The sequence below is a fragment of the Aricia agestis genome, chromosome 3, assembly GCF_905147365.1.
Source record: "Aricia agestis chromosome 3, ilAriAges1.1, whole genome shotgun sequence".
NCBI classification, from domain to species: Eukaryota; Metazoa; Arthropoda; class Insecta; order Lepidoptera; family Lycaenidae; genus Aricia; species Aricia agestis.
In genome coordinates, this window is record NC_056408.1 from 2,277,115 (window position 1) to 2,520,191 (window position 243,077).

Consider the following 243,077-nt stretch of genomic DNA (forward strand, 5'->3'; position numbering starts at 1 on the left):
CGATTTTCATGAAATTTAGTACCTATATAGGGGGTTTCGGGGGCGATAAATCGATCTAGCTAGGAATCATTTTTAGAAAATGTAATTTATTCGTGTTTTATCGAATACCGAGCAAAGCTCGGGCAAATAGCTAGTGTTTTTATGTTTATGTTTGCATATCTCCGGAACTACAAGTCCGATTTGATTAATTCTTTTTTGTTGTACCAGGTATGGTTCAACTTAGGGAATACTGCAAGTTTCATCAAAATCGGTTCAGTAGTTTTAGATACGGAATTTTATAGTCTGTCAAGAAAGTGAAGAAATTAAAAAGTGGTAACATCGTAGTGTCATCCCTTTCAAATCAATCTAAGAAAAAAGGGATGACACTACGATGTTGCCACTTTTTAATTTCTTCTCTCTCTTGACAGACTATAATTCTCAATTGCGTGCAATTTTGAAGTCGGTTTTATCTTTTTAAAATACTATTTTTTATATTTACCTAGAATTTACCTAGAAAAGAAGTTACATTTTTTTAAAATATTACATAAAAATGAATTAATGATTCAATAAAATTGCAATTTATCCTGGACAAAAAAATATATAATAAGTATATTTTTTTCTCTCCAAGATAAATTGCAATTTTATATAATCAAAAAAAAAACAAAAAATCTTTTACTGTATTCAGAGTTCCGAGATAATAATATTATTATCTCGGTACTCTGAATACAGTAATGCTGAGTTCAAACCTACGCGACCACGCAACTGCGAAGCGGGAGCGTCAATACAAAACATACATTTGACGACTTGTCAAATGTGTGTTTTGTATTGACGCTCCCGCATCGCAGTCGCGTGGTCGCGTAGGTTTGGCCTAAGCCTAAAAGTTTTTTTGGTCATAATCATTTAAATCATGAAAAAACTAACTGCCGCAATAATTAGAGACGAACAAATGCTTCATCTCTGAAGCGGGAAAATTTGACCGCGATAACAATAGATTTCCAGGAATCCACGGTCGAGGAAATGTGAATAAATGTGATAAATTTTGATATATTATTATTAAGCCCCATTATCTGTCAAACTCTTCATTAAATTGAAGGTTAATCAGAATTAAATGTATCTGCAGTAAGTAATTTACAATGTACGTATAATAATATTATCATAAAATATTTTTCAAAATGTTACCTGCCGTTTAATAATCTCTTCAAAACGTTAAAGTTCAAAAAAAGCACTTTTCATTTTAATCGATTGAATAAAATTTAATCGAGTATTATTCTTTTCACAGCACTATTTGATATGACAGGCTTTTGGGTGTTACCACATTAAAAAATAAAAGTTTTTTTTTAAATTATTATTATTATGGTAAAGGCATAGACAAAAACCTTTAAATATTTACTTTGTATTTAATGATTAAGGACATTTACAAATTCAAATATTTTGACCTAAATTCGAAATATGTAGTAGAATAAAACATCCTGCATTGATTGATACCAAAAAATCAATACCTTACCGACAAGTTGAGTGAAATAATTCATTTTAAAATTTCCATGTATCATAATTCATACGTAAACGTGCCGGAAGTGGTACAACTTTTGAGAATTCGTCAGAATTGAGAACTTTGTAACAAACAGAAACTCCTAAAAAACTGCTATCAGTTTCTTTGTACGATTTGCGATTTATAAGCCCAAAAAAAGTGGGGTTACCGGTAATTCTGGTTAAATATTTCAAATTGAAATTGATAAAAACTTTCCTTCGAAAAGTAATGGAGATACAGCTGTTAGATTAGACATGTTTCTGTCATTTTCAATACGCATATGTGCAGCTTTCGCGCATGTGCAATATTAGAAATTAAGTCAATTTCTGTCAAATTTTGGTACATGTCACTAACACTGACACTAGTTTTTAACTTTGCACATGCGGAACGAACATTGCCATGACGACCATTATGTTTATAATTTAATAGCGGTGGTCAAATTAAATCTCAATTTTTTTCAATAATTATTAAATATCGAATAATTCCTGAAAAATCTATTATAAATAATCATTATAATTAATAATAAATGTCTGGGTGTCCAATTTTTTTACATAATTAGTACTTTCATAATTTAATTGGATGTACTACGAAATTTGACCTTATATATGTATCCTTAAATTATATGCAATGATGTATAAAAGTTTTCAAAAAATTAACAAAAACATTACAGGCTGGCTACCTGAGGCTATTTTCAAAAGCCGAGACTGCTGCGTAGGTAACTCCATTTGAATATGCGAACTAGCATTCAGATTTCAGATAATATTTTGTGATTTGAATGATCTTTACCCGGAGCGAATAAATGAGGGACTTTCATTAATATTTTTTAATTTTAATTTTAACAATCTTAACTAGATGGCGTAAGGATCTGACACTTGACACTTCTAGATTTTCTCTTGGTTCCTCACCGATCTGAAATTATCTGCAGGTTGTCGGTTGGCGTCACTAGCCGTGTTCGTTTCATTTTTTCGCAGTTTGGCAGCTGACTGTCAACTTCATAATTGAGTGTCATGTTCAATAAAATACCAATTTATGTCAGAGTCAGAGTATTTTATTCTTTTTCTTTGAACATGACACTCAATTATGTAGTTGACAGTCAGCTGCCAAACTGCGAAAAAATGAAACGAACACGGCTACTGACTACATATGGGTTGTGTTTCCAAAAAATATCAGTGTACTGTCAAGTGTGACATAAATCAAAATATCTTAAGCCTAAGCGATCATTGGCCTATGCGATTAGGCCAGTACACTGGTAATAGTTTAGGAACACGCTGACATAATAAAAACTTGTCAAACTGAAACTTGACAACTGAAAGAGTTTTGGCGGGCATGTTACTTTTACACTTCTTCTACTTTTTATTGTTGGTGTGGTTTTTTTTTATTTTTTCCCAAATTGTGTTATTTGGGTTTTTGATGTTCATTATTGGTAAAATATTAGCCATTAAATATCCGTTATCTTGCACAAGAGCAGGTAAGTTGTTGTCAAAACCAAAATGTATAATTCCTGTGACATTTGGTGTGAATATCGGTAAATAGGGCTATTTCTTCCGTGAATTTTAGCTAAAACATCGTTATAATAACTTTATTATCCTATTCATTGGAATATTATTGCGTCTTTTTCAAATTGAAATGTATCAAGTTTTACATTATTTTGCCCAGTTCTGGTATTCATGGAATTAATATGTACTACGTGTACATATTAATTCCATGCTGGTATTACCGATAGTTGTCTACTCATACGCCATCTAGTTACTAAATTGGAAACTGTTTGACAATCAAATTAAAAAAGTAGGAAAATCCCTCATTGTTTTTTTTTATTTTCTCTTTTCTTTGCTATCTTCTCTAATATTAAAATATAGTTTAGCTATAATTAGAAATTAGTGATTTTATTGGTTCCTAAAAAATTCATTCCAGCGCGTTATGATAATTTAACCGAGGACGACGTCTATCGTCTAATTTTAATAATAATAATAATTATGGTCTGTTGGTGGTGTTATAGTATACAATATACAGTCTTAGTACATACTACTACCACCTACGTAGTCTGCGCCAGCTAAAGATTCAATAATTACTGATTTAACCTTCAGGCTATGTACAGAGATAATATAGAAATTAAACAAGGTGTTTTTCTCGTCTGTCAAGCCACTTTTCAACATAATATTTCTAATCCATACGAATACTATAATAATTACCTATTAATCTATACATACATATAAATAAAATTAGAGTGTCTGTTTGTAATATTGAAAGAACCGTTTTTTACTAGATGCATATGAATCTAGGTATACACGGAACAGACAGCAAAACAACATTTTTAAAAAAATTTGTCTGTATGTCTGTCTATCTGTCTGTCTGTCTGTTTGTTCCGGCTAATCTCTGAAATGGCTGGTGCGATTTTGACGGGACTATTTTTGGCAGATAGCTGATGTAGTAAGGAGTAACTTAGGCTACTTTTTGACCGACTTCCGAAAAGGAGGAGGATATATTTTACTTTTTTTTTATTTTTTCTCGGACAGCTAAGCCATTTGTGTACCGATTTTCAAAATTCTTTTGTTGTTGCATAAGATGTAGTCCGATTTCGGTAACATGATCACAAAAGTGGTGATCTGATGAGGCGATCCATGAAAAATCGACGGGACTCCTTGAAATTTATATAGAAACATACAGTGATTTTACGTTTTTCTGAAGGATTTCAAGCTAAGACTACCAAAAAATAAGAATTTGCGTCGAAGTATACCCGTTCCGAAGGTCCTGTACATAACTCTTGAATCCTTATAGATACATGTTCGGGAATTTCGGCGTTGTACAAGTAAAAGAATCATTTCTCTCTTTTTCATTATCTTTGTTATCACATTTTGCTGACGCGGACGAAGTCACGGGCAACAGCTAGTATTAATATAAATGCGCAAGTTTGTCTGTATTTTATACGTGGGAGAGCCATGCTTCGGCACGAATGGGCCGGCTCGACCGGAGAAATACCACGTTCTCACAGAAAATAGGCGTGAAACAGCGCTTGCGCTGTGTTATATATATATATATATATATATATATATATATATATATATATATATATATATATATATATATATATATATATATATATATATATATATATATATATATATATATATAGCTCTTCACGCCTAAACCGCTAAACTCACGGAATAATATAATATTATAACACTAATAAACAGGGTGTAACTAAACATAGTGATAATATTTTAGGGTGTACATATTATGTGTTCCTCATATTAAGGAGTACACTGTGAAAGTAGCAGTGTTGAAAAAGCAAAAAAAATTTTTGGAATTTGTACTCAAAAGTCAAATGGGCAAGCGCCCCAACGTCCCGAGTTTCCTCATACAAAAGTGAAAAAAATTTGCTCTTTCAGCACTGCCACTTTTACAGTTGACTCATATACACCCTAAAGTATTATTACATAAGGTGGGTTGCACCCATAAAGTTATTATACCTAGCGGAATAGAGAAACAAAGGCCTGAGCACTTTTGGTTACGTTTGACAGCTCGAGATTGTTTCTCTATTCCGCTAGGTATATTAACTTTATGGTTCCACCAGAGACGTTGTTATAGTTATAAGTTAAGGTTAAGGTAAGGTTAAGGTTATCGTCAAATATGGCGTCCATTTAATGGACGTCATATTTGACTCCATTATCAATTGACAGTTCATTTGACATTTTGTTATGTCAAAGTTAAAGTTATAGTCAAAGTAAGTTGGTGCAACCCACCCTTAGTTTGTGACACCCTGTATATTCCGTGGCTAAACCGATTTCGCTTGGTATGGAGATACTTTGAGTCCAGGGAAAGGACATAGGATAAGTACATTGTATTCCGGAAAAATGTACGGTTCCCGCACGATAAACTAAAGCATTGGAGCAACGAAGTTGCAGGCTGCATCTAGTTATGTATAATATTGTGTCGATATGTCTGGAATCTGGAAAGATGCATCTATCCATACCAATAAATGTATTCACACAATATAATAATAATGTGATAATAATATTATTATGTATTCCTGGCAAACGAGGCAACATAGCGCAAACGATACGCTAACCACTGAAACATAAACTGTCCGACTCTGTATGCCAGCCACAACCTCTCTTATAATATTTCATATCCAATCTGCAATCCTTTTAAAACATTATTATAAAGTTTTGATGCGTTATAAGTTCTCAGGTATCGCGCGAAGAATTAAGGATAGTTTTTAATTTTTGTACATTACTTAGGTATATTTTAAAATGTATTAATAAACCAAACTTCATTTACATAAATCGTTTCAGTTGTTTCAAAGTAAAAAGGTCGCAGTCATCTTAACTTCTTGACCATTTTTGTGCCCTATTACCATGATGTAAGGTCGAAAAGTACTAAGCTGTTCTGTCTTCAACCGTACGGTAGACGCGACCGCATGTTTTACTGCTACCTTACTGCAATGAATTAAAAAGTTTTATAAGGTGGTCACTGCGGTGTTTTCGTCGGAAATGTCTGACGGAAAAGTTTCCATATAGAGTGATTCGCCTTGACACAGTCTGGGATGGTGTCGCGAACAGGTTTCGTTTTATGATATTTTCAGACAGACAATAAGTAATAATATTATTTTAAAGTAGGTGCCTACTAGGTAGATATTTTTTTCACAGCCAGATTCAATGAGTTTCTAAAATTAGAGTAGCAATGTCTTACAAAAGATTCTCAGAAATGCGTAACCACTTTTTTGTTCAAAAGACAATGTCAAGTCATATATTCGTTATGTCATTATGTATGTGAGATATGCCTGCAGGCATCTTCGAAGTGGCAACGCGTTGCTACCGTAAACTTCCAATCTAGTTACGTTAGTAACATAGAATATCATTGGCCATATTTCGGCTTATGTTATTACTTATTAGTCATAACTTATTTTGTCGGATTATGTCAAGTCAATGTAATTTGGCATCTCCAAGTTGGCTCATGAATCATGATGGACCAATACAAGCGGTTACATTAAACTTCTAGATGGCCATTGGCCATATTCGTCTATGATTGGCCATGATCGGCGTCTGTTGTGTAAAGCTTTGCAAATTGCAATAATTGTGGCAATTACAATTTACAGCCCAACTGCAACGTAAACACATTTTAATTTTTAGTCATGATAGTGATTGTCTAGGCTTGACATATACCTACTTACTATACGGTCTACTAAATTATGTAGAGATTTGATACTTACTTATCGTACAATTAAGTTGCATTAACCGCACCAATACAGGTACACGTGTTGCGATCGGAAGTAGCCCACAAGGTGCTACAAGTCACAACTCACAAAAGTATTTAACTTTCACGAAAGATGTAGTTTGTAGAGTTGTAGAAAATATAGCATGTAAGTAACTACTTACTTAATGTTAGCAAAGAAAGCTCCAAGAAGGAAAACACGTGGTTTGTTTTACCTACTTCTATACCACCTCCTTATATTATTGCTACAACACAACCATATTTCTTAATTGATTTTGGATAGACAAACAAAATCTTCACAATCCCTAGCATAAGTGCCTGGCTTTATCCCCAGAGCCTAAAATCTAAAACTTTGCTTAAGTCATAAAATATAATACGCACTTTTAATTGAATCTACAGTCGCAAAGAAAACGCATTTCGATATAATATAAGTCCCACGTGTCTGGAGGGAGAGCATTGTAGTAGATCCAGTTCGGCGGGCTGCAGGGCCTGCAGGGCCGCGGCTAGCCTAGACCGCTTTCACCAGGTGTAAGCCGATCTCGGAGGAATGTACACTCGGCCACGTAAGTCGATTACTTTCTTTTATATGTAGGGTGAATACTTGGTACCATATTTATCATAATTCATAACTAAGATTCTTGGATATCTCGTTAAATCTATCCCTTAAACTTGTGTTAGGAAAGAAATAGACTAAAACTCTCTATCTAATAAGTTATAAAATAAGTACTTAATGATAATGTAAATGAAAAAAATAGGGTTAGGTTTATTGGAACGATTTCTTGTTAGTAAAACAGAATAGAGTAGAACAAAGGTAAGGTATAACCTTACCTTTGTTCTACTCTATTCTACTGTACTTACTGTTACTATATACTCTATACCTACTGTATCTTTGGGCGCAACATACCTACATCACATTTAGGCATAGTATTAATATAATACTATGCACTTTAAATATCTCCAAATACCAATTAAGTACTGCGATACCAACTACCTTAATATAATTATGGAAGCAAGCCAACGTTAAAAAAAACACCTGTAATGATCCATTTTAATTGCAGTCGCAGTCGCTATCCAGTAGGCAATCAATAGGTTTCAACTTCAAATGAAAAATATAACTTTCAAAGTAGCTTTCAAACTTCATAATTTATTAATCACCATCGGCGCCGACTGTACTACTTCACACATGCATTTCTGTGCGAATGGAACAATCGTCCATTTTTTAAATGAACGGAAGTGTTTAATTTTAATCTCGTCGAGTGCATCCTTTACCTCTCACCTTTATTCGGGGCGTATATCAGGTTTATCGCATACGGTCACGCGGACATGTGATATTTTTTTCATTTTTCGTGATGGCGCGGCAAAGGAATTTTTATTGTTACAGCCGTCGGGATTATTACTGTTGGAATATCACGTTTCTGGATTGACTGTAATTAACAAAAAGATTGAGAGCTCATGATGATTGGTAGCTCGGAGAACTTAGTTAAGGATCAAGGTATCATTAAAAATCATCGCTAAGGTTTAATATTATGTGATATTTCAGTATAAATCCCAATTCTTCAAAGTTTTGGTTTCTAAATTCGCTGTTTTAAGATTTAAAACTATCCAATGCATCTTGAGTAATTTACTAGTTATCTAGATGATTCCACGCCGAAAACAGCTCAAATTGCATTCAATAGTTTTGATAGCAAAGTTAGATACTTCCAATAACGAATGGGATTTGATATCATGAATAGTGTACATGGCGCTTGCGAAACTATCGATTCCAAGCTGACTAACGGCCGCATTGAGACTTGAGAGTGATTTAACTTTAACACTTAACATTAATTTCGTACATTTTCTGTCAAACTCTTCATTAAGCTATAGTAAATGTTATCATTTCTCTCAGTGCGGTTAATTATTCGTTCGATAAAAACCATTTTAGATTCAGAACTGCATCAAGCGCATTTGAATTAAGTACGACGTTCGTTATTGCATAATTTATGCACGGAATATTATACGCAGTGGGCGGGGGTTAGTCTCGTTTAACATGACTGTATAAGGGGTCACGCTGCCGACGCACGCTATAAAAAGATTTGCTCTAAACGCCGGGTGCCTAGCGCACGCAGCCCCGGCCTATTCACACCCTTGTGCCTATGTGTGTTTACTAGGCGCTGCGGTGGCTGTCAAACTTGGTTTGTAAGGACAGTCCCATGCGGAAAAAATATGTACATAAAACTAATGCTTGTAATCTAGTGGGTCATATAACCGATATACTGGCGAGAGATCATCGTGGAGCTTTCTTGACAGATATTGTCAGGTTATAAATTAATAACCACATTTTTATTAACCCCCGACAAAAAAGAGGGGTGTTATAAGTTTGACGTGTCTGTCTGTCTGTCTGTCTGTTTGTCTGTGTGTGTATCTGTCCGTGGCATCGTAGCATCCAAAAGGGTGGACCGATTTTGATCTAGTTTTTTTTGTTTGAAAGCTGACATGATCGAGAGTATTCTTAGCTATAATTCATCATCATCAGCCTGCTCAGTGCTGGACAATCAGGGGTTATCTGGTTCATGAAAGGCCGTCAGCAACTTGCAATCGTTTGATGGATTTTATATTTCATTGTAGTTCGTGACATCTGTGAATATACAATTTACGTATACACATATTAATGGAAAGTTGACCTGGTGCTGCAGCATCACCTGGTAATCAATAGGATATCCAACTCCTCGCCAACTTAGAGCAGAGGTTTCGTGTTTGGGCTCATTTTAATAGCGACAACCAGTAAGAAATAGATAGACAGTAAATATTTACATGCTGCTGCTGCAGCATCACCTGGATTCTATAGGAACCGAGCTTCGTATGAACCCAAAGTGGAGGTTTCATGTTTGGGCTCATATTATCGGCCTCATCGAAAAGGACATTGATAGATATAGTAATCATGAGAATATGATTCTGTATATTATAGGAATTATTCTGCACTATAACCAACACAAGTTTAAAAAGTATGAAATAAAATTAAATTAAGAAATTTAAAAAAACCCCCGCCAAACAACTTTAAAAAGTAATGAAATAATATTTACTGCCTGTAAGTTTAAATAATTCCTAACTTGTGTAAAGTAATATTTTAGTCCATAATTGTTGTCAAGGTGTGTCGGGGGACCGCCAAGTAGTCATTGACCTTTCTAGTCTAGGAGCTATATGAAAAATACTCGCACTGCATTCTGTTAACTTAAGAATAAAATTGAATTCTTGTAAAGAAAGAGACTATTAAAGTTTCATCGGAAAACGTCTTGGTTACCTCTTTGTATGATAATCTCCAATTATTTATGAGTTTGAAGTGATATAATTCATACTGTGCTCACATCGCGTATGCAAAATACGATATCACCCTTGGACTAGAAACATTTGTCACTTCATTAAGTCAATCGCGGTTTGTATAGAAAATGACAAGTTTTTTGACAAAGAGTCAATGACCGCTAAAGACAGAATTCCGCAATTTGAGAATAGTAAAAGATAAACTTCAGTGAAAACACTTCAGAAACCGGGCAAAAACTAACCTAACCACGGTCAAACTATGCCTCTTGCTATTGCTACATTAGCATTTACGAAAAAAATCAAAGCATGTCGCAGAATTTTTAATCCTACGTCTCTATTTTTCTTCAACACATATTTAAACATACCGCCTTTTATCTTTACTCGAATGCTGCATAATAATATATCTATTCCCGTCTCTATCCCGCCAACACCGCAAGCCGTGGTCTCCCCACTAGACGTGTACATAGAGCCACTGCATTGAAACACTGCAATGCCGGTGCCGCTCTCTGCGTTCTTTAGACCGTCCAAAGTGTGATGCAGAATGAGTCGAGCGTGCTTACTTTAAATTATTATTTATAAGGGGAGACTTGGTCTAGCTGCTAGCATCATCATCAGGCTTTGTAAAGTTCACTATTACATTTTTGTAGGCTACAATCTCAAATCTGGCTTATTTAAAGTTAGCTTATAATAATATTCGTCTCTGAGTGCGACAGTTAGACATCCTAAAGTTTAATCACTTAGTTTTGTTACATTCTTTATATTCTCATTGTCATACATATAATATATTATTTATTAATGAGATATGTACTTATTATGTAATAACATCAGCTTATATTTGTAGAGCCTGCCTAACTGCCACACTGAGATACTATAATATAAATTAATTTAATTACTTAACTGTAACTAAATGAAAAATTTAACATATTATGGTCCATACATTACCTGTCAAACTATTCATTAAATTGAAGTTTAATCATTATTAAATGTCTCTGAGTGCGTGCGTTAGACTAGTAAGTAGTAGAGTTCCTAACGTTATAGATGAATAAAATACGAGAATACCAATTTTCGTAAACGCATATAATTATACGAGCTTTTGCCCGCGGCTTCGCTCGCGTTAAGAAGTATTATTATATACAAACTTTCATCCCCTAATTGAACCCCTTGGGGTTGGAATTTATCAAAATCCTTTCTTAGCGGATGCCTACGTCATAACATCTACCTGCATGCCAAATTTCAGCCCGATCCGTCCAGTGGTTTGGGCTGTGCGTTGATAGATCACTATGTCAATCAGTCAGTCACCTTTGAGTTTTATATATATAGATTAGACGTATTTTATATATATAGATTAGATTAGAGATAGACGTTCCGCGCGGCTTCACCCGCGTACATTAGATATTTCACAAACAAATTAGTCCACAAAAAATAGCCTATGATCCTTCACGTGGTCTACTTCTTATCTGTAAAAATTGCTCCAGTAGTTCGTGAGATAGGCCCTTTCAAATAATTTACCCCGTTTTTTTCACGTTTTCCTCTATTTCTTCGCTCCTTTTAGTTTTAGCGTGATAAAATATAGCCTTTAGCCTTCCTCGATAAATGAGCTATCAAACACTGAAATAATTTTTCAAATCGGATCAGTAGTTCTTGAGTAAACAAACGAACAAACTCTTCCGCTTTATAAAATTACATTACTTTCCGCACGGCTTCGCCCGTTTAAATTAGATATTTCACAGACAAATTAGTCTACAAAAAATTGCCTATGATCCTTCACGTGATCTACTTCTTATCTGTACCAAATAACAGAAAAATTGCTCCAGTATTTCATGAGATAAGCCCTTTCAAATAATTTCCCGCGATTTTTCTACATTTTCCTCTATTTCTTTGCTCCTATTAGTTTTGGCGTGATAAAATATAGCTTATAGCCTTCCTCGATAAATGGGCTATCTAATACTGACAGAATTTTTCAAATTGGACCAAAAGTTCCTGAGATTAGCGGGTTCAAATAAGCCCTTTCAAATAACTTCCCCCCGTTTTTTTCCACATTTTCTATTAGTTTTAACGTGATAAAATATAGCCTATAGCCTTCCTCTATAAGTACCCATGTATAGAGGAAGGCTATAGGGTATATTTGTTTGTTTGAATGCGCTAATCTCAGGAACTACTGGTCCGATTTGAAAAATTCTTTCAATTTATCTAACACTGAAAGAATTTTTCAAATCGGACCAGTAGTTCCTGAGATTAGCGCATTCAAACAAACAAACAAACTCTTCCGCTTTATAATATTAGTAAAATAAAATGTAAATATGTAATATATATTAAATATACTTAGTAATAATATAGATGTAGAGGCTATCTTATCATCAAACTTTGCCGCAATTGATGTAAGCACATACACATTATAGGTACACATCTGTAATTGAAATTGTCATAGAGCTATCGTTACTTAAAATACTAGTTTAAGTTAGAAAACGTAGAGCTAAAAATGGTTATGTAAAATACTAGGGTAAGTTAGAAGTAAAATAGATGGGCACATTAATGCCAACTAGCTATTTGACCGAGCTTTGCTCGGTATTCCATGAAAATGACATTTTCTAAAAATGATTCCTAGCTAGATCGATTTATCGCCCCCGAAACCCCCTATATACTAAATTTCATGAAAATCGTTGGAGCCGATTCCGAGATTCCAATTCCGGAATTCCAAGGAATCTCGGAATCGGCTCCAACGATTTTCATGAAATTTAGTATATATATATATATATATATATATATATATATATATATATATATATATATATATATATATATATATATATATATATATATATATATATATATATATATATATATATATATATATATATATATATATATATATATATATATATACAAGAATTGCTCGTTTAAAGATATAAGATAAGATAATCTTATTCCTTATTTGAATATCTGGCGAACCTTTAACTTAAGTAATTAACTGAGTTACTTTATACTTACCAACTTAATTCTTGAAAATAGAAGATGTAAGACATTTTTAGACGCTATACAATAACACCTGACTGCTTGCTGCTACGAAAAATAAAATATACACTTATTGTGAATTGTCACAACTCACAAAAAGTATCAAAATGTAACAATATTATATAACTATTAAATCAACCTACTTAAAACTTCGTCGCAGAATATTCCAGAAATCTGATAACTGATTGAGATGAGCTTCAAATTACCTGATCTTTCTAGAAAAAAAAAGGATCTGGATATCAGTAACGAACATGTGCGTACTACAAACAAGACTACGACAGTATTTACACTTATTTATAGTCTTGTCTAGACTACGTACATGACATGGCTTATAGCTGCAGCATATGGCGAACGGGGCTACTCGAACGTGCGGAGGCTTGCATGCACAGGAGCTCACTTGCATGGCTTCTATTCAACAATATTATTTCTGAGTATTAAGGAAGTAATGCTACTAATTAAGCATAGAGGATTGGGGACGTATCGAAACTCTATGATACTAGGTACTATTTATATTTTACAGATTTTTTTCTATAAGTAGGTACGATAAGAAGTTACTTCCAATGTCAAAATTGGCCCAAACAGCATCGAGAGTCAATTTTGAATCAACCTTTTAACCTCGACATGCCGTCACCACTATAATATTATACGTTTTAACTTTCAGATGAGTAATATTGATTACGGAGTAGTAAAATCTATTGACTAGCTTAAAGCCGAGCTTTGTGAGGGCTCGCGTCGTTTTTCTGCGTGGTAATAAATTTAATAATAATGCAGTTTTTAAATATTTTAATGGTAACCAAACCTTGGCTGACCGATAATAACACATATCTACATATAAACAAAATTTCTTTGTGAAAGCACAAATCAAAAGGTGGCTTTTGTGGTAAGTATAGGTAGTTTACGGAAAAACTATCCCGTTGTTTTTCCTTATGGGGGCGACTAACCACAATTTGTTGATTTTATACATTTTATACTTGAAAATAAGCCCCGAATTGTTTCATTTTCTAAGCATTGATACTACCTACGATACTTATATTTCCAAGAATTTGATCTGACCCAAAACACGATATTATCTTAAAAAAAATTCTCGATAGAAAAATAGTCATGAGATGCATTTAATTTTTACAAATTTTTCATATAAGTATGTATTGTCATAATCGTGCATTAAACTAAGTTAATATTTTAACACATTGTATAAAATTCTGTCATTGAGACACTGACCTGGCGGATTTTGAAAATGTTGTATATTTTATCGAGTTATTATGAAAATACTAAGTTGGCGATGATTCCGCGACGTCCTTCTTCACTTTCTTTAGTTATGTAGTTCTCTTTTCCACCTTCGTCACGCACGGTCACCGAAAAATATTATTGACCTATCGCTACTTTTTACTTTTATTCACACACGAAAATATTGCATTTAATATCTGTGGAAAACAGAGCATTTTGTGTAAAGGAGACATATAGATGCCGATAGGTTAGGTTAGGTTAGGTTAGTTACTCTCGGCCATAGTTACAACTATGGTCCGGTCGAGACAAGGCTGGGATGCCGTGGCTACCTTCGTACCAGCTCCCGCCGTAGATAGGACTCGGGCGACGGAATGGGGAACCCGCCGCCCATTGCACGAGTCTTTCCGGTTACAGAGCGCCCAGTGCCTTGGGCAGCTCTCCCGGAGTAAGCGGCAGCAGAATGTCGCGCGGAGGAGCTGCGCTGGAAGCAGACGCCGCTGACTGGGCCGCTGCAGTTTTCGTCACAGACGGGTCCAGCGGCCCAGCACAAAGCGGAGGAGAAGGCACGGACGGATTTTAGTGGGTAGAGCTGCGGTCAACTTACCATCTTCTCGGCCGTAGCGAGTCCCATATACCCCGGTGGTCCCTCCCCAGTGCCACCGGGCATGCTTAAGCGCATTTCTTAAATTAAAAAAAAAAAAAGGTTAGGTTAGTTATTGAAGCTCCGGGTCAGGATGGGAACCTGCCCGGCTCAGCTAGTCCCGGCGCCGAGGGGAACTCTTCATTTGCCGAAGCGTTCCCTTTGGTGTAAGTCCGGTCCCTAGAGGTAGACCGGCCGGTCGTAGAGGGAGTCCTGTGCTAGATAGATCCAGGATATCCATCCGTATACGGGTGTAGGCAAACAGCAGGTGGTTTTAGTGGGTAAGAGTCCCACATACCCCCGGGGTGTTGCAGCTTAACTGAGGCACATCCCCAACCCGGGGCACCCATATCTACAGGGTTTCCCCTGCGCACCATTATTAAATAGTAAATTGAAATGTCAGTTCCGAACTAGAAATTACGATAATAAGATTGAGTAAGTAGGTGTAAATTACGTTAAAACATTAAATGACTTGGCTTCGCCTCCTGCTGCGGTGAATTGGTGAAAATCTCATTTGGAAATTTCTAAAAACCACTGCTCCTCTGAAATAAGTTTTAAGAGACTTTCCAAAACTGGCTATCCAACAAAATATTAACAAGTTGGCTTCATCCCAGATACTATGTTGGAGCTCAAATAACGTAAATGAAAAAACCGCATTCAATTTTCATAGTTGGTTTACGTAATTCCCGCACAAACGGCACTCAAGCTGACAACCCAACAATCTGAAAATAATTGTTTTGGCTTCCGTCGCGAACATTGATTTTAAAAATTATTAAAACAGATGCAGATTTTTAAATACCTGCAGTCATAAATTGTGTATTTTGTGAAAACTGTATAATACACTACATAATACTCTACATAACATAACTTTAGCATGAAATGGAAACAAAAACCGATAACACCGATGTTGCTGTTGTAGTTCATCAGGGTCCTCTTTAGTCTTTCATCAGGTAAAAACGTCAGCTTGTTTCCCAGTCTTATTGATTTACTTTTCAGTAGCCCAGCATAATAAAAAAAAATTGCGAAAAAGTATTCCTCTAGCATCATCGAATAAAAGCTTGAAAATAATGTTTTCACTCGATAATGCTAAGCAGATCTTAGATGGTTCATTCGAATGATTGATTTGAATTAATCCTTAATTTTCTTTTGAATATATTTGGAACTTATTTTTCATATTGGATTCAGACTTCAGACGCGTTATTTGGAGTGAAAGATGAACAATGAGTGTAAATTATAGGTAAAAGATAGAGGAAAATGAACAAAATTTTAACTGGAACTGCACGTGCATAATTTCAACAAAAGGCAGTAGAAATGATGCCCAAATCCCTCAAGATCTATTGTGCCATTTCCGGGCGATGCGTGCCGTTACATTCTCACAGTCTAGGCTGAAAGACCTAGGTGCGCAGTCATCTATATACAGTCTAGACTGGCTTTCAACGGGAACCGGTCGGTTCAATTCAAGAATTATCTCACGGATTAAAAACATATTCAGCGCTATAATAGTTTCAATTGAATAGATAAAGGAGTCTTTGTTAGAGTATTGTGCCACACAGACTGTAGAAAACCTAGAATAGGTGAAAGGACCTATTCATGCCCTTTCAAAAAATAATGTTTTTGTTATTTTTTCTCTGCTCTTTTCCTGCGTTAAAGTGAATATAAAATGTAAATGGATCCGGTGCATTTACTGTTTATTACATTTGTTTTTGTAACTGAAAACTGAAAAGAAAACTTTAAAAAGCAAATGAAAAACAAAAGCCGTTGATTATTCATCTATTGAGAATAGTCATAGAGTAGAGTTAAACGCGCTCGACCAAATATAATGTAATAAAATAAGATTCTTACTATTCTGCGTTCTTTTTTTATTAAATAAGGGGGCAAACGAGCAAACGGGTCACCTGGTGAAAATCAACTTCCGTCGCCCATGGACACATGCAACATCAGAAGAGCTGCAGGTGCGTTGCCGGCCTTATAAGAGGGAATAGGATTACAGAGTAGGGGAGTTAAGGAAGGGAATAGGGAAGGGTAGGGAAGGGAAGGGTAGGGCCTCCGGTAAACTCACTCAGTCGGCGAAACACAGCGCAAGCGCTGTTTCACGCCGGTTTTCTGTGAGCCCGTGGTATTTCTCCGGTCGAGCCGGCCCATTCGTGCCGAAGCATGGCTCTACCACGTAAAATCTCTGTCTTCTAAACTAAATATTAAATTAGGCAAACTACATAATAAATAATTATATCTAAGTAGCTTATTTATAGAAATTCTATTGAAACAAGTACCAAATTAAAAAATAAAGTAGGTTTTATAATGTTTAATTTCCCTACAATGTGAAAGACTGGCATGAAGAAAATCAAGAAATCTTTGGTAGGTATATTTTAGTGGATTAGGATAATATATTATCACTGCGGGCTAGATAAGCCAGAGAGAATGAAATCTCTACCTAGATAGTAAAAAATTAAGTGTCACTTAAGGATAAGTTAAGAATGCAACACTATAGGAAATAGTGTGTAAAGGTAAGAATGGCGTGATTATTATCAAAAGTTTTCTATAGAATTATAGATACATATTTAATTTTTATTACTTTTAGATCATCAATGCAATAAACGGCCAAGTGCGTGTCGGACCACGCGCAATGTAGGATTCCGTAGTACCACTAGATTTTTTTAAATTTTGTATGGCCAATGAATGTACATTTATAACGTGTTTTACACTACTAACAACATCATCTCAGTAACTTTTAAAGGAATTTAAACGGAAAGTTCGTTTATACTTCGTCGAATACCTAAAGTTATTTTAGTTGATCGACTATTACTCAATAACTTATGAAGTCTTCTTAGCCGTGATAGTTATCCTTTTAAACGATAGCATATTCCCTATTATCGTTTTACCGCGGATGTCCACGATATTACCGCCACGTCCAAAATTATAAAAGCGCACAATTTAAATAGCGGTACTACGGAATCCTATATTGCGCGTGGCCCGACACGCACTTGGCCGGTTTTACTCTTTGGGTACGAAATACTAAAAATGTACGATTTCGTTAAATTGGTCTCGTAAATTGTTATAAAATGACACAGTTGTTTAAAGCTAACAGAGTTACAAGGATGAATATCATCCTTCGGCTTCGGATTTGGGGCACGTGGTCAAAATCGGAACTAACGCCGCCATAATGTAAAAATTATAGAGACAGCAGCTGCGCTTTCCTGTCAACGTCATAAGTTTCATTCATAAGACCGAAATGAAAACCGCTAGTGTAATTCTAATTGACAGCTGCCTAGAATCCACGTCATTTTCATTGAAGATACTAATCTTGTAGCTCTATATTTCGAATCTACAGTTTTAGAAGAGAAGTTGATTCGTACGCAGATAGCGGGCCTGCGTAATTTGGTCACTCTACGTCAAATCTAGCCGACAGATCACGACTTATATTGAATTGACATAGCTTGACTAAATGACGTAGGGCAACTGCCTACGAATCAATTTATTCGATGGTATATCTGTATATTCGCATAAATGGCAACATTTCTCAACCCGCGGGTGCGCGTGGCGGTCTGGCGGACCGCGGCGGAGGGGGCGCGGACCGGATCAAGACCCTAAAATAAAAACATCATTCGAATAATAATACCCAGTGCGGATGACGTTGACCCCCCGAATGTTCCCATGCCGGCACCAACTGGATTTCTCCCGTAGGGTACAACTGAATAGGCCTTTCATATTTGCACTTATTGGCTAAGACTATCCCAGATCCGTTGTGATTGATATTGATATCTTTGAATAGTTTGCGAAAGACTTCCAAAGTGGTAAAATGTGTGTCCCCCCCTCTAACTTCTTAAGTAGGGGCATGATAAGTCTAAAAAAATATATTATGTACATTACTACAAAAACTACCAACGAAAATTGGTTCGTGATCTAGCCAGTAGTTTTTTATAAGTACGTCATAAATGGTAAACCTTCATTTAACTTTCATTAAATCAACTGAAATATGAAAATCAATCAAAAACCTCTCAATTTCATAAAAATAAACCTTATTGCTGCTGCGGAACCCTTCATGGGCGAGTCCAACTCGCACTTGGCCGATTTTTTATATTATATCTTTCTTCCGACTTGAATTGCATAATTCAAGATTATATTCAGCCGGATAAACTATCAAACATTAAACATTATAACTTTAGATTTAAATGTAGAGTTCTAACAGGTGTTTACTAATTGCTTCCACAAATAAAAAACCTGCACTTGTCTAAGCTATCACAATACAAAAGGCATTAGATCCACTGCTCATTTTCATTGTTCATTTGTATTCAACGTTAGAAAAACTCATTTAACCTTTGTGGCCCTTTATAGCGACCCTAGATACGGATTTAAATTTTAATTCATTACGAAACGGACAATACGATTTAGAATTTTGTCACCTAATAATTATATGGGCGCTTAAAGTTAATAGTGATACAGAATAGGGCTAAGGGCGATTAGTGTCCCCGCTACAAAAGCCGACGAGGGCGGCGAAAGGGTTGGATTGTGGCCCGCTCCACAAACAGGGGTTAGGAATAGATAAAATAGTTCAAATAACAAACACTTGTCACGATGCATGGGGTCGGATGGACCTTTGAAGACCTGCTACTATTATAGGGTCAAATGATGTTTTGTGGGTTTCCATGTACTTTTTGTTCGAGCAAGTCGTAGGAAACGTTAGATAGTTTATATTGTCTAACGACCGCGCGCAGATACATTTATGTATGTACGAAGCTTATGTAAAATTCTCCATTATCTTAAAGTAAAGCAAATCATGTAATGTTGTAGTCTCCTTCGTATGGTGACTGGTGAGTCATCTCTACCTGATTATTTCTTCTCAAAGATTTCTCAACAATATACTATACACTATATCTATATATACCCGATCACTCTCTAATGCTCATGAAATAGTATGAATGGCTAACTAAACATAGTAGCGTGTGATTAAAGAAGTATTTGGGCTATGTGTTCAGTTTTCGCACGTGGCCTACATAGCGAGCGCGTGAGTCAGCTTCATTCAGCTTGTAATGAGTAAGAAATGAAAGATATTACGAATTAATTAGGTAAATGAGTACTAGAAGTAGGTATTTAGCATTGGTGCTTATGAGCAAAATATGTTCTTGGGTAGTTTAAACAAGATATTTCTAGACTGATATTTTTCAGTGCATACTCTTTAAACTTGTTGGTATGAAGTTAATTTTTGGAGACTTAGCCCCAATTTCACCAACGACTGTTAAAGTTAACGCCGGAATTAGTATGACGTTACCTCTTTCGATTTTCATATGAATGAAAGAGAAGACATTACATTTTAACAAGCTGTTAACACTAACAGACGTTGGTGAAATTGGGGCTTAATTGAACTAATATTACTAACTTATCTAGGTTATAATTTTAATCAAAAACTTTGTCCTCGTAGTTAAAATAACAAAGCGTTAATTATCATCACATATTATCCTAGTAGAGTCTTGTACTAATATTACCTAATATGTACTATTCTGTGGTAGAGTATAAAGCCACGCATAACCGCATAATAACTTTACTTGGCCATACTCTACAGTCTACACTATATCAATAACTACAATTGGCTAAGCCCATGGGCTTAACTTTCTCAGCAGTAACTAGACTGCCAAAACTGTCTACAAACGTGACTGGTAAGTAACTACCAGTAACAGACTGCAATACCGAATTTCCACAATTCCCAGCGAGGACAGCTGACGGATGAGGCGTCGGTCGCCGGCGGGTATGGCTTCACAAATTATCGCCTGTTATTACGCCCCGCAGCCTACAAACACGTCATCTGCTACTTTATATTATGACATCGATTCTTTCGTGGAAATATTCGGAATACCGTGTGCCGTGTGGTCACAAGCAGCCCTAGTATGGCTATAGCAGAAATGCTGAAATTTAGGGACGAATTACAGATTTTTTTTGCCCCTCTGTCTTGCCTAAAATTTACCTAAGCCTAAAAATAAACACTTTCTTTGCTGGTATGGTGCAGGACTACGAGCGATGAAATTGATTAGGTAACCCATTCCCGACTGATAAGTCAAAAGAGACACAGAACCTCATTGAGGTGGGTACGAGTATAAAAATAATAATCTATTTGAATCGGTATTTTCTCATGGTTCTGTCAGTCTGTAAAATATTATGGAACAATTTTATGAGATTTTTTAGGGTTCCGTACTTCATTGTCTTTCCATCTGTCCGTCAGCCGTCTGTATGTCTCCAGGCTGTAACTCAATAACGGTAATAGCTAGAGAGTTTTTTTCACAGATTGTGTCTTTCCATTGCCGCTATAACAAGAAATACTAAAAAGAAAATAAAATTTAAATTTAAGGGGGGCTCCCATACAACAAACGTGATTTTTTTTTGGCTTTTTTGCTCTATATCAATAATAGCAACAGGTAGGTACTTGAATTACTTGAATTTTTCACACAATCCTTAATTTTATGATTTAATAATAATATTACTTAATATAAAATAAAAATTAAAAGGGTCTCCCATACAAAAAACACAAATTTTGGCCTAATTTTTCTCTCTAATGGTATGGAACCCTTCGTGCGCGAGTCCGACACGCACTTGGCCGGTTATTTTTAAATTTCAACGGTATAATGTTGGAAAAATAGAACTTATATTCTTATCATTTTCTCAAATGAGTATGTGCGCAAATAAAGGAAAGTCTCAATAGGAATTATGCATTACTTGTCACATAGCATCCATGAATGTGCAATCAAAAGGTAGGTCACATAATCACAACGGAAACTGTCCTTGGAGGAAAGAATTTTCTATTCATTTACGCGAGATCCATGAAAAAGAGAAAAATTTATTCTGCTCAAATATTAAAAATTCACGGCAGCATGCATGAATTTTAAAGAAAAACTGTCACAGTGAGGCTGTGCAGTGTGCGAGTAATGAGGCCTTACAGGATTCTATTGTGCTCTATATCTCTGAACTCGCTCGCACTTGACCGTTTGTAATAGAGAAGATGTGAGGAGTGCTACGCAAATGATTCATGAGTCATGACTGAGTTTATGCGTCATGATGAAATTAATTCATGTGTTTAAGGACTCTACATTTTCAAACTCCCTTACAATTCCGTCTTTCTGTTAAGAAGATGTGGCATGTTTATTAGTCTACTGTAGATTCATGAGTGAATTCCATCTGACTAAGTTAAAATAAAGGACTCGGCTTATTCCGGAGACAGGTTCGAAAATATCAACACACCAATTCAGAGTCGCGTTAAAAATGACGTCGACATGCACATCTGCTAAGAAACAGGATGTGTCGTGAATGCGAGAACTTCTGAGTTAGATAAAGTAAATTTCACGGTCGTTTGGCGTAACTTTTTATCTCTGAGTGTATCACTTTATGCTCCTAATGCATCTAACACCTTCAATTACGTCGGACGCAAACCGCTCGTCGCCGTCGTCGCGGGGCCGGTTGAATAAAATCGCTCCTTTCTGCTCGCCCTTTGTGACAAACCCGTTGCTACTGTGTAAAGAAAAAATTAATGGGAGTCCGAACAATGGAGAAATTGTGATAGCGGAGAGTAATCTTTCACGGGCACCGAGGATTCTAGTTTTTTTGTAATTTTAAGACCCCGATTGTTGAGGTTAAACAGGGTCAGTAGAATCCGATTTCAATTTTTAATTGTAAAATATCTTCGTTCCCTTTGCTGAATATCTAATTAGAATAACGTCTTTTATAATTGATTAGGCCTAATCTGGTTCTAGTTGCTGTCTGCGAGGTGCGACTTTGTTCGCACGAGTAGTCAAGCAAAATATGCTCTATGTAGGTACATCGCGATTATCTTCTTCTTTTAAATAAAATTCTCGTATCACGATGTTAGTTGCCGTACTCCTCCGAAACGGCTTTACTGATGTTTACCAAATTTTATATGCATATTCAGTAGGTCTAAGAATCGGCTACTGCCTACTTTTATATTAATAAGTGCATATTTTGTTGAATAAATAATAGTGAATTATTACAACTCGAGAGTTCGAGACTGACGGCGACCATTGTTTGTGAGACGGGATAGCGATGGACGTTGCCATGGTGCTGTACTTATTTAGTCACTTCAATAAAATAATATGGGTGAAATACTTTATATGGCAAAACGCACAAACGTTGTTTTGCCATATAAATTGCCGGGACACACCTAGTAACAAATAAAACAAGCATAATATTTATACTATTTAAAAGTCTTCCAAATAAAATTAAAATGAGATGACGAATAAAGATGACGAATATATAATATTTTTTGTAGGTATGCTTTAATTTTTATACTATTACATACCAAAGAATTCTATTTAATTTAAATAGAAGTCTTTGTCACATACCTAGTTACAGTTTGTCATGATCATGAACTCTACGCAAGTGTGTATTGTTATAATATTTTCACGTCACTTTATAACTTACAAATTAAACTTTATATTATCATATCATAGTTCAATACCGAGATGTACCAAATATCATCATATGGATGATCGGTTCAGCATTTGAGCGTCGAGCCTCAAGGAGTAGGAGACAGACAGTCTACACGCACAGAAATAAATCAACACGTCATCACATACTCTTTTATAATATTAGTATGGATATAAAGATCTTCTAAATCTTATTAGTTACATAGCGCCTCAGATATGGCTTACTAGGTGCCAGTCCTACCTGTAAGGTTTCACTTCGTACTCTTTAACATAATTTGCCAGTTTTCCTCCATGTAGAGCAGATAAAAGTTGAGTCTTCTGACCAGTGAGCACGTGTTAAACAGGTATATTATAACATACCTAAATGTTCATCCATACTTAATATTATAAATGCGAAAGTGTGTCTGTCTGTCTGTCCGTCTGTCTGTCTGTCTGTCTGTCTGTTACCTCTTCACATCCAAACCGCTGAACCGATTTTGCTGAAATTTGGCTGATACTTTGAGTCCCGGGAAAGGACATAGGATACTTTTTATCCCGGAAAATGTACGGTTTCCGGGCGATAAATGAATTTTGGCGCAACGGAGTTTCGGGCATCATCTAGTGGTCATATATTTCTCTATGAAATTGTTATTTAAACTGGTCACTGGTCAGTGAAAAACTGGACACCTACACTCTACCTTACCATGTTACCCACTTGCACTAATCTAGGTTTAATTTCCCGTCGGTTTTAACCGGCGTTTACACCAAGAACAAGACTGATTAAACATTGCATTGTAATGCTAAGTACTCACATACGGTTTTGCTCGATAATTTTCTCCGGTCTCCGAATCGAAGGAAATGACATATTTGACATATTTAATTCCATCGAGCCGGCTCGAAGCGAGCCTTCGAGCTGTTAGTTTTGCGGTCCACACGGTAGTTATTGCTCGATTTGGAGTAAAACTATCGAGCAAAACCGTATGTCAGTACTTCGCATAATATTCAATCCGGGACTAACTTTAAATTTTAGCCTAGATCTGCGCAATCTCTACATCATGATTCATTAGGAGGTAGAGAAGTTATAAATTATTAATATAAAACAAGGATACAAAATATACCTATCTTTTACAACCTCTATGGCTCAGTGGTTGAGCGCGTGGTAACATGGTAGCTCAGGCCGGGATCGCGGGTTCAAATCCCGCCGGGATGGAACAGAAAGTTTAAAATGTTCCTGGGTCATGAATTAAATATTATATGTGTATAATATATAAAAAATCTTAAATATAAGTATAAGAGTATAAAATATATTTCCGTTGTACCTGTAACACAAGTCCTTCAGGTACATTACGTGTAAAGCGTCTATTGTGGTAGCTTGAGGCCTGCCGCCTGAGCAATCTGAGCATCAAATATTAGAATAAAAAAACACAGGTAGAATTTCTGTCAAGTTGTGTCAATGTTTAAACATGGAATAGGCGGCGCCCCAAACGTTTTTGTTTACTGAGCTATCAAATATCGACCAATAGAAACGTGGTGCATGGGCCACAAAAAATTGCGCCCAATCCACCCCGCGGCCCTTTATTTTGCACCAATTGTGTTGGTGGATTCTATATAAATAGATGATTAACATTATATTATAGTTATAATGTGGATGATATTATAGGGAACCCTTTACCTACCTTAATTAAGTCTCTAGCACAGAATATATATTAGTAGTACCAATCTCTAGTCACTCTACGCTAAGCTTTCGTACAGCATTTGAAAGCTTACTAATTTATAGAGCTTTTCAGGTTAAATAATCAAATTACAGTATGATTTTTTAAGACCACTTTAACGGTTAACGGAATAAGCCAAAAAAAAAATTTAACTTGCATATAAGTATATTTTTTTCAATATTATTGTTTTTTCTCGTAGCTTCGCTTACTTGCCAAATGCTGATACTTCCTCCATCTGTTCGCTCGAGGAAATAGCCTCATTACAGACTGTTTTTTGTCTTAAGTGCGCGTGCATATGGTAATACGGTACTTGGGACCCCCTTGGGATTCAAATTGGAAGATACCGAAACGTCAAAAGCTGGCGAATCGCAAGGATGTGAAATGTAGACAGTATTAAAGAGTCCTTTATGATTTTTGGTACTTTTTCTGATAAAACTACCGACTTGTGATAAATACTGATAAATGAAAATATTTTCAGACGAAATCACGTGTCTGAAAATATTTTTATTTATTATGTTAATCCTGCGATCGTGGAAAACCAGACACAATAGCATACCTATTGTTAGATATTGTTATCGCGTCCGCATTTGGCCGCTTGGGAACCAAATAAAAATCAATGATGATAAAAATATGTTACATTTTTTTTTCTAAGAAAACGTCTTAGAAAAAAAATTAGGCAATAGGTTTAGATGTTGCTATAAACTTCTCAATCTCTTTTTTGCTTATAATCGAGCTATTTCGAGCCCTACACGTGTAAAGAATAATTTAGCCTATGACACTGGCAGACGGGCAAAAAATGTACTGAGTGCGGGGAGGGGCGGGGAGCGCGGGGGCCCTCGGGTCAAGAGCCCGCCGCCCGCCGCGCGGGGGGTTCACAATGGAATACTTCGCGTCGTGTTCCGCATTATCGCGGCCTATGACGCTTACATACACAATAGAAGGGGAGTACTATCAGAGAAGTCGATTCCTAGGCAGATGGCGGACCTAAGTAATTTGGTCGCGTTAAGACTTAAGTCAACCCCATCCGACCGATCGACGATCGCAGCTAACATTGATTTGAAATTAAGAAATTTAAAAAAACCCCCGCCAAAACAACTTTAAAAAGTAATGAAATAATATTTATTGCCTTTAAGTTCAAATAATTCCTAACTTGTGTAAAGTAATATTTTAGTCCATAATTGTTGTCACGGTGTGTCGGGGGACCGCCAAGTAAACTACAACCTACAACCGCCAAGTCGCTGGTTACCTATCTCGATTCAGATCGCTGTGAATTGATCCTTAAACTTGTTATGTGAAATCAAACATCTACATTAGCGGTCCCCCGACACACCTTGACAACAATTATGGACTAAAATATTACTTTACACAAGTTAGGAATTATTTGAACTTAAGTTCAAATAATGAAATAATATTTATTGCCTTTAAAGGCAATAAATATCATTACTTTTTAAAGTTGTTTTGGCGGGGGTTTTTTTAAATTTCTTAATTTAATTTTATTTCATACTTTTTAAACTTGTGTTGGTTATAACTTATAGTGCAGAATAATTCCTATGAACAGAATCATATTCTCATGATTACCAGCTCTCAATGTCCTTTTCGACGATGCCGTTAATATGAGCCCAAACATGAAACCTCCACTTTGGGTTCATACGAAGCTCGGTTCCTATAGAATCCAGGTGATGTTGCAGCAGCAGCATGTAAATATTTACTGTTTATACTTTATCTACTTCTTACTGGTTGTCGCAATTAAAATGAGCCCAAACACGAAACCTCTGCTCTAAGTTGGCGAGGAATTGTGATGCTGCAGCACCAGGTCAACTTTCCATTATTATGTGTATACGTATATTGTATATTCACAAATGTCACGAACTAGAATGAAATATAAAACCCATTAAAACGACTACAAGTTGCTAACGGCCTTTCATGAACCAGATAAACCCTGATTGTCTAGCATTGAGCAGGCTGATGATGATGAATTATAGCTAAGAACACTCTCGATCATGTCAGCTTTCAAACAAAAAAAACTAGATCAAAATCGGTCCACCCGTTTGGATGCTACGATGCCACGGAGAGATACACACACAGACAAACAGACAGACAGACACGTCAAACTTATAACACCCCTCTTTTTTGTCGGGGGTTAATAAGCCGACCACAATATGACGTAGGTCCGTCAACTGCCTAGGAATCAATTTCCTTGATGGTACAATGTACATACATAGAAATTGCATAGAAAGTACCATCGAAGAAATTTATTCATAGGCATCTGACGGACCTGCGTCATTTGGCCGGGTTATGTCAATTCAATATTTTAGTCGTGATCTGCCGGCTAAGTTTGACACATAGAGAAATAAGAATGTATATAATGAAAAATGTAAGTATATACATACATATCAGGAGGGTTCGGGTTTGACATACACAATATATCTACTGCCGACTGCCGTACGGCAACCAAATTGCGTAGGTCCACAATCTGCCTAAAATCAACTTCTCTGATAGTATATAACCTATCTAGGTTTATACTATCAGAGAAGTTGATTATATCTAAACTAAACTATCTACTTTAAAAATCATTCGCCAAAAACATCCTGAAGAAGGTATTAGAGTATGACCAAGTCGCTTTTGGCACCTCGGCGGCGTTAGGTTTTTCTATTAAAATATTGGAATGTTTTTCTATATTGTGATTACTACATAATATAAGTTTTTTCAGGAATTTTGCAAGACACAATAAACACGAAGCTCAGTCTCTACTAGTATATTATCTAAAATGTAGAGTTTAGTAATATTTAAAGCTTAATAGAGTATTTTTTACTTAACTATGGTGGTAATCATCTTAAACATATATAAAAATGGATTTTCAAATGTGTTAGTCGCGCTAAAGCTCGAAAAAAGGCTGAACGGGTTGGGCTGATTTTAGTCTTAAAATATTCGTAGAAGTCCAGGGAAGGTTTTAAAGTGACACGAAGTTCACCGGGATAGCTAGTATTTAAATATTAAGTTGCTGAGTAGACGATTTAATTATTTATTTCATTTGTTTTTTATATAATTTATAAAAAAAAGAGTTGCATTTTAGGAATTAAGTAAGTAGGTACTTCAACTTATATATCTCTAGCCTCTCTAGGTATTGGCTTTGTATCTGAGGCTTTGTATCTCTATTCTCTTATAACAAAGTTAGTAAATAAAAATGTCTCTTATGTTCTAGGTAATTTAGTAATAAATATTATTATTTTTAGTTAAAATTAAAAACTTTCCGCCCTTGACGACTGACGAGCACAAAAAATAAACAAATACAAACGACCTCGACATATATTGCAGCGTTATTTATATTTTTTGTCTATTCGCGAATCGCGACAGGTTAGATTAGGGCAAGTATTATAATAGTTCGCGTTTATGCTAATGTCAGTATAACTAGAACTAGAAGCACCGGCTAGTAGAATGGAGATGAGATGACGTCACTGACATGCGAGCCCTCGGTTTAAAGGTAACGCGACTAGCTGCTGGTCGTCTAAGCGAGACGTCGACCTTTTTTTTTTTTTTTTTTTTTTTTTACGCCAAGAAATGCATTTACGCATTCCGCGGGGTATGGGAGATCCTGACGCGGATATGTGGGACTCACTCGAAAGCCCTACCCACTAAAACTTGGCGGTGCGCCCTCTCTCCGACGACGGAGCCACGGGTACGACACCGCGACCGCAACTCCACCAGCGGTCGTCTGCCTGGTGGTCGGCAGACCCCTCTTCGGAGGGGCGATTACTCGCCCCCCAGGCTGAACAGAGGCCCCAGTGCGGGCTTGTCTAGGCCATTCCTCTCCTTTTGTCGCGATGCGCGGGAGCACGTTGCGCATCACGACTCTCGCGGGGGCTCGGTGCAATGGGTGACGGCTTTCCCTTGCCGTCACCCTGAGCTCCCCATCCCCATATGGCGGGAGGTTGTCGCCGTTGTGGGCGCGACGTCTCCGCCTGGGCCGTCTTCTAGAGTCGAGCGCCTCCCTTTCTCTCGTGTGCTCGGCCTCTTCCTTGGCAGTCATCACCTCCTCTGCGAAGTGTTCGACCGCCCTCCACTCCTCCTCACCGCACAGCATCGAGCGGATCAGTGCTGGCAGTGAGATGTCATTGCCAATGACAGCCCTGAGGGCCGTCCGTTGTCCACTCCAGGAGGGACAGGCCGTCAGGGTATGCTCAGCCGTGTCCCTATCAAGCGAGACGTCGACCTACAAATCTACAAACACAATAAATTCGGCAACGTACGGTGCGAATCGGCGCGGGGCAATGAACTGTTGACGTATTTAAATACGCATTATGTGCCTTATCGTGAGTGTAGTACGTGCTGTGGCCGACCGAGCGGGTTCGCGATACTATGTATAATTATTTGCAAAACGGATATTTATAACCATGAGTGCCCGTGACGGATGAATAGTGCTATTTCTACGATCCTTATGAGAATCGTTCGGAAGGAATGTCTCGGCACAGTTATTTAAGTAGCACGCTCGCTTTACATAGAGCCGAGGTCAATGTTATTTGATCCATAAATTTATTTAAAACTTTTTCATTTATGTCTATAGCTATGCACAATACAAAACAGATTATGTAAAAAAAAGAATTAATGTAAATGTCATTTTCAAAACTAGTGATGTGCTCGTACTGTTGATGATTGTAGATTTTTTTTTGGTTTTAAATTTTAATTTTAGCGACCATTATGTATTGTAGGAGCATACTATTCATAAGACGTGAATAAAACAGACTGTGAGGCGAGCAAAACCTTTCTCAAGACGACTTAACCGGAAATTCGGGGAGAGTTCGTTTTACAGCTTGTATTTTAACGCTATTGATATCAAGAAAATGTGAGAAAGGAAGTGTGTCTGTCGTGCCGCTACACTATAGGTATACTACAAGCGAGTTCTTTGTGAAACGTCTGTACTGGCATTGAGCGATTTTCGACGCGATATAGGTCTCTTGTAAGATTCACAATCGCAGTGAAAGGATCACTTTGGAAGTCTGTCCATACAAAGCGAGGCACCCGCAGTAGCCGCTCTATCTAAGTATCTACCCACATATGCGTTTTGCGGCGGATACAGATCCAAGATTCTTACACATACATGCGAAGTATGAAGGCCAGTTTTGCGTATGTGTCGTGATTCGTGAATACATACGGCTTCAATAATAATCAGCAGGTGAAGCGATCTAAAGCAAGGGGTTATTGCGATTAACTCTTTTATCCCTTCGTTTCCATATCAAAGAGTAATGAACCTTGCTCTACTATAGGACATTGTCGATTAGAAACCGTGTGATCTTTTTGAAGATCTTATTTTATAATTTATATTATACCTAACAAGACGTAACAACTTACTTGTTGCTATAGTGTTAAGTTTAATTAGTTATTGAAAGTTAAAAGTAGGTTACCTTTTAGTTCTGTATTTTTTAAGTGAACATTAATTTAAACTGGTCACTCAAATAAGTTTTTTTGCTTTTAAATTTTAACCGACTACCCACACTGAATATAATAAATTATATTATGTTACTTAATATGATATTATCACGTTGTAGGCGATACATTAGATTTTTTACGTCTTAATTATTTTATATTAATAAAAACAAAGGGTGGAAACAATTTTTAAATAAAAATGGATTGTTTTTTTTTATAAGAAGTTTTATTATTTTTTGTGATAAGATTTTACCATAAAAATAGATAAGTAGATATAACTAAATTAGATAATTATTCACATCGAACACCCAATTCCCATTGAATCGATTACCACTTATAAGTAAACGAAGGTCAGAATATTTGCGCGAGTGTGAGTGTATAATATGCAAGTATGCAAGCGAGCTCGTTGCGGCGTCGTCGCTGCTGCACGCCTGCACCGCCGGTTGCAACACCCTCCCCTCTTCGCTCTCGGCTTCTCGCTCGTCGCCGTCTTGCCGCTAGCTTGTCTCACCTCGCGGCCGGCAGCCTTGCACGACGCGCCGCGCTATTTCACATTCAAAATTATTCGCAACCATTGCAAAAACTCTCTGTGCAATAAAAATAACATACAATTCGCTCCGGTCGCAATAATTTAGAAGAGCAGAGAGATTTATTAAAACTATTTTTTTATACTTGTTTTTGAAAGTTTGAATGCACTCCTCGTTGCATGTCCCGCGCGCGTCGTTATGAGAACCCCGTATTGGCGGTCACGTTGACGTCGCGTTGTGCCGCCATATCTGTCTCGGCCACCAACTAGCAAAATTATAGGTAATTATTTTGGTGTACAGTGCTACGAATTAATTTTTAAAATAAGTGATTGTGTCTCGTAGTGATTTTAATCTTCCTACGATAAAAGTGCTGTTCTAATTGGATTCTTATTGGAAAATAGAGGCGCGCGCCGGCCGGTTCTCGTCGAGTGCAATGCAGTTGCATTCTCAACTTATTGCAGTTTTGCATTTGCTAAAGTTTTATGCGCGGAAAGTTACTAGTGCTTGTATATCAACACAAAAGGATTATAAAAGTGATTTAAAAGTGTTTACGCTATTATGAAGTGTTTGATGTGAATATTTAAATTACCTCTAATTCACTCCTGTGTTATTTCGGTCATTGACCGGAGGATCTCATATCCTTGTATTGTCATTTGTCACATTTTTTTAAATATTTTTTTTTTCGTTTTAGGCTCAAATATTGTCACATTCCTAATAATGCAATAAGTCAACAATTCGTTTTTTAAATTTTGACAATTCCCGGATGGAATGAGGAGTGCACAGTCTCATTGTTCATAGTTTCTTATGTTTGAACATCATTTGTTTTTTGTTTTTCAAACCGTTAAAAAGTTGACTTTTTCCTAAATTAACAAAATTATAACAAGGTAAATATAGCTGGTTTTGATTTATTGAGTAGTTTCAATAGTAAAAAGTCGTCATATGGTTAAATTTCCTTAAGCGTATCAACGAATTTTATCATTGTTCATGTTCATGGCTCACTTGATATAGAATGACATCATCAGACAGTCAAGGCGAAAGAGGACTCTACTGAGAGTAGGCCAGATCATCCAAAAGTAACTTAAAACTTGTCACTTGCATTATGTATTTAGTCCTACTGTGAGAGTGTTGTGTGGTGCTCAATGCAATAATAATTGTGCAGAATGGCAGAGGGAAATGGTGAATTATCTATAGAAGATGTGCCTGGCAAGGATTCAGACGTTGGCCGAACACCGGATTACCGCAAACTTATAGAATATGGATTAGACCCTAAAGTAAGTTATTGTTTTAAATACTAGCTTTAAAATATTATAGTTAAATAGTTTAGAAACATACTGCATAAATAGAAATGTAGATAGATTTAAAATAAAAAATGTATAAAAAATGTATAATTGTACGGCACTCCTGGACTGTGTCCCATAATTTTTTATTTCACAAGACTAATGAAAATACAGTATATAGAAACATTTCACAAACTTATCTGCTGCACAAAATTGAAATTACACAATTAAAATGAATTATTGTTGCTACAGAAAAAAACCAATTAGATAAACAATATTCTTATTAGAATTTTCATCATTATGATGCTTTTAAAATGAAATAATAAATTATTTTTAAATTTAAATATTATTAAGACATGTTAATTATTACATGAACTTTAAATTTTCATTGTTAGGTTATATCAAAAAACCTTAGGTTGAAATGAATTAGGCTGAAATTTTCAGCAATTTAATATTCGGTACGGACATACTTACCTGAAAAAAATCCTAGAACTTTCTATAGATAAAAATGTCACTGTGACCTACCTGTTTGTTATTAAATAATTTTATCACATTATTATTCTTTACTGACCCTAGATATTATATTATCTGCATACACATGTAACACTGTTGCCATAACATAGTTGTTGATATGCAGTAGATGATGCAGTTTTTATATTTTGTTGATATGCAGCCTTAATTCTCACTGCAGTTTTAATGTTTATGTATGTGGAAGTACAAAGGCACAAGAGCGGAGATGTATTTTTAGCACCTTTGTCTTTGTTTCCATGAGTCGAGTTAGTGACACAGCTTTGACGTAGGTCTCATCACAAGATGTATATAAAAATTTCAACACAAATTAATCTTACCTTCAACAAAATTGAGGTCATCAAAACGAAAATATGTATAAAATTTACAATACCTATTTATTTGAAACAAAATATAAAATTAATAAAAATAATTATCTTATAGGATTCTTATAAGAATGTTGTATTCTAAAATGATTATTAACACCAAGTAGTAAGGTTCAATTTAGCAATACATTATCATAACATAAAACATAGTTCCTACATGATAATTGAAGTAATAAGTGTAAGTTGTGAGCAGTGGGCACCGAGTATGTGTGAAACTGGTTCACCTTCACTGGTTTACTTTCTGGATTTTTCAACTCTACAAACAAGATATTTATAGGCATATAACCAACATACTGTAATAAAATTGTGTACAGGTTTTATAGATTGATTAATTACAATATGTACATCGAACATTCCTGTTGAAATTGAAAGTATGTTAGAACAGTATCAGAATTTAAACACATAATATAATTATGAATATGGCAACATTGAATAACAATTTTAATAATGTTACTTGTAGATTTATCAATATATTTAATACCTAGCCATAAAAATATTTAAAATCAAACCTCAAATTGACCTTTACATTCTGTTCCAATTAATTTTGATCTAAATGTAAACAAAACTTTGTGAGTGTTATGCTTTCAATTTTAATATTTTTTACTACACAATTAATAAACACATGACAATAATTTGGTTAATTTTAATAGTTTGTTTACATTCAGATGAAATTAAATCTAAATAAAAAGGCCTATCTCTATAGTAAAATATTGCCTATTGTATTTCAGGTAGCAGCCAAGTTAGATGATATTTATAAGACTGGAAAGCTAGCGCACGTGGAGTTGGATGAGCGTGCGCTAGATGCCTTAAAAGAATTTCCATCCGACGGTGCTTTAAGTGTTCTTGGACATTTTTTAGATTCAAATCTTGAGCATGTATCTAATAAAAGTGCTTATTTATGTGGAGTCATGAAGACCTATAGGTGAGTTATTATTTAGTTATTACAGTTCATCTTTTGTGTAAAGACAAAAGGACATCATTCATTTTGGATTTAATCTGCATTTTCTATGGTCAAACATTGTATAATACATGAGTGATGTCCTATAAATTATTTTTGTATAAAATACCTAATTTGCTTGTGACTTCTGGGCATATTTTATGATTCTAATAAGAATATTAAGCATATTCTTATCAGAAGACACAATGTGCTTTTGGAATTATGTGATAGGTAGGTGCTATAATTTAAAACCAAATACGTAAGCTAGATACGAGAATTCGTCCCCACATTTTTAGCTGAGGTTTCCGTCATGAGATGTTCAATTTAATTTCGCCAACAAAAAGACGAAGGTTGTTTATAATTTGAATCGCTAGATCGCGCTAGGCGGTACAGCAAATTGTTATTGGATGTTATCCAAATAAACCGATTTGCATCTGGGTCATCTTGAAAAATTGATTGGACACTTACCGCTGCGGACTGCGGCAAATTAAGTACCTAATGATTCCTCATTGCGCGCTGTGCTGCCATCTAGTCAGCGTCATGACTTGCGCGCAGGGGTTTTCCATCCAACTGTACTTGACGTGTACTTGCGCGCCAGGGTACGCTTTTCCACCCGACTGTACTTGCGTGTACTTGCGCGCCAGGGTTCAGTTCTCGACCCGACTGTACTCTGCCGTCTCTGCGGCTGTCTGCGGTAGTTGCGAGAAACGTGAAATGAATGTCTATGATTTTGATTAGCTATTTTTTTAACTATATACTTCGTCGGTTACACGAGGCTATATTAAGTCGAAATTGTATAAGTTATAACCCGTTTACGTAAATTACGGCTATTTTCCGGGTTGTAGACCCTATTAATTAATGTCGAGTAAGTAACTTTGGAGCTACGTTGGCCAAACTTATAAATATTACATACTATTTAAATCGCCTACCCATAATTAGGCATCGATTCTATGCACAATCAAAATGCCGAAATATGCATGCAAATATGCACGAAAAAAGGCCGAATCATGCACAAAATATGCACAATCATATGCCATATTTTTATTTGGATATAGGATTTCTTCTTAAAATGTTTGTTTATTCCATCAAATCCATTTTTTTTTCTTATACAGGACCAATATTTTTCTAGCAACATTTTCCGATTGCAATCTTAGTGCCCGTGAAAGTTTGTTAACTACTTTATTCAATTTTTTCCTAATGTAGCCGACTACAAAGATATTTTTTTTTCTAGAAATATATTGTACTATCTGGAGTATTGTGGAAGTCTTTAAATAAGGATGGGGCTACATATTTAAAGTATTTTGATCTATCGTACCTCTGTTTCGTGGTTTCGGTGTGTATTATAACAGCTAGTTAAGAGAATACGAGGGCATAATATGTCTGAAATATCAACGAAAAATTACTTACATATATATATATTTAAGATTTTTCTTATATCATACATGTATTTAATACACATCCAAGACCAAGGAACATTGAAAATTCTTGTTCCTTCGGCGGGATTCGAACCCGCGACCCCCGGCTTGCGCTACCAACGCGCCACCAACTGAGCCACAGAGGTCGTCAATTCCTATTCCTATTAGATTCCGATAAGAAATATGAATTCTGAATTAATAATTGATTTCTAGTAACTCTAGCTTTGTACGCATGTTGTAGGTATACACGAACTAAACGGATTGGTTTTAACCAACTTAAACATTTTAGAATACTAATTTAAAATTGAAAAGTTTTGTAGGGTACCAAATCTCCCAAGTCACTTTTGACTTGATAAAATTGACCCCGCCAATCCATACTATAAACCAATATTATAAATGCGAAAATGTGTCTGTCTGCTACCTCTTCACGCCCAAACCGCTGAACCGATTTTGCTGAAATTCGGTATGGATAAAGTATGAGTCCCGGGAAAGAGATACTGTTTATTCCGGAAAAATGTACGGTTCCCACCCCGCACGATATACGATTTCTGGAGCACTTGGATGGCGATTGGCGCGCGATTTTTGGAGTTGCGGGCGTCATCTAGTCGGATGTAAATTTTGTTTTTGTAGTCATTCCTTTGTCAGCTACGTAGTATATTTAACATTGCCGGCATGCGGCGAGTCACCGGTGCATTCACAGTATTTGCCGACGTCCGTTTGCAGACGAAATATCAAAGTGTAATAGAACTGGTATTTGTAAGTGACCTTAGCGCGAGTGCGGATCGCCGCCAGTTTTTTAGTATTCCGATTAGATAAAACATTAAACGTGCCATTATCCTTCGAGTGCGTACTCGTGTGGTGACGCATGCTCAGGACCTTCTTGCGGCTATCTAGTACTTAAAGGTTCATATTATGATGACTGATATAGCATAAAAGAAGTAGGTTTAATCCCCGACTTAGGGACATGTTTCGTCCTTATTCCTGTGGGCCGTGGTAATATAAGGTCTAGCTAGACTCCTAGGACCTAGAGGTACAATGCGGGTGTTCGCGTTACGTAACTAGGTACTTGTCATGAGATGTGAAATTCTTTGAAGCAAATCTTTGAACATACGATGTACGCCAAAATTATCATCGACAGTTCTTTAAACAAATTTAAACCATCAATATGTTTACTTATTAAATCTTGAAATAACCAATCGCGTTCTTTGCGCCAAATGAATCCAAATAAATCATGTTAAAGGCTGTAGTTTCAAAGTTTAATGCTAAAAGTTGGAAACGTATTTTTGGCACGAATGTCGAAACCGCATTGTGTTTTATCGACCTGTTTTATTAGCAGATAAAAATCCGCATTAGCGCCGCAGAGCTCGATAAATGCAACAACAGAGGCGGAGCTACGTCACATGACGGATGCCCTCATGTCATTGCCCCCGCAGGAAGATCGACGGAAACTGATGAAGATAATTGTGTGATCGGGCCGGCTCGTTGTTTCAGACAGAAAAGCAGGGCTGGCGTGCAGGGCGCGCCCGCGCTGCCCTCCGTCCAGGTGAAGGGCCCCGACGAAGAGAAGATCAAACAGATCTTGGCGAGAACTGGATACACGCTGGACGTGACCACAGGTGAGAAATATGATTCATAATAATTTGTAATCATAATTTCATAAATCTGTTTTCGTGTTCTTTTGTTCTGGCTTCCTAACAATACAAGTTTCAAGTGAAATCAATTTTGATAAAATATATTTTGCTTCCTGACTACTACATATTTGACACTACTTAAGACTGTTTTTTTTTAAACAGTACTTGTTTTGACGTAAGACTAATACACCCGCAACCGTTTCCAGGTCAGCGCAAGTACGGCGGGCCGCCGCCCGGCTGGGAGGGCGGCACGCCGGGCGCCGGCTGCGAGGTGTTCTGCGGCAAGATCCCCAAGGACATGTACGAGGACGAGCTCATTCCGCTGTTCGAGCGCTGCGGCACCATCTGGGACCTGCGCCTCATGATGGACCCCATGACGGCCACCAACCGCGGCTACGCCTTCGTCACCTTCACCACGCGTGAGGCGACGCAGCGCGCCGTGCAGGAGGTGGGTACGGCGACGTCCCGACGCTGGCGCCCCCGAGCGGCCCCGTGTCGAGATCCGATCCTGACGAGCTGAATTTAACTGCTGTTATGATGTAAAAACATATTGAGAGTGCGATTCGGCTCGCGGGATGATCCCGTCACAGGACGAGACCTCCCTATATATATATATACTCATGCCGAGACCTCTAGCGAGCTGTAGCTGCGATTAGACTGACTTTGATTATACTTTAGAATCACAATCTAATTTCAAAATAACCTTCAATAAATAAACAGCAGCTGCAGCTCGACAGTCGGTACCAAGGCTTAAACGCAACGAATTTATTTTTCGCCGTTATCACATCTTTTAAGATTTTATTCTCCTGTTACGCGTAAGCCATGTTTTGAAAATGATTTAATGGTATCTTCAGTTTCTATAATTATAAACTATTCGAGCATAAGTTGTAGGTATCAGTTTCAAAATGAAATGTGCGAAAAGTAAGTTCGTGTTAAATTGATGTTGTAGTGCAGAGAGTGGTAAAGATATTAACGATGGCTCCTGTTTGCTAACTCGGACTTCATCGGTTTCGTTAAGTCGACCATTTGTCAATAATTTTCTGTCAGCTAAATTACCACCCTCTTACAAGTCTCAGCAAATGTGTTGCATATAGGTAACGTCGTTGGAAACGGATAATATCGATTTGCCGTTCGAATTAAATATAATTAATGATAAAAGGTTGCTTTTCGTATCTAATATGTGATTAAAATTTTTCGATCACAATGGGATTAAACTTGTTTATAATTTCTTTTACAACATTATGACGCGGACTTAAATAAGAACATAAATATTTATTGACTTATATATAGGCTGAAAAGTAGTTCCTTGATATTCAAAAAGCATATTAATAACAGTATCACTGTTATATTGCAAAGTAAAACAAAGTTATCGTGACGTCAGAAGTCACGAGCGTGTCATTAGTCATTACTCATTGCCGTCGCCTCCAAAATGGCGGCAATATTCAAACACGGCCCGCCAACGACGTTACCTACAAGTGGATGTATCCAGCACATCTATCGATATGCATATAGCACACTGTTATCGCAGTATCAAATCTTCAATTGGTCTCAGTGATTGTAATGATACTTATATAATTGGTTACAAAATTCTAATTTGAAATCTACTTTCCAGGTGACTCGCCGAATGTTTTAATTGTAGTTCCTTGAACAATATCGAAATGTAACAGCTGATTAGCTGACACACTTTGGTGACTTCGGCCCGATGTACATTACCCTCCCATCGAGTGAAATCATCAATACGAAATTTTTGTTTTGTTTTTTTGTTATCTCGGGCTCCTGGGACGAGTCTCGCGATGGTTTTGTCGACTGCGAGCCGACGGATGTCTTGGAATGGTTTCGTGGCTGCGTTCGCTCGCACTCGGCTAGCGCAAGCCGTGACCTATACCAAATTACCGTTGACTCCAATCGGCAGCACCATCGGTAAACTGACCCCTGGGGCCCCGGACTGCATGCCGCACGAAGATTCACTGACCATGTCTTCGCAAACGCTTCGGCTACGTAGAGCTCATGTTACTTTTAATTTGCAGTTATCGAGGCGCATCTACACTCGCGCACACCAGTGTACATGCACCTTCGTTGATGATTTCGTCTCGCGCCCTGAAGTCTCCAAAATGTGGCGTCATGTAAAATTACCAGTAATTTTACACGGCGCGTATTTTTGCCTGATCAATGTCACAAGTCACACTTGGGATATCTACTAGATTAAGCTTAAATCATTAAAGCATGACATTAATATCCCTTCGACTGCGCGCGCTTCCGTCGAGCGGTTGACCGACCCTAGACCGTATCACACTGGTAAATCCGAATCGGCTGTCGCGAGATGGCAGCGCGCGCCGTCCCGTGTAATCACTGAATTTGTGTAAATGTGCAACATAACACCCGTAATCTCAATCTAGCCTCGCTTGTCCTGAGATATCATCCCGTTCTTTTTGCACCTCGTTCAATTTTATGTTGCTTTAATTTTTATTTTTTATTTTTTCACCACCACACTCATACTCGCTTCTTTTTATTTTCACTTCATCAAACGGTCCACTTACAGGGTTAACTTTCAATCGGCTTCACAATGATCTCCAGCTGAGAGTTTAATATATCTCAGGCTCTCCTCTTTGCTCAGAACGGATCTTTCGGCTTCTCATCAAAATTCAGTTAACTCATCACGATTGGCTCTAACCGGCGCGGCGTGGGCCGGCGCGGGCGCGACGCCGGCCGCCGCGCACGCGTCCATTCGCGACCATCCGCGACCGCCACGGCTCCGGCCCAAATGATCGTTTTTCAAAATTTTTCCCTTATTATTTTTCCCACAGCTCGATAATCACGAAATAAAACCTGGGAAGACTCTGAGAATTAAGATTAGCGTACCGAATCTGCGACTTTTCGTCGGCAACATTCCCAAGTCTAAAGGCAAAGAGGAGATACTGGAAGAGTTTGGTAAATTAACAGGTAAAGTTCAAACGAATGAATTAAGGAGTTGATTAGTTGTTGGGTTGAGTGCGTGGGGCTTGGTGTGGACCGCTGAGGGTGACCCGCTTGCGTCCTGCTTGTCCCGCCCCTCCCCCCCCCGCTACCGCCCCCCGCCCGCACCCGCACCCCCGCCCGCCGCTCCCGCCCCGCCCCGCCCCCCTCTCCAGTCATCGGGCCCGGGCGCGGCCGCCGCGGCGACCCGGCCCAGGCCACTGGCTATTCTCCCTCGAATTGTTCTTGCAGCTGAATGATTATGAAATTCGAAAGGGGAAAAAGATTGGCGTTACGGTTTCCTTTAACAATCACCGTTTATTCGTGGGAAATATCCCAAAGAATCGAGATCGGGACGATTTGTTTGAGGAGCTTTCTAGGCACGCACGTAAGTCCTTGTCGAATTCATAATAAATGCTATTCAGTCGGCGGCGCGGCGCAGGACCGCCGGCCGGCCCCGCGCGGGCGAGCGGCCCGGCACGTCACGTGACGTGACGTCGGCGGCGGCCGTCCCGCGCCGCGCCGCCGGTAGTGTTAACCTGACGATTGGCCTCCGCCTAGAGAATGCTCACTGGTAATGACTGGAGAATCTTGCTGTTGTTCTCTAGACTCTCGATACCGTATATGTTCTCCTGGAATATCGTTTGATTTGCTTCATATGTGTAGCGTTGGAATATAAGCGTGGGGTCGGTGGGAGCTTTGTATTTGATGCGCGTGGCGGTTGCGAGGCGCTCTACTCCTTGTGTTATGTTTGCAGCCGGACTCGTCGAGGTTATAATATATAGTTCGCCCGATGACAAGAAGAAAAATAGAGGGTTTTGTTTTTTGGAATACGAATCCCACAAAGCCGCGTCGTTGGCCAAGCGCAGACTCGGAACCGGCAGGATAAAGGTTAGTTTAATTAAATTTTGTATTAAAATAAATATTAGTTTAATACAAAATTTAATTAGTATCTGTATACTAGTACTAAGTTGTCTAGTAGTAGAAGTAGTTAGATAAACCTTTATTTTAACAAAGTAAAAATGTTACAAAAAATCTTGTATTGGGAAAAAAGCTTCTAATTTCAAAGTGACTTATTTACAAAGCAATTAACTCACTTGAGGCTATAATGTTAGCTATACAAAATATGTTTTTGTTATGTATACTTATTAGGTACTTAGCAAATTTTATAAATATCCTGTATTAGCCGTCAACTGGTCTTAAAATACATAAATAAATAAAATCAAATAATGATAATAAATATTGTTAATTTCAGGTGTGGGGCTGTGATATAATAGTGGACTGGGCCGACCCTCAAGAAGAACCTGACGAACAGACCATGAGCAAAGTGAGTAATCACACGCTAGTACATAAAGAGACAAAATAATGTATTATTCCGCACTAGATTCCCGTAACAACCTTTTAATGTATTGTCCTTGTCTCATTCGTTTTAAAATACGCTTGATGGAAAGGGTAGAAAACATTGTGTACCTAGGCTCATGAAGCTAAATATATCAACAGCCGAATCTCCTTCTTTTTTTTAAAGTCGGTTAGAAATTTAACTAAGTAAACTATTGATGTCTTAACTTGAATTCGACGAAGATAATTATTAAAAATATAAATGATCTAATAGGTACTGGCATGATTTGTACAGGTGAAAGTCCTTTACGTGCGGAACCTAACGCAAGACATATCGGAGGAGGCGCTGAAGGCGGAGTTCGAGCAGTTCGGCCACGTGGAGCGAGTTAAAAAGATCAAGGACTACGCGTTTGTACATTTCGACGACCGGGACTGTGCTGTTAAGGTAACGTTTATAATTATAATATTTCCTCAATATTTTGTGAGGGGAAAAATAATATCTATGAATGCTTCACACCACGTCAGTCTGGCCCTGTGCTAAGTACCTACCCTACCTAAAGGACTTGTGTTATACGGGTAGGTACCAGTCAACGAAACCAACAAAAGATATATTATGTTTAATACTTTTATTTATACTGTACATTTATTTAAGATTTTTATTATATAATACTCAATATAATATTTTTAATACATCCATGACCCAGAATTTTTGAAAACTTTTTGTTCTGTCGGCGGGAGCCGCGGCATGAGCTACCAACGCGCTTATCCACTTAGCCACAGAGGTCATCAAAAAATATTTTGAGTTTAGGCCAAGTCCAAAAAATCAAGATTAGAAGCCATCCGTGATAAGTGGATGACTCCTATTCCTATTTTTTTTTTTTTAATGAAATAAAGGGGCAAACGAGCAAACGGGTCACCTGATGGAAAGCAACTTCCGTCGCCCATGGACACTCGCAGCATCAGAAGAGCTGCAGGTGCGTTGCCGGCCTTTTAAAAGGGAATAGGGTAATAGGGGAGGGTAGGGAAGGAAATAGGGGAAGGTAGGGAAGGGAAAAGGGTAGGGTAGGGGATTGGGCCTCCGGTAAACTCACTCACTCGGCGAAACACAGCGCAAGCGCTGTTTCACGTCGGTTTTCTGTGAGAACGTGGTATTTCTCCGGTCGAGCCGGCCCATTCGTGCCGAAGCATGGCTCTCCCACGTATAATATTTTTAATAAACTGGAAGTGATGAAGTCATTTCTTTAAAGTTATATTTCTTATACGTCTTACGAATAACTGTGACCTACACCTGTCAGTTTACCGTTACCTGTTCCTTACATGTTTAAAAGGAACAGGGCAGTTCCATGTAAAAGTCTACCATAAACTAAAAAAATAAATACCTGATTTTGGTATTAAAAATACTTAATTATAGTCACAACATTATGGTACTATTAAGATTTTATAGAAGCAACAATTTATAAGCATTACTTTTCTAGCAAAACTGCCATTTATGAGATGATGTCGTGAGATCGGCTGAGTGTGGTTTTGTGTGATGATGTTCTGACTTAGTTTTCACGTTATGTATTTTAAATTCTTGTCATATTTTGTTACACACTGATTGTTCAAACAACTATATACCGATATAGCTTTTGAGATTCGAGAAAATTCAGTTTTATAAAGATATAATAGGCTTGTAAGATCACAGTGTCGAGTTGTAGTGTCGGTCACATCATTACTTTTGTCTATAACTACAGTAAAATTACTTTTACATCAACAAAATTTGAAACTTTCCTACGTGACGGCGTTACTCAAATGATACCGGCATTAAAAATTTGTCATCTTTTTTTGTAACACCTAAACTCTACAAAATATTTTTGTAGTGTCGGTCACATTATAGAGTCGATCATGCCCAAAAGTAGCGTTTTGTTTGTTATTTTTGCTGATAGATAGTGAAAACAGCTACAGAAAGCTGAGAGAGAAGCAGAAAGCTAAATTATTATTTTAAGAACCTGCCAGACCACCTCAAAGTCAAATAAAATCCAAAATTTTGCGATGTCTGGAAATGGGAAGCAATTGTCACAAAAATCTGGCAGTAGGATAAGAGATTATTACCGATATCGCAAGAAAATAAGATAAAATTATTGATTTTTAAACTTTATTGAACGTAAGATAGACCTGCAGAACTGGAAACCTTCTAAAGTAATAGCGACCGAAACTCCATAGTGTCTGGTCGTTCTTACCTCTATAGGGCTCATATAATGGAAAATTTTTAGCTTAAAAAAATGACGAAAGTCTGCCTATCGTTGCCTTTTAGGTTATTATGTTAATAGTTTTTGAGAAGATTTCGTGTTGAGTTATTTTTTGACTAATTATTTATTAGTGATTTCGTTTTTGTGACGTTTAAGTTCAAAAAAAAGCATTTTAATGAATTAACTAATTACTGATTAGCTTTTATATACTTTTAGAGTTCGTACTGTACGTGCTGAGATACATACATTTTTAAGTTGAACGTAAAACTACTGACTTTTACCTACACAAAGTGAGTGTAGTGTCGGTCACGTTTTGGGCTGTAGTGTCGGTCACAATTTATTTTGCTAATAAATAGTTTTTTTAAATAACTTACAGGTTATAGGTAACCATTTTATAATAGTTTGTTTCATGCACTTTCGATAAAAATACAAAGTAGAGTTATTTAGCACACAGAGAGGAAGATTATTGGTAACACAAACACTCTCGGAATCGACTTCCTTTTGCATGTAGTGTCGGTCACGTTTATGTTTGACTAAATAAATGCTATTTGAAAACAACAGTGTATACCATTTTTCTACATAAGTTAACTTGTTTTATCTGCTACAAAGCCATCTTAAAATTGATACTAACAACATGATAGTAACCATAATATATGACAAAATAAAACGCAAGTCTTATCAAATGTAGAGTCAGTCACATATGGAATTGCCCAACAGGTAATTCTATGTTGTTCTCACATTGCAGACTTTATTTACATTTCAATCCAATATTCGCATGGTATTAATGTGAGATGTGTGCCTAAATTTGTAATATCTTATATCTTTAAACGAGCTTCTTGTATATATAATATAATTGGAATCTCGGAATCGGCTCCAACGATTTTCATAAAATTTAGTATATAGAACTTTCGCACAAACAATGGTCGCCGTCAGTCTCGAGTTGTAATAATTTACTATCCCTATTTATTTATTATAACCCTAGAGATTATTGATACCTTTAAATTGTTGAATATTAAAATACTACTGATCTCTGGGGTATGTCTACAAAAATTATTAAATCGATAATTGACATCATAGCTTCTCATCTGGCAATAATTTTCAATGATTGCATTAAGAGTGGTGTTTTTCCTGACTTAATAAAGCACAGTAAGGTCGTACCTTTATTTAAAGCGGGAATTAAATCAGATCCGACTAATTACCGGCCTATCTCGATTTTACCGACTCTTAGTAAAATATTTGAAAAAATAATTTTACAGCAATTACTGTTACATTTTAATTTAAATAATTTATTACACAATAACCAATACGGTTTTACTAAGGGTCGATCCTCAACGGATGCTGGTATAGGACTTCTTTGCAGTATTTTTGAGGCTTGGGAAGAGTCGCAGGATGCCTTAGGTGTGTTTTGCGATCTCTCCAAAGCCTTCGATTGTGTTGAGCATGCTACATTGATCAGGAAATTGCGCCACTACGGAATTAAAGACTCTGCTCTCAGCCTTTTGACTTCTTACCTCAAAAATAGGACTCAAAGGGTTGAAGTTAATAGTAAAAGATCCAATGGGACCAAAATAGAATTAGATGTATCACAGGGATCCATTTTAGGACCATTTCTTTTTCTCATCTACATTAATGACTTACCTTATCTAGTTAAGGATAATGAGATAGTACTTTTTGCTGATGACACTTCACTTATTTTTAAAGTGAAGCGACGGCAGTCAAATTACGACGAGGTAAATAGTGCTCTCTCAAAAATAGTACATTGGTTTAATGTTAATAACTTACTTTTAAACTCTAAGAAAACCAAATGTTTAAAATTTACTTTGCCCAATGTTAGGCAAGTTCAAACCAATTTACTATTAAATGATGAGAAAATGAATTTGGTGGACTCCACTATATTCTTAGGCATTACATTAGATAGTAAATTACAGTGGGGTCCTCATATTGCTAATCTTGCAGGTAAGCTCAGTTCTGCAGCATATTCAGTCAGAAAAATTAGGGAAATTTCTGATGAAGACACGGCAAGACTAGTTTATTTTAGTTATTTTCACAGTAGAATGTCTTATGGTATCCTTTTATGGGGAAACGCTGCCGACATCAATACAATTTTTGTACTGCAGAAGCGAGCTATACGCTCAATTTATAAAATTTCAGCTTTTGAATCTCTGAGAGAAAAGTTTAAAGAAATTGGTATTCTAACTGTTGCTTCTCAATACATTTTGGATAATGTATTGTATGTTAGAAAGAATTTAACTAAATTTAAAACTAAAAGTGATAGTCACGGTAGAAACACTAGAAATAGGCACAAGCTGGAAATACCAGTGATCAGACTTAGCAAAATAAGTAAATCTTTTAAAGGTTAATGTGTACGCCTTTACAATAAAATCCCGGAAAACGTTCAAAATCTATCAATTAATAAATTTAAAAAAGTAATTAAAGAACGTTTGTGTGCCAAAGCCTACTATACGGTCAACGATTTCCTAAACGATAGCACATCTTGGGAGTAGGATGGCTGCTTGCAAGGCTGCTTCTACATTTATTATATGTGACTTACAATTGTGTATTCATATTGTATAGATTAAGTTATTTACATTGTAAATTTTATTTTTTTAAAAGACAAATTTTTCACTTTTTTACTAAAAAGTGGCCCCGTGCGAGTTTCTTACGCCGGTTCTTCTCGCCGGGTTAGTTCCCGAACCGGTGGTAGGCAACATATAGTTCAACATTCTGAAAATATTTGATTCAAATTTATTCAGAAATAAAACAATTTTTATTTTTATTTTATTATTTATTCAACAAATGCACTTAGGTATCAATATAAAAAGTTTATGTTTTCCGATTCTCCTCCCTAGCCGATATGCTAGCTAATATTGACGAAAATCGGTCGAGCAGCTTCAGAGGAGTTCAACCACGCACACCGTGACACGAGAATTTTATATATTAGATAAGCGGCTTTATTTATCAAGACCATTCTGATTGCACCCGTGATTCCTATTTAACTGTCATACCAAGCCCTTTAAAATATATTGATAGTACCACGCGCCTATCAGTGCTAGAGAATGTTATATTACCATTTACCATTGACGGTCGTCGGCCCTACAACAGCCAATGATTTCCGCGTACCGTCTTCGTCCGTTATACTTCCTGTGCTATTGGCGCGGCCGAGCGGCGCGTGCGCGCTGGGGCGTGTGCATAGTGATGCACTTGTATGCAGCGCTCTGATTGGTCGATTGAGTGGGAGGGGGAGAAATGTGCTTACTTGCATAGTTTGTAGATGATATTTTGTGTCGTTTACTTGAGACTGTATCCATATAAAGTATTTAGGGATAATTTTCTTTAGTTTGTTGTTAATTGAAATTAATTATTAAGGAGTTGTATTTTACTTTAGGCTGTAAAAGGTTGCTTTGAAGTAATTATTTATCATGATTAAAGATGTAAGTTGTAACCAGCTTACACCTATGACTGCTTTGGTCTTGAACCCTAAAAATGTTTATCAGACGTTATAACGTATTTTTCCCTTAACTTAAATTTTTACTACTTTACTTCATTTTATGTAATTGTTTATATCCAATTGCGTCACATAGGAGTTTAAAGTTTAAAGCCATCCAACTTTTTGTACGGTTTTTAATATTCCACGTTTTTTTTTTCAAATGGTTGTATTGGTATGTTTGTCCAGGCGATGCACGAGCTGGACGGCAAGGAGCTGGGCGGATCGCGGCTGGAGGTGTCGCTCGCCAAGCCGCCGTCGGACAAGAAGAAGAAGGAAGAGATACTGCGCGCGCGCGAGCGCCGCATGACGCAGATGATATACGGCCGGGCCGGGTAAGCGCACACCCTGTAGATACACAATTTGTACGGTACCTACTCCCAAATTAATAATGCGCATGCAAAAGTTCGCTAATTGTAATTGTTGTTATCACGAAAACACCCGAATCTATGAAACGTATAAGAGACCCAAACAATGCACTTGCATTTTGCACCTTGTTCAAAGGCATCAGAAGTAAATATATCATATAGCCGGTGGCTGTCCGCTGTCGCGGTCTGTCAATAAGTGCTATAACTCACCGGGAAACCATCGCGACGTGGCCAGTGATGTTACCATGGTAACGTCTAAGCAATGTCTGGCGCCTCTACGTCGCTGCATAGCGGCGTTTTTCTTAAAGTTAAGTTTAAAAACAGCGCTTGCAGCGACGTCTTCCCTCGCTCGGGAAATACGACCGTTGCCGAAAAATTACGAAAATTTCTATGCGCATTATCACTTTGGGAGCACTGTATAGTACTATCATTGAACTATTGATACTACGTATAGAAAAGACGGCGCGAACAAAATCTATGCCCCAACACACATCACCGTGACGGAGGCGACACTTTTACATGAAGTGACATTTTGAGTTGATGCCAGCCAGCTTCAACGCACAGCGCAAAAAACAAGTTCGCTGTGTCATTTCTATACGTAGTAATAATAGTTCAATGAGTACCAGAGAAGTTGATTCCTAGGCAGATGGAGGACCTACGTAGTTTGGTCGTGTTAAGTTAAACCCATCCGACCGATCACAGCTAACATTGAATTGACATAAGCTAGCATAGGTCCGTCAACTGCCTAGGAATCAATTTCCTCGATGGTACAACTACATTTTCAGTGACTAACATCCATATCATTAGTCGTTTTCTCGAGATTTTCTCCACTCGACTTAACCTCAATCCTCTAAAATGATGATGATATCAACGAAAAGATGATACGGACGTCAGTGTCTGAAAATGAACCTTGCAATAATGCTTTTCATTTAGTATCCGATAAAGTGGTTGATTGAACATTATAGTGCAACAATTCTTATTAGATTACGTCTAATTAGAATGCCACAATAAAATATTAGTGCCATATAATTTTATTATAGACTCTTATCTCATAATATCACATCGGTTTTGTTCAAAGTTTTTTTTACTAGTAAAAATATTTTGATGTTAATTTAAACTCAGTGGTAACAGTTAACTGTTTCTTTAACTTTTTTTTAAATATCGTACAACCCCTTCGTTCAAGGTCACAGATAAAGTTAATTTGAAGGGTCAAACCTCGTGTTATTGAGATCCAGTAGGGGAGCAGTGAGCATTGAGTCAGGGCCCTTTCACACTAGCGTTGTTCAGCGTATGCGACCAATAAGCGATATAGGAGAAAAAACTTTGATTATAAAGATTATGGAATATATTATAGCCCAAGCACTAGCGACAGCCAAACCATCGTCATTTTCATTGTCATGCTGAGGCAGGTTTAATAAAATGATGGAGGTATGGCTGTCAGCGACAACAGTAACGTAAGCATAGTCAATTCTGTTAATAAAACTTCTAAGATGAAGACTAATAAGAGATACTTAAAATAGTATCGTTCATCGCTCGCGTACGCTGTACAATCGCCAGTGTATAGGGCCCTAACGTGTCGCTGTGTAATCAGATTTGATTGGTGCAGCTGCTCGCCGGTGCACGGCGCGCTGCGGGGCCGCACGCCGCAGCCGCAGCCGCGCCCGCCGCAGGCCCGCGGCGACTACGGTCAGTACGCACGCGCACGCACACGCACACGTACACGCACACGCACACAACACGATACGATTCAAAGTTAACATGAGTTGGAATTAAAATGATTGTACTCATCAATAATTATTATAGACCAGTGCAGATACCTTCAAAAATAATAAAAAGTGAAAAAAAAATAGTGGGATGAAACCCATTAGAAAAGGAGGAGAATATTATAAAAATTAAGGGAAAAATAATTTACGGGTGATCTGAGGTCGGGAAGGATGTGGGGGCCACTCACACTTTTTAAGGGTAAAAGACGGTTTATCTCGATTTCCGCCAAAACAAAAAGTCCTATGGAAAAAAATTAAATGGCAAAGTTGTAGGTAATAAGTAGAAAGATCTAAAACTTTTGTATTCACACTTTTTTCACATAACCTCAACAAAATTTTACCCCCTTTGGGGTTTTAATTTCTGAAATTCCTTCCTTTGTCTACTTAATAAAACAACCCTAGTCACCAAATTTTGTGGCTGTAACTTTAATAGTTTTTGCTCAGCGATGATGAATTAGTCAGTCAGTCAGGACATGTTATTTTATAAGTAAGTATAGATTTACATTTATATTTATATATAATGAGAATTTCTGTGACAGAAATGTAATTAGAATTGAATACCTAAATCAACTTTTTAATTGAAACAAATTGCAGCAATCACATTTTTAGATGAAATTATTCATAATGATTGAAAACAAAAATTCTCCTCCTTTTCTAATGGGTTTCATACTACTATATATTTTTTTGTTTTACAATTATTGGTCTTGGTCTGTTAGGCACACTTTTTATTAAAAAAATAGTTACAATAAGTATACAGTATTAAAATTGAAACGAAAACACAAAAGCTTTTACAAACATTAAATATTATATCAATGTCTTATTTCATTAATTATTGTCTCTCCAAGTTATAAATAATTTAATAATTATATATCACAAATTGAAATTAATGTTTGAGTGTGTATCCACTGTTAGACGAGTAAGTGTACCGAGGCACAATACAGACACAGTCCGACACGATCAGCGTACACGGTGTGGTCTCCATTCGCACACGCAACCGCTACCGATCCCCTACTAACACACGGCCGCAATAATACACTAACATACTAAAACCGTTAGTATATCATTGCTGCCATCACGTGATTCATAACGCTAATTTCTAAGCTAGACGATAAAGAGCTAGGAGTAGGTCTGCATGGTTTCGGTCGACGCGTTCAGAGGTGACCCGCGAGGCGCCCCGATGTGTCAGTGTATTAACAACGTAACAGACCCACAGTGCATGCTTACCATCGCCATCACCGTGCAGTCGGCGTCGCCCGGGCGCGTAGGGGGTGTGGGGTGTGTTCGGGGGGCTGGGGTATGTACAGGGGGGAGGGGTGTGTTCAGGGGCCGGGGAAAGGGGGCACTGTGTTGGGGCCGATGTGTGTGTCGGTGTGTCGCCCCGAGCATGCGTGTGCGCCGCCAGCCCGGCGTTTGACGCCCCGGTAGCTTGTAAGTTAGCGTTAGATTAGCTTAGCCTCTAAAAGGCCTGTGTTGTGTGTTTATAGATTATGATTACGACTATTACGGGTACGGGGATTACCGAGGTGGCTACAATGAGCCATTTTACCGGTACGATGAGTTCTATTTTGATTACGCGGGACCACCGCAACCGTCCGCCGTCCGCCAGACTCCCAACAGAGCGCAACCGGTGGGTCCCATACACACTAACTAATCTCATATTATATTACTAGTCACTAGACGCTGTACTCATTTTTACCTTTCGATTTTGAGTTGCCAAATTTTTCATCTCTCCCCCTACTTTTGTTTTATTTTTTGTTGGTCCCGTCCCAGAATGGAGTCGGTGACTCGGTAGAGACGGTAGTGTGTAGGCCTGACGGTGGTTGTCGGGCGGCGGCGGGCGTGGGGCCGGCGTGGGGCCGGGCGGGCCACCCTCAGGTCTGCAGCCGTCGAACCCGCCCGCCTCACCTCTCCCGCACCACGTTAGCTTCGCTCGCCATCCCATTGTCGTGCTTCGCTTCGCTCACTAACATCACCCCGCTCGCATCGTCCCGCATCCCGTAGACGTTGAACTCGACCGCTCCACCGCATCCGTCGTCACGAGGTAGACATATGTCGAGGAGACTCACTGACCGCTCGGTTAATGCCTCACCCAGGACGAGGCGGGCGAGGCGGGCGACTCGCCCTACTTCGGTGTAACGGGAGGCATTCAGGTACCGCGCCCTCACTGCGTATGTGTTGTCTACTTGTCTCTCGTCTAGCGGCGCGTAGCCGGATGTAGCTGTGTATTACTGTGTAGATGTACGGTTGTGTAGATGTAGGTACCTGACTGTTTCTTTGTTGATGTTTAGCAAGTTCCTTTAGCATATCTCTATCTCGTTACACGAGAGAGCTGAGGCTGAAATGACGCAGCATGTAACTTATTGTGAGAAGGAGACTACGGACTACAATGTTGTGCACGCCGGCCGATCTAGAAGCTTTGTACTCCAGTATATTCTTGCTATTCTAAGGCTTCGTGTGCGCATTATATTCCGAAGGTTTCCTCGTTTGATATACGTGGCCCGTTTAGCTGCCAGCCACCAGTATCAAAACGACGTTCAAATAAAACTTTACCATAAACAGCTTATAATAAATTACTAGTATTTTCTTTGGATATGTAAATCTGAATATTTAAATAATGTAGTCCAAAGTAAGTTGCTGTTAAACTGCAGCCCTTGCGGTGACCGTAGGTTAGAGTTTGTACTATGTAGGTGTAAGTAGCCATTGTATGTATTGGTCACCGCGAGTGCTGTGCGCTTGCGCCGAGATCACCTGCGCTACTGTTCGGTTCGCACGTCGATGGGCCGATGATGAATATTTCTCTCGCCGAAGTTCGAAACTGACGTGGAAACTAAGGGTGTCATCCACCACATTTCTATAGAAACTAGCACATAGTTTTTGTCTTTGTGTGATAGCTGAGCACACAAGAAGCGCCGCCTGGCGACAGAAAAGTGATCGGAAACTTTTTCGATACCTTTCCACCGCCAGATGGCGGCACCTCGTCAGATGAATGTCGATAACACAGACTTGAAAACTTATTACGCGTAAGAGCTCAACTGTGCTAGCAGGTTATTGCGTATGGGGTGATAGTTACCCCATATATCGACGTGCGAACTCGAGCAGAAGCGCGGGGGTTGCGGGCGGCGTCGTCTAACCTAACCCGGCGTGTGCAGGCGGGTGGGTCATGTGGGACGGGCGCGCGCTGGGCGCGGCGCGGGGCCGCGGCTGGGGCCCGTGGTGGTGCGCGACGCGCCGCTCGTGGCCGCCGCACGCCCAGCGCCATGCGTGGCAGCCAACGCGTCAAACCAAGTTTACCAGGTGAGTACACGCACACGTCTTCGCTGTATGTTTGGAGACTTTTCTAGTTGAAGTCATACACGCAATCGCATATACGTACGCGAGTGCGTGCGTACGTATACGAATTCATTTGCGAACGTATACGCATATCGTGAACGCATAAGCGTATATGTACTGAATACGTATGTTCGCCTACAGTGCACTGGATGCTAATAACCATTAGACTTTTTCCTACACAACTCCTTCTCCAAAATCTTAGATTCCTAACCTTATTAAATTAAATATTCTAATATTTGGGTGCCTAATTAATACCATAATACGCTGTTGTGTTTACCAAAAGTTTGGAGGCTAAGTAAATTTCTATTTTTAAGTAAACTTCAATCACTTTGGGATTCGTTACCTTCCCGACATTGAAATTGAACATATCGATATTTCTTTTTGGACCCTGGTTCGATTACAAACGTTTTAACTTTTATTTCAGCATATTTAATGGCTTGCGCCTAATCCCGGATAATATTTCTTCATTGGTAATTATCCTATCCTTATCCACTATCCATCTATTCAACCATCCACACGTCCATCCATCCTGTATCCCATAATAGTCTGGCACCAACTTATAGCGACCAGGGTGTTCGTTTCTTGTACTTATAGGTTGGTGGCAGGCCAACTTATAGTAGCTTTGAGCTTCCACTTGAATTATTATAAATTATGATATTATGTACTAAATATATATTATGCTATTTAGAAAAAATAAAACTCAATATTTCCTACGAGCACTAGCTAAGCACTAGAAATAGAACGTAACTTAGATTGTCACATAGCTGATATTAGTTAAAAATCGGGTTTCTATGATATTAGGTTCGGGAAAAAGTTTTTTCGCGTTTTATATAAAAATTCAAAAGGTTTTTTATAAAGTTTTTTTACAATTGACTAAAGTATATTCGTGCCATTTTGTTCGATAACTTTTTGCCATCTTGTTGGTAGGGACATGGTCCCATTGTATTGCTATAAAAATTTTGGGGCTTCTGATGAAAACACTGCGACAAGTGGTTTTGGCAGTCCTCTTGTGATGTCAACCTGACACTGCCTAAGGAATTCTGCAGCGACCGAAACAGGTGGAAATCTGAGGGTGCAAGGTCAGGACTATACGGCGGATGCATTAACACCTCCCAGCCAAACTCCCGTAATTTTTGCTGACTGGGTAAAGATGTGTGAGGTCTAGCGTAATCATGGTGAAAAACCACATCCCTTCTGTTTGATTAATTCCGGCCACTTTCTCTCAACTTCTTGCTTTAATCTCATCAGTTGTTCGCAGTACAGTTCAGAATCGATGGTCCTGCCCGGCGGTAACAGCTCATAATGAATAATGCCCTTCCAATCCCACCAAACACACAGCATCACCTTGTTGCGAGTTAACCCGGGTTTCGCCACAGTCTGTGAAGTCTGAACGGCCTTTGACCACGATCTTTTTCGCACGTTCTTGTCGTACGTGATCCACTTTTCATCACCAGTTATCAGCTTCTTCAAAAATGGTTCGGTTTCATTACGTCGTAATAAAGAATCACAAATGAGTACACGGTTCATTGGGTTTCTTTCAGTGAGCTCATGAGGCACCCAAATATCGAGCGTTTTTGTGTACCCAACCTTTTTTCAAATGCGCCAAAACCGTTTTGTGGTCAATCCCTAGTTCTTCAGCTACATCGTAACTACTAATATGTCGATCTTGCTCCACTTTTTCAAAAATGGCATCAGTTTTGTCCGTAATAGGGTGACCAGAGCGACGTTCATCTTTAATATCAAAATTTCCGGATTGAAAACGCTTAAACCAAATTTGCGCTACTCTCACAGATACTGCATTAGGTCCATAAACATCACAATTTTTTTTTCACGGCTTGTGTTGCATTTTTATCTTATTTGTTATACAATTTTAAAATGTATCGAATTTCTTCATTAAAATCACTTATTTTAACAATAAGAAAAACAAATGAAAATCGCACATTTACCTAATTTGAATTTGGAATTGTCTTCTGTAAAATGAAAACCTTTTAATGATACCAAAATCAGCCAGATACAATTGGTATAGACTATATATAGCCCAAGAGATTTTATGACAAGTTCATACATACTATAATGCGAAAAGACTTTTTCCCCAACCTATTATTTAAACTTAGACCACCAGGCGAGTCATGAAACTTCATATAAAGTCAAAATTGCTATTGTCGCTGACTGGCCTCGTGGCTTGGACCATAAGACTGGCTATAAACGGACCGCAACTCGCAAGTTGCAGGCGGGAGCGACTGCTCTAGAGCGGTCGCGTTGAAATTTGCACGGACCGCTCAAGAACCGCTCGAGCGGTCCGTGTATTGCGGATATGAATTTAGTATGGAAACTGCAGATCGCCGTGCGGTGACCGCATCTTGCAGTCGAAACCGACTGCAAAATGCGACCATAAGGCCGGCCTAAGATTTGTCGTAACGACGACTGAAACTGTCGTCTGTCGCTCTTAGAATAATTAATTAATGTAGTGTGAAGTAGCGGCTCCCACTGTCGATGCCGTACCTAGCTCGGACTAAGGGATGTCGATGTTGCAGGTAAACGTAAACACGACGGGGGTCACCAGCACGTGGGCACGGAAACGAAGCGGCGCGTGGGCGCGGCGGGCGCGTGGGCGGGCTCGCCGGCCAGCTAGCCAGGCGCGTCGCCGCCCAGCTAGCCGCGCGCGCCGCCGCCCGCCCCGCCCCGCGCCGCCTGCGCCGCCCCGCGCCCCCCGCGCCGCGCCGCCGCCCGCGAGCCCCTGTCCCGGAGAACGACAAGCTGCGCAGGGGAGCCCCTCGCGAGCGGCCGAGCGCCCGCTCCGCCCGGCCCGCCCGCCCCGCCGCGGGAGGACCGCCACGATTTTTTCTATATATGTGTTTTTTATTTGATTTTCACGTTTTCAATTTTGTATCGCAACGATTCCGTAAAAATCTTAAAGTAGGACGTTATGAAATGTTTCGAATGTAAGTTTCCCGTTATGCTTATGTTTTTCACTGTCGTATTAGCCGTATATGTTTAATATATTATACTTTATTATTTTTGTGAAGCGCGCGGCCGCGGTTGCCTGTTTGCGCCGCGCGCGGGTCGCGGACCCGACGACTGTTTTTTTTAATACATGTTATTCGATATATTTTATTCCTGCGAACGCATTTTGCGATGTGATGTGTATTTTAGCAGTAATTATTATTATAAGGGAGTTTGACTGTTGTTTTTGTCTTTTGACATCCTTACGAGTTAGTGTCGACGCGACGAGAATGAATTTATGCGGAATGAAGTCGACGGCTAGAAATTACGGCTAAAATAAACCACCCCTGTATCTGTAATCGATAACATTTCCCGACTGTGTTCCTGCTTTAGTTTTTTTGCTTTATGTTACTCGTATCCCTTAAAATACATTAGTGTGAGGTAGTATTGTAAAGTTCAGGATTTCAGCCATGTTTATCATTATCGCTGTACTACGGAAGTATATTCTTTTTGTATTTCGACCGCATAGCATGTCCGTACTGTTAGAGTTTCTGACTTGTATCAATCTTGTATCAGTTTAATGTGGAATAAATTTGCAAAACTGTGTTTGCCTTATTACACCTTTGTTTTCCTTCGGTGGACCTCCTCGTCCTTTATTTTAAGAGTTTTAGTTTCGTTTCTAACTAGATAGGTCCGTTCGCTTCACTCGTCTATTATGATGCACAATTTTTGCAGTTCTAATCCTAGCGACCCGAGACCCTGAGCCAGTATACGAGTCTTTGTAAGTGCTAGTTGTAAGTCATTCTAGTGACGAAGTGGCTTATGTAGGGTAATACTGATAGATAAGTACGAGAATGTTAGAATAAAGCTAGTCTAATCTAGATGTTAGTATTAATATTGTACGGAGTGTTCAAATGTTCTCCGTGCCTTAACGGATGTGTGTTAACGGTAGTAACATCGAGAAATTAAATTTCTAAGTCTCAATATTAGTAGAATTGTAACAAAATTGAAACGAAATGCCTGTTGTAATTTAATAGCAATGTTACGTTTATGATTAATAAAATTTGCAAACTAAATTTTTCTTGTTTGGAATTAATTATTATTATAATAACCTGTTTAATTTGATTTCATGTAACTCATATAGTTGTTTTTTATTATATTATATTTTTACTTATTTATATTTTTACCAGTCATTGGCTTAACGTGGCAATCTGGACAAAGTTTTCAACGAGTAGATTATCTTTTTAGTTGTTATTATTTACTTTATTACCCATCAAGCCCCAAGTGGCAGCCGGCTGCCGCATACGAATTGAAAATCTATTGTGTCTGCTATACCTATGATTAAGGTGTTAAAATTAAAGTAAAGAAATTTATATTTCAAAATAACCCTCGTGCAGCTGTGAGCAAAACAGATAAATCTACATGGTATAAAATATAAACTGCAAGAAATTAAAGGTAGACAAATTATTAGGGTAATAAGTAATAAGTAATACGGAATACCTAGTACATTATGATAATTATTTACGCCAGACTACATTTTTATTAACTATAACTGTAACTTTAACTACAATGCAAAATGTCAAATCTTTGGTTAAAGTTAAAAATGGACGCCATGTTGTTCTCCTTTACCAGCAGCGCCCCCGCCCACGTTCTTATAAAGCCTTGTCGGATCAGCAACGTCTTCTGTCAAATTCTGTGGTCAAAGCTGAGGTTAAAGTTAAATTAGTAAACTATAACCATAACTTTAACTTCAACCACGCCTCTGGTGCAACCCAACCTTAATTATTCAGATAAAAGCAACATTACGGTCTTGAGAAAAAAACGCCACCTAGCGATAGATTGAGAAAATGATAAAATTGGTGGCGATATATAATGTCGATAGTATGAACGGTTTAAAGTACCTATTATACAGCGGTTACCGCTCAGCGGTAATATAATAATCTACCGCCAATTTAGCTGCAATTAAAATATAGTAATTAGTAAATATTTTAATTTAACCAAATTGCAAGTTAGTACCTTGAAGCCTGCTTTATTAGATAGGAATCAAATTTTGATGACTAAAGGCAAGATTTTTCTCTAATACCTAGTAGTAAGAGCGCCTTCACATTACGTCACAAGCAGTGCGGAAGCAGCGCTGCAGCCGCGCGACTTCTATACAAAAGAGTCGTGCGGCTGCCGTGCGACTGTCTTTTGTATAGAAGTCGCGCGGCTGCCGTGCGACTGTCTTTTTTTTTTAAACGTTTATTCCAAATACAAAATACAAAAGTGGCTTAAAATAGTTTCCCGCCAAACTAAAAAGTTTATTGGCAGGTACGCGCTCTTAACATTTTGTTAATTTATCAATACTAATCTATATCACTAAAACTAAATTACATAATAAACTTCAAACCGTATTTCTATAATCTAATATTTTAGTACTTATACATTTATATTTCTTTAGTTTTCTAATCGCATATTATTACACAAATAATTAACAGCATCTATTTATCTCGTTATCCTGTTACAACAAAGCAAAGATAAACAAAAATATATTATATTTTCAACCATAATCGATAAACACAAAAAAATCAAATAAAATGTTTTTAGAATCTAACCGTCATATACTCAGAGACATTTAATTATTATTAACCTTCATATGAAGGTTAATAATAGTTAATAATAGGTTTTGTATAGAAGTCGCGCGGCTGCAGCGCTGCTGCCGCAGTGCTTGCGACGTAATGTGAAGGCGCTCTTACTACTATAACACGTACGTACGGTACGAGGCCGTCCATCAATGTGTAATGTGTCGAGCTAGCGAACGGTCGTGCTCCACGTTACACACGCCGCAAATATTATTTAATTAATATTTTCGCGAATTGCGCGGCACATTGCCGCTGCACGTGACCATGGCGCTCGTAGCCAACGAGTTGCTAGCGTTTATCCAGCACGCCATCGACACCATGGACGAGGTCAGCATCATGCAGATCTGCAAGTCCTTCTTCACCAGTGAGGAGATTTGCAAGGGGAAGCAGCTGCTGTATGAGACGCTGGGCCAGAGCGCGAACATGCCGTCGCGACGAAGAGACGGAACCGAAAGGAGCGTGCAGGACATCATCTCCCTGCTGAAGCAGACTGATCCAGATGAGGTACCGGCTTTTGTGGCTAAAGAGCTGCACAAGCTGCCGCCCGTCACGTTGGACCACGTCGACGTCGTCAGTCTACTGAAGGACATCGGGTTCCTGAAGGAGGAGCTGACCGGAGTTCGGGGTAGATTGCAGGCGTCAGAAGCTATCATTGTGATCTACGTAATGAATTATCACAACTAAAAAGTAATAATTCATTATGTAGGTCACCAGCTGACGCGGCATTCGTCACTCATCGCCGAGGCGCACAAGCGATCACGTTTAGCCCGTCAGCATTATCGGACGGGTCAACGAACGCCGCCGCTGCCGCCCCCGCCCGCGCTCCCCTCCCGGTTGCGCCGACGCCGAGTCCACAGGCGACTCAGCAAAACTACGCGACTGTTGCTGGTCGCCCCGCGCCTCCCATGCGGGCGCATAAAAATGGGGAAAATGAGAGCCGTAAGGCTTCGGAGAGTCGCAAGACTACGGAGAGCCGCAAGGCTACGAAGAGCCGCAAGGCTAAGTCTTCTCGACCTGGCAAGGACGAGAAGACTACATCAGTAAGAAGACATCCCTCCACTTGAGAGTCGAGCGTCTGCAGTCTCGCCACAAGGTCAACTTCAGTTCCTTTGTGGTGAGAGTACCGACGCATCTTCTCCCAACCTTTGAAGCGGAGGAATTCTGGCCGACTGATGTGGTTTACCGAAGGTTCCGGGGGAGACTCCGGAATGAAGCGCGCGTCACGTCGCCGTTAATTCGTGATAATAGTGTAGTTGTTAAGTTTATATAATTTTTATGTATGTTAATTGTTAGTCATTAAGGTATAGGTATATTGTATGGGCCTACGTAGCCTGATTTAAATAAATAAATAAAAAAATTAATCACGTGAGGCTTCCATGAAGTTAATATAACTAGCGGAATAAAGCAACAATCTCGAGCTGTCAAACGAAACCGAAATAGATTTACGTCTGAGTGTAAAAAATAATAACTTGTTTACGTATAGGTAGGTACACTTACAGAAGCATCTTTCTAAGAGATTACATTGTCAAGGTGCCGATAAGTGCCGACAGGACGTCATACATGAAAAAAATTGGTTCTGTTGTCATGTATTACACGTCTCTTTTTACCACGCAGTGTTACTGATAGTGACATCTCGCTTGCTCAGGCCTTTGTTTCTCTATTCCGTATAATATTAACTTTATTGAGGCTTCAAAGGGTTTTGATAAAAATCACGAAAATATACAAGGGGCTCAACCCAAGTACCTCAAGAACCGCTAAAGCTAGACTTATATTTAAAAAAATGCTGAAAAAGATCACGCGATTAATGACAGGTCCCTGTGACCTGCGGCAGGTCTAAAATGGTTACTTTCAGTAATGGGCATTGTCCAAAAAAAGTCACATGTACTTTTTATATTTTTTTTCGTTAAAATAGAGTATTTTAAGAATATAAATTAAATAATTTTGAAATTCATTGGCTAGTTTTTTCTCAATAAATTTTTAAAGTTTCGCTCTGACGTCATCATCGGCCGCCAATTGACCTCTGCATATGTTTTAAATTTCCTTTCAATCTTATTTATAATGTCGGGTTCGTCAAATGCAAGTTCTCATTATGTGAAAGCTGATACGAGAAGCTTACCAAAAGTTCGAAACGTAATGTTGGTCAAATTTATTGCTGATTTAACGCCATTGAAGGTCAAACAAAGGTTAAACATATTTGTTCAAAAATATAAGTAACTAATGGGTTATTTTTTCGTTTATATACAGAAAAACGATCACTGACCTTATTCCTCGAAATATTTTTGTAATGAGCAAAATTAAAAAAAAATGGACAATCCCCATTGTTATATTGTTTTGGGGGAGGTTGCTCCACATGAAGAATTATATTCAGCCATTTTAGAAGCGTTTCTTACACCTTGTTTTTTTTTACTTGTCTAGCATCCAAAGAAATACATCAAAGGGTCAATTTAGACCGCCACGCGACGCGTAGACTATGCATTTTTAAATTTGTACTGAATTTTAATTGCGTGAGACGTCTTGCAAATCTGTCATACCCATACAAATTTAGAATTACATCTACGCGTCGCGATGCGGTCTGAATTGACCCTAAGAATTAAAAAAAATCTGGGATGATAAATAAAAGACATGGTATGTTTAAAGTGGTGTATTGGTGGCGCTACAGCTGGTGTGGCGTGCGCGGTCGCGGCGCCGGTCTCGGCGGCGGGCGCGGCGGCGGCGGCGGGCGGCGCGGGGGGCGGCGACGGCGGCGGCGCCAGCAGGCCGCGAGAGTGGCGCCCGCGCCCCCCGCCGCGCCCAGAGCCCACCACCCCGCCGTCACCCACTCCCAGCCCGCCTCGCCCTCCGCCGAGCCTGGGGGACCGACATGTCACCGACCGATAACGTAACGGCTCTACACTTGCACTAGCGCCGTAAACTAACGGAAACGTATGGATATAATTTACAGAAGTATAGACTTATATCACTATTCAAACTCGAGAATAGACCACCTCTTGCAATGGCAGGCGCGGCGTAGTTCATGCACATCTTTACGTCAACGTAGCCTAATTATTTCGAGTTAGGTCATTTAGCTACGTCTTAGTGCTTTCGTGCTAGGTACACAGTTTGACATTAAACACGTTTTCGTAAGACTTAACTTGTAATAATTATGATGTACTTAGAGATTTTCATGTTAATTTACGGCGTTTCGCTGCGTTAGTGTAGAGCCGCTAATTTTGAAAACGCGCGGTTCTGGAAGTTTCCAAGCCAGATAAGGATGTACCTCCAAGAAGCTAAAAGAGTACGGTGATAACTGATAAATATAAAAATACCTACATAGCCATATTTTGTCAGATTCTAAAATATTCTCTAATTATTTAGTGTTAAACGAAATAAATCATAAAATTAAATTGTTCCGAGTGGAAAACTTCGGGCAACTTTTTCGTTGATTCGACTCTATACCTAATAAGTATATTTAGTTTTTACCTTCGAATTTTACCTACTTTTCCTTAGTTATTCACTTCCAGCGAGTCCCAGCCATTTTTAAAACTTTAAGACATTTTAAAGGTAAGTACTTACGTTTATGGGTTAGTACTTATGATTAGGTAGGTAATTCATGCAAAAATAAATAAGCAACCAAAACCACAGCAGTAGAGATATCACACAGAAGCATTGAAACAGAAGGCGATGCACTAACAACTCCTTCCCCCTGATTCATGAAAATATCTCGTCGCTAATCCATGCTGCCTTTGTCTGATACATTAAAGAAGCCACTCGATAGACAAAGACAGTCACGTGGATAATTTTAAGCGTGGTGTAGATATTTTTACTAATAAGGGGTCTAACATTTTACGAATCTATGGATGCACTATACGGTATAACTATGAAGCAGTTGCGGTGATGTATTTGTCGAGTTTTCTTCGGATAGTAGTGGATTATGATGAAGTGTTCAAGCTAAATTGCATCACGTAACCACATGGGTAGATCGACTTTTTCACAGATACTCGCAAAAATTTGCGTCCTACCCGCAGAAGCACGAGGGTGGAATGGGATGATAGCCGGCGGGAGCAGGAGGGAAGGTATATATAGACTCACGTGCGCAGCGCCCGGTCAGTGCGGGGCGGCTAGCACAAGCGAGAGGGCGAGCAGCGCGGAGCGCGGCGCCAGACCCCCCGCCGCACCGCCTGCGCACACCGCTGCGTCAGCCGCGTCGGCCGGGCCCACCCCGCACACGACACTCTACCTTCCGGCACGTCTCTACCGACCGCAGCAGCCGTCTCGCCACCATAAAGGGACTCGTAGAAAAAGTTGTCAGCACGGTGGAAACGACCAGAATGTAAAAGTTTTTAAATACAACACTAATATCCTAGCTACTCTCAGTGATTACGGCCGCCGCGTCTACGCATACACTACATGAACGTGATTTCAAACTAGACGTTATGCACCAGACCGAATCAATGAGAGTTAACTGAGGTCGAAAAGAAAAACGAATAGTCGGAGACGGAGATCCCGCGCCCCATAGTGCGATGACTCAATGCAAGCTTCGTCCCATCGGATCTACGGCCTAAGGAATTCCAATCGGTTCTGAACTTGTGGAGCGTCCACGTCGAAACAATGTGCGGCGAGTAACTCTCGTGAGTCATCACAGTACAGTACTTTAGGTATTCGGAAGAGTTTGAAAATAGTGAATCAAAAGGATGAGTGTATAAATGAAGTATGTGAGTAGTAAAAAAGTTTAAAAGGGGGTATTCGTAAATAAAATGATCCATAATCTTGCAACATCGTCAATATATTATTATGATATTATCAACAATTAATAAATTGTCAAAATTCTAACACCTACCGATTTCGTTACAGGTCCTCTGAGACAAAGATTGCATTGAATCCTTAAAATACTGAGAAGGTACAGTAAATGTTATTTAACTTTTAAGAAACATGTTAAGGTTATACAATTTATACATACAGTTTCTTACATTTAGATCAATAAAAGGAGCAAACAGTGTTTATTTTGAGATAATTATTGTTAAAAACACTATTGTTATTATTAGGTAAACTACATAATATTGTTTAACTTGAAATTCAACATGACATAGAACACTTTATTTCAGCTACTATTTTTATTGAAACCTACTAATCGACCAAAGAAATTCTAGTTGTAAGTTAACTTATCCTACTGACTGCACTTACCTTTGTCACAACATTTGTCTGTGGTGTCTTAGCTTAATAGCCAAGTAATACACAATTTTGCAGGTGTACCTACATAATACTTATCCTTATTACTGGAATGTTGTAACAAAAAATGTTATTGGGTATGCCCCTATCTAGCCTCTCCTTTAAAGTAATTCTTTTTTTTGTGATATAATGAATGTTCGATCTCGCGAAAACCTTAATTCTAACTAATCGTACATTTGGTCGAATAGTAGGTACGGTATAATATCTCCTCTATTTGAATACTCATTTCACTGTGAAACTATCTACGATAATATCAATTCACACAATACACACATTCAACTCTTAAATTACTGGTTACTCCTTTACACACTACAATTTAAAACTCGTATTAAGGTTTTAATATTTTGCAACAACGAAATGCACAGGTGACATCGTGTAATATTTTCAAAGTGTGCACGACATACGAACACTTTTAAAATTTAGAATAGTTTTTAGTTTAATAGCCAAGGCCGGAATTTAGAAAACGTTTTAACAAGCTTACCAAACATTTAGCCAATCAAGGAAACATAAGAAGCATATAGATATTGGATACGTGGCACGGAACACGCGTTGGCGCCCAACGTGGGGCCGGGGCTGCGAGACACGATGAACCCGCTCGCTACGTCGGTTGGTACATATTAAATATCTATTTGCTATCGTCTATGCTAATCGATCTAAGTAGTTGCTCAATCAGTAGTGATCTAATTCTACCATAATTTTGGGAAGATTACGTCAACGTTCTCGTGTCAGTTGCAGAGAGCTGGGTAGTGCCAATGTGCGGAGAATTCTAAAATTTAAGCTTTCGGGGAGGCAGTGAGGTAACGCCAATTCGTAATTTTGTAGGCCGAGAGTTGTAAAAATATTAGCTTCGGAGAGTCATCCTTCAAGTTGAAATTCTCGATTATAGTCGCGGAGTACGGTGTCGGTCGGGCGGGGGGTATACTAACAGTAGGCGGGCTTGACGAGCGCGGCGCCGGCGCAGTGCTGCAGGCCGGAGCAGGCGGCGCGCGGCGGCAGGCAGGCGCCGGCGCAGGCCGCCGGACACTCGCTGCCGATGCCGGCCGTGCTGCCCACCGTCACCTCCGTCCACACGGCGCGCCAGCCCCCCGCGCCCACTGACTTGTCTGCTATTATAAACCTGTAACATAAAGTAAAATACTCATAGAACGTACTCTATATTGCTTTGCGTCTTTTAGGCCTTCAATATTTAAAGAGATATTAAGGATTTTCATCACATTACACGGCCATCATACTAACGAGAGTCGTATGGAGTTGGACGAGGAGAGGTACTGCCAGCGGTCGGCGGGCGCCTTCTCCCCGCACAGCTCGAGCGGCGGGCCCGGGCTCTCGTACCACAGCCGCAGCACCGCCGCCGGGCAGCCACGCTCTGGAATGGTGATCGCGCTTAGTATCTGATGCTAGTGAAACTAGGCCCAATTATTAATGTTTTAGTTTAGTATTCGATTCTTAATGTTTTAGTTTAGTATTCGAATTCAAATAAATTTTATTCAGAGTTAATTTTTTACAATTTTTTTTCTGAACGCCGGAACTATGGTGCTTACCACCGGTTCGGGAACTAACCTGGCGAGAAGAACCTGAATCTGAGTATCTATAGTTAAGCCCGTGAGACAACAGGAAAGTATATGTGGCTTCAACATCGTCGCTTATTATCTGAGTTAGGCTAGCGATTACCCCTTCAAATCCAAGTCTTAACGTTGTGATTCAGTATTTAGCTATCGTTAAACTAATAATAAGACAACACAATGTTTACCGGAGGCCCAATCCCCTACCCTTTTCCCTTCCCTACCCTCCCCTATTTCCTTCCCTACCCTCCCCTATTCCCTTCCCTACCCTCCCCTATTACCCTATTCCCTCTTAAAAGGACGGCGGCGCACCTGCAGCTCTTCTGATGCTGCGAGTGTCCATGGGCGACGGAAGTTGCTTTCCATCAGGTGACCCGTTTGCTCGTTTGCCCCCTTATTTTATATTAAAAAAAAACTTCACCTAGTTACAATGTTAATAACACCGAGAATAATAGATATGTACGTAAAGTCGCCACTGTCGACTCCATTTTCAATTTTCAATTTTCAATTTTCAATTTCTTTATTTGCAAAATGTGAGTTAGTACTTAAAGATGTTAGTAGATTTCACAATGGTATCATCACATTTGCCCAACTGGGCATGCAAATGTTTAGCTTATAAACTACAATATAATAATATGAAATATTACAACACTATTCTTACAAATTAACAAAGTATAAAATATTATATATTCCAAATGTGTTACTTAAAAGAAGCTAATTTGTGCTGTATGGATATCTTATTTAAATATTACCAATTGTCAATAATAATAAATAATTAGACATAACAAAATCTATTATTATTAATCATGTTATAATTCATTATTTACTTAATTGTATTTTATGGAGAATTATTATATTTTAAAAGTCAATTTATAGGTAAGTATGGATTTTATTATGTCAATTATAGTCAATTTACAATTACAATAATTATTAATTATCAAAATATAAGAATAATAGTATGTCATACAATTCATTAAAAAATATTTTCATTTAAAAAGTCATTTACAGTATAATAGCATTTGTCAATTAAGAATTTTTTTAGATTTCTTTTAAACATATTTAAGTTTTCAATTTTTTTTATGTCCGTAGGCAATCTATTATAAATTAATGTTACCATGCCTATTACTCCCTTTTGCATAAATGTTGTATTACGGGTTATAGTCCCAACTCTTAATTTAAGTCTGTTGCTTTTAAGTTTTGGAAATATATTTATATTGGTTTTAACTAATAAGGCGCATTCAAGTATATACATGCTTGCAAGAGGGAGTATATTATATTTTTTAAAGTATGGTACACAACTTTCATTCTGTTTTAAACGAAAAACGGCCCTGAGACATCTTTTTTGTGCCTTGAAAACAAGTTCCCTATTGGATGAATTACCCCAAAAGACAACACCATATCTCAAAGAAGACATAACGTAGGCATTAAAAGCCATTAAAACAGACGATGTATGTGAGACATTATTCAGCATATAAAGAACGTATGCATATTGATGCAGCTTCTTACACAATGAGTCACAATGAGCTTTCCAATTAAGTTTGTCATCTAGTATAATACCTAAAAATTTTGTAGTTTGAGTATCTTCTATCGGGATTTCTTGATATTCTATATTTAATTTGATTTTATTTGTACGTTGATGAAATTGAATCATTTTAGTTTTTTCCAAATTTATTATTAGATCGTTCCTTTGAATCCATTTTATAATTTTTTTTATGCTTTCATTTATTTGTTCTTCAAAATTTTTATTGATTTGTTCAAAAATAGCTGTACTGTCATCGGCAAATAAAATCATAGGATCCCTTATAGCTCTAGGTAGGTCATTAATATATATTAAGAACAAAAGTGGTCCTAACACACTGCCCTGCGGGACTCCGCATGTAACAGTTCTGTATTTAGACTTAAAATTGGTCTCTGTATGTGTTTTTGGACAGATATTTACTATTTCTGTCTGTTGTTTTCGACCCGTTAGATAAGATTTTATAAGTTTTAAGGCTACACCTCGGATACCACTACGTTCTAATTTATTTAACAATATTTTGTGATTCACACGATCAAAGGCCTTTGACATGTCCATGAATATAGCCACAACTGATTTTTTTTTGTCAATGTTAGGTATTACGTGTTGAAGAAAATTGAAAATGGCTAAATTTGTAGATTTATTCTTTCTGAATCCCATTTGCTCCTTGCATAGAATATCATTTTTCTCAAAAAATGCATTCAATCTGTTGTAAATTGTCTTTTCAAAAACTTTTGATAAAACAGGATTTAAAGTGATAGGTCTGTACGAGTTCATACTTTCTTGGTTTCCCTTTTTAAAAAGTGGCTTTACTATAGACGATTTTAAATGGTTAGGATACACCCCTGTTATAAGGCACTGATTTACAATGTGACTTAAGACCGGGCTTATATTACCTGCAACTTCTTTAATGATGCTCGTTGATATTCCATCGTATCCTGTGCTATGTGTGTTATTAATTGATTTTATTATTGTAAGTATTTCACTCGGGTCAGTAGGATTCAAAAAGATTGAATTCGAACATGTAGTGCTTGTGTTATTATCATTTAAATTATTATTTTCATTAGAGTTACATTTAGTATTATTATTTTCCGATAATTCAATAAAATAGTTATTAAAGTGTTCTGCAATTTCACACGGATTTTCTACTAATTTGTCACCATATTTTATTTTAGTTATTGTTTTTTTATTATTTTTTTTATTGTTTTTTACTTTATTAATAATGTTCCATGTTGTTTTGGTTTTATTTTTTGAATTATTAATTAAATAACTGTTTTGTGATTTTTGTGTTAGTTGTATTATTTTTTTTAGCCTTTTTGAGTATTCCTTTAGATATATTTTAATTTTTTGATCTTTTGTATGTCTGTAATTCCATAATAATAACCTTTTCTTCCTACAACACTGCCTAATTCCTTTTGTAAGCCACTTACATATTTTATTATTAGACTTTTTTCTTATTTTGTGAATCGGAAAACACAGGTTATATAGCAAAAGAAATATGTCAATAAATGAATCATATGCCTTGTTTGGGCAATTTTGTTTGTAAACTTCATCAAAAGAAATACTCGATAAATAATTTTTAAATTTACTTATGTTATCATTGCTATAATCTCTTTTATTTATGAAGTAGTATTTATCTGTTTTACCTGGCTTATTAATTTTATATTTCAATAGTTGAGCTGTATGATCAGAAAGTCCTAAGTCTATAACGCTTGAAGCTTCATTGTCTTTTATATTGTGAATTATATTATCTATACATTTCCCGCTAACTGGACGAGTAGGTTCTTTTACAGAAAATATCATATCATAACCAGACACTATGTTCTCAAATTTATCTATTGTTGGTGTTTTATTTAAAATATCCAAATTGAAATCACCACACATAACAATTTTTAATTTCGGTTTGTAACTAATTTTATCAAGGATTTCTTGCAACGTCTTGAAAAATGTATCTAAGCAAGCACTAGGTGGTCTATAGATGCAAATAACTACAAGATTTAAGTTACAAATTTTTATAGCTGAACATTCAATTATTTTAGGTATGCTTAATTTTACAATTTCATGTAGTGTTTCGTATGTAAATGAGTTCCTTACAAAAATACAAGATCCTCCATGCCTACTCTTTCGAGAATAATGTGAGGCCAACTTATAATAGGGCAAATTAATTAATTCAGTGTCATCGTCAACCATATTGTGTTCGGTTATGCATAAAATGCTTACATTAGTCGGGTTATTAGTGTTTTGTGCTAATTCATCCAGATTTACATACAACAAATCACACTTAGATAATAGTCCATTAATATTCTGGTGCATAATAAATATTTTATCACTGGCGAAAAAGATGATCCGCAAGATTGTCTTCTACTTCAGGAAATGTTATAACATTACTAAATATATTTTTATCATTGTCATTATACAATATAGATTCTGTTTGTGTATTTTTGTCCAAGACTATTATGGAATTACGTTTATAACTTGCCAATTTTTCACTTATATATTTTTCATATTTATGTTTATAATCCAAACTAATAATAACCCTAGCTAAAGATCTACTTAAGATTAATTTAAAATTATGTCCTATGGGTATAATCCTGCTGTAGTCCATATTGAGAAAAATGTTTTTATAGATATGACACATATGTTCTATGAGATTATTTAGCATTATTTCATTTAAATTTCTATTCTTGGGTACCTCTGAAATTATAATATTTGGAGTTTTATTGTTCTCAAAAAACATTCCCAAGTTAACTTTAACTTTAGTAGGATTATCATCATTACAACCACCTAAGATAATTATATAATCATTTTCAGTTAGTTTATTTACATAGTTTTTATGTGTATTTAGTATGTCACAAAATTTTGCTCCAACTTTCCAAAAACTCAGTACTTCAAACTTATCCCCTAGAATTTGTTGTAATGTTTTGCGTACGCCTTTTGCCTGGTGATCTCCTAAAATAAGAACCTTGGTACTTTTGTTATCTTGCTGATTTTTTTGTGAATTTGTATCAGTAGTAACAGTCTGTTTGTCTTCCGATGTTGGGGTTATGTTTATTTGTTTTATTTTAGCACTATCTTCTTTATTAATTTGGTTTATTTTACAATTATTTTTTATGGACACATTTTCAGGAATATTTACTGGATTTACATCAATGTATTTTTGAGGTGTGCTCTGTAGACTATAGGATCTGTTAGCATCATATAATTTGTTCCTTTTCCCTTTGCGTAGTGTTGGGGTGTTTGGATTAGTTGATTCTAATTTCTTATATGTGTCGATTATTTTATTTTTTTTGTCAATTTCATGTTTTAATGCTTGTATTTCGAGATTTAAATTTTCGATTTCATTATTAGCTGAAAGAAGCTCATTTGAGATATTATGCAATCTTTTAGCTTGTTCTATACAGTCTGGACAGGAATCGGTAAATGAGTTGCTAGGCATACTATTCATTGTTGTGTCAAATATTGGTGATTCTTGTGTGTGAATATTTGATACGGATCTTGACCTTCTTCTGCGCAAAGTAACAAAATCTTCGTTATAAAAATCCATTTTTATTTAAATTTATTGCTCTCAATGATTCAATATTATTAATTATAATAATTATTTGTCAATATTGTGTCTCAATTGATTATTCCTTTGTCATAAATTTTTTATTTAGATAAAAATAAACTTTGTCTATGGTTTTTCTGTCAAACTTCAATTTCGTCTGTCAAATGTCAGATGAGATGTTGTCAATGCCAATATGGTTGTCTCATCATAATTTTGTAAAGTCAACGAATTTATTAAATTTTGTTTGTTATTTTGAAAGTTTAAATGTAAATAACGGCTCACCTTCCATAAGATGTTAAAACAAAATGTTCTTGTTATATGTGTATGCTTTATCATATATTATGCTGACAGGCAGTACTTATACTTGATCAAAGAATTCTTGAAAGGAATATGTGAACATATTTTAGTTTAAATTGCACTCCTTTTATTTAAAACAGCAAATATTGAAAATGAATTAATGAAAAAGTGCTTGATAAAATGACACTTGACACAATTTATTCCCAGGTTTGTACTTAGGTGATATATTTTATTCAAAAACTCATAAAGTTTTACACTTAGCTTCTTGTTGTTGTTATAATTATACACTCCTTTCATGAAATCTTGTATATTATCTCCAAATTAAATGATTTGGAGCACTATCACTAGGTCACTCTACTCGGAATCTTTGTTTTATATTATTTTAGGTGATATCACAGCACAATTATATTTTCAGTAGTTCATTGACTATAATTATTTTGTTTTGTACACTATTTACATGTAATAATACAAAATTTCAATTTTATTTCAATAAAATAAACAGAGCTAGTGTTACTGTGGCTAGTGTTGCCAGCCAAAAAAAAAAAAAAAACTCACTCCAAAATGTTCAAGTTCATATTATAAGCTGCTAAGAGTTAAAACATACCAGTGAGATGTCCCTCCACAGCGAAGTGGTCGAAGTTGATGAGCAGGCGGCGGCCGGGGCGCGCCGTGATGAACCAGTTGCAGACGCGCGCCGCCGCCCCCCGCTCGGGCTTCTCGTACGGCAGCGGGTACCGCGGCGACGACACCGCGCCCCACGCGGACCCCGACACGTTGCCGCCGCAGTCGCCGAATATGGACTTCGCCGGCTGATGCGACAGATCCAGAGTTAACAAGTTCGTACTACGTAGAATCTTATAATAATATTACCCGAGTTCTCTTTCATAAAAATCAGTAGTTTAGGCGCTACAGTAGAGCAAACACATAATAAATGCCTGCAATAGCAGGCGTTTATTATATGTTCAATAGAACTCATTGCTATTCCTTTCTGCTTTGCCCATATTGTGTAAAGGTATAAAAATCCAAGACTAAAATACTTCTTACTTTGGGCGCCAAAAGCTTCTGACACTCGGCGCCCAACGTGGGGTCACAAATTCACTTGTCTTTTGTCTATGGTCGATATGCGTTGCCTATTATCTACATCCTAACTATTTTACTCTATTAGAAATGACGTCACCTTCTCTTAACCACCAAGAGGTAGTTTTACGCTTATTCGGTGACACGTTATTATGTTTTAGTCTCACCTCAAATATGTATCTTGCTTTGAATCCAGATGCCACCGAGTCGTGGTCCGTGTGCAGAGCAATGAGTAGCCCTAGGGCGCCTCGCGGCGACTGTAGCGGCCCTGGGGTCGCAGGGCCACACCAGCGCCCTAATGGCACGCGAGAACCCTCGCGCCCAGTCCACCACGCCTCCAGCCAGTCCTCCGTGCATGTGGCACCCCTGGGAATAAGGGACAGAGTTTGCTCTTATACCTTTTATTTCTAGATTTTTTGCATGTTTTACTATGAACGTTTACCATAACCAAACTAGCTTCACAGCAAAGTACCATAAAATGATAATGGTGTATTATTTAGTCCATTGGCAACTTTTATAGCGTAGCATTGTGTCATTAAACTGCTTTAAAACTTTTCAAGAGTACTGTACTGCAACATTACACATAGCAGATGTTCCAGAATAGTTTAATATTTGCCATAATATCATACAAGAGATACTCACCCATACAACCCAGCGGTGGCGTTCCAGCTATCAGCACGCACCTTGAAGTGGTCGAACACGACGGTGACCTGCTCATTGGGTGCCGCCACCAGAGTATACGTGCAGTTGGTGCGAGAGGGGTAGTTGGAGGGGTAGCGGGGGGAGTTGAACTCGCCGCTCTTCTTGGCCTCCGAGCGGTACGTGAACGCGCATTCGCCGCCTGGAGCCGCCGTGCCGGGGACGCGGTATTCTGAAATAGTATTAAGAGATCTATTAAGCATAATGCATTACATAATATAACGTGTCTTTGATTTTTGCTTAATTGATCTTTTATAAGGCGTTTTTATTTTATTTTGGTAGTACATAAAGTGCTCTTGAATTTTCCGACTTTTAGTTATAAAGCCTTGTATATTTCGCACGTTGTGTGATTGAAGGTTTGACGCTTTAAAACTACTTATATTAATTTTGGACCATCTAATTTCAGTATTCGAAACAACGACGATCATCGCCATTCCACGTACTCCTTTATAGCTCCTCGCCTAAAGCTGTCTCAAACGTATATTTGGCCTTAAACCCCTTGCCTTGCAGTTCGCCGGAGCTGAACACCAAAACGTGTCGAAGGCCGCCGGACAGCAACGGCGAAGGGCGGGGGCGCATCCCCGCAAAGCATCCGAACCAATGACGATCATCGCCATACTATAGAGTAAACAGTATACACTATTAAGATCGTCTCAAATCTACCTGTCTCGAACGTGTATTTAGCCTTGAACCCTCGTCCCTGGAGCTCGCCGGAGCTGAACACCATGACGAGGCGGGGGCCGTCGGACAGCAGCGGCGGGGGGAAGGCGGGGGGGCCGGGGGACGCCTCCCCGCACAGCTCCGCGTCATGCTTGTCGTAGGAATCCGTCGCCTCCTGACCTCGGAGGTACACCTTGAGGTAGCCGTCTGGGCAGGTGCTGGAGAGAATAAATGATATAGGTGTAAGCACTTTTTAAGGATTATTATGTTCTGTTGGAGACGAAATATAGTTTGGTCATTTTTAAAACCAAGGTTTGCTGATGAATGTAAAATCAGCCTTTGTGTTCTAAAAGTGATAGGATTGAATTGATGACTTATTGCTTACTATGAAAAGTGTTTGGAAAGGACAAGACTTAGAAGAGACTTACTCTGGCTTAGCATCTCCCGCCTTCGGTATCGAGAAGTTCTGGAACTCCAGTCGCACTCTCTCCAAGTTCTGTGAGTCTTGCATGCCATATATAAAATATCTGTAAATAAAGAAGTTTCAGTAACTTTTGAGACGTAAAAGACAAAGACAGGAACATTAATTTGCTGTATAACTGATTAGTTGTGTAATTTTTTATTAGTATATTCCTGACGGTAGTCCTGACGGTAGTCGATACTAGGATTAATCATACATGTAAATTCTTAAGACACCTAGGTGACATATTAAGGTATACGCACCTACAAACAACTTTTTGTATATAGAGGAATGGATAGTTGGGATGGTAGACGAAGCCGGTGGACTCCTTCTTGCTGAGGATCTTCTGATCGCACTCCGAGCCCCGGATGTGTTCCGCGTCGTGCTTGCTTATAAAATCTGAAAATAATATTATAAATCTCTTGTTAAAATTCATAATTTAAATAAATTAGGATAGGATAATGGAGTATTAAAATTGTTCTGTAGTTTCAACAACAAAAGCGAGTCTTGATTGATACTTGAACTACGGAGCATAATTATATGATTAAAGGGCTGTCATTGTACTAGAATTAAAATACACATAGCGATAGCATTAAAATAACACTAAAAATCCTTCACCAGACTGCGGCTTTCAAAAATTGAATAGCCTCAAAAACGTAGATCCGTCAACTAGAGTAACCCTGCCGAGTGCTGATGCCAAGTGCAATGGATGGAGGTCAGTAACTCACCTAACTTGACGAAGCTCTCGGAGAACTCGAAGATGCCCTTGAAGCCGCGGTTCTGCGTGTTGGCGGCGCGCTGCAGCGTGAAGAACGTCACCAGCAGGCGCTCGTGGCTGGAGTACAGCACCAGGTTGCGCTGCTGCCCGCAGTACGTGCCGATGATCGCGGACGTGTTGTCGGCGCCGTCGTACACGCGCACCCAGTCGAAAGGACAACTGATGGTGGGATATTAATAATCAATAGGCGTTCGTGTTCTTCGGGCGTGTGAGCGAGAGAAATCCGCCCAAGGAACGCGCACGCCTAATGTAGGATCACCCTAAGTGGTCACCTGGTTTGTGATCATGCTTTTAATTCATAACCTAAGCGGCCGCATCCGGCCGCGATAACAATAGAAAAGCTATTGTGTCTCGTTATTCCACGATCGATGGGATCGATTATATTGCCGAACAAAACGTTGAATTAAATGTCATTAAAATTGTAAGCTCTAATTTGAAGTGCCCGTTTATTATCATCATAAGGGAGATACACAAATGCATTCGTATTTTTGTGTACTTGCACGACAATAACGTTTCTACAATTATTGTAGTAACTCTGTTCTTGCTAGCGTTCAATTCATAAAAGAACTTACTGCGGCCCGCCGAAGAACAGATCGAAGTCCCGGAACTCCAGGCGTATGCGCTGGCCGGGCGCGCCCACGAACTGGTAGTTGCACGTCACGTCCTTGGGGTAGATGCCGGGGTAGGTGGGCGACAGCAGCAGCCCCGTGCGCCACTTGCCCGCCTCGATCACGAACGAGCACAGCGTGTTCGGTACCGGAGTGCCCACTTCGAACTCCGCTGCAGACAAGAATAGCTTTCTCATTGGTGTAGGGACCACGCATAAAGTGCATGGTTGTGCTTTTAGTGTAGCAACTTTTGTAACAGTCTCGTCTTAACATCCGACATGAGTAGTTATTAGAAGTAGCTTTTAGAATAATGAGAAGCTTTGTCAGCTACGAAAAAGATATTTTAGTGAAATGAGTCACAATCCTGAGTCCCACGGGACGCGCGTAGCACGTAGCCGTAGATCGCGTAGACCGTAGCGCTACGGCGTAGACATCGTAGCGCTACGACGTAGGCTACGAACTAATAAAGTGTACAAGAAAATAAGTACACTTATTTTTTCATATTTTAGTGGAATCTTATTTAAAAAATGAAATATAGTTGTTGGAGTTTGGACATTGTCCATTCCCTCCAACCAAAAGTTTATTGTCCAATGGACAATGAGCTTTAGGTATAATCAAAATAACGTGGCACAGAATTTTATACGACATTTTATATTAAAAAGTTAGTACTTACCAGTACTTACCTCTATTTGCCGTTTGAACTTTTGGTCTTGAAATTACTTTTTGTTATTGAATTTGAGTGGCAATAAAAAAATATTTTTATAACGTATTATTATGTAAATTAAATAAAAATATTTCTAAACAATTTTTCAATTTTTTTAAAGGATTTTTATACAATAAACTGGAAAAATCGTTTTTCCGATTTAAAGTTAAAATTAATAAAATAAAAAATAAAATAAAAAATGTTTTATTTCTGAGTAAATTTGAATCAAATTTTTCAGAATGTCTACCTGATGCCTACCACCGGTTCGGGAACTAACCCGGCGAGAAGAACCGGCGTAAGAGACTCGCACGGGATCCACTTTTTACCAAAAAAGTGAGAGAAAAATTATTCTTTTAAAATAAAGTTTACAATTTTGTAACTTAATATTATATACAATGTCAACATACATAATTGTAAGTCATAATATAATAATGTAGCAAATGTAATAATGTAGCCTTGCAAGAAGCCATCCTACTCCCAAGATGTGCCATCTTCTATGAAATCATTGACCTTATAATAAGCTTTGGCACACAAACGCTCTTTGATTACTTTTTTAAATTTATTAATGGAAAGATTTTGAACGTTTTCTGCGATTTTATTGTAAAGGCGTATACATTGACCTTTAAAAGATTTACTGACTTTACTAAGTCTGATCACTGGCATGTCCAGCTTGTGCTTATTTCTAGTATTTCTACAGTGAATGTCACTTTTAACTTTAAATTTATTTATATTTTTTCTTACATATATTATATTATCCAAAATGTATTGAGAAGCAACAGTTAGAATACCAATTTCTTTAAATTTATCTCTCAGAGATTCTAAAGCAGACATTTTATAAATAGAACGTATGGCTCGCTTCTGCAGCACAAATATTGTATTAATGTCGGCAGCGTTTCCCCATAAAAGGATTCCATATGACATCCTACTATGAAAATAACTAAAATATACTAATCGTGCCGTGTCTTCGTCAGAAATTTCTCTAATTTTTCTGACTGCGTATGCTGCAGAACTGAGCCTACCTGCTAGATTAGCAATGTGAGGACCCCACTGTAATTTACTATCAAGTGTAATACCTAGGAATACAGTCTTATCTACCAAATTCATCTTCTCATCATTTAATAGCACATTGGTTTGGACTTGCCTAACATTGGGCAAAGTAAACTTTATACATTTAGTTTTACTAGAATTTAAAAGTAAGTTATTAACATTAAAACAATGTACTATTTTTGAGAGAGCACTGTTTACCTCGTCGTAGTTCGACTGTTGTCGCTTTACTTTAAAAATAAGTGAAGTGTAATCAGCAAAAAGCACTATCTCATTATTATTATCCTTTACTAGATAAGGTAAGTTTATATAGATTAGAAAACATTTATATAGATGAGAAAAAGAAATGGGCCTAAGATAGATCCCTGTGGGACACCTAATTCTATTTTGGTTCCATTGGACCTTTTACTATTTACCTCAACCCTTTGAGTCCTATTTTTAAGGTAAGAAGTCAAAAGGCTGAGAGCAGAGTCCTTTATGCCGTAGTGGCGCAGTTTCCTGATCAATGTAGCATGGTCAACACAATCGAAGGCTTTGGAGAGATCGCAAAACACACCTAAGGCATCCTGCGACTCCTCCCAAGCTTCAAAAATACTACAAAGAAGTCCTATACCAGCATCCGTTGTGGATCGACCCTTAAAACTTAATTCGGCAAAATTAAATTAATTTTGATAGTCTTCTCTTAATTCATACATATTCCAATCATATAGTTATTACATACATCCTCCATAGGGAATTCTAGAGTTATCGTCATTTTAACGCGACACAAGAGACCATCCAGAAGTAGCGGATATAGCCCACAGATGCGGCTTATTTTTGCAATATGGCCACCTCAGCTATAATTATGTAAGTTTGGTGCGAGGAAATTATTATTGTTATTAATTGTAGATGGTCGGGCAAAATATGGTCTTACGTTTCAGAGTATAATAGCTTTTATTTTTTACCTAACAAGAGTCATTACTTTACTTTGCCGTACCATATTTACGTATTGCATAGTGCACACTCATACGAAACTGTGTCGAACTTTTCTAATAAAGCTGAGCGCTGCCGCCTCGAAATTTAATCCTCATTTTACTGACTTTATTTAGACTGTGTAACATTATTTTGAAAGAATTTTGGTTTTGATTATCTTTGCATTTGTGTTGTTTTAAAAGAACAGAAAAGTGTTAATATTTGCTTTGTATCGTAGCATCTTAACTTTTGATAGATTTTATTTAAATGTATTTTATTTTATGAATAACAGCATGTGCCCGAGTAACAACGGCTTATAATATTATTATTTTTCAAATGGGATAAGGGCGTCATAGTTGATCAGTAAATAGTTTTTACTGCCATACCAAATATAACCAAAATTCGTTTAATACTTTACGTGTGGTGATATAACAAATACACACAAACTTTCCCCCTCATAGTGTGCTTAAACCTAAACAGTGGCGGCCTTACGGTGGCCCCGGGCGAAAGGTCTTTGCAAGGCCCGGGGGAAAGGTCTTTGCGAGGCCCTATGTCTTACGAAAAAAATACCCTGCAAAAGCGAGGCCCCGGGCGATTAGCCCGTTCGTAACCCCCTAGGGCCACCACTGTCATTAAGTACTTACAGGCATTTATAAACTGATAGGTCCCGGTGAAGAGCGTGGTGGGTGTGTGAGCGTGGTCGGTGAAGAAGGCGAGCGCGACCGCGCGGTGCAGCGACACGCGGCGGCGCGGTGGTATCGGCCCGCAGTACCGCCCACCGAACGCCGAGTTCACCAGCTCGCCCGCCTCCAGGCTCGCCATCTCCGAGTATATGTCCATGTACTCGTGCACGCATCTGGAAGTTATGTCTATGGGCTACCGGCATGGTGATTAAAGGTGCGCGTTCACCGGATTGGAATCAGAGCGGACGGACGGAGAACGCTTTATTCGAATTCAATTTTTTTCAAGTTCTGAGGAATACATACGTCAGAACTTGAAAAAAATTGTCGCATATTTGCGACGTCGATGTAACATAATATAGGTCAAGGTTGTATTTTACGATGCTTAATTCAGTTTTATTGTTTTGCTAAAGTATTTCCAGCAAATCTGCCCTCATATTATTTTGGGCATCTATAAGTCGAAGAATGAATTAGATCGGTATTCGGGTCAGTCACAAATGCTTTTACCCCAGCGACCTATATCGGTTACCGATTTTATTTCCGATTTATCGAATCTTTATGAAATTGGCCGAGTTTTAGGTTACTCTTACTAACTTTTAGGTTATCATAATTCGCATCTATGTCAAGATGCGAATTATGATAACCTAAAAGTTTCATACGACAAAAACCGATCCATAAGAATCGGATAGAAATAAACAAGTCTCAAATACCACTATAAGGACCGAAATACCGATCATGAATAAATCAGACGGACTCCCAGGAAAACGAGGTTAGCCGGTATATCTTGGCCGCTCCCCCTGTACTTTTTGAGGGGAATGTTTCGGGTCTGTGTTCGGGAAGGGTCTACTTACGCTGGCAGCTCCCCCACCGCCGCGCCACTGGAAATAACAAACAAACGTTTAATACAATTTATTGATGGCGAAAGTATTTCCCGCGCTAATTGTGGTGAACGGTGATACTGTTTTCGGTTCTCTATTGATATGTGAAGGGTAATTTATCAAATTGATAGTACGTTTCATCAATTATTAGTTATAGACTATCTAAGAGGAAACAAAACGTACATTAATGACCATTTACACCAGTTACCACTGCCTAGTCAATAACCAATAAATAAATAATAAATAAATAAAATATATTTTTATTCAAAATGGGTATTGGGTATCATGAAACATTTTTTGAAAGTCGAACGAAGAAACTACGTTGCCTACCACAGGTTTGGGAACTATCCCGCCGAGAAGAACCGGCTGTAGAATATTTATATTATAGAAAATGAATACAAGACATTTACAAATTATGAGATAGAAACAAAAACTTAAAACGATTAATTAACTAAATACAAAAACAAACGGCGACTTTTTTGTTATGCAGCAATTTCTTCCAAGAAGTCGTAAATTTTATGAGTAGGTATTCAATATTTTATGTATAATTTAGGAAATAAAATAATTATCCACGCCAAATCACCTTAGTTTTTGATTTCGAAATATCCTCTACAGTCTACTGCTTATCTTTCATATTATGCTACTATATTTATTGTAGAGTTTTAAAAATCAAAATGTGAACATGAATTTAAAGCAACAAGCGATACGATTGATGTCGCTTGTGCAAGGAATTAAGAACTAACGTGAATAAGGATAATTACATATTATTTTGGGTGATACTGAAATTGACATACTGGTAAAATTACGCCAGCCTTGGAAAAAAAACGATGATCTCATTCAAACTAGGTAGTTAAAAAAAATAGGCGCCACCACCCACTATAAACCAACCTCGTAACATTACAATATTGAGTCGCTGTCGCTGTCTAGCCACAATATGAAATTCCGGTAAACATACGTGCCTCTAATGTTAATAGCATTTGCTTAGCATATTCATTATTATATTTATCAGACAATGGACATGTATTGCTTGGCCTAGCTTTGTGAATTAATGTCAACGTAGGCTTTGTTATGCGACTGGGGGCCAGGACAAAATAGACTAACGACTACAATGTACAAATAGGAATGCGATAAAGTTAAAACTTTGTGACTACTTTTTAATTATACTACTCGATATTATCCAATTTTTCCTTGCTAACAGAAATTGGATGCTGAGTCAAAGAGATGTCCGAAGAGGTTCGAATGTTCTGAGCCTTAAGAGAACTTAGGATAGTTGGTAGGAGCCAAACCATCCCTTATCAGTCGAGTATGAGTGGTGTGTAGCGACTAGTGACTAGTACGTACTCTGGCGGCTTGCCCCGGAGGTCGAAGGTGCGGAACTCGACGAGCACGCGCTGTCCGGGCGCGGCGAGGAACGTGTAGAGGCACTGGCGCGTCTGGTTGAGCGGGTTGCTCAGCTCCGGCGCGCTGAACGTGCCGTTGCTGCCGCCGCCCCGGCTCACGAACGTGCGGTCGCACTCTACGACAAAAAATGAGGATTAGTATTGACTACAGACGATGGGACACCCATGACAGAGTTAGATTTTTCAGGGGATTAACTAGAGCAGATATTGCGAGTATGCATTAAGTATATTATATTTATATAAACTCCAGGGGATTGACAATTTTTTTCCTAATCTTTAATTGGCGATAGAGTTTAGTAGATTTGTAACTCATGTATTTCGATATCAGATCACCATCGCCAATGTCAGAGTGTGATGAAGGAGACAGTAATATAATACTACTTGAATGATACTTGAAAAATTTTATTTTCACCGGGTACGAAGTTCACCGGGCCAACTAGTGAACAATAATTATAATTCGAGTACCTAATAAAATACCCATAGAGAATTAAATATTGATACTTAGTCACGATTTCAAGATAGTCGAAGTTCGAAGTTGAAGTTGCTTATGAAGGGTTCCGTAGTTATTTGGAGCTTGAATTAAGAGCTTCTTACACATTATTTTAAAATAAGATTTAGGATAGGCCTATTTTAGAGTATGTTTTAGATAGTTTATAAAATACCATTATCACACTACGACTATGTATTACAATATATATTCTGTGGTAGTACTTCTAATTGAGAGCCAATTGGCGGAATTGAAGGAAAATGAGAATAAATAGGAAAAGTACTGTCTTTGTTCTATGATATTTTGCTTTAATACCTTCAAGAGATTCTTGTACCTCATAAGTATATTTCTTAAGTCTTATAAATATTGATACTATAATACCTTGTGCTTGTGATTTCAGGTTAAGGAAATTTGAGCTTTAAGTCGAGGTCCTTGAGGTTGGTATGCGCTACCAAAGTCTTCCAAATTAAAGATAATTTAATAAACAAGTTGGCCAAAAACAAACATAATGCGAAGGCGCATCCCTCGAGAGCCAACCTTTTACTACCATGTTCAATACCTTTTAATATTATTAAGAGCTCCTGAGTACGAGCTACAAGCTGTGATTTTGCTTCTTACTTTAATTTTGTACATAATTTGATTACCATTAATGTATAAAAAAATAACAATAATGCGTTCCTTAATTTCCTAAACCTTCTTTTCTATATTTTTATATGCCTCCGAGACATGGACCGCTGGCGCAAAATGCTCGGCATTCCTTGGACCGCATACCGGACAAACACGTCTATATTTCAGAAACTCAAAACTAGACAAAGAAACTCTTTGTCTGCAAATATCACTCTCCTTTTTGGCCACATAGCCCGCCGGGAGCCTTACAATCTTAAGAGTCTCATTCTAGCTGGGCAATAAGAGGGGGAAAGAGATAGAGGCAGAGTGGCCACACGATGGACAAACGCACTGCACGTTCCAGGAGGCACTTAATCAGGCCAAAAACAGAGACAAGTGGAGAGCCCTATCCCGAAACGCAAATTTTGGTGGCCACGTCCCTCAGCCATGAGGATACGAGACGTGGGAGAGCCATGCTTCGGCACGAATAGGTCGGCTCGACCGGAGAAATACCATGTTCTCACAGAAAATCGGCGTGAAACAGCGCTTGCGCTGTGTTTCGCCGAGTGAGTGAGTTTACCGTTAAGCTCAATCCCCTACCCTATTTCCTTCCATACTCTCCCCTATTCACTTCCTATCCCTACCCTCCCCCATTACCCTATTCCCTCTTAAAAGGTCGGCAACGCACCTGTAGCTCTTTTGATGCTGAGAGTGTCCATGGGCGACGGAAGTTGCTTTCCATCAGGTGACCCGATGCTCGTTTGCCCCCCTATTTCACAAAAAAAATAAAAAAGGAAATGATAGCAAGTAGCGATGGTAAAATACTAAATCAAAGTTCACACTTATCTCCCGGAAGAGGAATGAATGATCGCCATAATCTAGTGTCCGCTTCGTGCGCAATCAACAGACTGCAGTTTTATCTCGCTCCGAGTCACTAGACGCTTAATCGACTGAACAAATTATCAGCCCTCGCTAATAGTTCACTAATAAAAGTTAACGCTTGCAGATAGAAAATCAAAAGACAGTCTAGACCAGCCATTCTCAAAGTGTGCTAGACTTTGATCTCCGTCCGTCCGTTTGTCACCAGCCTGTATCAAACCGCGATAGCTACAGAGTTGAAATAACGAGTAAATAGCTAATATATTGTAATTTGTACTATACGTTTACCGCAAATTTTGATTGAAGGCATCAACAGTGCATACCCATATATTTTATTCTAGCGGTTCTCAAACTTTTTTGGTTGCGAAACCTTTTAAAAAAGTAAAATTTTTGTCAGACAATCCTTTGCCTTTGCCAAGCGTGTTACGCGGAGCCCTAAGGCTGCCTAGGGCTGCGCAGATCACGCTTTGAGAATGGTTGATTTATCCACTTTAAGCCTAAATGAGATGCAGTAGAATTCGTTATAGGCGTTTAATTATGGATCGCCCACACGCCGGCCGTGTTACATTCATTCATGCCTCATTCATATGTTGCAACTTGCAGCTAGCATATTGTATTCTTTTTAAAAAAAGGACCTTTCTTGTGCAAGCTATTGTGGGATTAGCCTCATGTGTTCTAAATGCATTGAGCGGGATTTCAAATGATAATGCGCGTAACGGGCGATTTAAAATATTTTTAAATGACTTTACATTTTATAATATTGATTATTATTATTTATTTATAAATATAGATCTGATAACAATCTTTAAAAGCATACAATTAAAATAGTATAACATGTAAGTTAATAATATCCATGCGTCAATTCTTTTTATACTCCATTTTGAACTACAGTAATAAAATATACTTATCTCTACTGAAGATATTATTGCTTTCTTCAATCACATCGCGTACTCTTACTTTTTAAGCTAATTTTTCTTTGAGAAGTTTTAGATACGTAACATCAGTGATATGCGACTTAGACACTAATTAGTAATTACCCTAATTAGGAGTTCCGAACACTGGGGGGTGCTGGGAGGCGGCGGTGCATTACACAAATACTAGAGCGCTTCAATAAGATCTCATCATGTCACATAAAATAACGTGTTTTTGATGTAATTTTAGGCTGGATTTATGCGTCGAGCGGTTTGTTTGGTCGCTCCACCGCGATACCACAAGCAATGTAACGATTTATTTAAGGCAATTCATATGACCTCACGGTGGCTCCACTCCACACATCGTAGGAATTGAGAGCCAACCCGCTTGTTCGCGCGGACACATATAAATCCAGCCAGCATAAGGGTTTGCGTTTTCGCGTTTTTTGCTAACTTTGAATTCTTGTTTTTTTTTTGTTTTTCTTATAATTATATTTTGGTATTTAATACTACAGCCACACAGAGAGGAAACGTCTGGCGTCAGTCTGAGACTGATGGACTGAACTGATGCCAGATTGACCGTGTAACACTCGTCTAAACGGCGTTTTCTCTCATTGTGACGGTCGGATCTTATTGAAGCAGTAAGAGAAGTGCACGTACTTGGAGGCTTAGTAGGCGAGGGTTCCGCCAGCGAGGCCGCGCTCGAGGGCTCCGTGGCCTCCCCCGCGACCACTGCGACAAACAACAGCTGTTAACCGACTGCATCAAACGAGGTACGCATTTTTACACGTACTATCAGAGAAATTGGTTCAGAGGCCGATGACGGACCTACGTTATTCGGTCTGGTTATGTCGTGCCCGATTAGGTCATTACGGAATTGGCAGAACACGACCAAATGACGTAGGTAAATAATCGCATAACACTAAATATATTGTATATCACGACCGACTCGTCATAGTTAAGACTTCAGTCTCAAAATCAGCGGGCAGCGCGGCGGGGGCGGCGGCGGAGCGTTCCAATGTATAGATTTATAATATAAATTTTATATGGACAGGCCGAGGACGCGAATGGCTCGCGGCTGCTTTCGAGGCCTGTCCATATAAATCTATACTATACATTGGAATTTGGAACGCGCCCCCGCCGCTCCCGCCCCGCTATCCGCTGATTTCGAGACTGAAGCCCTACAGCATACGAGGCCACTTACGAAACAATAAAAGCAACATTTCAGTGCATTTTCCTATTGAGTGCGCCGAGAGGTCGCGTTGCGAGATTATTGGTATACGGCGCATTATGGAGCGCAAATATTGTGCTACTTAGCGCTACTCGCTTCTATCGTAGGATTTTCACGTTGTAAATGCAAAATTCAGGCGCATTCTTCTAACTCGAATGTCAGATAGCGCGCGAACGAGACTGATTGAGAACCGACAGATGTATTAAGAAGACTGGTCTTCAAAGGCAAAAACTATTGCATAACTTTTAGTTATTGTGTGAAATGTACCCTTAGGCTTCTTACAGACGAAGGGCATGTAGTCAAAATGCATTCGCTCGTTTCGATAATGAAGTTAGATGTCAATAATGTAGGTACACCTAATATGTTTCACATAACGCATTGCAAGCATCATGACACTGATGCGTTGTACATTTTTGACCTCTTACTTCGAATCGAAATTAGCGAATGCATTTTGAATAAAGTTACTGTAACGTTAGTTACAAATCTATAACATTTCCTCAGAACTCATGGTACGCTCTATCTACAAGATCGTGGTATCTTTTAACTCATACAAGCATGCGGCATGCCCATCCCAACATAATGCCCGGTTCACATTATTCCAATGGTGCAGCGCAGGATTCGATCACAGGATTACGATAATGTAAACCCGCTATAACGCAAAATTCTTTTTTTTTATGATATAAGGGGGCAAACGACGTTTTGTACGTCTTGTAATGGGCCGGCTCGACCGGAGAAATACCACGTCCTCACAGAAAACCGGCGTGAAACAGCGCTTGCGCTGTGTTTCGCCGAGTGAGTGAGTTTACCGGAGACCCAATCCCCTACCCCAACCCCTCCCCTATCACCCTATTCCCTCTTAAAAGGCCGGCAACGCACCTGCAGCTCTTCTGATGCTGCGAGTGTCCATGGGCGACGGAAGTTGCTTTCCATCAGGTGACCCGTTTGCTCGTTTGCCCCCTTAAATATCATTCTAAAGTAAACATAAATTATCTCGGAAAAGAGACTCCGCTATTAATTTATAAAACTTCCCTGTATAATGGGGCGTAATAATGAGGGGCCAGGTAAATTCCGTTAAAGGTAAAGTGCTGAAGTTTAATCGCGATATTAAATATTTGAAGCGCTGAAAGTATTCCGGCAGTAATTAAGACAACTTCCCGAGCTGCGAGTTACATCCAACTTCGAAGTTGCGATTTATGGCGTAGTTTATGTTGCTCGGTAGATACTAGTGCTAATGATATTTAACTTAGTATTTGTGACTGTGATTTATATTTTGGCTGGCAAAATTGGCATTAATATGCGAGTTTTGCCGAAGTGTACTCTAATATTATTAAGAGAAAATTTACAATTGTATGCTTTGAACAGGCTCTTTAACTTCTGGGCCGAAAAATTGACCGACACATGATGTTATAAGAAAAGAGAATAATAGAAAAAAAGATAATTATTCATAGATAACTTTTTGCAACAAATTGAACGTTGAATATTTATCTTTTGGCACAAGGTAGAGGGTAAATGTTAAGGGCTAATTATTAAATAGCAAACAGTATGCTACTGCTGAAACTTATATTTTATTTACCTAATAACATTAGGACATTTATACGTGGGAGAGCCATGCTTCGGCACGACGAGCTATGCGACGGTTCTCACAGAAAACCGGCGTGAAACAGCGATTGCGCTGTGTTTCACCGAGTGAGTGAGTTTACCGGAGGCCCAATCCCCTACCCCAATCCCTCCCCTATCACCCTATTCCCTCTTAAAAGGCCGGCAACGCACCTGCAGCTCTTCTGATACTGCGAGTGTCCATGGGCTTTCCTTCAAGTTGCTTTCCATCAGGTGACCCGTTTGCTCGTTTGCCCCCTTATTTCATAAAAAAGGACAAAACCCTTGCGGGTTCTTGGCCTTTTAAACCAAGCAATCACTATTATACGATACTAGTTGACCGTAAATTATCTGAAAAAAAGTACACGATATTGAATCTTCCCGCAAAGCCTCGAGTTAGTAAGAATAAACTAATAAAAGAGTTAGAAAACAAGTATCCACCGAGTTCCAATTACAAAATAACTGCTCAAGTTTTTCAATACACCGAGTGATTTATCTTCTGGAAGTTTCCATGAGTTTTTATGAAGCCATCAGAATAGTTCTCTGTTTATAGACGATCAGCCAAACCACTGTTTTGTTCCTATAGTCTGTAGTTTCTTAAGTGTTATGGTTATGTTAAATCGATGGAATAAAGTCTCGAAACAATTTTCGGTGGTGTAATGTTTGCTGAAAATGGTGGTGGTTAAAAACCTGCATATTGGTTCAATATCACGTAAATGTCGGAGCAGAGGGCGCTAGTAGCACATACAGGTTGTTCGGGTGAACACCGTTATCCTTAAAACCATCAAATTAGCCCGTCAAAATGAACAACTTTTTCTATGAGAAATAATGCTGGGAAGTGGGAACTCAAAAAAATGCCGTCTTCATACCCATACATTAATTGCCCGGATCGGCAATTTGTATGGGTATAACGTTATGACTAATGACGACGGATTTTTCTGAGTTCCCAGCATTATTCTCATAGAAAAAGTTGTTCATTTTGACGGGCTCATTTGAGGGTTTTAATGATAACGGTGTTCACCCGAACAACTTGTATAGTGCAGCAGTAAATAATCCGACCAAAATCTGACATGTCGCACACTAATTCAAATTAGAAAATTGACAAAAACGTTGTTAAACGTCGAACGATACTAATATATATTATGATAAAATCACGCATCATAATAATATTATATTGTGCCATTATTTTTTTCACCGACACAATGATTGTCTCAAACCGATGGGCGATGACCAAATGAAAGGATACTAGTATCCTATACATGGGTAAAATACACACTACATTTTAGTACTTTATTTATATTTTGTAAGTGTGTAAGTTTTTAATAATTTTTTGCCAATCCAACCAATAACAAAAGGCTCTCAACATCAATCTCAACATGGCGTTTCCTAAAAAAATATACCCTTACTTGAGAGCTAGAGTAAGCACTAAGCACACCAAAACAATTTTATCCTTATGACTATATGTTTGCAAAATGTTATTTATTTCCACCTGCGAGGCATACATAATATAAAAGTGGCGCCTCGGGAGACACATCACTGTGATGTATGGTAAAAGGTTTAACATCCAAACATCCTAACTCAAATAACGCGCAGTCTCGTCGCTGTCAATTAAGGTAATCGTATTATATTGCATATAAACGTTTGCTTTTTGTTTATTTACACAGGGATTTTGCCTGCTTATTATTGCAAATATTACGTAGATCTATAAATGTACTATATCTTAGCTGAGGTGAGCAGCTAAGCCAAAAGAAAGAGTTTTTTTGCAGTCTGTGCACATACGTATCTTTAACTGTAGAGCATAACATCATTGATCCAATTAAAATGATCAAGATGTCAGTAGATTCCCGATTGACCGAATATCATATAAATTGCGTATTTAGGCCATATCTATGAATTCTTGCTTTAAATCTCAGTGTAACTTTTAAACCCTCTCAAATAAATTCCGCAAATATCACACAAAATAACCGAAACGGAATTCCTCAATATTTCGGCTGGAAAAGCTAAGCCTATGTGAAGTGGAGCGAAGAAGTGGGGTACAATCGACCTGTTTAACCCGTCGCTACCGGCCCAAGTGCGGTACAAACGACCACCTTCTGATTCAACCCGCCGCTGCCCATCAGAAGTGCGGGCTTATTGGCTTTCCGATAGAATCCCCCAGGTGAAATTACGGATTGACCGGAATCCCAAATTAATCCGGAACTTTTAAGATGGTAAGCCGACAAAAGATTTTTTAATACATTTTAGGCGGCTTAGGAATGTAAAAAATCAAAGTTTTGAAACTATTTTATGATTTTTTCCATCGAAAAAATCATAAAATAGTTTCAAAACTTTGATTCGTCTCAGAACGCGATAAGAATAGATTACCTACTCAGAAAACAAAAATGAAAGCAGGTTTATTTGAATTTTCACAAAAGAAAAATATAAATAAAATTAAGTCTCTATAAACTACATGAAACGTTGTATTGCAGGTTACATGTCCCGTGAAACCTGAGCGCGAGTGACGGCGGATGTTCAGCCATCTTGATTGTCTACGGGATATTGGAGCACGATATCGAGGCCATGGGGCCCCGGGGCACGGGGCCGGGGGCCGGGTAATTGCTGATATTGCCTTGTTTTTCAGTGGCGGAGCGAGGTGACATATAAGTCGCATCCGGCCCACTGACTTGATAAGTCGTCCCATTTATATTCCCCAGCTTAATTTACTGGAAATTATGATTTCGAAAGGAACGTTCCCAAATCCCAATACATTTTATTGTTATGTAAGTGCTAAATATTGATTTGAATTATTATTATTATTAACAAATGAATATTTATATTTTTTAGGGCTCCAAGTAATTCCATTCGTTCGTAATCCAAATTATTTGAACGGTTTAAGCTTGAACGGATAAGAAATTGTTTTTTGTGAAATCAACAAGTAAGTATCAAAGTATCAAAGCTAAAAGAAGCCAAATATAGGTTTTAGTAGGTTCTACTCAAAAAAGTAAAATTAAGAATCACTAAAATATTTCCTTCCATTAAAACATAGAGCATATTTTGATCACTAAAGAACTGTAATTGTAGAGCCCGCGCCCGCGCCATACCGACGCCGCTAAGGAGCTTTACTTCAAAAACAGGAAAATATGTATTCGCACTCTCTACAATTTCATAAGGTTAAAATAAGCCTCCGTTTGAAAGACGCTTTCATGTCCCGAACGCTTGGAATCGAGAATTTGAATACGTATAAATTTTTTGAATAAGCAAGTTTACAAGAATTTCTCGCATTCGCGTACTCGTATGTTTAACCTTTTGAGATATTCCAGAGGCTGGATAACTTGAATCGTAGTAACATTTTATTAAGTATCAGTGGACTTAAAATTTGACTTAATTTGGGTCATGATAATTATTAAATGTTTATTTAATAATGCCTCGTAAGTTACTAACTAATAACATCAATTTCTTAGTAATTAACGGTTGCTTAAAATTTCTGTGATATTCACTTTTATGTTAGACTAGAAGTTTGGGTTACACAGAAACTTGTTCATCCCACGGAAACCGTCTATTTTTATTACAATAAAACCTATTCTATATCCTTTCCAAAGGCTCAAAGTGTCTTCACACTAAAAACTTAAATTGTTTCTGCAGTTTGAGAATTTAGAAGTACTAAACACATTGCGTCCATTCATAATATTAGTACGTGCTAGGACCAACATCAGCTTATACTAGCGAGTCAACAAGACGGGATCGTGAGATAAAAATAAGGGAACGAATTCTCCGTAATAGAGTTATCATTGTCCGAGATCTTTGGCGTGGAAAATTTGTGCCATTCAAGCGAAATCATTGTTGCCTCCCGAAGTAATTTGGACCTCTTTATGGGGACTGTCAAATCTTTTGTGAATAATCTGCGCGGGATCTTTTGTTAAGTCGATATGAAAGTTTTAATTTTTGGGTAACGCTTGGCCGACAGACTGAGGCTGCAAATAGCCTCTTAGAGAGAGCTAATTAGCTCCTCTGATTAATTGTTTGTCTAAAGAAGGTATTCTTGGGTAACCTAAAAAAGACATTTGGTACGGTAATCAAAAAGATTCTTTATTTAAAGAATCGGGATTAACATTTCTTTGTTTTCAAACGGCATCCAATTCCAAAAATCAAACGCTAATATTTTTTAGGGTTCCGTACCCAAAGGGTAAAAACGGGACCCTATTACTGAGACTTCGATGTCTGTCCGTCTGTCTGTCCGTCTGTCTCTGTGTCTCCAGGCTGTAACTCAAGAACCGCTATAGCTAGACTTCGGAAATTTTCACAGATTATGTATTTTTGGTGCCGCTATAGCAACAAGTACTAAAAACGAAATAAAATTAATATTTACGGGAGGCTCCCATACAACAAACGTATTTTTTTCTGTCTTTTTGGCTCGTAATCCGTAATGGCAACATATAGACACTTGAAATTTTCACAAAAATCTCAATGATATGTGTACTTTAATATTATAAAATAAAATAAATAATTAAGGGGGCCTTCCACACAAAAAACACATTTTTTTCCTTATTTTCGCTCTATAACGGTACGGAACCCTTCGTGCGCGAGTCCTCGCACTTGGCCGATTTTTTTAAAATTTATTCTCGGTGGTGGATGCAAATAAACGCCAACAAATCTAGGTACTGGCTGATGAAAAAGCAATGACAAAAGCGCGGCAAAATAATTACCGTTATCTTTCGGGACACCTGAGCTCGTTAATTGCATGAGCTCGCAGTCTCAAGCCTCAATACATCCTCGGGGGTTCTTCTGAATAAATAACGCGAAAACATTCATAACTATTCATTTAGGCCACTAAAAGATTGTTGTGGGAAGATAACTGACTTTTAGCAGGAATTACTTGAACAATATGCGGAGTCCAATTTTACCACGTTGGATATTGATTGCATAAAGATTAATTCCTAATGATAAGACCTTTCTTATCATTAGGAATATAGTCATTTTGCACTGTAAAACTGGGATAAACTTAGAAAGAAGCGTACTTACGCTTTTTTACCCAGAACGATTACTTAATCGTTCTGGCTTTTCGGCAAAAATCCTTCTTTTTAGGGTTCCGTACCCAATGGGTAAAAACGGGACCCTATTACTAAGACTTCGATGTCTGTCCGTCTGTCTGTCTGTATGTCTTCAGGCTGTAACTCAAGAACGGTAATAGCTAGAGAGTTGAAATTTTCACAGATTATGTATTTCTGTTGCCGCTATAACAACAAATACTAAAAACAAAATAAATTAAATATTCCATAAGGGGGCTTCCATACAACAAACGTGATTTTTCAAAAAATTTTTGCTCGGTATCAATGAGTTTCTAAAATACGTTAGTAACATAGAATATCATTGCTCGGTATCAACAACAGATTGACACTTGCATTTGTCACCATGGCATTGATTGCATTGAGATATGATACTTTGTCTATGATTGATTGTATTATAGGTACTTTAATAATTATTAAAATTATTTTGTTATTAAAATTTAAATAAAATTAATAATTAAGGGGGGCTCCCATACAAAAATCACATTTTTTTTACTATTTTTGCTCTATAATGGTGCGGAACGCTTCGTGTGCGAGTCCAACTCGCACTTGGCCGATTTTTTAAAATAACGGAATGAAATCAAAATGAAAAACATAATATCAAAATTGTACTTACAAAAGTTTCATGAGAAAAGTAATACCACTGTGGAGACCATACGATCAATAGAGTAGACAACTGGACATGTCATTTCCTTTATAAACGCCGGGTTTAAAGGACTGTAACAAAACTGCACCGACAACCTGCGACAGTATCGACGTTATAAACCTTCGGACATGAATTTATCGTAAAAATACGTTATATTATTTTAAAGTGAAATATATATTAACAGAATAAATGGTATACATAGAGATTAAAGAATCGTAATGCGACGCTGAATGTTCAAGATATCTATAAGTCTGTGCTATATAACAAAACTAATCGATAATACTTTAGGGTGTGTCAGGGCCGTAGCTAGGGGGGGGCATAGTGGGGCAATGCCCTACCTTAAAATCACAATGCCCTACCTTAAAAATACCAATAATCGGCCAAGTGCGAGTCGGCCCCGCGCACGAAGGGTTAATAAACATTTTACATTACCGAAAGGTTGTTTATGATTGTTGGTTGTTTGGTTCAAGTGAAGTAAAGTAAAGAGTGTTTTCTTCAAAAATAAATACAGTTCTTTTTTGTATTGACATACGAGGGCTGCTATTTATGTATCCGGAATTAAAAAAAGAAACAAACATATATCATTTAATATGGTTTTATTGCTTTTCAAAATATTCGCCGCGATGATCGAAACACTTTTGCATACGCTGGAACCAATTTTCATAGCACTTTTTCCATTCTGATTGAGGTATCTCCAAAACGTGCATTTTGAACGCATCAACAGCCTCTTCGCGGCTCGAAAAACGTTGACCACGTAATTTGTTCTTCGCGTATGGAAATAAAAAGAAATCGTTAGGTGCCAAATCAGGGCTGTACGGCAGATGACCAGTCAATTCGATCTTTTGACCCTCCAAAAACTATGAGTTGTTTCAGCTGAGGTGTGACAGCTAGCATTGTCGTGATGTAATATGATTCTGCGTTGTCGGTTGTCCTTTCTTATTTCTTCAAAGACTTCTGGTAAACAAATGGTCGTATACCATTCAGAATTAACCGTTTTACGATTCTCTAATGGCACTGTAGCCACATGTCCATTAATTCCAAAAAAACAGGCGACCATTTGCTTCAAAGTACTTTTTGCACGAGTAACTTTTGTTGGTTTCGGCTCATCTTGGAACACCCACACCGTTGACTGTAGTTTAGTTTCGGGGTCATATGCATAGATCCAAGATTCATCACCTGTGTAGATATTATAAACGGCTTTTGACGTACCACGTGGTTGTATTTTTTTATCATTTTTTAGCACCAATCGACACGAGCCCGTTTTTGATCGATTGTCAAGTTGTGCGGAATCCAACGCGAACATATTTTTTTTACAGCCAAATGTTCGTGTAATATCTTATGTATGCTCGTCATACTTATGCCTAAGGACGCCTCTATCTCGCGATATGTAACATGACGATCAGGCATTATTAGTTCCCGCACAGCATCTATATTTTGTGGGACAACAGCTGTTTTTCGGCGACCTTCTTTATTTTCATCCGTGAGCATAGACCGCCCACGATTAAACTCACTGTACCAGTGATAAACAGTGGTTTTTGATGGTGCTTCATCTCCAAAAGTTGCGGTGAGTTGAATAAAGCACTGTTGTTGATTTAGCCCACGCCGAAAATCGTAGTAAATCATTGCACGAAAATGTTCACGCGTTAAATCCATGGCAAATGAAGACACGCAATTTTCAAAATGACGCCACAATGGAAAAATAATTGACAGTCACATGAAACAAAATGTATTCTTCAACCAAAGAGTTCTATTTTCAAATGTTGTAATTACTTTTAAAATATTGTTCTTGTAAGTGGCCAGTTCCGGATACATAAATAGCAGCCCTCGTAATATTAAATTGAATATTCTTTGATTTCGCGATGGATATACGGGCTTTCTTTGGAAAAAAAACGGAAGGTTGAAGAGCAAATTGACGACGAAAGCCTCACTGCTCAAAACAGGTGAAAGCGCAAAATACTTAATTGTTCGCTTGTTCTTCGTAATTGAGGATTTAATAATATGTAGTTCTTAGATATAGTGCTCATGTTTTGTCACATAATTTTTTTAAGTATCTAAGAATAACTATTGAATGAATTGAATACATCATTGACCTAGAGATAAATCAAAACAACAAATACTAAAAACAAAATAAAATCAATATTTAAGGATTCGTGTTTTTTGGCCTTTTTGCTGCATAGTGATATTAATGGCAACAGTAGGCACTGGACATTTTTGCGAAATCACTTAATTAATTAATAATACAATTAAAATAACATTTATATTTAAAGGGGGCTCAATTACAAAAAACACAATTTTGGCCTATTTTTTATCTTTAACGGTACGAAACCCTTCGTGCACGAATCCGACTCGCACTTGACCGATTTTTTTTGCTTCCGCCCTACCTGTAACCGACGCTGCCCTACCTCAAATTTGACTCTAGCTACAGCCCTGGGGTGTGTATGGTTTCACTGTGAACTCTATGTTCACAGTGAAAGTAGCAGCGCTGGAAGAGTAAATATTTTTTGCTTTTGTATGGAAAAATTTATGACGCTGGGGCGTTTTCGAATACGAATGACAAAAAAAATTGCTCTTTCAGCGCTGCTACTATCACAGTGAACTCTATTTAAGGGACACAATTTACACCCAAAAGTATTATCAATTACTCTTATCTTATCACTTAGTTTTGTTACAGCCTCTATTACTTGTACAGCATTATCTTATATATAAAATTCTCGAGTCACAATGTTAGTTACCGTACTCCTCCGAAACGGCTTTACTGATCTTTACCAAATTTTATATGCATATTCAGTGGATATGAGAATCGGCTACTGGGTACTTTTTATATTGATAAGTGCATAATTTGTTGAATAAATAATAGTTAACAGTAATTTATTACAAGTTTTACAACTCGAGACTGACGGCGACCACTGTTTGTGCGACGGGATAGCGACGGACGTTGCCATGGTGACATACTTATTTAGTCACCTCAATAAAATAATATGGGCGAAATACTTTATATGGCAAAACAAAGTTTTGCCGGGACAGCTAGTATTATATAATATACAGTATTATAAGAAACATAATTAACGAACTTTTTACTGGGGTACCATCCATCTTCCATGGATATAAGTTTATCAAGTTTCAAAAGCATCATATAACTGTAACGTGAACGCCATAAATCAGCGCCGACCGTAAAATGGAAATGAAATGTGCCGTCTCATTTAAATTTGGAATTCGTATTAAAGCTTAGGACAAACCTACGCGTCCAAAGCGACTGCGAAGCGGTAGCGTCTACCGCGCGGCGGACGCTGCCCATGTTATCTTATAGCGCCGTGCACACCTACGCGACCGCGACGCGAAATGTTCGCGTCGGCAAAGCGAAACATGCGCGTCAAGTTGTCAGACGCGTGTTTTGAAGTGTACATAACTAGACTTCTTTTTTAAAACCTTTTTTATATTATTTTGTACAACTCTTTAGTTTATGATTTTCTGATTTGTTTACGTTTTGATAGATTGTGTCATGATATTAAGGCACCTACCACATGTGCATTACTTGAACACAGTTTTGCTAGCGCTTGCTTCTCGTATGAAAAGATGTAAGACTGACTTATCTACCACATGCATGCGCAAGCCACATTCTTGCCGAGATCGTCGGCGTATAAACAATGTTTCTCAATGAAGAGCTATTTCTTCTGCTTTAATTTTTCCAGTGTTTGCTAGTGACAAAATTGATAATGCATAATTTTTTTTTTCATATGCGTATTTTTTTTTATTCCTGTCAGAGTAATCTTTCGATTTGATCTTCCACAGAGCGAGCAGAGATTTTAATAATTCAATGAATTCAGTTGCAAACTGACGTTTATAATATGTACGTAAATCTGCGCATTTTAACACCATACTTTAACTGACAAAGAGCGGCTTGAACACTGAACTTCCAACCACACGCACAGACAAGTCTACACGAAGGCATGCCTGAATTTCAAGCAAGTTTAAAAAACAACAAGACAAACTTTGGGGCTTGCGCGTACTACAGTTTTACCAACTACACCCACAATGTTCAGTGTTCAAGCCGGCATGCGCAAGCAAATCTGTAGCCAAGCATGTACGTGTGGTAGGCGCCTAAATTAATTCAACTTGACCATTGTGGACGCGTTTTATCCTTCCTAACACCTTCCAAATCAAAGGCAAGCTTAGCATCTCGCAACCCTCATGTCCGTCCGTCCGACGCATCGGACTCTGATATTAAGTATGAGGATGTCATTACCACAACAGTTAGCATACACCAGATAAAGTCGCGCGTCTTCAGTAACTGTTCATTAACAAATGAAGTTTGACGGTTCGCGCCGTAGTCGCGCAGGTGTGCAAGGCCAGTGTCGCGTTGCAGACGCTCTCGTCTCGCGGAGTCGCGTACCGCGTCCCCTGTCACTGACGCGTAGGTTTGTTCTAAACTTAATGGATTATATTAGCGCCATGAATATTCACGTCACTTCATTTCTGCATCTATTTTCAAAATTAATGACCTGAATTATTTTTATTAAGGTAGACTTAATATACATAAAGGTAGACATAGACTTATGTCTACCTTTTTGTATATAAATGTTTTGTACATAAGTCTACCTTTATATTATGTATATCTGTCTTATGGTTGCCTGGAAGAGACTGCCCCCAGCAGTAAGGCCGCCAATTCAAACTATTTCTGTTTTTGCAACTTGTGTAAATTGATTTGTTTTGTTTGTTTGAATTGGTGTCAAAAGCTTTTATAAAAAAAAACCCTGGTACCCCTTAAATCAAAACAGCTATGCAGTGTGCACATAATATTTAAGTATTTTTTTTAAATTAAATTTTATACTTTATGCCAAATTTCAAGCTTATATTTGAGCCCCCCAATTACACAACTTTACCCATAAACTATTTATCATTGATAGGTTTAAGGTTATGTCACGGTGTCGATAAAGTACTGAGTTATTTAATAACGTAAAAAGAACATTCGAAAAAGATCGAAACTCAAATATAAGATGATACTACCTCTAATAGAAAGAGGTCTGAGAAAGCGTCAGCGCGATGTAGGAGACGCACGGCGCCATCTATTATGAATTTTTGGAACTAACTTAATTTGGACAAATTTACGCATTTTCACCCCCTTACAACCCTTTTTTCCAGTAAAAAGTAACTTAAGGTAAGTTACTACAATCGATGTTTTTACTTAAAAAACGCCATCTAGTTGATGCACAGGAATATTATCAACGCCCTCTGTCTAGGGACAGAGGGCGTTGATAATATTCCTGTGCAGGTACTAATAAAAAAGTGTCGTTACAACTTTTTCAGTCTAGCCCAAGGCGCAACGCGCGATAAGGAACTACGTTCCAAAAACGTTGCTCTTTCAATGCGCTCTGTATATCTAACTCTAGAATATTAAAACATTTACTTGAAGTAACTTGATAATATAGCTACGAAGCTACACGCGCGTAGCTTCGTAGCGCGCTACGAGAGTGCTACGAAGATTCCTAGTTCCTACTAAACTTCTTCATAAAGTCAATACTATCTATGAACGCTTAAAGAGCACTTAAAAATTTAAGTTTATCCTAAAGATTCATCATTAACTAAAGTTATTTTAAAGTAGCTTGCTTTCGTCTGTTCAAATCGTGCAAAGTTTGCAGCTTTGAAATACCTTTGAAGACAAACAAAACTGTAGAACGAAACTTCAACATATTCGGTAGGTTAGACTATTTTTAGAATTGCTAAATTAATAATACGAAAAAATACAAAAAATATACTCACTTGATTGTACACAAACAATCAAAATTTTTTTTTTATTAAATTAAAATTTAATATAAACAATAATTGATAGATCAGATACGTACACAGAATGTTGAATACTAATTAGTAAGACTTATAATATTAATTAGTAAAAAATTTAGGTAGACATTGGACAGAGTGGGGTAGTAGCTACAGTAAATTTAAAACATGTCTGCATACCAAAATATATATTTGCTACTCAGCAAAATTAATAAAACTGTCCTTATAACAACGTACAGAACTAACAACATTTCCTAATTGTTATCCCTAGTAAAACAGTGTAATATAAACGAGGGTTTTTTCATTATTGAGGTGTTGTAGGGGAGGCCCCAAACTAATTAGCCATTACTCAAACAGAAGTAATCGACATGTTTTTCTCCGTAGTGTATATTGATAAAGGTATTTTCGAGAGACTTTTGGTTTTGGACTTTTTGTACTTACTAAAGTAACAGGTATTTTATATTATATTTTGAATATAATATAAAATACCTGTCTCTATCCTGTACATCCCAGAGAAAACGTGCATTTTCCCGCGATAAAAGCTTTGTCCTTATAGTCTGCTTTGTCCTTATAGTCTACTCCATTAAAGAGCCGCACATAAAAGTTCTGTTACTATTTGCTTTGATATATTTCGTCTATCACGACTTCCTACATCCTTTAAAATATAGAAAAAGACTCATTTAATTGAGGCTCTCATTATATTCCGTAGATCATAATTAAATGTGGGTAGTGTTTGACAAAATGGCGCGGTCGTTAGCGTGGAGAGCGCGGTAATCGCCAGACCCAGCCACGAGCTAAATGCCTAGATCACGACCTACATCCAGATCAACAGCTCCATGGAAGAACTGGATGATGTATGGTGAAAAATCTTTGCCTTAAGTAAAAACCTTAGTGTAATTTATATTTTTGAACCTTTTCGTAGATTTCGAAAAACTAGAAAGTTAGAAGGTTTTTATGAATAAAGACACGGAAAACATATATTTCTTTATTAAATTTCACATAAAATAACGTATTATAGGCACTTAGTACTATACTTATTATTATATTATTTGTACTATAAACTTCGAACAAACAAGCTCTGTGGCGATTCCTAATAGATTATTGGAAAACAAAGTTCCAAAGAATTTAGAAGCATAAAAACTCCAAATAAAGTTACAGAACAAGACGTAGAAAAACTTACAGAAAATATAATACCTTCGGTATCACCGCAGGCCGCGGCGGTAAAAAATATGCCAAGAGAAAGCCACAAAAGTGAGATATTATGAGATTTCTCTTTGTACAGTATTAGAGATAATGCCGGCGAACCTTTTATTTATTGTTATATACACGTCAAAATGTTATTGAGAAGTTTTAATTTTTTTACGGTCTGGCGTGTGCGGGTTTGTAACTTTATAATAATCTTCGGTCCTGAATCCTGATTAAATTTAATAATTACGTCTAAGCTCTAACGTAATGAAGCTAAAAATATTCAAACTGCAAGCTAGCTTTTGCTTGCAGCTTGCAAGCAGATACAGCGTCCGTCGGAAACAGTATATTTTCCGAGATAAAATGTTCATTCTTAGTTGTTTGTATTTTAACTCTACTCTTTTATACTTTTATTATCTTCCATAAAAGTATCTGCGACATTGATACTAATATTTTAAATGCGAAAGCGTGCCTGTCTGTTTGTCTATTACCTATTCACACCCAAGTCTCTAAACAGAGTTTGCTAAAATTTGATATTATATAGAGCTATATAATATCAAATTTGTACCTATATACGTAGCTCTACGTATATAGGTTTTTTAAGTTGAGTCCTGGGAAAGGAAATAGGATAATTTTTATCTTGCAAAAAAGTTCAGTTCCCGCACAACTGACGAATTTTAACGCAACGGACTTGCGGGCGTCATGAGTCATCTAATTTATCATTAATCATAATGCCTATTTTCCAAGCTCACTCCATTATAATACTAAATATAGTCTCAAGACTCAAAGATAATAAAACAATAATTATCCGAGTCGACCTCCTTAGAATCGTAATTTAATTAATATTATATCTACAATATTTTCTTAACTTAACGTTTAATAATAATATCTAATAATATCAGCTATGGACGCTTCACACCACGTCAGTCTGGCCCCGTGGTAAGTACCTGAAAGATTTGTGCTGTACCAGACAACGGAAATATATTTAATACTTTTATTTATTTAATAAATATATATAAGATTTTTATTATTTATATAATACACATATTTAATATACATCCATGACCCAGGAACATCGAAAACATTTTGTTCCGTCACACAAAACAGGAAAAAATGTCTCTACCTTTGAATAAAAAATGTTAAAAATGAATGCTGTCTACAACATTTTTAGTCTTTGTTTAAAATGTGACTTTCCTAACCAATCAGAATAAACACAAAACATCAAGTTTATCCAATTTTATACTGAACAAAAATCTAATATTATATATAAGTGGTTTATGTTTCATGTTATAATATTATGTTATTAGTTATTTCCTAATGTCTAAAACCCTTTTTAACTTATTGCAAAAAAATATGTTTGTAACTTCTACGTGAAGTTGTTCATTCGATTCTAGCGAAAACTATTATTTCTTCCAGCGACAGTGCCACTGTTCGAATTCGAATTTTCTTGTGAAGCGAATAACGTTCAAATCGCCAAAAGTTTCTTCAAGTCAACCTTCCTTCCCATGTCATTGTCCCTGAGGTGAATAAAACGGTTTAACACCTTTAGTATTAACGAGAATAGTGTTAACTCCAAGGGCCCGCCAAGGGCGATCTATTGTGGGCCGTCTTTTGTGTGGTGTAGGTCACAGGTGGGTCACGTTCAGCCCAAACACCTCGATCATTGTGACCCTCAAAATATATTATTTTTTACGTTAGAACAGTAAGGGGCTTATAGAAACGCCTGTAGGCTTTTCAAGGCTTGTGCGTTCTTAAAGTTAGTGATGAAAGTATTTCGTGTCGAGATATTTTTAGTATTGTGGAGGACCATATAGTGCATAATCCTGCATTGCGCTTTCAATCAAAGTTTTTGAGAACAGGGGGGTGAGCTAAAATCTTTTCGTTTACGCTTCGTTATAGAATCGCCGATGAAAATGTATGGGATTGACATAAGCGTTCGTTAATATGACGTTGACGTTCGACTCGTCTTATGTCAATTCCATACATTTTGATCGGCGATTCTATGACGAAGCGAAAACGAAAAAGTTTCGGCTAAATGGCCTGCACTACTTATACAACGTCTTAAAAGAAGACGGCGGACTTCGGCTTGATCGACAAAACCTCACTCACTTGGAAGATCTTCCTGTAACCACACTCACATTTCCACAGTATGTTATTGTCTTTAGTACTTTTTTGTAATTTATGTTCTTTAATTTTCTACTTTATACTTATAGTAAAAGAGACATTTAAGCGATAGGTCATCGTTGAAAGGTCTATAAAGAGGTAGTATTATTTTTTTGAAACGCCTGAAATGCTAACATAGCTCGAAGTGCTTGCACTAAGCTAAGCTTTTGAAAGTACCTAACATAAAATATCCACGTATTTTATATCGGCAGGTTAAACGTTACATTGTTTAAACCTCCGATAAATTCCTTACGGGGCCAACAATTTGATACTTATCTTATTTTTAAATCTGAAGAGGCTGAAAGTGGGTCAGCGAAGCGCGGTCATATCGGCCGTGGTACATTGTCTAACGTCTTGTTTGCTTCGAGAACACTCTTCAGACTGCCAAAGGAACGTGCTAATAAAGTATTTAGCTGAAAGTGCCATAGTGTATTTGCTGCCCAATCTAACATTATCATCGTGTATTTTTACATCACAAGTTAACAATCTGAATGTACTAACTACTAAGGTTGGGTTGCACCAAAGGCATGGTTAAAGTTAAGGTTAAAGTTATGGTTATAGTTAAGGCTAAATTTAGCTTTAACTTTAAGATGACAACTGGTCCAACAAGGTTATAAATGAACATGGGCGGGGGCGCTGCTGGTGAAGGAGAACTGTCAAAAATGGCGTTTTTTTTATGATGACACCGTTAGTTCCTTTTTCGCCACGTGCATTTGAAACCTTGTGAAGCTCTATGGTTATGTTTTTTTTTTTATTATTATTAAAATTGGGGCCGTCTATGGACTGTTCGTCCATATCCTTTTTTTGTTATTTTATTATTTAGATTTTTCGCACCAAGGATAATTGAGATAATACTATAAATTTTAATTAATTGTAGTCCATCACGCCATGGACACTTTTTTTTTTAAATTAACCAAAACCAAACCAAAAAAATTTAATTTTAACCAAAGATTTGAGATTTTGCATTGTACTTAAAGTTACAGTTTTTTTTTTTAACGGGCTTTGGCCCACCACACATTCCCACCACTGTATCTCCTGTGTCGCCAGGATCGACAGCGGTATCCGACATCGGTATATAAAGTTACAGTTATAGTTAAAGTAAGTTGGTGCAACCCAACCTAAGGTTTTAGTGGTGGATATGTTTCAACTTTAAGACTCCATACATTGTCTGGCATTCCGATAGAAAAGGGAATATAACCGAGCACTCCTGCCGCCTTCAAAAGTATGTACTCGTATTGGCTTATGTTTCACTATAGTAAAATGTCGCAAACTGTACTGGTAGTAGATACATCCAACATCCGACCTCATATAAAATATGGATTCCTTCCAATGTTGTCACCTAAATTGGCTTTTAGTTGAAAGTGAACTCCGATATAGCGCAAAATACTATCACCCGCTACAGACGGCAACGATAAAACTGCACAGTTCACATCATAGAAAATATTTTCCACGTGGATTTTAATACTGCGTGACAGGTGAGACATGTTTAATACTCGAGGAGGTGATATTTGGCTATTATAATAATAGTTAAAAAAAATAATATCAAAAGTTACATAATTATTTACCCAACGCATGGACACCGCGCGCGGGGGAAGGGTAGCGCGGTGTTTCTTTGATGGCGCACGCCGCCGCGCCGGCCGCATAGTATGCCTACTTGCCTAGCCCAGTGCCCAGTGGGAGAGTAGCGGCATACGAGTAGGTAAGAAAGTAAACTCTCTTTCTAAAGAGGGGGGGATATTACTCCCTCACCCTACGCAGGACTGCGTGGCGTTAATGCGCCGGTAATCGCGGAGTGTAACTTTTTTTTGTTGGAGAAATCTTTAATGGATTCCCGACGACAGACGGTCACAGGAGACGTGACAAATCTAGGTATGATTACTAATCTTTTATTTCGACACTCTTTGCACCTATCCGTAACTCATCCGAAAATTTCGTAGCCCCCCTCTAAATTTAAGGCTAAGACCGCACCTGTACCGGAATTGCAATATTAAGGCCGGTTTACATTATTCCAATCCAATCCAGCGCTGAATCACTAGATTGAAATAATCTAAGCTGGCCATTATGTAACAAAAAAATGTTACCAAGGTTACAAATTTTAACGTGGGAGAGCCATGCTACGGTACGAATGGGCCGGCTCGACCGGAGAAATACCACGTTCTCACAGAAAACCGGCGTGAAACAGCGCTTGCGCTGTGTTTCGCCGAGTGAGTGAGTTTACCGGAGGCCCAATCCCCTACCCTATTTCCTTCACTACCCTCCCCTATTCCCTTCTCTTCCCATCCCTACCCTCCTCTATTACCCTATTACTTCTTAAAAGGCCAGCAACGCACGCGCAGCTCTTTTGATGCTGCGAGTGTCCATGGGCGCCGGAAGTTGCTTTCCATCAGGTGACCCGTTTGCTCGTTTGCCCCCTTATTTCATAAAAAAAAAAAAGCAAAATCAAGTCAGCCTACCCCTCTCAATGCTTCGATGTGCTTTATCCAGTAATAATTAGCTCTCAGCTAATGAAATGAGCGTAACAGCATCTAGAAAAATAATAATCAGAAGTGAAAGCCAAAGATATGCTTTGAGCTCAGAGTTTACCTACTGTGCTTGCTGCTAATTATCAACTCACTAATAGATGTAATGGATTTTACATTATGTAGTTCCATAAACATAACATTTTAATATCATGTACCATCGAGGAAGTTGATTCCTATGCAATTGACCAGCGACCACATAGCCTCTAGACGCCTAATGTTTTGATTTCTCTTAACAAATTATTGTGTCAATATGCTGAGGTAAGCGACGCGGAGAGGTAAGAAATGCATTACGATTGGCCAATTCAAATTCACGGCATGTCATAAATCAGAACTAGTGATGGGGAGTACGAGAAGCGCTTGTCAAAAGAAATAAAAAAAACCAGTACATATTTATTTTAAAGTATAGAATGAAGAAAAGACTTTTATTAATTGTGGCAAGCTTCTAAAAATATACAAAAACGTCTTCGGATTATATTAAAAAAGTACCTATACTTACCTAAGTATATTTAAAATATACTTTTTTTACAAATTATATATATACTTTTTTTAAACTTTTAAAGGGCAAAAATTCTGTAATATTATATGATTTTTGCGAAACTTTTATCGTTTACGCAGCACAATAGGAAAAATCACCCGATTTTGAAACATTCTTCATTGGTGCTCCGCTCCTATTGGTCTTGCGTGATAATATAATATAGGCTACATAGAATATATAATAAAGCCTTCCTTGATTAATACTGAGAAAAAATTTAAATCGGTCCAGTAGTTTCTGAGATCAGCGCGTTCAAACAACAAACAAACACTTCAGCTTTATATTTATTATTAGTATAGATTATTTGACTTGCTAATTCCGCCACATGATTTCTGAGTCACAATAAAATTGATGGAAATTTATTTCTAAAAATAGTTGTTCGCCAATAAAACTGCTTGAAGTTTTAGTGACTAAAAATCTTTACTTGGTTACTTTCTTTACGCTTTCAAGATAAGATTTCATGATAACTTCGCAACGCCGACAAAAAACAACGCTCTGTGATGGGTAGATAGTAGTAGTACTAGTAGATGGATGGTTTATCCATATTTCTCTTACTAAAATTGGCATAAAATTAAATTAAGAAATTTAAAAAAAACCCCGCCAAAACAACTTTAAAAAGTAATGAAATAATATTTACTGCCTTTAAGTTCAAATGATTCCTAACTTGTGTAAAGTAATAATTATTTTAGTCCATAATTGTTGTCACAGTGTGTCGGGGGACCGCCAAGTAAACTAAAACCTACAACCGCCAAGTCGCTGATTACCTATCTCGATTCAGATCGCTGTGAATTGATCCTTAAACTTGTTAAGTGAAATTAAACATCTATATTAGCGGTCCCCCGACACACCATGACAACAATTATGGACTAAAATAATTATTACTTTACACAAGTTAGGAATCATTTGAACTTAAAGGCAGTAAATATTATTTCATTACTTTTCAAAGTTGTTTTGGCGGGGGTTTTTTTAAATTTCTTAATTTAATTTTATTTCATACTTTTTAAACTTGTGTTGGTTATAGTGCAGAATAATTCCTATCAACAGAATCATATTCTCATGATTACCATCTATCAATGTCCTTTTCGATGAGGCCGTTAAAATGAGCCCAAACATGAAACCTCCACTTTGGGTTCATACGAAGCTCGGTTCCTACAGAATCCAGGTGATGCTGCAGCAGCAGCATGTAAATATTTACTGTTTATACGCAAGCGCTGTTTCACGCCGGTTTTCTGTGAGAACGTGGTATTTCTCCGGTCGAGCCGGCCCATTATAATCATTAATCAGTTGTTTAACAACGAAATTATAATCATTAATCAGTTGTTTAACAACAGATCTACTCAAAATGACTTGAGCATATCACGCTTTGTTTCGATTTTCGATTAAAAAAAAATATACCTCTGAAAGATAGTTGGTATCACATCACTAGTGGCGCGTGACGATAACGGAAGGAAGGATAAGCATTACTAATTTGTATTTGATAGAAAGGGATATGACTTATGTCAAATGCTTTCGTCACCAGTGTAATTTGAGCTCTGAATAAATTGATTCTTGACAGTAAAAAAAATATTTTGTATGAAAAGCACGAGATGTACATGGGTCACGGATGTGGTCGATACTAAGACAGATTTCGCTATCATTATCTAAAGTAAGACCTATAAGTCTTACATATTGTCTGAAAGTATTCGCCTTGCATTAGGCGTCTAGAGGCTATGTGGTCGCTGCAATTGACAGACCAACGTTATTTGGTAGAATATGTCAATTCAATATTACTTGTGATCTGTCAGCTGGGTTTGACGTAAAGCAACCAAACTACTTAGGTCCCCGATTTGCATAGGAATCAACTTCTCTGATAGTACATCACATAGTTCAAAACAAAGTCGCCAGTGTCCCTATACCTATACTCGTTAAATATTATGCTCAGGATCGATTTATATTAATATGTGTCCAATGAACGAGCGGTTTGGCCGCTACACCGCAAGATCATAAGCAATTTTTGTATGTAACCGCGCACCGCACCGCGACCGCGTCGCTACTAAAATAAATCATTACACTTTAGTAGTTTAAAAATATAAGGATAAAGGAACAGACGTTTTTGCGTTTATTTAAGGGGAAGAAAATGGGATCCAAAAGGATTAAAAAAAAATCAGCTTTTATTTAATAAAAATGAAATAAGATCTGATTTTTTTTTAAGTTGTTATACCTACCTAGAACCTACATTTTAATGACAACATCGTTTTTCTTTTATCGTTAATAGCTACAGCGAAATATTCCCATAAAATTGTATAATAATTATGTTCCTGAATTTGTCGAAAAAGAAAAATTATAATTGCAACAAACAATTATAACACGGAAACAACAAGCGGTTTACAAAATGTGTTAGCAGCCTCAGCCTCTGCAAATGTTCCAATTGTATTTAACCGTATTTGTTATGTCGCCAGCGTGTTTACTTAACAAAATTAAATTCGCGTATGGGAACTTTCTTTGTAGTACAAAAAAAAACAACAACACGTTGGTAAAAAAAATATTTTTGCCAGAGATGGTTTCGATTCATCCAAATAAACTGTAGGAAGCCATTCTTAGAAAATTAAGAAGTATTGTTACATAAGATAGAATATGTATTACGGATAAATATTATGTTTATTTATTTTATTTCACCATTTACATCAGGTACCTACCACCAGGGTAATATAAAACAACGTTTTAATATTAATAATAATAATAAAAATTCTTTATTTGCACATTAAAAACATAGCAATAAAAATAAAGGATTTGCGCAAATTGGCGTTTTCTTCATCACTGCAAAAATAGGTTATCTTTCTTTTAAATAAACAAAGACTTGCTAGTCAATTCTTATGACCATTTCTCATAGCTTTATATTGGGTATGGAACCAGCTCTTATGAGGCTCAGAAAAAATGCGGATGAGATGTGATCAATCACTCCAAAGTGCGACTTAAGCGATTTAAGGGGCTCACTAAAACGGGGCTAAGCATCTAATATTTACGCGTACCACGTCACTTCCACTGGCCTATTGATAGACATAATATATTCTCTTCTATGTATATGTCACACCCAAAGATCGAAAACGCTCAGTGAGCGGAAAAATAGCGTTCAACGCGTTGCGGACACAGTAAAATATCCACAATGGGGAATTCGTGTCATATCTGGCTCTAATAAAAACGCGCACGACCAATTATAGTGTTGCTGGTAGGGAAACATTTTTAGAAAATAATCGTTTATGGCAAACTTGAGGAAAGTGTTGTATTTTAAAATATTTTATAATATTTCAAAGAGATGTCTTTTGTTTTACTTACGGTAACCAAACGTAATCCATAGACCATATGGCTATTACATAATATTATAGCTACTCACCCAGCTTATTTAAATAAGTCATAAAATAGTAATTTAACAATCATATAAAGTATTGACGACGTATAATATCGTTTTGAAGCGAACGACAGATTTAAGTGGAGTCATAAGCTTTGCGGGATAATGTACGAAGTCATGAGGCGTGCTTTACAACAATTACGTTTTAGGGAGGATTGAATAACATAAACATTTTGATAGATGGCTTGTGACTCATATGCTGCGGCCGCACATGCGTTGTACTTCGTGCTTGAGACCATTGGAAGACCTGCATATATCGTCCAATGGTATCTTCTCATAGCACGAACCTTCGTGAAAATGACGCATACGTGCGGCCGCGGCAATATAGGTATTAAATTATATTATGTAAAGCAACGTAACACAATGTTATTATATTAGCAACTAGATGTCCCGCGCGGCTTCGCCCGCGTTAATTAGGAATGTTACGGAAACCGTACATTTTCCCATAAAAAATAGCTCTTATGTCCCTACTCCCTTCACTTGGTCTACTCTATATCTGTGCCAAATATTGCCATATAAAATTTCTCCAGTAGTTCTTAATTTCTAATATTTCCCCCGTTTTTCCCACATTTTCCTGAGTTTCTTCGGTCTTACTCGATAAATGAGCTATCTTACACTGAAATAAGTTTTTAAATCTGACCTGTAGTTCCTGGGATTAACTCGTTCAAGCAAACATACTCTTCAGGTTTATAATATTAGGTAGGTATAGATTTTTTTTAATTGTCGCTTGACAAACTTGAGTTTTGATCTAAAAGACTGTGAAAAGTAACAATAACAGGGTCATTATAAGGCTCATAAGTCATAACCATGGGACGATGTATAGTATAATAATATGGTAGTGATGATGATGATGATGATGAATGTAATTTACATAGGAGCATATGCTTTCCGTTCTTAAAACAACGCCGAAACTCCCAAACTTGTATCTATAAAGAATCAGGAGTTCTCTCAGCACCTTCCGAACCACGGTATACCAGGTATACCTCGGTGCAAAATCTTACTTGTTGGTAGCATAATATGCTTAGAATACTTCTCACGAAACCGAAGTCACCACATGTTTTCCTATAAATTTTGAGGAGTTCCCTCGATTACTTATTGATCCTTCATCAGATCACCACTTTTGTGAATATAATACCAAATTGGGATGATACCCTATATACCAAAAGAAAAATTTTGAAAATCGGTTAACAAACGGCGGAGTAATCGTTGAACATAAGAAAACAAACATAACACCTCCCCCATTTTGAAAGTCGGTTAAAATGGTAGCCTATGTGTTATTCTGATGTATAAGCTATATTATTGTAAAGTTTCATTAAAATCCGTTCAGTAGTTTTTTCGTGAAAGAGTAACAAACATCCATACATCCACACATCTATACATCCATACATCTATACATCCAAACAAACTTTCGCCTTTATAATATTAGTAGGATAGTAGGACTAGTAGGATAGTAGGATGTTACGCCTGAAGGTAGATTTCTCCGATTTTTGCCAGAAACGACTGCGACTGACAAAAACTCAAAACAAAATGCCACCTTTTGACCCAGGCTATAAGTTTAATTTTATACCAACATTGATCTAGCCACTATAAATAAAAATTTAAAAAATCCAATGGTCTCTAAAGTCATTTATCAGCTTTAATCAATTAATTACTTTGCCAATCCAGTATTATTTTCTACTTACATTATTTAGGAATCTAAAAAACTTATGCCATCCTTCGATCGCGGATTCTTGGAAATGCTATTGTATTCTATTGTTGTCGCGATCACCGGTGCTCTTATGGGGCTTGAAGAAGTAATGCCGTGGAAGGCCGTAAGTAGTACAGTCTACAGTCAAATACAACCTCCACAGCGAGTTGAAATATTTTTACATCAATTATACGAAAAGGATCTTTATTCCGTCAGCGTAAAGATTCTGTCAGAGGTAGCATAAATTCGAATGCACTGATGACAAAGATACGGAGGGGTTAATCGGTTCATATCCGAGCCATCTCCGGCGACATGGCTGCCGGCTGGCTGTTGTGCCACCAAATACAAGGTGTAACAAAACTAAGTGATAATAATTTAGGGTGTGTAATGTGTATGTGTCCCTTATAGAATATAATTCACTGTGAAAGTAGCAACGCTGAAAGAGATTTTTTTCATTTCGGCAAGCGTCATGAATTTTTCTATACAAAGGTGTAAAAAAATTACTATAAAGGAGACCCATACACACCCTGAAGTATTATCACTTACTTTTGTTACACCTGTATATTGGGGCGAGTAACTAGTAAGCTATGCGTTTTTTACCAAGATATAACTCGTTACGAGTTATATGATATTATATCCAATAGCGAATATTACGCAAAGGTGTGAGCAGAGGGCACTAGCACATATTATTACAGTAAACTACATAACATGTCGCCTATCGCCTAGTATGACGCCTAGTAAACTAGATTAGAAAGGTGGCCTGTACCGTGTTTCTCACACCTAATATAATGCTGAACACTTATAACGATTTGTATATAAACACTGTAGGCGGGAAAACAGATTAACATTTTATTCTAAAACGTGTTAATATTGTAAAAGTATTCGCCGACTAAAAATATCTACCGAAATCCGAATGAATTAAAAAATTCTACAAAATGTTGGAAATATTTGTTGCGAATCGATTTTCAAATCGCTCGGTGTTCAATTAAAAGTTATATTGTGAAAAGTGTTGTTGAGCTGTACCTACAGAATTATTATTTATAAGTTGAGAGTGTCATAATTTAATTATAACACTCTCAACTCCGTTGCGCCAAAATTCGTTATCGCGCGGCAACTGTACCATTTTCTCAGATAAAAAGTAAGTCCTATGTCCATTATCGGGACTGAAGTATCTCCATACTAAATTTCAGCAACATCGGTTCAAGAGTTTAAGCGTGAAGAGGTAACACACTTTCGCATTTATAATATTACTAGCTGTCCTGGCAAACGTTGTTTTGCTATATTAAGTTATTCGCCATATTATATTTTATTGAAGTGCCTAAATAAGTATGTCACCATGGCAACGTCCAACGCTATCCCGTCGCACAAACAATGGTCGCCGTCAGTCTTGACTTGTAATAATTTACTATTATTTATTCAACAAATGCACTTATCAATATAAAAAGTACCCAGTAGCCGATTCTCAGACCTACTGAATATGCATATAAAATTTGGTAAAAATCAGTAAAGCCGTTTCGGAGGAGTACGGTGACTAACATGTGACACGAGAATTTTATATATAAGATATAAGATAAGAAGATAGTATGAAGTAGATGTACGCACATAACATTATATCATAATACATGCAATTTACATAATCCATATCCATACTTATATTATAAATGCGAAAGTGTGTCTGTCTGTCTGTCTGTTACCTCTTCACGCTCAAACCGCTGAACCGATTTTGCTGAAATTTGGCATGGAGATACTTTGAGGACCCGGCAAAGGACATAGAATACTTTTTATCCCGGAAAAATGTACGGTCCCCGCGCCATAAACTAATTTTAGCGCAACAGAGTTGCGGGCATCATCTAGTATTATCTAAACTCATGCTAAGTTTGACTTGGCCAATTAGACCAGATCCCGAGACGAATCAGAGCTTATACAGGGGCCCACGGGATAGAGCTTCACTTTAACATCATTTTCAAAGCTAGATATTCCGTATGGAGATCGCAAAACGCTAATTTTGAGGACCTGAAGAAAATGGCTTCTAGTAACTTCTAGTCCATAATGAGCCACCTTAGAGGCTGCATAATATTATAAGGCTGCATAATAAAGTAACTAGCTATTTGACCGAGCTTTGCTCGGTATTCGATAAAACACGAATTAAATGAAATTTTCTAAAAATGATTCCCAGCTAGATCGATTTATCGCCCCCGAAACCCCCTATATACTAAATTTCATGAAAATCGTTAGAGCCGATTCCGAGATTCCAATTATATAATATACAAGAATTGCTCGTTTAAAGATATAAGATATACAGGGTGTAACAAAACTAAGTGATAATACTTTAGGCCCTAAAATACACCATCCCCAACCCGGGGCACCCATGACGGGTTTCTCCTGCGTATCAACAAAAAAAAGGCCCTAAAATACACACCCTAAAGTTTAGGGTGTGTATGGGTCCCTTATATAGAGTTCGCTGTGAAAGTAGCAGCGCTGAAAGAGTAACTTTTTTTTTCATCTTTGTATGGAAATAGTCTTGGCGCGCGGGCCATTGGCCATACAATTGACAAATCACAAAAACTTTTTTGCTTTTTCAGCGCTGCTACTTTCACAGTAAACTCTATAATATATAAAAAGAACACATACACACCCTAAATTATTATCACTTAGTTTTGTTACACCTTGTATAAGCAACTTTATGAACATTGAACATTACGGTGAACATAAGTTATTCGATTAGTTGCAGAACGCGAGTGTATTAATCATACTCCGAAGTTGTAACTGTAAATGAGAGTTCGAAAGTTTTTGTCTTTTGAGCCTTATCCCAATAGTAACAGAGTCGTTGCACCGTGTGTCGGTGTATTCAGCGCACTTGCGGCTTGTTGCCACTTTAATCGCTCGATGCAGCTCACTTTGTATTGTTATTCTGTGCCCCATTTCGCGTAATTAAAACGTATGATTGTCGTTTATTTTGCTTCTGTAAGGGAGGAGCTGGAACTTTGTAAGTGAAGTCCTAACTTCTAAGTAAACTTTGCAGTTGAAAGAATAAATAACGGAAAAGGCTATCGAAATAGGTCGCATGAATAGGCACTTTGGCTAAAGCTCGTCACAGACTTAGCTATAATATATATTAATATACCGTACTATAATATATATTATAGTAGCTACCAGAAATATATATTTATAGCTGAGTGTACGGTCACGCGAAAATTAGTATAGAAAATATATAGTAATATGCCTAGCTATAAAAATATTAATATATATTATAGCTAAGTCTGTGACGGGCTTAATTCGCTGAAATTATGAAGGGAGCCACGAGATTTTTAAGGCACATTACCTGTGTGTTGATTTGCGGGAAGTGAGTCATATCCACTGTGAACCCATCCTCAGCAAAGATTCTTTGAAATCATGCATTTAGAATTTAGATAACGCGTCTATTGAAGATAACTATGAATAGGGAGCTTCGTATGGGCATCTATATTAGTAAGGCCTATAGATTTCGGTGTATGGCCTCATCCTTCAATGCCCGAGATGGCCATTAATACAAGACGGTTCACGGTAGGCGTCGTTTATCGCAGGAGGCACTTTATGACGGTGCGTCACTCGCAAGTTATAACTCTAATAGCTAACTGATAAATGATAATAATATACAGTACTACCCCACTAATGAGAAAGGGTGACGAACTGTTTTTGATAGAATTTGCTATGAATATGTCGCAGCCGACTGGTTTAAATAGCCGTTCAAACAAACAGCTAGCCCTTTGACTGAACAACGCCATTCAATCACACGTCTAGCTTTTAGATTAAATATTTTAGTCGCTCAAAACGTTCAACACTACAGCTGATTCAAAAGCCGCCGTCTAATTGAAGTAGTTCAGCGCGCACCGCTGCGGCGCTAGGTGCGTTTTATTTACAATATGGCGTCAACTAGCAGGTGTTTGTTGGAGTTTGTGGTTGTTTTTCGGAAAGAAAGTAGTTAATAAAAGTTACAAGTGTTATTAAAGAGACAAAAATTGTGGAGGCACATACGAGTGAATCAAAATTTCAACAAATATTCGAGGAGAAATTACGGGATTATGAAATGGATGCCGGCGACCGTCGTCAAATAAAAGGGGGGCTCGGGGGGCGCAGCCCCCCGCCAAAACAAAAACAAACACAATCCAGAAAGTCCAAAAGTAGGTTAGGTTAGAACTGTGACTGTGCTGCAGCAATGCAGCAGCCGGCGACCGCCACAAAACACGCCTCAGAATTTTTTATTTTTACTTATTGCATTAAACTTTTGGTCACCCCTTAAACTTAAGCTAATGGTCGCTCTAGTTAATTTGCCATTAAACCAGTTGGCTAAGCGTCGTCTAGCTGAAGTGTTGAACGTTGTAGTCAACAAGTCGGCTAAACGACGTATAGGCGTGTGATTAAATGGCGTTGTTCAGTCAAAGGGCTAGCTGTTTGATTGAACGGCTATTTAAACCAGTCGGCTGCGACAAATATACTTTGAATCCAGTGATAAGAGTTATTCAGGAAAAAAGTAAGGTTCCCGGATGATAAATGAATTTTATTAGGTATACAACTTATGAGAAATATCTATTACCATTTTACTATACGCTGATATGAATAATTCAGATTTTTGTGTAGGTACACAAAAATAAGTTAGGTATAGCTTATCAACACAAAACCATATTATTGAAGTCTTCTTTGAAATTTTTGTAATAAGTATTAAAAAATCGGTGGTACTTAATTATTACACTTATGTATTCTTACTATGGGTATTCATTCAAACAATGTACAGCTCTACATATTGTAGAAAATACAAGACTCGTATATTATATAGTTGAAAATCGAAGTACAAAACTGGCTTTGAGTTAAATGTGCCTCACTCAACGTCTTCTGTACGCATTGGCCAGGCATTCCCGCCTTTTTCAGCTTCGCTTGTTGTTTGAAGCTTTCTGAAGAAGTCTTATTATTTGTTGTTCAGTTGTACTTTTGTCACCAACTGTACTTTTAGCCTACCAAAGATTATAAACGCTTTAATATAGCAACATATATTTTTAAACCCTAAGTATTAAATATAAAACATATTAGTACTTCTATTCTTCTCAAAGCGCTAGAAAAAAACTATCACGCTATCGAGATACATTTAGACAAGTTGAAACTAGACCCTTACCTCTGGCTCTACGTCGCTATGAGCCGCCCTTGCCCTCCATGTTCTGTCCCACCACGATGATGAGGATAATGAAGACGAGCAGCAGCACCAGGATACAGCAGATGGCCACCGCCAACATGGCCGCGTGCTCGCCCAGCTTGGCGGCCCGCACGGCGCACAGCGCCGCACTTAGCGTAGCGACCCGAGCGCTTATTGTGCCGCGCTCTTCCCACTAGCTTCACTCAGATATGTCTATCTCATCGACTTCTTATCTCGGACGCCATGTTTTTGTTCGTTATTTAAAACATTTGAAATTCGAAAATAGAAGACGTCGCAATTATTGTCACGAGCTTTCTTCATAAATTCGATTTTATTCTGTTGTTAGTATTTTGTTATGATTCGTATTTTGTTTTTCTTGTGGTTATATTTTAAAGGAAATTCTTGATTCGTTCTGTCTACTTATACTACGTTTTTGGGTCACTAAGATCCACTTAATAAATTGCAGTCCTTAAATCAGTCTTGCTCAGTTACGTAAATTCTTTGTAGGTATTGTCAATGGTAGACGAATCTACAATGGAAGACAAATAAACAACTTGGGTACAACAAAATTTTGCCATAAAACGTATGTAATGAAAAGAGAAAGTTGTAAGTAGATGTTTGGTATAATATTACAATGAACTTCTATCAAGATCTCGTGTGACATGGCACAGATATTATGTCGAGACGCCGACTTGCTCGTACAAAGACGTCGCGACGTGTGACAAAAGACCTAACCTTGTACCTATCGTCATAAGACAGTTAGACAGCGATCATAAGATCGCCGTCTAACCAAAGTAAAAACAATATAAAGACAATAATAATATTTAAAAAATGCTAAACCGCTTTTGTCGTTGTAGCTTAGGCCTTAGCGAATAATTTCAAAGAAGTTTTATTGAAAAACATTATATCGAAACTTTACTTTATGAAAGGAAAAAACCATGCAAGTATTCAAAAGGTTTGTGAAATATTAATCTCACTAAAATCAAAGTCATTTGTTTAGGATTAAACCCGAACTGAAACAAGAGGGATTGAATACTGTACTTGATACCCATCTCTAGGTATTCGGATTGCGTTTACTCTCAGGCTGTTTGTCCACTGCCACCGTCACCGGGACGTCGCCGACAAAAATTCTAATAAAATGCCACTTTATGACCTAGCCCAGGGGTTCCCAAACTGTGCGCCGCAGTGTAAAGGCAAGAGGGGCGCCGTGAGTTGCTCCTCCATCATTATGCGAAACCACAAATATTATAAAATTAAAAAGTAAAGCAGGTAGATGATTAAATATTTGTTAATTATATTATAATTAATTTATCTGCTTAAACTATCATCATTAAAGGTGTTTATTAATGTATTATGCGCCGCAGGCTGAAAAAGATTGAGAACTCCTGACCTAGCCTATAAGTTTCATTTTGCTCTATGCGACTACAAAGCAGTGGCGGTGTGGGTCGCCAGACCAATGTCGGTACGAGTAGAACATGAAACCTATAGCCTAGATCAGCGAGGTTGCTAATATTCGCATCCGCATCCGCATATGTGGATGTGGGCCTCTAAAAATCAGTACCCACATGCGCGGATTATCAGGCAACATCCCTACTCCCTAGCCTAGATCATAAAGTGGACTTTATTTGAATTTTTGTCGGTGACGTCCCGGTGACGGTAGCGGTGGACAACCGGCTGCAGGCGGAGACAATGAGGGCATTTCAATGATCGTTCAGTATTCGGGCTGCCATCGCGAGATTAAAATCCTTCGCCCGTGAACGGAGAATGAGTGAACACCTTTTATTTCGTGGTTCCTATTTTAAAATTTACTCGTCATCGTGGATTTAATTTTAGAACGTTAATTTTTTTATGGAGCTGAGAGTGAAGGCGTTGGCGTATAAGTATAAAAATAGCTTTTGCATGAAACGCATTTTATAAATTTTTTTTTTCCTTAGTAAACAGTTGATTGACCAGTTTAAATTTTATACAATCGTGTTTACTAACATCACCAACGTTGAGATATTAAATTAACACAATAGAAGTTACATAAATTGTTACTTAATAACATTATGTTTAATGTACTCGTAATATGTAAATTTTGTCCTTTATCTACGTAAGCAAGTGCCGAAAGCTTAAACTCTTCACATTGTCAATACATCATTTATAACTGATACCGGCTATACTACTCTAGGCTAGAGTCAACAGAATAAAGTATGATATAGCTGCCCTAAATAACGTGGTCAATAAACACACATCTTGAATAGGTGTCGTACAACAGTAGGCTGCAGTGTTTACGACGAGTTTTATGGGTTGTTTATGTTGTTTTAGGCTCTAGCCTGCTCTAGGCTGTAACACTACAACAACTATTATGATAAACAACAATTTGTAGGCACAAACGTATTACATGGAATACAAATTACTACGGAACCCTAAGGGTCAATTTAAAATAGAGCAGAGTCGAAGCGCAGCGAAGTGAATTCCCAAAAGCTGTACACTGAAAATTCACCCTTAACTCCAGAACGTAACGCCTACATTACTTCTGCGAGATCAACCAGCGTCGGTCGGGCGAATGCGCGTGAATTCACGCAGATGCGCCCGACGAAGATGTGTGCGTTAACGTTTTGGAGTGAAGGATGGATTTGCTACGTTCAGTTTTGATACTTCGCTTCGATGCGCTTCGACTCTAAGCTAATGTAAATTGACCCTAAGGCTCGATTTAAATGCGTCAGCCCGAACGCGCGGTTAGGTGGCTGCAAATCGGGATCACAAACAGTTGTAAATGATAGCACGACCGCGCCGCATTTTAAATCGTTACTTACATTTGTTGTGATCTCGCGGTGTGACCGTCACATATAAATCCAATGTGCGTGGCAAGTAAATGGAATATACTCGTATTTCACAGCTTTGGCAAAGCTTTAATAATAATTTAATGGGAATGGGAATTTAATTATAATTATTCCATTGTTAATAATAACAAGAAAGGAGAAGAAGTAGATAATCTGATTCCGCCTCCCCAAAAGCAAAGCGGGAGACAAAGTTTATTTTAGTAGTTAAAAAACTGGTTTAAATATAAGGCTTTCAACCGCATCTATCATGCGCACTGGACATTATTCAATTCGTTTTATTCTCGAAAAAGAAAAAAGTTTTATATTAAAACTCCACTCGAGCGCCGCATAATGCAAATGTATTAAGACTCGATAGCTTAAAATATTACTCGTAAACCTTGAGCAAAAATGCAATTTCAGTAAAAAATATTCAAAAGATACCGTGCTCTAAATCACCTCGCCTCCTAATAAAAGCAAATATTTCTAGCCCGTATTCATTTACACCTTTTTTAGTTCGCATACGTTTTATTTGCCGAATTACTAGTCTTTTTTGGGAACGAGTATAAAATATAAATACTGGCACACGATATTCGGAACGTTAAAGGGACACGTAAAGAGAGCAATAAATTTTTTAATTAAATTGGCAGCAAACAAGTTAGTACTGAATTTGTTTTTATGAAAAAAAAAATTCTTCATACCGAAAAACTGACATGCTTACAAGTTCTTACTTAGTATATCTTAGGAAGATTTTTAGTGTTCCGTACTTACTTTTACAAAACGTAACGTTCTAAATTTGGAATACTCCCTTTAGCTGAAAATAGCAATATTGTAGTTAATGAAGAAACCCTAAAATAGAATCATTAGTGTGCACCTAAAATAGGTACAATAGAGGTTTTACAATCACCAAGCTGTGCCAAGTTTATGAGAAAATAATAGTATGATTGAGCGATGGTCTGCTAAATAAATCAGGTCAGAAATACCCCGCCTAATGTGGGTTTAAAAACAAACGTAATGGAAACCCTTTTCGTTAGTTATTAATGGGGTCAATTTGACCTGCCGCATGTGAGGGCTCCAAATTTGCTCAAAAAGGGAACACGTGGATGGATCGTGAGATGACATGTTGTGCATTGAAATAACTTAATAAGTATTATGTTTTACTGTGTACTTTATTACGCTGTATGTTACCTGCAATTTAATTGCGCCGAATAGAAACTATCCTATTTCCTCTCTTGAACTTCTACGTATCTTCAAACCAGATTTAATCAAAATCAGTCGAACGGTGTAAGCCTGAAGATGTAATAAACAGACACACTTTTAGTATCAATATCAATGTAACTCAAACGAAAACAAATGAAAGTTTTAATTTAAAAGCGAACAGGAAAAAATAAACAATTTCGAAATTTTCGCGTCAGGGGAGAGACGCTGGCGGACTGATTGAGGCATTCACACAAATGATTTTCCATTTCTTTTCTTGAGAAGTCATTACGGCGGGATCGGAGGGACGCAGCCCTCACAATGGGAGGGTGTACTTGCGGTGAATAATGGGAAATCTCCTAACAATATGGCGCTTACGGCGTTCTGTTATATGCATACTTCAAGTAACTTAAGTGATAAACTCCGTCTCGATTTTGATCTGAATGTAAACAAGTATCGCTTTTTGCATGGAATTACTGTAGTATAGGACGATAACTCTCATTTGTCGTTCTGCACTACAGAATCCATACTAATATTATAAATGCGAAATTGCGTCTATCTGTCTGTCTGTAATTTCTTCGCCCCCAAACCACTGAACCAATTTTGGTAAAAATAAAAATTATAGAATATCTTTTATCCCGAAAAATAATACTGCTCCCGAGCGATAAACGAGTTTTGGCACAACGGAGTTGAGGGGCATCATCTAGTAGAACAATAAATGAGAGTAAAACTATTACATTGAATCGCTAAATGTTTCTGTTATATTCATAAAAATGTAGAGCACGAATGCAATTTACTAGTTTTTTGGTACTTTAGTCTTAAGTCCTTCTATAACGGTTTACAAAAATGTCAAAACTGAGTGTTAAAAGCCTCTGTAAAATAAAAAGATTAAAAAAAATGTCAAAAGTCATATTGTTTTAAACTATGCCAGTTGAATTAGGCTTTACAGAAAGATAACTTTAGGATAGCAATCTCACATTCTACAATGTTGGTATAGCATTCGTAAAAGGTTGTATTTTTAAATGGGCTCTGGTTCACCACACATTCCCACCACTGTATCTCCTGTGTCGCCACGATCGACAGCGGTATCCAAAGGTGGGAAAGGTGTACTATATATTCATTAATATGAATGCCAGGCCTATGCAAATTAACTCAGATACTAAAAAGATAAAATTTGAACCTTTCTGTTACCACATCATTTTCTACTTTGTTCGTTCTAATTTGAATTGACCTTTAGGTTGTCATATTAAAATATGTTAATTTGATAGCAACGAAGTAACTGTAATAATGCCACTATATAATATTATTACTCGTATTAATTATAACTAATCAAGAAAAGAACTATTGTTACTCTAAACTCTAAAATTACACAAAGTGTAAGATTTTATTTGCTTAAATGCATTTTATTAATTCCTATGTTTAATCGACTTACAAAAAAGGAGGAGGTTTAATGATCGGCTGTGGATACTTTTTTTCGTTGTCCGATTGACGAATGAATCCGGCCTTTGAAATATGACTGTAATACAATATCCAGAGTACTGAAAGGTTAGTTAATAGTTATAGAAAAGCGTTCGTGACAGGGGCAGCTGTGGCAAAGGTAATAGACGGCCCCTATGAACGAAAGCAAAAATATTCGTAGATTTACAGTATTTACATATTTTTGTATTATTTGTTAAGCGTGCATTTCCTTAATATTATATTATTTTTTCTTTTAGTCCATATCGCGATATACCTTTCTAAAATTTTATCATAGTCCCAAAGGTTTGTGGGTTATTCCATATTATTTAAATGCGAAAGTGTGTCCGCCTATCTGTCTGTCTGTATGTTACCTCTTAACCCCCAAACCGCATAACCTATTTTGCTGAAAGGTATGAAGATACTTTGAGTACTGGGAAACGACAATAGGATACTTTTTATCCCGGAAAAATGCGCCGTTGTGATACTTAAACTAATTTTGGCGCAACGGAGTTGAGGCCCTCATCTAGTCATCAATAACCCCATAATTTTGTTTTCTTATTATTCTTATTATTAATCCTCAACGTGAATAAAAATATTTTTGTACTTCCCTACCTTTATGTTCTGATCAACTTTCGTCTTTATATTAATTAATGTTAAAAGATTAAATAAAATAAAAATACTTTGTACTTTCCTACCTTCATCTTCTAGTAATTAGTTGTTTACGTTCCTTCTATTTATAGAAGCGCTGTTACAAGATATAAATGAACCGTAAACCGTTCCCAAGTATTGAGACTGTAAAAGTTACGGCTGAAGTTATTACTTACGCCCGCGAGCCGTGAGCCTAAATTAAAGTGGAAAGCCAAGAACTACTTTTTAACCGACTTTCAAGTACGATTATATTATTTATTCGGCTGTACGTATATTTTGTACTAGATGACTTTCGAAATTGGTTTATTAATGCGCAGTACAATTTTCCACCACATCAAATCAAATTTCAGCAAAATCAGTTCGTCGGTTCGGGCGTGAAAAGGTGATAGACAGACACACTTTCGCTCTTATAATGTTAGTATGGATCATTATAATTGAAGACGTGAGTGGAAGAATCGAACAAGTAACATTTCGTATCATACGGACAATAACTCATTTTTTCCCTAATTATTTTAATAAAACTTGTGACTTATCTACTTCATAACCAAGCTCATATATCTGGCTACACATATAATCTATACTTTTTATATTTCAAATATGTTTTCTGGCCCAGCCTCCATTAAAACAAAAAAAAACGGGAAGTTCTTTCATGTTACTTACCCTATTCATCCACTCACGTCTTGAATTATGTATTTGTGTAGAACCCCCCTCCCCCACCAGACGTTTTGAATGGTTTTATCATATTTTCTCTACAGTCGAAACCAGTCTGCACAGCAGTAGCAAACAGACAACCTTTATAATTTTACAGAATTGACGTTTGTTTAAAGTTATAACATGCTTTTATATTAGTTGGTGAAAAGTAATTTTCCGTATCACTAGCAGACGCTTACAGAGTTTTTACAGAAAGCGGACCACAATAACTTTCTCTAGTGGGTGCTCGAGTTTGCGCATTTCACTTAAGAATTTCAGCGCTTTATTCCAGCAAGAGTAAAGAATATAATCGGTAGAGCTGTGAATTATGGTAATAACTTGGACATTGACACACTTCCATGTCATTGGTGGCGAAGTGGGCTCATGGATGAGCTATAACACCGTTTTATCAGATTTAATCTAAATTCTTAAAGACTACATAATCTCTTTATATATTTGCCGAGTAAGATGACTTAATACTCGCGAGTAAAACATGTATGTGCGAATACACGCTTTAAATAATGAATTAAGCATGATTATTTCTAGGTAATAGCGCCCAGAATTACGCATTTCTTTTCGTCACCGCGATCGTCTGATATTTTTTTTATGAAATAAGGGGGCAAACGAGTAAACGGGTCACCTGATAGAAAGCAACTTCCGTCGCCCATGGACACTCGCAGCATCAGAAGAGCTGCAGGTGCGTTGCCGGCCTTTAAGAGGGAATAGGGTAATAGGGGACGGTAGGGAAGGGAAGGGAAGGCAATAGGGGAGGGTAGAGAAGGAAAATGGTAGGGGATTGGGCCTTCGGTAAAGTCACTCACTCGGCGAAACACAGCGTAAGCGCTGTTTCACGCCGGTTTTCTGTGAGAACGTGGTATTTCTCCGGTCGAGCCTGCTCATTCGTGCCGAAGCATGGCTCTCCCACGTATCGTACGTACGATTGCTTCTTCCCACGTAGATTTCGTGCGAATATGCTATTGTGAATTTCTAATGCCGGTTTTCACCAACCGCCTCCTAACGCTAAGTGGTCCCCCAGCGGCCATTAAGGGTACACTTCAAGATTTCGCGCTCAAATCAACGGTTCAGTATTACACAAAAAGAAAAACATCCGTATACGCATGCTTTTTAGATCTTAGCCGTACTTTTGACCTGGTAAATTACAATTTACTTTGGCAAAAGCTCCTACAATGTAGTATACCCGACCAAACAGTGAATCTGTTGAGGTACTGGTACGAAAATCAAACGAATTTCGTAAAATGGGGCGACGCAACCTCTAATGATTTTAGATTAGAGTGTGGGGTGCGCCAAGGAGGGTTAACCTCGCCGGACCTGTTTAGCCTGTACGTCAATGGTCTAATTGAGGAGCTCAGAGGCACCCGTGTGGGTTGCCACATAGGTACGACATGCATTAATAATTTGAGCTATGCTGACGATATGGTGCTTCTGAGCCCCTCAATCAGAGGCTTAAGACGTCTTCTCGGCATTTGTGAGACCTATGCTAGAAGCCATGGCCTCAAATACAATGTTGCTAAGACGCAGATGATGGTGTTTAGGGCTGACAAGGGTCCGGAGAGGGTCCCGCCGATTTATTTAGATGGAGAAGTAGTGCAGCGAGTCGAGCGTTTCCGATACCTGGGACACATTTTGACCGAGAATCTGTCTGACAATGAAGACATTGTTCGTGAGAGACGGGCGATGGCCGTTCGGTGTAACATGCTCGCGCGCCGTTTTGCACGTTGCAGCGCTGAGGCAAGGCTGACACTGTTCAGGGCATACTGTCAATGCCTGTATACGTGTCAGCTTTGGAGCAACTGCTCTAAATCTGTAAGGAGTAGCATCAGGGTGCAGTATAATAACGCATACCGCATTCTTATGAGACTGCCTAGATACTGCAGTACTTCGGGCATGTTTGCCGACGCCAGAGTTCCCGATTACTTCGCCGTTGTTAGGGCACGAGTTGCGGAATTCTGGGCCCGCGTGCGATGGTCTAGGAACGAAATTCTCGGTGTGTGTGCTGGGTGTCCGGAGAACTCGTTTCCAGCCTACTGGTTATCGGTACATCGCGACAGAAACCAGAAATGACTTTTAGAATTATTTTTAAACGATATTTTTGTAGCCTTTTATTTTATTTGTATTATTATTTAAAATTCACAATGTTTATGTACTATTTAATTTTAACTTTTAATTTAATTTAATTTTATATATTTTATATGGGTTTATTGCCTGCAATAAATGATTATTATTATTATTATTTCACGAATTTTTGTGTGTCATCTTCGTCCTTAGGACGTAAGAACTTTAGCAAAACATTACTTTTTTTTTAAATGTGTTTGTTTTAAGAGATATTTGACCCGCAAAGATCGCTAGGGAACACTTAGCGTTAGGAGACCATTGGTGAAAACAGGCATTACTAAGTTTTTTTCTCAAAAGAATAATTGGGGCTGGCAAACCGAGCTTCTTAAGTTGCGCGTTCCGAAGTCACATAATATGGCTATCTTTGCGCATCTACGAAAGAAACGATGACAATAGCAGAGATAAATGTGATAGGAAGAAAAACAATAAACAACAGTTAAATGTATTAAAATAAGAGTATTCCTTCCAGCCTTACACCCGGACACAGTAACTGTGCAATAAAGTAGGGGTTGATTTAGTTTAGCGCACACTTCGCGGGCAGGTGACGAGGGTTACATGAGCTCAACTCACTGGAGCTATGATATTACACTGTGAGAAATATTACCGAGCTAAATCGACTAAGGTGTAGCGCAGGAGAAACTAATAAGAGGTATTATGATGTTGATAAGATAAGCATCCACTCAACCCCCAAGCGGTTGGATTTGACCGCGATAACAATAGAATTTCCAAGAATCCGCGATCAAAGGATTTTAAGTGTTAAGTAAGTTTATGCCTCATAACATAGCATGCCAAAAAACTATTACGACAAAAGAAATTATGCCAAATAACCTTTTTTTTTCGAAAGGGTCTAGAAGCTACTGGTCTGGTTAAGACCGTGGTAGTTTAATCGTGGCTATAACTAGTATGTTGCTAGTTGGTTTGGAGATAAACAATGAGGGGGCCTGGCCCCCTCCCCTAAAGTCACACGTGTGACATTCTAATCGGGCAATATTGGGGAGAGCTACGAAAATAAGCTATTTTTATCTGACGTGGAAACGACAAAAGAAATAATGCCAAATAAGCTATGCAAAGTGATATAATGAAAAAGTATATATTAAAGGGATCTGATTACGCAGATATCGGTAAAAGTGAAACCTGGGTTAAATATCGTGATACCTCTGCCGTTTCTTTGCAGTGAATTTAATTCTAAATACTTACAAGAGAAACGACATGATATTAAAACTACTGTTAATTTAATACCGATTAGGCATTTGCTCTAGTATGTCTATTTTAACAGTAAAAGTATATTATTGTTATTATGTAGTTTAAATAAAAGTAGTTATCCAGTGTATTCGTAGGAAAATAATTTAAAAAAAAAACTTTTTTTAACTATTTACTGTTTATTGTGACATTATAAATGATGTAAAAAGCATAAAAAAGAGAAGGTAAAATAATTATTATTATTGTAACTTTTTTTCTTTAGCATTTCGAAAAGTGGCATACTAGGAAGAGCTACGCCGTAGCGCCGCGGGCTACGAGTGCTACGACGCGCGTATCGGTGCTACGAACGTAGAAAGTACTTCTTTTTATTTCTTTCCAGAAAACTCTGAATGCAATTATCTTTCTTATCAAAGGAGCTTTCAAGAAAAAGCAGTTAAAGTGTGTTAATTAAATGCTTTTAATTAAAGCAATAGAACAATTAATTTCTGTTTTAAGTAAAATATTCCTGAGTATAAGATAAAAACAAAATTAACACTTTTATAGTTAAGTTAAAATATTTTTATTAGTAGATAATATGTTACCGTTAATATGCATAAACCACTTAGACTGCAGATTAAGAAGGTATTCTGCAGATTATCTGGGTGAGTCCATAAGGCCCATGACATGGCCTCTCAACTCCCAAAGGCCCTCTTGGGCCGCGAAAACAATAGATTTCCAAGAATCCGCGATCAAAGGAAGTGCAAAAAGTTTATTATATTCTCATTAAATGACATGAAGCAGATTCTTGTTTAAATAAAACATGTTATTTAGCTGTAGAGAATTATTGAATATAATTTTTTGGACATAGACAAAGGAATAAATTAAAAAAAAATAAGTAAAATGTAACAGCTTACTTGTAAAAAAAAACAATCAAAACAACAACAGTCTTAGGTTGACAAGCTCAGGTCAAAGTTTATAGGACTTTTAAGAAGAAAGAGAATGCACACTAACTAGGTAAAGCGAAAATATAAGTTTTTTTTGTTTAAATTTCACACTTTAACGGATGGTATTAAGGAATCTGCAGATTACCTAGGTAATGTACACAGTAACGTATTCTGCATTTTAACGGTAACAGATACATTAATATTATCCTTTAGAAATAAAGTGTTTACACACAACAAACTGTAACTGAATATGAATGTGTCCTACCCTTCAGTAACAGTCGGCGTATACATGAGACATAAATTGTTCGGCGACGGCGCTGACGTCACAGGCGTCCATATTCAATATACGATTTATGGCGAAGTGGCCCCGTCACAGGGTGAGCCATAAAAAGCCGTCACAGGGGGTTTTTCTGAAACTACTTTTTTTTTATTAAATAAGGGGGCAAAAAAATTACCGTCGCCCATGGACACTCGCAACATCAGAAGAGCTGCAGGTGCGTTGCCGGCCTTTTAAGAGGGAATTTTACTTGCAAATAATGCAATACATGAAAGAAACACATGGGGTGTTTTTGAAACTTCTTGGAATGGCTATTTCTTAAGTGAATATTTCGTAATTGAGATGTATTTCCAAGCTTTTCCACGAAAGTATTATTTATAACACGCCTCCTGTTCTTGAGTGGTAGGTGGTAGAGTCTACTCTAGACCACTATAACCACCCGATAAGAGGCACTTTCTAAACTCGGAAGCGCAGGTTCAATTTCCGCGTTGGTAAAATGGTGTTTCCAAGTTTGGATAATGCAGGTTGATCACTTGATTGATTGGTTGTCTGACAGATAGATCATCCATACATTGGAAGGGCAAGTAAAATGTCGGCGCTTCGCCTGATCTCTCACCAGTCGTGTTGAAATGGATGGACGTGACGGACGGAATGTGACATCTTAAAGTAGATTAGATTTATCTTGGCCAGTTTTCATTACATCAGTCATATTATCATAAAGTAATTGAACATTTTAATGCTGATAAAAGTCCATGGACGTCTGTCCGTGGCCTGTCGTGTCTGGTCCTGTTTTTTATTAATTAATAAATAACTTGTTAATTAAATAACTTATTATTTAATTTTAATCAACATTCATTATTTTTAAGTATTTTGCAACATAATAGTATTCTTAAAAGTTTTATAACGAAAGCAATTTTAGTTGCAGAATAAACAATACAGTAAAGAATTTCTTTTCTCTAAAACTATACAAAGCAGAACATTCATAATGATTCGCGCAGCTCGACTCAATATGAAATTATACAATGAAATCATATCTGAAACTAAAATATGTTTTTATTAAAAAAATAGGTAATGTACTTGCACATCATGTTGAATAATGAAATAATTAGAAAACAATTTTTCTGTATAATAGGAGTCCTGCTGTATAGTAATTAAATAATCGCATGCTTTAAATTAGACATCTTGTATATTTTGTTTTATGTATAATAGCTATTTGACCGAGCTTTGCTCGGTATTCGATAAAACACGAATATAATGACATTTTCTAAAAATGATTCCTAGCTAGATCGATTTATCGCCCCCGAAACCCCCTATATACTAAATTTCATGAAAATCGTTGGAGCCGATTCCGAGATTCCAATTATATATAAATATACAAGAATTGCTCGTTTAAAGATATAAGATATGGAGTTTTATGTTACACAATAGGTTTTTGTCAATGACCGTAAATATGCCAATAATTAAGGAGTTTTGAGAAAGAAAAAACGTTCTAGTTAGTTTTTATTCCAGGAACTAACTTTATTAAATAATAATTTATTGTAATATACTTTCATATTTTGCGCACTTGTTGGACATTATATACAAAAAAAAAATTAGCCAACAATATTATACAAAGAATGCAGGTAGAAAATAAATTAAAATTCATTTTATACCACTTAAATAACTTTCAGTTTTAAATTTCAATAAAAATCATGGACCTAAATAAAAACAAATTTGTCGGTTGGCCTTTTAATTTTAACTAGCTATTTTACCGAGCTTTGCTCGGTATTCGATAAAACACGAATAAAAAGACATTTTCTAAAAATGATTCCTAGCTAGATCGATTTATCGCTCCCGAAACCCCCTATATACTAAATAATAATAATAATAATATCTATGGACGCTTCACACCACGTCAGTCTGGCCCCGTGCTAAGTACCTAAAGGACTTGTGTTACAGGTACCAGACAACGGAAATATATTTAATACTTTTATACTATACATATACTTAAGATTTTTATTATATCATACACATACACATATTTAATACACATCAAACAACCGGGAACATTGAAAACTTTTTGTTCCCTCGGCGGGATTCGAACCCGCGACCCCCGGCTTGAGCTGCCGACGCGCTCACCACTGAGCCACAGAGGTCGTCATGAAAATCGTTGAAGCCGATTCCGAGATTCTCATTTAAAGATATAAGATACATTTTTCATCGGTTTGTTTAATACATTTTCAATCGCGTCACTAAGATTTTCCTATTTTTGTCTAAACTCTAAACACACCATGTGCCGAAGTCCGCGGCGGAGGTTTGGCATGATTACGTCAGCAATGATAAACGCATACAATATAACGCGACGGAACTTCGGTATGGTGTGTCATCGGTAATTTAAAATACATTGCAGGAGGCGTAATCATGTTGAACTTCGGCCGCGTTTTTTTGGCCTAGTGTATTTAGACATTTAGGGCCTGTTTCACCACTTCCTGATAAGGCTATCCACCACTTAACTTGACAGATGGAGTATGGAAAATCTGTCAAATAAGCCTATCCGGCACCTTATCAGGAAGTGGTGAAACAGGCCCTTAAACTCCACGAGCCGCTGCGAGTTTTTATGCGGAAGGAAAACAAAATATTAATAACTTCTTTTTGTATTAAAATCTAATACATTCTCGTGTCAAAGTGTTTGTGCGCGAACCCCTCCAAAACGGTTCAACCGATTTTAATGAAATTTTTTTTGTCATCCATTCAATAATCCGAAAAACAACCCCCAATAAAACACAACATTATAATGAATACGAGATTCGATACAAGATAAACTATACCGATCACAAGCGGAATCCGTCCTTGTTAAAACGTATCGGAATAAATACGGTCGTCTCTCCAATTACAAATTGCTCAAAGTGAGCCGAAAAAGGCAAAAACAAATTCTACGTAATCAATACAATATCTGATAGATACATGCTATGCAATTGAAGACGTATGTGAGTAAAGCGGATCACTCATTTTGAAAATTTTCGTTTTTCGCATATTTTTTTAAGTGATTTATTTTTTTACGACTGCAGCACAGTTTTTCGCATAATTTTTTTTAAGTAATTATTAACCTATCATGTTTCTACGACTGCAGCACAAAAAGAGGTTTTGACTAAAACCCTTGATATTATGATTTCATCGCATAAACATATACTAAAGATTTTTGGGTTGCCAAAAAAACCTACTAGAAGAATGGCTAGAGGACTAAAAAGTGTTCTACAACACAAGAAGTACAACAAATCGTCGTAGATAAAATTTCCCCAGAGAACGTAGATTGTAGAAATATTGCAAAAAAATCGGCCAAGTGCGAGTTGGACTCGCACACGAAGGGTTCCGTACCACTTTAGAGCAAAAATAAGAAAAATATGAGTGTTTTTGTATGGGAACCCCCTTAATTGTTAATTTTATTTAAATTTTATTATAAATTATTAAAATACAAATAAAACTGAGTAATTTGTGAAAATTTCAGGTGGCTACCTGTTGTCATCATTAATAATGAGCAAAAAATGTTTAAAAAATTTTATTTTGTTTTTAGTATTTGTTGTTATAGCGGCAATAGAAATACATAATCTGTGAAAATTTCAACTCTCTAGCTATTACCGTTCTTGAGTTACAGCCTGGAGACAGACGGACAGACGGACAGACATCAAAGTCTCAGTAATAGGGTCCCGTTTTTACCCTTTGGGTACGGAACCCTAAAAAAAGAAATGTTCTTGGTCCTTTCGCCGTACATTAACTGATAACTTAACGGTAATACTAATCCATATTCCTTACTAATATTATAAATGCCAAAGTGTGTCTGTTTGTTACCTCTTCACGCCCAAACCGCTCAACTTATTTAGCTGGTTGAGGAGATACATACTTTGAGTCCCGGGAAAGGACATGGGAAATTTTTATCCCCGAAAAATGTCTGATTCCCGCGCGATGAACAAATTTTGACGCAACGGAGTTGCGGGCGTCATCTAGTAATATTATACTTACTGTTGATTTCTAAAATAACTAAATTGCTATTAAATGTCTAAAAACTTTTTGTCAATATGAGTAAATGTAGAGAAAATCATTGGAAAGTTTTTTAACCTAAAAAAATAACTTCAGCGTATTATCTTTCCTAATATTTGAAAATGTACTAATCTGCTAAAAGAGTGCCGTGTTAATAAATTTACATATCTCTAAAACTCATTAACTCTTAATTCATTAATTGTTCAGTGAATTGAATTAAATTGTTTCAATTGAAGTATCCTTCCGCAAACACCGTATACATTCAATAATACTACATTCGACTTCTTACAACCTTTCCCTTTTTTAGGATATAAAAATATATTTGAGCATAAGCACCTAATAAATTCAAAATGCTATTGTACCCAAGTAAAATAATCACACACTAAATAACACTTGTATACACAACAACACTACACTAAAAATTTGGCACTAATTTCCACGGTATTTTTTTTTAATTTTACGGTATATTTTTTTATTTTCGCGGTATATTTTGGCGGCAGAGGCGTCTGTGACCGCGCAGGCTCCGAGTGAGACTGATCTGGGCGGCGGGCGGGCGGCGTCATTCACCGGTACCTCCCAAACTTTCCTCTACATCAGCTAGACTAGCTGGTTCTATGGGCCTGTATTAACTTTCATTAGCGCAAGTGCAGATGATTCTTGATTAAGAGAAAGTAAAGGACTTGCACTAATCAGTCGCTGTCCACACTTTCTCCTGATTACTAAATAATCACCTGCAATAATCACCCGCACTTATCACTAATCAAAGTGAATACAGGCCATAAGACTAGTTGCCGCACTCAGAGACGAATATTAAGTACTCAATTGAAATTAAATGTAGATTTTGAAATTAGCCCTCGGACATTATTCGTGAAACTCTTCATAAATTAAAGTTTAATCATCGTTAAATATGTCTCTGAGTGTGGTCGTTAGAGCTAGAAGGTAAATTTTCTGTCGACATGTAGATACTATAAATGGAATCGAATCATAAAATAGACAGCTCAACAATTGACCAACCTTGTTTAATTAACTATAGTTCAAACGACGTCACGATTCAAAAAACTTCATCTAACAAATTTTTGTACATTATTTTTTGTAAGTATGTAATTGTAAATTTTACTAAAAACAATATAATCAGTTTTTTTTCTGTATTTCAGGATTCAGAATCAAAAATATAAATAAGTAGTTACCATGACTAAACAATAAACATGAATTTATTATCATAATACCACGGCAGTAAATAACCTAGAGCACAAATAATTATTTTTTAACTAGCGCGAAGGCTACACTCCAAAGAATAAATGCAGTAATAGAATCACAAAACAAGATTTATGGCAAAAAGGAAGCCGCAGCCGAAAAACAAACAGATTTGAATAACAACATAATTAATTGATGGTTCACGTGAGAACTGATCTGTTCATTAAATTCATTAATTAATTTGAATTAAAGGAATATTGTAGTTATATTACACCGCGGCGCCGCGCCGAAAAAAATCACACGCAAGGTATTTGTGAAGTACGTTGCCATCTTTGTGAATATAAATATATAATACAAAGAATTCTAAATCTCTTGAACGTATTCAAAAGTTTACTTTGGAAATACTTTAAAAATCATGGCTATGCATAATTTGTATACTTAAATGAAAATGTTGTCCTAAACAGTTGTTTGGGGAAACATTTTCATACAAACTTAATCTTATAGAAAGTCAACATGAATACAGGATTTTATTGTAAAGTAAACGTATACGACGTTGACCTTTAAAAGATTTACTTATTTTGCTAAGTCTGATCACTGGTATTTCCAGCTTGTCCTTATTTCTAATGTTTCTACCGTGACTGTCACTAAAAGTGTTTAGTTTTAAATTTAGTTAAATTATTTTTAACAAATAATACATTATCCAAAATGTATTGAGAAGCAACAGTTAGAATACCAATTTCTTTAAACTTTTCTCTCAGAGATTCAAAAGGAGACATTTTATAAATTGAGCGTATAGCTCGTAGCTACTGCAGCAGTACGCTTCTGCAGCACAAATATTGTATTGATGTCGGCAGCGTTTACCCATATACGGTTACCATTACCATTCTACTGTGAAAATAACTAAAATAAACTAGTCTTGCTGGTGCTTCATCTGAAATTTCTCTAATTTTTCTGACTGCATATGCTGAAGAACTGAGCTTACCTGCAAGATTAGCAATATGATGGAATTTACTATCTAGCGTAATGCCTAAGAATCATCATCATCTTCAAAAGGCATAAAATATCCAATCAAAAAACAATAACTGACCTAACCTAGCTAGATATACGTTCCAAACAAACGTACTCTCGGGCAACAGTTAGTTGAAATCACATAAAGCTTAACCGGCAACAGCCAGGATTAAGGCAGGGCTTACTCGTAGCGTCCGGAGCGCCGCAGGCGGGCCGAGATCGCCAAACCTTTTAGATGCTCATGCCTTTTAACACTTGATTGCATAAATATTTTTAACCAAAAAAAAATTAATATCAATTAACGCTTGAAAAACTTATTAGCTAGCAAAGCGGCGCGGCGGTACCAAATTCCATGTTGCAAATTACCTAAGGTTGGTGTTTGTAGAATAACATATTTGTATATTTCCGAATATTTCCTTAACTGAACATGTGAATTCATAAAATAAGTTGTTAGTTGGTAGGTAAACAGGGAATAATGTGCCGGTAAACTTCACTATCCAACTTGGTCATCAGCCGCGTCCGCCCGGATTATCCGGCCGGGACAGGGAGCGTTTGGGTGGGGGATGGGGGGAAACGCTCCGCTATAAGTGGACAAATACCCTGCAGCAAGGGGGTTCCTCCGCTTTGACAGGTAGCGAGCTACCTAATCGGTATGTAATATGTCTGATTTATTCTGATAGTTTGTAGACGACTTTGTTCGGTATCTTTGATGTTGAGGAAGCCCCTTGAGATGAAACGGTTTGTGCAGACAATTGAACATATTTTTCAAGCAATAATATTCATGGAATACTAGCTGTTTGACCGAGCTTTGCTCGGTATCCGATGAAAATGACATTTTCTAGAAATGATTCCTAGCTAGATCGATCTATCGCCCCCGAAACCCCCTATATACTAAATTTCATGAAAATCGTTGGAGCCTGGAGCCGATTCCGAGATTCCAATTATATATATATATATATATATATATATATATATATATATATATATATATATATATATATATATATATATATATATATATATATACACGACCTCTGTGGCTCAGTGGTGAGCGCGTTGGTAACTCAAGCCGGGGGTCGCGGGTTCGAATCCCGCCGACGGAACAAAAAGTTTTCAATGTTCCCGGGTCTGGATGTGTATTAAATATGTGTATGATATAATAAAAATCTCAAATATATGTATAGTATAAAAGTATTAAATATATTTCCGTTGTCTGGTACCTGTAACACAAGTCCTTTAGGTACTTAGCACGGGGCCAGACTGACGTGGTGTGAAGCGTCCATAGATATTATTATATATATATATACAGGGTGTAACAAAAACAAGTGATAATACTTTAGGATGTGTACGTGTTCCTTGTAGAGAGTTCACTGTGAAAGTAGCAGCCCTGAAATACCAACTTTTTTTTTCACTTTTGTATGGGGAAACTCGTGACGCTCGGGCCCTTGCCCATACAAAAGTGAAAAAATTTTTTCGTCTTTCAGCGCTGCTACTTTCACAGTGAAGTCTCTACAAGGAACACGTACACACCCTAAAGTATTATCACTTATTTTTGTTACACCCTGTATATACATACATACAAGAATTGCTCGTTTAAAGATATAAGATAAAGGACATGACGGCATTTTAGCTACTAAGTTACTTAAGCACGTAGAATAAAATTGAGGACCATTTTCTTTTTATTCTTATACTTAGCACTGTTATTTGAATAATAAAAGTATGAGCAACTTAATACATAGTATTCCCATTACGTGTTTATCCCGTAATAATTTGGAACTCTTGTTTTTTGTTTTACAATTTTCGACAATCCGTGCGCGGAATAAATTTGAGGCGAACGGAAAATATAATAAGCGAAAAGTGAGAGGCTGAGTGCGAATAAAAGGTTGCTAAAGTGTCGCGGTACGTTACGAGAAAATGAAAGAGTTCAGAAGCTTGCATTTATTGTTCACTACAGACGTGTAAGGTAGCAGTGAAAGGCTTATACTGAGAAAGTTCGTTTGTTTATTACCTTTTTACGCTTTAACCAATGACCGTTTTAGATATGCGAGAGTCCTAAAAAATGGCAAAGGAAATTTGCAATCACGGAAACGTACACCTTCGTTTCCCATTTATAATTAAATTTTTGTGCAGAGAGTAAAATAGGGCAGTAATATGAATTCTGATTTCTATCATTAATCTCTAAAAGTACATAATATAGATAATATGCATATTCACCGGTACCGTATTTTCGACTTAACAAAGTAGATTGTTCCCCATAAACAAGTTGCCTGGAAACATCCCTTAATTGAATGTTTTGTGTTCACTGAACATCCGACTAACAAAAGCCAGAGGTTAAAAATTCGGGTAACGAGCTTCAAACAAAAAGTTGTTTCTTCGCCCTCACCTTAATTACTTTACATTCTTTGACGGGTTCGATTTTTAATGAATTTTTACCGTGGGTTTGTAACAAAAACAGAATTTTACTAACTACTTGGGCTAAAATATGTCAGAAAAAACAAGCAATTACTATCTTTAAGTTTGTGATAAATGACAGCTGACAAAGACCCTATTGATACTGTATATTTGCTTGATGTTGGGTGATAAGTAATGAAAGTTTTGGAAGAGGCGAGAGCTCTGGTACGGAGAGAAGTAAGCGCGGGGATGACGAGCCGTAAGCGTGGTTCGGAGCCCGTTTGGAGGCCGGAGCGAGGCCATTGCGATATCATTACGATGAGCAAGAAGTTTCATACAAACAATGCCGAACGACTCGAGACCTTATATAAATGTAAACACTCAGAAAAGAGTCACTCCGTCACTCCTTATCTAAATAATTATCGATTAATTTTGACTTACGCTGGCAATACTATTGTAGAAGGCAATTCACTTAGCGAGATCCTCCCATCCTCCCCATTTAGGTAATGACTTACATTTATCTCGGCAGTCGGCAGTCGGCACACACAGCGGAGTCAACATTCAAATGAGATTGGCGATCATCCCTTTTCTTATGCCTAAAGCTAAATAAACCTACGTTCACAACAAATACTATAATTGTATTTCATATATGCAAGGATTTATACAAAATCAAGAATGTATTAGGAACCCTCACCGAAATATTATCATCGTGAATTTGGAAACATATTTTCATAGTTCTTACAGCGCCTGTACTGGCAAACAAGGGTTATTTGAATAGCTTACAAATTATTATTAGCTTCTTTACGCCGAGTGGAGACGAGAACTCGCGCTCATCACGCAGAACGCAAACGAATAGAAGTCGTGACTCGTTACTCTTGTACGATAAAGGAAAAGTGTTATTGACCCACTTCGTTAATAATAAACACAAAGGATGCTAAATCACGTTATTTGTACACCGTACATACATCACGATAAACGCACCTGTGAGCCAGCGTTAAACATCCAATCCGTCTTGTTATTGACAAGAATAAACATAAACAGACCGAAAATCATGATAATCACGTTAAATAACAAACAAAGTCTGCATACAGACGGACTGTTCCTATTTAGATATTATATATTTCACGCTACATGTAGAGTAAGTAAAAGTGAAGCTTTTACTCGAAAAGTAAGTAAGTACAAAAGCAATTTGCAGAAAATTGATAGCCATATTAAGCGCTGAACCGATTTTGCTGAAACTTGGTATGGAGATACTTTGAGTCCCATGAAAGGACACAAAAATGTATCTTTCCCGAGCGATAAGCGAATTTTGGCGCAACGGACTTGCAAGCGTTATCTAGTATCATGTAATGTGATTATCTAGTACAGCGGTCCGCAACCTTTTCGATATTGCGACCCAAAAATTAAAAAAAGAGTTATGAGCGACCCGAGAAAAAAAATCACTAAGTTAACAAGTGCAAAGTTTGGTTCAGATAACAAAGTAAGCTATTTTTATTTCTTAAATTGTTTATATTGAAGAGTTTATTTATTTTGGATTTATAATGAAATTACAGGACCTTGTTGACTTTTTTGGTATCTTTCGCGACCCGCGACCCGCGATTTTGATTTTGATTTTTCAATGAGCTCTTTCTGTATAGAAAACTACCACGCCAAACAATATTCACAAATTTTGGACCCCACTAATATAAATTCAATTATTTGCATACCTACAGACCACCCACTAACTTATAATTACGGCATTTTTCTCCAAAAAGTCTCGAAAAAACAAATCATATTTTTATTTAACATTTATTGCACACAAGACCCAAAACGACGTAACGAAATTTCTTACAGCAGCCCTACGAAGAGAGGAAATCTTGTATAGCTATGCTAATTGCTAATAATATAATATAGTATCTTAGCAAATGTTAAAGGGGGTTCGAAATATATTTTAATAGAGTACTCAGTAGTGGTTGTCAAAAAAACTTGTACAGTTTTTATATTGGAAACACCTATTTCTACTATTCTTTCTATTCTACTCCATGCATTTTAAGCAGTCCTGATTATTAATATCAAATTGCTCTTATTTCATGAATATTAAAAACTGAACTTTTAAACCTCTTGATTGCAATAAATACAATTCTCGTCGCAACTTTTAACGACACTAATCAAGTTGTGAAATTTCAATTTTTGACCGACAATATCCGCCGTTCGCGGCAATTTCAGTTTAGTTATAGTTTTACGATTTTTGAGATTTTTATCTTTGCTACACGAACTTTGTGATGATTTCTGGTTATGTTGGTGTATCCTCATCAACAATTTGTAGTCGTTTTGTTTCAGTCACTTCAGTTTTTTTTTTTTAATTATAAACCGTAAGTTCGTGTGGCAAAAAAGTTCTAATTTTGCTGACCAGTGTAATTGATATTTGTTACAGACAGTACAGTTCATCTATTCACCAGCGCTTTTTTGGCCAAACGAGCGTAATTTGTGAGTTGTGAATTTCGGCTGGCAGAAATGGCAGAAATTCTGCTGCATTCAGTTTTATACAAAAGTCCTGTTTGATTCACACGGGCGTAATTTTGTGAGTCATGATTTGTATGAAAAGATATTTACGCGACCGAAATTCTGCGACTCACAATCACAACTTACAAATTACGCTCGTTTGGCCCTCACCGTCACTGTTGAATAGATAAACTAATGTTACCTCAGTATCCACTGTGTAAGGGCATTAGTTTGCTGTGCGCACAAACGGATCTGTTATGCAATCTATCTCTTTTAGACATCGTAACATAGCATGTGGTATGTAAGTACTATCAGAGAACTTGATTCGTAGGCAGATTGTGGACCTACGTGATATTTTGGTCCCTTTATTAATCATGGTTATTGGCAAAATTTTAATACATAAAATAAATTGACAATCAGACCAAATGATAATAATAATAGCTCCCACACCGGTTTCGGTGATGGTGGCCGGTTTCATTGAAAACCAGGCCAGCTACGCAGGAGTTATTTTATAGTGCCCAAGTGTGTGCGCAGTACACAAGAGCACTCTCTATTCTTTTACTCTCATAACCCAGTGGGACGGAAGACCGATACGACCGGCGAGAGATCAGGCGCAGGACCGACTTTTTACATGCCCATCCGACGCATGGATCATCTTATTTGTCAGACGATCAGGTGATCAGCCTGCATTGTCCTAACCAAACTTGGAAATAACATGTTTCCAACGCGGGATTCGAACCCACGACCTCCGGAGTCGAGAGCGACGCTCTAACCACTAGACCACGGAGGCGTCTATAAATGATGGAGGTCCGTCAACTGCCTTTGAATCAATTTCTTTGATGGTACTTCTGCACATTTGACAAACAATGAAATTTCTATCTTCTAGATTAAATACGTATTTTCGTCAATACTTATCGTCGTCATGAGGCTCCGTCTACGAATATAATATTCGTTATTCATAATAGTACTGATAATTTCATCGGATTTATTTAAAGCAATATTTTTAAAATTGAACTGACACCCCATAAAATTCCCGTCAGCATCAGCTCCTCATTCAATACATGATTTCGACAGCAACATAAATTATACAGCAATAAACAACACTCGATACCAATTAAATTCAGAAACAATAACGTGAAATTAAGAAATTTAAAAACAACCCCGATATGAAACTCTACTCTTCTTTCTCTTCGTCTGGAATCAGAATTCGAAATATTGAACCGATTGAAATATGCTAAAAAGTAAACAGCATGAGGTAGACAAACCCTAATTTTTAAGCACTATGGGGCTGGTGATGAGGAACTATTACTATAGGTCTACCAGAATCTGATGGCAAACAGTAAGAAAATAAATTGACTTTTGATGAAAATGTTTTATTCCTATTACCCCGGTATTGCTAACCGGGGTAATAGGAATAAAACATTTTCATCCTTTTTTTTCCTTTAGCGGCTATTATGTGTGAAACATTCAAATATAAAAATTTATCCAATGATCAAGGATATTATTTGAAAATCTGCCGTCAAAATTCGCTATCAGATTCTGGTAGATCTTTAAAAAGTAAGACTCGATCATGTCAGCTTTCACGCAAAAAAACTAGATCAAAATCGGTCTACCCGTTTGGATTCTAGTAACTACGCGATGTCACGGACAGACACGCACACTGACTGACAGACAGACAGACAGATGGATAGACTTATATATATTCCAACTTCAGAACTGAGTCAAAACAACTACCTGCAGGTAATCTAATACTCGACTGAAGTTAAAGTACCAAAGTTTAATAAACACAGGACCTGCAGGGTGATTACGATTTTGCGACAGACAGCAGAATATATTGTGCCAATTCTGCTGTCAAACGGCTGTTGCATAGTTGTCACAAGATATATGTCCTGCCGAAATGCTAGCAGCACATACAACGGACACATAGACACCCAAGAGTACTATCACTTTATTTTATTACTTTTTGTATATCCGGCCAGCGCCGCACCGGCAACTCGGTAACTGGAAGGCGTGAAAACGGCCTAGGAACGCCAGTACTTAATTTTAATAAATATGGCACTCGGAATAGGCTTGGCAATATAATACAATACAGTTCCTATAATTAAAAGATAATATCAACTTTAGCGCTCGCTGTAAACCTTTAAGAGTTGTTTAGGGCTCTATTAAGCTAAAATTTGTTTATTACTCTTTGAAATCGGCTCCATTATTATTAGTATTTTACCTATCAGTGTGGAGGTATAGAAATTATTTAAAGACTTATTTACCATGACTATTTATTGTTGATGAATGATGAGTTACAATGTTGAGAGCTTAAAACGAAGTGAATAAGACGTAATTACAAAAAGATGACTATTAAAATATTAAGTTAGATGTTTAGAAATTCCTGTACAAATTGGGAATGGTGCCGATTCAAGATGGCCTAGAATCCTAGATGATGCAACCATGAGTGACAAATAATAAACTGTCACATATCTATTCCCCCCATGCGGGCCCCATGAAAGAAAAAATCTATACATGACAAATAGTACGGGAGCCCTAGAACATTTTTTTATTACTATCAAGTTTATTTTTGTGAGTAGTTTCATTTTGATATAAGACGAACAACTTTTTTATCGGCGAAAAATCTTGAAAGTGGTAGCTAACAGAGATAGAAAGGATTTCATACTTTGAATTGATGGTCCTAAAATATGGACTGTTTTATTTGTAAGACAATATTGTTATTCTTAAATTATATGACTACGAGTATTAATCAATCAATATACAAAAAATCAGCTTGTTGATTCGATATTGTTCGTCTTATCAAAATGAAGCTACTCACAAAAAATAACCTGATAGTTATCAAAAAAAATAATTGTAGGGCTCCCGTACTAAAAGATAATATTAATTATTATGAAGAAAGAAGAAATTAGTTAATATTTAATATTTGTAAAAAAAATACATACTTACGAAATTATCAACATAATGTCCATAAGCACTGAATTGTATTTTATTTTACCACTGCACTGTACTATTATTTGTTCACCACTTTTTAACACTGAAATACCACTTTGCGGTCACGGATGAGTCCATTTCTTTCAAGGGCCTCGACCTGCTTAGGCCACCGTGTAGACTGGCTTGGTGTGCTGCTCTGGAGGACTGAAGTTGTCTGCAGTAGCCGGGGGTGCTGGCGATGTTGAGTTACAAGGACCCCCGGCTACTGCAATCAACTTCAGCCCTGAAACTGAAGTGTGATTTAAAATCCGGCACTATTTATATCGCACACCTAAATCGGCTTTTCAATTGCGGATTCTACCGATTTTAGATTTCGAAAAGCGACATAATTTTTGTACCGACGCGACGTATCAGTGACCGAAGAGAAGTCCAAGATGAGCAACCCCGAACAATCGAAATTTCCTCCAGCCGCTCCCGCTTCAACGAGCAGCGCTACGCCCGAGCTAGCAGCAGTCACCGTATCTTCAAGGCTTCCAGATTTTTTATGTGACCAAGCACGTCTATGGTTCGTCCAATGCGAGGCAATTTTAATACCACAAAAGCTGTCTGATAAAGCAAAATACAACCTGGTCGTCACCAAACTTGGCAAAGACGTCATTCAACAGGTCAGCGATATTCTACTCTCTCCACCAACGACTAACAAGTACCAGGCACTTAAGGACAGGCTTCTAGCGGTCTATGAGGAATCGGAAAACCGCCAATTATTTACGTTTCCGTTCTGCCTGCAACCAAAAGACCCCAGCAAAAACGATAAGGAATATAATTTAAAGGCAGCCGCGATCAAAACCTAGAGAACCATGAATCTAGTATAGCTTGTCTAATTTGAAATGACGCGCCCCACCACTTCACTAGTGGATATAAATGAAAATTTTTGTACTGTGAATACGTAGGGAGGGCGCGTCATTTTCAGTTAGACAAGCCCTACTGAACAGTGTCGTAAATAGGGTGGTGCCACCGGTGCCCAGGCACACGGCGTAGACTCTGGGGGGGGCGCAAGAATGGCCAGACCAGGCAGACTCTTATTCTTTCGAATTTCCCCCGATAAGTACTTCCCGCTGCGCCCCAGAGATGTTTTTCAATGTAGTAAAATAAATCTATAGCCGAACATAATATAACCTCCTTTTTTGGAAGCCAGTTGAAAAACAAGGGTGCAGTTATAAGCTCGCACAGGGCGCAAAAAAGGCTATTTGCGACACTGCTACTGAATCTCAAGCTTCGAAGACCGCACTCCTGGACTTTTACTCTCGCAGACGTAAAATATCCAATTTTAGGCACCGACTTCTTAAGCCATCACAATTCACAAGCTATTTGTCGACGTTAGCAACAGGAAATTAATAGAAATGTGACAAATCTCAACATTATCGGGTCTGTGGTGACATATTATTATGACGGAGCGACAATCAAAACAATCGATGTCACTAACCCTTACTACGAGCTACTATCAGGCATCAGCCTACCTGGACATCACCAATAATTATTTACCGTGACCATTTATTGTTGATGAGTTACAAATTACAATATTGCGAGCTTAAAGTTAGATGTTTGAAATTCCTGTACAAATTGGGAATGGTGCCGAGTGCAAAATGGCCTATAAGAATCCTAGAGCGATGTGCAGATGAGGTGTTTTACGCAACCATGAGTGACAAATAATAAACTAATTGTATTATAACTTAATATAAAAGTACCTGGATGACCGAGCTTTGCTCGGTATAGCAAACACTTGACTTCGTGTTACTTAATAACGCCATCTGCTGGTCGTTAAAATAATTAGTTGCAAACAAAATAGTATTATTATTCGCCAATAGATGTCAGGAAGAGTCATATTTTTCAATTTATCGATTATCGATAAAACACGAATAAAAATACATTTTCCGAAAACGAATCCTAGCTAGATCGATTTATCGCCCCCGAAACCCATATATATATATATATATATACAAGAATTCAAGAATTGCTCGTTTAAAGATATAAGATATTCGACATGTAGGCACAGTATATTAATTACTTTTAGGGTAGTCACGAGTCACACTATACGACCATAATATTATACACTAGGGTTGCTGAGGATTCCTCTTCCGCTTCCTCATAATGAGGAAGTTCCGCAATATTTTGGGTTCCTCAACCGTTACCGCATCCTCATAAATAAAAATAAAAAAATCCTCTTCCGCTATCGCTTCCTCAAAATTTAAGAGGAATTTATGAGGAATTTCACTGCGCATGCGCGTCGCGTATCCAATCATGGCAATGCACACGCCAGAGCCAGAGAATTGTATCATTCACTCATCTTTTTTTTGTGTGCGTGTGTTGTGTATGTTTTTTTTATTGCTGAAGGCAGGTCATCTATTGTGACTCCTACGCATTAGAGTACCGTCCCCAACCCAATGCTGCTCATAAATTGAACCATGTGGTTAGGGTTGGTGCAACGAATTTTCTCTGTGGATGAGTATTCGTAGCGACCAAGGTGCCTGTTCCTGCTCTGTAGTAGAGCAGGACAGTCAAGGAGAAGGTGTATAGGTGTCTCATCCTCCTCCTCGCAGAATCTGCAAGTCGTTAAGCTACTAACACCTATTAAGGTGCTTATTGAGCTTGCAGTGCCCAGTTAGGCTTCTGGTAAGGATTCTTAACTGATTCCTACCCATGGTAAGCACTATTTCTGACAGTTTCTTGTTAAAGCCAGGAATTTGTGCCTTGGAGTGTTCAAGGCCAGGGCCTGTAGACAAGTGGTAAAGCAACGCTAACGCTAGCGTTAGCGTTAGCGTTTTGCCACTTGTCTACGGGGGCAGGGGTCTCACCCCATTGCTTTCTGCCTAGTTCGCGAGCCCATTCCTCGAGCACTTGCTTTGTAGTACTGGGAGATATTCCGCAGACCGGTTTTGGGTCATATATGAGACTCTCGGCCCCAAGCCTAGCCAGTTCGTCTGCGGTTTCGTTGCCGGGGACGTTACTGTGGCCCGGGACCCATACTAGGCGTATTTCGTTGTCCATTCCTAGCATGTTAAACGTCTCAATGCATTCCAGAACCAATTTCGACGAAACTTCTGCAGCAGTCAGTGCTTTAAGTGCAGCTTGACTATCAGAAAGGATAAAAATATTTTTGTTAACTAGTGCCATCTCTAGGCTTTCTAGTAAGCAACCGATGATTGCGAAGACCTCAGCCTGAAACACGGTCGCAAACTCCCCCAAACTGGCATGTTTGCCTCTTGGTGGCTTGTCCCCGTAGAATCCGGCTCCCGCACGGTTCTTTCCTTGATCCATCTGTGAACCAAACTATATCGCTAGAGCGAACATCAATTAGGATTATTCCTTCCCAGTCCTCCCTGGCAGGTATAAGAACCTGATATTGCTTCGAAAAGCTATGCACCTTGATCATGGCATCTGATGACATTTTGCCACACTACGCAGCCATATGTGGTAATCGGTCTCACTACGGCTGTATAAAGCCATTGTGTGTTACTGAACTTCTGCTAAATTGCTGGACCGATTTTGATGATTCTTTATTGTGTGTGTTTTGAGAATGGTTTAGATTCATAGTTTGGTCCACTGGAAAATGCCCTTTTAATAAATTTTTTGTGTAATGTATGTACCTAGTTATGTACAAACAGGACAAAGACTTTTGGGTTGGGTCCGCAGTCCGCTAGTATTTATAATTTTCCATCATCCTCTACCTCATCCGCTTCCTCTTCCGCTTCCTCTTCCGCTTCCTCATCCGCATCCTCTTCCTCAAAAAATATCCTCTTCCTCATCCGCATCCTCTAAATTTGCGCGTGAAAATTCCTCTTCCACCTCCTCTTCCTCATAATCACTTCCTCAACAACCCTATTATACACCAGCCTCCTACCCTAGTACGAGTAGATTTTATCAATAGACCATACTACTTCGGCATTTCTCTCTGTCAGCTGTAACCTCTTTACACTTAAACCGCTTAACCGAGTTTGATGAATTGAAAAATTTGTATGCAGATACTAGATAATTCAGGGAAAGTACACAGTGCAGTTATTTAGCTCACTACGCCCGTGGTGTAGCTTTCACTACGAAAAAGTGCATGGTTCCCGTAAACGACGACCTCTGTGGCTCAGTTGGTGGGCTGTTGGTAACTCAAGCCGGGGGTCGCGGGTTCGATTCCCGCTGACGAAACAAAAAAGTTTTCAATATTCCTGGTTCATGGATGTGTATTAAATATGTGTATCATAATATAATAAAAATCTTAAATATATGTATAGTATAAAAGTATTAAATATATTTCCGTTGTCTGGTACCCGTAACACAAGTCCTTCAGGTACTTACCACGGGGCCAGACTGACGTCCATAGATATTATTATTATTAAAACGAATCTCTACACGAACGAACCTAAACCAGAACCTTACAAACCATGACTAGTTTTAATTCTATGAAAACTATGCATATTTGGCACGAGCTTTTGCCCGCGGCTTCGCTCGCGTTAAGAAGCATTATTATATACAAGCTTTCATCCCCTATTTGAACCCCTTGGGGTTGGAATTTATCAAAATCCTTTCTTAGCGGATGCCTACGTTATAACATCTACCTGCATGCCAAATTTCAGTCCAATCCGTCCAGTGGTTTGGGCTGTGCGTTGATAGATCACTATGTCAATCAGTCAGTCACCTATGAGTTTTATATATATAGATTTAGGATCACATACGAGTACTCTAATATTATCATGTCTTCGATTTCTAACTTCTAAAATTATCGCATGCAACTTGTCTAAGTACCCACATGACAGTATACAGTAACAAACACCCAACAAGTCGGAACTTTCCGACAACCGGCGCTGGTGGCAATTCGATACATGGAGTGTAGCTTTCATAACCCAGTTATGAACTGAGAACTGTCTATATTTTTATTGAGTAAACTGGTGAACGAGCAAACGGATATAATGGTATATATATATTTTGATACACAATAATATTATACACGAAGTGTAACTTAAAAAGGAAACAATCAATTTATAGCATCAGAGAAATTGAATCATATATGGACCCACGTCATTTGGTCGGGCTATGCATCAAGTCAATGTTAGTTGTGTAGAGGTTCCACGTTTGACTTTGATGATCCAACCAATGATCCCATGATTGTGAAGCTGTAAACTTGCAAACGTTGGCTTACGCTGCGTTTCCAGCTGCATTGCAAGAATGCGTTTTTAAAATCCAATAGAATCCGGGTTTGTGATTCGAGGTTAGGCAAAAGAAGCAATTCTATTGGTCAAAATCTCATTCTTTAAAACGCAGCTCCGGAGGAAACGCACTATTACTAATATTTTTTTCGCTTGTGATATTTTTTCCGTCTATCCATATCCATTCTTAATATTATAAATGTGAAAGTGTGTCTGTCCGTCTATCTGTCTGTTACCACTTCACTTCCAAACCGCTAGACCGATTTTGCTGTAATGAGGTTTTTTTTTTAATGAAATAAGGGGGCAAACGAGCAAATAAGGGGGTCACCTGATGGAAAGCAACTTCCGTCGCCCATGGACATTCGCAGCATCAGAAGAGCTGCAGGTGCGTTGCCGGCCTTTTAAGAGGGAATAGGGTAATAGGGGAAGGTAGGGATGGGAAGGGAAGGAAATAGGGGAGGGTAGGGAAGGGAATAGGGTAAGGGATTGGTCCTCCGGTAAACTCACTCACTCGGCGAAACACAGCGCAAGCGCTATTTCACGCCGGTTTTCTGTGAGAACGTGGTATTTCTCCGGTCGAGCCGGCCTATTCGTGCCGTAGCATGGCTCTCCCACGTCTGTTACCACTTCACTTTCAAACCGCTAAACCGATTTTGCTGTAATGAGCAGAGATCGGAATTGGGTGTGTGAAAATACCTAAAGTTTGCAGCGGGACATAATATGGAGCTGTTACAACCACTTAAGTTAAACCGGTTTTGGATTTTACCGGTTCAGTTTTTTTTTTTTTTTTAACATGTTCCTTACCTTTGAAACACCGAACTATAAACATTTACAAGCTGCTTATACAGTTCTAAATTAATTTTTTAGTCTCAATTTTTCTTTGTCGGCCAAACACAGAATTTTACATGTCTGCAAAATGCTAATGTGGTTTTAATCTTTTTTTGACCTGTATCTTAAGTTAAAAAGTTTTGCTACAGATTGATGCAAGGAAAACGAACATTTTCGCGCATGTAAGCGCAGCATTCAATTTAATGGCGTCGCTCCGTTTTTACTTGCCCTGCTTACTTGACCTCAACGGAGTTAAATTCCGACTTGTTACTATTGTAACAAGTCGGAATTTAACACTGTCATAGAATACATTAGGTATTCTATGACTTAAGATACAGGTCAAAAAAAAGATTAAAACCACATTAGCATTTTGCAGACATGTAAAATTCTGTGTTTGGCCGACAAAGAAAAATTGAGACTAAAAAATTAATTTAGAACTGTATAAGCAGCTTGTAAATGTTTATAGTTCGGTGTTTCAAAGGTAATGAACATGTTAAAAAAAAATACAAAACTGAACCGGTAAAATCCAAAACCGGTTTAACTTAAGTGGTTGTAACAGCTCCATATTATATCCCGCTGCAAACTTTAGGTATTTTCACACACCCAATTCCGATCTCTGGTAATGAGGTATGGAGATACTTTGCGCCCCGAGAAAGAACTACGTTTTATCCCGGAAAATGTACGGTTACGCGATAAACGTATAGTAGTGCAACACGGTAGCGAGCGTCGTCTAGTGGATATATAAAATACCTTTACTGAAAATTAATAAGCCAAGCCACCGAACTCCGCGTCCCAGAGGGAGAATAAACATGACCAGCGAGCGCGGGATCAGAAATAGAAAATATCGACATGTTATAAATGATGCAGGTAGCTACTAGCTTGTGCACGAAAATATGTGGACTATTTAATATCCGCTTTAAATAAATCGACGGGTGCAAAGTAAAAAGAGTCATCTACAAAACAGCTACTTTTCAGGAGAGCGCATAATAGGAAAAAATACTCCCATTTTGTCAATTTCCAATCAAATTTATTGAAATTTTCATCATTGTTTCAATATTTATTAATGAATCCACATGTATATTTAATTTCTTCTAATAATGTTTAATTTACGAGATATTGTAGTTGTCTGCATCTACATTGCGCTTGAAAATATGACAACTGAGTTAACTACCACTTGGTCGTTTCTACGTGGGAATTAAAAATTATATTTATTAAAGTATTTTTACCGATTACTAGTACAATTATCAGTAACTACGTAAAGTGTAACTCTTTATGTTATTAAAATATGTAGTTAGTGCCCGTTTTACATCTTAAACACACCAAGTTCAGAACATAATTGCGTAGATATCTTTTTCTACGTTGTCGATTCGGTGCAAGGTGCACGATTTAGAAGGAAGTTAAAATATGAAATACTAGCTTCTGCTTGCGGCTTCGCTCGCGTGTAATTTGAAAATCGCGTAAAATGCAAATATTCCTGTAAGCTCTTTTAGAAACATGATGTTTTTCCAAGACCAAAAGTAGCCTATGTCACTTTTCATCCTTTCAACTAAGTTTGTGCCAAAAAACAATACGACTAGTTTCTTCGTTAGAGCGTGAAGGGAGGACAAACAAACAATTAATAAATAAACAAACATACTTTCCCATTTATAATATTAGTATGGATATACTTAGGAATAATTCATTTACTTTCGTAAAAATCGTAATTTCTCACAACAAAAATGAAATTCTGTGTCAATACTTTAATTACTTTAAAACTAATTTAAAAAGTATTCAGTATCATTATCAGTACAGGAACTATGTTGTAAATTATTATAATTTAGGCAGAGGCTTATTCAGTCTTTGTACTTGGCACTTGTGATCATGATGGATTCACTATAACATCATAAGCATCGCCGGACGTTTTACACCATCGGAGGGGTGTATACGATTCTTCAGAACACAAAATGAAATTTTATTTCAACGATTGCTCAATTGCTTTTCGTAATCACAGAGATCCCAAAACCGGTCAAATATAAGTTAATAGTAAAACTTCGTGAGATATTTTTGCGCTACAGTTAAACTTGTAAATGCCGGAATATGATGTTTCGCAGGTTGCAATTTCCCATTTCTGGACTGATGTAATTGTTTACCTAAATTTTGTCGTAATTTACGACTCGTATCAATACACGTGTCTTTATTTCTCAATCGCTTTTTCTTTAGATCAATACTGAACTGACGTCTTTTTCTACCGTTTAACGAGGAAGGCGTAGAATATTCACTTGATGCCTCCACTGCCGAAGAAGTATCAATGGTGTTGTCTATAGAAGATTTACAGTTTGAGAGGGACAATATACTCGATGGTCTGTATGAGTTAATAAACTCAAGCAGGCCATAGATTAGGTATATGAGGTCAAAATATCTGTTTAATAAAAAAGATAAAATATTTTGATCTAATATTGATAATGGACGCGGCGGACTTGAAGTGATGAATTGTATTCTGAGGGTGTTGGCGTATTTGTTAATTTGCTGAGATCGACATCCAAATTTTCAAAATCATTTTATATTTCAGGCTGAGAGTGAACTGGTGTGACTGGCCTAGAGTATTCAGATCATGGGGACTTATATTACGAAGTTAACTTATATTAATTTGTCTTCATCGCTAACACATTAAGGTTTTCTATAAGATGTTCAATAACTTCATCTCTACGATAAATCTATCGTTTATGTTCTGAAAACTTTCAACTTCTTTAAAAAGTCGTTTTGGACTTTCTGAACATGAAACAACAGTTAAAAATAACAGTAAGAAATTAGAAGTCAATTAATATAGCTAACAATAAGAATTAACATAGATAGGTACCTATAAACATAACAAACCATACTTATTTACAAAAGTAAATTGAGACATCTAAATCACAATCGCAACGTAGAAAAAGCTATATGGCAGATAGCCGCTTATGCCGCATAACATGAACCCCGCGCGTCCCGCGTATAGACGACCAGCGGTAGTTATCCGCGTTTACATCGTGCAATTTCACAAAACAGGAGTAGATGTCTTCTTTTACGTGACAAAAGTACCAAAAATAAGGTGATATTTGAATTTTTGTTTTTGGTATGTTGTAGAACATGATATTTTAAGCTAGTTTCTACAAAAAAACGAAAAACCCAAAATTGCAGATGACTTTTTTTACTTTGCACCCGTCGAAATACTTACCTCTAAAATGTTTACATAATTTTTCATTTATACTAGCTATTTACTTACTATATATATATATATATAATATATATAGTAAGTAAATAGCTAGTATAAATGAAAATATATATATATAATATATATATATATATATAAAATATATATAATATATATATATATATATATATACAGTGTGTAACAAAAATAAGTGATAATACTTTAGGGTGTGTACGTGTTCCTTGTAGAGAGTTCACTGTGAAAGTAGCAGCTCTGAAAGACGAAAAAATTTTTTCACTTTTGTATGGGCGGCAAGGGTCCGAGCGTCACGAGTTTCCCCATACAAAAGTAAAAAATTTTTTTCGTCTTTCATCGCTGCTACTTTCACAGTGAACTCTCTATAAGGAACACGTACACACCCTAAAGTATTATCACTTATTTTTGTTACACCCTGTATATATATATATGGGGGGGAAATAAGGGGGCAAACGAGCAAACGGGTCACCTGATGGAAAGCAACTTCCGTCGCCCATGGACACTCGCAGCATCAGAAGAGCTGCATGTGCGTTGCCGGCCTTTTAAGAGGGAATAGGGTAATAGGGGAGGGTAGGGAAGGGGAGGGTAGGAAAGGGAATAGGGTAGGGGATTGGGCCTCCGGTAAACTCACTCACTCGGCGAAACACAGCGCAAGCGCTGTTTCACGCCGGTTTTCTGTGAGAACGTGGTATTTATCCGGTCGAGCCGGCCCATTCGTGCCGAAGCATGGCTCTCCCACGTATAAACCACGTATATATATATATATATATATATATATATATATATATATACAAGAATTGCTCGTTTAAAGATATTAGATTAAGGCCCGGACAAACATTAATTACACACGTCTGAAATAGAAACCTATAGAAATAAGATGTATTTTAAGGGAAATTAAATTGCAAAAACCATTACCTATTTAATAGAATTGTGAAGTCATTCTCTAACTTCCCTACGTCACCAATGGTGTACCTACTCTCCCTCTGACTTACAAATTTTCGATGGTTACGTGTCCTGACGCGTTTTAACATTTTTTACTCATCCCAAAAAAGTGCACACCGCCGCTACAGAATATTTCACGTCGAAAATCCGACAGTTGAGTAGACCAAAATTCATAAGAATTTGTTCAGAAGTTTCGTTACTCGGCCATTTATTCATGATTTGAATGGAAGGTGCTCGAAACCATGTGTAAACAGTATCTATCAGTTATTGTTCTGGAAAGTTCGGACGTTGCCAGTTCATGGTAATGTATGATAATTGACTTATTCCAGTAAGGGTTCAAATCAAATCAAATCAAATCATTTATTTGCAGAATAAGTAGGTGAAAAGATGTTACAGATTTATAATACAGGAGGTGCAACTTATTCTAACCTATATGAGGCATGCAAATTATTATTATTGTCAAAGTTCAATTACATTATTATATATTATATTACTAAGCTACTGGTAAAAATATTTCATTGAGTATCTATGTCAAGTATTGTAATTTATACCACATACATGGTGTGCAATATAGTCTTAAATCTAAGTACATAATAGTCATTTATAACAATTCATTTTAAATTCCTAAAATAATACTATATTATAAAATAAAAAATAAAAAATTACAATTCAATCAATACTCCTAAAATAAATTATACTTAATAAATAATGAACCACTAATTTTATACATAGCATGTCAATTTAAAATACTAAAATTAAATATAACAAATACAACAAATTAGAAATTAATCTCATTCCATATGTCATTTTACCATCCTTAAAATAATAATAATAAAAGATAATATATCACAGGGTTGCCAGACACCCGATTAAAGCCGGATGTAGGCAGGCTTTTTGATTGCGTATCTGGCTAAAAATAAAGGCAGTCGGCTTTTGCAGAGCTTTGCATTTATAACGTCCCACAAATTTGAGATGATTTTTAATTTAAAAAAAAAAGAAAAATGGTACCGAATGGCAATCCTATTGCTCTACTGACAGTTGATATACAATTTGCTTAGTTCTCAATGCAGAATCGCAGGCCTTTTAATACGAGTGCCCGGCTGAACTGGCACTTGGCAGCCCTGATCCCGGTGCTCCTGGTTTGGAAAATTATGTATCTATGATCTATGTTCGTGGGCAATGGGTATACACAGTTGCCGTTTGATTCAAATTTGAAAATTACTGCATGATTATTGGTCAACGCTTAGTCGCGAGCTAACGTTGACCAATAACCAAGCAGTACGTTTTTGAATCCAAAACACATGTTAAGTACCTATGTAAATATTATGAATACGGAATACCCCCGCTGCTTTACTACAATATAATATCAGCTTAACATACGTGTTCATATAAATAATAAAATAAATAAAATATCTTTTTATTCAAAATGGGTATCAAGAATTCAAGATACAATTTTTGAAAGTCGTAGAAAGAACGAAGAAGCTACGGTGCCTACCACCGGTTCGGGAACTAACCCGGCATAATTTCAAAAAGATCAATGTTATAGAAACCTAGGTGTTAGAAGAAGTTAGCATGTAACTTGTATTTGTAAATAAATACGTGTAACTTATATACCTATGCAGATAAATTTTCTTCGCATCGAGGTATATTAATGACGTAGGTATCAGAATTCCAACACGAAGTTTAACGTTATCAATCACCTTCGATCTTATCACCCGATCTCTCCCGCTCCCCTCTACACCCCACCCGGTGTCGAAAGTGTATCTGTCACAACTTCACAACTACGCTACTTCAACTTCGACCGGGGAACTTCTAGAAGTTGTGAGTCAAATAATAATTTTAGCGATACATCCCAACACCTCCGTGGTCTAGTGGTTGGAAGCTTCCTTCTACAAGAAGGTTGTCGGTTCGATTCCCCCGTTGGAACCATCAAAAACATTGTTGGTCAACAACGACAAGTTTGTCTGGTAAATCGGATTAAAAAAATCATAGATCCATGCGAGTTTATTATATTTTATAATATGATAGATCCATGTTAGTTAGATCTTTTCATGTCTATAAAATCCATGGAGATTCATATTGCGTCGAATTGATATGTTACAAAGCAGAGTCATTCTGAAATCAGTACCTCGATTCTACTATATGAGAGATCATTTTACAGTTCTTAGTTATCTTTATCTCTTATCATGTCTGGAAAACACCTCCAACTTGCAATCTAAACGCCAGCATTTCACCTGTCAGTGTAAGATGCATTTGTTTCAATTACCGAGCTTCTACACGTAGAATAAAAGCGAAGACTATAAAACATCATTACTGAGTTCGTCCTGACCGTCCTTACTCGAATACATAATCGTATAATATCATATCGATCGCCTCTCCTTGGTGAGAGGGACAGATTTATACATGGTACTGTGCGTGAGACAGGGACGCGCTCGCAAAAGGATGTTATTGAAAGTGGAGGCTTAGTGCACTGAAATGTACTTTAACGAAATTTGTTCATTTTGAACATGATTTGTCCTTTATATGCCTTTTTATGAAGTCTCTGTGGTTAGGTTTATCATGAAGTTATAATTACTAGCTGAACGAAATAAGGTCATCTAAAGTTATATGAAAATATTTAAGTAAAGATTTAGGATACATAATGGTGGTATATAAATTATAATATATAACTGCATGCCGTCTCCTGCCGTTCAGAAGCGTAGCTTTCTTTAGCGGGGCCCCATATAAAATATGTTTGGTTAACCTTAGGAAAGGTTGCCTTTTTTACTTTTCACATATTTTGTGAATTTAATAAAAGTTTCTATTAATTTTCCCTAACGCACGTTGTGGTCTTTGTGGCCCGGGGGCCCCGTATAATTAATAAAGCATATACGGCGGTAGCTACGCCCCTGCTGCCGTCCACAAACGTAGTAATTAACGATGTATCCTTTACAATTCTACGAGGCTATCATATGGCCTGTCAATGATTCAAGTATATCTTGGTTCTTAGCATGCCCAAGGCATGTTGCCGAAATCGAAACTTAACCGATGTTGGACAGAACTTAACGAGCTCTCATGGATCCTTGTCAGTATGTATGTAATGTAACCCTTAAGGTGATTTCCCGATCTTAACCGCCAACCGCGACCAACAAAAATTCAAATAAAATGCCACTTTATGATATAGGTTTCATTGTCTACCGACATTGGTCTAGCACCCAGCTTTATAGTGGCGTATGATGAAACTTATAGCCAAAGTCAAAAAGTGGCCTTTTATTTGAATTTTTTTTAGTCGCGGTCGCTTGCTGCATTGATCGGAACGGTACCTTCACTCACATTTATTAAGGTACTAGCTGTTGCCCGCGACTTCGTCCGCGTCAACATAGTATAATAACAAAGATAGATAGTCCGCTAACAAATATGAAAAAAGTAAAATATAACCTCCTCTTTTTTGGAAGTCAGTTAAAAAGTAGCCTACGTTACACCTTACTACATCAGCTATCTACCAAAAAAAGTCCCGGCAATGTAGCTCCAGCCGTTTCAGAGAGTAGCCGGAACAAACAGACAGACAGACAGACATACAGACAAAAATTAAAAAAAATGTTTTTTTGGTGTATGTAGCGTATATAGATTCATATGCATGTAGTAAAAAACGGTTCTTTCAATATTACAAACAGACACTCCAATTTTATTTATATGTATGTATAGATGTATAGATTAGGCTGCCTTCACATTAAGTCGCCAGTAGTGCGGCAGCAGCGCGACTTCTATACCAAAGAGATGTCGCGCGACTGTCGCGCTTCTCTTTTTAGTATTGAAGACGCACTGCTGCCGCACTCCTGGCGACCTAATGTGAAGGCAGCCTTAGTATAGGTACCACGAGATGTCAGGGGAAAAGGAATGATAAATTGTGTTGCTGCATGATAAATGCGCGACAAAATTGTTCCTTTATTTAATTAAAGAACATCACACCTAGCGGTTCCCACGATATCAAGTTAATCAAGAAGCTCACTTTTTCAATTAGATCTCCGCAGGACGATTACGTATATTGTGACAGCTGTGCAGCGTTTGAGAAGATATATTTTATTTATAAAAGGGACAAATGAGCAAACGGGTCACCTGATGGAAAGCAACTACTCTTACTCGCAATATCAGAACTGGAAATGGTGGTGGAATACGCTCGCTTTTTTTTTTTATGAAATAAGGGGGCAAACGAGCAAACGGGTCACCTGATGGAAAGCAACTTCCGTCGCCCATGGACACTCGCAGCATCAGAAGAGCTGCAGGTGCGTTGCCGGCCTTCTAAGGGGTAATAGGGGAGGGTAGGGAAGGGAATAGGGGAGGGTACGGAAGGAAATAGGGGAGGGTAGGGAAAGGAAAAGGGTAGGGGATTGGGCCTCCGGTAAACTCACTTACTCGGCGAAACACGGCGGAAGCGCTGTTTCACGCCGGTTTTCTGTGAGGACGTGGTATCTCTCCGGTCGAGCCGGCCCATTCGTGCCGAAGCATGGCTCTCCCACGTCAAAGCTTCTTGACAAGACATATTGTACAATATCAGCTGCTATCAGTGAAAACTATTACAATATACGTAATAACTCTGCCGATTTCCAGTGGGTTAGATCTACGAGACCGTTTGCTTCCCGCGTTGGACAAGCATGGATGTTGTTTGCAAGTTTAGTTAGGATAATGCCAGGCTGATCACCAGCTGATAAGCAAGATAAATGGATCCGTCGGCTGGGCATGTTAAAAGAGGCGTCTAATCTTTCGCTTGGTTTTACTGTTTTCATCCATGACTTATGGGGGCGTTAGGAAATTTTAACGGCTACTTAACTTTGACTAAACGAACATTTTGACTAGGTATGCCTATTATGACCAAATTTTCATTAAAGTAAAGTAATAATTACTTAAATAACTCTGAGAAGCCGTAAGAGATTTATCGTCATTAAAAAAAATTCTACACTTTAAAAACTCATTTGTTTGCAGCACAAATGGTGGGTTCTGTCGCAACTCGGAACGATTACGGATGAGCTGTAGGAATTAGCATGTGAATAGTACTTACCGCTGGTGACCTGGAGGGTCGTCGCGAGCAGGCATAGCAGTGACAGAGACAGATAGCCGACCGAGTTGAGCCAATGTGCCGCGGCCATACTGTATCCTGTAACAAAACTGTTTATAAGGAACTTTAAAAGGACATCTATCCTTCCACAGCCCCTAACCAAAACTTTTTCTTAATCACTTCTTTACAGAATCGCCTTGGATAAGGAAAAAGTCTTGGCTAAAAGGCCAAATTGCTTAGTCATTTTGCATTAGCTAGTTTTGACAGCAAAGATTGATTTCAAAATTGTATGTCATAAATTGTCAAATCCCATACATTTTTGATACAAAATTTGGCTATCAAAACTAGGCAGTGCAATTATTAGCTTATTGATTGCCATAAAAATTAAGGAGTCCGAAGAGATCACAAAGCCTCCTTGACTCCGGATTCAAAACTAAGAATTTATTATTTAAGGGTAAGGCCGCCAGAATTGTCAAATAGTAACACAAAAGATTTTGTGTTACCGTAACACAAAAGTGACACCATTTTTGGATAAAGGTGGTTTCATAATGGTGAAATATTTTACCTACAATTTTTATTTTTTTATTTCTGTAAGACGATTTAATACTCGTACAAGATAAAATGTGTGTCTGGGTTGGTTGGTTGACACAGGTGTACAACATATAAGTAACTCACAACTTGAAAACCATTATTAGGGCTCATCATCACGAATAACTTTTTGTATGGAAGTAACAGTGAAATAGCGAAAAAATAAATCAGCTGTTCCATACTTTTCAAGTGAAGTCAGTTGAAATAAAATACCTATTTTTTTTTTCACATTTTCAGTGTTGTTTCCATACAAAATTCATTTGTGATGATGAACCCGTGTAGTAGTTTTCAAGCTATGCGTTAATTTAGTTACACGTTGTATGGCCGTCCAAATACCACTATGCATTCGGCTTTATAGTTCGATTGTGTTACGATAACACAAATGTAACACAAATGTAACATAATCGTAACACAAATGCAACACAAAAGACTTAGAATTTACAACAATTTTAGATTATATTTCGGTTATTTATTGCAACTAGGCATTAATGGGCGATTTATAATATACATTTGACCTCATCGCTAGCAAATATAATACAATAAAATAAAAATATCTGTTTATTACCTTAGAATTCACATTTACTTTTATTTTTTTCCACATAAACAAAAACGTAACGACCAGTTTAGACTCATTTACTCCTGAAATAATAAACCTAGCACTTTTTTCTTAATTTTGTTGATGACAGTGCTGCTCCAATACGCGAATGACCTTGGGCAAACGAGTGTTTCCACACCCCACTTCCGTACCTCACCCCCGCGCCATTCGTAATAACGACATCTAGTGCAATATCGAACAATTAACACAACGCAGTCTAAAATACATATTTTAATGTAAAGAGGAAAACTATTATAGACAGTTTGCTTATTTCACGAAGGGTTAATGAATCATGGTAGCGCAATGGTCAGAAGCGTGAATATTCAACATACGTTATGAGTCTCAGGTTCGCTACGCGATGAAAGTTTAATTTTAATTAATTGCTTTTTTACAACATATTTTATTTAGAATATTTTATTATTAATTGGGTAAAACAAATGTTTTTTCTTCAAAATGTTATTTATTCAAATTGCTGTTTTAAAATCCCTTCGGAATAATTAGCTTATTAAAATGTAACTAGAGTAAGTACTCAAAAAATACGTAGGTAATGACTAATGAATGATAGCTTATTTATTGACTTTTTTTTAATTTTTTATTCAGAAGTAACGCGGTGGACGGCAGGCACACGGCGCGCCGCGCCGTCGCGCTGGACGCACGCTTTTAGTAGTCGACGTTGTTTTCGTGGACGTTTTTTGCCAAATAATAAATTAGTAAATAATCCATGGTAAATTTACTCGACACAACTGTACAATGTACACGCTCGAGAAATTATTATACTAGCAGCGCTAAGGGCCGCTGTACACCGGAATGGCAGCGGCGAGGCGAGCACTTTCAGTGTCATACGGTTTTTATCTTCATTATTGTAATAAGTACATAGTATCGCTTGAGAAGTCTACTAGTCTAAGAGATAAGTTGAGAATGGCGAAATATAGAGATAAGGGTCATAAAAATACGTGCGATAGCTCATTAGATTCGGGAAGACGTCTAGAAAAATGTATCGGAAGCGTGTATTAGCACACAAAAAATTGCAAAAGTTATAAGCAAATTAGGTTGCCAAAAAAAAGGTATTACGTTTTTTATTAAAAACTCCGGAACTATTAACATTTAAGAAGTTTAAAAAAAAGGTTCTTAAAGAGGAGGAAATTTCCATAAGAAAACTCCCAACCTCCTAACTCCTAAGTTAGGGCATCGAGACCGGGTTTTCCCGAAACCGGGTCATGAAAAAACCCGGGTTTCAAAAATGGAACCCGGGTTTTTCGAGCTTTTCGGGTTAATTATTAAAGGCCAGACCTGATTTAATGGTATTTATAATAAACTAACATACAAATCATTTATTTTATAACATATTGTATAGGTTTAATTATTTATATTGGTCATAATTAAACAACATATAATATTTTTAAGAAAAAGTTTCGTTTTAGGAGCATTAAAGACTAATTGTCATAAAAATATTTATTAATAATAATTAATAATACATATTTTAAAAAACCTACCAAAACTATTCAATGTAAAAAAGCCAAGTCTCTTCAAAAAATCTATCCTTCGCAAAAAGTTTTCAAATTTCATAGAAGCCAAGTCTTGTTAAACTTATTTTATAGTTTTCAATCAATATTCAGTGATTGACTACAGTTTTGTTTATTATGTGATCACAGGCTTACAAGATAAAATGTGGACAGCTTCAAAGGGTTCTAAAGACTTAGAAATAAGTCTGCTGAAAGTACCGTAGACTTTTGATGATGGGCAAGTCAGCCACTAGGTGACAAAACGTTGAAGCTTGTTGGTGATAAAATACACCCATCAACAAGGTCTTTGGGATATTTGTATTTTTGGAATATCTAAAAACCTGTCAGAAATTTTTGAAGACAGTGTATGGAACAATGATAGCTTATTTTTTAATATTTAATAAAATATTATTAAAAACACTTTTCCGAATGTTATCGTTTATAAAGCAATCACAGGTATCTTATAGTCACAAAAAGTCAATAATAAGTAAACAAATCTTTATTTCCTTTCATAAACTGAAAATTTTATTCGAATGAGATATTTTTATTGCTGATTGTCAAATTAATAGTAATAATTTATACTGATCGATTTTTGGCTGCATACAGTATTTTTACAAAAAAAATTTATTGTATCCTGCTGCGGTATGACACCCAGTCTTCTTTGCAATTTAAAGTCATTATTTTCAGTCGTCTAACTTACTAAAAACACTTAAAGGTTTTTGTTTGTCGTTATGCTTTTTGTCGTTATTTGTTATATTCACAACATAACAAAAAGCGATAATATGAAGACAATGCAATCAGTAAAAAGGTTCCAGGAGAGCAACCAGCCCCTAGAAACTGACAAAACCATGCCGAGGAGTTTCCATCAAGTATATTTTGAACCCATGTATTGCCGTCTGACAAATGCGGCAGATTGCTTTTTATTGGTTGAGAGACTGATGTTGGTAACACATAATAGGACGAATGGTGGCTTTCTTTAGCCGGCCGTGGATATCATACTAAAACACTGCGGAATTACTAAAACACGTGATTTTGGTGAATCGAGATAAAATATAACAAGCAGAGTTTTTATCAGCATCAGCGCCAGAGACAATTTCTTGTGTGTAACAGCATGCCACCATGGTTAATCTTCCAAATTCATTAAAAGCAACATTCCGCATTTGCCATAATATTATGGTCTGGTCTGATCAATTATATGGTAATCTGACATGAATTTTGTCTATTGTGACTAGAACTAATGACTACAAAAAGCTTTGAGGTGTAGTGTAATGTAAGATTTTTCAGAAATGTAAGATTTTCCAGTTTGTTGGATAACAGAAAAGTTACCTTAAATTGCAAAGAATATTCGGCTTCATACCGTAGCAAGGCAGACCAAAGGCAATTTCAAGTAAAAACTAGGCACAAAAATTTAATTACAGGTATATCATCAATAAGGACCAAATAATTATTAATAACGTGACAATCAGCAATAAAAATGTAAAAGATGAAATAAAGATTTGTTGGCATACGTTTTATATTTAAGGTTATTCTTCCATTTACTGTCTTCAAAAATTCTTGATAGATTTTTATATATACCTATTTCATAAAAAACAAATACATTTAATAATATAATTATGTAATTTGGAGGTGAAGCTTGTTGTAATACTTAATCTTGGGCCGAAAATCTTAATCCCTAGCTTTGATAAGATCCAATATTATGTATAATAGGAGAGGTAAATAGTCGCTTTTCTAAAAGTATGTGACCGCACACTATGGTATTTAAATAGTATTTTACTGAAAAGGAGTTGGCGATCGCTGAAAATCATATTTAAAGTATTTTCGCTTCGTTAATCTTTGAATTTTAAGAAAACCCGAGAAATCCGGGTACCCGGGTTTTCGTTTAAAAAAACCCGAAAACCCGGGTTTTGAAAAAAGGGTCCGGGTTTCGATGCCCTACTCCTAAGCCTCCGCGCGACATTTTTAGGTAGCGCGCGCGGCTTCAAAACCGAGCACGTCAAACTGATTATTTTTTAAAGGTATTGAATATTGATTTAAATTTTTTTAATTTTAAACTACTAATTTAAACAATTTAAATATTAAAAAAAACGATTATGAACAATAAAATATTGTTATTAAGAAAAAAATTGTTTCTAAAAATCATAATATTTTCAAGAGAATAAAGGTAAGAAAAAATTTTTTTTAAAAGCATCGAAATAGTTCATTGGTTTATAAATTTTTCATTAGCAAATGGCGGAAAATTTTTTTTTTTTAGTTAATAAATGTCCTTCATTGATATGAAAACAATTACTTACGTGATAATAAATGAAACAATTTTTTTTGACAATATTACTTGGATTTCTAATTTTTTTTTCAAGTTAAAAAAATATTATAAACAAAGTATTACATTTTTTTAAATTTTTATGGCGTGATCTTGTTAAGTATGTTTATATCAAGGGCTCCACGAAGTGAAAAATTTTTACGAAAATTATTTAAGATTTTATTTAAAGTACAATGAGGACGGAAGTTCGAAAATATTTCGTTAGTTAACATTTGTCTAATTTGTTGAAAAATTAACTTCAAGTTAAATTTCCAACGGGAGCAAATTCTTTGAAGTGTTCGGAATACACCATAAGTTTTTGAAATTTTTAAATCAATATTTAATACCTTTAAAAAAATAATCAGTGTGACGTGCTCGGTTTTGAAGCCGCGCGCGCTACCTAAAAATGCTGCGCGGAGGCTTAGGAGGGAGTTCCCAACTCCCTCCTAAGCCTAAAAATATTATATGTTGTTTAATTATGACCAATATAAATAATTAAACCTATACAATATGTTATAAAATAAATGATTTGTATGTTAGTTTGTTATAAATACCATTAAATCAGGTCTGGCCTTTAATAATTAACCCGAAAAGCTCGAAAAACCCGGGTTCCATTTTTGAAACCCGGGTTTTTTCATGACCCGGTTTCGGGAAAACCCGGTCTCGATGCCCTAACTTAGGAGTTAGGAGGTTGGGAGTTTTCTTATGGAAATTTCCTCCTCTTTAAGAATCTTTTTTTTAAACTTCTTAAATGTTAATAGTTCCGGAGTTTTTAACAAAAAACGTAATACCTTTTTTTGGCAACCTAATTTGCCTATAACTTTTGCAATTTTTTGTGTGCTAATACACGCTTCCGATACATTTTTCTAGACGTCTTCCCGAATCTAATGAGCTATCGCACGTATTTTTATGACCCTTATCTCTATATTTCGCCATTCTCAACTTATCGCTTAGGCTATACGGCCGCCCGTGGCCGCTCGTGGCCGCTCGTGGCCGCTGGCGGCCAACGATATCAAAATACTTAGATACGACGCGACGTACATGCCGTCTAAACTGTAGCAATCAGCAATGTTTTTGCATGCAAAATGTGCATCGAGAAAATATTGTCGTCCTTTTTTGTCTTACAGTAATATCATATACTACTTTCTCTTTCGCTCATTTTACGCTTTAATCGAATCGAAAAAATATTGTCGTCCTTTTTTGTCTTACAGTAATATCATATACTACTTTCTCAATACTTATTATTACAAACGGACGTTTTATTGTTGTTCATTTTGACGGGCTCATTCATGGTTTCAAGGATAACGGTGTTTATACTAACACACTGTATATAAATGTATATCATAATTCATAATATATGAACCTACCTATACATATAATAATTATATTATAAATAGGTATACATGTAGTAAAAAGAATAATTTCAATATTACAAACGTCCGTTTGTTATATTGAAATTCACTCCAATTTTATTTATTTGTACATATAAATATTTTGCACGTATCATTACATAATAATATAATATTAAAAAAAAAATTGCATCGCAATCGCGTGCATTTGTGACCTTGACATCGGGCACGCCCACGCCGCCGTCTATTCGGTGTGTATGCATGTTACTATAGCAAATACAAGTTCATTGTAGTTCTGAATAATTATGACAGATGGCGTGCCTGATTTTACGTAATTTAAATCGTAGGCGCAGCGACGCGAAGCGACACAACCTCCCCCTGCAAAGGCGCGCAGCCGTCTGGCGCCCGCGTCCCGCTCCGACCCCTCTCTTCAAAAACAGCTATAAGTTGTCATATCTAATAAAATATTGCATTAAATAAAAATGTAAGAAAACACATTTGTAAATGACATATATACTCATAATTTGAGCCAAAATTTCTGGCAATATATTTTGAAACAACAGAATTAAAACAACATTTGTAGGAAAATTCTTGCGTTCAAATTTATTTTTTTTCTCGTAAACTATACTTCTAAATTAGAATTTTTTAAAGAGGAAATGAAGGTCAATAAATTAGCTATCATTACGTATTTTATATTGAGTACTCTCTTTACATTTGAATGAGCAATAAAGGAAAACTCTGCGGGCAATATGGTATTTTCACGTAATGAAGCCCCTTAACACTGCATTTGCACGTTGACTCTTTAAATAGTACCTTCGGGGTAACAATTCGTCACACAAATAATACGTAACACAAAATAAAAAGCCAAATTTTATTTTAAACTATCGATAAAACAAGTCAATTGAAGGGTTTTCGCAACAATATTAATATTAGAGCAAGGGACTATCATCTAATTCTTCGACGGTATACTTATTATTCAGATATTCTCTACAATTTAATGGATATTCCAACCATAAGATACTGCAGAAAAAAACGACAAAAACGTCACACAAATAAATTGACAATTTTGGCGGCCTTACCCTTAAGCACTTTTGATGAAATGGGAATGAATGATGTTCAAGTAACTAATTGAGGGAATATTGTCGTCTACGACATCTTTTTACGGGTACAGACTACAGTACAGACAGCAGGCTCAAGAGTACTTGGACTCGTAGCGTAGGTGCTACGCTTGAAACTTACTATGCAAAACGGAATAGGAGTGAAAGAGGCCTATGTTTAAATAATATATCGGCCTAATTCGTGGTTGAATTGTATTGCGAATTAAACTTTGATGTGGGAAGAAAGCGCCATCTTTTGTGTTTCTTTAATACCTCCATAGCTAGAACACTCCCAGTCGCTGCGAATGTAAGCAAAACGTTTACAAAACCGGTACTAGATGGCGCTCTTAGGATGAAACTAAGTGAAAAGTGAAAACCCACGGATTCATAACAAAATATTCAATGAAAAAGTATGAACGTAGACATTCACTTCAAGCGTCTTCGTAGTGAATCGTTAATACTTAAGACTGAAGATCACTTGTTATACTGTTATTTATTATATTCTTCGCATATAAACAGTATTGCCACCAACAATTTAAACTTTTAACATCGGTGCCCATAGGCCATAACTCACTTTTCTAGCTTGGCTAGTATCACTCACCATATCGTCAGCATGTGTGACTGCTCTGAGGCGGTTCGCTGCCCACCACCAATTAGCTGAAACAATGAAACATTGTGTTATAATTTGACTCAACTTTGTGGGCTATTTATTAACACTTGATTAAAATTTCAAACCTATAAACCGACAAAATATTCCCGAATAGTGCCCAGAATATTAATAGACTTAGATCAGTAGTTTAGGCTATATAGTGTAAAAAATATTAACTGCCAAAATTATTCTTCCTTTAGGATCTCCAGTAGATGAGCGAAAATTCTCGTCCGTGGACCGTGGTATAATTTGTGTCTAAAATAATAAAGACTTAGACTATGTAATACGAGTACCTACGACACAAACTTAATACTTAATTCTCCCTTTATAAAATTAAATTCTTAAATACACTATAACTCATAAGTTCATGTTTCATTCTTAAAAATACTAAATATCCCGGGTAAAGATCAAAATATAATCATAGCCCTAATTTAGTAGCATTCTCGTAGCGCCGCGCCGCGCGCTGTAGCGTCGTAGCACCGCTACGGTCGTAGCTACGTGCTACGGCAGAACGTTAGGGCCAATTCACACCGGATCGGCAGCGGCCGGCAGCGGCGCGGCGCGAAGAGGCGCGGCGAGGCCGGCAGCGGCGCGAAGAGGCGCGGCGAGGCCGGCAGAGGCGGCTCTCGTCGCCGCGGGCGGCCGCTTGTGGACGCTCGCGGCCGCTGGCGGCCGCGCGCTACCTTCAGAGCGCCGCACAGTGATCAAATGTGATCAGTGAATGAAATTAAAATCTATCCATTGGTACTTTAGTTTGGTTAATTAAAAACTTAATTCAAATAGAAAGAATAAAGAAATTATTATGGTGATATAATGTATCAACCCTCTCTTTTTCCAGTGTCCCCAGTAACAATTTAAAATTTCCAACTGAATTAAATTAAATTGTCTGGAACTACTTGACATATTCTATTGTTTTTTTGTTAAATGATCCGTGTTCTTTACTTTCATAAAAAAATTGTAACTCCCTTATTATTACACGTAGCTGCGTCTTTTTACATTTTATGATGTAATAACAACTAGGAGACCATATTTCAGCCCAAAAAAATGACATCTGGAAATTCAAGTTCTTATGTCTATGATACTCGATTTTCGATCCACTGTGCACCGCGCGTCCGTCGGCGGAAAGTGCTCGCGGCAACTCGCGACGCCTCGAGGCGCCTCGAGGCGCCTCGCGACAACGCGCGCGGTCGTGGGAAGCCGCGAGCACTTTCCGCCGACGGTCGCGCGGCGCCACGCGGCGCCTCGAGGCGCCTCGAGCACTTTTGAAGTTTTCAAGCGATACTAGTAGTTATAAGTATGTAAATAAAGTTTAAAATTATTTCACACTAAAAGTGCTCTTCGCGCCGCTGCCGGCCGCTGCCGAAACGGTGTGAATTGGGCCTTAACGTTCACAATAAACTACGTTCGGTGCCAACGTTAACTTGCTCGTTATTGTAAACAAAGTTTGCCACGCTAGAAATACTCTGTGAAAACTTTGATAGCTTCGCCTTTTGAGTCTTTGTGTTCTTAGCGAGCGATTGTAGTTGATTTCTTGCTATTTTGAAAAGATCTATAAATGCTCCACTTTAAAGCTTTACCATACATTTCACTTAAGATAATAATTATTAAATTGTTAAGTATACTTTTAAAGTATCTGAGAACAGGATTTTAGGTTTATTTTAGTTGTTGAATTCGCAGCCTTGAGTGGACTGTGGTGGTAATCAAAGCATATACTTAATACTATGTCTGTCGTCGGTCTGTCTCTCTTTTCTTTTTCACACTTTAACCGCCTAACCGATTTTGCTGTTTGGTATGGAGATACCGATAGTCCCGGGAAAGGACAAAGCCCAGAGCATAATTTTTATCCCGGAAAAATGTACGGTTCTCGCGTGATAAACGAATTTTGGTGCTTATCGCGCATATCTAGTATTAATGAGTAATATAAAGGATGCTTTGTATGATTTACAAAGCTTTCTTTATAATACGTTTGTGAAAAACATGTTTCTTAATGTTTATATTTTAGGACTATCTAATATATAAAATTCTCGTGTCACAGTTTTCGTTGCCATACTCCTCCGAAACGGCTTGACCGATTCTCATGAAATTTTGTGAGCATATTGAGTAGGTCTGAGAATCGGCCAACATCTATTTTTCATACCAAAAAAAATATATATGGCAAAACAACATTTGCCGGGACAGCTAGTATTCAATAAAATTCTATGTAATATAGTCTGTCAAAAAAGTGAAGAAATTAAAAAGTGGCACATCGTAGTGTCATCCCTTTTTAGGGTTCCGTAGCCAAATGGCAAAAAACGGAACCCTTATAGATTCCTCATATATATATATATATAGTCTGTCTGTCTGTCTGTCTGTCTGTCTGTCTAAACCGAAACTATAAGAGCTATAAGATTGAAACTTGGTAAGTAGATGTAGTCTGTGAACCGCTTTTAGATTTTGATACAAAAATGGGGAAATTATTAAAAATGTTAGGGATCCTCATAGATACAACTGAAACAAAAAGAAATTATCGTACCTATGCGTGTGGGGTGTCTATGGATAGGTCTTCAAAAATCATATTGAGGTTTCTAATATCATTTTTTTCTAACCTGAATAGTTTGCGAGAGAGACTCTTCCAAAGTGATAAAATTTGTGTCCTCCCCCTCTAACTTCTAAAGTAGGGGCATGAAAGTCTAAAAAAAATATGTGACATTACAACAAATTTTATTATATTACATTACAACAAAAACTACCAACGAAAATTGGTTCGAATGAGATCTAGCCAGTAGTTTTTTTTATACCTACGTCATGAATGATAAACCTTAATTTAACGCACTTGGCCGGTTTTTTCTTAGATTGATTTGAAAGGGATGACACTACGATGTTGCCACTTTTTAATTTCTTCACTTTTTTGACAGACTATAATATTATTCCATGTTATATAATATTATTTAATTACATCACCATCAAAATCAATAGGAGTAAGCTCCATGAAAACTCGTGTTCTTTTTATGAAAACTATCGCAAAAAAACAGATACTTATTCAAAAATAGAATGAATACATTCGTAATTTAAATTTCACAACGAGGACTCTACATTGTTTAAAGTAGGTATACTTCGTATCGGGTTTAACGATGTATGATGAAGTTCGCACAAAAGTTCAAACTGTATAGTTGATATACAGTATAGGTACGTATAGAGACTCGCATTGTGCGTGCAACTTCAGTGTTGTGTGAGCTAAACTATTGTGAAGTTTGCACGTTTCATTGTTCATCGTACATAATGGACTTATTATTTAGAAAATTTTTAGGATATATCTCTAATATTTATATTTATTACCAATGATATTAAGTATATGAAAAACGCAATTTATTACATAATAATATTCATTAACACTTTCGAGGACAGAACGACATTATAAGTCATAGTTCGAAATTTTGATACGGCACAACGTACGATGACGTCCAAAATATAACATTTGGATTTTACGGCAGAACGTTCATTTCCGATTAACGTTCAAGTTAAAATCCCATTGAATGTATCTTATGTCACAACATGTAAAATTCCCGAAGCTCTACTATCACGTACAGTAAGTTTTAAAGTATTTCAAAAGTGCCGATGACTGTTAGCGGTGACGTAACTCGCACACGCACATTGCACAACGTGTTTATACGTCCCGCGCGCCTCCCGCGCTCCTACATTCGGTGCGGCTGCGTCACTGCGGAGGTGCGCTCGCGTCAGGGTAACATTTCGTGGGGTATTGTAATATTTTCCGCGACAAAACATCTTGATTCTTGAGTATTAAGTTTATTTTATTTATATGTTATTCTTTCACTAGACAAAATATTATTTAACTATAAATTAATAATTTTATACTGAGAAAATGGATTATTTTATGTATTTTAGATGAATAGGCGCAAAATGAGACTGAGCATTTTCAATGATTCCGACAATAATGATGATGGAAAATTTGGTTCGGATAAATCCGTTGAGTGTGATCATTCGCTCACTGTGAACTCACCATCACCTCAGGCTCCTGCCTCATCACGTTTTCAAGGGCAGGGTTAGGAGGCGGGTTGCATGTTGGACGTTATGACACGTTGTGTCCATACACGTCTAGTTAATTCTACTTTTAGTGACGTAACGTATTGATACGATGACGTGATAAAACGGTTGTGTCATGTTGTGTATAAAACAATATTATGTTAATGTATTAAAGTGGCTCCCGATTCGGATCCGGCGAAATTCCCATATCCTGTCTCTCCTTTACAAAATCCTTTACAATCCTATATCTCCCTCTTACCTTATAGATCGCTTCAATTTTGCTCGATCTCTTGACATCCCGTGCAGGTCCAACGTGAGACCGAATCTTTCCCTCCCCTCCGCTCGCTCCAATTTCTTCTCCTATGCAGTTAGATTATGGAATTCCCTTCCCCACACCATTCGTGACAGCCCTTCCTTCGCTGTCTTTAAAAAGCGACTAAAAGAGCACTACCTCAGCAATAAATCCTAAAACTCTTATCCTACTATCCTACTTCCTACTAATATTATAAAGGCGAAAGTTTGTTTGGATGTATGGATGTGTGGATGTATGGATGTTTGTTACTCTTTCATGCAAAAACTACTGAACGGATTCTAATGAAACTTTACAATAATATAGCTTATACATCAGAATAACACATAGGCTACAATTTTAACCGACTTTCAAAATGGAGGAGGTGTTATGTTTTTTTATCTTCAACGATTACTCCGCCGTTTGTGAACCGATTTTCAAAATTTTTCTTTTGGTGTATAGGTTATCATTCCAATTTGGTACCATATTCATAATCTTACTAATATTATAAAGGCGAAAGTTTGTTTGGATGTATGGATGTGTGGATGTATGGATGTTTGTTACTCTTTCATGCAAAACCTACTGAACGGATTCTAATGAAACTTTACAATAATATAGCTTATACATCAGAATTCATACGTGGGAGAGCCATGCTTCGGCACGAATGGGCCGGCTCTGCCGGAGAAATACCACGTTCTCACAGAAAACCGGCGTGAAACAGCGCTTGCGCTATGTTTCGCCGAGTGAGTGAGTTTACCGGAGGCCCAATTCCCTACCCTATTCCCTTCCCTACCCTCCCCTATTCCCTTCCCTTCCCATCCCTACCCTCCCCTATTACCCTATTCCCCCTTTAAAAGGCCGGCAACGCACCTGCAGCTCTTCTGAAGCTGCGAGTGTCCATGGGCGACGGAAGTTGCTTTCCATCAGGTGACCCGTTTGCTCGTTTGCCCCCTTATTGTATAAAAAAAAAAACACACAGGCTACAATTTTAATCTACTTTCAAAATGGAGGAGGTGTTACGTTCGTTTTTTTATCCTCAACGATTACTCCGCCGTTTGTGAACCGATTTTCAAAATTTTTCTTTTGGTGTATAGGTTATCATTCCAATTTGGCACCATACTCATAAAAATGGTGACCTGATGAAGAGATCCATAAGTAATCGAGGGAACACCTCAAAATTTATATGGAAAAATGTGGTGACTTCGGTTTCGTGAGCAGTATTCTAAGCATATGCTACCAGCAAGTAACATTTTGCACCAAGGTATACCATGTTTCGGAAGGTGCTGATAGAACTCCTGACTCTTTATGGATATAAGTTTGGGAGTTTCGACGTTGTTTTAAGAGAGGAAAGCATATGCTACTATGCAAATTACCTTCATCTTAATCATCATCACTACCATAAACCGTTATAGAACCATGTGTCGTCACTCGTCCCGTTTTGACCCTATTATTGGTAATTTTCATAGTCTTTCATGATAAATCACTTAAACCGCGGGTAACACCGCGGGGCACAGCTAGTTAAATATACATATAGTAAGTATTTGTATTTCTTTATTATAAGTATGTATTTGTAAGTACATTTTTTTATATTATATAATATACTTAATATATTTATTATTTTGTATATTATAATAAACTAGATGTCCCGCGCAACTTCGCCCGCGTAAATAAGGAATTTCACAGAAACCGTACATTTTCGAATAAAAATAGCTATAAATATTCCTTTCACGTGGTCTACTCTATATAAGTGCCAAATATTGCTCCAGTAGTTCGTGAGATAAACCCTTTCTAATATTTTCCCCGTTTTTACCACATTTTAGTGAGTTTCTTCGGTCGTATTAGTCCCTATAGCCTTACTCGATAAATGAGATATCTAATACTGAAATAAGTTTTTAAATCGGACCTGTAGTTCCTGAGATTAGCGCATTCAAGCAAACATACTCATCAGGTTTATAATATTAAGTATAGATTTTTTTAAATTATCGCTTGACAAACTCGAGCCTCGATCTAAAAGACTATGAAAAGGCTCATTTTTATATGTTTCCATACAAATTTAGAGGGACGATGCATGGTATAATATTATGATAGTGATGATGATGATGATGATGAATGTAATTTGCATAGTAGCATATGCTTTCCGTTCTTAAAACATCGCCGAAACTCCCAAACTTGTATATATAAAGAACCAGGAGTTCTCTCAGCACCTTCCGAGCCACGGTATACCAGGTATACCTCGGTGCAAAATCTTACTTGTTTGTAGCATATGCTTAGAATACTTCCCACGAAACCAAAGTCACCACATGTTTCCCCGTAAATTTTGAGGTGTTCCCTCGATTTCTTATGGATCCTTCATCAGATCACCACTTTTGTGAATATAATACCAAATTGGGATGATACCCTACATACCAAAAGAAAAATTTTGAAAATCGGTTAACAAACGGCGGAGTAATCGTTGAACATAAGAAAACGAACATAACACCTCCCCCACTTTGAAAGTCGGTTAAAATTGTAGCCTATATGTTATTCTGATGTATAAGCTATATTATTGTAAAGTTTCATTAAAATCCGTTCAGTAGTTTTTGCGTGAAGGAGTAACAAACATCCATACATCCATACATCCACACATCCCTACATCCAAACAAACTTTTGCCTTTATAATATTAGTAGGAAGTAGGATATAAATATAATATATAATACATAAACTTAGTAATAACAAGTCACAAAATCGGTCGAATTAAAAAGTCGCCTATATCCTTTCTCGTGGCTTACTGTGTCTTTTATCAAAATCGGTGCAGTATTTGACGACCTCTGTGGCTCAGTGGTGAGCGCGTTGGTAGCTCAAGCCGGGGGTCGCGGGTTCGAGTCCCGCCGACGGAACAAAAAGTTTTCAAAGTTCCTGGGTCATGGATGTGTATTAAATATGTGTATCATATAAAAAAAATCTTAAATATATGTATAGTATAAAAGTATTAAATATATTTCCGTTGTCTGGTACCTGTAACACAAGTCCTTCAGGTACTTACCACAGGGCCAGACTGACGTGGTGTGAAGCGTCCATAGATATTATTATTATTATTAGATATTATTTGCGAAGCACCAACACCAACCGAAGGCCGACTATGCTTAAAAATCTTCACAAAATTAGCAACAAAACTCCATCACGGACTTGTACAAACTCTTGGAAAAGTCTCAAGGAAAATAATTGTTTATCTGTATAGTGATACGGAGGGTCTTCACACGTAGCACGGAGAACCCTCGACACCGCCATTGTTGTCTTTTGTCACGTTATATAACACGTAGCGATCAGCTGCTTACTTATACCGTGCTTATACCAGTTATTAATTCTACGCTGAAAGCCACGGCTAGGGTAACCAAATGTTAGGATAATGTTGGACGGGGTTTACCTTTGCGTATCCGGCTTTTTGGGCCTTTAACGAACCACGACCGTGCTTAAAGAGTAGATAGCTATTATGCAAGTGTATCTATATTATTTATTAAGTAAGCATAATATTATCTATTTTCATTAAAAAAAATAAGTATTGCAGATTTACCACGTAACATTTGTCTGCTTAACCCAAAAGATGTCGGTGGCTGTCCTTGCATACAGACGATTTGTGGAGGCAATATGTGGGAACTGGGAAAAACTGTTGAAAGTGCTACTTTTGCCCTGCCAAAAAAAACCTAAAATACCTTCACATGCGGAGTGTCCTAGCCACAGAAATAAATCAAGATAGAACGGCTAAGCGGGTGGAATACGCGTGTTTCAATCTTGCACAAGTGAGCAAGATTTGTTGAACGTTCATTTAGTCAGCGCGCACGTCTCGACTTGATTACACCGGAGCGGTTGTGCAAAAATGCCTCATTGTGCAGTGTCTAATTGTAAAAATAAAAGTAGGAAAGTGAATCGGTCAAAAGGATATATTTCTTTCCATGGGTAAGTTATTTGCTAACTAAATGCAAAGCAAAAATTGACACGATCGATTCCTTAGCAACGCACGCGCGTCGCCGTTCTATCTTGATTTATTTCTGTGGTCCTAGCTTTTCGTTCTCGTGTGGCCACCCAGCGGCGGTTAATGTACAGCGCGGGTAATGTAGAGGGGCATTTCTTTAATTAATGGAGTAGAAGGCTTTGATGAGCTTGTTTTCAAATTATATACATGTATGATGTAACATGCCGAATGTGAATACCACGGTATTATATAACCCGAGTATGTTATAAAAAGATTAATTACGTTACGCTGGCTAATAAAATTATTTGCAGAGTCTGCTAGCTTCGTCCATCGTGTGATTTTTTCCGTTATTATCTTTTATATTTTTATTTTCCGTATTAATACGAGTATTAATTGTAGTGGTTGCAAGAAGACAACCGAAACACACAAACGTGAAAAACGTTGGTTGCTGGCCCTTTTTGTTAATCGTTATATTTCTATTATTTTGATACGCAAAAGACTACAACATGCTCCAAACTCGTGCTTATTTTTAATTCTCTCTCATATCTACGGCATAGTATTCGGGTCTAAACTAAGGTAAATTACGTAAATATAGCCAATTTTAGAATGAGATAATGCACATAAGATCACGAAGTAAGTAGGTACTATTTCCAACTTTTTAATGAACCAAAATCGGGTGCAATACAATATCTGTATGTAACAAACACCCGGACAACATCTATTTTAGTATTTAATATAAGATATCAACTATTTAATAGTTCACAACCTCAACAAATGGCTTTTAAAGAGGAGTGGATATATTTTACAAAGTAACGAGGATAAAAGGTTCAGGAAGAGCGAACAGGCGGGAGCCAGCTGAACGAATACACTTAATGTTTTTTAACCTCATAAACTTTAATAACGATCGGCTTTATGATCAAGCCATTATGGTATATTTTTGATTATGTTTATTGTTTAATACTAGCAAACCTTTCGTACAGCACCGAAACCCGTGCAATGTAAAGAAACAATATTATGTGTGTTCATATAAATTTTTTTTCAAAAAGAAAATTAAGAACAGATCGCTTGCTTAGGAGCTTTAACAAAATCATGGAATAAATTAAGAATATTTTCATTATCTACTAAAATGCTCCATAATAATAGCTATAAAATCAAACCCAACTTTCAAATAACAAAGATATTATTGTATTCTACAATTGAGTAAGTCCCGGCTACACACTTGACGATTAAACTGCACAGTTCGGTCAAAGTAGAGTATAAATGGTTGTGTAAATGTAAGGCCATTGAGGCGATCTAGCGGTAACAGTTAATTGCTATTCGTAGAGTACATAAGATGGAGTATATAAGTACTGGACAACTTTTTAAGTCGTACGGTGTAGGTAACTCCTGGATTTCATTTCATTGCATATTTTATGCACTGTTTAAAACGTGATATAGGTTACTTACACAATACAGTTCTTTCTTTTGTGTTTAAACCATAAAGTTAATATACCTATATAGCGGAATAGAGAAACAAAGGCCTGAGAAAGAGAGATGTCACTATCAGTAACACTGCGTGGTAAAAAGAGACATGTGATACATGACATCAGCACTCTTTTTTTGACGTCCAGTCGGCACGTGCCGCACGTTGACAATTTAATCTCATAGAATTCATGTTCAATCATGCTTGTGTAAGTGTATACATACACATATTTTTCACACAGATGAAAACCAATTTTGGTTACGTTTGACTTCTCGAGATTGTTGTTCTATTCCGCTAGGCATATTAACTTTATGGTTTAAACATAATTTTACAATTATGTTAAGTACTTGTCGTCTTGTATGTTTGTCTTGTCCAGACAAAGAAATTTCTACTCTTTGTTTACCCTGACCGAACTGCGCAGTTTTATCGCTGTCGTCTGTGCCGGGCATAAGACAATTCTGTTGGAATTGCGAAGCAGATCACGTAGCGAATCTGCTGATCTCCACAAGTATCGGTGGAGAACGTTCGAGAACATTCAAGAGATATTTTCCACGTCAAATGCCTCTCAGTGCTGATTATAAAGTGGTGGTAATTTGTAATTGGCAACTAATTGATGATTCTTTCTTCTAATAAATAGTTTTTAATATGCAATAAGCCGATTTGATTTACGTAGACAGAATCAGTGTAGTTTTTTCTATAAAATTACCACAGAATTAAAAATTTTAGTTTGTAATACTTAATTATTATTTAAACTTATTTTTTCAAGTGAATTTAAGATGGTTACTACTTAGTGTTGAAGAAGAGCTGGAATTTAAATATAAATAATTATAGTTAAAATAAAAAACTTTACCTTGTTGCAGACCAAATCAATTTCCTCCGATTGTTGATAGTTTATAGTCTGCATTATTGCATGTATGTCTCGATAGAAGAGATAGAAGTTTGTTTGACCTAATTGGCACAAGTTAAACATAATATTTACTAGAAAGTACAAAAGCTCAAAAGCCGCTTATTTTCCATTAAAATTATACACATCAAAATGAAATATTAATAAAATAAAAAGAACATACTGAATATAACATAATAGCTTGTAAAAGCAGCTCGGCAGAAGCGACGACATACTAATTAAAGGATTTTTCAGCGCTTTCATGTAGAGGGCTCAGACTTAAAGCCTCCACGTCAAACGAATTACTCAACGTACATTTCGACCTTATGCCTAATGGAATAAAGTTCAAAAGGAATACAACGAATGTCCTCACTGTACCTCTTAATTCCACACGCATTACCTTTGCGCGTGACTGTACATAGTGTACAATGTATGTACAAATGCTGGTAACTACACCTATAGTCCTATAATATAGGGCTTACGTATAGTCCACCTACCAGCCCTACACCTACACTTACAACTTACAAGTGATAAGGTTTAACGAACAATTGCAATACACAGTTTAATTTAAAAAAAATACTACGTAGTTAAATACGCATAATATAATATTATCTCCACGCTGTTTAACACACTTAAACAAAAGTAAGTTTAATTGATATGAGGTTACTGGACTGGACTTGGACGGAAGTGATAAAATTGGAGTACCATAATTATCTAATAAAAGAGTTGTAAGGTTTTGTTTGCATGGAATACGCCAAAATAACTAAGGTTCACTCGGCGTAACTGGGCGGTAGCGGTCATTGACTCCGTGTCAAAAACTTGTCATTTTCTATATAAACCGCGATTGACAATAAGGTGTCAGATGTTGTCAATCGCGGTTTTGTATAGAAAATGACAAGTTTTTGACAGGGAGTCAATGACCGCTACCGCCAAGTTACGCCGAGTGAACCGCTAGGTACATGATCACATAGTTTCTCTTACCGGCTACCGCCGAGATTTTGACATAAGCGTCATACGTTAACTGTCAAACTCTTCTTTAAATTGAAGTTTAATCATCAAGGTCTCTGAGTGCGGCTGTTAAAGCTTCTTTCAGAACTCTACCATGCTGGCGTTTTCTGTCAGGCCGCCCATACACAATGGATACGCTAGACAATTTATCTTTGTTTATCAAGTGTCTTTGCCAATGTAACAGACAAGGACAAAACTGCATTGTGAAACTTATGTTATAGTTTTGAAGTTAATAATATTAAAGGTAAACGAATAGATGAGACTAGGCCTTTTCCATATGGCTTTTAGACTACAGATAAATATTCTTTATTCTTTTTTATTATTATTAATTACTTTCACAATCCATATTAATATTATAATGCGAAAGTGTGTCTGTCTGTCTGCTATATTAAATACTTCAAACTGTCTCTATCTCCGCTTTTTATTTTCATTGAGTAGGCTTTGAAATTGTAATTGGACTAATTTAATGAAATTGGCAGAAATAAAGAGCAGACTTCGATTAAGAACAAAGACACAGACTATAAATTAGACATAGGATAGGTACTTTTTATTCCGGGAAAATGTACTAATTCATCGGAATACTTTCATTTTGGCATTTGAAGTCACAGATAAGAACTGGTTTCAAATATTTTTAGGTGATCTTTATAAATGTAGAATGACCTCAGTGAGCGAAACCTTCGTTATTGGCCTAAAAAGCTACTGCAGTGGCAGCCAAGGCCCGAAACTACTAAGATAAGATTGCTATCAAGGCCAAGAGGCCGTAGCCTAGTGATAGACCGAGTCGAGTGAATGTAGGTTCAATCCCAGGATGTTTGGGATTCTATTCCGCATAAATAGCTGTGGCATTGATAAAGATATGAGAACTGAGAAAGGATATAGCCAGAAGATTTAGATAAAAGCTTTCCAAGCCACTATACCTTAAAACTGCATAAGCATAATATGTTTTATTTTGCCTATGCAGTTTTATTAGGTTATTGTCGTGGGCGGCCAATTTTTCTACAAAAAATTCCAAGTTGCCAAAAACCAAGAAGGTAACGCTATTTCTAAAACCCTCTACAATAGGGGTCACCGATTATGTTTCGCTCGGGGTCCGTTTTAGACATGAAATGACCTTCGCGGTCCATACATTTTATATAAAAAAAATATTAGACAAAGGTAATTACAAAAATTACATAGGTATTTATTTAGATATCAATGAGAAAAGTAACAATTTTTGTAGCCAAATATCTCTCTGAAGTTTGGAGTGAAATACAAGCCATAAGATATTTAATCCTGGAGATGTAGAAGTCCTAAGATGAACGAAGATCATCTTCGAACATGCTTGGTCCGCACACAATGGGTCGGTCCGCCATTTGGTGACCCCCGCTATACAATGCTCTACAATGCTCTACAATGTGCATATTTCTATGGACTTGAAGAAAAGTTCAAATGTCAGAATGTCAGCAGCGCACTGTTGAATAATATAGCACTACTCTGATAGTTATGTGGGATAAGGTGTGGACTTGTGGAGGCCACAAAGGAAGATCTTCCGACCGAGCGAGGTGTTAATGCTCGGTCAGGCCGGAGCCCACGTGATACATTTCAGCAGCTGTCGTAGGTATATATTAGTATATTATATTATACCGACGCGCCCAGAAAACTTCGATAGCGCGATGCAGGAATGTTAGGCAAATTGTGAGTACCGCCACAGTTACTATACTACAGAAATAAGGAATATAAGATAGTGAGCGTAGCACCAGTGTTTGTACAAACTTTAAACCCCCATTTCGATTTCGTCTCCTTGGGGTCCCGGAAACTGTAATAATATGAATAGAAATATACATTTAAAACATTATACGTGGGATGGCTCTCCCACGTATATAATTTATACGTGGGAGAGCCATGCTTCGGCACGAATGGGCCGGCTCGACCGGAAAAATACCACGTTCTCACAGAAAACCGGCGTGAAACAGCGCTTGCGCTGTGTTTCGCCGAGTGAGTGAGTTTACCGGAGGCCCAATTCCCTTCCCTATCCTCCCTTTTTCCCTTCCCTTTCCATCCCTACCCATATTACCCTATTCCCTCTTAAAAGGCTGGCAACGCACCTGCAGCTCTTCTGATGCTGCGAGTGTCCATGGGCGACGGAAGTTGCTTTCCATCAGGTGACCCGTTTGCTCGTTTGCCCCCTTATTTCATAAAAAAAAACATTTCAAACTGTATCATATATTTTTTTATAGTCTAGCAGTAAAATATATTTTGTTTAATGCCATTTCTATACCTGCAATGCAGAAATATAAAAAAATCACCAAATCATTCGTCAAATGACTACTGACCAAATTACCCCTTGTAAGAAAATATCGCTCACTGTGTCCAATCCCTGTTACTAAAAAAAATACCTTCAAGGATAACTCCTACAGCTGACCTTTGTACGAGTTGGCGCAGTCAGGCTTGGGGGCTAAATATTAATTAGATGTAAATCATATTATGTAAATATCATAGTTTATATTGCTTATGAAGCAATTCATCACTTTAGACTGTTAACACTATCTACTACAACTGTTATATTATATGAAAATGGAATATTTTTATATTACATCTCCAATCGCAAAGCGTAGTAATATTACAGTATAACATCTGAACTCAAACTTAACCCTTATTCGCATTAGTAACATAATATTGTTATAAGTAATTCTAACATACTTATTTACAAAGGTAGACACATCATAACTTTTACGGAAAATCTGCTAACAGACGCGCGTGACTCGAGAAAACTCTAATCTCTATTTATCATGGCTTAAATTTCATGCGTGGTTAGAGAACCCCTGCGTTAATATTCATGAATATCAAGGGAACGTGGACCCCCGACGAGCTGGAGCTTATATAAACATAATGATAGCAAGAATAAGTATTAATAGTACACTCACTGCAAAGGGCTCCTATTTATGCAAACATTGCAAAAACATAATTTTTGTTTACATAAATAATCACTGTACAAGAACGTATATTTACAATCACCATCTAGCTAACCACTAGGTGAGGACAGCACCTCGCCTGTGATAATAGTATTTTGAATGTCACGGGAGAATGAGATAATATCTCTACAAATTGGAAAATGATCGCCCCACTTCGTCGTCTCGGGGCGCCCGACGCGTAGACTCTGCGAGCCCACTTTTAAGGCAGCTTATAGCTCGCCCGCCGATATCTATGCTCTTAATATCTGATAAGAAAATCAATAAGCCTTTTAAGATGAATCTTCACGGTTTATATAATAATAGAAGGATCGGGGGCCGGTGCGATCGGGCGGCGCGGCACCCCGCCCTGCGGCGGCCGGAGCGGCGCGGCGGTGCGCCGTCGGGCGCGCCGTCCGGGCGATGCTGCTGCGGGATGGACACTTACCCGCGGCACCGGAGTCCCCGTTTGGGCGCCATTAGTCGCGTGGTGCGGCACTACTGTGCGGGCGCGGCGGCGGGCGGCGCGCGACTACGGCGGGCCGCGGGGCGCGTGCGTGCGCCGCAGAGCGCAGGCGCGCCCCGGGCGATTTGTTTTGCTCTTCAACTTGCAAGAATACGTGATTACGTCTTCATAATTTGTGTACATGCGACACACTGCGGGGCATTTCAATGAACGCAGATAAAGGATTTTACGACCCTTTCAGTCCTTACCTGCGATGCGAGCTCGGCGCTGAATGCCGGTTGATTTGCATAACACTGACTATTTCGTGTGTGTTGTTCGAGTATCTGCATTAAAATAAATACTTGTTTAAGTACTCTAGTTTCTAACTGTAACAGATGCATTTTTTATTTATTTACATAGTTATTTGTTTCTACCCTACTAAATAAATTTAAATATTTTATGTTCAGTTTTAAGAAGTTTTTATACCTAGTTATAAGTTATAACTTTTAGGCTGTATTCAAACCAAACTGACTGTCAGCTGCCTGCTCACATTCGGCGGCTTACAGTCGGCTTGGTTTAAACACGGCCTTAAAACTTATCATCAAAACTGTTTAATAACTCTGGCTGGATATAGTTAAAATGTTTTTGTGACAAATCGCAAATAATATATTTTGATATTGTTACGTGCTAGGGTTCGAAGGATTTGGAGTGAAAGACCTGCTGACTCTCTTGAAGACTTTATTCACTAAGTCTGGGTCACACAAACACACACTAGGTCACAACACTTAGCACTAAGTCCAAACACTAATCACTAGGTCCAATCACTAAGCACTATCACTGTCCTAAGTCGTAGCCAAGTCGAGTGTTTCACTGGTTCACTCACTATTGATCACTTGTTGTCACTCCGAAATCGCCTTGACGATCGCTTGAACCGAACTGAACTGCCGGGCCATCTACCTGCGGCTTTTTATATGACGAGACGAACTCCGGAAAGTTCCGGATACACGTAAACGTGTGGGAACTTTCTAGGAGGCTCGAGCATGTACCACAATAAACATAAACAACTAAACACGTTAACACGTAAACAAAATAAACCGGTAAACACGTAAACAAATGTTGGACTTTTCTAGAAGGTTCGAGTATGTACTTGCGCACCTCATGCCATCTAGTATTGAGTAGGGGATTTATGTTGTCGGTGTTCCCTCGATAAGTTTCGCTGGTTTGACGCTAGATGGCACTATATGTCCGTGACAATATTTAAAAAAAATGAGAATTTATATCGGTTCATATTAAGACGTGGTCCTTCGAGCCGGATTTGAACCAGCGACCTATCATCAAAACAAAATAATGTCGAGTTTCAACCTACGGAATCTATTATTTTGCAACACAACATACCAACAATTTACTATTAATAAATATTTATATTGTAATTATCTGTAGATGTTAAAGCCTGGCATTAACATAACCACGAGAACCAGCAGCGAGCGATTGCTATTTTCTTCTGTAAGGCGCTTCAATTAAATGGTTGGCGGGCCCCACCGCTTCACGTCATCAGCTACGTCATCGAGGACTGAGGAGGGGGCTCGACCTGTCTAGAAGGCCCGTCCTCTATTCGCCCTACAATCACCCGTAGCCGCATATCGTTCCATTTGTTAATCCACTAAAATCTTTGCAATCTGTAATCGATCCCTGTTTGTAATAGTACAGAATAAATTGTATTTTGTACGAAGTTGTTTTGAATAAGCAATTTCCAAGTCTTTTCTTGTATTTAACAAGAAAAATTGGCGACCGTGACAGGACACTTAATTGGTTTGCCTTTTTTCTCGGGACATCATCGCCGCCGGTGAGAGGTCTTCGCCGCAGTAGGGCAGCCCGAGGAATCTCCAGCAGCATCATCAGCCGTCATGAGGTCTGCAGCAATCGCAGACGACTCATCTATTCCCAGCGGCAGGTGGCACAGCTTCTGGAACCACGCCGGTCAGCTCTTCGCGCCGCAGCGTCAGCCAACCAGCTAAGTGTCCCTATTCCTTTTCTCATTTATTCCTAAAATCCCGTTCTTCTAGTAGTTTCATACCTGTGTGGATAGCGGTAGTGCAAAGAACGTGGATCTTATCGATCAATATAGATCATTTCACAAGGGATCGATTCACGCAACTCAATCTTTAGCTATTTGCAGTCAAAATAATAAGATTCAAGCTAAATCTAAACGTCTATTTCTATAATTTAGGCTATAGTTAGCTTTAGCCTACCCACCAAACTCGGTACGTAATTTATCGAAGCTATTTGGTGCTATTATTCTAGCTATTTTTTTCCCTAATCTATTTACAAAATCAAATTATATTAAGTTTTGTGTATTCTAAGGTTAAAATTAAACAATAATTTATATTACTACAAGTTATATTTACAAGAATTAACTATTTACAAAACTTAACTGACTTAACTAATTACCTTAACTTAATTTTCTATTTACAATAATCGCAGTTTTCGATTTATATTTCCTACGATTCACATTATTGTAACTGCGAATTTCAGGAACTTCGGTGGACTTGATATCAGCTGACCACGTAGGTAATCTGCGCGTCGCCGGCCTGGCTAGCGTGGTAAACCGGTTGCAATACCTTGGAGTGGCGTAAGATTACAATATTCATTCACAATTTCTTATCAATTTTTTCAATTAACAATTATTAGTGATTCATAAACATGTCAGATGCTAAATTAAAGGAACTTTACGCTAAACGTAGCTCAGTAAAGGGTCGTTTAACTAAATTTAAAAACTATCTAGCTTCATTCGAGAAAGTTGACGTTTTAGATGAGCTCGAAATATCTAAACTTAACGTTCAATTACCTAAAATTGAGAGCTTATCTAGTGCGTTCGAAGATTTGCAAATTCAGATAGAAGTATTAAATTCGACAGACATAGATAGTGAGTTAGAGGAGCGCGATGTAATCGAGCAGGAGTTTGCACATTTAATTGCTTTAGCCCATCAGTACCAAAATAAGCATAACGGTAGCAAGACACCTCCTCACTGTGATGCTCAAAGCACGTCTTCATGCTGTCATGAGCGCCCAGGTTTAGGTTTTAAGCCTCCCACACTACAAATAGGCAAAATTGATGGTAGCTATTACAAGTGGCTTGAGTTTCGCGACCTATATTGTTCTCTCGTTCACGAAAACAAGCACATACCTATTCCGATTAAATTTTGCTACTTAAATTCATACTTAGAGGGTGAGGCCGCTCGTGTGATTAGCAATTTAGAGGTCACAGAGTCCAACTATAATAAAGCGTGGGACTTGTTACGCGAGCGCTATGACAATAAGCGATTACTTACTAATTAAAAATCATTTAAATGCCCTGCTAAACTTCGACGTAAAATCTAACGAAAGCGCATCTACACTTAGGTCTATTATTGACAACACAAATAAAAATCTTCGCGCCCTATCTAGCTTAGGTGAACAAACATCATACTGGGACTCAATTATAGTTCACATTATTTCCTCAAAACTAGGTAGCAAAACCACTTGAGGAATTTAATTCATTTTTAAAACAGCGGGCTGATATCCTAGAAACTTATAATCACAGCCGAAGTATCGAGGATAAGTTAAATACAAGTTCTAATAAAATATCTAACAATCATAATAAAAGGCGATTAGGTTCAATGTCAAACAATAATAGTTCATTTACAGCGCAAATTTCTAGCGTAGGTAACAATAATACCACTTTCAAAAATTGTATTGTTTGCGACAAACAACATCGCATTTACGATTGCGATAAGTTTAGGAATATGCCTATTGAACAGCGTCAAAGTTTAGTCATAAAATCTAAGCTTTGTCAAAATTGCCTTCGTCCGGGCCACAAAGCTTTCACTTGCAAATTTGGTGTTTGTCGTAATTGTAAACGACGACACAATACTTTACTTTGCGATGATAACTCTCAAGGTCAAGTAAAGTCACCTGCAGACAATAATGTATCTAATTCTGATTCAATTACTCAAACTCTTTGCACGACAAATTCAGGTCAAAATACTTTCACTTTATTATCTACGGCTATGGTTTTGGCGATTAATCCGTGCAATAATAAGCGTCAAATTGTCCGTGTGCTACTCGACTGCGGCAGTCAGTGCAGCCTAGCTTCTAAGCGTCTGAGGGACAAGTTAGGTTTACGATCACGGCCCGCAGGCTCGATCAACGTTGTAGGCATAGGCAATTCAGCTTCACACTGGGTAAACGAATTTTGTGATTTCAAATTAAAATCATTACACAGTGATTATACTGTGCAACTTACTTGCCCAGTGCTATCTGATCTGACTGGCGAAATTCCTAAGTTTACGATGGACCCTAAGCTTATTAATATACCTACGGATGTTCAGCTAGCCGATCCTAGTTTTTATAGGCCTTCTCCAATAGATGTGCTAGTCGGTGCTGATCTATTTTGGAACATCGTAGGTAGTGAGCGACAATCGCTCGGCTCTAAACAGCCTAATCTTATTAATTCGGAGTTTGGCTGGATTTTATCCGGTCCTATTTGTTTAAACTCGCGAATCTCTAATAATTATAGTTGCAATTTTTCTAAGGCGCAGTCAGATAACTTTAATAAACTTCTGAGTCGATTTTGGGAGCTAGAAGAACTGCCGCCAAGGTCAATTTTAAGCGACGACGAGAAAGCATGTGAGCAGCATTTTAAGACTCACACTTCTCGCGATTCGTCCGGCAGGTTTTGTGTGCGTTTGCCTCTCAAAGACTCGCCTAATTGCTTAGGTAATTCATACTTTCTAGCTAAGAAAATGTTTCTTAATTTAGAAAAGCGATTTAGAGCTAATCCCGAGCTTAAATCTCAATATGTGAATTTTATTAACGAATATATTAGTCTAGGTCATTGTTCCGTTCTAACAAATAATTATAAGCCGAACCCGTGCTATTTTTTGTGTCATCACGCGGTTCTCAAACAAAATAGCGAGTCGACTAAGCTACGAGTGGTATTCGACGGATCCGCTCGCACCTCCTCGGGCTTATCTATTAACGATTTGCAACGAATAGGTCCTACTGTACAAGATTCACTCTTTTCTATATTATTACGCTCTTTTCTATATTATTACGCTTTCGTCAGTACCTATATGTTCTTACAGGAGATGTCGAGAAATTCTTTAGGCAAGTTAATCTCCACGAAGACGATCGTGACCTTCAATTAATACTATGGAGGGAGGACGAATCAAAGCCTATTCAAGTACAAGACTCAATACCGTCACTTATGGTTTTGGTAGTGCTAGTTATCTTAGTACGAAGTGCATTTGGCAGTTAGGACAGGAATGCCCCGATGAGTTAATCCGTACGGTAATCCAGCATGATCTGTACCTAGACGATTTAATTACTGGTGCTAATTCCATAAGTAAATTACGTCATATTTTAAATTCTGTCGTTTCTGTTTTGCGCTCAGGCTGTTTTCCACTTAGAAAATTTAAATCTAATGTGCCATCTATTTTTGAAAACACGCTAATTAATCCACTCGAGACTTTAACCTTAAGTGAATCGTCTAATACTTTGGGTTTACAGTGGAAGCCGCCTTCCGACACATTACATGTTTCGTTGTACACTCCTGACAATATAAACGAACAAACAACGAAACGTTCGATTTTATCTAACATGTTTAAAACCTTCGATCCACTCGGTTTAATTTCTCCTTGCACTATTCGCTTAAAGTTATTAATGCAGGAGCTATGGCGTCGATATTTTGACTGGGACGAGCCAGTACCTTCTGACATTCGATTATACTGGCACGAATTGGTTCAGGAGTTTAAAAATGTACCGTCGGTCACTGTGCCTAGGTTAGTTTTATGCGATTCCCCGGTTAGTATTGAGCTTCACTCATTTTGTGATGCGTCAATGTCGGCTCACGGCGCTTGTGTTTATTTACGGTCCACGGACTCAGCCGGTCGTGTAGTAGTCAATTTACTTTGCGCTAAGTCTAAGGTGAATCCTAATAAGCCTATTACTATACCGCGACTGGAGCTTATGGGAGCATTGCTGGCCGCTAGGCTGTGCAAGTCAGTTCTCGAGTCTTTGCGATGCAACATTTCTCGCTGCACTCACTGGAGTGACTCGAGCGTCGTTTTAGGGTGGCTACACACTTCTCCAAACAAATTAAAAACGTTCGTTGCGAATAGGATAGTCGAGATTTGCGAAACTACCTCGGCTACGAATTGGCGTCATGTACCTACAGATGCTAACCCCGGTGATTTAATTTCACGCGGAACCCAGGTACATACACTCCAGCAATCCAAATTCTGGTGGTCGGGTCCAGACTTTTTATTGAAATCGGAGTCGGAATGGCCTATACTAAATATCAATTCATTAGACTTACCGGAAATAAAGTGCAATATTGTGCAGAGTTTCGAGCCAGTTATAGACTTCTCACGGTTTTCTAATTTTATGCGGCTAAAACGTTCATTCGCTTATGTTTTACGTTTTCTACATAACGCTAGGTTTCCTAAAACTAAGATAAGCGGAGCTCTAACCGTGAACGAGTTAACTAAATCATTTCATTTTCTATGCAAATTTTCTCAATTGCAATCTTTTTCTATTGAGTACGATGCTTTAAATAAACATAAATCTATTTCTAGTAAAAGTAATTTATTATCACTTAGTCCTTTTCTAGATAAGGACAGCGTTATGCGAGTTGGTGGCAGACTAGCCCACTCAGACTACGACTATGATAAACGGCATCCCATCATATTACATTCTAAACATCATTTAACCTCCCTTATTTTTAGATACGAACATATTAGGCAAATGCACGCCGGCCCACAACTATTATTGTATTCAGTTCGTGAATATGTGTGGCCCATTGGGGGGAGGTGTCTAGCCCGGAGTACCACGCGAAACTGTGTACGATGCAAAAGGTTTCAAGGTCGCACGTACTCACCAATGATGGGACATCTACCGTCGCAGCGTACGACTCCATTATTCCCTTTTGAGACCGCAGGGGTCGACTTCGCTGGTCCTTTCACCATTTTAAATAAAAAAGGTCGCGGTGCTAAAACTCTAAAATGCTACCTATGTCTATTCGTGTGTTTTCGTTTCAAGTGTGTTCACTTGGAGGCGGTAACAGAGTTATCTAAGGACGCGTTCATAATGACTTTACGGCGATTTATTTCTAGACGCGGAAAGCCATTGGAAATTTACTCCGACAATGGCCGTAATTTTGTTGCCGCCGCCAAAGACATTGGTAATTTTTTAAAAGACAATTCAAACACTATATCTGAGTTTGCCGCGAATGAAGGGATCAAATTTAATTTCATACCTTCTTACGCCCCTCACTTCGGCGGCCTATGGGAAGCTGGTATCAAGTCTGCGAAGCACCATATAAAAAGGATGATGGCTAATTTAAATTTTACATACGAAGAGGTGGAAGCTATTTTGAATAGCCGCCCCTTGTGTCCTATCTCTTCCTCTCCTCACGACTTCCAATCTCTCTCTCCAGGGCATTTTCTGGTTGGTCGGCCGCTGACATCGTTGCCGGATCCAACCCACGACGACGGCAGCTCCAGCTACAAGCGCTACGCCCGCATCGAGCTAGCTCGAAGACATTTTTGGAGTCGATGGCAGCGGGAGTACGTGAATGAGCTGCAACAACGTCTCAAGTGGCGAGACAGCAAAGGCAACCTCAGCGTGGGAGACCTCGTCCTTCTCCACGAAGACAACAGCCCTCCACTACACTGGCGCCTGGGTCGTGTTCTCGAGCTTCACCCCGGTGTCGACGGAGTCGTCAGAGTGGCTGATGTCGCCACTCAGAGAGGAGTCGTGCGGAGAACCCTAACACGATTGTGCCCCCTGCTAGCAGCTGATCAAGGGTCTGAAATGCCCGCAGGGATTTCAGGGGGGGAGCTATGTTAAAGCCTGGCATTAACATAACCACGAGAACCAGCAGCGAGCGATTGCTATTTTCTTCTGTAAGGCGCTTCAATTAAATGCTTGGCGGGCCCCACCGCTTCACGTCATCAGCTACGTCATCGAGGACTGAGGAGGGGGCTCGACCTGTCTAGAAGGCCCGTCCTCTATTCGCCCTACAATCGCCCGTAGCCGCATATCGTTCCATTTGTTAATCCACAAAAATCTTTGCAATCTGTAATCGATCCCTGTTTTTTTTTTTTATTATAAAATTGGGGCCGTCTATGGACTGTTCGTCCATATCCTTTTTTTGTTATTTTATTATTTAGATTTTTCGCACCAAGGATAATTGAAATAATATTATGAATTTTAATTAATTGTGGTCCATCACGCCATGGACACTTTTTTTTTTTTTTTTTTTTTTTTAATATATATGTGTATATATATATTTAATAGAATAGAGTATAATATGTTATACATATAATAAATATATATATATATATATATATATATATATATATATATATATATATATATATATATATATATATATATATATATATATATATATATATATATATATATATATATATATATATATATATATATATATATATATATATTGTTTTATAAATTGCATAATAATAATATTAATGTTTTGAACGGTGAGGTCCCAGTCGGTGTGGCGGCCAGTAGATCCGACATTTTCCGATTTCCTTAGATTTTATGCTGCTCCACCCTTTGCCTTTAGATGTTGTGACATTGGCTTGGTGGAGAGGGGTCACTCAAGCTGGGTGGAGTTTCTAGGTTGTTAAAAAGATATCGTTCTGTGTCGAATCTACCCGCCATGTGGCTTAGGACTTTATCGTTCCTGTCTTTTATAGCCATTTTTATATTATAATCTTTTATGTGTTCGGTTGACACCTCCGTGGCTCTTTTTATGAAGCTTGCCACAGCGTCTCCATCAGTGTCAGTGTAATAGACACAGGTGTTAGTGTGCCGGGATATAGCTACAACTGCATGAGGAACGCTGTCATGGATTGCCAGCTTTCGGGACTTGGTCTGTATGATGATCACCGAAGGACTCGTTAATCCCTGAGCTTCATGGATTGTGAGGACGCGAGAGTCCGTTCCCGATCCATAGCCTGTATTAGTGAGGGCTGCTTTCTCCTCTTGTGTGTGGACAAGATACAGGGTATTTAGATCGGTTTTAGGTATTCTCGCTACTGTATACTTCATTAGCTTTAGGGACCGCACAATTTCCTTCGATGAATAGATGTTATTATAGACCATGTTTAAGGCGTATGCCACATCCATAGGGCTCCTGTGTGTGCAAGACAACTCCTGGGTGATGCTGGTTACCAGGTTTGGACGAGTGTAATTAAGTTTAAAGAGGTTTTCACGCTCTATAAACGGAAGTTGGTTAATATCTCCAATGAGGATGACATCGTTGGCGCCTGTTAACTGATTCGCCATGACGATTGAGCCGAAATGGTTCATGAGGGCCTCGTCAACTATCAACCTTTTGTAGGTTCCTTTTGTCCCATTTACCAGCAAAGAGGCCATGGTACGAACTTTATCTTTAACTTTGTTGCCAGTTCGTAGCCTTTGCTTTAGATCCTCGGCTGCTTCGATTGTAGTTGTTATTATAACGTCTGTTTCCTCATTGAAGTTATTAATGATCCAAGTTGTCTTCCCACATCCAGGAACCCCATTGACCCACGAGTAGTTGATAGGTTTCGCGAATATGTCCCAGTCCATGCTAGATTCGGGGTCCCCAGATAGGACTTCTGCCATTTCTAGTATCCTGTCTTCCAGCATTATTCTGGTACATTCCGCTATTACCACTATTGGATCCTCAGATTTTGTGATAAATTTGAGTGTTCCCGTGCGTTTTGTCTCATCCTCGTCCAGAACCACGAATCCGCAGTCGGCACTTAATGCCGCCATATACTGCCCTGTCATCGCCCCGGCAATTATTGTGGAGGTGACATTGTCATATATGGCAGCTGTTGCATCCTCGAGTCTCACTTCTAACAGCTTTTGATTTTTCCGCTGATAGGCCTGCATGATCTTATTGCAGGTCAAGAGCTTTATGGTCTTGTTTGCTCTTATTATTGCCTGGAACTCGAGGAAGGCATTTATTATATGATCTTCGGGGTTCTGGGCCAGTCTGAGTTTTGGAGGGAGCACTTGCCCGAGATCGGCCCTATATCTTTTGTTTTTATTTGCCGGTGTTTGTGTAGATGGTTCCCTCAAAAAAGCCTCCATTGCTAAAGCCTGCCGATTTGTTTGTGACGAAGCCTTGATCCGAGAAAGGGTGTTTAATCGATCCCTGTTTGTAATAGTACAGAATAAATTGTATTTTGTACGAAGTTGTTTTGAATAAGCAATTTCCAAGTCTTTTCTTGTATTTAACAGTAGCATTATAAAATATCCTTTGTCCTGAATGACATGCAAGTGGAATCTTATACAACCTAAATCAGTCATCGCAGAGATTTGAAATTTGAGGGTAGCGGTCTCTGTATGACCATGATAGGACAGGGTGTGAGATATGAAGGGATATTTCGAAAGAAGAACTATCATTTGTGACCCAGGCCCGACATGAACGAGACATATATCAAAATTTTTGTTATTATAAAGGTAGCTCAAATATATATTTGTTATATTCGAAATCAATGGCTAACACCAAAAATATTAACTTCTAATTTTGTTCAGGTGCCATACTTTATCATTGTTTTAATAACTATTTACATTGTTTTTACATTGTTTTTATGTAATTCAGTGATGATACAATAAAGACTTTTCATAAATAAACATTATTTTTATAATACATAATTTTATATTATAATCTTATATCTTTAAACGAGCAATTCTGTATATACAGGGTTACAGGAAAAGTCGATGTAGATCCATCGACTCATCGACATGGGCGTGTAGTTTGCATCGTTTCTAACTGATTTGGCTATGAAACACCCTATCCTAAACCTAACCGTTTTCGAGATATTCGACTTTAATTTTTTTTCATAAATTTGCCGAATTTTTAGATATTTGATTGTATACTATAAAATTTAGAAGTCAAAATCGCATAACTTTTTGCTTTTTACAACTGGGACAAGATGCTTTATGACTTCAATAACCAAAATTGTAAGTAAATTAACTTAACGGATCGTACTAAGACATTGAAAGTTAAAAAAAGAAATTTTTTTGGATATCCTTTAAAGAAAAATAAACTTTATAAATAAAGTTTATATTTCTTTTTTTAACTTTCAATGTCTTAGTACGACCTGTTAAGTTAATTTACTTACAATTTTGGTTATTGAAGTCATAAGGCATCTTGTCCTAGTTAAAAAAAGCAAAAAGTTATACAATTTTGACTTCTAAATTTCATAGTATACAATCAAATATCTAAAAATTCGGCAAATTTATGAAAAAAAATTAAAGTCGAATATCTCGAAAACGGTTAGGTTTAGGATAGGGTGTTTCATAGTCAAATCAGTTAGAAACGATGCAAACTACACGCCCTTAACGGATCTACATCGACTTTTCCTGTAACCCTGTATATAATATATATTTAAATCGCCTTTCCAATGACTTTTTAATTGTTATTCGTGCGAATATAGTTACATTGCTGTCATGTGAATTCTATTGTCGACGAGAAATTTTGTTTACGTACGAAAATTAGATATTCAATTTCAAATAATTCTCGCTGGTTTTTTTGCTTCCGTTCTCGATGGAAATCATGTGACACATTGTATATTTTTGTATTCGTTCCATGCATTTAATCGTTTTTCCTACATCCATTTAAATGTATGGATATATTGATACCGTATATTGTATAATATTAATTCCATGCATTCTACTAATTAAATGACTCCTTACTATATTTGAGATTATATCGGTACCGTATATTATTTTTGTATGTACGCCATAAACTGTTGAGTTTGTTGCTTCCTCCTAACCTTATATGTTATATCGATACATACATAGGTACCTATATAATAGATCCCAATAAATTCATTGCGTGATGTGGTCTCTGTCTACCCCAATGAGGGACAGGAGTGACGATATGTATGTATGAATAGAGAATCATCCCTCTTTATGAAGTCGATTAAAATGAAATACTTATTTCTATAACTTGGAGTACATAACAGACATTAAAAACAAGTTATCCCTATATTACATAGATTAATTAAATTTTAAATTATAAACTAGGCTAACTAAAAAATATTAAGGATAATTATGATAGATATTATGTGGGAGCATTTTATTTATGTGAGCGTGTTTCTTCTGAACTTAAGTATGAACACAAAATAAAACAATTGTTCCGGTAGTAGGTATTTTTAAGTTTTATTGTTTAAAATCAAGTAGGTACAATAATAAACCCATAGTCATAATAATCAAAGTGTCGGACAAATCAAATACACCGAAATAGGAACATAAAAGTAATTTAAGAAATTAACAATTATATATATATATATATATATATATATATATATATATATATATATATATATATATATATATATATATATATATATATATATATATATATATATATATATATATATATATATATATATATATATATATATATATATATATATATATATATATATATATATATATATATATATATAATTGGAATCTCGGAATCGGCTCCAACGATTTTCATGAAATTTAGTATATAGGGGGTTTCGGGGGCGATAAATCGATCTAGCTAGGAATCATTTTCAGAAAATGTCTTTTTATTCGTGTTTTATCGATAATCGATAAACTGAAAAAGATGACTCTTCCTGACATCTATTGGCGAATAATAATACTATTTTGTTAGCAACTAATTGTTTTAATTACCAGCAGATGGCGTTATTAAGTAACACGAAGTCAATGAGTGTTTGCTATACCGAGCAAAGCTCGGTCATCCAGGTACTACATAATTGTGTGAGCAATAAAGTGTTGACTTATATATCACTAGCTGTTGCCCGCGACTTCGTCCGCGTGGACTTCAGTTTATAGTACTTTATAGCGCGCGATGTCAACAAAATTGGTGTCAAAAGCTTTTATAAAAAAACCCTGGTACCCCTTAAATCAATACAGCTGTGCAGTGTGCACACAATAAGTATTTCATTTTTTTATATTAAACTTTATATTTTATGCCAAATTTTAAAGCTTATTTAGCCCTCCGATTACACAACTTTACCCATAAACTATTTATCATTGATAGATTTAAGGTTACGTCACTGCACAGATAAAGTACTGAGTTATTTAATACCGTAGAATAGATATAACAATCAAAAAAATCGAAACTTAAATGTAAGATGATACCACGTCTTATAGGAAGACTTTTGAGCAAGCGTCAGCGCGATGTAGAAGACGCACGGCGCCATCTATTATGAATTGTTGGAACTAACTTAATTTGAACAAATTTACGCATTTTCACCCCCTTACAACCCTTTTTTCCAGTAAAAAAGTAGCCTATGTCCTTTCTCAGGCTTTAGACTATCTGTATACAAAATTTCATTACCATCGGTTCGGTAGTTTTGGCGTTTGGCGTGAAAGCGAGACTGACAGACAGACAGACAGACAGAGATACTTTTGGCGTTTGGCGTGAAAGCGAGACTGACAGACAGACAGACAGACAAAGATACTTTCGCATTTATAATATTAGTATAGATTATGTGCACACTGCACAGCTGTTTTTGGGTATTTTGATTAATTAAGGGCCGCGCTACACCGGAATGGCAGCGGCGAGGCGAGCACTTTCAGCGCTGCCATTCCGGTGTAACGCGGCCCTAAGAGGGGTACCACTTACCAGGGTTTTAAAAAGTTTTTAAATTTGACACAAATTTTGTTGACACCGCGCGCTATAAACTAAAGTCCACGCGGACGAAGTCGCGGGCAACAGCTAGTTAGTTAATATTAACGTGTATAACAATCGAAAGAATCGTAAAACCTACCTCAACATGGTACCACCTCTTATAGAAATACGCATGAGCAAGCAATAGCGCGATCTAGGGGACTCTTGGCGCCATCTGTTTTGAGTTTTTTGGAACTAAGTTAATTTAACCAAATTTACGCATTTTCACCCCCTTACAACCCCTTTTTCCAGTTAAAAAGTAGCCTATGTCCTTTCTCAAGCTTTAGACTATCTGTGTACAAAATTTCATTACAATCGGTTCAGTAGTTTTGGCGCTGTTGTTTTTGAATTTGATGTTTAAGTTGGTAGGTGAGTTATTAGTTAATAACGTGTATAACAATCGAAAGAATCGAAAAATCTAGGTCAATATGGTACCACCTCTTATAGAAATACGTATGAGCAAGCAATAGCGCGATCTAGGGGACTCTTGGCGCCATCTGTTTTAAGTTTTTGGAACTAAGTTAATTTGACCAAATTTACGCATTTTCACCCCCTTACAACCCCTTTTTCCAGTTAAAAAGTAGCCTATGTCCTTTCTCAGGCTTTAGACTATCTGTGTACAAAATTTCATTAATATCGGTTCAGTAGTTTTGGCGTGAAAGCGAGACAGACAGACAGACAGAGATACTTTCGCATTTATAATATTAGTATAGATAATATTCTAACGTATTAAAAACTATAAACAAAAACATACTAACTAATAAGTATGATTAGTTCTATGTTACAATAAAGTAAAAAATAAAACGCCATCTGTTGAATCGTATTAGAACTAAAATGTTCATTCCATCGATATATTTCTGGATTTTTTATAATATTATACATAAAATATGTTTAAGATTTTTGAAATTTTATTTTAATACACATCCAAGACCCAGGAAAATTGAAAACTTTTTGTTCCGCCTGCGGGACTCGAACCCAGGACCCCCGGGATGAGCGCTGGCCACGCGCAATGCGAATTCATTTTCATCGAAATTTTCATGGAAATAAGATATTTTCCCACATCAAAATGTAGCCTATGTCCTTTCTCAGACTCTAGAATAACTGTATACAAAATTTCATTGCAATCGGTTCAGTAGTTTTGGCGTGAAAGCAAGACAGACAGACAGACAGACAGACAGACAGACAGACAGACAGACAGACAGACAGAGATACTTTCGCATTTATAATATTAGTATGGATTGAGCGTTTGTCCACTTGCCGGTACGGCGTCGGTATGCGGCATTAGTATCAGTGTGGCGGGACCCACAATTCACCTAACATTTCTGCATCACTCTATCGAAGTTTTCTGAGCGCGTCGGTATATATATTATATATACGACAGCTGAAACGTATCACGCTCGGTCGGAAGATCTTCCTTTGTGGCGGACACGCAAACGGCCGCAATGTACCGCGGCCTGGGCGACTCCGCATCGGCATCATCGGGCTTTCTCACTACAACTCTCTTGAACTCTTTGGCACTGGCGACTCAAGCAACAAGACTTCGACTTCGGGGGGGAGTGATGTGAGCTTCGGCATGACCGCCCCCCCCCCCCCCCCCCCCCCCGACGACCGGATGTCGAATCTTGAAGTCTTATTCGCTGAGTTGCCAGTGCCAGAGAGTTCCAGTGAGTCGGAACTGTTGCAGTGTGTCCCAGTGAGTCAGAAATGTGAAGCTGCTGCATGGGATTCTGTGAGTCGGATAGCTGCCGTGCGGGGCCGATGTAACGTGCTGAACAGGAGAGATGTGCTCTGCTTGCTGACCGGTCGGTGTAGTCAGAAAGCCCGATGATGTCGATGCGGAGTCGCCCAGGCCACAGTACGTTGCGGCTAGTGGACGAGGTACTCGATGAGGCGATGCTGGCTGGCGTGGTGCGGAGGGGCGGGGAGTGATGATGATGAAGGAGGCGTGTTCTGTCGAGGGTCACCAATGTGGGATATATGCCACAGCCCACACGCTTATGACGTGTCACGTGTGCGCAACTTCCCAGCGTTCTTTTACCGTGGTAGCATGTGCAGTAATATTATTTTATGCAGTTATACCATTTTAAATATGTTCATCAAACATATTATAATTCGCTTGGGATAGAGTATAGATTGGGTCGCGTCTGTGACATCATACTTATTGCGTTAATAAAGTGTTTATCTAAATAAGCCCCGTGTGCTAGCGCCATTAAACATTAAAAAATATTACCTATAACACAAATATTTTAGCTCTAATGGAGCTTAAAGCTTAATAACGTCTGTATTTTAGTTTTGTAACGATTTAGTGTCATTTTAATTGTCAATAGCAATTGCTGTTAATCTTAAAAACAATAGTTTAAGTATGCCCTAGGAAACAATAATCATTGAGCGATTTAAGCATGTTAGCCACTAATATTTAAAATATTGTTTATATATTTCGGTTATACTCATTATACCAAAAAAAATGAGATATGTTTCGTTCTTAGATAAATGATTGGTTTTATCTAAGAACGAAACTTAGATAAATGATTGGTTGACCAATCATTCATCTAAGGTTTCGTTACTGTCGGGCCTGGGTTAATTTTGTATGGGCCGTGGTAGTTCTTCTTTCTCTCCTAATGCAATGGGTTGAAAAAGGGGGTTAAAGTGAGTATGGGACAACCATATTGTGGGGACACAATACATCGAACATCGATATAATATTTTATGTGTCTTATTTGTAATGTTCTTTTGTTTTTCTTTTTTAAAGGGGGGGAATACTGTGGGGACACAATATATTGTATATCGATGTGATCATGTGTCGTTATATTATATCGATGTTCGATGCATGTGGTGAACAAACATGTGAACTACCTAAACATCAGTGTTCTTGGTGCAGCAACCTGAGTGGTCGCTTGCGTAATAAACGTAATCCAGTTAGCAAAAGGATTTTATTTATGAACACTCATCTAGTCTAGTCTATCTAGTTACCCTAACGTAATAACATAGGGTGTAACAATATTTTAAAGTTAATATACTTATAGCTTTCTATATATAATAAAGTACTCTGTGCTTATAGCGGAGTAGAGAAACAATTAACAAAGGCCTAAGCAAGCGAGATGTCAGTTGTCACCTGTCACTATCAGTAACACATGAGTAGGTAACATGCGTGGTAAAAAGAGACGTGTGATATAGCCCGTCAAAAAAGTCACGACATTAATAGAGTCGCCACTTGTTTCCGGTGTGGCCTCTTATGGCCATACTGTATCCAATCACTATAAAAGATTTTGATACTTTATATTAAATACAGTTTAAAAACACGTTGTAAATATTATGATTTATATATATTATGTAGTTAAGAAAATTTTAAATAATTATGATGTAGTTATATTGTGTGTTTAATTTACGACATTACAAGAAACAATCTAATCTATGTAAAGTACCTATTATAATCTTTGTATATGTCTTTCTCTGTCAAGAAAGTGAAGAAATTAAAAAGTGGCAACATCGTAGTGTCATCCCTTTCAAATCAATCTAAGAAATAATCGGTCAAGTGCGAGTCGGACTTGCGCACGAAGGGTTCCGTACCGTTATAGAGCAAAAATCAGCCAAAATTGTGTTTTTGTATGGGAGCCCCCCTTAAATTTTTATTTTATTTAAATATTATTAATAATTATTAAATAACACATATAATTATGGCCTTTGTGAAAATTTCAAGTGCCTACTTGTTGTCATCATTGTTACTGAGCAAAAAATGTTTGAAAAATTATGTTTTTTGTATCGGAGCCCCCCTTAAATATTTAATTTATTTTGTTTTTAGTATTTGTTGTTATAGCGGCAACAGAAATACATAGTCTGTGAAAATTTCAACTCTCTAGCTATTACCGTTCTTGAGTTACAGCCTGGAGACAGACGGACGGACGGACAGAAATCGAAGTCTCAGTAATAGGGTTCCGTTTTTACCCTTTGGGTACGGAACTCTAAAAAGAAATGACACTACGATGTTGCCACTTTTTAATTTCTTCACTTTCTTGACGGACTATATAAAAAAATGCAATAACTCGATTAAACGGTTGAACTGATGTGGCTAATTTTAGTCTTTAAATATTCCTGGAAGTTCAGGGAAGGTTTAGTGACACGAAGTTCACCGGGACATCTAGTCACTAGTGCTACATATTATTATGAATTTATAACACCTGTTATTTAACTTTTAAGTACCCTCTCCCTGAGAGCTGCAGAGCTACTTTGATGACCAGTGAGAGCTGAGAGAAGCTCACTCCTTTTTTATTATGGAACTACTTATTTAAGAAAATACAAAAAATAAATAAGTAAAAAACAGGATTTTGTTATTTTAATAAAATATGATCATCCAAATAATATTCTACAATGCAGCCGGAAACAGAATCATCGCCACTTTCTAGGTCCATGTAGTTACAGCAGTGGTGTCACAGTGAAGAGGCACTTTCATCTTCAATAATCAGCTCTTCAATATTGAATTTAGGATATCCTAATAAATGGTTAATTCCCACTCCTTGTATTTATTTGCAGTGTTTCAAAATGATAGCACAAATTCTCCCAGTCATTTCGGTTATTTCGTTAAACGCTTTTTCTGCTACCTGTAAATATAAAACGTAATAATTATAGTATTATATTACGCTGCATCAAAGTGTTAAAGGAGTTAAGCACATACACTGTGGTCTGTGACACGAGAATTTTCAGTAATATACCTACGTATAAGTTAAATAATTACGCAAAGCACCTAAGTCAAAGTATCAATCATTATTAGGCGCGTTATATAATAGATTTCTTTGACAGTTCATTGTTTACGTAAACATAAGGCTTAAGTAAAATTGTTGTTTTATTATACCACATAATACTTACTCAGGCTACTAAGACTGGGTTGCACCAACTAACTTTAACTTTAACCTTAACTATAACCGGAAAAATTGACAGATGTCGTATGAGAATATGGGGTGTTTGGACGCCATATTTAACTTTAACTTTACCCACGCCTCTGGTGCAACCCAGTCTTAGAATTGCATTATACAATAAAATAAACAAATAAAATTGATAAAACAATTTACGCTTAATTACCTGCTACTATGGCGATTGTGCGATCAGAATCGGAAATGTGGACGCGAGAATTTCAGTGATATTTTCGCGTATTACTATTTTTCTTCAATGAAAATCTTCAAATTTTCAGCACTATGACACGTCTTTCACTTTGTAAAACTAAATTTAAGCAAATTGAAAATCTTTGATGATGATTATGATTATGATTTGTTTTGTAAATTTTATGTCTTAGAGTAGGTATTGATAGTATTGATACAACAAAGGGACAAATGTCAAAAGAGTGTTGCTATTGCTTAAAAAAAAAAGTTTCGCCTCCTAGACATTCTTGACGCACTATACATGACAGCAGAACTCTTTTTTGACGTCCAGTCGGAACTTATCGGCACGTTGACAATATTTTAATCTCATAGAATTCATGTTCAATCATGCTTATGCAAGTATATGTAACGTACCTACACATATTTTTACACACAGATGTTTATAAACCAATTTCGGTTTCGTTTGACAGCTCGAGATTATTGCTCTATTTCGCTAGGTAAAATATTAACTTTATGGGGACAACACGATTCCTTACTCCTTAGTCCTATCTGCTCAAAAATTTGCTGGGAATCAAACCTATAAATCTATGCCGGAAATGAATGAAATAATCACAGCTTGCATCTTTATTCTTTATGTCACCAATCAGTACATTTGATATAAAAAACGAAGATTTTTTTGATTTTCGATCCAAATGTTTACAACTCATAAGTAGGTGCGTCATCATTTAGGAGGACCAAAGACGCGACTCGCGTGTCAATCAATTTAATATGGGGCCCGAGCGAATAGGCTCGAAAATAAAGGTGGCAAGGAATCGGTTAAAGCCACGATATAGCCTTGTCGAGCTGTAAAAATATTAGGTGGAAAAAAGACGAAGATGAAGAAATGTCAAATACAATTTTTATGTCAAAATTGGCAGCACTGTTATCTGTCAATTGTCATTGTTCTTCCAGTCTCCAGAATCAAAAGTGTGACTATTTTATTTTTTGTATTTAGTGAAAATAATATTTAAACTAAAATGTCTACAATGGCCGCCCCCTTATCCGTTGCTGGAACCAGATATTCTGGAGCTCCAGTCCGAACTCAAAATGGTAAGAGTCCTAATACAACTTTGTACATGTTTGGTACTCCGGTATCACATGCACTGCTTATGGTATGATTTCACACGATTAAACAAAGAAGTTAAAGTTATATTTCTATTTATCGTTGTATTTATGGAAAAAATTGTAAAAAATACCTATTCTGTACTATAACATTGGAGATTTTGGGGAATTTAGATAAATGCCGATATAACCTATTGCGCTTGCAAAATGTACCGTAAAGCTAACTCCTAAATTCACGCACACACGCTCTCTACATATGTTTGTAGTCCATATTACATTTATTTAGGGGGTTGTATTTGAATTACGCATTATAGGGAGGGGGCGGGAGAGAAGAGGGGATGGGGGCGAGGGAGGATCCCCCTACCCCCTCCCTAAAGTTAGGAAATCAGTAGTTACCACGAAAATTTTTTTTTAGTTTTTGAGATTATGTTCAATAAAACAACCAAATTAGTGGACTAACGACAAAATTAGTCTTTTTTGGGTGTGGACAAACTCGGTTCTAGGTCTTCTATTGTTAATATACGGCTCTGACGCTGCGGGCATCTGCAGGAATGAAATGCCCTATCGCCCTTGCGTAACAAATTATAGGCACCTATATTTTTTATAGATATAATATTATAACAACTGGCTTCAATTAGTAGTCAACGGAGCCCCGCGTAGCGGGGCTCCTATTCCTGGGTGGTTCACAAAAAAATAACCATGATGGCTAAAGCTATCTAACCTAACCCAACCAAATCGTATTGGGCCAGCACGGAGTGATACATTGCTATAATTAATTACCTAATGTAAATGCTATAAAGAATTGTATACTTACTGTTCTTATATTTATGACACTTAAATACATTTTACAACAAATTACGCATAAAATAAAATGTAACTATAGTGAAAAATTAATATTAAAGACACAATAGCAAAAAATTATGTTCCGTCACACGTAACTTCAAACATGTATTAAAAAAAAAACTATGCATCTCCTAGACACAAATCAGGTGTCATTTGAAAGGGGTAACTAACCCCTATAAAATGCCACCGTTCCCGCCCCTCTACCTATAATGCGTGATTCAAATGCCAACCCTTTATTTAGAGCTCCTGTAGCAGATCATCATCATCACTATTGTTGAAATCAGTAAACATGAATCATTGACTTATACACTATCAGAGTGCCTCTAAGGCGCCTACGCAGTTGTCCTGTGTCCAACAACTTGTAATAATTGTGCTTTATATTATTTTTTAGTGATGGCTGCATCTGCAATAGCCAACATTGTAAAGAGCTCCTTAGGCCCAGTGGGCTTGGACAAAATGATGGTGGATGACATTGGAGATGTCACAGTCACTAATGATGGAGCCACAATTCTCAAGTAAGCCTATTTTTTTTTACAGAATGGATATGGAAAAAAAACATTGCTTAGATGTTTTGTTTATGTTGCGCAAAAATGGAGTGACATAACTTTGGAATCAGATACCCAAAACATTAGCTAAATTAGATGCAGTACAAAATAATTTAACAAGTTATTATTATATTAATATACCAAGTTAAAAATGTCACAAGTTCAAAATTACATCTATTAAACACAACAACAAAAAGTTTGTCTTGAGTTTTTGTTGAAACTAGTCTATAAGAATATGCTCTTAGTAATGTGGGCGATATATATATTTTCCGAGACCTCCTGATGGATTTTGTTCAGAGAAAGAATTTTTTGATACCCAAACTTGTATTTATGAACATATTTGTTTATAATTTGAGTATCAAAACTCGTAAATTCTACAAAAAATCAACTGCAAGGCCGTTCAAGTCAGTGGCCGACGTTGACAACGCCTTACGCCGCCTCTGGCATTTAATTTTTTCTTCTAACACAGGCTTTTGTATTAAACAACATTAATGTCTCATATCAGAATGTTGGAGGTAGAGCACCCAGCAGCTAAAGTGTTGGTTGAGCTAGCGCAGCTGCAGGATGAGGAGGTTGGAGATGGCACCACATCTGTTGTCATCATTGCTGCTGAGCTGCTCAAGGTATGTTACTTTATTTTTCAGTAAAATGCTATAATAGTTTGCTCAAAGAATAGTCTTAAAGAATGTGTGCTGAAACCTAAGCAATTTCTCTAGAAATGTGTTCAGGATGCCCATAAAGGTAAACATCCAAAAAATCCCCACCCCTTGGGGAATTTAAAGTTTCCATTTTTGAATTTTTGCTCATATCTTTAAAATGGTTATGTTGTAGAGAAAAACACTTTGTATCTGTCTCCAATCATAACCTTGCTCTCAGCTTCTAAAAGTGGTCGTTTTTCAAATACACACATCAACAAAGTCTAAGGATATTTTTATTTTATGAAATATCTAAAGATCTATCAGGAATTTTTTAAGACAGTAAATTTCCTTTATCCAATCTTGTGCACGCTAATTACAAGGCGACAACGTGTGCGATATGAGGTAGGGGGCAGCGGGGTGAGGTAAATGATCGGCCAGGCCAGCGCACGAGTTGCATAATGCATCCACATTTTTTAGTAGTTAAGCGGATAAGTCCGGGCTTGATATTTTTTTTTTTTGTTCCAAAGGGGTAGTAACAAAAATCGCTAGTATTTTTTTTTGACTACTCTATGGTACTCTATGGTATTTATTGTTGATTTATTGTACTGGTGAAAAAATAATCCTGTATATTTATTTTATAACAGTCAAGTAAGTCCTGTAGTTGTGTAGCCACTTCAATGCAAACTAAACAGCTTATCAAGCATAATAGCATACTTATAATATTATGGTCTATATAGCATACTTAATATAATATGCTATAAATTGTTATCATCATTTGGTTAATAAATTAAACAATGTGTTTCAGAATGCTGATGAGCTAGTCAAGAACAAGATCCACCCAACCAGCGTGATCTCCGGCTACCGTCTCGCGTGCAAGGAGGCAGTGAAATACATCCAAGACAACCTCACTGTGACAGTGGAGTCCCTGGGCCGCCCCTCGCTCATCAACGCTGCCAAAACCACTATGTCCTCGAAACTCATTGGAGCGTATCCTTTAAAATATCTGCTAATATTTTGTTTCTAGATATTTTAGACATAATCTAATATCTAGAACTTATTATGTGCTGCATAATAAAATATTAACTTTGCAGTAGTAGTTTTTCAATGTTTAACTATACAATATTTGATTTTATTTTTGTAACATCTAGCAAGTACATTTAAGAACATATTATAAATTCTATAAAAAAAAAATTTAATTACATTTTTTTGTGGAGATTGTGTGAAAATAATTTAAAATTCGATGTTTGATTATTAAAACAAAACCTAATTATTAACTATTTACAATAGTAATTTATTCACTGAATTTTACAGAAATAAAGCACTTATTCAGATACTTTTTGGTAAAACATAATTAATTTTAAACTTAACTCAAAAAGAACTCTACTAGCGAACTTATTTTAAAAGATGGCGATTGTGAAAAAATTTGCCGCCGGCGCATTACATTACGGTCACGATCATTGTAAAAATTCACCACCGATCTGGCGCGTTCTGTTACAATTTTATTTTTGATTAAAATTATTTTCCTAAACATTCACATAGTGATTCAGACTTTTTCTCGGAAATAGTTGTGGACGCCACACAGGCTGTCAAAACTATCGACCCCCGTGGTAATGCGGTCTACCCCATCAAGGCAGTGAACATCCTCAAAGCCCACGGCAGGAGCGCTCGGGAGAGTGTCCTTATAAAAGGCTATGCTCTCAACTGCACCGTCGCCTCGCAGGCCATGCCCAAGAAGATCTTAAACGCCAAGATTGCGTGCCTCGACTTCTCGCTTCAGAAGACTAAGATGAAGATGGGAGTTCAGGTAATTTAGAGATAGTGTAAATTTATACTTGCAATAAGTTAAGGTACAATTCCGTGCATCGCGACAGTCAGTCGTAAGCCGCGTGCGGCCTACGACTGTCGTGAGCTGCGCGCGGCTACTTTGACTGACGCGCGCGGCCGACGACAGTCGTAGGCCGCGCGCGGCTTTCGACTGTCGCGATCACAGAGTACTTTATTATATATCGCGATGCACGGAATTGTACCTTAAGTTTTTTTTTTTCCTATATCCACAGGCCTAGATGGCCCGTGCCCTGATTAAATTAATTCTTTTAATGTTAATATATTTTTCTTTTTTATGATATCGTATTGCGTCGGATTACATTTCATATATTTTTCATGCATGATGTTATAATACTATTCTTTATTCACAAAAGTGTTTTGCCCTGAAGGGGCTCTAAGTGTCGTGACCTCTGGTGTTGTTGAGGGTCTTATTATGTTGGCCACCTGGTTGATGGCTGCTGTCGTCTTCCCGGAAGTCATCTTCTTGACTGGATGGGACTGGGACTTGATGATGTTGCTTGAGGAGTAGATGCCCTTGTGTATTTGCTTCAGCGCCATGGCGACGTCTTGCGGGCACCTATGTGTACAGAGAAGATCTTCGGCTACGTCTGCGAGGTGATCCGGGCGATAGTAATACAGCTCGAAGAGATTATCCCGGTCAATGTAGGGGAGCTGGTTTACGTCCCCTATTAATAGCAGGCTCTCGGCTCTGGTGATCTGCGCCGCCAGTATTATGGATCCGAAGTGACTCATAAGTGCTTCATCTTCAAGCAGCCTCGTGCGTTCCAGGTCTTCGAGTCCCTTCGGTCCATTTACTAGGAGAGATGCGATTATGCGCACCCTCCTCGAAGCTTCATGGCCTGCCTTTTCCCGAATTCTCTCCACGAGGTCTTTCTTTGCCTCGATTATTGTCGTTACAACTACATCCTCTTCGGCGTTAAAGTTTTGGACTATCCATGTCGTTTTCCCGCAACCCGGGACTCCATTTATCCAAGTTATTGCTGGGATCGTCCACTCGTCGGGGGGCTCTACCTCAGACAGGATCTGGGATGTTTGTAGGATCCTGTCTTCCAGCCATATTTCTGTCCCCCTGGTGGTAACGACGATGGGGTCGCGAGACGGGATGTCCTCTCCTTTTGGTCCGGTCTTCGTCCAGGAGGACTATTCCTGAGGTGGCGCTGTAGTCCGCCATATGGGTAGTCAATTCCTGTCCCCTAAGGACGGTCGCTGTGTTGTTGTTATAGACCGTTGCATGGGCCTCCTCTAGTTGGATTTGTAGGAGGCCATCTTTGCCTTTTTGGTACGACTTCATGATGTCTTCGCATTCCTTGATCCTGATGGTCTTGTTTGCCTCTAGTACGACTACATATTCCAGGAACGCGTTGATCATATGGTCTTCTTGTCGTACCACTTTCCTTAGGCTTGGACTCTTGACGAGGCCTGCCTGTGCCTTTGTTGGGTATTGTTTTATTGGTGCTTTCTGCGGTGGTTTTGGGGCGTTGGTGAATCTGCTGAGCGCATTTGCTTGGGTGTCTGGGCTTCGGAATGTGTCTGGTCGTAGGGGCAGCTGTCTCTCGAGACCTTCTTGAGGCTCTCTCCTGAAGTGTCGGCTCTCCTTTGTGACCAGCCGATGGATTTGCTGGTCGACTTTGGCGGCGAATGTTTGTTGTTTGGCCGCGGTGACAATCTCTTTTTGTTTTCCAGCCGCCCTTAATCTCCTTAATTCCTTTTCCTTTTCAGCCCAAATTTCCGCACTTGATTTCGGCGTCTCAGTAGATGGCCCTGGGAGTGATGGTTCGTTTGTCTCTGGAGACTTAGTTGTTGGGGATCTTCTCCAATTTGTGAGATGAGCAATCTTGCTTTTTATTTTGTTGATGACGTTGTTTCTTGACTTCGGGTTAAGAGTCTGCTCTACTGCTAGATTTGCCTCTAATGACTCTTCTATCTGAGTATTTACGTGGCTTAGTTATGCGGCTGTGATTTGTGATGTTTTCTCGGGTGGTTTGTTGGGCACGAGGAAGCTAAGGTCTTGGGTTCTTCCCTCGTACACAACGATTTCATGTTTTTCCGCTGCTTTAACGCACCCGAGATAGTCCGCCACTTCTCCTCTGTATAAGTCAGCTGTCATCACGTCAACGCTGATGGTTCTCGGTCCGATGAACGTGTCGTCTAATTATGCAATTTTCAACAAGAGCGAGCATGCCCGGGCGAATTGGGATTTTTCAGGTGTTTTGTCCAAAAGCAGCACTGTCTTATTTTTGGTGCGTACTACTCGACAATTTCGTCCATCTATTGCCTCTTCGCCCAGCTCCTCGAATTTCTTCCTTTTCATCGTCGCTCTTGTTGGCGACACTCTTTTCCCGAATGTGGAGCAGAAACATATGCCAAGTCTTTCGTAACTATTATTCATGAACAGAACCACTTTCCTCGTTCTGATGGATGGTGTCCCACTTTCTCCCACACTCAGCCACCGGGGTATGCTGAATAGGGGAGTGACTGTTGGTTGAAGTGGGACTGCGAGGGCAGTAGGTTCTGTTCTTTCTATGTCGGTTGTTGCGCTGTCCGCTTCTTGATGTTCTTTGAATCGTTGTTTAGCGATGGTGAATATTTTCTCTATGTAAGCCAGGAACGTGTGTTTGGCGTGCTCGTCCTCCAGGTATTTGTGTAGGTCCGCTTCCTGTAAGTTGACATTCAGTTGGTGTAATATACTATAAAAGAAAAAGAGTGGCCTATCCTCTAATTTTATGTGTGCTTCTTTGTGTTGTGCACGTTTTACTTATTTACTTAAATTATGTTATTTGGGTCAAGTTTCTTTTTGTCTCTCTATTACATTAACACAAAATGTACTTCGTTCCTCAGGTGCTAGTGTCAGACCCAGAGAAACTCGAAGCGATCCGCGCTCGCGAGTTGGACATCACGAAGGAGCGTCTACAGAAGATTCTCGCGACGGGTGTCAACGTGATCCTCTGCAGTGGTGGTATCGATGACCTCTGCCTGAAATACTTCGTGGAGTCTGGTGCTATGGGCGTGAGGCGCTGCAAGAAGTCCGATCTGAAGAGAATCGCGAAGGCCACTGGAGCTGCCTTCCTCACTTCTTTGACTAACATGGATGGTATGTTATTTATCTGTACAGTCTCTTCATCATCAAATAGCTTGTATTATAATGGTTTGTTCATAGGCAAGGCTACATAATACAAACTAAGTAACATAAGCATCATGTAATAAAACACAATTTACCACAGCCAAAGCTGTGGACTAAATACTCAATAACATACAAAGTATTTTTTCTTTACAATAATTTTTAATATTTTTTACATCACAACAGGCGAAGAAGTATTTGAGCCAAGCATGATCGGAGAGGCCGCGGAAGTAGTGCAGGAGCAGATCTGTGATGATCAACTTATACTCATCAAAGGGTATGAAAATTGTGACCAAGTAGTTTCTTATATAGTATAACATTAAAAACAGTAAAAGTATCTATCACAAATTGGAAAATTTATTCAGTGTACTTGATATTTGTTGCAAACCAACCAATCCTGATGCAAACGAATGAACAATATTTACAATTTTCAATCATTTAGTAACTATTTGCATACGCATTTGCATACGAGCATAATAATATATAATTATTGTATGTTTTCGTGCACGTCCTATCTGCTGTTTTTTATCCTATCTCTCTCCGTAGGGCTGCTGGAAGAGATTTCGTTTTAGAAATAAGCAGATCCTTTGTGTCGTCTTTCTGTGTAAACTGTTATATTATTGTTATGTTTTCCTGTGCACAATAAATTATAAATAAATAAATATTTGTAGTTACTAGGCAGACGTCTCGTTTTATGTTGCTTAAATTTTATTACATTAGCTAATAATATCAATAACTTGTCGACAGGCCGGCAGCCCGCAGCGCGGCGTCGATCATCCTGCGCGGGCCTACAGACGCGTACTGTGACGAGATGGAGCGTTCAGCGCACGATGCGTTGTGCGCTGTGCGCCGAGTACTGGAGTCCGGGCGACTCGTCCCCGGCGGCGGCGCAGTGGAGGCCGCGCTGTCGATATACCTCGACAACTTCGCCACCACACTGGTCAGTAAAAGGGCCGCCGATACAAAATGGTGGATGTGTGTTTATGTAGTATATTGCGCCAGAATTTGTTTATCGCGCAGGAACCGTGCATTTTTCTGATATAGACAGTATCCTATGTCCTTTTCCAGGACACAAAGTATTTCCATACCCAGCTAAGTCAGTTCAGCGATCGGGGCGTGAAGAGAACAGACAGACGGACACATTTTCGCGTTTATAATAACTAGTATGGATAGTATGGATTTTGAAATATACGCATAACATCCTGATTTTTACACAATCAGTCTAATGTGTTCGTCGTTATAGTCTTATTGTTGCATATGTGAAGAGGCATATTTCTACCAACTAGTGTAGGTTAGCAACAGCAACAAGCTAGCGTTTTGACTTCCATAGTTAGGTTCCGTCCTAAAAAAGCAAGGTGAGGTTAATTATCTACACTAAATCATATTAAGGGATTTTAAAAGTACTTCTTGTTTCTTTTACTTCCGAAAGTAGTAAGAAAGTCACAGATAAAGTAAACCGTGTTGTAAGACCTATAATCTACTTGTTATCGAAGACAATGAAGAGTTCTAAAATGTTGTTTACAGAGTTCCCGGGAGCAGCTAGCCATTGCGGCGTTCGCGCAGTCGCTGCTGGTAATCCCCAAGACGCTGGCAGTGAACGCGGCGCGCGACGCCACAGACCTCGTCGCCAAACTGCGCGCATACCACAACTCCTCGCAGACTAAGGTGAGTTATGCTCATGATATTGAGATCTATGTGAAATATTGTAAATATTCAAAAAAATATGACACCAGTCCAAAATGTAAACCGACACGTACTTTGCGGAGCACGTAGATATTCGTTTTACTCAGCTACCTTGTCTATATTTATCTTGAGATAGAAGCGAGATAACAAAATTCGTGTACATGTGAAAGCTAAAAAATAAATCCATCTATCAAGCTTGACTGGTGAGACATGATCAATACTTAAGGAGAGTACTCGGTACTCGATTCTCATTATAATTATGTAATAAAATTAGGTACTTAATTTTTGACGAAACCCTATAAATAAATTAATCATGGACACTTAGTAAATTACTATGCGGCTGGCGCGGCGGCATGCGCCCCGCGTCGCGCGCTATCCTTCCCGCGCGCGGTGTCTATGCGTTGTAAATAATTATTAAACTTTAAGCTATATATACTCAGTGATCAATTGATATTATTTTTTATATATTTTTTTCAACTAATATAATAGCCAAATATCACATCCTCGAGTACTATTGAACATGTCTCACCAGTCATGCTTTATATATTATACTTATATATTTTATATAAATAAAAATTAATCCATATATCCCTTAGTCACGACATGACGCGTAAGCGGCTGGACCGATTTTGCAGAAATTTGGTATAGAGATACTTTGAGTCCCGTAATGTACGGTTACTGCACAATACTTTTATGATTTACGCGTAAACTATTGAATCGATTTTGACGAATTTTGGTATGGAGGTACTTTGAGTCTCGGGAAAGGAGAATGGATACTTTTTGTCCCGGAAAATGTACGGTTCCCGCACAATAAACTGGTATGATTTTCGCCTAAACTATTCACTCTATTTTGATAAAATTTGGTATGGAGATATTATGAGTCTCGGGAAAGGACAAGGGATACTTTTTGTCCCGGAAAAATGTACGGTTATGTTAACTATTCAATCGATGTACGGGAACAACTATAAACTAAAGTCCACGCGGACGAAGTCGCGGGCAACAGCTAGTTTTCAAATAATGCACTATGAGATCATACTTTACCTTTGTAAGTTACATTCAAAGGGGCTATGTAGAGGGCCTTTCAGTCGAGCTACATGTTTTATTCGTATGATGTTAAAAATTAATCGCTTTAAAATCTAAATCTTGTCCAGGCCGAGCACGCAAACCTTAAATGGGTGGGTTTGGACCTGAACGAGGGAACCCTAAGAGACAACTTAGCGGCCGGAGTCCTCGAGCCAGCCGTCTCCAAGATCAAGTCTCTCAAATTCGCCACAGAAGCCGCCATCACGATTCTCCGCATCGACGACATGATCAAACTAGACCCAGAACAGAAAGGCAAAACTTACGAGGACGCCTGCAACGCCGGAGAGCTAGACTAGAGTATTACTTAGCATTATAGAACTATGTGCACACGGGTCTTTCATTTAAATGCAAAGTTTTCGAAATTATTCTTTTTTTAAATTGTTTTTTTTCTGATACTAGTAAAGTTTAAACATTGTCCTCATTAAAGTAAAGACAAGACTGCCTTATATTACGTAAGAACAAAATAATGCTGTAGATACAAAGTAGATTTTACACATGCAAAATGTTTAAAGACTTGTGTGTATGTGTCTTAATCTTTAATAATAGGTATTTTAGGTTTACACGAATTATTTTAATGAAATAACATTGAAGTAAGTGCTTATAATGCTTTAGTTAGAATAACTGGAATAATTTATTTTCTCTTTTAGCAGTGCGTCACTTTGTTTCAAATGTAAAGCTGCTTTCATACAAAACTGATTTGGGGTCGTCGAGTGCTAATGGTTTTTCATACATATTTTTTCACACTTAATATTGAATTAAATTCTCTCACATTCAGCAGCCATCAGTCAGCTTGGTATGTGTGGAGCCAGTATTCTGGGGTAATATTGATAAAGAAGATACTTTTTTATCATACTTTTATAATCAAAGACAACCACCTGAAATGTTTCATTATAGAATTACATCAATATTTCTGTGCATTTAATAAAATAGAGCTTATAATATACTTAAATTCTGATACCTAATGTATCGCTTAGTTATGCCTACACTATATTTTATTAAGTTTGGTATAATTGGAATACTGTTAGTGATATAAATGTTCGTATTTAATTTTATGTACTATAATTTTTGCCATTTTAAGTGATAGGCAATTTCAAATCACAAAAATTACCAATAACTGAACTTGATTTTGTTAACATTTTTCTTTCACACCAAACTGTTAAAACAATATTTTATGTATGGTCGCTAAATAATTTAGCGTTAAAATTATCTTAATAAATATTTTAACACATTTACTTCTTTACCTGTGAGTATATTGTACCCCTCATGTTTAACCAAGAAATTAGGGCCAATGCTAAAACACCGGCGAATGCAGGCGCGGGCGCACAAGTCGGAAGACCGCCGCGGGCCACGAATCCGCTAGCGGGCACCCGTCGCGTGCGCCCATCTCATTTAGCGCTGCTATTATAATTTTTATCTCGAGCGTGTACACGTACACTTGTGTCGAGTAGATTACCATGGATTATTTAATAATTTATTATTTGGCAAAAAGACGTCGACGGAAACAACGTCCATCGAAAAGCATGCGCCCGCGCCGTGTGCCCGTCGCCCGCCGCACGTGTGACAGTCCTTCGCCCGCGTCCGCGCTCCGTAGCACACGCCTGCGCTGCCCATACTATTTTTCATTATACACACATGATACACATTACACACACGAGCGTGTGGCGCCCGCCAAGCTAAGGGCCCAGGCCACACCACTGCGTTGCGGCGTCGCAACTCGCATCGCAAAAAAATACATTTCAAAGGTTGTTTTTGCGATACGACGCCGCAACGCAGTGTTGTGGCACTTGTTGCGGGCCACTGCCTTATTATTAGTGTGAGTGTCTACTGTCCACAGAAGACAAATTACTCACCTACTGTCTACGTCTGTTATCTCTTTACACTCTATCTGCTAAACCGATTTTGGTAAAATTTACATGAATATACCTATTATATAAAGTCGAGATTTTTTTTTTTTTTCACTTCTTAATCGCTAATTTTGGAGAATGCTAATATTTAAACCCTAAAGTTTTGATTGCGGCTTCGATACAAAAACCTGTTTATGGCATTTATAAAAAAGGTTAAGTACCACTGGTTTCCTAGCGGAATAGAGCAACAATCTCGAGCTGTAAAACGAAACCGAAATTGGTTTTCATCTGTGTGAAACATATGTGTACTTATACACTATACACTTACACAAGCATGATTGAACATGAATTCTATGAGATTAATTTGTCAACGTGCGGCACGTGCCGACTGGACGTCAAAAAAGAGTGCTGCTGTCATGTATCACACGTCTCTTTTTACCACGCAACGTAAGTGATAGTGACATCTGTCTTGCTCAGGCCTTTGTTTCTCTATTCCACGGAATATATAACACTACAGGAAAGGGCATATGGGCGTGGCCCGCGTGCCATAGTTATGTCCAGCTAGACATAACTTAACTCGCACGCAAAAGGAAATTCGTGAGTACGGATTTAAACCTTACATTAGTTGACGTAAGGTGTAAAATTGCGTACAACTTCAAGTCTTATCATATTTAGCTGTCAAGCGCCATCTAGCGTTGAATAACTGAACTCGGTAGTCAGAGCCGGTATTGCTAAATTTAAATTTTTCTTTATTTCAAAAGGGTTAGGGTTGTTTTTACGACATTGTATTTAAAAAAGAAATCTCTTTGTGATTGGTTATTTCTTTTGTGTGCGTAAAATGTTACTGTGTGAGTTTGGCGACAGCAGTTTCAATGAAACTTACTTGCTATGCCCCTTCCTTTAGTGTTATATATTCCGTGCTCTATTCCGCTAGGTATATTAATTTTATGGCAAGTACGCTGTTACGTATAACAAGTGACCATAGACAACTGTCAAACCATAGATTAGAATTATGACGTTTCGCGCTCTTGTCACATGCTTGTCACTATCAATGAATAAGGAAACAGAAGTCAATGGTCACTATGGAGCAAATGGAGCAAAATGGAGTATGGGACCACCTCCACCACGGAAATTGAAATAGCCGCCTAATCGCTATTGGTTGTAGAAACTAGTATTAGTTCCAAGTACTCCCACTACTGCTATCAGCGCCAATATGGCGACTTTCAAACGTCATTTTACGTCAGATTTAGTTCTCTTCCCCCGCATTGGGGGCGCTGATTCCGCTTCAAATATGCACAAAAAATAGCTGTCATTTCAAAGGGTATCATTTAAAGTCCATTGGACTTGTATTGGAGGTCAGTGGTGGTTCCATACGTCTTGTTCCATACTCCATTTTGCTCCATTTGCTCCATAGTGACCATTGACTTCTGTTTCTTTATTCATTGATAGTGACAAGCATGTGACAAGAGCGTGAAACGTCACAATTTTAATCTATGGTTTGACAGTTGTCTATGGTCACTACTCACTTGTTATCACGATACTGATAAAAACAAGTCAACAAGTTTGTAATAAAATCGTTTTAATTTAGTTTTTAGGACATAATCGTATAAGTAACTCATTAAAATGTTATTCAGGAACATCATATTTAATTCAGTAAAAGAACAACTGCATAGAAGTGTTTATTTCTCCACTGCCGCTATTCCAAAGGTATACAGGTTTTTTTTACTATTATATTTTTAATTTTAAGAAAAGGTTAAATTCGGATCTTTTAAATGTTTGTATTGCAAGATAAGTGTACGTTTGTTTACAGGAAAATAAGATAAAAGTAGGGGCACACGAAATCAACTATGTGAAGGTTGGCAAAGGACCACACACTCTGCTCTGTACTCCCGGCGCTCTTGGCTCAATATGGACTGACTTTAAGATGCAAGTGGAGGGATTCGATCAGGACAAATGCTGTGTAGTAGCTTGGGATCCTCCAGGGTACGGAAAAAGTAGGCCACCAGAAAGAGAATTCCCTACTGACTTCTATGAAAAAGATGCAGATGCTGCGATTTCTTTTATGAAAGTAATACTGGATTTAAGTACCTAAATAATAGCTTCTATAGTTATCAATTTTACTGGAGAAATAAATAGTTTAAATGTTTACCTACTTCTAAGTCTTAATACATAGAATTGATGAAGGCAGATTAATTTGTCTATTCCATTTTAGGAGCTCAATTTTCCAAAGTTTTCTCTTTTGGGTTGGAGTGATGGTGGAATTGTGGGTCTGATTCTCGCAGCAAAATATCCAAATGCTATAAACAAACTAGTAGTGTGGGGAGCCAACTCTTTTATACTGCCACATGAGCTAGAAATATACAAAAGTAATAATTTTGCACACTGAATATTTAATTTTACATCATACTTTCATAGTTAATAATTTAAATGTTCAAATACATATTTTGTTACTGCATAAGCTTTTAAGATTCATAATATCTTCAATATTCATATTCCTTTCTAATTTTTCCCATAGGCATTGCATTTGTATTACAATAAATTTAATTTGAATTTCAATAAAATGTAACATTTACAGATATAAGAGATGTAAGTAAATGGTCAAAGAAAATGCGAGAACCAATGGTAGAGTTGTATGGGGAAGAATACTTCCCAAAGCTGTGGTCAAACTGGATTGATGGAGTAATAGCTGTATACAACAAGAATGATGGTAACATTTGTGCGGAGATGCTGAAGAATATCAAATGCCCAACATTCATACTGCATGGTGAAAAAGACCCCATGGTGGATAATGTGCATGTGTCACACTTGCATACCCATATTGAGGGAGCCAGGTAATTATTTGAAAGTGAATTATGACATAAAGAAGACCATAAGAGACCCAGTTTCCTAATGGGATTTAGTACACTAATTACAATGATCACAAAGTATGCAATCATCCTGGATGTTAAATTACACTGAAACTTCCAATACTACCTGGCTGTAACAACTCTGCCTTAGGGTCAATTTATACTAGTGCAGAGTCGAAGCGCATCAAAGCGAATAATTAAAACTGAATATTACTAATTCAACCTTAATTCCAAAGTGTTAACGCACTTTATTACTTCTGAGAATTTAAAAAGGCGCGCGAATTCGCGTCCATGCGTCCAATCAACTCTTGGCCTCGCAGAAGTAATGTATGCGTTACGCTCTGGAGTTAACGTTGAATTTTCTATGTTCAGTTTTTGGGAATTTGCTTCGCTTCGCTTCGACTCTGAGCTAGTATAAATTGACCCTTAGGCTGATTTTTCTGTCACGCTGACCTGACGCTGACGGTCGGCGCTGATAGTCAATATGTATGTAGTTATATGTAGTGTTTCCGAGTCGCGCAGATTCGAGCTCAACGCTGAGCGCTACGCGGGCGTACGCGCCGCGCTACGGCGCCGCCGACCGACAGGTGCCGACGCGGCTCCACACTCAACGAGCGTTTCCGTGTCGCGCTGAACGCACACGTACCGATGAATATAATCATGGTCAATCGTGATATAGACACCGGTCGAGTAATATAATAATATAAGTGACTGCACTTCATGGTGAACAGCGCGAGACTAAAACAATCCGAGCTGACTGATCAGCGCTGACGAGCTACGCGCCAACGGTCGGCGTTGACGATCAGCGTGACAGGAAAATCAGCCTTAAGTAGGGTCTAAGCCCTAAGGCAAACTATTTAATAGTTATATCAGGCAGCTATTATTGGCGCCTTACATTTTTTTTTTAATGAAATAAGGGAGCAAACGAGCAATTGGGTCACCTGATGGAAAGCAACTTCCGTCGCCCATGGACACTCGCAGCATCAGAAGAGCTGCAAGTGCGTTGCCGGCCTTTTAAGAGGGAATAGGTTAATATAGTAAGAAGGGAAGGGAATAGGGGAGGGTAGAGAGGGGAATAGGGTAGGGGATTGGGCCTCCGGTAAACTCACTCACTCGACGAAACTGTTTCATGCCGGTTTTCTGTGAGAACGTGGTATTTCTCCGGTCGAGCCGGCCCATTCGTGCCGAAGCATGGCTCTCCCACGTATAAATTGTTCTATAAAAATACTAATGATACCAAAAATAGGAATATCTGTCATATTAACTCGTGCCAGTAATTGTTAATAATTAGATGTTTTGTTTTTTTTTTCAGGATTCACCTCTATCCAGATGGAAAACACAATATCCACATAAAATATGCGCAAGATTTTAACAAAAGAGTGCAAGACTTCTTGCTGCAGCCATAACACATATTTTGAAAATTGCGACGCGTCATGTTTTTCGCCTACTGCATATTCTCTATTGTTCTATTATTATTTGGGTACAAAATTTTGCTATGAAAATATGGAAGCCATTTCAACGCGCGCATTTGCTCTTCAACGCTCATTCGCGCTTCCATTTCATTTTGACGACCTTTGTGACTCAATGGTTGAACGTGTGGCGGTTTGAATCCCGCCGACAGAACTTAAATAAAATAACCACAATCCACATATTATTATGCTGTAGGCGAAAACCATAACGTCACTTCGACTCTGCCCCAGTGAGTTGAACCTAAAAATTTTACAATACGAATTTATTTTTTTATATATAATATTTCGTCTATCCTTGTAAATAATTTTTATATACCTACTCAATTGTTGAATTTAAATAAAATTGTAACCCCAAAACAAGCTTTTTTTTAGAGAAAGCTCTAAAACCTGCAAGGCTAAGGTTTCAGCTATTATCTAGCACAGCTATCCCCAACCCGCGGACCGCATACGGATCGATCGTGACATTCGTGACCAAAAAATTTTTGTTGCGGTCCGCGACACCAAGACCAAAACATGTTTGTGGCCCGCATGAAAAAAGGTTGAGGACCAGCAGCTAGCTTGTTGCTTTATTTCTGTTGTTATTCTGCCCTTTAGCTCTTGTACTGTTACTTGCCACAACAAATGGAGGGTCATAAACAAAAAATCAACAAAATCCCATAGTTTATTTTCATTTACTTAAAAGCATGTTTCATTTTTAGAATAAAACAATTTACATTCAATAACATAATTTAAGATGAATTGACTTTTATATTACTGTACAGGTTGCTCTGTAAAGTTGCATCACTGCTATAGCTACTGAGGCTGTAGCCTGTAACCACAGCATACTTTGTTCTGTTGTTATTTGCCACTACAAATAAAATTGTATAACGTTAGTTTAAAACAAAGTACAATAAAATATTTTTGCAATGACAACATAATTACGTTTTAAAGGGTTTAATTTTGTTAATAAATATTTATTGCACTCTAGTTATCGAGTTTAACTGTCACTAACGTATACACCTGTTCCTTCGGATCCTTAAAATTCAATTGTAAAAAAAGTGTTTACAATGACTAAGGCACACAACATGAGCTAGTCCATCGTCCGCGGAGCACCTCCGTCCTCCGCACATCACATATGCCACATTATATTGAACTTCTGTTAATGACTTCATAAGTTATATTTATAAACAAACACACGTAAGCGACCTACCATGATAAATACATATGAAAATATAATGACAAATCCATTCGCTACTACGATTAAGCTTGTTCTTATCTCATAAATAATTTCTCTAGTTACAAAAATAGTATACAGAGAATGGAACACTATGTTCCGACTCGTACGAGGCCGGGGCCCGTCTCAGCACCATAGTTACACCGGCTCGTGCCACTGTGATCCATCCGTTACATATATTACAATAAGATTACTCTTACAAATACATAACGATAAAATATTACAACATTATCACCGGGATTATTAACAATATTTTAATTATTATTTAAATACGTTACATTCGTTATGTATACAAAATACAACTATTATTTAATAGAGAGAGTCGAAGGCACACACTTTTAAATAACTAAATATTAGTTTCAGTGTCTCTGTCACTTCAAACATACACAGGCCCTTGATTGTCGTTGTCGTCGAGATTAATTCTGTTTGTGTATCCGTCATCAAAAAACCTTCTGAACGTAAACTCAAAGAAACCGTGAAACGTTTTGCCGTTCTCGAGCAAATCGCTGTCCGATTTGTTTGAGTCTGAGCTTCCGGAGTTGCGCAGCTTATCGGGATCAATGGGATCGAAATTGGAGGTGTCAGTGGGATACTCTATTCTGGGTATGTATGGCGCCGCCTGCCTTCTCAGACCTTTATCGAAATCAATGCTCTTGAGAAAGGGGTGATTTTTAACTTCATTTGCATCTTTTCCTAATCTAGTCTCCTGACCGGAACATAGTTTTAGGATGAGATCCTTACTTTCTCGTGATAAGTTCGCCGCATCGGGTATATGAAGTGTATTCTCCCAGTTTATCACCTGAAAATAAAAGAAAAGAAAATTATTAAAATGATATTTTGTGATCTACTTCTTATCACCCTAGGCCAGGGCTTCCCAAACTTATTTGTACTATGACGCCCATGGGACTTTGCCATTTGTTTACGACGCCCCTCAACTCAGCCCCTAAAAATACTTTCTAATTTTAGAACCAGCTTACATAGGTTATAATATCATATAAACACTATTTGGAAATATTTTATATTTTTATTAGGAAATAATGACCAAATCAAAACATAAGCATAAAAATTAAAAGAGATATTTTTGAAAGATATTAAAGCCAGCAACTCCAGCAAGGCTGGCTAATGTGAAGGCTGAGCAAAGCTTCTGAAACCGGGGATTTAGACTGCCCGGGAATCCCGGGATGTATGATTGACATAATGCGCGCGGCGCTCACTCGATTTGGTTGTGTTGACATGCGACGCCCCTGGGACAGTGTCGCGACGCCACACGTAAATTAATCAAGCATTGCCCTGACTTTTTTTCATTGTAACAACAAAACTAACCTTAAGCTGTGTTTCCGCGGGGGTCCCGGCCAAGAACGGCGGTGATCCAACCAGCATCTCGTACAATATGACTCCGACTGACCACCAGTCGCAGAGTTGGGTGTAGCCCGTCCTCTGCAGCACCTCAGGCGCTATGTAGTTAGGTGTGCCTACGAGGGAGTGAGCCAGGCAACGCTGATGCTCCCGCTTGCGTCGCCTTTCCAGAGGTTTGAGCTGGTGACAACGACACTCTCCCAACGCACCCCATTCACCATCTACCGGATCCATGGAATCTTGCCGCCCATGATCTGTAACATTAAGAAACTTTGTCAGTCAAGACGAAAATTACGGTGTTGTGTCGTCAAGCAAGTAATAGAAAGGAACAATGTTTAATTTAGCACTTGTATTTAAATTAAGTTATTTTAATTTTTTCTACTATCAATCTTACCATTTCTCTGATAATATTTGGAGTTGTGTGTCCACCTGAAGCCCGTGCACAGACCAAAATCGGTCAACTTGATGTGACCATCTCGATCTATTAGAATATTATCCGGCTTGATGTCTCTGTGGATGAAGCCCATTTTATGCACGCTCTCCACCGCACAAGTCAACTCCGCAATATAAAATCTAGCTAAGTTCTCCTCGAATATTTCTAGTTTTATGAGAAGCGACATCAAATCGCCTCCCGGTATATAGTCCATTACAAAATATAAATTATCCTTATCCTGAAAACTATAATACAGCTTCACCACCCACTCATTGTCGGCCTCCGCGAGGATATCTCTCTCGGCTTTCACGTGAGCCACCTGGTTTCGCTTCAGAACGTCCACCTTTCGTAGTGTCTTCATGGCATAAAGATGACTAGTATCAATTTTCTTCACTAGCGTCACTTCCCCGAAGGCTCCCACGCCGATGGGCTTTATTTTCGTGAACATCGACTTGTCCATCTTAGCACGTTTCAATCGGATGTAGTTGGATTCCTTCTGGGACAACATTTTCCTCATCTGATCCTGCGCCTCGGCGCTGAGACCTATCTTGTTCATCTCCTTCTCCAGCTGCATGCGGCGGTAGGTCCGCTGCTTGTACGCCTTCAGGAGATTCTCAACGTGCTGCTCCATGAAGAACTTGAACGCCTGCGGGGAGTAATTTCGGACCTTGCAATCCCTCCGCTCGTCCTCCTTCTCCTTGCTGATATTCTTGCGCTCGGGTATCGGGGACTGGTGTCTTATCTTCTCCGGCCCGCCCTTCGGCCGCCTCTCCGTCGAGCCGTTAGAGCTCCTATCGGAGCCGGACGGGGCGTCCTTCAGCAGGCTGCAGTTCTGATTGGGACACTTCAACTCGAGCTGGGAGTGCTCCCCCTTCGGGTCACAGTTGTTGGAGTACTTTTTGTGGACGGGCGAATGGTGCGAGTTGACGGTGGTGGTCGTGTCGGTCTGATTGCCGTAGGGCGGCGGCGGGATTGGGTGCATGCCGCGCTGCACGGCCAGCGCCTGCATCGTGATGGCGTAGCTCGGCGGCTCCGTGGTGGGCACGGTGGGGGTGGTCGCCGTCGGGACGACGGGCGGGCTCGAGCCGGGCGACGAGGGCTTGGGGGCGAGCGGGTAGCTCGGTGGGGTCTGCGACTGTTTCTGCTGGATGGAGCTCGCGTAAGACGGGGGCGGGGGCTGGACCGCCGGGCCGGCCACCGGCGGCGGGGCGACCGGCGCGATCGCGGTCTGGAGCACGGGCTTCTGGACTTGCGTGCTCTTAACGGACTGCATGATGATGGGGGCCTGCACCGCCTGCCGCGCAGTCCAGGCCTGCATGGGCGTGGGGCGCGTCATGCCGGCCGCCGAGCCGGTGGACTGCGTCACCGTTATGGGGCTCGGCGAGCCCGCGGACGTGCCGCCCGAGTATATCCCCGACGACGGGCTCTTCCGGTAGTCCTGAGACTGCGTGGGGCTCTGCCTGTTCTGCATGGACACGGAGTAGGAGGGCGGCGGCGGCACCCCGGCGAGCGGGTAGGGGGGCGGCAGCTCCGCGCTCGTGGCGCCCGCAGGGTACATGCTGAGGGCGTGCATCTGCTGCGTGAGCTGCTGCTGGGCCTGCGGACCGTTCTGGACTATCATGGGCTGTCGCGCGGGTGGGGTGGGCGCGGCGGCGACGGGGCTGGTGCCGCGCGCGGGCGGCAGGGGCGGCGCGGGAGATATCCGCTTCATGTACTGCTGCACGGAGGGCGGCACGGGGGGCGTGGACGGGCATCTCGGCGGAGGTAGGGGCGGCGGTTCCGAGAAGCCGGATGGGGAGTATTGTCTACTGAGCTTCTCGTGCGGAAGCGGGGGCGCGTCGGACTGCCGCGGGCTATCAGATCTCGAGCTTCCAGCTCCCGAGTCGAGGGCGGGGCTCCCTCTGTGAAGATTTATCTCCCGCTCTAGGCTTGGCTTTCTTATTAGCTTAGTACTAAGAACGCTCAGGTTACTCGACTTGAGTACACCATTGTGTGGTTCATGTTTTTTCGAGAGAAAATCTAGGGCAGCATCAAATCTACCACCTGCATATTTCAGTGCCTTCAGTGCTGGATCCTGAAAACGATTCAAAATAATAGTTTAATAAATGTTAATCTTATGATATACAATGTCAACAATATTTAAAGCACCCAAGTGTACTACATGACACCAGAATAAGTATCTACATCTACTCATTATTAGAATGTGTATAATATTACAATGTATAGTATTAGGAATTCTAGGCCTTCTACAGCTATAAGGTAGAATATTAGAATTATTATAGCTGTAGAAGTATAGGCCTTCATAATTTATAAAAATTATAAATAAAAAACTGAAATATGCAACATTATTTTAATTTCAAAGTATCGGCTAGTGGAATTACTAATTACTGATTGAACCATGTACAGTTCAGATCTAAAAGTAATCAAAATGACTATAGGACACAATGAAAACCAGCTATTTGAATAGCTTTAACTTCAACAAAAACTATTCATACAACTAAATATAAATTTTGTTATTGAACCAAGATCGAAGTAAACAACAAAATTAGCAGAAGTGGACAGCAATATGCTTGTGTATATTTATTTGTCTTTATAAGACAGTAATTCCCAAAGTCAATGAGACTCGATGGAGGGCTATTGGCCTGACAAAAAATGGGTGGCCTGACAAACAATCTTGAGTGGGGGTCCATGAAAATTAATTTGGTTTGCAGTGAAGAACTAAAATGTTGGCTTGATTTCTCTTATCATAAAGCATGTGGGTGCTCCTGGGGCTCCACAAGATCCAGCAAAATTTTTAAAGTGGTCCACTAAACCTCTGATATGATATGATGAATAGGTCTACAAAAAAGGTGATGCTTGTGCCTAAGTCAATAGTGTTAAAGAAACTTAATGAGAAAAATCTGAACATAATATTAGAAAAAACTACATTTTCAACTAGATCAACAAAAATTGATGCTTGACACAGTACAAATGGTACATAATTTAAAACAGATTCAAAACATTCTTGCATTGAATAGATAGTTATTAGTTGCACAATGGTAACCCAGTTAATAAACAAAAAGATCATTTTCTGCCTATTTTATTAGACCAGAGTATTAGAATATTGATTGTCTTTTAAATATAAGGGCTTATAATGAAAACAAAATACAATAATAATATTATTATTTATTATGTTTAAATGTAACCTTTGTTAGCTAGCACCAAACATTGGTTTGGCAAAATATTGGTAACAAAATTTAATTTGAAACATTTTACTTCGGAGGATTTACAACTACTGTTTGAAAATAGCTTTTAAAACCTCATAGCAAAATTGAGCCAACCAAAATTAAGAATAATAATTTTTATTGTTTAACACCACATTTTGTTTTTTTTCTTATCATTTCTGGCCAAACTTACTGGTATGTCTGGCTATTATTTACTGTCCTGATAAGCTACAGCGAATTAGTCTAACCTCTGCTTAAATTAGCACATCCAAGTTTCGTTTTTTTTTTCTGATAAGTTCTGACCAAACTTGCTGGAAAGTCTGGCTATTGTTTAATTTTCTGATAAGGTACGGTACCTTAGCCTAACCACTGCTTAAATCACGTATCTGAATTCAGAACACACCCATAGAATGATATTATCGTTGTTGAAATGAATACCTTCTAACCTGTAGGTGTGTGTTTTTAAGAAAAATATAATTAACTTTGTAGGATGTGATAAATAGCAATTTAAATGATATCACATATTTTTTCAAAACTGACAATTAGGAGGTATCGATCTAGAAGTCTATTTCTTAAAAATTATAGTTAGTTAGGAGGTATTGTCACTTCAACAATGATATTAATTTGTATGGTAGTCTACTATAGTCAGTATTGTTATAAAAAATGTAAGCTACCAATCTAACAAATTTTAATGTTATGATGATATTATAAAACACAAATTGCAAAAAAACTTACCTCATCATAGCCCAAAGCGATGAGTTGGTTCAAAGACTGAGGTAAAACACTCAAATCTTTATCGAGCCCATTTCCTGATGAGGAACTAAAGCCTGAACTGACACCGGAGCTGACCGTGCTAGCAGCTGACGAGCCAGGCGGTTCTGAGCTCCCAATGTTAGCAAAGGGGAGTAAGGAATTGCGGATTTCAGCGAGCGCCTTCTGATTGTACCCCGGGGTGCGCGTGGCCGTCTTGCCGGGCGCCGGCGGGTTCATGGCGCCCGCGCCCGAGCGCCTCACCCTTCACCCCACCCCTCCCATCACATGAACACCACATGCGCACTCGCTGTTCTCATGGTATGGACTTATGTTCACTGTTTACCACTACACTGTTCTTATTGGTCTTATTTTCTCTCGACGTCACACCACTAGCATTATCACACGACTGGACGGTGTTAACTGAAAGGCAAAACAAATTTAGTCACCTATTAAAAAAACGAACAACACCACAATACGAGATTCGTGCTGTTATAAACATCGAAATTCTGTAACAAAAAAAAAGTACCAAAAATGTTTACATTTTCTATTTCGCACGTTAAAACTTTGACTGCGAGTCTCACTTTACTAAACAATAAGAATTCCAATATAAACTTACGGAGCAATATGGATTTGAGAATGCTAGTAATTTTGGATTGAACGAACAACATGATCACTGGCATAAACTTGTGGAATGCAAAATTTAATAGCTTCGGTTTATCGATTCTTAGTAAAGCGCAGTTATTAATTAAACATACATACCAATTGTACTCGATATTCTCCAAGTGTTATTCTATTCTTTACTTATGCAAATGAGATCCTTAGACGTCATAATCTCAAAAAATAAAAATGCTAGTAGAATGCTCTCAGTTCTCACATTACCGATGACATCTTTTTAACGCACCACAACTTTTGAACATTGCTTATTCACACACAAATCTGTAAGTAATAAAACGATCCTTCTTTTTCACAACAAAAATATCGTAAATGAACTAAGAAAACAAAGGAGTCTAAAACTGAGACATGCAAGTTGGCAAACCATACAAAGCGACCATTTTGAAGAATTACCACATTCCAAAGTGCGATCGAATAATAGAACCAACTGATAGTTCATATTTTTTATCAACAGTTATTGTTTATTGTGATTGATATCTTAAAATGTTTTATACACATGAAACTAAGTTCTGTAATCACTTAAAAAACAAAAAAATGATAAATCTGCATCTATGATGTATTTCTATTATTTTTAAGGTATTTAATTAAATTATTGTACTGCTTTTCAAAATGATTTTATAGCGAGTATCCAAACATGATATATTTTTTTTATGTTTGTAAAATAAAAAGCACAAGCCAAACAATTTTACGTCAGATAAAATTTTCTCTTTATGAACTGAACAGCATGCCGTTTTGTTTAATTATTTATGTCTACGTGCATGCGTCTATCGTATTGTATTGTACGAATAACGTACGAAAGACGCATGTGCGGCCGCGGCATACGTCACTTCTATATAATCCTGTGTTTTGTAGCTATTGTTATCGAGAATCTATTCGAATATATTTATCATTAATTTTAATGAAATCAATAATATAAGGCATAATATATGGTAAAACCATAAACCTATAATGCTAAAGACCATCTAAAGACCAACAGAGAGTGCGAGAGAGAAGAAAATCCTATAAGGAATTATAACAAGATGAAAAGAGATAGGCAGTCTAATGAAAATTGTAACCACTTTTATTTGACAGGTCGTCGTCAGTCGTTTTTATGCCCTTTCGGTATTTCCAATATATTGTTAAAAGGGTTTGGGTAATATTGGCGTCATTTTCAAATCTTGCGGCCACTCACCAAACCGGCATATTATGAAAGAACATATCAATTATCAAGGGGAATAAACTTTATTATGGGGGACATATAGCTAAACTATATCGGAGCCGAGATATTAGGCATTCGTATTTTCAACTAAAAGTAAATTAAATCATAACATGAATACTCAGTAAAATACAAAAAAAAAACTGCATTATTTATTAGCTTAAAGTCTTCCTCGATAAATGGGCTATCCAAAAAAAAAAGATTTTTTCAAATCGAACTAGCAGTTCCTGAGATTAGCACTTTCAAACACACAAACACTTCAGCTTCATAATATTAGTATACAAGGTATAACAAAACTCAGTGATATTACTTAAGTGTATGTACTGTGTATGAGTCCCGTGTATTAAGTATACTGTAAAAGTAGTAGCGCTGAAAGAGAACTTTTTTTTTCGTTTTTGTATGGGGAAACTGTTTACGCCAGGGCGCTTGCCAATCATGCAATTCACAAAAAAGTTTCTTAGCAGACAGAAGCATAAAGGTCGTAGTTGACGGCGAATGCTCGGAAACTCAGTCTGTTGATGCTGGCGTCCCTCAGGGCTGTGTGCTATCGCCTACTTTATTCATACTGCATATCAATGACATGTTACAGACCAACGGCATTCATTGCTATGCGGATGATAGTACAGATGATGCTGTATATACCGGCTCCCCCAATATTTCTCGGCTAAATGTCATTGAGAGTCGAAACGAACATGTGTCTAAAATTGAGAATTCATTGGAGAAAGTCTCTGAATAGGGCAGGCGTAACTTAGTCCAATTCAACCCCGCCATGATACAAGTCTGCGCGTTCACCGCTAAAAATGGTCGTACATCCTCGTTTTGAGGGCACATCTTTAACCATCTCCCCTAGCATTGAAAGACTTGGCGTTAGCATATCGAGCGAAGTCCAGTTCCAATATCATCTAGAGGATAAGGCCAAGTTAGCCTCGAAGAAGCTTGGTGTTCTCAACACAGCGAGACAGTACTTCAGTCCGGAACAACGTTTACAACTCTACAAGGCGCAGGTTCATCTTCCTACTCCTCCTATTTTCTTCTAATTAATTTCGTTGCGGGTCTCAAGACAGTTTTAGCATGTCCCTCGGGCACCCTGAGATCATATGAAAGGGTTTTCGTGGTTGGATACCGCTGTCGATCCCGGTGACACAGGAGATATAGTGGTGGGAATGTGAGGTGGGCCAAAGCCCGTTTAAAAAAAAGAAGCAGGTTCGGCCACATATGGAATATTGTTTTCATCTCTGGGCAGGAGCGCCAAAATACCAACTGCTCCCTCTAGATCTTATCCAACGAAGGACCGCTCGAATTGTTGACTGCCATAGTGTTTCAAACAGCTTGGACCCCTTGGAATTACGCCGAGATGTAGCTTCACTCTGCATCCTCTATCGGTTGTATCACGGGGAGTGCTCTGAGGAATTGTTCGAAATCATACCACCTGCAACTTTTCGCCATCGTCCCACGCAAAAAATATTCCATCCTCATCACCTTGATGAGTGGCAGTCTTCCACCGTGCGTTTCTCGCGTAACTTTCAGTCGAGCACTGTAAAACTCTGGAACGAACTGTCACCAGCAGTATTTCCGGACCTATACGACCTGCAAACCTTCAAGAAGAGAGCGTATTCTTAAAAGGCCAGCAACGTACCTGCAGCTCTTCTAATGTTGCGAGTGTCCATGGGCGACGGTAGTTGCTTTCCATCAGGTAACCCGTTTGCTCGTTTGCCCCCTTATTTTATATAAAAAAAAAGAATTATCACTTACTTTTTTTATAACCTGTAGATATAGATTATAGATAAAAGCATAATAAGGGTATGCGCGCACGGGCAACTTAGTTGCTCGGCGATTTATTTGTCTCTTGATTAAGTCTAGGAGCTAGTATGAAAGTGCGCGCACGTAGCGACGCAACTCTGGGCAACTTTTTCGTTGCCCAGAGCCCGCGACGCAACTGTCTCCTTCCCTATTGGTTTCTATGCAAGTGCGCACACGGGCAACAAAAAAGTTGCCGATCAGCCAGTTGCCACTCGACTGCCGCTGCGTGAGTTTGTGTGTACTTGCAGCTGAGTTTCTAAAATACTAGAGTAGCAATAGCAACGTCTTACAAAATATTCTCAGAAATGCGTAACCACTTGATAGCTCAAAGGCAATGTCAATTCATAATATTGTTATTGTGTCATTATGTAGGTCAGATATGCCTGCAGACATCTTCGAAGTGGCAACGCGTTGCTGCCGTATACTGCCAATCTAGTAAGATTCTGCACAGTTCATCGAAACTTTCGACACTCAGTCTAAAGTAACTAAAATTTTTTTTTTGGGTATGCTCTCAATTTCATAAAACTAGTATAAAATTTCCCAAGAGTCAGCCGATCGCTCCATAGTGGATGCACCCATCATTATATTTTTCGACGCTTTCTTCGGTTTTTTATAGCGAGTGCAACGACCACTGCAGCCTCCTCGACCAAATCCATGTTGATGACTGTCAAGAAAAAAACTGAAAAAAGTCGGGTTGCTGTCGCTCTCGTGCGCGCACCCCGACGACATGGCAATTATTTTTTCGAAAGAGACAAATAAATCGCCGAGCAACTAAGTTTCCCGTGCACGCATGGTCTAATTATTCATTACATCATTTATTTTTAATTTTAGTTATGACTTATAGTGCACTATGGCACAGAATATATTTTATTATACTACCAAACTATGGCCAAAATTCGCTAAACAGTGGAAATAATCGACATTATACTTCGTGCTGCGCCCTCGAATCAGTATAAACTGAATATATTATACAATTGTAGTAAGGCCAGGTCACACCATTGCTACACTATAGTCATTAAATTAAAGATAATTTTTTTATATATATTTTTTATCTATGTTTCCTATACTTTTACACTTCCGGTATGATGGCAACCACCTCTGCCGTTTGGCGCTAAGCCTCATCAAAGAGAATATAATCACTACGTTTTAAGCCTCATTCGCTTTTTAGTGCCGCGCCACGCTACACTTCTTTATTTCAGGTAAATACGTATTGAAATAAAATGGCGAAACGTGCATCCAATGAAGACAGTTTTGAATTTATAGTTCAAAAGTGTTAGTAGCTAGACTGGAGAAGGAAATAAAACGTCGTCAAGTTCAAATTCGTCATCGTCGAGTTCTTGTTCAGATTCGGATATCGATATTGAAGATTCAACCTGTGAGTATTCTTACCAGAATTTGTTTCAGATATTTCAGATTCACAAATAATTTAGACTTTAGAATACATAAGAATTGGTTTTAAGACCTCTTCGCCGTATTCGCCGCAATTGCCATAATTTTGTGAGGGTAATTCGAGAAAAATCTGCTGCTATAATTATGGTGAATAATTGCATAAAAGTCAAAAAGAAGTGCATCAGAATACTTTCGGAGTATATCGCCGCACTGTCTCGTGTAATAAGCACCAGATTAGTATTGTGGGAACTATATCGCCGCTATTACACAAAATTAGGGTATGTATATTTTTACATTTCGTACATGTGATAACGTCTTTTTTAGGTCAACGGGTCATGCCAATACCTGAGACCATTAGTACTATATCAGCAGATGGACCTAGTCATATACTGGTACCACCAGGATATCCTTCTATTGAAATCTCTAATGTCGACGTTGCGGAAAAAGACGTTCAGATGGATATTAACGATATTTTAGGAGATGATCCATCCAATTCCGTCGAATTCGGTCCCGATATCAACAAGGAAGCTGCAAGTCGATTTAATCACATAGCGATATCGGGAATAGGCAAGGAAAATCGTAAAGAAATTCTGAAAAAATATCTACTACCCGCAAATTGTAATTATATATCAGCCCCCCTTTTAAATCCAGAAGTCAAAAATTCGGCCCATTATGAACAAGCTCTCAAAAGAGACGCCGCAATAGAAAATCGCCAAAAGTTAATGGCCGCTGGTCTGGCGGACTTAGGTCGCATAATTTCGACGCAATTATCCGCTTCGGAGGTAGATAAAAATTTAGTTAAAGAATGAATGGATGTGGGTAGAATATTTTGTGATATTCAATACTGTAATTCAGAAACACGAAAACAATTCATCATGTCGTTACTAAAAAGTGATCTACGTAGTCACTTGACTGAAACAAAGATTGATAAATTTCTATTCGGTTTGAATTTTACTGAATCGATAAAAAATGCTAAAGCCGTGTCAAAGTCAAGCTTGGATTTAAAAGCTCAAGCTAAGTAAGATAAGTCGTTAACAAACTCGAATAGATATTTAAACTGGAAGGCGAGGACTTCGAATCGCAGGCAGCCGGGTCCAACGCCACGACAGCAGATGCCTGCTGCACAGAGCGGGACGTCTCGTCCGGGACCATCGCGCAACTTCTCGCAGCGCACCAAGGTGACTCGCACCCGTCACCAGTAAACGAGGTACGTTACACCAGTCGCCTCTCTAATTTTTACAATCGATGGACTCTCATAACACGGGACTATTATACTATTTTGTCTTGGATAAACGGATACAAGATAGAATTCGATGAAGAACCTCATCAAAATTGTCAACCAGCAGAAAATACGTTTTCTGAATTTGAAAAAATCCGTTTGCCATCCGTTATCCAGGAACTTGTTGACATAGGGGCTATAAGATGCCTATTTTCTTATCAAGATTCATGAAGACTCAAGAAAATACCTACGATTCATTGTCAATAATAAATTGTATCAATTTAATGTCCTACCATTTGGTCTCTGCACGGCACCCTATGTATTTACAAAACTTATGAAGCCAGTGGTAAAGTTACTAAGAGAAAGTGGTTTTATGTCATCTATATACTTGGACGATTTATTTTTAGTTGGAGATACTTATCGAGATCGTTATCAAAATATTGTGATAACTCAAAATGTATTAGAGTCATTAGGGTTTATAATAAATAAAGTAAAAAGTTTGTCTACGCCATCGACGTCATGTAAATACTTATGTTTCATTATAGATACTTGTAAATTGCAAATAAGCCTACCACTAGAAAAACGAAATTTTATAAAATCGGAGCTTGAAAATATTCTAAATTTAAAACGTTGTAAAATACGGTTGTTTGCTCGCTTATTGGGTTTATTGGCCTCTGCATGCCCTGCTATTGAATACGGAAGGCTATATACAAAAGAACTAGAACGTGTTAAATTTTTAAATTTAAAAAACAATTGTGATAATTATGAAGCGTACATGTGTATTCCGCGTTCATTATTACCGGACTTAAATTGGTGGACCGATTCTATCAAAAATTCTGTTCACAGAATACTATTAGACAAATACGCGTTAGAGGTTTATTCTGACGCCTCAACTACGGGGTGGGGAGCAGCATGTAATGGCAAAACGGCTAGTGGATCTTGGTCTAACGAAGAAATGTTGTTACATATAAACCATCTCGAATTATTAGCGGCCTTTTTTGCATTAAAAATATTTGTTAATGGTCATAGGAATTGTCAAGTTTTGCTTAGAATTGATAATACCACTGCCGTAAGCTTAATTAATCGTATGGGTGGAGTAAAATATCCACATTTAAATAAAGTCACAAAGGATATTTGGCAGTGGTGTGAGGCACACAAAATCTTTATTTTTGCATCCTATGTGAAATCGTCTGATAATTATATAGCAGATTTTGAATCGAGAAGAATACATCCCGATATTGAATGGTCGTTAACGGATTTTTCTTTTAGAAATTTAAAAGAAAATTTACTTGAACCCCAAATAGATTTATTTGCTTCAAGAATAAACAATGAATGCCAGAAATGTCTCCTGGCATAGAGACCCAGACGCTGTTGCTGTAGATGCGTTTACACTAGACTGGTCTCATGAATTGTTTTACGCGTTTCCACCATTTTCGCTTATTCTAAAGTGCTTACGAAAGGCTATCGTAGATAAAGCAGTAAGTATAATGGTAGTTCCTAATTGGCCCACGCAACCGTGGTTTAAACGGCTCGTTGTTTCTGATTTAATTACCCTGGATCATAACGATATTATCTTATCATGTTACAGCAATCGCAATTTTCAAACGCACGTTACCCTGGTTGCCGGGATATTGTCAGGGAAGCGTTGCTCAAGCGCGGAGTTCCCGATGTTGCATTAGAAATAACTATGGCAGGATGGTCTTCAAATACCATAAAACAGTACGATTTATGTTTTAAACGTTGGTATGTATTTTGCCAAAATAATAACGTTGATTTTTTCAAGCCATCGGTTGCACAGATATTAGAATTTTTAACAAAAATTTATAACGATGGAGGCAAATATAGTACAGCCATAGAGCCGCTCTCGCATTAATTGCTAATGACGTGTCTAGTGACATTAGAATTTCGAGATTTTGTAAAGGCGTATATAATTTAAGACCTCCATTGCCTAAATATAATACGACTTGGGATGCGGCTGTAAATTACTTAGGATCTCTATTTCCAAATGAAAATTTACCACTAGAGAAACTTTCAAAAAAGTGTATCACTTTACTTGCCCTTGTCACTGCACATAGAGTGCAAACACTTTCAAAAATTAAAGTTAACGAATTAACTACTTTGAATGACCAAATTATTATAAAGATAAGGAACATAATTAAATTGGAACTAATCAGCCAACTTTACATTTACCTTTCTTTAATGAACGTGTAGAAGTTTGCCCTGCAAAAACATTGTTAGCTTATATAGAAAAAACTAGAGAACTAAGAAAGTCTGATTACATATTCCTTAGTTTTCAAAAACCTCACAATAGTGTCACGGGACAGACCTTTGGATAAAGTGTACATTAGGAGATAGTGGCATTGACATTTCATACTTTTCATCACACAGTACTAGGCATGTACTAGGCATGCTGCCTCTTCCAAAGCGTTTAAGCTTGACGTCAGTCTGGACGTGATACGACAGACTGCTGGATGGAGTGCCAATTCCACAACATTTGCAATATTTTATAACCGACCTATTGTAAATGAAGATGACAATGTAGCCTTAGCTAAAACAATTTGTTCTCTTTGATTTTTTGTATTCCTTAGTTTTTATGTTATTCTTAATCATTGTTTTTTATTTTTATATTAAAAATCAAATGATTGATAAAAACATGATGTTTCCTTTAACATCTCTCAACATCTACAATTGTTTAATATATTCAGTTTATACTGATTCGAGGGCGCAGCACGAAGTATAATTAGTGATTAAACGAACTTACCTGTAGGTGAAGTTCAATCATAATTATACGGAGTGCTGCGCCCGAAGAATCGGTATAAATATACAATTACCCAAACCCAAAAATCCCTATTAATTAAGGAAACATCATTTTATTTTCTAAACTAAATGAGGCTTAGCGCCAAACGGCAGAGGTGGTTGCCATCATACCGGAAGTGAAAAAGTATAGGGAATATAGATAAAAAAAAAATATATTTTTTTTCTCTTTAATTTAATGACTATAGTGTAGCAATGGTGTGACCTGGCGTTACTACAATTGTATAATATATTCAGTTTATACTGATTGTTCGGGCGCAGCACTCCGTATAATTATGATTGAACTTCACCTACAGGTAAGTTCGTTTAATCACTAATTATATTATGGGAACAACACCCTAGAGTCATTTTACCCACAACACATTATTACACAAGAACAAAAATTACAATTGCCTAATATTGCTATTGGCCCTTTGAAAACCACTGTCTAATGAAAGACATGAGAAAGAAGAAGTCTCAATTCTGGCTATATTTTAATCAGACAAGAGTTAAACCCAATGTGAAAATATATATGAAAAATTATTCATATTTGACGCGGACGAAGTCGTGGACAATAGCTAGTGAGAAATATATATCCAACATATTAATATACCCTTTCTACACCTGTTTGTTAAGGATAACTCCATAAAGTAACGTTAATTACTATTGATTTTGTGAACATAAGGTGTAAAAATAAATATACTAAAATAATCGTAGCTCAGCTCCGATATTACTTAGAATAATTTTTATTACTAATATATGTTTCTCTAATGTAGTCAATGAGTTTCTAAAATACAATGTAGTGCTACAAAATAGTAAGGGTTTTATCCCTGGCCGCTGGAAAAAAAATGATGCCACAGGTCCATACAAAGTTACCTTATGCCCTTTGTTTGTTATTTTTAATAAATATTATCATATTTAAAAATGGTGACTTGTGCTGTAAGTGTCTGCAGTGTAAATCATAAGAATAATCCTGAAAAATATACATTTCACAGGTAATTAATCTTCATGTCCTAATTGCTACGATGTGTTTATTTTTGCTATATTCTGTCTCTAGTTCTCTATTTCAAATAAAATTTCGTGAATCCTCCCTTTTACTTTCATATTTTGCGTAACTAAAGGTACTATTGTTCTTATATTACACAAATTTTGAAGAAACATTTTTCATCAATTTTTTTTACATATACGCTAGTGCTTGAATCAAATTTATCGATATGCTTATCGATATTTTACAATAACATAAAACTAAAATTTATAAAAATCATTTACCTTTATTTTTATCACCTTAGCCCAGCCGCACATTATCCGAAATTTCTGATCAGAAAAATTCGGACGCCCGGCGGAACGCACTCTGTTCATACATTTTGTTGTAGACCCATCATACTAAAAGAATTTCTGACGTGTCAAAATGTATGAGCGGGGCGGAGCCTCCGAATTTTTGTGATCAGAAATTTGGATAACGTGCGGCCGGACTAAAAAGGACATAATATTATCTTATTTTATTTTAAGTATAATATAGAGTGACTCTAAAACTAGAGGAAGGTTTATATTTCTCCTCCTTATAATAGGAAAATGGCTGAAATTAATTGGGCGTGTTGGTTGGAATCCCAAGAAAAATTCAACAATATGTAGCAAACATTTCATTGAAAATTTTTAAAGAAAAAGTAGAACAAATACTATTTTAGTTAATTCCAACTAATTTGGAGCTATTCCAACTTTATTTGTACCAGTAAGTTTGGCATACTGTTGCACTTGTTACTGAAGCAATTATAAGCAATTATTGCTTTTTAGTTCATATAAGATTATACCTAAATGAACTAAAAAGTATTAAATAATCCTTATTCTGTACTCAATCTTCATAATTTTGAAGTCGGTACCAGTCCCAAGTATATAAGTTGCAGTTATACCTATTCTGTCACAGAACTGGCAATCGCCAGTTAGGTTAGCTGATACCGATTGCAAAATAATGAAAATTGAGAACAGAATTAATACTGAGTACAGAATAAGAATTATTTAATACTTTTTAGTTCATTTAGGTTTTCTATACTTACAGTTGGTGTTTTAAAAAATCAAAATCAAAATTGCTTTATTTCTGAACAAATCTAATATAAAATATATTTTCAGAATACATGGTGCCTACCACCGGTTCGGGAACTAAGCCGACGAGAAAAACCGGCGTAAGAAACTCGCACGGGGCCCACTTTTTACCAAAAAAAGTGAGAGAAAAAATAATCTTTTAAAATAAAATTTACAATGCTGTAACTAAAATTTATACAATGTAAACATAGATAGATACATAATAATTATAAGTCATGTAGAAGTAGCCTTGCAAGCAGTCATTCAGCATTCTACTCCCAAGATGTGCCATCGTTTATGAAAATATCATTGACCTTATAATAGGCTTTGGCACAAAACGTTCTTTGACTACTTTTTTAAATTTATTAATCGAAAGATTTTAAACGTTTTCTGGGACCGTATGTTTCCATTTTTATACCAAGGAGTCGCCTCGATTTCTTATGGTTTCCATCACCAGACCACCACTTTTGTGAACATGATACCTACTCTGAACAATACAATGTACAACAAAAGAAAAATTTTGAAAATCGGTTCATAAACTGCGGAGTAATCGTTGAACATACATAAAAAATATATCCACAGCCGAACGTCTTAGACTCCTCCTGTTTGGAAGTCGGTTAAAAATAATTGTAAAAAAAATATGATATTTTATGATATGTATTTAATCTAAGAATAAAATATAATATACTTTGTGTGTTGTTTACTTTCAACGTTTACTTTCAATGTAAGGGCTGATTTACCAGATAGATTTTACCTGAGTAATAAATAAGTAACTTATAATGTTTTATGTGTATATTATTTACCCCTATAAAAACCTCATGTCATAACATATCCGACGATTGAAAAATCATTCCAAAAGAAAATGTGTATCTACTTTACAATCGTCACCTTTTTGCCAATTAAAATTTATGATACCTAATTTGAATTACAAATCTGTCAAAGTTGCATATTATTTAATTCTTATAGAAACTCGGGTAAAATAACTCGGAACGGACTATACTATCGATAGCAAAATACTATACTATCGATAGTAAAATATACATCACTAGCACACGCACACATTGACAGATCGAAAATGGTCACGCATTTTCGGGTTGTCAGGTGGTCTATACGACAGTATATACATATTAAGTCTATGGGTAAAACAAACATGTTATACATTTAATTTAACAAATTCAGCTTTTTGCTGACTCTCGTAATCAACTCGTAATCGGTTACATGAGAGTACAGAGACATAGGCCCTTTTCACATACATACGGTTGTCATCTAAAGTTTAAACGGCCCGGGCGCGGCGCCGTGCCTTGCTTAAGCCTTCACATGTAACACGGTTTTCGCACCGTCACCCAGAAACGCTGGCCCCGGTTAAGGTTGCGGCACGGTCGCCGTGCCGTACGTAAAGTAGAAATGTATGCGCTACTAAGCCGTGCCATGTGAAAGCTGTCTGTCTGTCTGTGAAAGCATGTGTAGCTCATACATTTCTACTTTGTACGGCACGGCGACCGTGCTGCAAACCGCATGATGCATGTGAAAAGGGCCGCCCTCCACTTGACGTTAAAAACTATCAAAACGCTGAAAATGCCTCCCTATTTTGGGCGTTTTAATCGTTTTTAATGTTAAGTGGAACGCGGGTCTGTCATCACATAGAGGTACTATAGACTGGAGAGAGCCTTACATCGGTGTATAAGCGTCAAAAGCGTGTAATGTTATGTCCTACTTACTAGGACATAACTTAGGGGTCGGTCTGCATATTTCATGTAATAAAAGTGTTAATAAAGGTTTTTAGTGAACATTTAATGCTAGACATTGTTGAGTTTTGTGGTTCCGCTAAATAATAAACCATAAGAATGGTCAAAGAATGCCTCAAACACGTGAATTTAACATTAAATTCGTAAGTTTTGAACGACGTTTTTTGGGCTTTTCAATCGGTATTTTTGTAAGCTAAAAAGATAATTAAGTTTATTTATCCCTTATTCGTGCTATATAAGGCATTAGTGCTAAAAATGTCACATCAATTAATGATTTGGCTATAAAAATTGCATAGCTTTTTACGTGTGTTTACTGATTCTCATCACTTGAACTATAGTTAGTCGATATCATGAATTATTTGACTTTCTTTCCTGTATCATAATGTGCTTCGAAATAATCGACAAATAGAAATATTTAAGAAAATAAACGCACACTACTTGTATGAAAATAAGAACAAAATGGCCACGCGATGACGGGCTAACGGTGGTATGAATAAAAAAATCTTAGTGAACGTTTTAACAGCTTTCTAACTAAAATGTTCATTAAAGTTAAAAACCGTCTTATAACACTCCATATGAATAAACGCTTGCTAAGCCTTCGCTAAGTAAAATACCTTTAGATGACGTTTTATAAGATTTTTTTTTGGTAATGTTGGCAGTGTGTCAATTTATTGTATTCCACAGATTAAAAATTGTATTCAATGTGTCAAAAATAAAGAGTAAAGAAAAAATAAATGTACTTTATGGATTTTATAAATCATAGAGCAAAGTAGACTTTGACATTGGCAACTCACTAAGGCCGCCATAATAAAAGAAGAAGAATAATGAAAAGAAGGAGAAGATAACTAAAAATACTATTTTATTCTGTTTTACTTTTGAGGCCTACAATTAGTGCATTTGACACAATGTATCTAAGGGTCTATACAGACGGACCGCATTTCAACTGCAATCCAACCGCAAATTGCAGTTCAAGTGCAGTTTGAATGCAGTTGACACGACTGCAATAGAACTGCAAACCAAACGCGCAGTTGGATTGCAGTTTATTTGCAGTTGGCGTGCAGTCGTGTGAACTGCATACCGACTGCATCCAAACTGCACTGCTGGAGAGCGGACCGTGCGGGCGGGTAGGATGGTGCAGTTTAGATGCAGTCAGTATGCAGTTCACACGACTGCACGCCAACTGCAAGTCTGCAACTGAACTGCAATCCGACTGCGCGTTTGGTTTGCAGTTCTATTGTAAGGTCTACACAGATGGACCGCATTTCAACTGCAATCCAACCGCAAATTGCAGTTCAAGTGCAGTTTGAATGCAGTTGACACGACTGCAATAGAACTGCAAACTAAACGCGCAGTCGGATTGCAGTTCAGTTGCAGTTGGCGTGCAGTCGTGTAAACTGTATGGTTTGCAGTTCTATTGCAGTCGAATTGCAATCGTGTCAACTGCATTCAAACTGCACTTGAACTGCAATTTGCGGTTGGATTGCAGTTGAAACGCGATCCGTCTGTGTAGACCCGTAATCGTGTCAACTGGATTTAAACTGCACTTGAACTGCAATTTGCGGTTGGTTTGCAGTTGAAATGCGGTCCGTCTGTAGAGACCCTTACTGATTCTTGAAATTGCAATAATGTCAGAAATCGCGATAATACTCGATATTGCGTCCATTTTCAGTCTCTTAAAATGGTCTTAAAGTAGGTCCGAGGCTTCACTAAAGTTTGCGAACTCCTATTTGACGTTTCGCGCCTAAACAACTGTTAGCAAACGTTTATTCATATCGATTATGCTTAAAATGTTCTTAAAATAGGTTTAAAACAGGCGCGCTATTTTTTGACAGCTGTCACCTTAAAAAGGTGTTAGAGCACTGTTAGAGAACCTTTATTCATATTAAATTTTACAACAGGCTTATAAAGCTGTTGTAAACCTTCGCTAAGTTTTTATTCATACGACCGTTAGACTACATCTATAGTATATTATACTTCATCAGTCATCTATGTGTCATCACCTGTCAACTTGCAGTAACTAATTCTTAATCTGTGGTCATTTGTCAGCAGTCAGCACTCTGATCTGTCATCTGTTCTGACTTCTGTGGTCAGCACTTGTCAGTGGTGAAATGGAATTGTTGTTTTTCTCTACTTTTTCTCTGATTTACATTATATTTTATTATATTTCTATGAAAGAAATGTGAGAATAAGTGATTATTAATATAAATCAATATTTAATATTATCAATTCAAGATGAATAGTGCATATACATTTATTGCAATGCTTCTTCTACCACATATTGTGACTCCAGAACAGAGCTCAGTGTATGAATATGGACCTGAAGATTTTAAAAGGCAAATAGAAATATTGGATGGAAACTTTATTATGTTCTATGCCCCCTGGTAAGATAATCAAGGTCAAGAGATAATGATTCACTTTACTTTGAACTCTTCTAACCCATCAATCCTATAACAATTGAAAATCTATTGTGTCTGCGATTCTATTGTGTATTAAACAAACGCAATTATTTCAGGTGCAGGCATTGCACAGAATTTTATCCAACTTGGTCGGAGCTAGGAGAACACATCAACTCTAGAGGTACCAATTTTGCAATCGCTCGTGTGGACTGTACGAAACACGCCAGACTCTGTCATGAAGTTGATATCACAGGTTTGTATTTGCTTATATTATATTTTGTCAACATGTTTCATGGAATAAAGTAATAATAATAATAATGTAATCTTAAAATCAATAATGAAAAAATAGTATTACCAATGCAGCTGCTCACCAATCTTAGTTTTTTATAGAAATTCCAAACAATGAAAACAAATGCCAAGTGCTTTACTGTAAAAACTTTAAGTTTTATGATGGTTTCAGGATATCCAACACTACTTTTCTTTCACAAAAAATCATTTACACCCATTGAATATAAAGGTGCAAGGGATTTGCCATCATTGAGTCACTTTTTAAATGAACTTTTTGATGAATCAGCAAAGGTAAGGTTTTAGGCTCATAATATACAATATTGTTTCTAAATTTGGGACAAAATTCATTTTATTGCTAAATCATGATACTTTTTTTTCAGAAATCACAGTTAGAATCGGAAAAAATTGAAGTTACAACATATGGTGGAAGGGCATTTTTAAATGACAATAACATTGAAAAATTTGTCTCAAAAGGCCAACATTTTATAATGTTTTATGTCCCATGGTGTAAAGTGTCACAGGTAATTTTATTTTTATAATAAATCTAAATTCTTTGAAAATAATATTAATAATAAAATTTTCTTGTGTATGGGACATTAACAAATAGTAAATACTGTTTCCAGAGCCTAGCTCCAATTTGGGCAAAACTTGCTAAGGTATACGAGGAAAATCCATACATTGAAATTGGCCAAGTTAACTGTATAGAAAATGAAGTAACATGCAGGAACTTTGATGTAAAAGAATATCCCTATTTAGTTTGGATGGTTAATGGAAGAATAGTAAGTACAGATTCTAGTTTTTAAATATTTCTCTATTATTATATTTTATTAAATTGATTGGGAACACAGAATTACGAACTTAAACTGGTAACCTGGCAAAGGCGTTTTGTTGTAGTTTGTTAAGGATTTTTAAAAAATTTCCATCATTATTCCCTCTTTCTCTCTAACATGACATATTAGGTTGGGGAAAAAGTTTCTTTATTTACATTTTATATAAAAATTCAAAATTTCAAAGACTACGTGACAAAACTCTAGACCCCCCCGCGTAGTATTTTGAAGGCCCCCCTCCCCCCCTAAATGGGTCACGTAGTATGGGTATGCTCCCTAAGGTGTTAGCTGGATGGAGTGGAGATGGAGTAAAAATGTAAATGCATATTTCATTGCAGCAATATCTTATTTCAGATGGGCATAGCAAATGAACACAATCTAGAAGGCCTCAAAGAGTATGTTGAAAAAATGTTATTGGCTGAAAATCATGATCCAGATAAGTTTATGAAGAAGAAAAAAGCATTCCCAGTTGCTAGGATATCAGAAGAAACATTTGAAACATTTTTGCAGAAGGAATTAGTTTTTGTTAATTATTTTGCTCCATGGTAGGATATTTTACAATCATAATATTATTATTGTAACTAATTACTTTCTAATTTATTTATTTTATCTGAATCTTCGTAGCTAATGAATTTATTACCTTCTTGATGAATTAAAACTTTTTAATCGGGACTTAACGCGACTTATTCAAGTAGTAATGCTATCCTGCAGTCCCCTCGTGACCACGGCCGAAACGTCGAGAAAAAGTATGTATTCATAGTAGCATTACTACTTGAATAAGTCGCGTTAAGTCCCGATTAAAAAGTTTTAATTATAATGCAACGCGAAAGTTTAAAATGTTATTCTTGATGAATTGCAGGTGTGCGCATTGTATGCAGCTTAACCCTCTCTGGATAAAGTTAGGAGAAAGATTCCAAAATGAATCCAGGGTGATCATAGCAGATATTGACTGTGGGAGATCAAAAACTATATGTGAAGTGGAAAAGGTATGTTGTTTATGTTGTAACTAGCTGTCCCGGCAAACATTATTTTGCTATACTTATAAAGTATAGTTTACACAGAGCCAATAATCTCGGCGCCAGTCCTGCAAAAGCCAGTACTGGCCTGGCCCCTTTTGTTTAGACAAAGCCATTGCATTCACGAATTTTTCTTTGGGTGTCCACACGTTGCAGTTAAAAAAATAATGAGTTAACGGCAAAGTCTGTTGAAAAATAAATGTTTTAAGGAACATCTGCGTACTATTCGATTTCGATTGAAATATTAGAAAAAAAGAAAACAAAACTATTCTTTTTTTTATATTCATTCTGGCACGAAGTTGTTCTAGTGCCGAAACGCGCATTTGTTTATTTTTGTAAGAATCACAATGCTTATTTCACAAGCATTAGAGCTCCCTATAAAGTTGTTTAATTTTTAAAGGGATCCTCTTCATTGAATTTTCTCGGCATTTTCTCCTAGAAATTCCAAACACATGCACACCATACAGACGTTCGCCGATAGGCGGGTCCACACCAAGCGAGCCACCGCGGCCGAGGCCCGCCTCGCGCAGCATGCGCCGTACGCTCGCTTGGTGTGGACGTTGTTCGCCCGAGGCGGGCGCATGCTCACGCTCGGGCGAGCGCGCGCGCGGCCGAGCCGAGCGGTGTCGGTTTTTTGAAATGCTCAAAGGTGCCTCGGTCGTTTGCCTCGCGCAGTGTGGACGTCACATATTTTATTTTGTGCCGCGGTCAAAAATGAACGATCAGAGTCGACAACTAATAAGTTTATACGCCGCAAATGTATGGCTTTGGGATGCCAGGGATCCCAATTACTCTAACAGAGGGATGAGGGAAGATTCTTGGAAAAAATCAGCCGCAAAATGAATATTCCTGTTATGGATATAAAAATGTTTGGCGCTTGGCAATGGGCGCTTTATTCTCGCCAGTACTGGCAGCCAGCATTGGCCTGACTTGAAAAACTGTTTACACGCGGCATATGCCAAGCCAATACTGGCTGACAGTCTTATTGGCAGCCAGTATTGGCTGTGTATAAATTATATTGTATTTCGCCCATATTATTTTATTGAAGTGACTAAATAAGTATTGCTATTCCATCGCACAATGGTCGCCGTTGGTCTCGAGTTGTTATAATTTGCTATTATTTATTCAACAAATGTCAAATGCACTTATCAATATAAAAAAGTAGCTAGTAGCCGATTCTCAGACCTGAATATAAAATTTGGTAAAAAATATGCATATAAAATTTGGTAAAAAATCAGTAAAGCTGTTTCGGAGGAGTATGGTAACTAACATTGTGACATGAGAATTTTATATATAAGATTTATTTAGGTTTTAAAAATGTAGATGTTGCAGTCAAAATGTGTGCAGTAGTAGAAACTCACTCATACTATAATAATATTAAATACAGTGTATATTACACCAAGTGCTTTCCTTTATCACTGCTAAGTTTCATAAATATTAGTAAAGTAGTTTTAAGGTCATCCATCAGGACGGACTTCTATTAACAAGTTTACAATGATATTAACATTTATTTTCAGATCAATGGTCTCCCCACTTTAGTATTGTATAAGAATAAGGAAATAGTGAGTGTGGAAAACGGTGGTCAACCATTGGACAGTCTCATATCTTTGGTCAGCGAGCACCTGGCCTCTGATGATGCAGAGGAGAGTGATGCCAAACAACCAACCAAAGATGAACTGTAATAGGCATAGGTACTATAATAAACTATTCCAAACATTTATGTGACTTTAAATTTCTTTTTTTTTTTAATTAATTTTAACACTTGCAAGAAACAGCTTGAATGTTTAAACTTTAAAGTATGATAAAATATTACTCTTAAACACACACAATATGAGAGATATTAACAAGACTTTATTATTGTGGTAAACAGTGTTAACTATTTACCACAATAATAAAGTTTAGACATGTTGAATCACTACTACACAGAAATTGAGTCTGGACTTTTGCAAGTAGCCATAATTAAGAGACAAGTCATGTCTTTTTATTCCTGCACAAGTATATTGCTTTCTCATTATATGGGACAATAATTCCCAGTCACAAAAAATACTGCTATTCTTTAATAAGGAGATGAGAAAGCAATATGCTTGTGCAGGACCTGATAAGGTCAATTAACAAATTTCTGAGTTTCTCAATCAGGTATGTTGAATACTTAAAAATGAAAAAAAAAGACATAAGTTTGAAAACATATATTTGTGATAAGCGATTCATAAATATAATAGAACCATTGCCATAAATGGTTAATAATAGGAAGCATGTTTACTGTTTAGTATCTCTGTTCACAAAATATACAAGTAGATTTTTCTACCACTTACCTGTAGAAAATAATTAAATAAATCCATTTTATTCTTAGTTATATTTAAAAAGTGACTTGTATAGAAATAGTGTGGCTGTATAGAAGCACATATTACTTCTTTTTTAAAGTTTGTGACTGAAAGAATTCGCCATCAGCTAATGTGGCCTGTTTGTTGATTTGTTTGTGTCTGTCGCGGGATACTATTTCTTCTAATACCTCTCCATCTCCTTTTATTAACCTGAAAATAGGTCATTACTCAAAGACAATTCTGCAGTCTTTTTTTCCATACAAAATGTTCATACATACTAAATCACAGCCACAAAATGCAAAGAAATAAGAAAGATAGAATAACCTGTATCTGCCAGTTTCTTCATCCAGCACTCTCCTCACAACACTCTGGCGTTTCTCCCACTCTTCTTTGGTCATTGGTGCCATAGCCTTTGATTTTTCCATTAACTCTGCAAGTACAGAGTGTTTTACTAATTTCAATGTAAATTACACAGGGGTACATGAAACCAGCCAACTTTTATGAATGTAATGAAGTAAAGGAAGTCTGCCTGGATCACATTAAATGGGATTCCGAATTCTCTGCTTACTATTATAGAAAATTGGAAGAGAAACTCAAAATAGATCTTACATACCTATTGGAATGTCAGCAGGTACATCATTATCAATACTTTCACTCTTAGACTTTTCTCTTGACCGATCCCGCTTTTTCTTAAGCTTTCTTTTCTGTTCTTTTAGCTTCTTTTTTAAAGCTTTTTCGGTCTTTTTCTGCTCTTTCTTTAACCTCTTTTTAAGTTTGCGTAGTTTCTTTCTCTCTTGACTTGAGTCGGAACTTCCTGAACTCGAGTCGTCAGAAGACTTGCGCCGCTTTTTAGACTTTTCCTTTCCCATTCTTATGTGTTTTCAAAAAGTCTATTGATATACGCGCAAAATAACGAACGATTTCTTAAATTCAATAAAATAATACAAATGAAATGACAAGACCCTGCAGTAGAGCGTCTGTTTTTGCAAATTTGTGTAGGTTTTTAATTTTAAAGTTTTGGGCGACAAAGCAATTTTAATTTCCAAAATCCAAAAATTTAAGAAAATAATTACTGCCGAATGCCGAAATGCCGATTGCAGAAAATTCCATAATCCATATTCCAATTTCCAAACACAGATGATTCCAAAATCCAAATATCAATTTGACATTTGACACTTTGAAGTTTGACATAATATGACCAAGGACTATGAGTGTAGATGGAGGAGAACTATCTCTATTCTCTATATGTAAGAAGTGTCCGCTGAAATGCGTTACAGGGTAAATTTTAAATCATTTAGCAGATTTTATTCAATGAATAAGGAAACAGATGGAAGCGACATAACTACAAAAAAGTGTGGCCGGCGCCATATTGCCAAGAACTAAACATGGCGGTCTATAGTGATGAGACACTCGGTTGATATTTATCGAGGATATCGATAAGTAAGATGTTATAAGTGAGCTATTAAGGTTAAAATCTTTTAAATGATCAGATTCTTCACCTAATATTTTTTACATTCGATAAAAAAGTACATGACTCAACGTCAAATCTACTAATTTCTATGTTGATTAAATAATATCGAAAATCAAGCCATGTTATATTACTATTCTATCTTATTTATTGTCTAATTATTAACTAAATTACCACATACGAAGTCAAGCCATCGCGTCGGTAAAATAACAAACATTTTAGTAAAAATATAAACGTACCGATCCAAGGACAAACTTTTTTAAATTTCTTCAGATTTTTGACGGACTATAAATTAATTAAAAAAAAAAGCAAATTGGTCGAAAAATTTTACCGTTATATCGATATTTTTTTCGCGATATATCGAGACCGATATTGATATTTTTTCAAATATCGATGTATCGATATATCGATATTTTCTTTCAATTTGGACATCCCTATAATACGACACTTTGACAGTTTATGTACCTCGGAGAACCGGAACATAAAATGGCGGACCGGCCACAGTATTTTGATTTGGTAGAGACCATTATGCTGCGTCTACTTATAAAAGTCAATGCTTTTATTTCAGCTATTTTAGGTTATATTTTGACCATAGTATATATCATAGACATAATATAATGCTAAAGACCAACAAAGAGTGCGAGAGAGAAGAAAATCCTTTATGGAATTATAACAAGATGAAAAGAGAGAGGCAGTCTAATGAAAATTGTAACAACTTTTATTTGACAGGTCGTCAAAAGTCGTCAATCGTTTTTATGCCCTTTCGGTATTTGCAATTTATTATTTAAATCGTATGTTATTTTCAACAAATACTATTATATATAACAATAATAACTTGTGCTGTGAGTGATTGCAGTGTAAATCATAGGAATAATCCTGAAAAATATATATTTCACCCGTAATTAATCTTCATGTCCTAATTGCTACGATGTGTTTATTTTTGCTATATTCTGGTCTTTAGTTCTCTATTTCAAATAAAATATTGTGAATCCTCCCTTTTACTTTCATATTTTGCGTAACTAAAGGTACTATTGTTCCTATATTACACAAATTTTGAAGAAAAATTTTTCATCAAAATTTCTTACATATACGCTAGTGCTTGAATCCAATTTTTCGATATGCTTATCGATATTTTACAATAACATAAATCTAAAATAAAAATCATTTACCTTTATATTTATCACCTTAAGCCCGGCCGCACATTATCCGAAATTTCTGATCAGAAAAATTCGGACGCCCGGCGGAACGCACTCTGTTCATACATTTTGTTGTAGACCCATAATACTAAAAGAATTTCTGACGTGTCAAAATGCATGAGCGGGGCGGGGCGTCCGAATTTTTGTGATCAGAAATTCGGAAAATGTGCGGCCGGACTAAAAAGGACATATTATCTTATTTTAACTAATATAATATAGTATAGTATAATATAGCTAATATAATATAACTACTATAATATAGAGTGACTC

The 243,077-nt window shown here is 37.6% G+C and overlaps 7 protein-coding genes across 17 annotated transcripts; 4 read left to right on the plus strand and 3 right to left on the minus strand.

Annotated features, from left to right (window-relative positions):
• The first annotated feature begins 30,901 nt into the window (after positions 1 to 30,901).
• Positions 30,902 to 55,223, plus strand: LOC121725382 (heterogeneous nuclear ribonucleoprotein R-like). Of its 9 annotated transcripts, XM_042112284.1 has the most exons (16): positions 30,902 to 31,230; positions 31,642 to 31,834; positions 32,110 to 32,221; positions 33,849 to 34,042; positions 36,964 to 37,088; positions 37,310 to 37,551; positions 39,908 to 40,043; positions 40,813 to 40,946; positions 41,311 to 41,382; positions 41,689 to 41,838; positions 47,295 to 47,440; positions 49,065 to 49,159; positions 50,721 to 50,863; positions 51,330 to 51,386; positions 52,386 to 52,530; positions 55,101 to 55,223. In XM_042112284.1, the coding sequence occupies exons 3-16, from the start codon at positions 32,111 to 32,113 to the stop codon at positions 55,196 to 55,198; spliced, it is 1,848 nt and encodes a 615-aa protein (XP_041968218.1). In that variant the 5' UTR covers positions 30,902 to 31,230; positions 31,642 to 31,834; position 32,110; the 3' UTR covers positions 55,199 to 55,223. The 9 variants fall into 9 exon arrangements, with proteins under 9 accessions (XP_041968218.1, XP_041968219.1, XP_041968220.1 ...); XM_042112285.1 differs by lacking the exon at positions 31,642 to 31,834; XM_042112286.1 differs by lacking the exons at positions 30,902 to 31,230; positions 31,642 to 31,834 and adding an exon at positions 31,913 to 32,023.
• A 5,700-nt stretch (positions 55,224 to 60,923) lies between these two features.
• LOC121725381 (cubilin) lies at positions 60,924 to 177,683 on the minus strand. 3 transcript variants are annotated; one of them, XM_042112276.1, is made up of 19 exons: positions 177,609 to 177,683; positions 162,574 to 162,629; positions 154,549 to 154,644; positions 83,736 to 83,807; positions 80,134 to 80,308; positions 78,766 to 78,792; positions 77,879 to 78,090; positions 74,501 to 74,708; positions 73,879 to 74,087; positions 73,414 to 73,549; positions 73,119 to 73,217; positions 72,694 to 72,908; positions 71,974 to 72,202; positions 71,499 to 71,697; positions 70,859 to 71,063; positions 64,572 to 64,701; positions 64,262 to 64,452; positions 62,199 to 62,287; positions 60,924 to 60,977 (listed from the first exon to the last, which is right to left on the minus strand). In XM_042112276.1, the coding sequence occupies exons 3-18, from the start codon at positions 154,634 to 154,636 to the stop codon at positions 62,214 to 62,216; spliced, it is 2,469 nt and encodes an 822-aa protein (XP_041968210.1). In that variant the 5' UTR covers positions 154,637 to 154,644; positions 162,574 to 162,629; positions 177,609 to 177,683; the 3' UTR covers positions 60,924 to 60,977; positions 62,199 to 62,213. The 3 variants fall into 3 exon arrangements, with proteins under 3 accessions (XP_041968210.1, XP_041968212.1, XP_041968211.1); XM_042112278.1 differs by lacking the exon at positions 83,736 to 83,807; XM_042112277.1 differs by lacking the exons at positions 60,924 to 60,977; positions 62,199 to 62,287 and having other exon boundaries at positions 62,874 to 64,452.
• Positions 177,684 to 197,376: 19,693 nt separating this feature from the next.
• On the plus strand, positions 197,377 to 207,748 carry LOC121725721 (T-complex protein 1 subunit alpha). The gene is made up of 10 exons (XM_042112787.1): positions 197,377 to 197,522; positions 198,769 to 198,892; positions 199,428 to 199,545; positions 200,366 to 200,547; positions 201,100 to 201,364; positions 204,244 to 204,496; positions 204,710 to 204,800; positions 205,271 to 205,463; positions 206,048 to 206,188; positions 207,358 to 207,748. Exons 1-10 carry the CDS (start codon positions 197,450 to 197,452, stop codon positions 207,583 to 207,585), a joined length of 1,668 nt encoding a protein of 555 aa, XP_041968721.1. The 5' UTR covers positions 197,377 to 197,449; the 3' UTR covers positions 207,586 to 207,748.
• Positions 207,749 to 210,665: 2,917 nt separating this feature from the next.
• LOC121725722 (valacyclovir hydrolase) lies at positions 210,666 to 213,746 on the plus strand. Its single transcript, XM_042112788.1, has 5 exons — positions 210,666 to 210,840; positions 210,944 to 211,201; positions 211,346 to 211,499; positions 211,709 to 211,964; positions 213,292 to 213,746. The coding sequence occupies exons 1-5, from the start codon at positions 210,757 to 210,759 to the stop codon at positions 213,383 to 213,385; spliced, it is 846 nt and encodes a 281-aa protein (XP_041968722.1). The 5' UTR covers positions 210,666 to 210,756; the 3' UTR covers positions 213,386 to 213,746.
• Positions 213,747 to 214,091: 345 nt separating this feature from the next.
• LOC121725724 (serine/threonine-protein kinase Warts) lies at positions 214,092 to 221,473 on the minus strand. Its single transcript, XM_042112789.1, has 5 exons — positions 221,166 to 221,473; positions 220,389 to 220,826; positions 216,412 to 218,524; positions 215,985 to 216,271; positions 214,092 to 215,460 (listed from the first exon to the last, which is right to left on the minus strand). The coding sequence occupies exons 2-5, from the start codon at positions 220,641 to 220,643 to the stop codon at positions 215,038 to 215,040; spliced, it is 3,078 nt and encodes a 1,025-aa protein (XP_041968723.1). The 5' UTR covers positions 220,644 to 220,826; positions 221,166 to 221,473; the 3' UTR covers positions 214,092 to 215,037.
• Positions 221,474 to 235,399: 13,926 nt separating this feature from the next.
• LOC121725470 (thioredoxin domain-containing protein 5 homolog) lies at positions 235,400 to 239,540 on the plus strand. Its single transcript, XM_042112473.1, has 8 exons — positions 235,400 to 235,676; positions 235,808 to 235,944; positions 236,152 to 236,270; positions 236,360 to 236,500; positions 236,603 to 236,758; positions 237,161 to 237,351; positions 237,666 to 237,792; positions 239,340 to 239,540. Exons 1-8 carry the CDS (start codon positions 235,528 to 235,530, stop codon positions 239,502 to 239,504), a joined length of 1,185 nt encoding a protein of 394 aa, XP_041968407.1. The 5' UTR covers positions 235,400 to 235,527; the 3' UTR covers positions 239,505 to 239,540.
• A 468-nt stretch (positions 239,541 to 240,008) lies between these two features.
• LOC121740599 (ADP-ribosylation factor-like protein 6-interacting protein 4) lies at positions 240,009 to 241,112 on the minus strand. The gene is made up of 3 exons (XM_042133330.1): positions 240,757 to 241,112; positions 240,468 to 240,573; positions 240,009 to 240,353 (listed from the first exon to the last, which is right to left on the minus strand). Exons 1-3 carry the CDS (start codon positions 241,010 to 241,012, stop codon positions 240,227 to 240,229), a joined length of 489 nt encoding a protein of 162 aa, XP_041989264.1. The 5' UTR covers positions 241,013 to 241,112; the 3' UTR covers positions 240,009 to 240,226.
• Between the last annotated feature and the right edge of the window lie 1,965 nt (positions 241,113 to 243,077).

Bases quoted from the DNA above. Each gene is read 5' to 3' on its own strand.
- LOC121725721 (XM_042112787.1), top strand. From the start codon at position 197,450: ATGTCTACAATGGCCGCCCCCTTATCCGTTGCTGGAACCAGATATTCT. The intron at 201,365-204,243 runs GTAATTTAGAGA...TTCGTTCCTCAG, and splicing joins AGATGAAGATGGGAGTTCAG to GTGCTAGTGTCAGACCCAGA. The intron at 204,801-205,270 runs GTATGAAAATTG...ACTTGTCGACAG, and splicing joins CAACTTATACTCATCAAAGG to GCCGGCAGCCCGCAGCGCGG.
- LOC121725382 (XM_042112284.1), top strand. From the start codon at position 32,111: ATGGCAGAGGGAAATGGTGAATTATCTATAGAAGATGTGCCTGGCAAG. The intron at 37,089-37,309 runs GTGAGAAATATG...AACCGTTTCCAG, and splicing joins CACGCTGGACGTGACCACAG to GTCAGCGCAAGTACGGCGGG. The intron at 51,387-52,385 runs GTACCGCGCCCT...CGGCGTGTGCAG, and splicing joins GTGTAACGGGAGGCATTCAG to GCGGGTGGGTCATGTGGGAC.
- LOC121725724 (XM_042112789.1), bottom strand. From the start codon at position 220,643: ATGAACCCGCCGGCGCCCGGCAAGACGGCCACGCGCACCCCGGGGTAC. The intron at 218,525-220,388 runs GTAAGTTTTTTT...AATCGTTTTCAG, and splicing joins TCGCTTTGGGCTATGATGAG to GATCCAGCACTGAAGGCACT. The intron at 215,461-215,984 runs GTTAGTTTTGTT...TTTTATTTTCAG, and splicing joins CCGCGGAAACACAGCTTAAG to GTGATAAACTGGGAGAATAC.
- LOC121725381 (XM_042112276.1), bottom strand. From the start codon at position 154,636: ATGGCCGCGGCACATTGGCTCAACTCGGTCGGCTATCTGTCTCTGTCA. The intron at 80,309-83,735 runs GTACGTGCACTT...TTTTTGTCGTAG, and splicing joins CTCGCCTACTAAGCCTCCAA to AGTGCGACCGCACGTTCGTG. The intron at 72,203-72,693 runs GTAGATTTGAGA...ATACTATTTCAG, and splicing joins TAAATACACGTTCGAGACAG to AATACCGCGTCCCCGGCACG.
- LOC121725722 (XM_042112788.1), top strand. From the start codon at position 210,757: ATGTTATTCAGGAACATCATATTTAATTCAGTAAAAGAACAACTGCAT. The intron at 211,500-211,708 runs GTAATAATTTTG...TAACATTTACAG, and splicing joins TGAGCTAGAAATATACAAAA to ATATAAGAGATGTAAGTAAA. The intron at 211,965-213,291 runs GTAATTATTTGA...TTTTTTTTTCAG, and splicing joins ACCCATATTGAGGGAGCCAG to GATTCACCTCTATCCAGATG.
- LOC121725470 (XM_042112473.1), top strand. From the start codon at position 235,528: ATGAATAGTGCATATACATTTATTGCAATGCTTCTTCTACCACATATT. The intron at 235,945-236,151 runs GTTTGTATTTGC...TGATGGTTTCAG, and splicing joins TCATGAAGTTGATATCACAG to GATATCCAACACTACTTTTC. The intron at 237,793-239,339 runs GTATGTTGTTTA...ATTTATTTTCAG, and splicing joins CTATATGTGAAGTGGAAAAG to ATCAATGGTCTCCCCACTTT.
- LOC121740599 (XM_042133330.1), bottom strand. From the start codon at position 241,012: ATGGGAAAGGAAAAGTCTAAAAAGCGGCGCAAGTCTTCTGACGACTCG. The intron at 240,574-240,756 runs GTATGTAAGATC...CTGTACTTGCAG, and splicing joins ACCTGCTGACATTCCAATAG to AGTTAATGGAAAAATCAAAG. The intron at 240,354-240,467 runs GTTATTCTATCT...ACCTATTTTCAG, and splicing joins GAAGAAACTGGCAGATACAG to GTTAATAAAAGGAGATGGAG.